At 41.4% G+C, this 216,127-nt stretch overlaps 10 protein-coding genes across 13 annotated transcripts; 6 read left to right on the top strand and 4 right to left on the bottom strand.

Moving 5' to 3' along the window:
• Positions 1–3,903: 3,903 nt before the first annotated feature.
• On the top strand, positions 3,904–13,962 carry LOC147315516 (uncharacterized). Its single transcript, XM_086258371.1, has 11 exons — positions 3,904–4,180; positions 7,168–7,495; positions 8,792–8,908; positions 9,023–9,264; positions 9,385–9,550; positions 10,638–10,737; positions 10,908–10,983; positions 11,580–11,705; positions 11,965–12,132; positions 12,238–12,295; positions 12,984–13,962. The coding sequence occupies exons 1-11, from the start codon at positions 4,065–4,067 to the stop codon at positions 13,080–13,082; spliced, it is 1,596 nt and encodes a 531-aa protein (XP_086114497.1). The 5' UTR covers positions 3,904–4,064; the 3' UTR covers positions 13,083–13,962.
• Positions 13,963–16,683: 2,721 nt separating this feature from the next.
• Positions 16,684–19,712, bottom strand: tmem254 (transmembrane protein 254). The gene is made up of 4 exons (XM_086258370.1): positions 19,562–19,712; positions 18,129–18,232; positions 17,515–17,574; positions 16,684–17,305 (listed from the first exon to the last, which is right to left on the bottom strand). The coding sequence occupies exons 1-4, from the start codon at positions 19,646–19,648 to the stop codon at positions 17,185–17,187; spliced, it is 372 nt and encodes a 123-aa protein (XP_086114496.1). The 5' UTR covers positions 19,649–19,712; the 3' UTR covers positions 16,684–17,184.
• Positions 19,713–27,145: 7,433 nt separating this feature from the next.
• On the top strand, positions 27,146–29,406 carry LOC147315514 (uncharacterized; the record flags this gene model as incomplete). Its single annotated transcript, XM_086260163.1, has 2 exons — positions 27,146–27,340; positions 27,716–29,406. Coding segments are annotated over 2 exons (861 nt in total), but the record flags the coding sequence as incomplete, so codon positions are not given.
• A 9,867-nt stretch (positions 29,407–39,273) lies between these two features.
• Positions 39,274–62,808, top strand: LOC147315513 (rho-related GTP-binding protein RhoQ). The gene is made up of 5 exons (XM_086258368.1): positions 39,274–39,817; positions 40,113–40,171; positions 54,023–54,187; positions 57,356–57,451; positions 59,898–62,808. The coding sequence occupies exons 1-5, from the start codon at positions 39,676–39,678 to the stop codon at positions 60,057–60,059; spliced, it is 624 nt and encodes a 207-aa protein (XP_086114494.1). The 5' UTR covers positions 39,274–39,675; the 3' UTR covers positions 60,060–62,808.
• A 5,253-nt stretch (positions 62,809–68,061) lies between these two features.
• On the top strand, positions 68,062–87,277 carry socs5b (suppressor of cytokine signaling 5b). Its single transcript, XM_086258367.1, has 3 exons — positions 68,062–68,092; positions 68,212–68,825; positions 80,291–87,277. The coding sequence occupies exon 3, from the start codon at positions 80,310–80,312 to the stop codon at positions 81,999–82,001; it is 1,692 nt and encodes a 563-aa protein (XP_086114493.1). The 5' UTR covers positions 68,062–68,092; positions 68,212–68,825; positions 80,291–80,309; the 3' UTR covers positions 82,002–87,277.
• Positions 87,278–111,561: 24,284 nt separating this feature from the next.
• On the top strand, positions 111,562–114,343 carry prop1 (PROP paired-like homeobox 1). Its single transcript, XM_086258002.1, has 3 exons — positions 111,562–112,119; positions 113,072–113,301; positions 113,783–114,343. The coding sequence occupies exons 1-3, from the start codon at positions 112,026–112,028 to the stop codon at positions 114,152–114,154; spliced, it is 696 nt and encodes a 231-aa protein (XP_086114128.1). The 5' UTR covers positions 111,562–112,025; the 3' UTR covers positions 114,155–114,343.
• A 1,667-nt stretch (positions 114,344–116,010) lies between these two features.
• Positions 116,011–119,824, bottom strand: mcfd2 (multiple coagulation factor deficiency 2, ER cargo receptor complex subunit). Its single transcript, XM_086258366.1, has 4 exons — positions 119,727–119,824; positions 119,026–119,199; positions 118,772–118,931; positions 116,011–117,892 (listed from the first exon to the last, which is right to left on the bottom strand). The coding sequence occupies exons 2-4, from the start codon at positions 119,193–119,195 to the stop codon at positions 117,761–117,763; spliced, it is 462 nt and encodes a 153-aa protein (XP_086114492.1). The 5' UTR covers positions 119,196–119,199; positions 119,727–119,824; the 3' UTR covers positions 116,011–117,760.
• A 2,115-nt stretch (positions 119,825–121,939) lies between these two features.
• Positions 121,940–191,029, top strand: ttc7a (tetratricopeptide repeat domain 7A). 3 transcript variants are annotated; one of them, XM_086258363.1, is made up of 21 exons: positions 121,940–122,053; positions 122,823–123,009; positions 126,735–126,898; positions 127,091–127,259; positions 130,986–131,116; positions 131,294–131,418; positions 132,197–132,275; positions 133,227–133,396; positions 135,195–135,258; positions 135,597–135,734; positions 141,892–141,975; positions 142,570–142,674; positions 148,944–149,061; positions 150,730–150,787; positions 150,892–150,964; positions 151,073–151,233; positions 159,066–159,182; positions 162,360–162,472; positions 163,005–163,139; positions 166,632–166,834; positions 188,271–191,029. In XM_086258363.1, the coding sequence occupies exons 1-21, from the start codon at positions 121,997–121,999 to the stop codon at positions 188,487–188,489; spliced, it is 2,670 nt and encodes an 889-aa protein (XP_086114489.1). In that variant the 5' UTR covers positions 121,940–121,996; the 3' UTR covers positions 188,490–191,029. The 3 variants fall into 3 exon arrangements, with proteins under 3 accessions (XP_086114489.1, XP_086114490.1, XP_086114491.1); XM_086258365.1 differs by having other exon boundaries at positions 121,952–122,147; XM_086258364.1 differs by lacking the exon at positions 142,570–142,674.
• Positions 191,030–200,977: 9,948 nt separating this feature from the next.
• Positions 200,978–208,394, bottom strand: stpg4 (sperm-tail PG-rich repeat containing 4). 2 transcript variants are annotated; one of them, XM_086258361.1, is made up of 8 exons: positions 208,318–208,394; positions 207,773–207,891; positions 207,571–207,627; positions 206,943–207,197; positions 205,199–205,263; positions 204,872–204,917; positions 202,431–202,535; positions 200,978–201,169 (listed from the first exon to the last, which is right to left on the bottom strand). In XM_086258361.1, the coding sequence occupies exons 2-8, from the start codon at positions 207,800–207,802 to the stop codon at positions 201,110–201,112; spliced, it is 618 nt and encodes a 205-aa protein (XP_086114487.1). In that variant the 5' UTR covers positions 207,803–207,891; positions 208,318–208,394; the 3' UTR covers positions 200,978–201,109. The 2 variants fall into 2 exon arrangements, with proteins under 2 accessions (XP_086114487.1, XP_086114486.1); XM_086258360.1 differs by lacking the exons at positions 200,978–201,169; positions 207,571–207,627; positions 207,773–207,891; positions 208,318–208,394 and having other exon boundaries at positions 202,356–202,535; positions 206,943–207,317.
• Positions 208,395–210,583: 2,189 nt separating this feature from the next.
• Positions 210,584–214,640, bottom strand: calm2a (calmodulin 2a (phosphorylase kinase, delta)). The gene is made up of 6 exons (XM_086258362.1): positions 214,495–214,640; positions 213,600–213,630; positions 212,447–212,590; positions 212,237–212,343; positions 212,019–212,154; positions 210,584–211,854 (listed from the first exon to the last, which is right to left on the bottom strand). Exons 1-6 carry the CDS (start codon positions 214,495–214,497, stop codon positions 211,826–211,828), a joined length of 450 nt encoding a protein of 149 aa, XP_086114488.1. The 5' UTR covers positions 214,498–214,640; the 3' UTR covers positions 210,584–211,825.
• Positions 214,641–216,127: the final 1,487 nt, after the last annotated feature.

Genomic DNA, 216,127 nt, shown 5'->3' with positions numbered 1-216,127 from the left:
AACAGTTTTTTGATTAAATCAAGAGAGGGTCTGAGGCTATCTGATAACATCCACCAGGAGGTTATTTCTGTTCAGCAGGAAGATGAAGAAATCAAAATCAATTCAGCAGCAGACAATGCCCTTTGTAATCGCATTGATTGGTTCCTGTTATTCCCAGTAAACTGACTTCTCCTGCTCTCTCTCTCTGTGTCGATGACTCACACACATTGCCACACACAAACAGCAAAGACTGTTACGCATTATCTAACCTTATTAAGCCAGAGTGTCTACAGCCTTCCTGCTCTGTGCTCATTTCTTTGGCCGCTTAAGCAGATCTACAGGTTAAGAAGCAGAAAACAACATTGGCGGAAAGTGAGCAAAGGGCTCAGCGGAGAGAAAGAGAGTCAGCGGACATTTATGTCTGTTAGCCAATCCAAACCAGAGATACAGGCCGAGGACACGGGGAAATATAGCTATGTGTCTCACACATGGTCAGCCTTTACAGAAGCATCAACAGGAAAACGGGATAAGAAAACTGAAAGGGGCAACAACACAAGGAAAGAACAATAATTTCATCCTGTCAGAATAAATTTAATACACCAGAAATCAAAAACAAACTTTTATATGCTGCATATTCAAAAGCTTGGACACATTTGATAAAACATAAAGACAATTTCCCCAATTGCTATTTCATTTATTTAGAAAACACAACAGCTGTAAATGTAGCAGTAAGCCTTAATATGAATGAAATCCACACACAAACACACATTATAGTCACGCATATATATATATGTGTACCATTAGAATTTTAAAGAACTGCAGTTAGAACTGGAATTTGGAGTTCCCCTCCCCAACCCCCCCTTTTTACAATCAACAGGCTAATAAATGTACATATGTGTCAGAGTTCACCCTGTGACCATTTAGCTAATGCGTGTTTTCAGGCATCAGACGCAACGTAAAGAACAGAGCATTTGCAGAAGCTCACAACCAGAGGATCACAGCCGGCATCACGCTGAGCCACCGTGTGACAGACTGCTGGAAGCGAGGTCACCTTCCCACTGCCTATTTCCGTCCTCCTGTCCATACGTCTCTTTGTTTTCTACTGCAACGCCTGCCAGTAGTTATGATGACCAGATGTCACCACAGTCGTGGAGAGATTAAGAGGACCCTCGGCGGTGGTCATTTCATCGTCTCCACCTCGACACGGATCTCATTATTGCTCCTCGCTGCCAATATGTGACCTCAGCTCTCTGGCATACACCATGTTTTTGCCACTTTTGTAAGAAGCTAAGTCTAATCTGAGTGAGATGTGTGGTGGTGTGTGTGAAGTCTGGTTTAGAGACAAGTCAATAATTGGCCTCTGGGTTCCCTGGATTGTCGCAATCCCACTTCGTGTTTGCTGTGTTTAAAAAAGGAAACCTTTTCGCATGTTCTCACTATTCAGGTTTGTACTTTAATTACTTTGCACACTAGATCAGGATCCTCAAGCTTTTTCAGAAATGGACTCCTTACAGTATAAAAAAATAAAACGAGAGGACCTGTAAGTGTTGCACCAAAACCTTTACAGAACACATGGCGCCCTGTTTGCTAAAAAAGTACCCTAACTTTTTTTGTGCGTCATTTAACTTCTTTCACTCCACAATACACCTGAGTTAATAAGTTAAAGTTCACAGACCCTAACGCATGCTCTGTGTTCAGTCCTTACTGCAGTCATTTAGGAGAAATTTGACTGGGGTTGCGTTGCCACATTGCTACGTCAGTGTTTTGATATGCTAGCACCTGAGGAGAGATCACTTACTTTGATGTCTCAGCGACAGTGATCAAACTAAATCAAAGTAAACAGTTGTTGTCGTCCATCTATTTTCTTCTGCGTATTCAATTAAGGATCATGGTTGGGATGGAGCTGTCATAGGATAGGCAGGATATCTACTGTAGGCCATCGTGTTAGCCATTCACAATCAAAACCAATTTCAGAATCCCCTTTAAACCCAACGTACATGTCTTTGGACTGTGGGAGGAAGGAAGGGTGTGCAAAGAAAACCCACACAGATGCAGGGAGAATGTGCAAACAGTTGTATTCAAACCCCAAAACGTCTTACTATGACAAAGCACCGCTAACCACTACAGCACCATCGTCCAACGTCCTAATGGATATTAGCTTAACCTAGCATTGTATCATCTTGCATGATTGTTGTTGTATTTTTTTTCACCTTTCATTTGTTTACTGATGAATTATATCAAAACAAACGGATGGAGCCACTGCCACGAAACATTTTTGGAAAACCTTTTGAAGCCTCTAATTTGACATCTTGGTTGTCCCTAGCTCATTTTTATTTTATTTTTTTTTAAACCAGAACCATTATCTGCTAACGTTAGCACGTGTGCACTGCAGGAGGCATCGTTTCCCAGTGTAGGATTATAACTTTCGCTAGCAAAAACTAGCATATGTGTTGTGGTGGTTTATTGCTACACAAAATGTGCTCACTGAAAAATTGCAGAGCTTACTCCTTATAAAGTATTTTAGAACAACCAAACACTAAGCATGCAGTACACTATGGCCTAAATTAGCTTCTGGTCGTTTGGCTAATTTTGTATTCGAAGTGTTTATAAAGCCCTTGTCAGAAATGGGATGTATAACATTGTTCCCTTTGTTAGTTTTATTTTAGTTTATTTTTTTTAGACATTGGTCACTTTGACTTTCCTTATGGCTCAGTTCAGATTGTGATGAAAGTACTCTGCAGAGATATAGTGCAATATTTGACATACTCAAGCACAAATAGCCTACGTTGTGATCTTATCTCGTACCTGTTTGAGTGGTATTTCATGTGTATGTCAACAGCGATAAAAAGGAGCTGAGAGTTCAAACTCTAGCTGTTCTGTCGCAACTTAGAATTTATGGATTGAAGTGGGTGTAAATGACTGTTAGTTCTCAGCTGCCAGTCCACCTCTGGATGTCTTGGAGAAGACGGTTTCCCCAAACTACCAGCTGGCAGACACTTCAGACGAAGCAGATTGGCAGATTTAGTGTGTATAAGCTGAAGGTAATATGAGACCAGTTATGTTGTATAGGTTTCACTTTCCTTGAAATATGGTTTTACAAGATGTCATTGGACCATGAAAAACATTAACCAAAATTGACCATTTGCAGTGAAGTTTGGAAAGTTGCAAAACTGATTGCACAGAGTCCCAATTCCACTTTCCTAACTGTTATTGGAGCTTTTTTCCACACACAGCTGTCTAAAAAGGCAACAACTCATTAAGAAACTAATTGAAAATAAGCTTATCAGTTGCCAGTGAGACTCCGGTGACTGCTGGACACACTGCTGCTCTTCAGGTTTTAGATTTTGACGCCTGATCAGAGCTGAACAGAGTCTAAACCTAAGCTTTCCCTTTGGCGTCTCATGTCTGGCAGCCTGTCTTTCTACAGTTCTACCATGTTCAGCTGTTCATTTGTGGTGCCAGAACATAGTCTCTCCTGTTGCAACATCCTTTTTCACTTTCTTACAGATGTAAGCACTTACATCTGACAGCTGAATGGAAAATCTCCTACAGTTTCCCTCCCTGTATCTCATAGAGGCTGCAACAACTGCATCACTTCGTGATACTAGAAATGCCACATAATGATGAAACTGCTGCAAGTGTCTCTTTTTTAATTGATTTTGGTGGCTAAAAAATCATGCATTTCTGATCCTCCATCTATTGTTGTCTCCTCTGTGTTGCTGAGCCTCTAGATCACTGCTTCCTAGTTAAACCCTAAGTCTGTATCTATCTCCTTAGACAGTCTGATTAGCACTGCGTCACAAAAAGGGGAAGTAATCTCAGTGCGAGCACAGGAATAGAGCTCTGGGAGGGGCCGTGCCACCGGAGAAGCACTACATGGCCACCGCGCACATGTCCATGGGTAATCCCTTCTTAAATAGCCCCTGGACAGGAAAAGGAAGGAGCTGGGGCGTGGGACATTACGCCGTGGGAGCAGCACCAGTCAGTGTCCTCTTATCCCTCGGACACAACACAGCAGCAGGGACAGGAGAGGGATTCAGATACAGACACTTGTTGGACTCTAGGAAGAAGGTCCTCTAACCAGGATGAACTTTGCCGCTCAATTATTCTACTCGAGCCATTTGAGCGAGCGACTTGAGCGTTTGTACTCACCACGGCCGGCCCTTAAAGACAGCGAGGAGAATGACCCCTTCTGGCAGAGGTGGGAAATTACCTGTAGCCTTCTTCGGAGCCCCAGACCTCTCCCCCAACCAGCTCAACCCTCTAGATTCAGATCTACCCTCAGAATTTTGAGGTAGCTCCTCCTTAAATGACCTCCATTCCTCATCTGCTGTGTCCAGTCTCTTCTTCAGCTTTAATTATAAGTGAAACTCAACAAAACGCACCAAATGTTCATGCTTGGCTGTTGCAAACCCCCAAATCAAAGATCCACATACTCTGGCCTTCTCCTTCTATCTCTCCATCTTCTCCTTGCTCGTCCTGCCAGCATCCCAACCCGTGATAGGCTACCCTCTCTGCTTGATTCTTGACCATAACATCCTCTTTCATTTCAGGATATTGTGACAGATTTAGAGAAAGGAAGGAAGCTTTGATTTTAAGCTTTGGTGGAAAACTGGCATTTCTTTGTGCCGCTGATAAATTACATCACATTCAGGGTCAAACAGATTTTACAAGTACTCCCTCAGTGTTTGACTTATACGGAAGATTACAACCGTCAAGATTTAACAAGCAAACTGATCTTCCTCTGCCTCTTTGAGCACATTAAAAACTTCTGGAGCTTTTCGTGTTATAACCAAAGAGCCAAAAACAAAGCAGCCGACGAATGTAAGAAAGCTGTTGAAGCGTTGCCCGAAAGGATGCAGAACTGCACACTCAGTGATGCAACATCAGGAATACATACAGTCATGTAGTGCCAGGAGACATTTCCTTTCCCATATGATGAACTTTTTTTATTCTTCAATCAGAAAAGGAAGCAGCTCAGCAGCCAGACAGGGCATTTTGTCTTTAAAAGGACATAAAGAAGCTGAGATAGTGCACTGATGAAAGCCTGGTGGGCTTAAATATCTCCTTCACTTTTAGCTTTGTCCTTACTTTTTGTGGGGATTTTTTGTGCTGTTTTATAATAAAATAAGCAACTTTTTGTTTTTTACTGTTTCAGCGCTTCATCTTCCCTTTTGATGAGGCTTTCTGAGGCTGCCATGTTGCTCTTTGCCCTCCTTTGATGCTGTTTTTGAACTCTGCCTTTGAAGCAAAGCACCCTAATCACAGGTGCAGCCTTGGACTTTTCTTATTCATAGCCGTGTTAAGAGCGCACACTGTGTGCTTGAATAATGGGGCTAAAAGAGTGAAGGACAAGTGGGGAGAGAGCAGTAATGGACCCAGGAGGCGAGGTGAAAGTTTGCCGTATTGTCTACGGCAAGATCATTGCGATATAAATAGAGCGAGATGTTCTCTGTATAGAGAGCTGGCACCACTGAAGGGTATTTAGACCATTGTTTGGGAAAGCTACTCCACCTGGTGGCTTGTTGATGTTATTGTAGAACTGCGCGCTCGCAAAAGCACCCTCGTCAGTCAGTTATCTTATTTTACCTCACTGACGATGATTGGAATGACTCCAACCTGTTTCAAAGTTTCAAACGTAGCTGGTAACTATATGTGATCTGCTTTACTGAGTGACTGAGTTAATCCCCAATGAGTATAATCCTATTACTATGTCTATGCTGTGTAAAAGGCCTCTGCGCTGACTGTTTGACAGAAACATCCCGCGGGAGTCTGATCCAGTTTTGTGTTGTGTCATTTGAGTAAATCTGCCCATACCCAGCCTAACTTTAATAAGCTATTTAAATGAATCGCGCAATTTGATTAGCTCCAACGGCCGTTTATAAATCATTCTGTCCTGCTATTACCACTAAATTGCCTTTTTAATCGCTTGTGTGTCTCCTAAAAGAGGAGCCGAATGACCCAATGAATCATAAGGTGACTTGTAATAGTAATCCGTCACCGAGAGTGGAAGCAGGGTCGACGTGAAAGGTGAATCAATTCATCTTAGCCTGAAGAATGTGAGCGGACCGCCGGTGAGAGTGGTCGTATCGACGAAGCAAAGTGGGAAATTGTCACTTTTTCAAAGTTCTTACATCCAGTTACACTCAAAAAACATTTATGCATTACTCCTTATGCACTTTGTTGATACATATTCAGTTTATACCAAGGACTTTCTCCTTAATGATTAATTATTTGAGTAAATAAACCTTTTATTTTTTATATTTCAGGTGAATTATACTAAGAGTTATTGCTTCATGTCTATTGTTAATAAAACTTGTAGCTCTAGTGATGATGTATACTTTTAAAATGTGGAGAATATCAGCTGATACTGTCTGCCAAAGGCCTCGCAGCGCCGCCCTACATTCTGGCTGACATCCAGAGGATAGAAATTAGAATTTGTGCAAATACACTTTTGTTAAATTTGTTTTCTTAAGCTGTTGGTCCGGTTTTAGTTTTTCTTTATATCTTAAAATTGTGTTAATTTGTCGTGAATCAAGTAATAAATCAGATCTGATGCTTGACAGATGTACTATTGTACTGTATATAGTACTATATGTACTATGTTACTATTTCCGAAGCATACCCTGCTGTTGTAATTTTTAAAAAAAGTCCCGATCCTTCAGAAACAACTGGTTTAACACTGGAAACCAGCTACAAGCTGATTGCAAAGCTACTCACTGTGGAAAAACATGCAGGTGAAAACAGTAATTGGTTTTAAAAGTTCCCTCTGGTGGTGCATTTACGTACTTGGGAGAAATAACCTTTATGATCTGAGAGCTAGTGGACGCCAACAACCTGCTTAATTGGAAAAGCTATTATATTCACATCAGCGTTCTCACATCTGCTCACTTTTTATCTTCGGGGTTTGGAAGATGCAAATCAAATCTCGCTGCGCTCCAGCTCATGACTGTGTGGTACTTTGCTAAAGCCTCCGTGTGTTATTTTTACTGTGTTAGCTTGCAATAGTATGTGTGCAGAAAATTAAGAATTTACACTGTGAAAAAGACGAGTGTAGGATCAGGAGCTGTAGTCTTATGGTTTTAAAAGAGAAGGACTCATCAGCTGTGCAAAAGCACACTTTAGTTCTCTGAATATGATTTGATATGGTTTTTAAGTGACACCCCAATGCCTGCTTGTGGTTTTCAGAGAGGAGTTGTATCTGGGCCCCAGTCAGCCCGGCAGCTCTTACAAATATGGTCCCGTCAGTAACGGCACCGTGGGCCGCAGACCCACCCTTATTGAACCGGAGCGTCTGAAGGACTTTGGTGTGGAAGAACTTCTCAACGGTGATGTGAAAGTCCACGAAACAAAAGTAGCGATGGCTCCTGAGGTTGTCCTCATGGACCCCCCCAAAACCAGACGAGTCAGCGAGTTCAGGATGATCCCGAGACCTCCTGCCCAGTACCTCCGCTTTGAGGACATCAGCGCAGCAGCCTTCAGGATCCAGTCAGGGATCCAGAAGACGCCTTGCACGGTACACTAACACAGAATAAGTGCAGGAGAACGTGCAATAAGGTGACCTTTGACCTTTGTTTGGGAGCTGAAATCACTTCCTTCAGTTTCATTCCTAAGGAAGTTTGCTGTAGACAGACCACAAGAGGGTGAACTAATATCAGAACTAGTCTAAATGGGATGCAGATTTTTGCTCATGGAAAAACTGAACAAAGCCTTCATGGTCTGCGTTACTTTGATACATTTGAAATTGATGATTTTATGTTAGAATTAAGTTGTGCAGAGTTTTTTTGTACCAGGTTGTAAACAAGTTTGTTTTTGCTTAAAAATGGGAAATTCTAACATTTGGGTTATCAGGGATTCATTTTAGAACTTGCCTTAAGTTAAATGTGATCTCACAATAATGTAATTGATGTAAATTGATGGAGTGATGAAGGCAGAGTCTCTCTAGAAGAAGGCCTCGTCACCTCTCTCCATCTCAGTAGTCACCAGGAAAAAACAAACAAAAAAAAACCTCTGATATGTGCTTTTGCTTTCCCCAAATAATCCCCCCCAGAAGCAGAGTTATTACGTTTCTGTTTTTCATTCATTTTCATTTACATTTTTAGGTTAGGTGCATTTAGTTTCAGTTAGTCTGCAGAGTGGGTTTGGGTCCTTGGACGTTATATTTCTAACATCATCTTCGCTGATTCAAGACCCTCCCATTAGTTTCAAGTCAGGAGTGCCATGTCTCTCTTTTATAATGTCTCTGCACATCTCTGCATTTTCACTGTGCGTGGTTGTGTGTCGCTGCTAATAACCACAAAACGCCCAAAGAAAAACTCTTTTAATTGAGGCTTGCTTCGACATAACTACTGGTGATGCAACTGTTAGCGGGACAGGTGATAATAACTAAAGATCACCCAAAGGTGAAGCCCTCGTGGGGACATCATCGCTAATAATGCACTGCAGCTTTTAGCCAAATTAGGAGGAGCCCTCATATCTGCTTCATACTTTATATTGCATTATACCCACCAAGTGTGAAGCAGATTGGATTAACGGCTGTTGGCAAAAAGCAAAGAGCAGGCAGAGACTCCTGGAGCTGGACGAGCACCAGCATTTAGGGGAATTCACGCAAAAATAACAAAAAAGTTGAACATGACTCGGGGCAAAGACCATGGATTTCATACGCCAGGAGTAATTATATGAAGTGAAAACTATTTCAGCATGCATGTGAGCACCTGAGTGGTTATATAAAGCCAGCTTAGCAAATCTATCTTTAACGGGTTACTGCTGCTGCAGGAGCTCTTGAAATATGCTGCTTCTTTTGTGTGCTCAGTACTCCAGATTGTCCAAACAGTACGGGATGGAGATCTACCTGAAGAAGGAGCACCTGCACTACACCGGCTCTGTGAAGGAGAGAGGAGTGCTGTACCTGCTCACCTCCCTCACACAGGTAGATTGGGGCGGGGGAGCTGAAAAAGACGCTGTAAGGATCCACTGAAGTGTGCTCTGCGTGCATATTTGTTGCATGTGATTATATGTCAGCTGTGTGTTTCTGTGCTTGCAGGAGCAGCAGAGGATGGGTGTGATCGTGGCCACTGACTGTAACTTCTCCATGGCCGTGGCGCACCACGCGGTGGATCTGAAGATCCCGGTGTTTGTCATCATGCCGTCAAGTTGCTCCTCGCCCCGCCTCAGGATCTACAGAGATTACGGCGCCATGGTTATCTCCTACGGCAGCACCGGCCGCGATTCCCAGAACCACGCCTGCCATCTGGCTAGGGAGAATGGATACCTCTACCTGGAAGAGTCAGTCTAACATTCATATTAGGAGCTGGAATGAGAGTTTCTGTCTGTGTCTTTGCAGTACTAAGTAATGTTTTAGTATCTTAACATAAGGCTGCTCTTCCTCTCTTTGCTGCTGAGCAGAGATGAAAATGCAGCGTACCTGGCAGGGCTGGGCACTGTGGGCATGGAGATCTATGAACAGGTGCCCAAACTGGAGGCAGTGGTCATTCCTGCTGCAGGACAGTATGGTCTACTGGCTGGCACCGCTGCGGCCATCAAACACCTCGACTCTCGCATTCTTGTCATAGTAAGCAGACATTGAGAAGCTCTTTGAATCTTTACATCTTCACTGTATGCTCATTGCTTGAAGTCCCATCTCATATCACTGGTTACCGATAGTAGATCCTATAGTAGCTCTACATCCTTTTTATTGCACAATTGCTTCTAGCTCCCTCGTATTGACACAAGTGCCTTTTTCATTCTGCACGGGTTACGAAACAAGGCGACTGTATTTGAAGTGGTTTCCCTTGTTTCACTGTCTGCCCACAGCTCTGAGAGCTGTCGTGCTGTTTGCACTTAAGGCACAGAACAGCCCTCTTGCTCTATTTTCAGCTATAAAGAAATATCCTGGTACAGCTTGTGTAGCGAAGCTTTCAAGCAAATATATTACCACATTTGACCCAGTAGTGAAAACATATATATTATGCAACACTGAGGCTGATTAGGGCTCCCAGTCAGTCCAGAGATGGTCCTGTTTTAATATTCATACAACATTTTCACATTTATAATTAATACTGTGTATACCATTTTATAATATATTCATATATTCACAGTAGGAAAAGTGGTGCGCATGCTAAATATAAGGCACTGCAAAATAAGTGCTAGTCTATTTCTGTTATGTAGTCCATAGTTCTTACAGGACGAACTGCCGTAAGATCACTAAAGACTTAGTGATGCCGGTCCTTTGTGTAACTACCTATGAATACATGTATACACAATTAGCATTAACATTCAGTCCTGATCAGCCTGTCAGGTTGCCTGTATGTTAAATATGGATAGCAAACATGGTAAACACTACCATGCTCAATGTTAGCATGTCAGTATCATTTGAACATGCTAATGCTAACATTTAACTCAAACTGCGACTGTGCTTCAGTGACTCTGTTTGCACTGTTGGCTCACAGGAAGAGGTTCCCGGGTTCAAAACAGCCAACACTGTTTTTTGTCCACCATCCAAAAACTCAGTTCCAAAAATGCTAGCTTGGTCTTGCCTACGTCAATCCAGGACACTCTGCAAAAGCGACCTCAACAGTTTTACTCCACAGTGAAATGCAGGTTAGAAATCATCATCATCAACACATGAGAACAATAGCTGACCCACCTTTCTTCAACAGGGAGTTGAACCAGAAGATTTCCCTTTGCTGCTACAATCTCTGAAAACGAACGGTCCAATCAAAGACATGCACAGCAACCCCAATAAGAAACTTTATGGAGGTAAACTCATTTCCGACTTGTTCTGCTGAAGTCACGTACCACACCTTCCCCTCATGAAGGGGAAGATAGTAAAAAAAAGATTATGTGCACATTATTTATTGTTAGAAACTCCTTTGTACTTTTTTCCCCTGCAATAAAGGAGCTTGTGATGATCATCTGTCTCTTCTCAGATCTCATGGAGCATTCCCTTGGTGTTAACACCTTTCAGCTGGCAAAGAAACTGGTGGACAAAGTCATCACTGTCAGGTACTGCACGTCCACATTACATTTATAGAATTAAACTTTTGTCTTTTTTAAAATATCTGACTGCACTGTACAGATGTATTATTACTCCCAGAACACAAATACCTCTTTTACACTGAAGTGGTGCTGGTGCAGAGCCAGTTTTGGCTTGGTGCTGGCTCAGTCCTTCAGGCTTCACACCAAAAAGGCTGTTAACCTTTCTGCTGGAAACCCTGTGGTTCTCTGTTAGGCACAATCACACATCAATGGAAAAAGGCATAAAAGAGACTGCTGTTCAAGTGTGTTAGGAGAGAGAAAAACACCAAGCAGCGTTTGAGACACGGTGGACCAGAGCCATCGTCGACACATTGGTGAGACAGGAGATGGCCTAGGGTTCAGAATTTCAACAAACAATCACAAGAAGTGCATCTGGTGTGAACACAATCACATTTCATTTTGTCTGGTTATGGACTGGCTCTGAAGATTCAGATGTGAATCACCTCAAATTATAGGCCCATCATCTTGTCAGTTATATCTTTATGGATGTTGGGGCCCATGTCGAAGTCTAATTTTGGTAATCGGATATCGAAGGAGTGCATTTTTCTTTCCTTTTCTTACAGTGAGGAAGACTCTCTGGTGGCAATGCTGCGGTTTCAGGAGTTTGAACGCTCCACTGTGGACACAGAGGGAGCCATGGGATTGGCTGCCATTTTGGCCGGCCAACTACCAGAACTAAAAGGCAAAAAGTGGGTCAAGTGTATTAATTTCACGGTTTCCTACCCGAACCATGTAATTTCTCTTTACTCATCAACCTTCTAGTTTTCAAACAGTGCAAATTCCCACTTTAAAAAAAGAAATATATATATTTTAAATATAGTCCTAACTCTGAGGGCTCAATGTTTTCCTTAACGCCTGAAAAGCTCACATTCTGGCAACATAACAATGTCAGCAGTGCTAATCCTTTTGACTGCAGATAAACTAAGCCTTCCTCTGTGTCTGCTGCAGGGTGGCTGTGGTGGTGAGCAGCGCTAACATGGAGCTGGAAGTGGTGAGGCAGTGCATGGACCGAGCTTTGGTGTTGGACAACCGGATCAGTAAGTTCTCAGTGCAGCTGGGAGAGTGGCCAGGAGACATGGCTAAGCTGCTGGATGTTCTGACCAGAGAGGACGTCAGGTAGTGTAGGAACCTGTTCGGACTTAATCGGTTTTGTTTTTAACGTTGCCCTGTGCCACCTTTAGTTTATTCATTCCTTCACCTCTTTTGTCTTTTTCCTCCCAGGTTGTTGGACGTCTGCCATCGTAGACACAGCGATAAGTCAGAGCTCTTCAAGGCAAAGGTAGGCGACTAATCTGTCCTCTTCACTTCATTCTCTTTCCTCCTCCTCGCCAATCCGCTCATCCACTTTTCCTTTATTGCCGTGGAACTCTTGGCTTGGAGTTGTCAGGGAGTTGGCGGGAATTAAAAGACCAAAAATACAAATACATTTTTAAAAGATAGAAAAAAGTAGCATTGCTCAGTTCAGTACCCACCTACAGCTTTACTCGGTCTGGTACAACCATTAGCCAATTTTGGCTGTTGTTTTAGCAAGTTGCAAACACAGTGTTGCTATGCAACTGAAACTACTGAGTCAGTTTGATGACTTTAAGACTTACAAACATTACATATAGTATGCCTTTTTTTTTTTTAACTTGGAAAAAAAATGAAGAAAAGCTGCCGGGGAGAAACTGACATAACTCGACTGATAAAACTTGGGCCATCGTAGCTTTTTTAAATAATGGATTTGTTTTATTCTCCTTCATTTCTAAAGCTCAGGGATGGAGCAGACTTATCATGTAATCTCCTGGCTCTGCATTCTTACCCCCACAGTCTCCACTGACAATTTGTACTGCTTATTCAGAGCAAGTGTCAGGAGGTGAAAGGTGTTGCATAATGCAACAAGCAAACCTCTCACTGCCCTAATTCTAGAGTGTGTGTGAGACGGAGAATGACATAAGAAGACTAACTGTATGTGTGTGTGTTGACAGGTGGAGTGTGTGGTGGAAACCAGGGATAAGATGCAGAGTGCTCATCTGCGCAAGACGCTGAGCGAGCGCTACCCCTCTATATGCTGGCTGGACCGGTGATCACAGCGAAATCCTAAACACAAAACTAGACTGACTAAAAACAGATTCCTGCCGTCGGGATAACACATGCAAACCATTCCTGCAACAAACACACACACTCTTATGATATGCAAGCTCTGTTATATGAGACTCATTAAGAGAATGCTTGGTCAGCAAAACCTTGAGATTATAGTGCAAGTCTACATGTTCCTTCTATTACTAATGCTGCTTTTGTTCTTCTTCATCATGGCACCTTAAATATACTGTGAAGCGGTTAAACTGCATCCCAGTTGATGATGCTAATTCTAACTGAATGCTATTCAGACTATTTTTATAGTGGTTCCCAACTTGGGCCATTTAATGGGTTAACATTGGGCTGGCACATAATAAAGTATTTTTCTCTGTGTTTTAAATTACTGTAGAGCCACCAGTAGCCAAGATCTTTCTTCATTTACTCTTATTATATAAGCTTTTTATGTAACCCTCAAGTGATTAAATAAATCTGTAACAGTGGATAAAGCTTTTTTCCCCAGTTGTTGGTAAAGCATATAAGCTAATTACAATTAAAATATGTCCCTATAGAGAAACAGTTCTGCAAAAAAACTATTTGAGTGTGTGTCGAGCCCTCTGGGTCTTCATTAACGGCTGTCATGGGTGGCCACGCTTTAGTCTGTGGTGGCCAACTTGTGGCTCCACCCCCTGGCAGAACGTGGATCAGTCTGCATTAGCTAAAGGGTGGAGTGTGACTCCTGTAGCGCATGTACAGCTTCACTATATAAGGTCTATTTTTCATTGAATGTTCTTTTTAAAATGCTGTAAATATTTCTGTATTTGTACTGTCCACAGTGGCAGTTTCAACCCTCCTAAAAGTGTTCTCCAAATAAAACTCTGGACAAATGAACTGTAACTGTGTTTTCACATTTGTGAAGTTTATATGCAAAGTAAGGGACTAGCTAGACTAGACAACTAGCTTGGGTTTTTCTTCAATGCTGGTGTACTTTCACCAAAAGTAAAAGTAACACAGGATTTAAAAATAAGTAGTGTCTGCACTGTCCAACTGACTAATGTCTGGGCAAAGCTCTAGTTGAGACTGGACCATTTAAGACAAGCTAATGCTCTTAAGTTTGTAAGCAGAGGACACTGTGACCCCGTGCTACTGCGTTAGCCTGATTTGGCCCACGTCACACACTGCTTTAGCCCACGTCATACACAAACACCTTCTTGTCAGAAGATATACATTCAGAGCTGTGATTGATGAGTCCAAGGCTTCCCGAAACGGTTAAAGCTCCTAGCCAGGAAACGATAACTTCTTACATTAACAATTATTATTACTTAGCTAATTGGGCTACATAATTAACATAAGTAGATAAGCTACATAATCTACATACAATCATTTAAGTAAATGTTTAATTAAACATCTGACCCAGACATAGGGGGGGTGTTTACAAGCCAGTGTACTCCTAATGCTAGTACCAGACTTGGATAAACTGGGAGGGCTCCACCAGGAAGGGCATGTGGTATAAAATCTTATAGAAATCAAATACATTGATCATAAAGAATGAGATTTCCATAGCAGTTTGGTCAAAGCTCAGGTTAACAATGACCGCCTCTGTTGGTCAGAAGGATTCTGGTGGAAACTGTAGTACTGTTGGCCAAAGACAAAGAAATACCATCTTAAGGGCAAGAGAGGAGGAAAGGCAAGAGTGTGGCGGTTTAAATATATGACTGGTGAAGAGGGAGATGATATGATGGAGAGAAGAAAGGCAGATATATTGGATGGAAGGGAAGCAAAACTAGGAGCAGTGGAGGTTGATTCAAGCCGTTCTAACACGGTGTAGGTAGGAAGAGAAATGGAGTTGGGGTAATTTTGAAGGTAGAGTGTGTGACTAGTGATTGTGAGTTCAAAGCTGGAAATCAAAGGGGTGATGTTGAATGTTGTCAGTGTGTATGCACAAGTTGGCTGTCAGAAGATAAAAGAGAATTTTTGTGATGAAGGGGTAGAGAGTGTCCCCAGGGGGAGAGATGAGTGATTAGAGCAGATTACAGGGGACGTGGAGGTGAAGGGAGCAGAGGTGATGATGTTATGGTGTTAAGGAGAGAAATGCAGAAGGACATGACAGTGGATTTTACAAAAAGGACGGAAAGAGCTGTGGTGAATACTTCAAGACACACAGGTACACACAGTTATATCTTCCTGCACTCTTTTAGACTGCAAGAAGTGCAATTTGGAACAGAGAGGCAACTGGAAGATGGTGACAAGGGAGAACATAGCAGCATCAGATGGCAGTCTATAGGAAACCTTTGGAACTTTGGTAAATCAAGAAGATTAGAGCATGTCTGCACTTGACAATTTTGGCTGACCTGGTAATTTTAGTACAGATTTTACAGGAAGATTTCTGGGACCCCAGTTGATGCTCTAGCAGATTCAAAGCATCGAGACAAAGTTCTTCAGTGAGCTAAATATGGATCAGACAGACTATATCATCCCAAGCAGATTCAGACAGATGGGACAGGATGAACTCTAAATTATCTAATACCTAACAATGAAAATGTTTTAACTGAGCACCAAACAAAACACCTTTTTCAATCAGCCCATCATCAGAGGGTTTATATTAAGCAATCGCACAGTGATAGTGGATAGTTCTTGGAGTGTAACATTTCAACATGTTCATATGGCAGATCCTAGTTATTTGGATTACATAACTTACTAGGCAGGATCCAGCAAACTGTGCTTGCAAACTGGACCAAAAAAAATGTTCTCACCTGTTTAAAGAGTACTGAAAATAGTCTTTTTGTCATAATGGGCCTTCATCTTAGACTGAGCATGTTTTTCCTTTGGCTAACTGATGGGTGTAGTGGAGTTCTTTCAGAAACTGAAGGCAAAACTTGCACAACATGTTTGAAGTGTCTGATTGAGTCTTTCTAAAGATAATTGAGACTAAACAACAGTTTAGGTAACAGTTGGATTCATCTCGAACACTTTTCACATGAAATTTGAGCCTTGGTCAGTTTAAGGAACTTTTGGTAAAGGTGGGGGAGGAGAAAAAAAAAAAAAGGTATAGCCTCTGGGAATCTTGTCACGATGTGTAGATGTGGCTTTAGTTTTGGGTAAAGGATCCACATAATCCAGTATTACTCTAATAGTCTGATCAATTATGTGAAACACTAGTCACTCAACTGTGCATTAGATTTGTTGCTCATGGGCATGATCATAGAACTAATATACACACACACACACACGATTTGAGAGGGTCATGATCTCCAGTTTAAGATGATCAAATAGCAAAGTTTGGAGACTAAAGTATATAGTTAGGGCTGGATCAGGTGACCCTGAACCTGTCATGTTGCTATAGGTTCAGACTGCTGCAGAACATAATGTGATTCACTGAGGATGCCCCATGTTTATACACCACAACAGGAGGTCATTACGTTTTTGTCTTGAGACTTCTTGTTAAAAGGATGTTCTTCCTTCCCGTTGTTACCTAGTACCTGCCTATAGGTCATTTAATTGCAGTTTTCTCTGGACTACTGAAAGGGATGTACCTCACAGTATAAAGCACCTTGAGGAAAACTATTTTGGTTTGCCACGACATAAATACATCTGAACTGAATAAACACAGAGGTGAGACCACTTTTTATTAATCTCAAATCACACAAATGCTATTTAAAAAAAAAAAAAAAAAAAAAGAAGAAGAAAGAAGACACCCCACAGTGGATTCAGTTCACTCATCCTTCATTTTGTAGTGTCAACATTAAGACTATGAATCACAGCACTTTAATCTGAGAAAGGCAAATTTAACAGCATCTCCCCTCTTCATATAATCCAAGAGCACTTTTGAGGATGATGGCAAAATACCATCTGCAGCAAACCTGTCAGGCATCACGTTCATCCAAGCAGCAGAGAAAAGAGGGAACCCCCCCCCCAAAACCAACCCACCTGTACTGCACCATGTCTTTAGAATTATTTTAAAAGACACTATTAAAGAAACTGCTCAAGAGTATTGCTCCATTTCATGCTCTCCAGCAGGATCTTATAATCAAAGTGAACAGTGGAAAGACTTGAGGGCCCAAGAAGGGGTCTCTAGGCTCAGATGTGTTGTTCTGTAGGCCTCTCCTGGTAAGGTCAGTCCTGCTTGGAACGCTCTGGGTCGTATTTAATTAGCAGGTGGAGGGAGGCGAAGCCGAACAGAAAGGTCTGGATAAACCACAGGCACCGAGTGGACATGTCCTTGATGCCTTTGTTACTGCAGGAAAAAGTAAATAGTGTGTTTAGGAAGTAGATTCATCATATGCGCAATGGTTGTTGAACCCTTAAACAGAAAATTATGCACAATTTGAATGCAGCTGGCCATTTTGTTTTTTTAATTCAAAAATGTACATGTTGACATGAAATTGGGCTAAAAAATTAGATTGCAGCACCACCTACTGGATGTTAAAGTTCCTGCATTCTTACCTGCACAACTTCAGTGCAACCAGGGCCTCACAAAGATGAATAGCACAGGTCAACCACCACCTGAAACAGGAAAAAAGGAAGCTCAACTCTCCAGTGATAACATTTAAAACTAGGATAATGCACATGCTTCCAAAAAGGGGAAAAGACCCACAAGTTAACAGTGAGGACTTTTCTGGTCTGAAAACAAGTTTTCCCCTCATGCTGTTCCAATCACCGAGTGCTGATAAGCTTAAATTGATCAGTCGTTTCATATTTCAAACCAACAGTGTCTCGATGATGGCTTCCAGCTGCATTTCCTTTGAACAGACCGACTTGGCAGCTGAGTCACGTGACCGAAACCACAACAATACATTAAGCTCTGATTGTTGTCCTATTACTCCACAGCATGAGTGCCAATTTGCAACCTATGAATGTGGCGTCAACGATCCACGTGCGTGTGTGGTGGTGGGGGGGGGGGGGGGGTGTCTGGGTCTGGTGATTTGCAAATCATTAGAAAAATGTCGCTTTAGATCTCCTAAAGTGATTGGCTTTCATTACAAAAGCTATAATGACCAAACCTCATTACCAGAATTCTCTGTTTGGATGTTTGCAGGAGTCAGTGCTTCATTACTTACCCTTTGTACAGTAGGTCAGGATGGTTATACGCAAGGTTTTTGGAGAAGGTGCCAAATGGACCAAGGAGCTCAAATGGGACTACATCTGGTGCAAACACTGTGCACTGGAATCAGAAAGAAGGAGTTTAAAACACTGTATGCAATAAACAAAACTTCCTTCTAATTTTTTGAAGGGCAATATCTTTAAATAAGCAATCATTCTGAAGGTCTTTTGAAGTTTTTTTCCCTGCTCAAAGAAGACCTTTGGAATGTCCTTCAAGTCTTGAGAACTATTCCCAAAGACTACTTAAAGAAATCACATGAACGCTCGGCCAGGAGAGTTCAAAATGTGAAGACTACAGTTAAGCTTTGTTTTTGCCCTATAAACTGCATTTCCATGCATGTTTGCACGTTTTTGTAAACTGCCATACTTCGGCCCAGTGTTCTAAAAAAATTAAAGAAATAAGTAAGTTTAAAAGATGGGTGGCTCAGGACTTCTGCTCAATACCGTGTGAGAACTTTAGTTTGTTCAAAGACATCTTTGTTTCTAATGACTGTATGACATAAGCTCATTTCATGGCATGCATATGACCACAGTAAGTCGTATTTTTTCCTGCTGAAAGTCCCCTCCATGGTGCCCAGAGTTGCCAACATCAGACTCTCTCGGTGCTCACAGGCAATGACGTGCCGTTTTAATGAGAAGACTCCACAGTGGCAATAATAAAGTGTATCATTTTATTTTCCTGCTGTGTAACGGTACTATGAATGACTCTTTCCAGCAGTTTAGACCATGACTGTAGCCGATTTATGCACTACAGAGTGCAGCCTTGTTGTGCATTTAAACTGTTATGCTCCATCTACCCCCGTTTGAGTCATTTCTCCTTAATGGCAATACTTTGGAAAGCAGGCATGAATCCTTTGGGGTCACTTTGCCATATTTTCTTGACCAGACAAAAGGTTAATTAGCTACAAGCTAACCCCAACACGTACAAACTAGCTCACCTGTTAGCTTAAGCGCCCCTTACGTCAGTGTTCACCGAGCACGACCGAGGGCAGCCTTGATGAAAGAAAGCTAACGTGAACTGAGTTTTGAATCAGCTGCTAATGTTAACACGTACAGTGGACTTTGAGCTGTTTTTTTGACCTGTGTCACACCGAGAACTGAATGAACCTCAATAAGATTAGCCTTTTACATCGACACCCTTGGCAATGACTCCATACAATAACCTGCCGATATTAAAAAAATTTTCCCCATTTAAAAATTCATTAGCAATCCACAACAGGGAGGACTAAACTCTCCCCGAGCCCCCAAGTTTTCAGAAAATTAAAATTACCCGGAGTACATATTGTGCAACACAACTACGGGCTCCGCGAGCAGTTACAAATAAGAGAAAAAAGGCTGACGGTAATAATATCTCAGTTGTACCGAAGTAAAGGTGATTTAACGAACTTACAGCGAAATATATCAGCGCCACTGATACGGTGACCATCCAGAAGAGACGTGCTCTCTGAAAATAATCGCGTCCATCACTTGTCGCCATCGCTGCTGCTGCTGCTGTAGTTCTCCGTTGCCCCGTACAAATATGACCGTGCAATTAAACCCGGATATTTAAACCATCCGGGCAGTTTTTTTTTCTTTTTTTCCCTTTTTTGTAGATTACTACACAAACGGGGAAATTTTACTGAAATAATGACAGTTATCACTTTACCTTTAAAAATATTATTTTTAAATTAATTTAAGTCGACAGGATAGTTTCATTAATCAGCGGACTGTCCATCCGGTAGCCCAGGTCATTTCCTTTGGAAGGCACTTTGAGCAGTGATGTTACGTTAAAGTAGGAATAGGTTGGGGGGAGCTCTCACACTCAGTCACCAGACGGCACTCGGTATCCAGCTGTAACTGTGGGGTCCTGGGCGCACTGATGCGAACCCCCAAGCCTCCTCTCTGTCGCTCTCCATCTCTGTCACTGTTGCCTCCCTGAATATCTACGCGTAACGTTAAACGATCCAGATCTGAGAAAGAGGAAGACAGAGGGACATCTATGGCTCATGCTTTCCTACTTGCTCTGCATTACTTTGAATGAAAGAATTATCTTGAACGGTCGGCATTCAGACTGAATGATGAATTTTGAAAAATTGCATTTATAAATTTTAGTCCTATAAGTGTCACTATATACTGAGTAGTACTGAAGAAATGTAAAATTAAATATTATGTGGAAAAAAAGGACTCTCTGCAGTCCTGTGAAAACTACAGTAGGTTACCCCCATGATTTATGCAGAACCACATAGACTAGCAAAACTTCACAGAAATCATTTTCTTTATGACTTTATCAGCTTCTCACTTATCATTGTGGAGTACATTTGGCCCACTCTTCTGTACAACATTACTTCAGTTCATTGAGGTTTGTTACAGCTTTCGTAAAGTCCCACCACAGCATTTAAGACAGGTTGAGGACTTTGACCAGAGCATCACAACACCTCAAGCTATTATTTATTTTACAATAGAATAGAGTAGTCTCTTTATTATCATCCAGAACATCCACCAGTTAGTGCACATCAGAACAAAATTTTGGTGCATTTCTAATTCTAAAGGTATAAAATATATATCTAAAAAAGAATCTTGGATATATGCATGTAAGAATATGATGAAAAATGTGTGTATATACACATTATTAGACACATCTAATAATTCCAATCATTTTACTGTAGATTTGCTGCTTGGGATTGTTGTCCGTTTGCCTGGTTCAGTCTGGCCCCAGCTTTAGCTGTCACACAGAGGACATCACATTTGACTCTAGAATACTTTTATATACAGAGTTCAGTGATTGCAAGGTTCCTATAGTATAGTTTAGTTTAGTTTAGTGTCGCTTTATTAAAGACACTCACGGGTCCATAACCAAACATCTCCACTTAATATCATTAAAGTGAATTATTTTGGTGTTTTGGTCCCTCTTAAAAATGAATTACATATGCTGAATAAAGTAAAAGTTTCCATGGAAACATAAATTACATGATCAGAAGCCAAACTGTAATATAAAACTAACAAAAACAATAATGAATTGTGGTCATTAATATGTTTAAAAAATAATTGTTTTGAGTTTAATTCTTGTAGTTTCAAATTGTTTATTTTATTATTTTACATGTATCTTGTAAGTTTGTGGCATTGCTCATCTACCTAGCTACAGAGTTTAGCCTGAACATATAAACTGTTGATAATTATATCAGTTTAAAAACTTCTCCCTGCTTATTTTTATTTACTTTTTTTTTTAATTCGGAGGAGAAGTACTTTGCAAGTTCTCTGAAGGCATTTTGAAAACGTTTTGAGGTGAGTTTGGCCCATTTCTTGGTCAAACAAAGGTACATTAGCTACATGCTAACCCTCAGCATTCACAGACTAGCTTGCATGTTAGCTTCAAGTGCCTGAAGCTAGGCGAGGTAAGCTAACATAATTCTAACGATGTTTTCGTGTCAGCTGCTAAGTTCTGCTTCTACGTGGACTTCAGACTGTTTGCTTACTCTGTGTGGCAGAACTCTGAGGGCTGAACGGAGCTCGATAAGATTAGCTGACTTGGCAAGGATTCAAACTGATGTGCTGACATAAAACCTGTTAATTACAAATCTGGTGATAACAGCGATTTTCAGTGAATTTCAGAAAAAAAAAACACTTAAGGAAATTTAATGCAAAAACAACTTTAAAGTAAACTTAAAGGCTGCAGAGCAGAAAACAAGGGTGATTTCAATTTTACCTTAATACAGCTGATTTAATGAGTTAAATTACCTTATTTCAGTGTTATATAATAATCACATCAACCACTTGTACCCATGACTGCAGTCTACTGCTGTTCTAGTCCATAGGGATAAACCTGCGGATGGGCTGGGAGGGGGTTGATGGCACAGTGCTAGTAGCCTTTTTTATTTATTCATTTATTTTTAAATCAGCTATTTATTTATTCTATGTAGAAAATTACACAAAGGGAGACAATGCACTGCAGTAAAACACAAACATCAGTTGGTTATAAACCTGTTTGGTATTCTTTAACAACCCTGGAGATACACTTACACTCCAAACAGGGGACTGTCCGGAGCATTACCCAGTGCTCTGAGGTTGTTTTGGCCTCCTGTGAACAGCTACCTCGGGGCAGTGATTTAAAGCAGGAGTGGGGAAAATCTCAGAGCCACACGCCAGGCGCACTGCTTCACCCGCGGTCACAGCGGCAGTCACCTGTGCGCACCCCAAGGACGAGCACAGCTGAGGCGCGCAGCCAGCCTCTCTGCCTCCGGCTGCCTGATTCGTTACTCTTAGCGCTTGATGAATTGATCGGAGTAAAGGTCATTTAAAATAAAACGCTAAAAAATAAGTGTGGGTAATGCATGAAGAAAACACTTGGTCTGCGTGTATATAGCTTGTTATTTTTTTATTTTTTTATTTGAAGTTTTTAAGTTTTAACTTCTGTTTAAAAGGTGCGCTTTAATCGTCCTGCATGTCAGTGTCTCAGCATGCATGTCAGCATGTGTGTGCGCTATCATTTCTGCAACTCTGCTGAGTTTTGAGTTTTTGCATTGCCCTGAACACCTGAATAAATGAATTAACTTGAAAACTAAAAATTCCAGTTTATGGGTTGTCTCTATTGCTGCACAATGGTGCTGAAAATACCATATAAAATGAAATATGTTAATAATACATATAAATTCACAAATGATTATGTAGATCTTTGGCTTAAGGATGGAGACTGCGTGTGCGTCACTAAAATGCAACTCATTCTCTCTCTCTCTCTTTTTATTTTTTTTTAACTACTAGACATCCAATAATCTCAGTAAAGCGATTTTTCTTTCCTGCCTCAATAATCACGGCAGCCTGGGTATTGTGAAGACTAAATAACGCGCAGGGTAAAAGCAGCAAATGACCGGCTTGTCCTGCTTATGTTAATTATACAGGTTATATAGAAAAATGACTGAGTCACGTTTACACCCAAAGGAGCTGCTCAGTCACAGAAATCCATGCCATGAAGCTTCCAGAGCATTTTTTTTCCTTCTTTTTTTTTTTTTTAGATAAAACAAATAATGTTACTTATTTCTTTTACTCACTGTGCGCGCTCGGCTCTCGGTGGCCCCGCTGCGTAACCTTACGGGGTCTGCCACTTCACGGCGGAGTTGCTGTGGCTCCTGGACGCTTCCAGTTAGCAGTAACACCGCTTACAGCTGATCGCGGAATAACTAGGAGCGAACACATTTCATCAACTGACTCGTTGCAAAGGTGGGATCCTGCTACAGAACCACGCTCAACTCAGCAAGACCTTCAGAAAGACGCATTCTTCCACAAATGTCTAGAAAAGTTTGATGATGATAGAATATTTCCCAAAACAAAACAAAAAATTATTGCTAATAATAAACGAATACCAGTAATTAATGTCAGTTATAATTAAAATATAACCTGAATGTCTTACTCCGCGAGTTTGTTGGGTTTTTTCTCTTTTGTAGAATTTTACATCTGTGCTTTTACTCATCTACAAAGCTACGGAGTTTAGACTGAAACTGATCACCCTGAGGTGAGGTTAAAGGATTTTTGAATGTCTTTAGACAGGTCTGATTCTCTAGTTGTTTTCAGTACTTGTTTATAGCTGCCATAATATTTCATTGCGAAGAATTTAACATATAATATCTTTGAGACAAACAGTGGGTGTCAAGAAATGACAGCAGTCATGTTTTAAAACTATAAACCATCACATACAACGACAGTTATCAGCATAAACAGACACACTGGATTTATATAATGCATTGTGCTAAACTAGCTCTTCATTAATCCTTTGTGAATTTATAAGCTATATTCAAACCAAATTAAAATCAGTGCAGAGATACACATAAAAGTGTTGAAGTTTTTTCTTATGTAATTGTTCTTTTGTTCTTGCACATTTTACAGCTTTTACAGCAGAATGCATGCTGTTGTATCCAGAATGATATTTGCCTTCTTTTAAATAAACAGAGCCTTCACGGAAAACCACTGGGCCCACTGTTGCCTCACAGCAGGGGGGTCCTGGGTTTGAACCCTGGCACCCTTTCTGTGTGGACCTTGCACTGACAAAAAAAATTGCTAAGTTAATGTTGACTGTCTGAACCGAATACATTCTTGTCAAGGAGATTGTTGATCTCAAGAGTTCCACTTTCTGGTTAAATAAAGGTCGATGCCTAAAAATGTACACGTTAGCTATGCTCTGTGCTTTAATGCACCTTCCATCATGGATGCTGGCTATTGAACTGCACTGATAACAAGTCAGATGTCCTTCTCCTCTTTTGCACAGAGAATTAAAGGTTGATGTTATATATATATATATATATATATATATATATATATATATAAAAGGACTTTTATATTATGATTGATCAGATCTTATTACAGTTTTCCTTTTCTTCTCTCTTTTAAATTGTTGTTGCACTGTATGATTTTAACCTGTATTGAGAAAGAATTGTGCTAATGTAACTACTTCCACTAGAGAACCATGTGTGTTTTCTGTACACTGCAGCCTGAAGACCCAGAAATCATAGACATGGGCTGTTTATTTATTTAAAATCTTCTGCTCCAATTTTCTTTTTCTTTTTTTAATGTTTTCCTGATATGAAATGTCAAAATTGCATAAAATTGTAATTTTTAAAAAATATTATATATATTTTTGTATAGAGAGCTCATGTTAATTTGAAAAAGTCATACTTTATTTTAGTATTCTGAAAGATTTCTGTACCCATTTTTTTAAAATGACCTCTGAGACTTATGTACCTTTAGCATAACCATACATTTAATTTTTATTCAAACTGCAATCCCGTAATTCCCCCTGTAGATTTTTCTTCCAGTATTACGTTACATCAATTATAAAGAAAGTAATAAAAGGTTGCATGTGTCTCTTGTGGAAATAAACAGAAAACCTGCAATAATGCAATAATCAATAGTCATAATCGTAGCATTAAGATTGCAGTGAATCGCTCCCCTATGCTGTAATGCACTTTTTTACTGTTTCATTTTTTAGAGGCTCTGCAATTTAAATGACTAATAAGCTGATCAGATGGCTGTTTGTGGAGCTCGCTGTAGGCATTGTTATCAAACTAAGACTCTTTTCCATTAGTTGAACAACCTGTAGGCTGATCAGCTGCTTGGCTGGCTTTAATCACGTCGTCATTGTGTGCAAACTCACTCATGGCATTTATGTTCAAAGACAGATCTGCATTTCATTCAATTTAAAAATAAAAATCGGATTTATTCCAGCTCTGCTAAAAACATTACCTCACACTGGTCATGGTGGAAGGTCCCATCACTTTGCAGTTTGATAATGGATGTGTGATGGGATTTGGATATAGGACCCACAGATAAAAAAACTAAGGGGGACTTGATGGAGCCGGTCTCACACACCGAGACATTGATTCTGCTCCAGGAACAGATAACCACTAAAACGTCGACGCCTGTATCAGATAGCTCACAGAGACTTCAAAGTTGCATTGTGTTTTAATAATGCATACTACAGATCTTGGCACTTTGCTCTCTGGCACCGCATATCTTGATTTTAGAAAAATCAATAAAATCTAGCTGCGGAAAAAGTGTCCAAACACTTAGGCAAACATTTGAGGGGGGATGCATAGTAAGTGCAGGAGGTAATATGGGATTTAGTTTAAAGACAGAAAAGAGAGTTTGACACATAAAGGTTAAAGGTCACTGCATCCAAGGCCTGGACATGTTAAACAATCTGCCCCCCTCTCCCCACCACACACACACCCACACACACACCAATTACTGAGGCTACTGTTGGACCAGGACAATTAATCAAGAAGGTCCTCTTTGTTTTTCCTCTTGTGATAACAGCTCAACTGGTGCTTTGCATATGAAGAGCAAAGCAAAGACACTGACAGACAAGCTTCAACTCAGTCCTATTTTACAATTGGACAAAAAAAAAGTGTTTGTTCTTTTTAAGATTGTTAATGTTTTGATTAATCATCAGGAGACTGTTTAAAACTAATCACATGACTCCCTGCTGCCATATTTAGATTAAAGACGAGTGGCTTCTAAAGTGGCCTCCTTTAAGTGAAAATATAACACTTTATCCTTCTGATGCACATTTCACTGAGCCACATTACTGGAATGAAACCACAGAGCACTAACACAAATAAAATATAACACTAACACAGTAAAAATATATGCAAAAACACAAACTAATACATAATAAAATATATAACTGTGTATAGATATAGAAATATGTGCACAGAAAAGTTGCTGGCTAATCTTCGCGCTCTATCTTGCTCTGTATGTTTTCTGTTTCTTGGCCAGCCATCATGTGCCGACAAAACACAAACAATCACATGCAGGTCGTATTTTAATTAACTGGTTTCGACGATCAATCAACTTAGGTGATAATGGGTACGAGGGTGGGGCCGGAGTCAAGGGGTGGGGGTACTTCGAGTTAGCCATCCAGCTGTTGTGATGTCACCGGGATCCCCTGTGGAGCCCTCAGGTGACAGCCCATAAAAGGTGACCAGAGGTAAACAGGGGACACTCAGAGACACTTCGAGGGAAAGACGAGCGACCTCCATTCTCAACTGCTGTACATCCAGAGATCCATTCTAGCTGCTGCCATGTGGAAGGACTCAAATGGTAAGAGCTGCTCTCCAGATTTGAAAACTTAGAAAAACTAAACTGTGTGTTTTCAGGTTTTTCAGCAAAAAGCACTGTTTTGCATGCTCAGTCATCCAGGTTGACAATTTTTAAAATCCCAGAAAGTTGAATCTGTTCATTGGGACGCAGCGTTTCTCATCCAAGTGATGTCTGGAGACTGAAAGAGTCACTTAGATGAGTGAAGAAACATTTGTCCTGCTGGAAACACTGCACCCGGATGAACAGTCAGCTTCCTGGGATACTGCACAGTGACTCACTCCAACAAGATCACAAGAAAGCTATTAGCTGGATTACCACATTTTACATCTTTATGTAGCTGCTAAGATAGTACAGCAAGAAAATTGGTCTTACATCCCGTCTGATCTGATGGAAAAATCTGCTTTCGCTCCTTTCCACAGATGACGCCAATCCTGTGGCCTTCGACAACGGCTCATCTCGCACTGCCAGTCGCAGGAAGAGGACCAGCTTCTCCAAAGAACACGTGGAGCTGCTGCGCGCCACCTTCGAGACTGACCCATACCCTGGAATCACCATCAGAGAGAGCCTGTCCCAGACCACAGGCCTGCCCGAGTCCCGCATCCAGGTAAATATTTGTTGATGGAGCAAGAAAGATATAAAGATGAAATAAATACAGTTTGTAAGTTTAGATTAGGTTAGGATTTCATTTTTGTTTAATAAAATAACAATAATTATGACATTATTTGACCTGCAAGCTGGTTAAAGACCCTCATGGACTTTGTACGTCTTCCGCTGTTGCTGTGCGGGGACTTGATACCGCAGTCACTGTATGTCTTTATCTGTTGAGATAACACCAGCTGTTTTTATCAGGAGCTTATTTGAGGGAAGAGACACACTGACAGCTGATAGCTTCTGCTTAAAAGAGAAAGATGATTATTAACACAGCAGAATGGAGTGCTTTAGCTGTAGCTCACGTATTTTTCCTTCATTTCCCGTCCAGGTGTGGTTTCAGAACCGAAGAGCTCGCACCCTAAAATCAAAAGGATCCAGCAAAGACCAGTGCCAGTCTCAGATCCCAGCGGACAGTTCACAGGCTCACCACCACACACAGGCCTTCGCACCTCAAATGCAGCAGGTGTTTAACAATGGACAGTTCCCTCCTGCCTTCAATGCCACCGGAGCGTATGGACAGTGTGGAGCCGCGTATGGGATTCAACCAGGAAGCTCAATGGGCAATAACCCCAGCTCAGGCCTGTGGGAATACATGCCTCAGCCAGGCTGCCAAAACTCCACTGGGGTTCCTGCATGGCATCAGCCTCCCATGGAGATGGTAAGCTACAACTCAAGCTCCAGCCAGGCCGCCTCCATGTACCCAAGTTCAGACATACATGAGCTCCTTCAAATATTCAAAGCAGACACTCCTGATTCTGGATTCTTCAACAGCAGCCCAACGGATTGTCTGGAAGTTCCGAGTTCGCAGATGGGGAGTATTCCGACTCCAGCACCTCTTGAGTACGGCAGGGATGCAGGACATCCGCCAGTGGTCCAGGATAGCTCACTGCCAGTGCTGTCATTGCAAGATATCATATGGGAGCTGAATGAGGAATGGATGGGAGGAAATGGACTGGACAACGGAGTCACTGGAGAGGAGCCCCCTTACTACTGATGGCTATGATGAGTATTTTTAATGGCTCAAGTGTTTAACGTAGGATCAATAGTTTCAAAATATTTTTTAAAAAGCCATGTTTTTGCAGTATTTACTGCACATTTTTAGATTTTTTTTTTGATTTTCTTCAAGTTTACTTAAAAAAAAAATATATATATATATATATGTAAAAAAAAAAAAAGAACTAAACAAAAATCAATAGTTATATTGCATAATAGTGTTTTCTTGGCTTCCCCTTTCCAAGAATGTACTCTCAGCTAATTCATGACCAGAGATTTGGCTCTGCTCACATCTGCACAGCCGCTGCTGTCCAGATGTGACAGATTTGGTTTGAAGCTGGGGAGGAAACTAGGTCACATTCTACAGCCAGTAGATGGTGCCTGTGAGTTGTAAATATGAGAAAAAGGGGATTTTCTTTGTGTGCAGAAACATTATGGAGCGTAATATAAAAACGTGTTAAATCCCAATGAATGCTGAAATTACATGTAATCTGTAATAAGACTTTATTTAAAAAATAATTACAACAAAAATAATCTATAGATGATTATTGTATAATGTTTCCATTTTGATTGATTAATTGTAAGGATCTGATAACAGAGGATGTTGTTTGCTGTAAAGATTCTGAAGCTCTGTGAGGTTAATTATTGTTTTGGGAAATGAAGATGTTGATATAATATATTTGATTCTGTTAAGCTTTGTTCTTATGTTACATGGCTGATATATAGTGTGTGATAATATAGAATATAGAGAATATACAACTATGATTATGATTCTGTTATTATGTTCGCATGTTTTGCCAATAAAGTTTATTCTAAATGAACGTTCACATTGCCTCCATGACTCATAACTTACAGCATAGTACTGTGACATCATGGTATCCTGATACAGTGATTCTTGTTCTGTAATTTCTACTTTGTTAGTATTTTTTTTTTTTGCCTTGAATTCAGTTTAGTTTTAGTTTATTCGTTTTTTTTTAATTTTATATTAGTTTAGTTTTTCAAGTTCAAGTTGAACAAAGATGTTTTTTTCACAGCTAGTTTTAGTTTTCAGTTTAGTTCCTGTTAACTATAGTGAGCGGGTAAAAATATCCACCCAGTTATTTGGTTTTTATTACAGGCTTTTATATTTATCAGCTCTCTGCCTGTGCTGCCTTTCATTTCTCTTTTTTTCACCTGTGAGTGTCTTCTTGTTCATGGCAAGGAGGTTAACTTCTTTTCTACTTTAATATTTTAAATGTGATACAAGCAACCATGAAGCGCTGAGTCTGGTGACGAAATCGATTTACATGGCTGCATTTTTTTTGACAAAAACACAGATATTTGTCGATTATTGCATCACAAGAGGAGATTAGTGTGACCACTTCAGTCTAAAACACAATCAACCCATTTTTCCAGAGTTATGGTGTTGAAGAGGTGAGAGAGAAGTATTTATTTATTTATTTATTTTGCAAAACATGATGTCAGTGAACTTTAACTCCGACCACCAGTTTTCCGTCAGGTCATCCTTGAATCCAAGTGAAAATTTGTGTCAGATTGCCAGAATTTAGATTAATGCAGCTTTATTTTACTGTACAAAAAATATTCAAACATAAAGGCACTAACGACCAAAAACTAGAAGCTATAAACAAGGAAATAAAGCTAGGAAACTGGAAAACAAAGACTGGAACAGAGAGCTAGGAATTACCACAAGCATGGAGGAAATCACACAGTTATGTGGGACAAAACAACAACAAGCAGAGGAAGACAACGGGCTTAAATACACAGAGGGGTAACGAGGGAAGTGGAAACACAGCTGGAACAGATCTAACATACTGAGACGGGGAGGAAGCAAAACTGAATGCACTGAACACGGGGCAAGCAACTATCAAAATAAAACAGGAAATATGAGACACACAACAAGAAGCCAACTGACTGAACACAGAGAGGAGAGGGAGCGAGAGACACGACTGGAACACAGATGAATAAACACGGAGACAGAACTTATCATACACGATAGACATGACAGATCAAATACAGGGAACGCAGGAAGAAGACAGAGAGGCATCAAAGGGGGAAATGCAAAAGGAACTAAACGATCTAATCAGAACTCGTAAGCACAAGAAAACTAAAAAATAAATCACTCAGGGAAAATAACTAAACTCACAATATAATTTCAATATTTACATTCTGATGATGTAGAAGTGTATGAATCAAATATGATGGTGGTTAAACGTAGTACTGTTAAGTGCTATAAATATGCAATATTCCAAATCGCCAACAGGGGGCGACTCCTGTGATTTCAAAAAGGAGTGTTTATACAGAAGTCTTTGGGGTAATTGTCTGCAGATCTGTGATGAGTTGATGGGCTTTATCTCTAGTTTCACATCTATTGAATACAACATGAAGTTTATTTTGTAAATTATGTTCCCTGTTAGAGCCAATCCGGTCTTTAAGTGATGACATATGAACCCTGCTTCCGGGTCCAAACTACTCTGCATTTATTAAGGCTGTTGTGTTTTTAACATGTTTGAATGCTTTGTATCGTGTTCTGTTTAATCTGAACAAGCCCCTAAAAGAAGTCAGTGATCACTGTCGGCCTCTCTCGGTTTTTATTAGCACTATTCATTTTAAAGCTAAAACCATATGAATGTGACTACAGCCCATTAAACTAGCAAGCGAACTCCCTGCTAGCTTCTAACACCGTCAAAATTCTGTTTTCATGGATGCCTGGAGGTTAAACTTAATTGTTACACCTGGTAGAGAAGCAACACGGATCATTTGATTAAAGATGAAAGAATCTGGACAGTTTGTAACTCTCAGCGATGCCGCAGTGTTTGTTTGACGTTGGGACCTGAAGCAGAGTTTTGGCCCAGAATTGACTAATGATGTCAGACTTAAAGACTGGATAAGGACAATAGAGCAGGGCATGCTTGTGGTTGGGTCTTCTCTGTAATTTATACACCACATCCCGTGGTGTATCCCTCAGTTTTGGAGTTTTTGGAGACAGCAAAATTGCTCCGCTTGAAACTTCACATTGGGTAATCACTAATGGGTGAAGTTATGGTAGCTACATCCATATACAGGGTTACACCAGAAACCTCTGGATGTTGCAGTAATATTTAATGTTGACAGCTGAACCCTGGGGGACCAATGCTGGCTACACTGTGAACTGTGCACTATGGATGTCGTTCTCCTGATCGGATGCGTTGGCTAGATATTTGAACTTTGTGGACTCACTGGGGGATTTGAGGGAGACCTCTCTCATCACCCGTGTTAATCATAGATATGTAAGTAAGATCATGTTGACGGGCTGTAAGCTATCTGAAATTTCTTTTCTTACATTTTGTTTGTTGGTCTGTAGGAACAGTCCATAGTGCCACATTTTATATTTTCACAAAGAGCCACTCTGTTTACTTTCCCCGAGCACCAGTGACCCTAAAAGCCAAGGTTAACCTGTCAGGTCAAGATAAATTTAATTTCATCATTTTATATTCTCTGCATGAATGTCCTGTGACTTCCTCCGACCTGATGACCTGTACACATGTTTCCTTATCAAACACGCCAAGGAAAAAGCCCAGGATAGTACACAGGATGTCAGGCTCGAGGCTTTGCACTGTTTTTCCTGCAACAGTGAAACGTGCGTATATTGTTTGTACTGTTTTGGCCTCCTGCCTTCATCCTTAAGATGAGAGGAAGGGAGTTGTCCTTTTGTTAGAGTCTGGCGTGGGTTCCTGTCCCTTAGGATAAAAAAGAGACACACAATAGGCTAAGACGCAGGAGGCAACGTGGCTCTTCAGCCTGTTGTGGTCCCTAAAGATAGATCAGCAGAGGAAATGTTGCAGACTGTTATTGCCGAGCAGGTGTTCACAAGCACATGATGCATAATAACAAGATGCAGACAGCTGAGAGTAAAGAATACTACTACTGAACCAACATAGGATTGAAAGCAGTTCTTTTTGTGTTTCTCTTTCAACAACCGTCCCCCCCCTCGAGTCCTCAGTAACAGACTCAGCTTATATTGAAAAAGTGATATAAAGTGACCCTGATATGGCCAGCTTTTCAGGTTTTTAAACTTATTTCATTTCTCTATTTGAACTACCCCTCAATAAGTCTTGGCATGGATATCAGTTATCTGTTCCCCGAAACAGTAGCCGATCACTAAGAAGCTAAGTCGTCAGATCATAAGTGATGGGTTCCCAGATTGTTTCAGCTGTCCCCCTATGGGTGTGTTTTGAGATCCAGGAAAGAGCTATTATAAAAACATAATTCAAACTTCAGTCCGTCCTTGTGACTGACGGGATTAAACAGGATGAAATGGCAGTTCTGTCCACTGACACGACTCATGAGGCCAAGCTAAAAGTTTTTGCCAGTTTGTTTGCATGTTTGGAAATGCCATTTCCCTTCTTTTCACTTATGTAGTCTTGAGAGATCAGGCCATAAAATATCCTGAAGACGTCATATTATTCCAACAGAGCACTTCACTCTGAGACTGCAGGTTTACTTGTGGTTCCTTTGAGTTTCTAAAAGTAAAATGGGAGGCAGAGCTTCCGGCTGTCAGGCTCCTCTCTTGTGGGACCAGCTCCCAGTTTGGGTTCAGGAGACAGACACCCTCAGTACTTCTAAAATTAGACTTTAAACGTTCCTTTAAAATCAGTGGAAATTATACTTGCATTATACTTTTGTTTCTTTGTAGTTTTGTATCTTGTTTGTATCTCCTTCAGTGACAGACTGCTGCATCCTAGATGCATGAAGGAGTGTTTCCGCAGGTCCTTCCTCCCTGCAGCTGTCAGACTGCAAAATCAAAACTGCTCCCAACAAACAGATGTTTACATCAGCGCTGTAATTTGCACTAATAAACCAAACAACTAATACTGTTATAACTTGCACATTACTTTTCTCAGTGTATATACACTAACTTATTGGAAGTTAAATGTACTTTTTAATGCACAGGTACAATACACAATCTGTACTTTTCTAATTATTCTAAATATTCTTAACTATTTAAACATCTTTCAATTTCCTGCTCTGTTTGCACACTACAACCTGGGTTTGCCACATATCTGTACTTTAATTTTAATAACTGTACAGTACTGTTTTGATAACTATTGTCCATGATGTAAATATGTAAAAATTTTGTGTGTTTCTGTTCTATGTCCTGTGTCCTATTCTATTTGTATATGTGGGTTTTTTTATGCTGTTACAACCAAATTTCCCCCTGTGGGACAATTAAAGGATTATTCTATTCTATTCTATTCTATTCTATTCTATTCTATTCTATTCTATTCTATTCTATTCTATCTGTGCTCCTGCTTCTGTCTTCTCCCTCCCTTCACACACTAGACCTGTTTTTTGCTGGAGGTTTCTTCCTGTTAAAAAGGAGTTCTTCCTCGCCAATGTTGCCAAATGATCATAGGAGACGCCATGACGACTGGGGTTATCTCTCTAATAATGTTTTCTTTGCCATAAAATATAAAGAGATGAATGTTTTTGTGAAATTGCTTTACATAAATAAAATGATATTGAATTGAATTCAGCAGATGGTGCTTTGATACTCGGATCAGGTGTGCAACACGAGTTACCATGGCAATCTATCAATTCCCTGTCAAAAACGTGTATCACCTTGCTAATGTAATGATGGATGACACAGGGATTGTTCTTTGTTGCCATATGGAATAACAGTCCATGTATTTAGATTGAACCAAAATGAACGACACCAGGGCCACACAGAATCACATCATCCCGCCTGTTTCATAATCACAACACGGCGAATGTGTCTACGATCAATCTTACTCGAGGCCATTGCCATGACTGCCACTGCTCCATGTTTAGAAATGCAAGTGAGAAATGTTGTTGATGTTTGTTTTTCTTGATGAAAAGCTGAGCTACATATTTCACATGATCCTTTGGCAGCTCCCCCACACGCTGAATAAATTTATGAGTCAACCACCAACCATCAGATGTTTCTGTTAATGGGACCTTGTTTGGAAAAAAAATATTTATGGTGCTAATCATCTGTCTCTGTTTGCTGTAAATGACTTTGCTTGTTTCTTCTCTTTTTGCCCTTATAGTTAGAAGTGATTGCTTAACAGAAGCGGTTCCTCTAAACCTAAACTTGGTTCCACTTGGTGGTGTGCAACATCATGAGGTTTAGCATCCGTTTCAGGGTTAGGCTACTTCCAGACATAGTGATTTCCACTCGTAATCAGCTGAGTTTTTCATGTGATGAGGGTTGTGGCCACATCTGACGCTGGAAGTGTCTAAGACCAGCGTAACATGGCATGACCCACATTCTTGTGAAGGTACTTATATGAGAGATTGTAGAGGGTTATCAATTAATGCATGCAAGCTTGGTTTGCAAGACACAGCTATAAACTGTAAAGGCACATATACATTATATTGCCAGAAGTATTTATGCACCCATACAAATCACTAAATTCAGATGTTCCAGTCATGGCCACAGGAGCAGTGGAAACGTGACACCAGGTAACATGGCCATGGCCACTCTCTGTCTGGTGATCAGATGGATGAGTCTGGGTTTAGCAGTTGCCAGGACCACACTGTGCCAAATGTAAAGTTTGGTAGAGGGGGGATTGTTTTTCAGGAGTTGTGCTCAGCCTCTTAGTTCCAGTCAAAGGAACTCCTAATAGTCCAGTATACCGAGACATTTTTGACAACTTCATGTTCCCAACTTTGTGGCAACAGTTTGGGGTTGGCCCCTTCCTGTTCCAGCATGACTGTGCACCAGTGCATAAAGTCAGGTCCATAAAGACACGGATGAGCCAGTTTGGTGTAGAAATACTTGACTGGCCTGCCCAGATTCCTGCCGCCAGAAAACATTCTTCCCAGAAGAGTTGAAGTTATTATAGCTGCAAAGACTCGGCAGACATCATATTAAACTCTTTGGATTAAAAATGGGATGTCACTCAAGTTCATATGTGTGTGAAAGCATACAAGCAAATACTTTTGGCAGTAAAGTTTATGTGTAGATTTCTGCTAAACAACACAGAAATAATATGCCGGAGCTTCACTCACCAAAACCTAAGCACAAATTTCTTAGAGTAGTGTACCTCACAGTTCCTCCTTATGATCTATAAGATAATGCCAGAAGGTGCAAACAGCAAAAACACAGTGGAAAATCTTCACTCTGTAGAGTTGTTATGAAGGTAGAAATCAGCTCTACATAACAAAACCATTTTTTCGCAGCAGGCTATAAACATGCTACTTGCTGAATATATGGGAGTCTAAGGGGAATGTGTTACGTTTTTACTAGTCTGAAGTTGCCATTAGAGGAAGTGCAGTTTCTGGCACTTCCTTATTGGCTTCATTTCTGGCTGTTGGAGGTTGCCACTTGAGACTTCTGGCCTCTTTGGTTTTTCTCTGTCTGCGGCATGCGTGCGATCCAAAGCAACACTGTTGTTCCCAGTAATTAATATTTACAGGGCGCACATACAGAAGCTCACATCAAGCAATAAAAATGTGACAGTTTCTAAGAATGGCCTCATTTTGCTCCTGCTCACCAGACACACACATGCATTCACAGGCGTTAACAGCTCCGATGTTGAGCAAACTGGGGGCTGACAGGCGTGTGAGTGATGGTCCTCAGCTGCCCTGGCAGTTCCAGGCATGAAGCCTAGCCTTCACTAAAAATATGGCCTGTAATTTAACCAAACCCTCCCAGGGAGTCCGAGAAGGCTACGCGCGCTAAATTAGGAGCTCATCTGAGCACTCTGTGATTGCACTGCACCACTCTCTCCGCTTTACACGTCTCCACTGTGACTGATGTTGGTCACTCTCAGAGAAGGAGCTCTTGTGAGTGTTTGTCTGCATACATGTGTACTATACCATCTGAAAGATAGTATCAGGAAACTGGATAAGAGACGTGAGAGTGAAGAGTTCTAACATTTATTTGGTTTTACTAAAATAGAACAACAAACCGCTGGCCAGCCAGACCGATGTAACACGACACAACTGACTATGTACATTAAATGCATGTAATCATAATGTCATTTTGTCTGTTGGGAACACACAGATTTACAGGCTGTGACATGCAGAATTTAACAGTGGAGCATATTTTATTGCAGCCTGCACCTCTAAACTTGGCTCCTTACAGAAATAGAGAGTTGATCTTAAATGTCATTCACACAGAAAATAAGGTCAGCAGCTCACTAATGAACTCCCCGGCAGCAAAGTCTTGAGGTACCTGCCAGCGCTGATATACTCTATGGCTGAACACAATATGTGTCCTTCGTGAAATGTCCTTAAAACATAATGGAAGCTTCACATGATTTTATTTGCACTTTTTTCTTTATTGGATAATATTCATATTTGTAAGGACTTCCCATTCAAGTCTGCTGGTTATGTTCAAATCTGTCACCTGTGTGTTTTCAAGGTAACCTGGTTCTCTTTCTTCTTTGATTCTCTTTTGACCCACATCCACATGTGTCTTAAGTCAAATACAGACCTCATTCTGAACAATCAGATCACAGTTCATGCAGTTTCTACATCCTTTGCCTTGCCATGAGAAACTGTGAAGGCTGGCAATGTGTCCATGGTGTACCCACCTCCTCTTGCCTGGCTGGGATAGGTCAGAGGGGAAGCTCAGAGGACAGCTTTTCTGGAAATCACCCAGGATTTTTAAATTCATACTACAGTTGCATGTTCTAGGAGGCAAATTTCAAATTCGGAATTTTCATTTTAATCGTCTCAACTGCTTAGAAGCATGATTGAAAGCGAAAGTTTGTTTTTATGGTGTCCTATATCTCCTCCCCGTTGCAGTAACTGTTTCAGCTGTTTCAGCTGCTGACCTGACCGGTAATCATCTGTGGGTTTCAGGGGTGACGCATCCATAAATCAGCATCTCTTCGCGAGAGGCACGTGTCTCACGTCAGGAAGTGGGACATATCTCAATATGTGGAAGGTGTGCACACGTGGTCACCCAAAACACTCAAACGCATTGATTAACATGTCGAACATCAGTCAGGTTAAAACTGCTAAAGATCCATGATGATAGACAACATCCAACTTTATGCAGGTGTTGTCACTTTGCAGTATGAAAGGCGCCATATAGCAGCTACATCTGGTGGGCGCTTGGCTTGACTGGAGGCTATAATTAACCTTGTCATTTAAAACCCACTGATATCTACCGGAAGTGAAATCATAACAGTGGTTTCATGAATGCTCCTCCTCCTGCCACCATCCAGCCCAACGCAGGGAGCGGTGCCTCCAATGTAACACCTTCAGCAGGAGTACTACATGTATGAGGTAATTGTTGTTTGGTCATGTGAGCCGCTGCAGCAGCTGTCAAATGTGATGATAGCAGGAGAATCCTCGGCACCGCCCCCTTCAGCTGATTGGACGGGTCGTAGTCGCCTAGGGACCATCAACCAAGAGATCATCTTATAGAGGGAAGGGGTGGGCGGTTATAAAGATTAGTTTGAACAACACACGGAGATAGATTGAAGAATAGAAACTATTGATGTTGTAAAACTTTACAGTAAAGCCTCTGACTTCTGACATCTCACTTTAAATGCCTGCAAACTGGTGTTGTTGTGCTACTGTGGCTTGTGCTTATTTGCTGACTCTATTATTATTATTATTTTCTTTCACACAATCAGTTTCTAGATATGAGACGTTTCCTGCCAAACTGTGACTTGGCTGATTATAAATGTAGATTGTGTTTTCACTTGAAGATGGTATCTGGTTGGTGTGGTTATATTTTACTGCTGTTCTGCTGCTGCACTGCCTCATCTCACATTTATAAACTCAGAAATAAAACAAAAGATAAGGTGTGAACATGGACTGCAACAGCGCTATCAAATGTGTGGTCTAAGCGAGACGAGCTCTTCAAAACAAACTTGTCTCTTGTTGCACCAAACTTTTAAGATTAAGAAGTCTTTAGCTGACTTTGGGATTCCCCTTAGCTTTCTCCAGGTCTTGACTCTTTAAATGCCCACAAAGCAGAGACAAAGATTTGGAGAGAGAAGAAAATAGGCTGCACATGTGCCTGCTCACTCCTTTTCACTTCAAAAAGAGTCGCTCCTTATTAAGATGGCTAGGGGTGCACTAATTCAAGGAGACAGCCCACACCTGGCCAACTGCATTGCAGAGGTCAAATCTGTGTGCCTCCTTCACTTCTTTCATAAACACATGCCTCCTCCTGTGGCGTCTCCATCTGCAGCTCCCCGGTCCCATCTCACATATCGCATATTCCATCCATCCCACACACACACACACACACACACACACACACACACACACACACACACACACACACACACACACACACACACACACACACACACACACACAGCAGGACAGTAAGGATGGATCGTCTATTCATCCTCGCAGCCACAAAGTCATGTGAAAAGCAAACAGAGAGACAGGGAGACGCCTAAATTTAGAGGCTGAATGTTGACTTAGACTTAGGTTACACCATTTCCAAACCGACAGACTGGGTATATTCTTTCATTTTATTAACAAGTGTTCAGTGACACATGCATGTCTGGCCAACATATATCACTACTGTCTTTATTTAAAGATTTATTGATACTTTAAAGGAGGTTTAATGTAAAATTCTTTCCATGGACATCCTACTGTGAAGCTTATAAGCCAATAAACTTTGTACCAGCCTTGGATTGCGAACGATTCAGATGGTGTGTGTGTGGAAACTAATGGTAAGTTTATCTCAAAAAGAGGATATTGTTTTATTTCCTGTGACACCCCCTAACAGAAATCTAATGTTTGCACACGGGATCCTTCTAAAGAAGCGTAAATAGTGTAATTACTCTGTGATCCAGGCATTCACAGCAGGCGGACTGTACTTTATCCGGAGCCCCTTGGTTTTAAACCCAAGCCCCGCCTCTTCAGTAGGCTAAGCGCACCCACCTTATCCACCAGCGGCACAGTGCGCCAGGGAGCAAGAGCGCAGGCTGCACCGTGGAGCGGGCATGGTAGACATGCAGTACCGGCAGACCGCTTCTCCCAGAAAACGCTTCCGATATTGGGTTTAAGGAGACAGCTTATTTGAAAGCCGGCTTGGGCCGAGGGGATCTTATTCTTTCTGACAGTCGTACAAAAAATACAATTAAAAAAAGGAACTCATTGACATTTGGAAGAACCTGATGGGTAGTGGGGAGGAGGGGAGAACGATGCAGTTCCAGCCCGACTCGGTGAGCCGCGCAGTCCGCCTCCGACGCTGGTGATGCCCGCCGTGCGGGGATCACCGCCCAGCAGCAGCAGCAAGAGGAGGAACAGAAGGAGGAGGTCAGGATAACAAGGGCGTCAGGGGCCGATGATGTCGTTGGGAAGGTCGGGATCATGGCAAACGGAACCGGTACTATCATGTTAAAATGCGTCGTGGTCGGAGACGGTGCGGTGGGTAAAACGTGTCTGCTGATGAGCTATGCCAATGACGCCTTTCCAGAGGAGTATGTACCCACGGTCTTTGATCATTATGCAGGTAGGAACACAGTTCTGCTGTTCGCCTTTATTATCTCATAATAGCGTGACATGCTGAGCTGCTGCCGCTCTGTGCTCACTGATAATTGGCCACATGCGAATCTAAGAGAAGAGAGATTTTAGAGACCCCCACCCCACCACTCTTCCTCCAACTGCATTGCATCTGTTGCTATAATCAAAACCACTTGTTTGTCGTCTTCATAGCACAGAGGGGCTGGGACCCCCCCACCCACCAGCACTCCCCACCCTCACCCCTTGGTTCCTCCTCTAAACTGCTCTTTGTCATTTCCTTACAGTGAGCGTCAACGTCGGGGGAAAGCAGTACTTGTTGGGACTGTATGACACAGCTGGTCAGGTAAAGTTTATTTTTTCCTCTGGCTCTGTGCCAAGCACGTCAAGGACACGCACACATGCACACACGCTCCAGCTCTATCTCGGTCTCTCCATGTGCTCCTGGGACCAATAACTATCCAACAGTGCCTTGGAAACACCCACAGGCTTCATATTCAGGCCAGGCACTAAGCTGCAACAGGTGATGGGTTTCGCACATGGCTTTAACTGCCTGAGTGTGCTGTGGCGTGGACAGTGATGGCAGTGAAGGGGTTTCAATAGTTCTATTATGTGGAGAACAGGGCTCCTATGTCCAGTAGTGATGTCACAGGTTTGTTAATAGGGCTGCTTAATGCATGGGCCTTTTCTTTACAATGTGCCATTCAGTGGGCAAGAGTTACAACTGTAATACACACACACACACACACACACAAAATATTGTGTCCCCTCAGCAGAAGAGCCAGTGTACACACAGATGGAGGAAGCTACTTGAAACACACAGCACACAGAAGCTCACCGAGGTGTGCGTATAGGAAAGACCCTGAATTATTTGTTTTTAGTGTAAAAGTTGTCATTTGGTTTTTATGGCGGTTTTGGTTTGATGTGAATAGCTAAGCGACAGCAGCTAAAGAGGAAGCAGTTAGCACATCAACTCTTTACATGTTAGTTATGTCAAAATTTGGTGCTTCAATCTTTGAGATTTCACACTATGACTGTATGCAAAGTCTTCATCAGTGTTTTTCATTATTGATTATAGGAGATGGTTATCAGCAAATTAGCTGAAAATGAAAACCAAGAACTAAAAAAGAATTTTATTCAAACACAATCTGTAGAAACATTTGCAGGTTGGATGCCTGTTTGACATATACTGACAGTGTAGTTTGGAGACTACATGAACCTGTGTGCCAGTGAAGCTACTTGTATCCAGGTGTCCCAGTAAAGGTGATGGGAGGTGTTGGGTTTAACTTTCGCAGGATGTCGTTGAAGCATTATGTTAGGAAAGAAGCTGAAAAAGGCTCCAAAAAGAATTTCTAAAGGCCACATTGGCAGGTACTACCAACCTCAAACTAAGCAAAAATTGTGCCTTTGAAACTAAAATAATATTTGTTATTCACTGGGAACTAGGGCTGTGCGATATGACCAAAATCTCATATCCCGATATAAAACCTCTATCGTCCGATAACGATATAAATCACAAAAAAAATAATATTTTCTGTAAATTCTGTGAATCTCGGGTAGGTGAAGTGTTTCCAGTTGGGCGTCGTGTACCTGGAGTCGAGTGTTTTAACAGATGTATGAAACTACACATTTTTAGACATAGGTTGTAACGGCCGCCGTTTTCTTTGTGAGTATTTATTACACGGCGTGCTGCGGGGAAAAGCCTGTTCTAACGTTTGAGTCTAAGGTTGATTTTTTTAGCACCTGACGGCTCTTTTTTTTTTTGCTTCTCATCCGTCAACACTCTGCATACTTTTTCACGTGATTCCGTTTATTTTGAAAAGTCTCAACAGAATCTTGAGGTTTATTGTGAAAGGTTTATGTGGAAAATAAACAAGCGGACATGCGATGGTTTTACCGTCGTTGTTGCTAAAGACAACCAATAAAAACAGGCGCTTGTCCGTCAGTAGTGTGGTTTCTATTAAATATAAGAGAAAGAGAGAACTTTAAGAAATTAATATAGCCACTACAGTGACCATCAAAACCATGAACAAACAGTTTATTTTGCGACACCACAAAACAAACGATAGCGTAAAATGAAACATAGATGTTTTTATATCGTCATCCGATATATATCGTTATATCGAACAGCCCTACTGGGAATGATTAGACCGTTCCCAAAAGACTAATCAACACCTAATCAACCATTTTTAACTGCTAAACGACTTATCATTTGCTGGCTTTACATGGAAGTTTGCAGTGGACCTTTATTTTTTTAAGTAGTTTCACAGTGAACTTTGACTGTTTGTTCTAACAGATCGCCATTTACATTGTCGATGGTAACTTGCAGGCTCTACCTGAGCAGATTTAGGCGGCCCATCTACCTGCAGAGAGCATCTCTTGTCAAATGGGGGCAGTCAAAAAATATGTCGTACAGCCGCTCTGTGGGCTACTCTTGTGCTTTTGTCGGTCCATGAGTCAGCCACGGAAAAGAGCAAAGTTACAAACAGACAAAGAGCTGACGTCAAGCTGAGTGTTAAAAACAACACTGTCACTGTCTGCGCTTTTCCTGCTGCTTCTGTTCCTGACGAACTCCGCCGCTCCATCTCTTTTCCGGCCCACTTGTCGGCCGGTCTGCATTTGCTTGACGCGCAGCATCATCCACACCGCGTACTGTGCAGTTGGGTTTTTGGAAGAACTCACAGGAGCACATTTGTGGTGGTTGAAATTCCAAAAAATATCTCCTCAGGTGGGCACAGACACAGTAGCTTAAACTTAAGCCTAGTTTAGTTGCGCAGTGCCTCACCTTTGGTAACATGTTCTTCTATGTTTATTGTTCAGTGACGTTAGTGGTCCACTGATCCAACTTTTCCACCTCCGATTCGGTACAGATACCTTGCTTTAGCGTATCTTCTGATACACTGTTACATTAATAAGCATTTGATGATCTCTGCACCTTTAATAATGAGATTTGACACTTAAGTATATATGGTTCATTATGGTTTGATGACCGTTAGTGTGGGTTCTGGAATATTCCAAGTAAATAATTATGTAGGCATTTATTGAACTGGTAAGAAAATAAAGCACAATAGGCTCAAAATACAACAAAGAAAAAAAAAATATCAACGTTATTCACCTTGATTAAATTGCACAAGGATTAGGCTTTAACCTCCTAGGACCTGGCATTTTGGGTTATTTAGACCAAAATACTCAAGTTTGTTCTACAAGGGCCTGATATCCACTTACGAGGACATTATACTGCTACTGTTCTATCGACATTTTAAATGAATATCCTCATATGTGGCTCTCATTTTTCTCAGAAACAAAAATTAGGTAAAAAAAAATCTGGTAATTCTTTGTTTTTACATTCATCGTCTCCCAATCAGCCCAAATATCAATGGAAGAGTTCGGGTCTTAGGAGGTTAATGAAGTTGATGACCAAGTGTTGTTTTATCCCAAGTGCAGTAAAACCTTCCAAATAAGCGTTTCACAAACTGTGACGACAGTGTGAGTGAGCAAGTGATGTTATCGTCATCTCTGTTTGTTTTTCTTTTGTTTTTTTTTAGTTGTGCCAACTAACATGACCGAGGCTACTTTGGATGTGCAGTAAACGTGTGCATGGTGGTGGGAGCATCGTGGTTTAGGCTTTCTTTGCTACCTCAGTCTGGATGCTTCACAGCCATTTTGAGAAAAAGGATTTCATAATTGTGCCATCAAATTTTAAAGAACAGTGTCAGGGTAGCACTTCATGGCCTGAATCTTTGGAGAGGTTTGGTGAAAACACGAGTAAATCATCAAGCACAAAAAAACAAGGAAATTAATGATTTTAGGAATTACAGAGTCAGTTTTATCACATTACCTAATTAGGATGCCGTGGCATGACCTAGGGAGAGCTGTCCAGTCAAGACATCTAAGCAGTACTGATGAACTCGAAACTGTTTGTTAGCTCTAAAATTCCCCCATCATTGTGAAAGTCTTATTAGCAGCAACAGGAAATGTCTGATCGAGGTTCTCCAAATCGCTAAATTCATGAGATCACTTTCTTTTTCTATAGTCTGCTGTTTGGACAGTGTTATTAGCTTAGTCAGATCATGTTTGTGACTCAGATGACAATCAGGCCACATATTATGTGTAATGCGCTCAGAAATCCCAATAATTTCAAATGGCAAAAGCTCTGAATGGGCCTCTCTTGTATCATTTCACGATTTTCAGGCGTTTCTATGGCTAAAGCAAAGGACTAAAGGCACCCTGTAGATTTTTAAACCTCCAGTAGTGATTTAAAGCAAGAGTTTAGTGTGTGTAACAGATTTTTATTTTGTGCATGTACAAGAACCAGAAAAGCATGTGGACAGCTGCATAGACCTTCCTGTGTAGGGTATGTCTCTTTCCTGCTCATTAACAGTTGGCAGCTCAGAATAACCTATAGTTCAACAGCTGAGCAGTAGAAGAAGAAGGCATGCTTACTGTATATTGCACAACTCATAATACTCAAACACTGGCTGTGCAAATGAGGAGGAAGGAAATAGATTCAGCACTTTTTTAGACACGAGACTAACACACAGTGTGCTTTGGTGAGAAAAACTGAATGCACTCAACTATGATTTTCTTGCGTTAAGGCCTTCTGGTCTAACTTCAGCTGCACTGCAGGACAGCGAACAGTCAGTCGCGCATGATTAACCTCCTCATACTTACAGCAACCTAAAACTACACTCTTGCCAGAAGCTGAGTAGTTATTAACACTTTCCTCGTGACCTGTTCTGATGTGATCCATGCAGCAGAGAGACAAATGCAAAGCTCAGAAAGGTCAGCTTTGGCATATTTAGCTGGTTTCCTTCACAAACCCTGATTCACACACAAATCTGTGAGTGGGAAAAGATCGCAGACAGCCTGCATTTTTCTTCCCTGTCTTAAACAGCTACCTGTGGCTGCGCTATAATTTTCCCCCAAGAAAACAGATGGTAGAAGTGTTACTACTCACTTGTGAAAAGAGGAACACAACCTTTTGTCTATTCTGGCGTGTTTGATAGGCTGTGTGTGTGTGTGTGTGTGTCAGAGGAGGGTTTGTTTTCAGCTGATTCAGAGTGTCTCTGAAATGGAGAAGTTCTCCCAGATGTCTGCTGTGGGCGCCGCCGGCCTCCCAGAGTAGAGTTACTGCTCTTGAAAATGTGCCCCCTCACGTTTCTCCCGTGCCTCCGCCCCCGACTCGGCTGACCTCTTTATGTGGAGCAGAAGGCCAGCTGGTAATGTTTATAGCTTCAGCGTCTGATCAAAGACTCGATGCCCCCAAAGAGAGGAAAGGGGGAGGAAAATAGTGTGTGTGAGACAGAAAGAGGAAGAGAGAGAGACAGATGCGGGAGGCTAATCAAGTGTGTGTGTGGGGGGGGTGTGAAATAGCTTTGGTTAAATTCAGACGCCTCTGTTTCGTTTTCCTTTCCATTTCTCTCCTGTTGATGTAAAACTCGCCCTTCATTACGTCCACCTCTGTCCTGCGCTACACGTGTTCATTTGGCTTCGATCTCCCTGCAATATTTATATTCCTGGCGTAGGCTGGAGCTCCCATAATGCTTCGCTAATTCCCAACGCCTATCAGCAACCTTACGTACGCATTGGGGTCGCGACTCTGTGCTGTCACGTTGGTGTCACATGTCACTCAGTGCCACATAATCACAGCTCGGCTCTGAACCCAGTGCCGCTGCGCCGCATCTGTTGTTGCTATTGCTTCCCTGCCAGTTATTGTCTGCGTCTCTACTCCAAGCACCGCCTTTTGAATTATTCCATATGGAAGGTCTGTGAAGTCTAATTTGCTGCAATGTGGCGAGGGAGCAGAGGGGAAAGTCTTTACTTATTCATTCATTCATTCATTCAGTCATTCTGCTGCTGCTGCTGCTGCACTCAAGAAAATCTAGCACCACTGGCGAGGAGGAGCAGGAGGAAACAGGAAGTGGATGCTAAGTGCACTAGAGCCAATGGAAACGACATTTAAGGACAGGAGCTCAGGAGCTGCGACCCCGAGGGATCCGTGTCTTACTACGCTATTAACTTCCACTTTGTAGTTGGATTGTTGCTGATTTGCTCAGCATGTCAGATGCACTTCCTATGATCACTTTCACATTTCCTGTCCAGGCTTTGGGTACAGTCTGATGAGTCTTTTTTGACTCAGCAACCCAAGGTGGCCTAGTGACCCAATAGGGGTGAAAGGATGACAGGTGGGGACGCGAGTGGGGTTTGGAAGAGGGGGAAACTGGTTTTACTCAGCCATGAGCCGGTCACCAGTCAGCTGCTCCAACACAGAGAAACAGGAGTGCTGTGGGCACGCCTCAGAAAGAGATTTTACACTTCAGAACAACTCTAGTGCTATTCTCTTGAATGGAGTCAACTAATTTGCACATTGCCTGACGATTATTAGTGATTAATCAGTCAGTTTGCAACTAATGGATTCTCCTTTTAATAAAGTATCAGAATAGTGAAAAAAGCTCATCACACTTTATAAAAATCTAAGGCTAAATACTGAAATGCTAGACTAGAGCTCGACCGATACAGGATTTTTAAAAGTGCTCTCTAGTGGAAAACCAGATCCAAAATTAACACGTGATTGAAAGGTGTTTGTTCCATTGCTTTACTTTAGAATTCGTTACATTTAGTTCTAAATGCTGCTGGTAACGTAAACTTGCTTTATTAATATTTACTTTGTTTGCACTGTGGCTCAGAAAGTGTTCCTCGATGATGAACGCGACCGCACGTTCAGGACTTCTTAGCTCTGTCCTGTCTTGTTTCAAATGTCACATCATATGAGGTTGACATAGTTGGAATTTTTGAACCAATGACAATAAAGGCCTCAAAGCCTTTTTAGGGTTTTTTTTTCTGCTTTTATTGGGATAGTGCAGTGGAGAGAAGACAGGAAGGCTGGGAGATCAGGGGGAAGGCATACAGTAAGTCCCAGCAGGCCTCAGGGTCTGCAACAGCCTTTCAGTTTATGGGTTGCTTGCTTTACCCAGTGAGCTGTACCAGTGCCCAGAGGTCTTGAATCTTGAAAAAGAAAGTCTTTGTTGACCTTTTGGAAAAATTAGCAGGAGTTGGCTCATTATATCACTTGGCTATGCTGTTGAGACCGGTGCATGAAAGGGTGTTGATAAATGAAAAAAACACTGGATATTCTCTGTGGCTTTGAAACTTGTGCTTGGACTTTGATTGAAATACCAGACTACAGCTTCTGACTTAGCAAAGGGTGTGTAATGCATTTTTCTGCCATTTGGATTGGCCTTTGAAGTCAGCACCAGGATTTACATTTTGAAATGATTTAACTCTCTTCTTGTCTTTGTGAAATCTGCCATGATGTGCAGCACAGCTGGCACCCATCTGGCTTGTAGCTTACAATGCCAAGACAGCTTGTGTATTTACAACACAGGCATGTGCCCTCTCTGAAAACAACATGAAAGACGCATAGGACTGATTCCCAGCATGTACATAGTGTTGTGATCCCAATACGCCAGCTTCTCTGGAGGCCTGCTGTGAGTGAATAGGTGATGATTTTCAAGTCTAGAATGAAAACATCTGTCGGTTTTCTTCTGCTCATCCAGTTCAGGGATGGATGTGGGGATTAAGGATCCTGTCCTTGTTGTCATAGGGCAAGTGGTGTGGTTCACCTAGGACAGGTCACCAGGCTAACACCTGGACACAGGCACAGTTAATCTGACATGCATGTCTTTGGACTGTGGAAGGAAACTTCCACAGTCCAAACTTCCACACCCGAGGCAGACACAGGAAGATGATGCAGAAAGGCCCATGCAAACCAGAGGGTTTGAATCTTCCTGATGTGGTTTGACAGTGTTAACCACTGCACCACAAAGCTGCTTATAGTGAATATCTGAAAATGCAAAATGGAACACCAAACACCTAACCAGTGACCACATATTTGGGTAGGTGTCTGGTGTAATTATGGGTCCCAGTCAAAATAACATGAAAAACAACTTTGCAGTTAGTGGTAATATGGATGGAGTCAGTTATTTTCGCGTATACAGGCGCTGGCACAGTGTTTAGTGTAGGAATCCACTGTTATGTTGTAACGCTTTCCCTTCCCGCCATGCAAATTTTTCCAACTCCCAGAATACCTGACCAGCGTTTGACTCAGGCACGTTGCCATGAGCATGCTTGCTCCTACTGCAAATTGAGGACATGCTGTTACATACTGCGAAATGGTTGTTTGTGAATATTCGCAGCTGTGGATTCACGTGCGTTTAGTCCTCCGGAGAATTTGTTTCCTTTTTTTGCTTTTTGCAGCAGGAACAAAAAGGCTCAAAATCAAAGCCAAACGACACAGAGCAGGATCGAGTGTAGGACCTGAGGTGACCTCCTGTGACATCATCGGGGTCTTGACAAAGCTCGATATTAACGTACGAGGAAATCATACAAACTGTTTTTGCGTTTGGGGCTTCCGTACAACCCGTAAAAAACCAAAAAAAACCAAATAAAACCCTTAAAACCCAAGTGTAAATATTTAACCCAGTGTGACTTCAGTGCAATGAGACAATCCTTTGCAACAACATGAGAACAAGACAGGTAATGTTCATAGGACATTCAGACAAAGACCTGAGAAACATGACAAAATGCAACAATGCAACCCGTTCAATATTATTGTACTGTGAGATATGATGGATGTCTATTTAAGAAAGAGGGGGGGGGGGGGGCAGGGGGGGAAGAGAATAAAGATATGATGCACCAATGCAGACCAGTTCATTGCTATTAAGAAGTTGGATATGGTTATTGTCCGTGAGAGGGGGGCAGAGAGTTCAGGAGCCTCACAGCCTGTGGATACAGGCTGTTGGCCAGTCTGGATGTTCTGGCCTGTATAGACCTGTACCTTCTCCCTGAGGGCAGCAGATGGAAAAGGTGGCGCGCAGGGTGATGTTGGTCCCGCAGGATACTGTGCACCCTCCTCAGACAGCGAGTGGGGAAGATATTACTGATCTCTGGCAGACTTGTTCCAATAATTCTGCCAGCTTCTTTCACCACCCGCTGGAGTGCTTGTGGTCAGCCTTGGTGCAGCTGGGGAACCACACTAGAAATCCATGCGTCAGAACGCTGCTGATGGCACAGTTGTAGAAGTTCAACATCAGAGGTCTGGGAATGTGTGCGCTCCGCAGTCTCCTCAGGTAGTAGAGGCGCTGTTCGGCCTTCCGTGCAACTAAGGTGATATGGTTGCCCCAGGACAGGTCCTCGGTCAAAGAACAATTTCATTGTTCTTTGACAATGACAATAAATAAAATAAATACTAAATACTAAATCATACAAACTGTTTTTACTAGCTGAGTAATGCTAAGATGAGTAAACTCATATTTATAGAGAAAGTCATTGGTTTTCCCTTTGGTTCCTTCTCCAAATTTGTTCATTCATTTGAGTGAGTAAGCGCTTGGATTAGTGGATTATCCCTTAAGGCCATTACCAAAATGCTCCATTATCAAAACACACTGCATCCTGTGGTAAAGAATTGATATACATTTGGACTGTCAGTTTTATATATTAGTGTTCATAAAATCTTTGTTCTTTCTTTCTTTGTTGTCTATTCACTGCTGTCATTAACATCTATAAATAGAAACGCTGAACAGCCAACTTTTTGAATGAACTATGGCAGGATGCTCTCACTGTACAGGCATGAATGGACAGAGTGCATTAGAGCTTCAGTCCGTGATTAATGATCATTAATCGCCATTAGTGGGAGTAGAAAAAGGCACCACCCCCTCCCTTTTTTTTTTTTTGTTGCTGTTTTTTTTTACTCCCGAGGTGAAATAAAGTATTTTGAAATGTGCAGCTTGGCAGATCGGAGTCGGAACTTTGTGATCAGAAGCGTCTCTGCCTGGGCTTGCTTTCCCACCCGGCAGCCATGTTAGAGCGAGCGTCTCTGACGCTGTTGATATAGGCGGTTTATAGAGCCCCGAGGAGGCGATGGAAGTAGAAAGGGAGAAAGATAGAAGAGAGAGAGAGTTGTGGAGATGGAGAGGAGGAGGGAATGACTCACTGATATAGCACTCATATGTCACTGAGTCAACAGAGCGCAGTCACACAGCCGAGCGCTCACAGTGGCTCATTGAAGGCGCTGAGTCTGGCCCTGATGGAAGTGTATGGGCATGTATAGACAGACGCTGATAGAGTTTAATGTACACATGCACAAGCTGCTCCTGTTCCCCTTTTTTTCCCCCTCCATCATTCCTTTCCCGCTGATCATAATATTTACGGTACACTCCCGGCTAACTTGGACAGATCGTTGTGCAGCGTGTCTGCGATGCGCTCATGAACTGCTGGACTGAACTAATAAAAATGTGGGACATATTTTTAATGGAAACTTTTATCCAGAGCACCTTCACGGCAGCGATGGTGTAAACAGTTCTGTTCATTAAATCCGGGATTGAGCGCTGGAGACGTGTTGGACGATACACTGTGAAGACTCTGAATGGCTGCTGTGTTTGCCGTGCGCTGAGGAAACTGTACAGAGATGGGTATCAAACAAGCTTCGGGCCTGTTTACAGTAAACTGCTGAGCGGCTTCCACTGCGTCTGCAGCTTGTGGGGAAATCGGATTCATTTGTGCAGGCAAAGGTTACAAACACACAGGAATAAGTACATGTGACACACGAGGTGTATATATGGGACCAGACGAGAGCTGCTGGATGATGCGAATGCAAATATTATTTTTGCTGTCCCAAAGGAAATAAATAATCTAAATGGACATAGTGTAGGATCTGATGGAGGTGGACAATGTCCCCAGCACCACCACCAAAAGTAAAAATGTGAATTTCAACCAGATATCTAGATCATATTTAGATGCTATTACAGAAATGCAGGTGCCTAAGCCTCTGTGAACAGAACATCCACAGCCGACAGAGTATCAAAAATCTGTTTATGCCATTAAAAATTAAACAAAAAGGCATCTTTTTCTCGACGTCTCTTCACTAACCTGATAAGATGCTTTTCGTCTTTCAGTTTTTAATCAATATTATCTGGCAAAGTCACCTTCAACATTTTTCAGTGTCTTTGCTGGGCGGGTAGAATTTGCTTCTCTCTTGTATTACTTTGAAGCAATCGTATTGATAATCAAGCGCCTGATCAACGGACTCCTCGCCGTTAATGCAGTTGCACTTCAAACAGTTGCCTCACCCGTTAAATACGTGGCTTTAGATGTGTGACTTTTAAATTGTTTGACTCATACTATTATACAGGGTGTATTTAAAAGACTAATTCAAAGTGCTTTAATTCTGCAACCCTCTACGGGTAATAATCGAAACACGTACTGTTAGAAAGAGCGGATTCGTGAGTTTGACGTGGTTGAAAGTTGGTAGCAGTGACCCCAGACGTGCTCGCCAAGGTATGAGACGAGTCTGGAGGGGGGACACTTGTGAACATCCTATGTTTTGTATGTAAAACATTATATTAAGTCATGTATTTTAAAACATTTGGCAAATTTCTCTTTCCATCACTTTTAAAGAAATAACCCTTTTAAAATCAGATGTGACCTCGAAGGCTGTAAGAGCAAGTTAATGTCACTATCAGCTCATCCAGGATGCACTAAATATTCATCGCAGCACCCTTACACCAAAACAGTCTATGGATGTGCCATTCTTAACAATATCTGAATTGTTACCTGATAACACTGCTCCCGTTAATTCAAATAAAGTCGCTTCTAGGCCCAGAAAAACCAGGTGTAATCTTGGATTACATGAAGAACCAAAAAATACTTAAAGATCTAAAACAGTCCAATCTACCTGCAAGCTATGAGTTGGTGTGCAGGGAACAACGGGTACTGTTTTAAAGACCAAAGCTGCTCACACCAAACATCAGATTTTTTTCATTGTTTATTACTATTTTTGTATCAAATGAGTCATTATTAATGGATAGGCATGACCTGACAGGTTTATTAAATGTTGGCTAACCCAAAGAATGAAATACCTGACAAGTCATGATCCTTAATCATAATGACGCTGAACATGAAGGTTAAACAATTCAATATTGCCACATCTCAGTGTTGTAGCAGTGCCCAGAATGAGTTCTACACCTTGATATGCACTAAATGTGTGTAGTGCAGGTTAGTAATGCACTTTGAGGTCGATGTTCTCAGAGTATTTTTTAAATCCGGTCAAAACTGAGGCAGCAGACACAGGAATATCCCGATGTCATTTCTTATTTTAGGTAAAGCTTATGAAACACTGATAATACAGCTCACCGGCATTTTCTCATTAGTTGCTCGGTATGATGGTTTTTCCTTCTTACTTGTGAAATAACATGTCTGTTGGAGACGGTTTATTCTTAGATAATCCTGGTAATAGGCTTTAAATTTATTTTTGTCAACCACTGGAAATATCGCTCTAAAGTTAAGAAATTATATACCTGGACTTCATTTGTAACATACTATAGCTGACAGTGTGCAAATAATTGCAAAATCTGACAGCTGAGAAACTTTCCATCAGATCATTTTAGTCATGCTCGTGTTTCACCTTTGCCTAAACTGTATAACATGTGTCGTGCACAAGGTTTAAAGATTATTCTTATTAATTTTGCTCTCAGGTTTGCTACAAGCACCGGATAGTTTGCACTCAAAATGGTTTTATCGGGTGCGGAGGTTCAGCTAGTGTCAGGTAAGATGACACAGGAAATGTACTTAACTTATTGTGCTGTCGAAACACTCAACCAGCCAGTGTAACAAAACTCAACTCCCCCGAGCACTCTGAGGCAATTTTTTACGCATGAAATAAGGACATCTTGAAAATCAGGTCGGAGTGTTTACCACATTTATAGATGTCTTTTTTTCAGATGTGGCACACGGCAAGAAGCGCTCTGCTTTAATGTTTTGTCACTACTGGAAATGTTCTATGTGTTTTGGTTAATGGAGAAGCCTGAATAGAACCTGCGTGAGGCAGCGTGCATGATGCCAGTGGTTAATCTGTTAATCGCACATTGATGCAATCCAAGAATCCCACACGCTTTGTGCTTGGGAAGTCACAGGTGAGCAGCAATCTCCAATCCGATTAGCTTTACGTGTATTTTTATCTGGTATTGCAGAGAAAAGTTCAGGGTTGCGGTACCTGTGTGAACATAGCTTAAGAAAAAAAAGCCTCTAAGAGTTGTTTGAAATCCCTGCATGAGCCCCATCTGTGAAATATCGCACTCATTTGGAAGTAAGAGGATGAAATACTCGTAAAGTATTGAATTATATCCACTTGACCTATTCCAGTGAGGCATTGTTGACTAATGCACAACATGAGCACAGGGCTTGAAGATTTGTATGCTTATTTTATCATCTGCTCCTATTCAATATAAAGTCTGTATATCTTAAATCCATTACCCGGGTGACAAAAAAGGAGGACGCCTCTGCCTGGCTGATGTATGTTTGAGGAGTTTCCTGTCATTCTGCTCATTTGCAAAGCCATTCCCAGCGGTTTGTAATTGAGTTATAGGCGATTTGGTGATAGCACACTGTGCTGTCTGCTTTGGCAAAGAATTGAACTCGCTGAAGGCATCAAGATGAAAGAGTTTAATTCCAGTGTTTGGTTGTCCTTTTGCAGCATCTTGGTCAGACGTTGTATTCAATCTTCTTGAATTCAGTGTCGCAGACAATAAAAGTGACAGAACTGAGACTGATTCACTCAGTCAAGTTGGTCTGGTTGAGTCATATCTCCTTACGGGAGATTCATTGATTCCCCATGTCTCTAACCAGCGGCAGGAAAAACGTGCCATCAGTAGACGTGAGATAGGTCGTGAATATTTATATGAGTGCAACTCAGACACTATGTCGAAAAGACTTCATCTTTGGCGAGGACAAGGGAGCGCCTGATCTGGCTCACAAAGGGCAGTGTTGCATTGGTGAATTGGTCATTTACACCACACAGATATCGGAGATGGCAGTGTGTCTGGTTCTCAGCATCTTGTGGTGATGCCTTGTGCTCAGCTCGCATTAGAGGACTGCAAATGTGATATAATAACTGATTGTCTGTCAGAAAGGGAACTCTCACATTAACGTCATCTTCTTGGCATTCGTTTCTTGTTTTAACTCGGACCCTAATGCACATAACACGGCTCAGGAGCCACTTTGGCACTGTGTAGCTCTCTGGTCATCATTCTGAGCTCATCTCATAATCCTTTAATAATCGATGAGTAAGAGTTTCTCAGATGTGAGGAACAGGAGTGAATCATATCTTCTGATTGTTAACTGGTGCTGCTCTGTCTTCTCCCAGGAGGACTACGACCGCCTGAGGCCGTTGTCCTACCCGATGACCGATGTCTTCCTCATCTGCTTCTCTGTGGTCAACCCCGCCAGCTTCCAGAATGTGCGTGAAGAATGGGTCCCCGAGTTGCAGGAGTACGCTCCCAGTGTCCCTTACTTGCTCATCGGCACGCAGGTTGGTTCTGGAAACACGTAACAGACGCTTCCCATTCTCAGCTGCTTTGCGCATATGTGGTGGATGTACCTGCATTTGTCATTTCTGACACGCTGGAATGAAATGAGGTTACCAGAGAAGAATACACTGTTGAGCTCATACCTGATGTTTTCAGATAGAGATGAAAAGGAATGAAAAATAAACTCAGTTACTTAGACATATTGAACAAACTTTAATCATTTTCATCCAGTATCAGTCTGATCCTGACTCAGAAAGCTAGACCAAGTACAACAGTGACAACGTGGAAGTCCACTTTATATACATACATGGAGGTGGTGCAACTACACTTTCCTTCACAGCTTTGTTATAGTTTTTTGCTTTATTGGTGACAGTGGTGTCGCTGCCGGTTTCTCGCTCTCATTCTTATTAAGCTTGGCGGAAGACTTATTTTACTGCTCTTATGGTAACATTATGTGCTGTCAACGGCCTGATTAACATTATTTCACTTCACTTGTATCCTGTCAGTTCCACTCTACCCACAATGTATGTGTGAGTGTGTTTGTTTGTTTGTGTGTGTGAGAAGATGCACATACAATCAGGGAAAGGGGCATAAGATCAGTGAAAAAATGCCTGTCGTCATTAATTCACTAATAAATATTATTTAAATTAAAAATTTACTTATTATAAGTAAATTTATATTCCTGGATGTATTTATTTTTTTTAGGTTTTGTTTTTATAAGGTTATGTGAGCAAGTGTAAGTCAAGTCTAATGTTATCTTACATAAAGGAATGATTCTCAGTCGCTAACATAAGGATGATTAGCACAAGCGAGATTACATAATTTTAGCGTTAGCACAAATGCCAATAGCAAGTGCTGCTGTACATTAACAAACATGCTGGTTACTCTAACATGAATATATATAATATGGAATATAAAAACAGTAAAAAAAACAAAAACAAACACACAACAAAAAATGAAAAAACTGGGACACAGTTTTGTAAATTTTACCAGAAAGCTTTGTTAGCATGCTAGTTGCATCCTTGCAGTTAGCTACAGTGACAAAGCAATCTCTCCATTCCTCCGTCTGTAGCTGTCAAGTAATCCTCCCGCTGTGCTTCTGTCTCATAATCCGCCTCCTTTGTCTGTGTTTACATTCACACACTGAGCTGCTGTACTTCACATAACCCTCGTGTCTCTTTTCTAAAAGCATCTGATTGACATCTCTGCTGTTGTAATAAGAGCTCAGCTGAGGAGCTGACGTATGAGAAATAAAGGAAAATTTCACATTCAGAAGACAGCAGAACTTTGCTGTGGTATTAAAAGTTGAAGCCATTATTTTATTAACAGCTAGATTTTCATAAAATAAATCAGCACCTAGCATAATCCATCTATCCATTCTGCTCCGCTAAGCTATTTTTTTTTCACACCAAACACCATAATATCAAACCTATTTCTTTATAAATGACTATAAACAAAATATTGTATTAGATTACACATAAAAAAGATAAATGATGATAACTGATCAACTGGGAAAACATGAAGCACCTTCATCCATGTTAAATGTGATCTTTAATTGCAGCCCTAATATTACTTAGGCAAGGTATCTTTGAGAACGGTGGGAACATGACAAAACATCGCAGCTGCCCATTAAAGAGGACTAAGACACAACTAAGAGTAGGCGCATATCTAAAAGTACAGGTGCTGAAATAGACAGTAGGTGGTAGCATGGAGGAATTAGATATTAGCTGTCTGGCTAATACTGTAGTACTCCACAGCTGACTCTAGATTTATTTGTGTTTCTCTGATTCATGCAGTTATTTAGTTATATGGGGGATAAAAAAGTGGTGTAACCTACCATTTACCAAGAAAGTTGAAAAGTGATAAAGAACAATGTATTTTCTTTTTCTTACACTGTTTTCTTCAACTTAGAAATTAGCCTATTTCAGTATAAACACCATCCAGACTTTGTTTTTTCTGCTTTGCACTGGTGTTGTGATTACATCATGAGTCATGCAGTGTATTAGTTTGGTGATTAACTCATGAAATATATTATCAATGCATAAGGTTGATGTAAAATGTATGTATTAACCCTCTAATTTGCTTACCATCGTGTCATATGTCAATTAACTGTATCCTTCACTCTGATTGGTAGTCGCTTCAATCGTTTGCTTCAAAGTTGAGAGAAGTTTAACTTGGGAACCGTGCTTTTTGCAGTGTATTACAAGTTGGAAGTAATGAAGTTGGTAAAGTTGTTGACTGAAACATTAAAGCTTTGGTCTGTAAAACCAAAACACCGAGCTGAAAGATGCTAAAGTGATCAGTAATGCTGAGGGCAGATGTAGATCCGAGTCTGGAAGAGACCATTTTCAAATTCCACAATTATGTTTTTCAGCCACTGTCACTATAAAAGTACTAATTAGTACAGCTTTAAGCCCAGCCACTCATGTAGTCGGGGAGCTGTGAAGATGAGCCAAAGAACAGAAGAAATTATTTATTAAATAACAGCAAAAATATGGAACGGCCAGTACAAACCTGACCAACGATCTCAGGCTGATTTGTCACATATCGCTTTAGGCGTTTTATGTCCCCGTGTTAAATGTGAGGTTTAAATCTGTTAAAGAAGCAATTAACAGTTTACTGATTCTTATGACACAACATTAATCCAGAGCATTAGCTTATTTCTTAAACCTTAAAAGTCACGGCCAATATCGCGCTTGCTTAAAACTGAGGGCAGTTGATGTTTACTGCGCTGTTATCAGTTCCTGCTATAACTCACTCGCCGCTCCACTGGCTGGATGCTGATATGTGCACGCTGCCGCAAATCTCCCCAATCAAGAAATGGGTTAATGAAGGCCACTTCCTGTTAGCTTTAGCAGTTGGATTCGTTGATTGTAACAGGTTATTACTGAGATATGGACGGGCTGTAGGTGGAGAGTGTTCCAGTGAATAAAAGCAGAGTGAAGAAACTTGTGGTTGTCTGTGAAATTGCTTTGCACAAGAGCAGGAAGTGTGGGCCAACATGGCTGTGTTACAAAATGAGAGCTCGCGCTGTCAGTTACAGCTCATTCCTATGTATAGATGCAATGATGAAATCCCTCTGTGTTACGCAAATATGAGCTATTAATAAAATCTATATCATAACGGCAATACTAATGTTGACTCAGCTAAAAGAAGCGTATCTTTTTCAGATTGATCTCCGTGATGACCCCAAAACCATTGCCAAACTAAATGACATGAAGGAGAAGCCCATTGCCACCGAGCAAGGACAGAAACTGGCAAAGGAGGTTTGTATGCCGAACTAAAGGGAAGCTTCTATTTTCACTTTCGCTGTTGCAGAATTGAGCTGCCCAGTCCAGTTAGATTCCTGTGTGTTGATTTGACCTAGGAATGTCTCTTTAGAAATTCTTGGAATCAAGACCTTTGCGCATTCTTTGAGTTACAATGAATCCGGGAATACATTCCGAACCAACACAGATGTCCAGCAGAGTTCGAGACTCTGCACCATAGATACCAAAGGCGATCTGTGATTAATCACTCCTGTCAGAGCATGAATAAGGCTCAGTCTTTCAAAACATTACTGCCTAGATTCATTTTAAAGTCTATATTCGTGCCGTTTTGGCAATGTAAGATTTCAATGCGATTCTCATCTCATGGAGTCATGAAGTTTTCTGAGGCCTCAAGGAAACTTGGAAGAACATGTCGGGTCAAATTAGACCCCTTTTCCTCAAAGTGAGCAGCATTTTACCTTGGGTATTGTTTCCTATAGTTGCTGTTGTAGGTAACCCATCTTTCATAATCCAACTCAAGATTAGAATTTCTTTTTTTTTTAAAGGGTAAATTTCAAATATTTTTAAGAAATAGTTTATCCAGTCATGTGAAAAATAACTATTTCCCATATTTGAAGAAGCAAAAGTGATTCTAGTTGAAAAAGTACATAGTAAAAATACATCCTAGTCCAACAATTGATGCAAAACACTTTGAGGGAGTGATAGATTGCAGCTTTTCCTGTATAAATAAAGGTCTATTGCTTGCTTTGCTGTTTGGGATCCCATCATGCCAACATCTAAAGAACATTTTGAGGCCTTCAGAAGCAAAGTCTGTAAGTCTGGTAAATTATTTAAAGGAGCTCCAAACAGTTCAGAAAGAAAAGAAGGAAAAAAATCATCCCATTGTAAGGAAAAGTAGTGTGGATTTCATGACTGGCTGCCCTGTTACATTCAAGTCAGTAACAGATATTTTGATATAAAAACCAGTCTGATGATCTAAAAATTCCATCAGAAGATATAAAGGGAACTCTTGCAGCTCCTTTGTTAACACGTCATGTGCCTTCACAGTTCTACACTGCAGACAGATTTCACCTGGGAGCAGTGCCACTAATGGTATTTGCTGTTCAAAAAGAGCTTTAAAGCAAAGCTACCGTTGGCCGTTGCAGAGTTCAGGCCTTCTAAAATAACCGTGCTCTGGACGGTCAGATCAAAGATAAATTTGTTTGGCCACAGTAAAAACAGGCATTTTTGGTGAAGATCAAAGTCAACATTTTAGAAGAAAAGCTGAAAAATCATGATAGTGAAAATGTTTGAGGTTACTGTGATTCCTTTGGACAGTACAAAGGAGTGACTCGACAAAAGAAATAAAAGTGTTTACAAATCTTTAATTTGGATCCCCAATGAATGCTAACCTCTAAAAAGCTCGTTAGTTAGGCGCTAAAGAGCTGTTTTTGGTCTAGCCGTTTTGCAAAGCAATTTTTTACACAAATCAGGTGTTTGAAGGGCCTTTTTTCATATTGGACATGAAATAATAAATGTTTCTGGCTTTAAAGGGCTAACTTATTTATTCATTTATGTGAAAATTCATCGGGCTGTTTTCTATACTTGAGCGGCCTCCATAAACATTCCTGTACTGGCCTTGCTCACTTGCCATTAGCTTCTAAAGTTACCCACTAATATCAACCATAGCCAAAGCAAATAATATATGATTACACTGCTAGCCTGATACAATTATAGCATTCAGTGTTTCTAGCTAGCAGAGCTGCTGCTGAGCCTCTTCCACTCTTATTACATTTCCTTTTTAATGGATGGGTGTCGTAGCATTGTGGCAGAGGTGATCCAAAAACCCAGACTGGTAAACAGATACTCTTAGACACTTTTATAGCTCTAAAGAAAATATAAATCTTTAAAAAAATGGTGAAAACTGTGCTTCTCTGTTTTCCAGTTACATCCATCTTACAGTTCATACTTTAGGACTGCTTAATATCCAAAGGTACAAAGGTGGCACTTGCATATAAACCATAGAAAAAAGCTGTTAAATAACAAACATGTCAACTTTACCAAGAAGCACGAGAGAAAATGGAGATAAGTTATATGCTACATAGATGTATTTGAGATCAGGAATTTAATTTTCTTCTGATCTTTAAGCCAGTCACTTGCCAGATATCTCTATGTCAATGACCGGACCTCCATTTTTTTTCTTGGATGAAGCCCATAAGGGTGAAAAGTTGGCATGTTCGTTGACACTGGCAGACTAAATTGGTAAAGTTCAGATTCATCAACTTTTTCCTGATGTTTTGTGCAAGTGACGTCTTTGTGCCTTTGGGTATTTAACTCTTTGATAGTGCTACAGTTTGGCATATCTACCAATCTACAAGAAAGTGAACATTTTCCAAACTATTTTAATGTCAGTGCCGTTTGAACGTTGCGTTGCTGTGACTGACGATCCCTCTGTTCTCTTTAGATTGGTGCATGTTGCTATGTGGAATGTTCAGCATTGACCCAGAAGGGCCTGAAGACGGTGTTTGACGAGGCCATCATCGCCATCCTGACCCCCAAGAGAAAGAAGGGGTCTCTGAAAAGGAGACTGGGGCCTCGCTGCATTAACTGCTGTCTGATTACGTGATTACATATACTCAGAGATCATTCAGCAATCAACCACAAACCAAACCTGAACTGAGAACAAAAGACTGGCAGAAAAATGCACAGACAGCAGCTGAGACAAAAGAGAGGACTGAAAGGACAAAACGAGAGCCACTTTGGAGCTCTTTGATGGCCATAACTCTTTCTTGCTGTCCAGCACTGGGGTTAGGGTTGCAGTTTACTACCAAAGGAGCACAAAGCCCAAGTCAGTCTCTTCTTTTAAAAGACTTTTGCCTCAGAAGTACATTCTTTTATAACCATTTTTAATCATTTTTCTGTATAGTGTTGTTGTATGCTGTCATGTATGGACAAAAAAACAAAAACAAAAAAACAAAACACAAAATGACATTGAATGACTAATGCTACATTTTAAAGAGCTCATGTCATTTCTGTTTATGGGAGGTAGATTATTGATTAGTATATTTCTAAATACAAGATCAGATGTGCAAGAGAAAAGACCAGAAATAATGAGCTATTGAAAGAGAGGCTGGCTTTAGTGACACTGTGACGGTGTCCAGGATACTTTTCTGGACATAAGGGCCCAGTTCTTTTTGTTTAAAACTTCTTCCAAAAAGATCTTTGGCCCCAAAAAAAAGTCTGTCTCCAATTATTTGTCGTTTGAGAACCTGCTAATGAAAAACCACACAAGATTGTGTTGGGACAAACGCAGTTCGGATGTCAGATTTTGGATCTAGGACTGAGTGATCTTAAAGTTTGAAAGTCTTGTTTTTTGCCTTATGGAAAATGGGAAAAAATGTTCTATAGCGTGGCATGCCAAAACATTCGGAAAGTTAAGTTGGGAGTCTTATGTCTTAATCAGAGACTGAGGTTTATTATCCATTTTTGAAATCTATATAATCCAGAGTTTATGAAAAGTCAATTTGTGCAAATAACACTTTATGAGCTTATAAATGTATTTCCTTTATTTTCTGTTATTCTGCAATAATTCTTTAATCGACATTTAAGGAAGTTCTACAAAGAGAAAAGGAGACGAGGGATCTCATTTCAGAAATGAAACTCTGATTCATATCAACGTCCAAAGACTCCAATGCACACGCTTTTATCGAAGTCCGATAGCTGAGATGACCCAATGCTGTACATCTATTGCACAACATGAAGCACAGATGGTGACACTTTGTTTCCTAGCAAAGCCAAGCACATTTCTCTGCTTTCAGAAACTGACCCCATCCCAGAATAGACCGACTGAACCACAGAAGATGCACATTGCTCTATCGGGCACAAGTATGAGCGTAGCACACCATCTTCAGAGTTTATCAAGTCGACAAAAAGTGGTTGGGATGTTTCCTTGAACGTCCCGAATTTCAATTCTTTAGGAAGTGCACAACTGATCCAAACTTCTCAAGTGGTATGAAGGGTTGAAGAACTAGCTGCAACAGCTGTTAGTTAGTAAGCTGTTGCTAATCCTACTTATAAGTTAGGTCGTTACATTTTGGAGATGTGTTCATTACTACATCAAGTTGCACCACAAAAAGTAGTTGCATACAAGGACATTTGTTGTCACTAAATATTTCCACCTAATGGCCTAGTAGCTGCAAAATAATGTAAGATATGTCAGCTAGCTGAAAAGGCTAATGTTAGCTTCATAGCTGACATATTTGACCATATTTCAAAATAATGTTTATTAAGCTATTTATAAGATGAGGAAAATTATCTCTTACACTTTCAAATAATTTCCAAGTTACAAAATGTTATGCCAATAGCATTAAATGTCAAACATATTGTAAATTAGATCAGCATAATCACCGATTGGTGCTTGTTTTAATGTAGCAACTACTTAGCCTTCTGAAACTGTTGTTTTGGGCATTTTTGATAAAGTTATGTGATATTCTTCAGATCGTATCACAACCATTTCAACCCAAATGACTAAAGCCTTTTCAAGCTTAGATGATTTTTTTTTAAATGTTAAATGGTGCAACTTAGTTCGGCAAATCACCAGTTTGAAACTAGCCATTAGCGACTTAGCTAGATATATGAATAGTTGGAACAACCCATGTGCAGGAGACAAAAAGTCTTTCAAAAAGTCTGAATCAAAAAAATAGTGTTTTAGGCAATAAGGTCCTGAAATGAAAGCCAGAAGAGATTTAAGGAATTTTTGACCAGCACCCATGGACTATCCCTGTCATTTAAGCGATCTCGTAAAGAATCTGTCACCTGTGAATTGCATTACAATTTAAATAGAATTGGAGATAATAATTAAACTTTAGGATCTAGAGCAATTACTCCACCCATTCCCCTCCACAAAACAAAGTGTATGCAACAAAGGTCTCCAGCCAATATGTTTATAGGTATGTAACAACTGGAGGTCGGGACTGAACTTTTCTTGCAAGACAGACATAAAAATGCCAGTGCTTCTTGTTTTTATGCATTTGTTATTAGCTTTTTAAAATCTTTAAAAAGAAAAAAAAAAGATTTTAATCAAAGGTGCCAACTTGCTGTTAACTTTCTGTTCAGAGTCAGATACAATGTTTGATTAAAGCTTTAATGTAAAAGGTGCTCCTCCTCTCTGTCCCAGCCTGCGTTGTTGTAACTGTCTTTTTGAGCAGCAGACGACTGCAGGGTGAACAAGCCTTCTATCTACTGGACAGTTTTGCTTGCTTATGTTGTGTGAAGGTCCACCCTCAGGATCCAGGACCTATAAGTGCCACAGCCACCGATGCATTCTCCCGTTGATGCTTCTTTCTTCTCAATAAATGTGTTTACTGTCTTAAAAAGTCAGCTTGGGGATTTAACTTGGAGTGGGCCAGATGTGATGTGGGATGCATTTGTGGAATAAACCTTTGCTATGCTTATGTTCATAACAGGTTAGATAAGAAGGTCAGGAGAAATAGATATTAAAAAACACACACAGCATTAATGCATTAAAGATTTACAGTGCTGTGAAAACGTATTTGCCCACTTCCTGATTTCTTATATTTGCATAACTGTCACACTGTCACACATATGAGATCATCAAACAGACTTTAATATTAGAGAAAGGTAACCTGAGTACAAGTTTTACTCTTGTTAAAGTTTTAACTCTTGTTAAATCAGGAGTTATCTCCGATTGATCACATATTTTGTTTGGAAAGTTTAGTCCAGTTTCTCTTAATTAAATTATGTTTTTAAAACTGCAATTGGTATTTATGCTCTTTATATTATATTCAAATAAGTTTGCTGATCTGAAACGTGAAAGCGTGACAAATACACAAAAAAGTTTGCATCTTTTATTTTGAAACTTAAAAAAGGAAATTAATCTGTTTATGTTTAAATCTATTTTTGAGATTATAAGATGAATTGATTTATCTCTTGGGCAGGAGCGCCACTCACTGGGTGCAGTCTATATGTTCCTCTCTGTGGAACAATTAACTTCACTTTACATACACAGTTTAAAAATTTACTCTGTTTATTTGGTGTGGAAATTTACAGTATCACTGGATGTATCAGTATATGACAGTACCTCATAGTGGAACATATTTAACTCATAAACATTTATGATGCTGCTAAAAAATCAGTGTTCAATAATTTATTCATGCAAACTTCAAACAACACATTTCCATTCATTTTTGTACGAGTTCCTTCACTGTGATATAAACTATTTTATATTGAAAAAACAAAGTTCAGGCACATATGGCTGAAATTTTTTTTTAACACTCTGAAATCGAACATAGCACTTTTTTACAGTCTAAGTTATTTGCATGTCTCTCATTATTGTGCACGTATGGCTAAAATTTGACGGTACACATTAATGCAGTTTAAAATTTCCAAAGCATGATTTCAACTGAAGAAATTATTTTTTTACAAAACTGTTAAGTAAAACTGTGTAGATCTCCATATTATAGCTCTGAAGGGGATAAATCACATTTTATGTGACCCGTAATATCGAGGAGCATTTCATCTCAGAAGTTAAGACTCTTTATTAATGCTTGGTATCACTTTCATGCATGTTGACCAAAAAGCCACAGGGTTTCCTTTACTGGCAGAATTACAGCATCCTTGTACACTGCAAAGATGAGTTCATTTAATAATATATATAAAAAAGTATTGTTAGATTTAAACAGGGGACAGTTATATTACTTTGAGTGTGCAGTACTTAAATAAGCAAAGTAATATTATAATATTATACTCTATCAACATAACAAGAGCTCTTTAATTTTAGTTTAAAGTAACTTTATGCTAGTGTATTTTAGAAAATGTTACAATAAATGAACTACAAAGATCACATGTTGAAAGTCCTACTTTATTTTTTAAAAAGCAAATATAACTGTACAAAATATTTTCTTTGCTTTTCTGTAAACACATAGAGATTTCGTTTTTGTCAAATCCTTGTATACCACACATTTACAGGAGCACTGGTTCCATTAAAAACTGAACTTTAGCACTGTTAGCTAAACATTTACATTGTAGTTTGCCACAAAAACACTGTAAACCTGAAACAATTATCACCACAGTACTTCATGAGGAATTGAAGTCAAATGAGTCTTAATGTTCGCCACTGTAAAGGTACTCCAAACCTGTTAAAAAATCAGGTATGTGTTATTCAATGAAACTGGAGAGCGCTGTTGCCCCACAGTAAGAAGGTCCAGATTTCAATTCCACCATCAACCCGGTTCTTTCTGTGTGGACTTTGCATGTTCTCCCTGTGTTTGAGTGGGTTCTCTCCAGGAAACTCTAAATTCTCCATAAGTGTGAATGTATGGGCCCCCCGAGGAGAATGGATGGATGTTGTCATTTATTGCGTAACATCTTCAAATTCATGAAGCACTGCTGACCAGCTCCAGCACCTCTGCAAACAGAGTTGACAGAACAGGTAGGAAAATGGATGGGACATATAATGCGGTGATGTTGAATGTTTAAAATTTTATTTTGTAGTTTACATGAAGAATTTTATTCACTTACAAAATGTAAACTATAAGATGTGGATGTCTAAACCTAGTTCTCGTAGTTAAAATCTGATACTAAGGTCAATTATAGTTTTTTTGTTGGTTTTTTTTTTAGCTTTTTTAAAGATCTCACAAACAGACAGAGGATTGTCATGTGGAGCTAAAAAAAAGCCTTATAAAAGGCTCTAATGCTAATAATGCATGCATTGTTAAAGTGAAGCACGTCTGCTCACATCCCATATGAGTGATTCACATAAACTGGAAACAGGCATGTTTGTTTTTCTAACATCCTGTGATAAAAAACAAAACCTCATCTCCTCCTGCTCTAATTTCCTATGACCATATATGGAAATATCATCTCTTGTTTGTGTATTTTCTGTGTATCTGAGTAGTTTGACACATCTACTGGAGTCACCAATTCCAAGACATATTTGATATATTAAGGAGAACAAATCATCCTTCAAATTAAAAAAAATGATTTCATTTGCTTCAGCACACATGGACACATTTATACAATAGAAGCCTAGAAAACACAACCCGGTGTGTGGATACTGTTAGAGTCCTGGGGTAAAGCTACATTCAGGGAAATGTTGCATCTATTAATGTGAAAGCGGTATGTGTTTTTTCTCCTCCTTCAGAAGCAAGACTTGGGTATGATTTTGGTCTCTAACAAATAGATCTCCTCACCTGCTGGTGTTGACATGTGCTAGTCACAGACTTCTAACTTTTGATCGTGCGTCGTCTGCACCATTAGTGCTGACTGTCACGATGCAGAAAGTCAGCTTATTCTCATTGTCATGTAGAGAGGAAAAACTGATAAAATACCGAATTCTGATTAGAACTTTCAAATGCAGATACACAGCACATTATGTGTGTAGCAGGACTCTTTGGGAGCCTGGAGTTTCCCCAGCTCCAGTCTGCTGCCATGCACCTTCCTCCACCGTCTTCCCTCTGGCCCTCAGCACTAACAGACACAATGCTACTCTGACTGGTGAGGTCCCTTTCCAGCCACAGAGCTCAGAGCTTCATTATTCCCCTGCATGGTTGAATTGCCCTTTCTCAACAATTACATATTCACTCTTCCTTTACCACCTTCCTCACCCCATATGTGCCATTTCTACAAGCATGAAATGTACCTAATCTGTATTCAATTATTGTTTGAGGTCCACTTTAAAGAGATAAACAACACAGTAAAAGGCTTCATGGCAAAAGACTTCCTCTATTTTCTTCATGTCTCATTATCCAGGAAAAAAGGGCTTTGGTTTGGTGAAGTGCTGTGTGAAACGAATAAAACATAATTAAAAGAGTTTAATAATGAGTTGTCACAACACGTAGAACCTATTAATCTAGTCTTTATTGTAATTTTGCTGTAATTAAACTGACATTACTGTTTGATATGAAATGCTGCAGCAAAGCACTGAAAACTGGTGTGAGACCTACATAAAATGATACCCGATCAGCAAATTGCACTATAAAAGTCTGAAAAGTACATTACATATATAATCAGCACATCTGGGGAAAAGGGACTGTTTTGTTTCTATCCTGCTGCCACAAGATGGCAACCCTGCCTTTGTCACCGCATGACTAATACCCGAGCACTGGATATAAAGAACCATGCAACGCTTTCAGGACAGAGCTGAATTTGAATTTCTTCGCTGAGCTTGTTTAATTATGATTACATGCATTATTTATTTTCTAAAACTCCTGAACTTTGATCAATAAAATGTGTTACAGTTACATTAACAAAACACTGCATTCTGTGTATCTCTCCGAACAGACAATGAGATGACAAAGTGACATCTGACATGGTTAAATAAACTGATGCTTACTGTATCAGTTTCACTGGTCCAAACAATAGATTCACCCAACTCTAGTCAAACATGCAGTAACTTTGCTGGGGGCCGATCATTTCTTTTGACATTTTAATCAAGCCCCACTTCACGAAATGTGATCTGCGGACATCACAAAATCACCCTTAACTGCTTCCCTTAATCACTGTACAAAGAAACAGAACATGAGTCCCCAAACACCAAACCTCTACTTGGTATCACCTCTGATCTATATCCAAATCTATTCCTGTACTCAGTGACTGCCCAGCCTCGAATATTAGCTGTCAGCGGTTATGGCTTAGTAGCTTACTGCAATAAATTAAAGTTTATTATGGCATTTAACTATATTCTCTCAGTGAGTACTTCATCGCTTTTAATTTCATGAATAAACATCACCCCCTGCTTTTTCAGCTACTCATAAATAGTCAGTTCTAATATGTTAGGTCTGAGCTCGCATGGACCTGTAATACACTACTATCACACCTTTCTTCTTCATAAGAAGCTGAATCACCGTAGTTAGTTATTATCATATCCTTTCTGTGTGGCTTGTTTGCTGCAGCAGCGACCTGTTAGGGAAGGTCCATGTCGACTAAAACAGTGTGAATCAGTCCTGGCTGAAGAATCAGTGCTAATGCAATTCTCTTTCATTTCCTTTCATAAGCGCAAATTGGATCAGTATCTCGGAGATGTAAAAGCTAATGTGCTCAGACGGCTCGTGATTTCCCTGAACTCACAACCCTCGGCTCCAGCGAACTACTACATTACTCACACAACTTCCACTTCCCCTTACGGCTTGTGTCATGCGCTTAGGAATTATCCATCTCCAGGAGATGATCTCATGTGTGGGTGTAAGTGAGTAATTTCTCCTCAGAGACTTTTTAATTGTTCTTTGGAACAGGTTATGAGACGTACTCACTGGTCTACAGCACTCGAGGTCATGGGAAGTGGGTTGTAACAGGTCCTTTAATTAATTTAACGCAAATTTCCACCACAAGTATTCTTGCTTGCCGCACACGCGGATGAATTAGGCTACTTTGTAGTGTGCTTTAAAGTCTAATTGTGGTAACCAAGCTTCGATTGTGGTCAGATGATGGAGGCAAATTATTTTAGGAGTTTGGATCACAAATTCTGCATCTAAAAGCCTTCAAAATGTCAGTTTATATTGGGTCTTGGGGTTTCATAACATATTTTAATTGAAATTAGTACAAACGTAAGACGTTATGCCTTGAATTTTCCAGGCACCCTGGAGTTTGAGGGACCTGCCTTGCAAAGCAGCCTTGGGTATGACCAGAATAAGAAGATTATTGGTGAGGCTAAATTAATTATTCTAGTTATTAGATTACATTCTTCACTTATGACTCTAAGAATAAAATTGTTGTGGAGTTAAACGGTTTGCCGTTATCCCGTGGTTTCATTCACCCCACAGGCTGCGAGGTGAATGAAGGCTCGTTGGCCGTCTTTTACCCCGTTGATATCAATGTGCCAATGGACCGGCCTGCCCGGGATACCACCAGCATCACTTCACCTCTCCACGTTTCCAAGTAGCAGCCCAGCAGAGAGCCCCATCCTCCTCTCTCCGTTCATTGGTGACACTTGATGCCCATCACGAGGAGCGAGCCGCGGGGCATTCCCTATCCGCGTGCTTCGTCGGAAGTGGTCGCCTTTTCCCTTTGCTCCATTGGACCGAGCCCTTGTCAGTCGGGATCCCTCACGTTGAGCACAGTCCGCCTCTCAGACTCTGTGTCTGCTCAGACTACCGTCATATTGGTTGCTAGAAGCAGCAACGACCACGGCAGAAAAGAAGACCCCCACCATAATGAAGAACGGGCTTCCACGGCGCTTAACGCACGATTTAGTTTTTTAAATACATTTTACATTAATAAATTAAATAGTCGGTATGATACCGTCAAGTATTCGTGTACCTTCAGTGGTTTCAGCCGACACCGTGGTCCGCAAGGGGGATATATGCCTGAGTTCTCTTAATAGCCATTTTTTGCAGACAAAGAGAGCTGTTGAATAGAGCTTTCAGGAGACACACGGGTAAGATATGAAATTTAGAAACTAATCTGCACTTCCCGAACTTGTCACGTTTGTCTTCTTAGCTCATTTAATAGTACACAGGACCGTCTGGGTAACTTATAAAAAAAAATGTGGATTTTTTTAACAAGCTAAAATGCTAACTCCGCTAGCTAGTTAGTTAGCCAAAGCTAACTAAAACGCTAGAAATTCCCGTTCTGGGGAATGCTAACAATTAGCATTTTTGACAGCTCACAAGCCTGGACAGTAACTTGATTATATCTTTTGCCAACTAAATGATAAATATCTCTAATATTTGCTTTTTTAAGCATTATATTTATATGACTGCAGTCCACGAGCTAGCTCGGCAATTATGATCCTGGAAAACGTTTTCAATAGTTACGTTCATAGCCTGTACATAGCTTGTACTCACTACAGCCTTTACATACTTAGTTATAGAATATTCACAACATACTTCATACCGTGTACATTATAACATACCATAATAGACCCATTTCTGTAGTATACTTGCATATCTATACTATTGCTAATATATATTGTAATATATCTATATCACTAAAGCACTTCTGGATGGATGCAAACTGCATTTCGTTGCCCTGTACCTGTGCATGTGCAATGACAATAAAGTTGAATTCTATTCTATTCTAATTCTACATTTAGAGGTGTCCGGGGGGCTGGCTGTGGTTCGTTAGCGGGTTAGCAAGTGAGCTAACTTGGCTGGGACAGGGAAAATGTGGGGCCTCCAGGACCCGAGAGGCCTTCCAGCCAGATCTATGAAGCAGCTATGATAACGTTTTAACGCGATTGTCGGATTTCTGTTGACTTTAATAGCACATGAATCTGTAATGTAGCCAACGATACTATAACGGACCTGTCAAGATTGCACTGAAACGAAGACTGTTTTTGTAATCGCATAACTTAAGGCAATTAGCATGGCATCTAAACGGATTTGGAAGAATATGTCTTTGTTATTAATTTGAGATTTTCTTTTTAGATTAACAAAGTATATATTTATTAAATGATGTGTTTGTAACGATGTACTAAGCTCAAACAACTAACAAAGGAACACGGGTGTCGAATAATTGCTGTGGAAAAACAGCGTTGATTCAGTTCAAGTAGTGCATTATTGAGTATGGATGAAAATGTTGCTTCAAAGGTGTATTTTAACCGAGAAGTTCTTCAGCGTCCAGTTTGTCAGGTTTTAAGCGATGGGGAAAAACAATCGGCGTGCTCATTCGTTTTGATGTTTTCTTATTGCATGGCATGTCCCACAAATCTTCTATAATGTGAGGAGCTACAAATACCTCATTAACTCTGTTCTGGTCTGGTCTGAGCAGGGGAGGCATCCTCCCTTAATCTTGTCTTCTCTCCAGACCTCTCTTAGATCAGTGTGGTCCCAGGAGAATGGGTGTGTTGGGTTGTCGGAGAGGAGAAGTAGCCTAGTTCTGTTTCAGGACGGCCGAAATGGCTGTGGACTGGATCACACTTGGTGCAGCCATTGTTGACAACAGCAAAAGTCAGAAGGTTCAGGAGGACTGTCTCACACTTGAATTGACTTTAATTGCAGACGCATGTCTACATTATGATATGCTCATGTGTGTGTTGTCTGTTCTTTATCAATTAGAAATATACAAAAGTTCTTTAATATTTGCTATCACACGGATTGGGTATTTGGACATATGGTGGTCTGTATTCTGTGTTAATTAAATGCACTGACCTGAAAGCTAGTGATTGTATGTTTGCAGTTGTTCAGTCAGTGCCAGCATGTCTGGTATGACAGTAGCCACACTAATGAGAACAAGGAACAGATAAGACTGAAGTACAAGTTGGCAGATTTTCAGTTATAGGTGCCAGTTTTCATGAAACACATGAGCATTGTGCTTCTGTGTATCTTAGGGTAATTGTTTGAATTAGTGTCACAGTGGACATAAAACTGTCAGACTAACCAGCAAACGTGTATTCTTTAGTTTTTTGTTTGTTTTTTCTTTTTAGCTGTTTGTCAAAGGAGATTTGGAATATGGTGCCAAGTTTATGATATAATCATACTTGTGCATGAGAAGTAGTTGTATAGTTATAGCTTTTGGAAGCCAGGGACTATGTAGTCATAGTTGTTGTAAACTTGAACATTGCATGGTTTGTGTTTTTGGGGCTTTTTGAACTGATTCGCAAGATAAAGAATAACTCTCACAAGCCGGGATGGAAAAGCTCTTGAGATGTAACTGATATAATATTAGCCTCACAGTTCCAGTTCAACTTGGAGGACACACAGCAGGGTGGGAGCATGCACTTTTACTTTGGAGTTCAGTGGTTTGTTCATTTTGACAGTCCAGTTACAGAATCAAGAAAACTTCTGGCAAATTTAGGTTGTGAGCAGAAAAACCGTTGTGTTCAAACAAAACTTTGGCAAATGAGAGGCTGTTGTTTGCATGTTTTGCTTTCTCAAATTGAATTGGCTGGACGCACAGTTCACTTTGAGCCATGTACCTCTTCGAACAAATCTTGGAGTGCCTTTCAACATTTGGCAGTTTAGACATAAAGCACTTTTATAAGCATGATCATTAGTATGATGTTTAGACCCACAATGGGAAAAGTCAAATATGGCTTTAATATCTATTCCTGAAGACATATAATTATAGTATGATTGCAATAATATTGTTGCTTTAAAAAGTTAAATTAGCTGTTTAGAAATTCTTAAAATGATACGTATCCCTCTACTACACTGGAGAATGCAAATCCTATAAAAATTACAACATTTTTGATTTACATAACTAATACTGATTTTGTGCTACATCAATAAAAGGCTAGTCTCAATGTCTAAAGCAGGCTGTAGGTTTCCACAGGTTTGGGCAATATTTGACCAAGACAGGTTTTTAAACTTGTTACAAATCCTGAGAAACCACCCTTTGAACACACATAACGTGTTCCACTTAAGTCTGTTATACTGTTTGCTACAGTGTATGTCATCTGATAACTTAAAGTGGATGAACTTATACTGGTTTATAAAACTGTGTTGCTATTAGGGCTGCCACAAACGATTATTTTGATAGTCGACTAGTCACCGATTATTTTTGCGATTAGTCGACTATCAGATCATCATCCATTGGACGTAAAACGTACAGCTTATTGCACCAGCATGCATCTGCTCTTATATAACTATCATTAGCTTACAGCTTTAAGTGTTTAAGGTATGTGCTAACTAAACATAAAGGCAAGATGATAGTTTATTAAATGTTAATGAAATCTGAAGATTGTTTAGGTGAAGTTTAATAAACTCAGCCGTCTGCTCCTTGCTATCTAAAATATAACAGGACACTGGAGTATATTCTCAAGCATCTCACACTTCTGATAATCAGCTGTCTGCTTGACGTTTATTCAGCTGTGTAAAAACTATAACTTTAATCTCAGCCAAACCGATTTACTCAGGAACAAATAAAACACTAAAAAAAGCCAAACAATAACATTTTTAAGTTATCTAAGTAACTGATATATCATGTTTAACCTGAGTAGTGAAAGATGGCGGTGGGTTTGAAAACGATTTGCGTGAGCCTAGCCCCCGGCTAGCTATCGAGCTGGTGGATAACAGACGTCTCCGAAAACGTCGGAGCGCTTTTGTGGTGTCTTGATAAACTGAGCAGATATTTGAGGTTTACACAGCTACATTCTCGCCTGAAAATATGCTAAACATTTATTTTGTGACCCAGAAAGAATAATAAGAGTAATATTAAAACTAACTAGCTGCCGCCATTGTTGGAAACTGAGCAGGGCGCTATGAATTCTGGGATACAGCTTCTTCTTCTTCGGGGTTTAACGGCAGCTGGCATCCTTGTACATGCAGTGCTGCCATCTTCTGTTTCAGTCCGTTATTACTCTCTTAAATCCTGCTACTTATTCCTGCGTCTTTTGGGATCTTACAAAGCTTCAAACGACGCGTCTACTATAAAATTAGTCGTCGACGTAATCGTGACAAGTCGACTAATCGTGGCAGCCCTAGTTGCGATGCACAGCGGCTGTGATTGACCGTTACTCTCTTATGAATGTACGCTCATCGGCTGCTTTTTTAGGGACACCATTGGCTTACTAACACAAATATCTTAATCAGCTAGTAACATGGCAGTGAGTTGATGCGTTTAGACATAGGCATGGTCAAGGTAACCTAGTGAAGTTCAAACTGTGCATCAGAATATGGAAGAAATGTGGTTTAAGCGACTCTTGTCAGCTGAGAACTGGGGCTACATTCTTTTTTTTGACAAACTCACCAAAATTGGACAATAGATGGCTGGAAAATGCTGCCTGGTCTGATGCTTTTCCATTTCTGCTGTGACATTTGGAGGGCAGAGTCACATTTTGGCATAAACAACATGAAAGCATGGTTCCATCTTGCTTTATATCAACATTTCAGATGCAGTGGAATGGGGGATATTTGGGGCCCCTCAGTTCCAGCTCGGCATCGTTTAAATGGCACAGTCTGTATGAGTGTTGCTGCTCAGCATGTCTAAGCGTTTAAGACCACAGTGTACACATCTTCTCGTTGCTCCTTTCAATAGGATAACACACGATTTCACAAAGATCAGATCATCTGAAAGTGGTTTCTCGAACATGACAATGACTTCACTGCACTGAAATGGCTGCCACAGTTGCCAGATGTCAGTCCAGTAGAGCACCTTTGGGATGTCGTGGAACGGGAGATGTTCGTCCTTGATGTGCACGTGATGATTCTGCAGCGACTGTGATGCAATCACGTCAACATGGACTGAAATCTCTGGAATGTTTCCAGCACCTTGTTGACGTGAAGGAAAAAGCAGGTCCCAGAAACATCATAAGCTTGATTATGCAGACTAGTGGCTGAAGAAAGAACTGACCTTTGGAATTGGAGTTGTGACATCTGATTTCATTATCCAAGTAATATGACAGTTTTTTTGTAGTTGTTGGTAAAAACAGTGAAAAATGGCAGTAAGAATATCTGATACACAGGCAATGGCATCATTTTCACCTATAAAATGTTGCCATGATAGCTCAGATATAAATTCGAACCTCTGTTATGCACAAGTTTGGTTTAGCCTCTGCTGCTCTGACAGTGACAGATTAACTGTGTTTTGTTACTGTGAATAATTCAAACCTAAAAACTGAACTTTAATATCCCCTAAGAGCACCCAAGTCTTTAAAAGCCAAACCCTGTCAAATGTTTTTGACTTGGTAACTCAGTGATCAATATGCTAATTTAATCTACTCTGCACTGTTGGTTCAGATAAGATGCACTTGGCACAATAATATTTGTGTATCTCTGTGATTTCCATACAATGTGGAGATTTTGCATAAAGTGGAATTTTTATGTGCCTCGTTACAAGCGGCAGAGTAAAAGCTGTCGCTTACAATGACGTGCACAAAACTAGAAAGCAGTTCACTGACTGCTGTTGGCAGTTATTTTGCTGTGTTATAGGGCAATTTAAGTCTGTAGTGCTTTCTTTCTGGGAAGCGCTGATGGGGGTGACAATAACCACAGGAAAAAAAGGGGAAAAACTGTGGCCAAGAATTGATAAATTGGTTTTTGCAGTGGGCTCGGTGAAGGCATGATTTACAGTGGTGGGTTTTCCCCACTGCTGTCACTGTTACGGCAACAAACAGGAATGATCTCGTTTTCAGCGCTTGAGAGTAATGACCATAAACCCTGTGAAAACTGTTGTCGTAGTAAGATGCATTAGAATCAGTGTCACATACATAAAAATAATAATTTTGTAATGTAGTTGTGGCCACAACCAGCACCGCTGAAAAGTCGCTGAGAAGTTTTCTGAGTCTATTGCAGCAAAGACATTGGCTTCATTGTTTAGGGCAGAGGAGAGGCTTTAAACCCAGCTTCAAACAAACATTTCTAACCAGTTTAGACAATGTCATTTGTATGTTGCCGTTAGAAATGATGTGTAGTTCATCACTCCATCGCCAGTCAGCGGTAGTTAGACCGCAGAATAATCTTTTTTTTTTTCTTCTTGCTGGCACTACCCCTTGAGCGCATTGAATACAGACATCCAGCAGAGCAGACCATGTAGAAAACTTGATCCGCGTTGTTGTACAGACACTTATAGAGCATGGAGTAGGGATGGGTACTGCAACCAGGTATTAAACAGACCCTAGGGCTAAATTATAAAAGACTGTAGTGTCAATAAACTGAAGTTATCATAATGTTTTGGTTTTGTTACTGGAGGCAAAAAACCCCCCCAACAAAACCAAAACCCAAAACAACACAAAAAACACGTTTATTATTGGTACATGAGGCTTATCTTTCTGTGCTCCTCTGTTAGTTATTAAGACATAAATCTGTGGTGCATTTTTTTTTCTGTTCCCTATTTAGAAGACAGTTCTCTCTTTCTCTTTTGGAGCCTGCATGCAAGGGGCGGGACACGGGGCAGCTCTGTCCCACACACAGAAAATTAAATGCTCAAAAGTGTGGCTGAACTTTGCCAGAGTTGATGCTGACATTGGTTGTTGCCACAGTTGCAGCGGTCTTTTAATGCGGAAACACAGTCAGTGTGTTGAAACTTTAGTGAAAGTACATCACGTTCAGATGAAGAAATGCAGTTTTTGACTGTAGAGCTGGTAGCACACCCACGATTATTCAAATTATCAGTTGTTTCATCTAAAATATGGACCTGGGTTAATGAGTCAAAGTCACTATTAGCAGGCTGAGTGTTTCGGGTGAGTGTCTTCAGTCTGGGATGGTCATCATCTGGACCGTCGCTCCCAATCCCCCAAATTTTTTTTTCATAATTTGATTGTTATGTTACTCCAAAAAAAATCCCAATAACAATATTAAATCTTTACCTTATTGCTGGTATCACATGTAGTTGGCAGGTGAAAATTACAATGGGAAAATGCCAAATGGGAAATAACCCAAATATATTAATGAGATTTTAAAAAGGTTGTCCTGTATACAACTTGCTGCCAGACCAGTCGAAATATAAACCTAAACCTCTTTTATGCTCAAGTTGGGATTTGCCTTTGCTGTTTGTTAACAGTGAGTGTTTCACTGTTCACTGGTGGGCACTGCTATGCAAAATAAAACAGCCTATATAATGCAATCAAATCTATCTCGCAGCTGAATGTTGTTTACAACAAAGCAGAAAATGGCATCCCATGTTGTCATGTTTCTCGGTTAATAGATTTTGAAACTGATTCAAGTTTATGTAGACACAATAAGTCTGTAAATGACAAACAGAGCTCGACAACAGACTCGCGTGACTGTCTGGGACCTGTTTTCAACAGGACTTAAATCAAACCTTTATTTGTAGTGATTGTGGAGGTTTTATGTGTTAGTGATTTTATTTTTATTTTGGCTATTAATAGTTAAAATAACAACACAAAAGTGTTCATTAAAAATAAATTGGCAAAAAAGAATTGGATAAACAAACTTGACTGAAGAAGTAAAGATTGAGCTTATTACACCTCACCTTCTTAAAAATGGTGTATTCCAAATGGTTGTAACTAGATTTTAGTGATGATCATATTTCAGTTTTATATTTGTCCATCATCTTTATTATATTTATCTTGACTCCTGCTTCTTTAAAGTTGCCTTTTCTTCTGAGTTTATACAGTAACGCTCATTTCAAAAAGCTGCAGTGTTAATAGACTAATTCACAGCATTTTAAGAGGTATGTTGTTAAATGTTTTGTTTTGGGGTTTTTTAAAATAATAACCTGATCCATTTTATAAATAATTTTTGGTTTTCTGTTTCCCCAAGCCTCTGATTTAGTATGCTATTTTTATTGAAATGTCTTTAGTTTGATATAATATTGATGAAGTTTTAGGCATTTTTTTGGAAGTTTTATAACATATAGTAGTCAGTTGTCAAGTCATGCTTTGAAGTCTGTTCATACATGGTTACTATATCACCGTCATTCATCATAATTTTGGCTTCATTTTTCATTATCCTAGTACCAGTTAATGTGTACTTAGTACAGATCATTGTTGGAAGGAGGAAGAACTGACTACCTGTGGAAAAATGGCAGAAAATTACTTTTATTATATTTCCATTTTTAATAATCATAACCAATTCACTGCACAGATGAGGTGGTGGTATAAAAGTTAACCTCTGCTTGCAAATAATTTGGAGTTGCGTTGTGGAATTTTGATGACATCTGCTTGAATTTTGAAGGCTGTTTTAGCAAAATAGAAAACTTATTTACCACTTAGTCTGCAACTTCAGGCTCTTGTTTTAATAAGCTTATCCTATGTCAATAAACTGCACAAAACATAGAGGGGGGGGGGCTCTAAATCACATGAGATTGTTTGGTAATAACAATTGTGCAAATTGGGTCTTTAAATTGGAAGATGAGCAGTAGAGTGAAATATTTCACAAGTAGCTAGTAGGGCTGAACGATATATCGCATTTGCGATAATATCGCGACATGATCAAGTGCAATTTTCTAACCGCAAAGGCTGCGATTATACTCTGGACATGTCCAAATTCATGGGCTGCATCCTCCTGAGGCCGCATTTGTAGACCGATTACGTCACAGCGACGCGCCGAAGGCTGTCCAAATTACTACCATATCCCAGAATTCATAGCGCGGCCCAGCCAAACTCCAGTTTCCAACAATGGCGGCCGCTACTAAGTTTTAAAATTACTCATACTAATCTTTCTGGGTCACAAAATAAACTTTTAAAATATTTTCAGGCGAGAAAGTAGTTGTGTAAACATCAAATATCTGCTCGGTTTATCAAGATATCCCATATTTGCAAAAGTGCTTCGACGTTTTCAGAGGCGTCTGCTACCCACCAGCTCGACAGCTAGCCGGGAGCTCGAGGGTTACTGATGCGGCCGAGAACGGCACAACTCCCGGCACATCATTTTCAGATCACCGCGGAGTTTCGCTGCTCGGGTTAAACGTGATATATAAGTCACTTAGACAACCTAAAAATGTTATTGTTGGGCTTTTTTCAGTGTTTTGTTTGTTCGTGAGTAAATCGGTTTGGCTGAGATTAAAGTTATTAGATTAGATAAAATAAAACTTTATTAATCCCCCGGGTGGGTTCCTCCTTGGTTTTCACACATGACTGTCTAGTAGTTCACAGATGTCGAAAAACTGAGTGTGGTAAAGCCACTGATTTTGTTCATGTATATTTCTGCAATCTGCACATTGTACTGACTTTCATTTTAATGTTTACACCAGGGTTCCTTGTCAGCACTTTATGCTCAGATGTTTGTAAGCTAAAAATAAACTATTGTGTATGTTCAAATATACTGTTGTGATTGAAGAAGTTAAATAAAAATGTCAGTCATCAATTCATGCATCACCTCATGTCATCATAACAGAGGTCTGTCTTCCAGGAAAGAACAGTTTAAAATTAATGTAATATAGTATTGGCCATACTATATGATGTATTGCTTGTCTTTGTTTAATAATACAGAAGACAAAGACCTTAAAAAATAATCGCATATCGCATCGCAATCGCAATATTGGGGCAAAAAATCGCAATTAGATTATTTTCCATAATCGTTCAGCCCTAGTAGCTAGACTGTTTGTTCTGGGAAAGCACAGTGCATTTACAACAAAATGGTGAATGGCCTCAAGGATAGAAATGTATCAGCCAGCTGATTGGTCTAGAAGCTCATGGAGCCAGTGTCAAGAGAGGTACACACTTTGAAGCTGGCATCCAGTTGTAGGTTCATTTGGTGTTTTTTTTGCAGATTACATGTAGACCATTACATGGCTATTTATAGTCTTTGTCAGGTAGCTATTTTGCATGGACTGGGTTGTGAAATACAATGGACATATTGAAGTTTATTGCAAATTCTTTGGGTAATGCCAGCTGGGTTGTAAGCTACACCAGTGTTGCAGTTTGTTTTTTGGGGTGGGTATAGCAACCAATATTGGCTGTTAAAGGAGATTCGTTGTTCTGTCCTCATCTTTTTTCTGACAAAGCAAATCCATAAGTGGGCCAGGGTCCTAAGTCTGTGATAAACGTAGTGAGCTGCCTTGAGCAAATGTCATGTGCTGAATCTCAGCATGGTTTGCTTACCTTGCGAAACATTTTCTGTCACAGCTGATAGTGTTGAACCATGATGTGTTCGTTAGTATTTATAGGTAAACTTTACTCTGCATGCTGGTTGACATGATGTTTCATAATCGTTGGGTAACAGGTTTTAGCCCAGAAGAAGATTGAGTTAACCGGCCAAAAACAAAAGAAAAGATAGGAAGTTAGATTTGATGATTCCAGAGAGACTTGAAGACTTTTGTGTTAGTAGCTCACTAAATGCCTGTTCTTTTAAGTATGGTACAATATGGTTTCTGTGCTAATGTCTTGCACTTGTTTCATTCAAAGTTCACTGAAGATGGACTAAAATTATTTTTAGAAATGAGTAATTTGCTGTAATTCCGTTTAGCAACAGAGACCCTAAAGACCCTTGACAGATATATTTAGATTTTCTTTATAGAACATACAATATTTAGCAATTTTAAAATCATGGACAATGTTTGTTTGTTTTTCCCACTTTTTTCCAGACAAAAATAATGAACATATTACCCTAAAATGTATCCCTGCTGAGATAATGTAATGGAATAATCTTGTCACAATAAGTTATGAATTTGTTGTTTGTGGCATTAAATGTGTTGCTAATAGTGAAGTTGCAGAGTGCTCTGTAGTGGACGAACTGTGCGGCACAAACATGGTTGAAGGGTGTTTCTCCCATCTCTTCTTTACTTTAATTCTCATTTGTCTGTTATAAATGGGGAAACCAGTATATATGCAAATGGCTAATATCGGCACCATCAGGATCTAAACCTAAACACTAGTGTGAAGAAGTGCTAAGCTGTTTGGTTGAAGATACTGTTCTGGTATACGCATCTTATTGTTTTGCCAGTTGTGTGGACACTAACAAAGCCACGATGTCAAAAAACTCATCAGAAACAGGAAATGCTGTAGAAATAGTCGGTTATGAATTCCTTTAGGGCTTTGGCATCTTTGGCTGCTTCTCTATAGTAACTCTGCTCACTGTAAAATTTGGATTATTAGAATGCACTCTAGTGCTAGAACTTCCAAATCCCTGTCAAATTCTACTAGTGATAAATCAACCACTTATGTGAGAGTGTATGTGAATATACATGTGCCCTGTCTGCTGCTGTTACAGGGAAGGTTTTTGGTCAGGTCTAGACTGGCTCTGTAATACAGTACATACCAGCAGATCAGCTGTGAGCAGATCCTAGGTTCATTTATAGCTGTGGCCTTGTGTCCCTGCATGTCTGCCTGGCAACTCGTAACTCTGCTGTTCCAACAGCTCAAGCTCACCCACCTCCCAGACACTCTGGCCCCGTTATACTCTCACCATGTCTAATTACTAGATGCACATTCGTCTGGGGAATTTAAATGTAGGGCATTCTTTGTGTAGCTTGTACCTCAGTGTTAAATGTAGGTACCATTGCTGCTGTTGGGATGTTCTCACCTGTGAGTTAATCAGCTTTGTCTTCTTTTATATTCAGGTCCCAGGGGCTCCTATTAATGAAGAAAGTGGGCATCATGTGGAGCAATCTGAAGAGCAGATGCCAGACACTCTTCCACAACAACAGTTCAGGACCCCATGAAAGCAGGATTGAGGCAGACACTGTCCACTGTGTGGTGGATATCGGTCAAGGAGGCAGCTCAGGTGGGGCACAGGCATCAGGAGCCTCCAGCCCGTCACGAAGCCTCCTACCAGTGCCAGTGGTAACAGCAGGGCGCCGTCATCATAATTGTGTGTCGGACATACCTCAGATTGTAGAGATAACTATCGACAAGGACGCTGAAGATGTGCGGAGTGGGTCCGGGGGTGTTCCCTTGGCTCGCAGAGACTCCTACTCCCGTCATGCCCCGTGGGGGGGCAAGAAAAAACACTCATGCTCCACCAAAACCCAAAGCTCTTTGGAGGCAGATAGGCGGTCCGGCCGCTTACGCGGGAGTGGGAACCGTAGGGACAGGCGCTATGGGGTCAGCTCTATCCAGGAGACAAATGACTCTGTATCAGTAGGACGCAGTCTGAATGGTCGTTCTCTGCGCCAGCGGCTAAGTGATACAGTTGGGTTGTGCTTACCCCTGCCTGCTCGCAGGTGCTCACGTTCCTCTAAGAACGCCGTCACCTCCAAACGTAAGATTCACCTCACAGAGCTCATGTTGGAGACCTGCCCCTTTCCACCAGGCTCAGACCTTGCTCACAAATGGCACTTGATCAAACAGCACACAGCACCAGTCAGCCCGCATTCCTCTACTGCCCTTCTGGATGCTTTTGACCCAGCCCACCCCTCTCCCGAGGATGAGGAAGAACGTCTGCGCGAGCGCCGCAGGCTCAGCATCGAGGAAGGTGTGGACCCACCACCCAATGCACAGATCCACACCCTGGAGGCCTCAGTGCCAGGATCCTCTCTCTACAAACTGGGACCAAAAATGGCTCCTGGCATGGGAGAGGCCTCTGGGGAAGGCCGGGTCACAGGGGCCGGGAGCGCTCTGGCTGCTGCATCATCAGGAGCCTGTGGGCAGTTGTTGGGGGCTGCAGCGTCATCCCAGGACTGTGACTCTGAGGAGGATTCGACCACCCTTTGTCTGCAGGCCAGGAGGCCCAAGCAGAGGCATGCTTCAGGGGATGGTCACCTTAGCCGACAACAACACGGTCCCTGGAAGGTTCATACTCAGATAGACTACATCCATTGTCTGGTGCCAGATCTTTTAGAGATTACAGGTCTGCCCTGTTACTGGGGCGTAATGGACCGCTACGAGGCAGAAGCGCTGTTGGATGGGAGGCCCGAGGGCACCTTCCTGCTGCGTGACTCAGCCCAGGAGGACTACCTCTTCTCTGTTAGCTTCCGCCGTTACAATCGCTCCCTGCACGCACGCATCGAGCAGTGGAACCACAACTTCAGCTTTGACGCTCATGATCCTTGCGTTTTCCACTCTTCCACTGTCACAGGACTGCTGGAGCACTATAAAGACCCCAGCGCCTGCATGTTTTTCGAACCTTTGCTTACAGCGCCTCTTCATCGGACTTTCCCCTTTGGCCTGCAGCACCTGGCACGGGCCGCCATCTGCCGCTGGACCACTTACGATGGTATAGGGTCTCTGCCATTGCCTCCTGCCCTGCAGGACTTCCTCAAGGAGTATCACTATAAACAGAAAGTACGAGTTCGCTGGCTGGAGAGGGAACCGCCACTCAAAGTCAAATAGGGCGGCTTCTCCATTGCCTGTTAGACATGCTGCAGGAGGAATTCATGACTTTAGAAATTCCTCATTAGCAAAATGGAAGCTATACTGATATGGCTTTCTTACCGGTGGGGGATCGAGTTTAAGTGTAACAAGCTATACAAGATTCATTCTAAACTTTGTTTTAGTTATTACTTACATCACAAAAGTACATATGATTATATTCAGTATAATGCTGTCTGGCAAGCACATGTTTTTGCGTTGAACAGGTTGTTTTGACAGGGAGGGGAGACACAAATATCAGTGCTTTGTGTCTTTTTTTTTTTCCTTTCTCTTGCTTTGTGCTAAGTGTCTGCCTGATCCCACAACATCACCCTGCCTGTAGACCTGCATGCATGCCTCCCCCGTTCATCCTAAATTGCTATTTAGGCTTACATGGCTATGTTGTACAGCTCACTTTGTGCGCTCTTACTTTTCTTCCTTAGCTTGTCAAAGCACCTAGTGGAGCACCTTTACAAGAGAAGGTGTGTGTGTGTCTGTGTGTGTGTGTGTGGGTTGAGAGGGGATCTGGAGGTGCTATTTTGGTATACTGCAGTCAGAGCTTGTCCTATGGATAGAGCTACATAAGTCATATTCTTTGCCATCTCGTTGCATGCATCAGTGAAGCCAGAGATGAAGGAAAACAAGTGATTTCTAAGGATTATGCGTAAGTCCTAAAGGAACATTAGTTTCTCTTTTAGCAGTATCGTGAGTGATGCTTAATAAATCAGTTGACTGTGTGGCATTTAGTAAGCAAGCTAAACTTGTCAGCTTTATTCCACCTGTGTGGCATTGCTTTGGAAACATGACAGATTGTGAGGAAATCTTGTCATTGGTGCAGTTGTGAAAGCAGCCTGTCACTTCTTCACTGACCATAGGCAGTTTGGCATGTGGACACATGCACCCAGTTCAGTTCTTCCTGAAATCGAGGTTGATATTTTATTCCGTTTTATAGGTGCCTCCTTAAGCTCACGATCCATTTGTTGCATCAGCAATATCTGTATATTCAAAATATAAATAAAAATTCAAATATATAAATAAATCTCAATCCATGAATTCAACATATGTAATTACATTTGAAACATCAGTGCAGCTAGGCCTGGGTTCTTTTGGTTACAATAAAGAATCCTAACAAATGTCTTTCATAGGAAGTGAGAGCAGCTGTGTAAAGACTATCTCTTTAAGCAAGTCGATTTACAGCGTAGTGAGGCAGTAACGAGCCTTGTTCAAGATCGGGCTGTGTCATGAGACACTTCATATAGTTATAGATGAATGAAGAGGATTTCAAAAGCTCAGCAAGAATCTTCTAAAATAGGAAAGAACAACTCCCAGGATTAGACTGCAGTGCTACTTTCTCTCTCTGTTCATTGTCATAATTACAGTATTAAATGATGAGAACCCTCAACTCTTGAGAGGCGGGCATATCCTCAGTTATCTAGCCTGTCATTTCCATAATGTCTTATTAAGCGTAACCTGTGTGCCTCATACATGTCCAGTAATATGTTACTTTATTTTCCAAACAAGAGTGGGAGGTGCCTCAGCACGATCCACTCGGCTCTCATCAAATAGAACTGAAGATGGTCATAATGAAGAGTTGAAGGAGCAATAAGCTCAATATTTATTGTGCACATTAAAGATTTTATAATGGATAACATTTTAGTGGTGCTATGTTGATTAAGCTCTTGCAAATTATTGAAATAACTGTGTGCATTAGTCACATCTGTTCTGACTCTGTGCGCGCATTAGCCGTTCTTTCTTGTTGGGTCCAGAGTCAGTTGTGCTGCTGTAGCATGTTTCAGTTTAGATAGCTGACCTGTCACATGTATATTGTTTTCATCCTCAGCTTGTCAGACAGCTGTAAGGAGTGAGCTTTAAGCTTAACTCTCCACTGTGAGCATGTTGAATGATCTAACTAAGCTATCAGTATTAAAATCAGTTCATCAGCACAAGTATTTGTTCAGTCTCCTGAGTAGTTGTAAATATGCAATAACTGGCTTTTAAATAACTGACATAAGTTGAAATTTTAATAAAATGTATAGATGACTGAAGGAGGGCGAGATGGGTGGAGACTGAGTAGTTTCATTAGGGTGTAATCCTTCACATTAATGTTTCAAACTAAAATATTTAAAGTGAGATACAGATGAGATCATGATCACCGAGCCTACTCTGTCGAGCTCTCAAACTGCTTTTGTTTGTTTGCTCATGTCAGCCCACTCAGCTGTTAAAAGATGTAGTTCCCATCAGTAAGGATGAATCATGAACAAATATATAATTTATTTCTTATATTTGCATCTGTGACCAAAGCTCTTGCACAAACCTACATGTATTAACTAGTAGTTTAAAGCTTATGTAGTGTTAGACTTTAACTAGTTTAGATTTTGGTTTTACAAACAATTAATGGCTAGTTCCCTGCTACACTATGTAAGACTTAGAGCTACACCATCAACTCGCTACCAAATACCTTTCCTCTGCTAAACAGTCGTCCAGTTTCTATGGATTTATCAGATGAGGATTTTTCTGCAGGTGGTCACACGATTGGTTAAAGGACTTCACCAACCAGTATTAGCTTTTTCGGCTATTTAGTGAACTGATCAAAGTTTTACTTCTTGTTTACTCAAAAGTTGTAGTACTCTACTAACAGCACTGCAGGTCTCTTTGTATGTTAATCACTGGTGTTAGCTGAAGTGGCAGGCGTGACCCTTAAGAGTGGAATAAGGCTGACACTGGGTTTTCTCGCATGTGCACTTCTATGTTTGAGGTATTTTAGCTTCCACACTTAACTGTACAAATGAAACCCCCAAACTACGCATACGTCAGACCGTCTTTCTCACTGTGTCTTGTCTCTCACGCTGCAGCCTAGCAATGGCACACAGCTGCTACAGTACAAGTGCTGCATCCTATATGCAGACACAGATCAAAGGCCAGCATTGCCATTCTGGAGCCCGCGGTCACTGTGCTGTAAGGTCCAGTCTGTGTTGCTTTTTCTTTATTATTATTATTATAATATACAAACCGTTCCCTCGCCGTCCAGCCACATCGCTGACATCACTGTGACGATGGTGTCCTGTTTAGGCTGAGGTGAACAATAAGGAGGGAGGGAGGAGATGTAGCTGGCTTGCTGAGTCCTGGCTTCCTGTTGCTGCAACAGCATGCTCACAGAAAGGACAAGGGATTTGTCTAAATAAATAGCACTTTAATTGTGTATTTGTTTTATGCAGAGCAGGCCGCAAGTGTTGGGGCAGTGACATGTTTGTTTAGTGTTTTTCCCCGTCTTTAGTCAGCATATTGGATTTAATCAAGCTGAGGAACAGATAAGTGTGTGGTTGGAGTTGTTGACCTTTTAGTCGACTTCTCAGAACAAAATTTACAAGTAGGGTCAACAGATTCAGTCTTTTGCAACTAATCCCTGCTGAACTGAGTGATTGCTTTCACTCTTATGTTGAGGATCACTGTTTGTCTGCTTTGATCCAAAACAGAGGAATTGCACTATCCACACCCCCGCAGGGATTTGACTACTCCAAAACCTACTGAGAAATTTGAATAGTTTTCATAATTTTTATACCATTTTGCTGAATTAAAGATCCAAAACAACTGAAAATGTTCCACTGTCCAAATTCTTGTGGACCGCACCGTGTGCGCGTGTGTGTTAGCTGAAGATGGTGAGACTTGGGTGGGTGTTACGAGGGGTGGGGGGAGCCGGTGCTCCTAAAATATTTCACAGGTGTTGTAGGGTGTGTTGATGGGAGTCGTTTTCTCCGCCTCGCTGAAGACTCGGTGCGTTTGTGTGTGGATGTATGTTAGCTTACGGACAGAGCCACACAGGGAGAGTTTCCCGTGGAGAGACGGGCAGAGTTGAATGTGAGGGGTGACGACAGTGACTCCTATGAACAACGCCTCTCTGCCCCAGTTCTCCCCCCGCCTCCCCATTTATTCTCAGGCAGGCCCATTGCAAGGAGAGTCCCAGGACCCTCTCAACCCAGTTTTCCCCATGGGAAATATCTGACATTAACCGTAGCACGTTTGCCATATAACTTGTAGATTTAGGTGAGAAAAAAACCAACGTATGAATGATGGATTTATGTAATAGCCTGATGAAAAGACATTTTATTCTTCAGTGGTGCATACACTGTCTGGAACACACACAGATTTGCACACACTATCAACACTTCTTCTAACAAATGCACTACCCCAGGTATTCACACACCCTCCCTTCCCCCCCAAGCCAGGGATGTATAAACATGGACCACATTTAGCCAGCGCCACGTTTCTGTGCAACACCCAGCCCACACACACACAAAAAAGGGAAGGTAAAGCTGTGTGTGTATATTCTGTGTTCTGAAGCCAAACAAAATACCACAAAAAAAGCTTAACATTTCATTAGTATGACACTATTGGGCTGCACTATGAGAGCATTGTGTGTGGAGGCAAACCACAAACTCTGCTCTAGATGAGAGATGGTTGTCTCCTTAGCTGTCCCTAGCAATACCCCTGGATGTAGGACATATAAACCAACCACCACCACGGTACGACTCATGGTGTCAGATCCTAGAGAAAAAGAGAGAGAAACAAAAATAAATAAGAGATTTTTAATTTTTTCATGTTCCCATATATAAATATATATATATTTTAGAAAGCTGGGTTAAGTGCTTTTATGCAAACAGAAGTATGAAAGAATTATTATTTTTCCTTATTACTGCTCCCTAATATGCAATGGAGTGTAGTGTAACAATGGTTGCAATCCTCTGTCACTTTAATGCTGTATGTGCACATTGGTTGCTGGGTGGATGTGGGTGCCGAGGCAACAGGACTTGACAGTGATGGGAACTAATGGTTGTTACTCTGCAGCACTGGGATGTTCCCAGACTGCCCTATTCGTTTTGGCCAATCACAGAAAGCCCTTTAAATCCGGGGCCACAGCCGCTGCCGCGGGGCTGACCAAACTGTCGTCAGACGAATATCGCCGTTCTGTTCTTTTCTGCTTTTCCTCACCCGTTTCTTTTCTTTCTTTCGTCTGCTGTCAGGTAGAATTCGGAGCGTGTAAATGGCATAATCATGTTCACATTTCACTGTCTGTTCTGTGTATCTGCATCACCATTCAAAGAGGAAAAAAAAACAGTTGTTTTTCAGTATAACCTGTTCATTTTTAAGAGCCGTATGATGCGACACTTGTAGCTGTCACTCTTGGTGCTTGGCTTATGCTTCATTGTCTTAATATTCCAAATAAAACTGTTAAGTGTAATCCACACTGGCCCATGATATAATGTGTATGTATTTTTTTCCCCCTTTATTATTCCATCTTACATGTCCGGATTAGCCAAAAGTAGATTTACTGCAGCTCACTACAGTTTAGCTTGTCTTATTTTCCCCCACTCAAAACTACCAATCCTTAGTGTTGTCCCACCTGCCAAATCCTACTTTGTACACTCGTACAGGACACCATCCATGGATGCAGAGACCTCAGACTTTCCCTTATTACTCACTTATTCGAGGCAGACTCTGTGTGGATGCCCTGCAGTTTATAGGCTGACGTGTTAATCATAGCTCGCATCTCACCCAGTTACATTTTATGTTCTGGCCTCTTGGTATGGATGGTATGTCAGTCTGTTACACAGGAACCAATCAAAATCTCTGTTTTGTGTGTGACTCAAAAATACAACTTTCATTCAATTTAACAAATTATTCTGTCTCAGAGAGAACGGCAAGTAGATGAGCCAGGTAGCAAAATGTAAATAAGAAATAACTTGTGTTTAGCAGCCACCAGTTTTCACAAAGTGCACTTTATTGAAGTTTTCTGAAGTGAATTATTAAAAAACATCCAACACATTAGTGTTTAACTTTGACAAAGCCATTAAATTGGTTTAGCTTTGCTACTGAAGCTGTAATATAAAACCATGGTATTGATGCTAAAAGTCTCTCATAGGAAAAAAATATGACGAACAAGCAAAAAGCTCATCTTAAGTGTTGATAATTGTGCACATAAATCAAAATGTGAGATATGTGATTCCGTAGAAAACAGCTTGTGTGTCCCTGAGAGATGAGAAATGCTTTATAGAAAAACACAAACTTGTATCTAAAGCTGTTTCCAAAACCTAACCGAAAATCCTTTTAGGACAAGCATTACCACGTTTCACTTTTGACTTAATGACGTGGAATTTTATACAATATCTAGTTTCTTCTTAGTATTTTGTTCATTTGATATTATTAACATGTAGATCGAGTTTGTCTTTAGAGATTTAAATATCAAATTGAACAAAAATAACAACGTCAGCAACATGGATACTCGAGTAAAGTAATTTTAAGTGAATTCCAAGCATTTAAAAGTCTTTACAGATGAATGCGCTCATATTCTGCATGTTGTTTCACCTTGAAGAGGGTGTTTTGCTAAGGTGAGCACGTTCATACAACACCAACCAAGAAGACTGGGACTTCAGTCTGGACCCCAAAAAGAGCCAATGATTATTTAAGTTGTGGGTATTTTTGGAGGGTATAAATTATATATAGTTTGTAGCTCTGTGCTTTGGGCTCACCTTTGGAGCACAGCCTCTGCACGGTGCCCGCGGCCTACCTTCCTCACTGTGCCCAGCAGAAGCTATGCAGACAGACACGGCCAAGCTGCCTGGAACTTCACAGTTAAGTATTTGTTCATTTGAAATGAAGTATAAATAGCATGAGGGTTATCAGTTTCAAGTTGGCTACCCAACGCTTATGAATAATTGAAACTCACCCAGGAGGAGAGACGGGGTGAGGGCAAACTACCGTACATCTCAAGCAAGTCTCAGCTGACTCAAAGGACGAGCGACCAAACTGAGTAACAAACTCATAAAACTTGCTGCAATGCTGTCAAAACATATCCTCCCTTCTTCAGCCCTCTGGCACGACCAAAAATAGATACCAGGCAATAAGTCTGCAGCAATAAGTTGTGGAATCTGGACTTAGATATGGGTCACTGACAGGGGAGGGACGATGGGCATGAAAGTGCAGATGATGAAGGTCTTGTGAGTTTATCAACGAGCCAAACCTTAAAGATTTCATCTCTGTGTAGCCCGGTCAGTTCCATCTGAGACGCCGCCTCCTTATCAGCCCGGTGTGCCGGCCTCCGCTGCACACACAGCTCTATCTCTGCCAGTGCATTGAGCTGCAATAAGCAGTTGTTGGCACCGACATCAAGAGACACGTCAAGGGTGAGAACCGCCACACTGCAATCAAGATTTAAAGGGTTTTCTTTTTTTTTTACAGTTCTTTCTTTTTTCTTTATCTCTGCAGAACGGGCTGCTGTTCTCTGCTGAAAATAGTTTTTTCATTTGAAAATAAGGGTTGAAAGGTTGACATAGTACTTTTTGTTTTTGGTGGGACACACTTGAACAATGTGCATGAGTCAAAAGTAGAAAATGTTTTAGTGTAGCAACAGTTTACATTTGGCTAATACGCCTACTTTTTTGTCAGGTCTTGATGGCTACCATATTCATATCTGAAACCACAGCCAGCAGTCATTTAACTTAGCATTGCACCATAGACTGTATATGTATTTCTTTTAAGGCCACACTTTAAAACACTTCATTTACAGACATTCATATAAATAAAGTGGTCTTGAGCAGTAGTTATGATCAAGCTTGTGTTAATTCAGTAGTAATAACAGAATTTCTTGGGTTTTTGACCCTTTATTTGGACATTGGTTGCTTTTTCACTCCAGATGTTTTCATTTGCTTGTCTGAAAAAAGAGACAGAAGCAAGGCAGGACAAAATAGACCATTACATGGAATTAAAACTTTTTACGCCTGCCATGCCTCTGCTCAAAATGTAATATATCTGTTAATGAGGTCAGTGTTATGTGTATTTCTAGCTTTTACTGTACCAGTAATTCCTTGACAGCCCCACTTTCTGAAATTATCTGCAATGCGTGGGGAAAAACTTTCCTCCTCTTACATTCTCTCGGGCTCAACTGACTCCTGTTTCACTCGTGAACTAGTTAGGCTTTTCATTTCCTCCGCTTCTCGTGCTCAGTGAGCCCACTTTTCTCCTCACACATACAGTGCTAAGTCCAGAGCTCAACACAGATACAGGCCACATGGCTCCCTGCATGCTATCTGCACGCAAACTGCAATAGCACTGGCTAAAAGAAGAGGGTGACGAAGAAGAGGAGCACAGAGAGCAAGACATAGAATGGGGAGTGAGTAAGAGACACTGCTGCTGCTTTCCCAGCTCTGGACTGCCGCCAAGTCTCTGGCGGCAAAGTGAGCGTTGACCTCCAGTTAACCTTGTGCAAATGCACACGCACAGATGGACACGCGCACACACGAGGCTCACATCCATATTTCATAGCAGAAATATATCCACCCGACAGTATTTTACACCCACTGTGGAGCTCACCTCCCAGTGGCTGACGGGGCTGAGGAGGGCTGGGCCTGTAGGCTGCTCCTCTTCCACAAGCCGAGCCAAGAGCAACAGGGCCAATCGCACAATCATCTGGAGCAGAAGAGTCGAGGCGGCTGCAGGGGCTTAGAGAGGAAGTTCAACCAGTCCCATTTTTCAGCCTCTGCTTTGCCTTTCCACACTTTAATCTGATAATCAATAACTCTGACTGCATCTGATACTGCTAGATGTTCAATAGAAAATCTTCCAAGCAGCGTAGAGGCAGATTTACCCTTTGACCTCTCCTCAGTCCTGGAAAGTTGACCACCTGTCCATTATCTTCAAGCCAAAGGTCTGGATTTTGCTCAACATAATCTGATTAAAACCAAACCACGATTAACATTCTTTAACACCCCTTTTCTTCATCAGTGCCTCCACCCCTCGGTTCAGGAGAAGCTGGACCACATGTGAACAGTTATTTTTTTTGTTCTCTGGCAGAGGCCCTGGAAAATTCAGTGGGCATGTCCTGTTAATTCCTCTGTCTTTCCCTCCTCCTTTTCTCTTTCTCATTCCCCCTTAAAGCCTCCCAGATCCTCTCCTCATTCCTCTTTGTATATGTGTGCATGCCATATATATACACAGATATATACATATATAAATTCTGAAACTATCCTGTTCACAGAGCAGGAGTTTAGCCTGCTCAATCCAGCCTCTTCTTTCCCTTTCTCTCTGGCTCTCTGCTTTTATTTCTACCACTTTTCTTCTCGCCTGCTCCCCTGTGTCCTTCTCCTCCGGTGCAGTGTATTATTGCCGCTTGGCTGGCCTCTGCGTAAACCCTGGGCTCGTTTAGCAGCCCTGCTTACTCTCACCCCTCGGCTCAACGAGCCTCCAGAAAGTTCTCCTCGCTCAGAGCACTGGCATCGGGAGACAGAATCCGTGTATGTGTTTATGAAGTTCTGACAAATTCCTTCCTCCGTACTCCTTCTCTTGCTTTGCAGTCTTGACATGCGAGCATTATATTTAATCCTTCATTCCTCGCGCAGGCAGAGGCAGTGTGGTGGAGGAGCTATGGGGCCTGGAGCTGGAGCCATGGCCTCTGCGGTGGCTGGTGCACCATTATGGAGGCAGCAGGACAGGCGAGCGATGGTTCCGATAGGTCTTGTGGTAGAGCTATGGGATATGTGGTGAAGCTGTATTTTCTTATGGCTTAGTACTGCCTGGGTCATTGGCATTGAGAATACCGGTTACTCTGTAATTAATTGAAGTATAAATATGGTACTACCCTTCACTGGGTATTGGGTTCTCCAGTGAATGAAAGAAAAATGAAAAGGATTCAACGTAGCACAGAATTATATTTTCAGGACCCTGAAAAAAAGAAAACAAAATAAAGAAATTGTGGAATTATTACTGCTCAGTGTCAAACACACACAGGATCATAATTCCCTATTAAGGTTAGATCTGCAACTTTTTTCATCTTGTTGTCAGTCTCGCAGTGGGACTGCTATCTGTGACCTCCTGCTAGAAAGACTTTATGCTCGACGTCTCTGAAGAAATGTGATGCCGTCTCTCTTCCACAGCATGTCTTTTATCCTGTCTTCCTTCTCTCACCCCAACCGGTCGCAGCAGATGGCCCCGCCCCTCCCTGAGCCTGGTGCTGTTGGAGGTTTCTTCCTGTTAAAAGGGAGTTTTTCCTTCCCACTGTCGTCAAAGTGCTTGCTCATAGGGGGTCATATGATTGTTGGGCTTTTCTTTGTATTATTGTAGGGTCTACCTGACAATATGAAGCGCCTTGAGGCGACTGTTGATGTGATTTAGCGCTGTATAAACAAAATAAACTGGCTGCTTGTGGTCTTTACAGATGAAGAGATGTAGACAAAGATGGTCCCTGATGATGATGATGATGAGGCTGTGTTACTAGGAATACAATGTAACAAGCTAATTAAAGGCAAAGATGGCAAAGAACCCATTGTGCTCTTCTATTAATGAAAAAAATCTGTTTTTTAAATATATATTAGTATGTGTATTTCATATTTCATACTTTTTGACCTTAAGTGCCATAGGTGGATAAATTTAGGTTGCACAGTCTGTGGCCAACAGCGCAATTCTGCTCTAATTAAATGTAATTAAAGCATGAAATTACAATGTATTTCTATTTAATTAACAAATACTTAAATGTATGTGCATGAGAATAAGGAGGTAACAAGTCAGGTTTTTGCAGGAAACGAAGGAATAATTATACTGTAAGTGTATTTAAGTAGTGTGTAAGTAAATTTTAGTGCTGCATGATTTCCTGGTGTTATAGTGAAAAAACAAACAATATTTCCCCGTCTTACACTGTAAGTACGCTGTGCTTTTTGGTAGTGAGGGTTGCACAGTAATCCATGTGCTATTCAGCAGTACCCTGACTGCTGTTAAGTACTGGGTTAGGATTATCAGACCTGCTGGTGAAGCGGCCCTTGAGGGTTGTCCTAGTTGAGAACAGTGCCAAGCAACATCTGTACAGAGGATGTAGGCGGTTCCTTCAACAGCCCTCACGTTCTGCAGACCTGGACCAACTGAGAACCTGAGAGGCAGTGATTCTGTTGGCTTCATTTTTCAATCCAAGAGGTTGTTGCATTTCATACAAACACAGCTCCAGAACACAGCTGGACTTTATGTCAAAACAGGCTAACTGCTGGCTCCCATAAACAGTAGCAAATTATAGAAAATAGCCTGTACTATAGCCAATATTTAGTCCTAATCAGTCTATGGGATGGATATTATTTGCTTCTCAATGCACTACAAAGACAGTATATCATGTTGTTCTAAAAAACTAATGCAGTCTGCACACTTTCACACTCAGTCATCTGATGCATTACAAATGTAACAATATTGATGGGACATAATTACACAACTTGTACATGTATTTGGTTCTTGAGGGCTTGTAGTAATCACACATGAATGCCGAAGCACGAACGACTTAAACAATGAAAAGCATCGCTGTCTCTGTCCTCGAGACAAAACGTCAAAAAAAGAAACAAACAAGGAGAAAAGAATGAGAGGAAAACGAGGAAGGAGAGTGAGAATCGGGGCTGCTGTGCGGTTTCCTTTTTGAGTTGGCTTTCCCAGAAGAGTGAATCAGCGAAGGGTGACCACAAGGAGCCCAGAGCCTTTTCATCTGGGCCCCGGGGTCTCTTCTAGGATTATTGGAGAAGTCTCTCAGTTTCCCAGTGACTCACACAGCTGTTGTCACACCGCTGGGCACCAGTTATACGACCGCAACCCACCCAGGTTGTGCAAGGTTCACTTGATTTGTTAATGTGTTGACATATTTTCACTGGCAGATCTGGCCTGGTTTCTACATATGCTGTTTACATGCTGCTGACGTGTGTTCTGTTTCATCTGGCAACTGTCACACATGTAACTCTGCTTCAGGAGTATAAACATAATATATGAGCTTCTGCCGTGCCGAGGGATTGTTTTGGACCAGCTCAAACGGATCCACTATAGATGATAATAGCATTAAGTTTTATCTACGTAATTTAAATTGTTTGTGTTTTTAAGAAAATGCTGACTGACCAGTCCTCCTTACAAAGCTGAGGCAATTTCTTTAGTTAGAAACTCCTTTATTTTTATGCTTCTCTGGGATTTTTACTGACATTTCTTGTAATCTTTGTTTCACTAGAAAATCTTGGAGCATCTTTTCCCTGCAGGGCTCAGCTTCACATCGTGCATGCAAACTTGCCAAAACAACCACAGCTCATTGAGCAACTCGGATGGCGTTGTCACTCATTGGGTAACTTGCTGTGGGGCATCGCTCTATGGTTAACCTTTGATTTCTGGTCACATCAAATCCTGTCTTATTCTAAAATAGTGTGACTCAGCGTGCAAACATTTACTTGGTGCTATAAGCGAAATCCAGATGTTATGCTGGTTCACCCAAGCTTTACTTTGTAAACAGTAGTAGTTTTTGGAATTATGATGGATTGTTCGAATGCCTTCCAGATGATCAGAGACATCAATGGAAATCGATGAGTGAATTTATGGAGGAAAAGAAAATATTTGGGCGCATTCATATGAAGCTTTTGAAGCTTTTATCTGGTTTAACTGTTGAGGCTATACTTGAAGTATAGACTAATGAAATTCAAGTTATGGCTCTCTCAACATTTTTAAAGATAGGGGCTTCAAAATAAAAGCTGTTTCAAAGATGACAGCTTTTATTTTGTTACACCTCAGTGAAGCCTAGCACTGATCGACGATGTTTCTTTATTATTATCATCCAAACACACAGTATAAGCTTATTTAGAGTGAGCGCCATATGAGTTACTTTGTCCTACTTCCAGAGATTCATGTGGATTAATCCATAAAATAGTCCCCAACAGTTACACTACTTTTCTCATTAGAGGAACAAAAAACTGGGAAAGTACAGACAACACAAATATATAGACAGCACCACTGAGTTTGGTCTTTTAAGATGATTTGTTAACAGTGAAAAAAATGTAGGAAAACAAAAAAAGTCCTTTTTTAAAGCCATATTTCCTTGGTGCTTATGTGAGGGAACAAACAATGGAGTAATAACATATAATTACATCATATTTTTTCAGCTTTATGGTTCGGCATTGATTCATTGCAGTCAGACGTTACCAGTTTAGCCCTTAATGTAGTGTTCTTGACATTTGGATAAACTCTCTGCTAATTTAATTTGGCTGATGCTGCCGTGGTGTCCCAGTATCACACCAAAGACTGAGGAGTATAATATCATTAAAATAAAAAGAACTTAAAGGGAATATGTTTCCCCTGTTATCTGCTATGTAAATATATCTGCTACAGCGGTAGATGGTTATATTAAACTCAAAGTTTCGAACAATGAGGCCAGCATGTGTGCTGGCAATCCCAACTAGCCAAACCCTCAGGCTTCAGGCTGTTCTCTGATTCTGACAGATTATCTTTTGTTTGATCTGACGATGTCACTCAGACTGAATATCTGTCATATGGTCATCTCAGGCACACAGGCTGTGACCACAGAAATGCCACTTGCCTTTACCTAAGTTTTTTGTTCATAAAACACAAGAAAGCTTGCTTAAAGAAACTTTGCTTGAGTCTGAGCTACAACAGCTTGTTTAAGACCAAGGATGAAATCTGGGGCTTCGGGGCCCCGTATGAGGTAAATGGGGACTACAATCAACAGCAAATTATGTGAAGTTAGTAAAATCCAAGAATGAGAAATAAAGTGTTCAAAACTACCAGAATAAGTCTCCTTTAAGTACAACAACAACACCATGAATCATTTGTTAAAGTAGACTTTGTGCACTTACATCAGTACCCACACTACATATCCCTACACACAATTCAATTCATCTATCCAACTCTTCCACTTATCCTTATCAGGGTTGTAGGGAGGCTGGAGCCTATCCCAGCTACCATAGGGCGACTGGCATGGTACATCTGGCCACAGATTGCCAGGGCTAACACAGAGAGACAGAACACCATTCACATTTACATTCACACCAATGGGCAGTTAAAATCACCAGTTAACCTAACCCCACTAACTGCATGTCTTTGGACTGTGGGGGGAAGCCGAAGTACCTAGAGAGAAACCATGCAAACTCCACACAGAAAGACACAATTCAATTCAATTCATTTCAATGCACTTCAATACTATATTTTTTGGACCATAAGGCGCACTGGATTATGAGGAGCATTAAGCGAAAGAAAACAGATAAGTCAAACTTTACTCAACTCATTCTTCTTGCTTCCTCCTCTTCCGTAACATTGATCCATTAATGTAGAATTATCTCGCAGATGCTCTATTCCCATGTTGTTGCAGTATATTAATGACTAACCTCGTGTTGTGGATGGATTATCTCAGTTGTTCTCCCGACTGAAGTTTGGTCCGTTTACATCCTGCCATGCGATTGCATTTGTCTCTAACCACCAGAATCCCTCACGTTAACTTTTATTGAGTGGAAAAAAAGTTAGCGTTCATCCTCCAGCTTCACTGTTTGTTATGCTAACATAGCTGTGTTGCTAGCGATCACGTAGCACAACATTATATACCAGCTAGCCCAACTTCAGTAACCCTACAAACGTCACTGCTGTTTAGTTTTCTGTCTTCATTTATGTTGGAAGTGATAGCAGAGCTGTATGTTTTCATTTTTCAGAGATCTCTCAGTCAGAACATGGCATGTTATGTTTAGATGGAAACTAGCGATCTAACTTCCTGCTAACTTCTAACGCCGTAAAATGTAATACATTCTGTTTTCATGGATTCCTGGACACATCCATCCATCCATCCGCTTATCCTTTCCAGGGTCACGAGGGGTTCTGGAGCCTATCCCAGCTGTCATAGGGCGAGAGGCAGGGTACACCCTGGACAGGTCACCAGTCTGTCGCAGGGCTAACACACAGAGACACAGACAACCATTTGCACTCACATTCACACTTATGGCCAATTTAGATTAATCAATTAACCTATCCCCACTAACCGCATGTCTTTGGACTGTGCGAGGAAGCCGGAGAACCCACGTGAACAAAGGGGGAACATGCAAACTCCACACAGAAAGACCCTGGCCTGAACTCAGGACCTTCTTGCTGTGCGGCAACAGCGCTAACCACCGTACCACCGTGCTGCCCCGTGGATTCCTGGATGTTAAACATAATTGTTACACCTGGTTAAGCAGCAACGCTCATCATTTTATTAAAGATGAAAGCATTTAGACAGTTTTTAACTCTCAGTGATGCCGCGATGTTCGTTTGACTTTGGGACCTGAAGCAGAGTTTGGACTAAGCGAAGCTCCTGACTACGGCAGCCGTAATGCTCTGACAATCCATCAAGCGGTGCAGCTTCGCAGCTTCGCCAAAGTCATACTAAAACATTTTTTGACAGATTTTTTAGCGCCGTGTACCACATAAAATCGGTTCAAGGTCAGTAAGCACAACCAGAATTCATACATAAGGCGAATTATAAGGCGCACTGTCGATTTTTGAGTAAATCAAAGGATTTTAAGTGCGCCTTATAGTGCGAAAAATACGGTAATATAGTGCCAATTCACAACAGCAGCTGGCTGGTATCGAATTTTGAGTGTGAGGAAAATGTTCAGATTCAGGTTCCGTTGTTTCTGTAATGCTCTCTCCTGCGTTAAGAGACTGCAAACCTCTGTCAAGCTGGAAGAAGCTGAAAATCCCCACATAACATATACGTGACAGATAAATATGGAATCTATGCATGCACAGATGTAGCCACTTATATTACTACACCAACACTTGCCAGGGTCACTGCATTCTACTGAGTCGCTGATGATCTGCACTTCTCCTACATTTCCCCTCAACATCTGCCACACTGCCTTCTTGCTGAATGTATATTTGTAGAGTGATAGCGCATAGACTGCTGTCCAAACTTTGTCTTGTGAGACGTCTTTGCACTGCATGTGAGGTCTTTGTGCCATATGGTCCGTAATAGCCTCCTGTATGATCTGTCTCTATACAAAACCTTGAGACAGATTTCTGTGGTTTAGGTTAAGTTACTACTTCTAACACCAGAAACAGATTTTGGATGTTAGAAGTCCTGAAAACACAAAAGTTGGGAACTTGTTTTGCAACCCTTGTTTTCCTTATGTTGGCTGGAAGATTTTAGAATGAAATGTAGTGTCTCAAAAGCTGATTGAAAACACAGATGCTTCACTGGGGAAGAGCCTTGCCTGGGCGTACGAGGAACAGTGTGACAGTGGAAGAAGAGCAGTCTGTTTGAGTCTGCTTGTGGTCAAAAGCAAAGCGAGCCCTGCAACAGGAAATGACAGAACTTTGTTCAGAGGCTAAAAATATAATGCCCGTTGTTAAGGGAGACTAGAGCTAGAGAGGCAGCGGAGTACAGCAAATATTATTTCAATTAAACTGTAGGCCCAAAACCACGGCTTTCTTTTCAGAGAGAAAAAACCCAGGTGGTTGCCAGGGGGGGAAGAAAAGTGAGGAGAGGGAGAGGTGAGGAGTTGAAGCTTTCACAAACGGAGACAAAGGTTGGGTTTTGGTGATGGCGGTGGCTCTGGGTGGGGCGAGGGGCTTTCTGAGTAAAATTCCTGTGAAGTTATGCCACAGCGACTGAGTCAGAAATGACATTTTGCTTTTTTTGAGGGGGGGTGTTTTTTTGCAATGGCTTCCTCCGCCCCTTTCCCTGAATTTACACTTGTTGCCAAGACAAAGAGGAGGGGGGCATGGAGGCCTGTAATGTTGGCATCAAACTGACACTAACATCACTGCAGTTCGCTTCCCCCCACTCACACACATGCGTGCATACACACTGGCACGCTCAGCACACCCTGGCACTCGGCGGTGCCGAGCTAAGAATGGAGCACTCCTTCGGCTCACGCAATGTGGTGTGGCTGAAATTTCCTGCAATAAAAACGTGATTGGGAAGATACCCATTAAAATGTGTGAGGAAAGAGCCGAGTGGCTGCCAGCTACGAAAGAATGAGGAGGCAAACAAGAGGAGAAGGAGGGCGGCAGCAGAGTTTGATGGAAGAGAAATGCTGGAGCACGAGGGATGAGGGAGGGATATTTTCTTTGCTGACCACTGGCTACCCTGCCACTCTTTGGTGAAAAAACAAAAAAACATTTTGGCTCCTTTTGCCTTCTCTCGCGCTCCTCTCTTTTTTTCAAATCCTGTTTTCATTTAGCACATGGCAGCGCTCCCTCAAACTCTTGAGTTTCCCAAACCAAAAGCTATTTCCTGATTCACTCCCTCTCTCATATAATTATTCTTCTGGACCGTGTTTCTCGCTTCTTTTTTCAGGCCTTCTTTTCCAGCACGGCCTGTTCTGTGCTCAGGGTGACATCACAGCCTCAATGGGGCAAAGGTTGCCCAGCTCGTACTCTGAAGGGCAAAAGTCAGGGCTGCTCTCGCTCGTTCGCACATACTTAATTCCCGATAGCGTTACATTGCAAATTACACGCAGACCTGATGTGATTTTATGAAACACTTTTGCAGGATCATAATGACATTTGCCACAATCATGTGTCATTTATGGTTGGGAGCTTCATTTTAGCCTGGCAAGCAAAGTTTTATCACATGGTTACATGTTAACAGTCACATGGTTAATATGTTAAGGGCCCTTGTTAAAGACTGCGGTATTCACCCCATAAATGACCACATTGTTCCAGTTCATGCACACACAAACACACACAGACACACACACTGAGGCTTTTTATTCTATTCTGAATTACTCGTAATGTGCCCCCAAATTTGCAGTTAAAACTGCGACTCGGTCGGAATTAGGAGTGCAGTTAAGCCACTGAACCTGCGCTGTGTGTTTTCTAAGCCCCTCTGCCTGTCTGGTGGTGTTGACAGTGTAAAGTTGGGTGCACACCCACCTCTCATATTCTCTCCCTCCCAGCTGTGTGCTTCTGTCCTCTTTCCAGCTGTTTGGGTGTGGCTGCTGCTGCTGGCACCACGAGAAAGCTCCACAAACAGAGAGTTATACTCATTTAGTGACTGCTGGAGAAAAGGCTGTGAGAGGAAAGAGAGGCTGAAGATACAGTATATTAATGGACTGCATTTCAATATATTATGATTGATTATTATAGTTTTGTATTAGCAAAGGGTCAAATGACTACAGTGATGTTAAAGATAATTTGTAGCTATTAACGTACAGAAAATTAATATGAAACAATAAATTGTACATAAAAGATGTATGACCTAATGTAAGTACCATTAAGTCATCCAGTGTTTTGCATTATGGCCAGGGTTAAAGTTGGCTGGAACAATCTAACACCTTCAGTTAATGAGCAATTAAATCGCATTGGTGGATTAGGCAACACCGCTGAGTGACTCAAGTTTTCGTGTGCTGCAGCCTGGCGGTCCTCCCAACTGACGGCATGGAGATACGTGCTCAGTAATAACAAAATACTGGCATCCCACAGTCCTGCTTACACCCTCAACACATCCTTTGTTCTTCTCATCCCTGCATTCACGTTGCTGATGTCATTAAAGTTTTGGTCCTGGTGCTTTAGCATTTAGCTAACGCTACTGAAAAGTGCAATGTACTTGCTCAGCAAGTACATTTTGATACAATGAACATTTTAAGTGTGTTGATGTGCTTACATTTTTTTGTATTGTGAAACTTACTTTTGTCATTGTCATTCAAAGGTTGCATGAAAGTGCAGTAAGCAATTTAGTACATTTTAGTACTGGCCAAACTGGTTAGTTTGTAGTAGTATAGTAAACGCTTACAGTACTACACATGTTTGACTGGGACAGGGCAGATTTTACATGAGTTTTATGCTATCTAGGGCCAAGAAATCAACCAAGATTACTCATTTTTAATCCACTTATGTCTAAACCCACAAAACTTTTGTATGAGCACCTTTGTGAAGCCTTGTGCAGAAGCAGTATGGCTGGTCTCTAACTTCTAGGTGTTATGAGTATCGCAGGAAAGCTAGCTTGCTAACACAACTTTGCTAATATTCCCTCCTGCTCTGGCAGCCTTCTGTCAAATGTGTATACAAATAAAAAGCTAGTTAAAATGAACTTCTTTAAATTAGCTCCCTTCAAGGGTTAAAGGAAATGAAAGGGTGCATGCATGCCAACCCTCCCGATTTTTCCGAGAGAATCCCAAATTTCAGTGCCCCTGCCGAAAATCTCCCGGAGTCACCATTCTCCCGAATTTCTCCCAATTTTCCACCCGGACAACAAAATTGAAAAACCGTATCCCAGATTGGCCCAGCCAATTCCAGTTTCCAACAATGGCTACTACTACTTAGTTTTAATATTGCTCTTATTACTCGTTCTGGGTTGCAAAATAAACTTTTAACATATTTTCAGGCGAGAATGTAGCTGTGTAAACTTCAAATATCTGAGCCGGGGAGAACAGCGAACTCCCGGCACATCGTTTTCAAACCCCCGCAATCTTTCACCAGTCAGGTTAAACATGATATATAAGTCACTTAAATGACTTAAACATGTTATTGTGTGGCTTTTTTCAGTGTGGCTGATATTAGAGTTATTAGATTAGATTACATTAAATAAAACTTTATTAATCCCTCGGGAGGGTTCCTCCCTGATTTTTACACAGCTGAATAAACGTCAAACAGAAAACTGATTAAACAGAAGTGTGAGATGGTTGAGAATTTATGCCAGCATCCGGTTATATTTTAGATAGCAAGGAGCAGACGGCTGAGTTTCACTCCACCGAGAGAGCTCGTGACGTAATTCTAAAGGGTAGACCGTCCAATTTCACAGTCGCTCATTTCTGGTCTATCCAGCTTTTGAAGGACCCGGCCCACTTAGACTGCGAAGGCCGGGTCCTCAGGTGGACACAGCCTCTGAATTTGGATACCCCTGCTGTTTCTCAAGGTCTCAAGGTTGGCAAGTTTTGGTTTAGGAGTTTCACCAGAAGTAAAACATCCTTTACAAAATTGTTCAGTTAAGCTAGAAGCTAATAGCATCATTATTCTAGTGCAGCTTCTTTTAATGTTTTTTTAAATCCACAAAACAACAAAAAATTATATGAGCACCTTTGTGAAGCCCTGTGGAGAAGCAGTATAGCTGGCCTCTAACTTTTAGGTGCTAAGAGCATCACAGGAATTTAGCTAGCTAATGTGACTTCACTAATACTTCCTCCTGCTCTGGCAGCTCTCCGTCAAATGTGTACAAATACAAAGCTAGTTGTAAGTGACCTTCTTTAAATCAGTCCACTTTCAAGGGTTAGAGGAAATGAAAGGGTAAAGGAAACCCCTTAGGTATGGTTTAGGAGTTTCACTAGAAGTCAAAACATCCTTTCCAAAGTTGTTCAGTTAAGCTAGGCATCATTCTTCTAGCGCACCTTCCTTAAATGTTTTTTTTTTAATCAAAAAAACAACAAAAGTTTTCATTGCCAATGTTTCCTTTTTCAATTTCAGTTTTAACTTTTTAATGCCAAACTCAGATGTCACTATTCTGCACTATATTCACAGGCTATATTTTTCCCCAATGCTGTGACTTGTTTCACCTGCTAAATCTCACTTTAACCCCGAATATGGCAGCAGCTATCTTTTTTGTAGCCGGATGTGAGGGTGAAGTTATCAGAATGTTACCATAGAGACGGTGGATATGTTTGTTTTTTCCAACAGTGAAGTGGGATGCAGACACTGAACTCTATAGTAACTCACTTTTGAAGCCAGTCTAAAATCAGTCACTGGAGGAAATGCAGATTGTGGCACTTAGCTTTATTTTTTCGGCCCAGAGGTGAACACCTTAGCTCCAGCTCCTCTTCATTGCTCATTTAGCATTAGCTCTACACAATTTTTCCGCTTCACGTCCTATCACCAAGCAAACGGGAAGCTAATTTCTGGTGAACATGGTGGAGATTTAAGCAAATAAAGAGTCAAGCGCAGCTAAATATTAGACTTGAGTTCTTCAGGTTGTCATAAAAGCATTTCTAATGTTGCTCTCCGTCTGACTGATATTTTAACAGGCAATTCAAAGCCTCCCTTCTATACAAAGAGCTTCTGAAAATATTTGTATCACAAAAAATTCAAGCATACAGGCGCTATAGAGTATCATGGATAGAACAGAATATTTAAGACACATCATACCTGTAGTTACTGTTTAACAGCAATACTTTTGTCCTCTAAAATTAACTCCAGACTAGCTGTCATGTCTAGTTAAACTTTGGTGGTCTTTTTATAGTCACAGTCATCAGCAGCAGAGCTAGTCAGAATTTCTTTACCTCATATTGGGTGGTCAAAGTTAGAGTCCAAAATGCCGGAAGCCATCCAGCTCATTCAGTTTTATACGATTCTCCTCTGGCAGAGTGAAAACTGTAGTACAAAAGATTAGTGGTATGATTCGCAGTCAGCTGGGACGCTGTGTGTCAAATAAATGTCAAATAAATTGCCAAATCTGCTCACACTGTCCATTTCTACAGCCAGTGTTTTCTGTTTCTTGTGTTTTATATGAATGATATCGATAGTTTGTGAGGTTGGCTTCTAGTAGTGGAAAGGCTGTAAAACTGGCTAGCGTAGCACTCCGATCTTTTGGTTAACTTGTTAGATGTAGGAGCTTTCCTGTATCTGTAAGGCCTGAGAGGTGCTCCCAGTGACCAGTGGTTTCTATCAATCAAGACAAACTGGCCCAGCAAAGTGGAACTTTTATATCATAAATAATCTGCTGTGGATCAAGACAGGGAACCTACAGAGCTGTAGGTGTCTTAGTTAGAAGGAGCAGCAGTATATTATTCATAATGCTTTGATTTATCAGTGTGTCTACCTTTGATTTTTGGCATTCACTTCAGTTAAAAACTAATGGAAATGGACCTTGACAGTAAAAGTATTCCTGTCTCAGATTCCTGTGCATCAGATGATGATTTGTTAAAAAGCACATATCTGATCCGCAGCCTTTAAAAGCCCTCTAGCTTTCCTCCTCATGTTTTTCACTTATGGTGCTGCTAAGAATAGCCTGCAGACCAGACTACAATATGCACTGTAATAGCAGCAGAAATCCAACACTCGACCAGAGGTCACACAGTGTGCAAGCAAGCGCTGGTCCCACTTAAGAGGGCACACGTAGTCTGTGAGACAAACGATAGTCTACACATACATTAAGTTAGAAAACATGCATGTGTACATGAGGATAAGCACGCAAGGCATTCGAGTGTATGGTGAGCAGTGCAGTCAGCTCAGTGGTGTCGATATATCTGGGAGATATATAAGGGCCGCTTGCAACCTCTCTCTGATGACAAAGGCTGCAAGCAGCTCTTGTAGACCAGCCTCTGTCGTCATGGTTACACTCGCACACCCTGCTTTGAAAAGCAAGTTGTTGCACAACTCATCAAATAAAATATTTAGAAACAAAGTTGCACAAGAGAAATTGTTGTGGAATGAGATCTTTAGAAGTCAGAAATGATCCTATTAGCAATATTTTGGAATAACTAAAAAGATCTCCAGGATGTGGCCATGAACTGTATACAAAAGATGGTTGTAGCCATCATGATGTCACTCGCCACAGCATTTCAACTGGGTTGAGGTCTGGAGTTTAACTGGGCTGTTGCAAAAATCTTGATTCTTCACTTTTTCAGCCAATCTGCTGTACGCTTGCTGGTGTGGTCAGGATCATTGCGCTGTTGCGTGACCCAGTTTTGGCCAAACCGTAGCAGCTGGACCGATGGCCTCACACGTGACTCTAGAATACTTTGTTATACAGAGAAGCTCAAGGTTGACTCCGACTACAAGGTTTCCAGGTCCTGTGGCTGCAAGACGAGCGGAAATGATCGCCCCTCCACCATCATGATGACATTTTATATGAGGTGTTTGTGCTGATAAGCTCTGTTTGGTTTACTCCAAACATCCCCATTTTTTCTAGTCTGGCTGAAGGAAATTAACATGTTGAGTGGTTAGTTGACGCTCAGGGTATTTTGCAGTTTCTCTGAGCGCTGCACCGTCTGACCTTTTCATGAATTTGCTTAGACATTCAGTCCTTGGGAAGATTCTGTCACTGTGTTAATAAAATAAAGTAAAAAAATAACAAAAAAGTGGCATAAACACCTGAATGCTTCTACTTTTATAGAGATGCTTACACTTGATCAAAGATTTTTTTTCATGTGCCTGTACTTGTGTAGATGCTTTTACACAAAAGGCCGAGATGGTAAAGTGCAAACAGCATCCAGGACAGAAGCAATTGCATTTACATCTGAGCTTTCAGGGCCACCGTATTTTTTACTTTAAATATGTACCTTTGGCACCTGTTGTTGGTTGCCCACTTTCAGAAAGTTTACTACACCTTTTTTTCAGGGTAAAGGAAGAACAACATGCATAGCAGTTCTTGCTAACACAGCAAATGCTCTGTTATAACAGTAACTAAGTAATAATATCACATCAATCTGTCACACGATAATCCGATATAAGTAGGTTTCATTACCCTACATCTTTGCCATAGCTTAGAGCTGAGAGTGCTGATGCCCAATCCTGTTTAGGTTGCAAAGTGAAGCCATGAGACATGTTATGAGGGAACCGAGGCGGAGGGAGCGATGTGGAAAGAAGATAATTATCCCGTGACACTCTACATCCTTCTTCAGGCCAATTTCTCCCCCATAGTGGTGAATAAGGGCAAGAAAGAGGTGGCAGGGGTGGGGGCAGAGTATCATGCTTGAGGTCTAGAGCACCTTTGAGCACAAGAGGCCTGTGGAGCCAATAAAAGGCTGTCGTGGAGGAAAGAGGACACCACCTAGGGAGTCTGGAGCAGCAGGAGGCATCCAGACAACAACTCTGCAAATCTACGGGCCCTCCCCGCCAAACAGCTGAACCTCGAAAACCTCACACAGGGCAGGCTGCCACACGCCACCATTATCTCAATCACTCTACAATAAAGCTGACATTTCCATGGAAGCGTGACAGACGGAGCGAAAAGAAGACGGAGAGAGACAGCCTAAAAGTGCTTCATTCTTATTATGTTTGAGTATGTTTGTCAAAGCTGTATTGTATAACTTTCTGAATGGGACATCACTGCAGCAGCCAGGACGGCCGGCTCGGAACAAACCTGGCTCATTTGGCTTTATATTTGAAGCTGGGAAAGATGAGAATCCCAAGGCGAAGGGTAATGTGACATCCTGGATGAGTTCAGGATCATTAGAGAACATACAGTACTGCTGCGAGCACTTGAGCACTAAGAGGGTGGTGCTGCGTGCCACACCATCTGCTGAGTCATAATGGGTTCCCACTTCACCCTGCAGAGTGGCTCAGTGGTCAGAAAGACAGGCTAATTCCCAAAATGGTTCAGGTTGTAAATGTCTGGTTAGGAACAGCCAAGTAATAATTACTTGAGTAACCACATACACTTTCCAAGTGTAACAAGCTGTAAATCAGCCTGCATAAAATAGAATATGAAGAAATTTTACACTGAGAAGCTGTCAGAGAACAGGACTGCGAGTTCTGAACGTGTCTGATGAGGCTGCAATGATGAGAAAACAAGACTGGAATGACTTAGATTCTACTTGGGAGGCTTAAAGACTGGAAAGTTTGGCCTTTGGATAGTGCCAAGAGGAAAGGCCAAATATATGTCCAAAAGAAAATTGAATAAAATCTGCTTTATTTCGTTAGCTTTATGGCTGCATGCGAGCATTTGTGTGGGATGAAAGGTAGTGTTCATACATTTTCCCATGGAAAATGTATCGTACTGGACACCTCATGATGGCCTGCAAAACAACGAGCTAACTCTAAACAGTTACAGCAGAAGTGATAGTAGAAGGACATTTAAACCTAAAACAGAAATGAATTCATTTTGTGTCCAGATGTGTGAAGATTTAATTTGAAGTCATAAAAAACTGACAGCACCTAAAAACTGTCTGGTGACCCCCTGACAACCCATGTTGCCCACTCCTCAGTAAGGAAAAATCGCTATTGGCTGTCCTAAAAGTCGCTAAATGACATCATCCCTTAATTTGCATAATTGGTCATGCTTGTAGCCTAGCTATAGGAGAGAAAAATAACATCGTAAAAAAGGAAAAAAACACTCTAAATGCATTTAGAATGTACATATTAAATTCTTTAAGCAATTATTGTTAAAAGCGAGAAAGTAGTTTGGACGCATAGGTGTGAACATCTGCTCTGACAGCAGCTGCTTGCCATGGCTGGGGGCGACCGCTGCGTGAGGACTATCTGCCACCTGTGAGCGCTTTGACATGGGCGAGGTGCCCATGGCAGCACCCGCTGCTTGTTGAGTGTAAGAGCGATCCGTGCTTTCACGTCAAAAAGTCATCATAAACTTCCATTAACACCAGAAAAAGTCACCAGATTTGTCGCTAGTCGCTTTTTAGAAAAACAGTCGCTAAGGGGGTCTGAAAACTCAAAGTCGCTAAGTTGGCAACACTGCTGACAACCACTGGTTAGCGGTTGCTGGAGGTTGCAAAAAGCTATACAGTGTTTCACTGAAATCGTCCTTGCAGTTGCTTTGTCGTTAGCAGATTGCTGCAGTTGCCTGTAGTTTGCATGGAATAAGTGAATATAGTTGCAGACTGGTCTGCAAACATTTGGCAACTACTCGTGGTAATGAAACTGAGAAAAGTGCGATCCAAACTGGAGACGGAAAATGTTGAGTAAAAACTTTTCCGTCTTTTGAAACGTGTTGGTTTCAGCTGTAAATGTGAACATTCTCTGTTTCTGTGATGTCACTACTCGTGACACTATTGCTGGTTAGCAAATATTTGCAGACATGTTACAATCTTCAATGCAAACTACAATGGTTATCTGCTACCAACCACAGCAGTCACAGGACGGTTCTCGGTGCCTGACCCTCTTTGCGACAGACTACACACTCGATTATTGATTGTTTATTTCTTTATTTGTCTTTGTTAGCTTCATTTTGTTATTTTTGTTTGTATTTTGTTTACATGACTGCGGGTCTGTGGTTGTTTCACATGGGGGGAAAAACGAGGGAGTGTTTCTCAACTAGTTGGGGGTATAAAAGCTGTTCTTCTCACCCTACAGTACTGTATGTTTCTCTGTCTGTCCTCACACAGCTGGGCCCACACTGCTCTGGATGGATGAGGGGGTTGAGGGGCTGAGAGCGAGATGGGGTGGGGGGGTTGAGTTACATTCCTTCCATCGGGGCTGTGCGTCTGCCAACCAGGTCACTCCCAGTTCAGTCCCGGGAAATTGGGAGGGAAGAATTTCCTCTGTGCTGTCCATGCTGGACACGAGCACAGCCGCACAGAGGCCTGTATGCACTGGGGGCACGTGTGTGCATGCATGTGTAATGTTTGAAACTGAGCACCCGGTATAATATAACTTGCATGTTATTTTCTTACCACGCAGGACACATGCACACATATGTGGTGTGTAAGTGCGGACATGTTTGGAAAGTATCAGATTGTGTAGGCACGTGTGTACTCTCCTTCAACTATAGCGCCATATTTTTCACAATAAGTTCTGCGTTGATCGGCTTGATGACCTCCCACGACCTCCGTTTTGACACAAGCTCAAACAAGTTGTTGTATATTTATTGTTTTTTCCTACTAGGAATCCCTGCATCTCACCTCCTGTTCCCCACTTTCACACGATGCACAACAACACACAGATGAGAGATACTCCCAACAGATTCCAAGTCGTCTGGCACAAGCTGCAGCCCAATAATAGAAAGATGGAAAGATAAACTTACGGGAACAGAAAAGGGGATGAAGTTTATTCTTTGCTTGCTATTGGTTTGTGCTGCGTTAAGCCCGTGTTGTAACAGGCCAGCAGGGACAGCGGTGTTCAATATTGCATTTGCTGTGACATGAAAAAGGCATGAATCACGTTAACGTGCGCAAACAAAAAGCGACATGTTTGCAGATAAAACGCTACGCACAGGCCTCCAAAGTGTTCACAAGCCATTTCACACACATGCTCCCAGTTACACATCATCTGCAATTTGTCAAGACTGTCACCTTCTAGTGAATCATCCTCGCCTATTATTCCAATCCACTGCTTTTGTGGACTTTTCAGGATATCTGCAGTTTGGGTTTGAACTTAAGCTCAAGAATAATGAAGCTTTTTAAAAAAGAATTTTTAGCCCACCATCACAGTTTGAGACTGTATATAAAGGACGGACCTGAAAAGTAAAGCCAGGCTAGACGGGCCTTAAACCTGCATTCTTTTAATGGTCAGCAGGGGGCGACTTTTCTATAAATCTGTGCCGTAGTTATTACTTGATGTATGATCTCAGTAAATATTTTGCAAATAGTGTTATGGTCTCAATTGCCAGATTTCCAAACACAAAATGTCATTTGTGTGGTAAATTCTGCACTCATAGGAAAATGGCCAGTAAAGCAGCGAGTGACTGAAGCCGTTATGCTGAGTGACGTTGTGTCTCTGACGTGTTTCTCAGTCAGAGCCAAAGTCCACTCATTCAGTATTCTGCTTTGCTAAAACAGACTCCAAAGAATTGCCGTTTCAGTTTTTGTTGGGTTTTCTAAGCCTGTTTTTCAGACGACAAAACAGAAATACCAGATTGAATTAGAAAGGAAACCTTGACACCCTTGGAGTGCTCAGAGTAGAAAAGTGCTATGTAAGTATCACTTAGTTATTTCAGCTGCTGCCTGCAGAGTGCCCGGATAAACTCACTAGCTGTTTAACACTAAACATAAAGTAACAGATCCCAGAGGATGACAGTCAATATTAGACAACAACAAAATATCCAAGTGAACTGTACACAGAGAGAATATGTTGTGTCTGGAGCTTGTTCATTAAACCCCAGGTTACCACAAATGAAATTAACAATCAGCCAATGTTACATTAAAGCAAGGTAAGCTATTTAATAAAACAGTTAGTGGAAGATCAGCACAAAGCTGCACAAGAAATACATTTTTTCACAGGCAGTTCTTCTGAAGGAACTTTAGTGTCATCATCTGATTCTTTAAAGCAGTGCTTGTGTTCATGTAAGTGGTCGGTGTTATCATTGTTCACGTAAAACCTGCGTTAGCTGTTTCACATTTTTGGCCTCAGGATAAACAAGCCGTGAGCACAAAATTAACAGCTTTAACTGGATATGTGGAACCTGTCAGCAGAAGCTGGCTTATTTCCACATCCAGCCTTTGGTTCCACTTCTGGTTAAAAGTTATTTTTAGTGGCTTAAATGAAGTTTGCGAAGCTCCGCATCTGGGACGAAGAAGAAGACGTATGATAACTTCCCCCTTTCTCTGAAATATGGCTTGGAGTTTGTGATATGGATGCTCTGTGCATTAAACCTCCCAGGAGTTTATTTTTCTCCATTGTCTTTAAACAAAAAAAGAGAAGAAGAAGATGGATTTTAAGAACGTTTTCCACATTTCAAGGAATTATATTTATTAAGAAGATAAAAGGAAGTGCAACTGCAAGTAAAACACACAGACAGGCTCGGGGGGGTTTCTGGAGGGGTTTGTGGCTGGGTTGTCTGGAACAGGAAACGTGAGCTCTGAAGAGGCTTGGCACATGTGCATGCACAAATACACACACACACATAATGCAGGCAGGATGGAAGCTCTTCCTGGACACACAGGATTTGGCCCTGGCAGACGGCATGTCACAAGGAATCAAATTATATGTTAATACGCTGAGAACCCAGAACAAGGCGAGGGACTTTCTCAAGGAAAAGTTGGTTCAGACGATCATGCAGGCCTTGCTTATACAGTGAGCCATTCAATCACTCTACGTTGTCTGTTAGACTTTCCTGGCAGGGATCCTGGTCCCAGGCAGGACTACGATCTGCTGGATCACACACATGTAGAGTCCAGCATTTGAACTTTTGATTTATTGGTTCTTGGGAATTGCACGTATGGCTCAGGCCAAATGGCATCTTATAATATTACACAAGGAGAGGGCCTGCTTAGAATGTACTCCTAATGTAAACGTGTAGTCTAATAGGGCCTCTTGCATAAGCTACTTAACAGTGGATATGTATATACGGAGCACATGTACAAACAAATAGCATTGTTCAACAAATATAGCGCGTGATGAATGGCCGTCTCGCGCTGATAAAAAGCCAGCTGCTGCTCTCCAACTATGTGAGCTGTCTTCTTGCTGCCCTGTCATGACTCAGTGCTGAGTGGGACATTAGTGGGTCTCTTCCTGGTATCAGGGCCATTCCTCTACACTGGGCCTGGACTCAGTTTAGCATCATGGGAATTTCTGAGAGCAGCTGAGGGTCCCGGGAGGTTACGCTGGAGTTCAGCTGAGTTAATCCAGCTGACGGGGTGCTCTTTCAGTCGGGAGACAGTGAACCGAAGGCTGGAGGTGACCACGGAGGGGTTGGGTTTATGGAGGATCCCCAGTCCCCCACCCCCCTACAGGCACCACATAAATCCATATGAAAAAATGTTTATAATTCATGTTCAATCTTTGCCTCAACCTGACAGAACAGTGCCACCTGGTGGTCACATAGAGCAAAGAATATCCTCTTTAGCCCACATGTTCAAGTTTTTATTCCACATGTTCAACTTTCACTCAGTATATTTATTTCATATAGCTTTAACATTTTTTTTTACATATACACTTTTCTATATTTTCAGCTTTTATTAGATTTTTTTTGCATGTATTCAAGTTTTTATTCCACATGTTCATCTTTCATTCAACATATTTGAAGTTTGGATTTTACATTACTTCCCAGATTTGGATGTATATATTCATCTTTCACATATTTTCAGTTTTCTTCCCATAAGGGGAAGAAAACTGAAAATTTTTGTAATTTTTGTATATATACAGGGTTTTTTGTATATATTGATATTTCATTCCAAATATTAAACTTTCATTCTGTATATTAAAGGTTTTTAATTTTATATGTTCAACTTTTTTGCTAAAGACTTAATGTCTTGTCATGTAGTCAAGTTGTTATTCTAAATACTCAACTTTCATCCCATATATTCATGTTCTTTTGCATATGTTGGCAATTTTATCCATATATTCAAGTTTTTATTTTATATCCTCTCTACATGAGATACATTTCTTGCCGCTTTCTACTGAAATGTGCATTCTTTACATTCAACTTTCTTTGCATATATTCAAGTCTTTGCAATGGTGCACTGCAAAACTGTAGATGAGCATGAAGCTACTAGAACACAACCGTTGGTTTCTGTGCTGGACCAGCAGAAACATATGGTGCCTTTCACTCAACCGGCCCACCAACACAGGTGAAGGTAAAACAGATGGGTGGGACATGTGACTTTAAGTTTAGCTGCGTCTGTGTGAGGGGGGATCAGAAGTGAAGTGATGGCCCAGGTGAAGGTAGCGGGAGAGAGTGTGAGGATCCACCAGGACAGCACGGATCTTTACTCCGACATGACTACAGTCAGCTCCAGTGCAGGTGAGTCAAACAACATCCTAATGACCCCGTTCTTGTGTTCTTCCACAGCATCTACATTAAATTAGTTCTAATTTTATTGACACACGAGTCGCACATTGTATATTGTCAGCTTTGTTATAAAGAGTTAGCAAAACCACTTTATGTAAAGAAGTGGTGTTATGTTAATTCCCTTTATTATACTGTCATCCTGCTGATTTGGTTTACTTTGCAACCTTTGGATTACCTTCTTAGCTTTTAAGGCAGTATTTTCTATGTTTACCATTGATAGATTATTTAATCAGCTGCGATGCTTTGTTGTTCTCGTACTCTTTAATAAACAGAGTATAGTAGTGTTGGAAAGTGATGAACACACGATATAAAAGTTTAAAGCTTTAGAAAAATAAACTGTTATATAAAACCTCCCTACTTTCAGCTTCTCTGATTTTCACAGCGGGGCAGCTCCGCATGTTTGATTTGGCAGATTTTTTCCCCCCGCTGGTTGCCCTTCCTGACACAATCCCCCCCCCCCGCAAGTTACCAAGTTTGCTCATGTAATCATAATAATTGCCTCTGCCATTCGACATCCAGCTGTTTTATAATGTCATCTGAAACCAGCAGACCAAGTCGACTCATTTTAAGGAGATGAGTCCCTTTGCTGGTGATTGTGGTAATAATCTTGGACAAATCCTCCAGTTTCTGGTGTCTGTTTCTCACGAGCTTGTGTTTGCCAGCTAAAGCTCTCTGGCTCTCAGGTTGCCTGATGCCAGTGGGAACCAGAAAGTCGGGTAATCCCTCCTTTTTTTGAGACAGTCATTGGTGAATTGCTGCTTTTTCAGTTAAGGCCGCATTTCTTGTGTCATGTTGAGGAAGTGAAGAAATAAGACCTGGGAAATTTTTCCCTAAAAAACAAAAAAACAAAAAAAAAGGATCCACACAACCCCTTCCCCTTTTCTTTTCTCGCCCCTGAAAACAGATATAGGAGAGTCGGTGAGGAAGGGGACATTGTGCGAGACCTCTGTGGCTGTAGGATTCAATAGACGGAGCAGAGCATACCCCTCCCCAGCCAGAAGACGCCACCGCACCACCTTCAGCCACAAACAGCTGGAGCAGCTGGAAGTGGCGTTTGGACAAAATCAGTATCCTGACATCTACTACAGAGAGGAGCTGGCTCGAATCACTAAACTCAATGAGGCTCGCATACAGGTGGGATGGTCTTCATGTTAGAGCTCTCTGACAACTGTGGCTTTTTAGGAGTTGGGGTGTGCAACTCTAAAAAAAAGAAACAGGGCGGGGTGTTTTAGGCACAAATGCTCAAAACTGCTAATAAAACAGTTCAACAAAAGAGCTGGTCTACATCTGCAAGCCACTTTGCAACCCACCTCTAGTTCAGCTCTTTTTGTTCATTCTGTATCTCACTAAATCAGTAACAAATCACTGATACCTTTTGCTTTGGGAGGACCTGGGACAGTTACAAATATAAGGGACCCTGACCTCTGTGGCGTATCATTGTTGGATGAATGCTTCAGATTTTTGTCCCAAAGTTGTGTTGCAGGAATGCTGCGTGCAACAGTCTGATCAATGATCCTGATTTGGTTCAGTCTAATTCAGTGGTGGCCCTATTTGTTGCTGAACCCACCATGCTTTGTATGTAAAAGCCTCGACTAACCCATCCTTGTCTCAGCAGGTGTGGTTTCAGAACAGGAGAGCCAAACAGCGTAAGCAGGAGAGGGCCTCGCAGAAGGTTCTCCCAGTGGGAGTGATGCCAGGCCACAGGGCGCTTCTGGGAGGCGTGCACATCCAGCCGTCCGGCATGTCTCGGCAGTACTACCCCCAGCCCCTGCCCCACATCCCTCGCCTCTCTTCCATGTTGCCCTCAGGGGCATACACCCGCCACCCGGGGCCAGGTAGCCAGTGCCCATGTCCCGGCGCTTCCACTCAGCCAACCTCCCAGCGGCAGCATGATGACTGGTACGGCTCGCTGAGGAGCAACCTCACCTCGCCCATGTTCTCGCTCACCTCCATGCCTCCTCTGGATCCCACCTCTCACTGGAGCTAAGAAGCACCAGATGTTTCCACACAGAATACTAAGAAGCCTCTTTTTCATCTTCACAGTTACACACATCCTGTTTGCTCTCTCACTGCTGAATTTTCCAGCTAGTCTGTAAAATAAAATGTATCTTCTTAGCCACACCCGAGCTTCCCCAGTCCCTTGGCTGGAAACGACTGATGTCTACTGGATTTATAGAAATGCAATAAAAGGTTCTTTGAACATTAAGGATACTTTTTTTTTTACTTTGCAAAAAAAGGTTAGCTCAAGGAGCACACACTAGAATTTGTTTTTAATTTTATAAACCTTTCAGCTTCATGTCATGGCTTTCATAGTTCCCTAATACACCTACAGGTAACATTACTACAATCTAAAGTTGGGATGTTAAATGAACCGTAAATAGAAACAGAATGCAATGATTTTCAAATCCCTGTTTGAATTTGACAAATTCAGGTAATCTGGCTTCTTCCCACAGTTTAAATACACACAGTTAGTGGGGTTAGGTGATTCTAAATTACCCATAGGTGTAAATGGTTGTCTGTTTCTGTGTTAGCCTTGTGATAGACTTCTCTCCCTGTGACAGCTGGGATAAGTGGAAGAGGATGGATGGAGTTTAAAACTATGGTGAATGCAACAATGATGGTTCATGAGATTTGCAAATCACTGCATTCTGTTTTTCCATGTGTCCCTGTTGCAACACACATGAATACAATTCATTAGCAAGACTCTATAGAACTTGCCTGCATGCTTAGGTGCCAGTTCAGCCATTTGATTCATGTTACAGCAGCTCATGAGTGAATGAACATGGTGCAATAAAAGTACTTTTAGAAGTACATTTTTCCAAACACTTACATTTACCTCATTTTACTTAAGTAGAGTTAGTGGTTGCCACTTCAGCATGCAGTCAAGTTCTATACTCTTGCTAATGACTTACTAATTTTATTCAGGTGTTGCAACAGGGACACATGGAAAAGTTGCAGGACACCGGCCCTCGAGGACTGGAGTTTGAGACCCCTGTCTTAGTGAGAATATCTCATTGGCATAATGCTTTCCCTAGCCCAGGGGTGGGCAACTTCAGGCCTCGAGGGCCGGTGTCCTGCAGGTTTTAGATGTGTCCTTGATCCAACACAGCTGATTCAAATGGCTAAATTACCCCCATAACATGTCTTGTAGTTCTCCAGAGGCCTGGTCACAAACTAGTCATGTGTTTCAGGTGTGCTGACCCAGGGTGAGATCTAAAACCTGCAGGACACCGGCCCTCGAGGCCTGGAGTTGCCCACCCCTGCCCCAGCCGCTTACCCCAACCATCAAAAATGAATGCCTAACCCTAACCCTCAGCCTAAACCTAACCATAACCTAACTTTAACACTAAAACCACATTTTGAGCCTGAAAAATGTTTTCAAACTCATGTGGATGGGCACTTTGTCCCCATAAGTGACTGTTGGTCCCAACAAGTATAGTAGCATGCCAATTTTCTGTCCTCACAAAGATGTCTAAACATGTGTGTGTGTACACACACACAGACACGCACGCACAAATCCTTAATAGCCTCGCTGCCCCTGCAGCTTTGACATGAAATGTAATATTTATTTAGGATATGAAGACGTACTTGTTGTCCCCTTAAAGGAGGTGGAGTTCCCGCAGTATGTCTATATAAATAGTTTTATGTCCTGATATAATTATAATTATGTCCTACATAGAAACTGTGGACATACCTTCTGGATCTGATAATTGAAGCCAATGCACAACACTTTCAAGCTGCATTCTTTCTAGTGGTCAGCAGAGGGCGATCCTTCTATCGTATCTTCTTTTTCCAAACGTGACCAACAACAAATAACACAGACAGCACTACATGAAAAAGGTGTGCAGAATACAGTCTTCTTTTAATATTTCACATTACAGAGACAACACAGTCGCATCTGTTATGCTTTTTAAATATTTGCACTCAGAAAAACCTGAGTTGACTGAAGAGTTAATACTAGATGGCAAAAATATAGAGAAGTCATCAACGTGTGGCAAAAAAATAAAACTACTTCAGAAGAAATCACAGATGAATTGAACAGACCTAACCTGACATATTATACTCACGTCTGTTTTAAAGGCAGCTAAAGTCTGAAGCAAATGTGTTGTGTTCAAGTCCTTTCCTGAAGGCCCGTAAAACAGAGTCCGCTTTAAAAACTAACGGCAGTGTGCGTTTAGTCTAGCTTATCCAGTGATGAAGAATCTGCAACACGCCACTGCTTTACATTCACTCTGCGAGGACAGGTGTGCGTCGAGCTCCTGCTGACTCTGCGATTATCACGCCGGCTCATTTTTTTTTGTCGTTTTAATCGGGAAGGTGTCACAACTGAAACACAGACAGTATTTCTGCTACTGTAACCTGCAGCCTCGGGCTTCACATCAAACATACGGACTGTGATCAAGTCAAGGTCACTTTCTGTTGTCATGGGAACCATCCTCACACAAACAGCAAATTAAACAGATTGACAGGAGGAACCATTTGGCCCGCTGTGTTCAGCATGAGTGTGCTTGTAAATGAGTGTGTCCGTCTGAAGCAGAACTACTTCACATAAAGGGGACCCATCATGTCATATAAATACACTTTTACAGTGTTGGATGTTCTTGGCTGTATATTAAAGTAAAGCTCAGGTTTCAGATTGATCTAAACGCTCCACTTACCTTTTTTTATTTTCAGTATGATGTCGATGAGAACAGATATCCTTAATGTGGTTGTGCAGTGGCCAATCAAAGATCAATAAGGCATATTCTGAACTCTGAATAACACAAAGCTACTCTCGAAAGTCCCAGAATAAAAATATAGAACTGGAAATGAGTAGAACAGGTCCCCTTTAATGTGAGGACACTATCTACAGACTGTTGTGCTGCCAGAGAGAATCAAAGTGTAGCACCACTAAAAGAAAACACTCTACCCAAGCTTTTGTACATGTCAAGGATCAGTTCACCCAAAATCAAAGGCAGCTTTGCTTAGAATACAGTATTTAGAATATAGTGAAGTCCAAGCTTCACTGTGGAAACCGGAAGTTACAGGCGGTTAACCAGGCCTCAGTTAACCACCTGCTTGTTGTACCTTAATCACTTCCTGTTCCTTTGTTTTTTTAATCCACACACTCAGAGTACTGCTCCTCCAGTCGTTCAGGGCTTGTGTGTGAATGAGGCCGCCTTAAAACTCCCCACCTGCACATATGCAGCTCCAACAAACAGGGGATTCAGATCTGAAAGTATACTGCTAAGGATTAACTAGAAAAATACCAATTTAGGTGAACTGGCCCTTTGAAATGGCATCTACACACACACACACACACACAAAAGGTCCTAATGAAGTGGAAGACTCCACCAGACTGAAACAAAGGGCATCCTGTGTTCCACCCTTTTTGTCATTTATCAGATTACTGCTGATTCAGCTTGGAAAAATCATCCGTCAGAAGTTTCACGAACGATCGATACTCCTGACCGATAATCTGTAAGAAAGAAATCAAAGACGGTCCTCTAAAAAGTTGTGCGGCTTCTCAGTTTTGGCTGCAGGTACGCTCACCCTCCAGCCTCTCTGCTGATTCCTCGCTGTCTTCGTGGACGGGAAGCAACAGAAAGACGCTCTACTCCAGCGATTTGGCGAACTCTGCGTAATCTATGTAGCCGTCATTGTTTTTGTCATCGTCCTTCAGAACGTCATCGATGAGAGCAATGAGTTCCTCCTCTTTCATTGGCTGGCTGCTCTCTCCTCTCTCCTAAACAGAGACGAGCAGAGCAGCGAAAACGATTGGACCTTTCTGTGCGCAGGAATCGTGAGGCGAAAAATGTGTCACAACAATATTTTTAATCACAGCCACAGAAATAAAGGAGCAGAAAACGTGTCAGCTAACAAAACTGTTTTTTAATCGCTTTGGTGTCACGTTGCATGAATTCTTTGTTTCCTAAGGGGTGATGGATCCGCATTGTCACCGATTTTGTCCCACACACACTTCCTGACACCTTCCTGAACATTTAAAAAGTTAGCGGGATAACAAAGATGAGGCTCAAAACCTACCAGCTAATTAAAGCTAGTAACGGGCTTAATGGGAGACAGTGTCAATAAAAGATTCAGAGAAGTCTCGGTGCACAAGGGACAAGGCCGAAAATCTGTACTGATTAGCTGTGACCTTTGTGTGTATTGCAACTTGGTGGCAAGTTGTGCCTTTGGTGAGAATACCTTATTTGTGCAAGACAATTCCTAACACACTGTGCAAATATTCCAACAGCATGACTCCCATATAAAGAAGTCCTGGAGCTTAAAGACCGCCTGCAGTACTGACCTGTCACCCACTGAAACATCTGGTGCGTTATGAAACAAATTTTAAAAATATTATGATGAGAAGAGACCCTGAACTGCAGACATGCTGATATTCTATATAAAAGAAAAAAAACACTAGAGCAAAGCTAACATTTACAGAGTGCTGCTAAAAGATAGGTAAACATGCCCCTGTCCCAACTTTCTGAAACACAAAGCATTTAAATGTCTCAGTCCCATCCCACAATAAGAAGGGTATGAGGAAGTGGGAAAGTAACCGTTATGTATCCTTTTAATGCCAACTATGACAAAAAAAACGTGCTCACACATGAATTCTCACCTCTCTGTGTACATGTGAGATTGCTGTTGCAAGCTCCAGCCCGTCCAGCAGGTTGTTCCCATCGTAATCGTGCATTTTGAAATAGTGCAGCTGGAGCTCCTGGGGCGTCATGTCTTTCTCTGGTTTGTCTATGACGCCCTCTAAATGCTCCATGATGTGGCTGCCACCAGAGGAACAACAAACAAACACAGCTACTGATTAGACAGAACCCAAAGTTCACCTCGTCCTGAGTCGTGCACGGCCATGCCACTCACTCTTTGTCTTGAACCATGTTTCTATCCAGGCGATGTTGGCTGGCTGCACTTTCTACGATCTGCTGCTGATGGTGGTGGTCTGGGTTCATCTGAGCGTGAGCGCACAGAAAACAGCAGGACAAAAAGAGGAGCATACCCCCCCACTGCACACTACACCTGCTGCTCCTCATTCTGCTGCGGAAAGGCAAAGACTGAGAGTCAGCAAGTTCAGGAACACAGCTCCTGAATATCTATGTTGGACATCACCTTCTTACTACTCAAATGTCCTCAGTTTAGCACCTCACTTACATCCAGCAACACATTTGAATGTCCTTCTTACCGATTAACATGTTTCTCCTGATCAAACTACATTCACACCTGTTTTATAAGTTTGATATCTGGCTCTATAAGACAACAGCAAGGTGCTACAAATAAGCACCATGTGTTTATGGCCCATTTTAACAAAAAACACCACAGACACACACAGTGCATGGACCGCACTAATAGGGATGTTTCTGCAGTAAACTGTGAGATTACACTGCTATGCTAACTCAGTTAAACAGCCACATTAAAAGAGGGATGTATGACCGTTAGCTTGAGAGCCATTATAAGATAAATACAGCAACAAGCTGCATCTCAGGGCTACGCTGAAATAACATAATTTCATGGGTCATGACTTGGTGTAACTGGTAAAGAAATAAAAAAGATGTATATGTACTTACGTTTAAATAATTTCTATCTTCACCTGTATCCGCGAACAGTTGTGCGTAGTTTGCTGCTTTAATGATCAATCCGAGCTTTCTCGGACTGAGCGGCTTTCCGTAGCTTCACTTTGACACGACAGCTCATTGTGATTGGCTGCAGCTATCCGAGAGCGCTCAACTGGGGCAAGATGATTCCCTCCACGTTATTCTGAATTCTTCGTCTTTCTCTGTCTAAAGCTAAAATTAGTTTTATTATTTTGTTGTGGGTTACAGTAAGATTCGTGTACAATTGCTATACATTAATAAGCTCAAACTAAACCTTGTAGAATATTCCGTATAGAATAATTTTATATATTTCTAGTGCTTTCCGTTTTCACGAACTAGCGTTTTGATCATTTGACAGAATTTACGAATTCATGCGACAGACATGCTGTTGAATCACCTTTAGCGGTAATAACTTGAAGGTTTTTTGTAAACTTTTAGTTTTTGTATGACTTTACAAGCCTCTCTCGTCATCGTGGAGGAATTTTGGCCCCAAAAAGTTGATTCTGTTCATCTGGACGTAGCGTTTTCAGTGGGAGATACGTTTCGTCACTCATCCAAGTGACTTCTTCAGTCTCAGCTGACTGCAGGTTTCCCCAATCTTATATTTGCACAATGACTAAAACCAGACCACTGAATGAACGAAGAGCTGTGAGGTCAGTTCCAACCTTTTGGGATTTACCTGGATGATTGAACATGCATCAAGAATTTGGTTCATTGGTCTTTGGTTGCATTCGTTTATGCACAGCTCTCCCAAGGTCCCAGCACAGCCTTTCAATTAAGTTTCAATCTGGACTTTGATCCAAACCGTCACCACTGTGCATGACACTATGAGGTGTTTGTGCTCTTATCCTGTGTTTGCTTTTGGCCAAACATCTCCAGTTTAGTCTTGAATCTCTTTAGTTCCTCAGAATCAGTAAGAATGTACTCCCCCCCCCACAAGACTGTATGTGTCAGTGTTGTCTTCCCTAATAAAACATTAAACGATAGATGGATTTAAAAGAAAAATCTCAGTAAAGATTTCCTGTCACAGAGGCAGGCATATTTTCTCTAATGTTGGGTGTTTTTCACATCTCAAATATGAATATGCTTAATGACAAGTTTATGGAACCAGTGAATCTTTTGAGGCCAACCTAATTATTCCCATCCCACACAGCATTTGTGATCTCAGCCAATAGCAGCACAGCGTCAATTCCTCTCCTGTTGTGCTATGAGCATGCAGGGGTCACCACGGGAAAAAGATCCACATTGTTTCACTTCCTGACACAACCTTTGCCAGCTAAGGACTGGTGTTGTGCCAAGAAAAAAGTGATTTCCAGTATTTAAACTCTTATAAATGACCGATAACCTGTCAAATAGGGTTATGTCAAGAATCATATAAAGTCATTTTAAACCACAAGCAACTTTTCCTACCAGAAGGTAAAAGCAGCAATCAGTTTTTTGGCAAAGTGAGTTTTATATACTATTGCTTTATCCAGCTAAAAAGACACATCAACATTAAAAATGTATTTTCTAAAGAGGAATATGGCCAAGAGGGCAGCAGAAATTGCAACAAATATAATGTAATAGCTCTCAAGAGATATTTTAAGTGGCCAAAAAGCACTAGATTGAATATAATGTAATTACAATAAGGCTGGATCATAAAGATACCAGCAAAACATGTCATTTCTTTCCTCTCCATATATAACCCCTCCATAAATCCTGTTGACTACAGTCTTTTTTACCAACATAATAAAATACGTTACCCATAAAAAACACACTCTCTTTTTTGGCACAACACCAGCTGAAGGAGTATACACTAGCTTGTGACCCTCTGATGTTGGGCTTTTCTTTGTCTGTCTCTTCCTTGAATAGAACCAGCAAACTTCACATCAAATTGTGTGACCCACCAAACCACGGAGCCACTCTAGAATTTGGGGTTGGCGAAAATTCCCACCGGGGTTCAGAGAGGCCTGGAGAATCCAATGATATGTCCCAGATATTTACATATGTAAAAGTATTCCTACCATAAAGTTCTAAATATCCATGAACACACACATACACACCTCCACTTAAAGAGCCCCCTTTTTGTATGCTCAAACGAAGCCACGCCCCTGGTGGCGGACCTATCTTATCGGGTCACTTTGAGTTGAGACGTTCTCTACGTCAGCAGGGGGCGTGGCCGCTCAGCTGTAAGGTCTGTCAGTACCGCACGGCACAGGGTGGTGGACACGACAAGAGGGACGAGCGTCGTTTATGTCAAGCAAATGTCAACTTTCCAGAGAGAAAATGAAGCAGCTAAGTCTCTGTTCAGGAGGCTTGAGGTTTTATTTTAATGTCATAAAGTAGCTGATAGATCCTGAGTAGTCAGTGACCCTCGTTTCCTCTGTATGTGCACCCTGTGCTGTGGTTTCATGGGTAAATGCTCACTGTGTGATTCCCCCCAGCGTCCCCCATTTAGTTGAATTATATTTTACATCACATTCCTGAGCTTGAGCTTGATAAAGCGCAATTACACCTCACAGCGCAATAGCTGTCAGATGTACTGATCCAGCGTCAGTGAACCAAAGATTTACAACAGATTTTGTTTTTCACTCATTTATTTAAAAAAAAACAACCCACAATATGTGTCTGTACTGTATATCCTGCCTCGGCTGGGTTGCCCACTTTGCTGCAGCATTCTTTGCATTGCTGTTTCTTAAGCTCTACCTGATCCAGTTAAAGTGTTGACGGCAAGAGATTAGGGGCATGGGTTTTAAGAGGACTTCCTTCCCTTCAAACAGCTACAGATCAAGTCCTCTCCAAATGCCACACTCATTTGAAGTTGAAGGGGGAAAAGCTTTAGACAGAAAAGCAGGAATGTGAATGTTATAATAAACACGAGCAATAGTTCCTGCACAAACAGAGCGTGCGGGTTCTTGGGGCTTCCTACAGATGTGTAATGTAACAGCAATTAAACCCATGTTAACGCCTGCATGTATTTCTCTGGACTTTGCTGCTGTTGACTTTCTGTGCCCGTAATAACCCACACCCCACCCTCCACCAGTCTCCCTCCGCACTCTGTGATTACACATTTATTTCTCCTGGTCCTAGTCTGCAGTTACTCCCATCGTGTCCGGGGAGTACAGTCACCATCGGGACAGAGCGGCGATGGCATCCCGGATTTCTTTCACTCAGGCCCGGCTGGAAGCGGAGCTGGAGCGCTACCGGGCCGAGTGCCAGTGGGACAAGATGCCGGCGATAGTTGAGCAGATGCAGGCTGCGCGGATCCACGAAGACGGTGAGTTGATGGTGGTATGCACCTGGGTTTTTTTTTTAAGTTCAGGTGGCTGTTGTCACTTCCTGGCTGTTTTTTAACTGTTCATTGATCTGTAAACTGTAAAAAAAAGGAAAAAAAGAAAAAGTTTTTTAAGTTTCGGGAAGCTGCTTCCAGGGGAGAAGCGGTAAGAAATTCTCTTAAACAATTAAAAGTACTGAGGATTTATAGCAATATCCACGAGCTTTAGTTCTAATGATTTGCACAAAACACTCACTGAGTGTTGATCAAGCATGGACATTTTTTGCAGTGTTTTTTGCGCACAGGTTGGACCTTGATCTCTCAACACTGGCTTCTGCTTGTTGAAGTTTTTCTAAGCAAATCTATTCAAGCGTTGATATTACAGCAATAAATGTGATGTGCAGAGAGGGTCACACAGGGCAGTAGGATGGCCTCAATGAAAGTTTACAGTAGACACACTGAAAGGGTATATAAATAATTAAAGGAACTGAGTGGCCTTCTGCGTGCAAGATGAGCAGTATTGCCTGCATGCAAAACAAGATTTTTCCAACAGGTTATTAGCTGCCTGCCTCTGCCCTTGAAATCACTTGACACTGTACACGTGCTCAAAGAAATGCAAACACGCATATTGTTTCTGTGCCTCATAAAGCATTCATTTGGTAGCTCACTAATGCACCTGCCTCCAACCCTCACCTTAGCAGAGTAAATATGGGCTGAGGTCCTGGCTGATAGTGCAGACCAGCAGTTTCTCCTCGCTCGCACACGCGCTCATGTGTTAAATTAATGTGGTATTTCTGTGAGCATGCATGACTCACACTGTAGCTGATCTGTCAGGAACTGTGTGTGGAACGGTTTTTCTTTTTAGATTAGAGATAGAGGAACTTTGTTTCAAGTAAAGCAATAAGCTGTTAAACTTCCAACCAACTGTAAAACTGTAAAAAAGCAGTAATAGGTGGTGTACTCTGCTTTCAAGTTTCAAATGTTTTTCTTTGGGGAGTTTGCTGTAGGTGATGTTGTGAGGAAGATGTAACAGTCTGATTTTATCTCACTCAAACAGAAAGGACAGATGCGCTACTTAAAAACAGCAGATCTTTTAGGATAGCTACTTGGATAAGGTGTGTAAGGCAGACGAAGATTTGGAGCTTTTAGTAAAATACGGGAAGTACAGTATATTCTACTGTGTAGTAAATGTATTTATTTATTCATTTTTATTTGTGAATTTAAAAAACATTATGTGACCATTCATTTTATTCCCCACAGGTATCGCACGTATCCTTAAAGCTACTTTTTGTAAAAACCCTTTATAAATGTAATAAAAGCTTTCACCACAAGGTGTCTCCATTTTACCAGAAAGTTGTAGTGTAGCATTATATTCATCTGTGTACATCTGAAATTATTTCATATTAGAGCATTGAAATGTTGCTTCTAACTAATCTAATGTTTCAATCTCAATTTAAAAATGTCAATTTCTTCCTTAATCAAAAAAAATTGTGTTCTTCAGCTACTAAAACAGACCTCATAGTAACACAGTGTCTGGTTTCGTTAATTCACAGCAAAATCTCCAGTGTTAAATTAACACTAGAGAGTGTCTAAATGGGTCCACACCTCTGAGTGTTAAATACAACACTGTTGAGTGTTAAATTAACACTTTTGACAGTGTTATATGTTTAAAAGTAACCTAGTCAGTTTTGAAGATTAACAATGGCTAACACTGAGCAGTGCTGATTTTCTAACACTGGAATATTTCTAACATTTTAAGTTATTTTCCAGTGTTAGAAAATCATGGACGTGAGGCTTCTGAAGTCTCATTTTGAATCCTCAATATTAGCATTTTCACCATTACAGTTTTGGTTTAAAAATTCTGGGTGTAATGAGGAAAGGGATGTTGGATGTTATAAACTAAGCTGGAAAGTGTGTACTCAGGTCAAATTAGAAAGCTGTTTACCCACAGAGGTTTAGCTTAGAGGAACACAAGTTATTTTACAAAACAGGTGGCTTTCAGACATACCAGAGTGGAAGGCACGCCTGCACAGCTAACATCTTAGCAAACATTTAGAGTGGTGTTTCTGTCCACCTTAATGTTAGTGCAGTGCGTGCTATCTGTTACTCCATTTTGGTCTGCACTGACTTCTAAAGGGGTTATTTGGCTACTAAGCAACCAAATGCTCTACTACTTTAACTGACTAGCTAGCTAGTTGCTATACTTTATCTGCCTTAAATCACTCTTAGCATATTATTAGCATATCTGGTTACAGGGCTAACCATCAGCTAACCAGTAGTGTTTGAAAATTTGCAACTACCTCCACTTAATGTTAACATTAACTAACTGGATAGCTAGTTGCTGTACTTTATCTCCCTGCAAACCCTGAGTTTATAATCTTCATATATTAGCATATCTAGCTATAGGGCTAACCTTTAGCTAACCAGTAGTGTTTGATAATTTGCAACTACCTCCACTAAAACACAATGAAAAAAGTAATTTAGTAACTTCAGTGTTTCAAACAATCTTGAATGAGCTTCTTTTTTCCTTCTTTTTTATTTTTTTTTTAGCAAAAATAAATAAATAAATAAAATAAAAACAAGAAAGAATGCTGGCTCCCAGAGGGAGATGTCTGACAGGGACAAAGTAGGAACAGAAGAGACCAAATCAATGCTGTGAGTTTTTCATAAAAGAACAAGCAATGGGTTGAAAACATCCGGGAATTAGAACTAAAAAAGCAAACTTTCTTTGTGTTTATCACTATGAGTGACCTCTTTCATAAAGAGATCCATGTGCTACTATGAAAATATTGAAACCAGCATTATTACTCACGCTTCAAACAAAGTAAAGCTCATCAGTAATAGCAACGAACGCTTTGATCCTATTCACAGGAGGTTCAAATGTTTATTGAAATCCAAGGAAATTGTTGACTAAAGGGGAGGTGATTAGTAGGAAATGATAAGGCTGCTCCTAAAATGAAAATAGAGAAAATCAGATAATCAGAGCAATGATGATATTCAAGAGAACTGAGTGTGAGCAAACTACAGAGTAAATTTGATCTTTCTACTTGATAAGTCTTGAAGTGAAACCAGAATGTTTTTGTTTTTTTATCTCAGTCCTTACAACACCGATTCTTGCCAAAGTCTAGGCTCCAACTTGACGGTGCAGTTATTACATTGCTCCTAATGTGGCCACGGGCTGAGACACGTCCTGGTGTTTAGCCCCCACCTTCCCCTCGCAGATATCTTCAGCCTTGACTGTGCTGATAAACCAAACTTGCAAATATGTCAAGTATATCAGGGCATAAACACTGCGCACAGAGCTGGCAGTGGTAAACACACATACGCACGGTGAAAAAGCCAAACAGGAAAGCTTTAATCGAGTGTGTGTGTGTACACAGACACTGAGGTTTACTACTGGACTGTAACTGAGTGCAAGGCTCCATCTGAAGCGGGTTGTTTTACTACACATGTAAACTTTAAATCGCTGTAGGTGGATGGGAGTGTTTATCTGCTGATACCGAGATTAAAGTTCTTTAGGAAAAATATTAGGAGAAATGGAAACTGTAGTTTCTAAACAGACTTAAGGACTCAGGCATGTTTAAACTGCTCTCCCTGGGAATTGCTGTTTTGAATGGACTGAGGGAGGTTTGCTTTGGCTACAGAAACAAATGACCTGTGACCTTTAGCTCAGACCTTCAGCATACTCCGCTCACTGTGAACCTTTTTGATGCCGCCCCCTCCTTTAGATGATTACGGGACGCTGCTGATGGCAGAGGCGCTGCTGGAGGAGTGCGTGCTGGAAAACATGGATCTGCTACGCAGGTCCAAACCTTTGGTGGACAAAACCCAGCCCAAACTGTGCAAGGCCAAAAGACTCCTCAATACCATCCTTAGCCGAGGCCGTCTAACAGTTAGTCTCATCTAACTTACTTCTGACATCTGAGTTTTAGACTTTGCTCTGCTTTTTAAAAAACGACTTCCTTCATTTAATCAAACAAAGCCCTAAAGCCATTGTTTCACAGAGCACCGACAGCTTCTATAAATTCCATCCTTTTCCGTGGCTTCTTCCTATTCAGCATTTCTTTATATTGCTGTCCTGCAGCCCCGGTACTTGAACGAGGCTCTGCTGCTGATGGCCAAAGTGCACTACGTGCAGGGACGCTACCGGGACGCCCAGGGAATGTGTGCCAGGGTGGGGCTGGAGGAGCTGACGCAGGATGACCAGCCGACCTACCACCTCCGCCTGCTGGCTGAGGCGTTCGTGATTAAAGGTAAAAAATGTTTTTCTTTCCTATTTCTAAGAGTTTAATTGGTTGGTTCTTGATAGCAAAGAAAAGAAAAACTAATTTTGAAGAGAAAACAAAGATAAACACTGCAGAGAATCCAATCTGTTGCATGTGCAGTAGGGAGTGTGTAGTTTTCTGCGCATGCTCTCTGCTCAGTTTTAACTGAATATAGTTGGTTACATAATCTTTCTGCACTTCCTGTCCTGTATGGCTGTCTACTGCGTGACTTTGTTTCTTTAAGCTGCCATGATCGACAGTCGTTGCAATGGGCAGCATTAAGAAAGAGATTTGCACATCCACTTTTTTGCAGGTACACCAAAGAGAAAGAAAATCCTACAGTGTCTTGAATGCATTTAAGTTAAGAGGAGTGAGCTTTAATCTTCGTACTCACACGGTAGTGGCTGTTTTTAAGCTGCAAGGCTGAAAGGTCGATGAAAAAGCAAAATCACTGACAACACGGCACACTCACCAGCACCAGAGGACAACGAGGGGACAGCAGGAAGCAGGAGGGCTCGTGGGAAATGTCATGGGGGAGAAACTAGCTTAGTTTGGACCAGGACTTGAGGTTTTCCTGATCATTTTTATTTAATTTTAAAGGACGTTGGCAGTAGCTCCTTTGGGATGAGGGGGGTTACAGGGCAGGTAGCTCAGGTGTGTTCCACTTCATTCTGCAGATGCCCCTCAAAAGCATTTAGGTATGTGTCTAAGTAACGATGCATATGAACCCAAGGACACGAGGTTTCCCAATGCATTTCACTGTAAGGCGACAGCGAGTGCATGTGATTCACCTCACCTTCCTGTGATTTTGACTTGTGGCCGATCAGCGTGTACCGCTAACTGCAGCCGTGCTACTGGTTCTACACTATGTCACTGACTGACAGCTGGTGGCAGCAGCGCACCGACAGCAGAAGACCGCTAGCTACCAAGGACACGTAATAATAATAAAATCTCTTTAGACCTTAATTGATTTTTTCGCACTCAGCAGCAATAACATTTCTTTTAATTTAGAAACAGGATCATTACTTAAAAATATACCTGACAGAAGCCATTAAAACTTTTTCCTCTTACAAACAGTAGACTCTACACTTTAACGCTCCACTAACTCCAGGAACTCCTCTCTCCACTCCTGAATGTGTGATTTTAATGCCAACTGATTGTAAGTGTCACTGGAGCCTGGCTGTGCCCACAGTCTTTGTGTGAAAGAGTGACGATATGTCCTTATTAATGAAGCCTGTCCCAGTGAGCTCCATAAACCTCTAAAATCCTTGGAGGCACAGTTAGTATAAAAATGTCACGCAGGAGAAATTTGACTGCTTGTTAATACTGCCAGGTATGAGTGCTGAGACAGACCCGTGGTGGTTTTAAAGAATACTTGCGAGGTGGAAAGCATACATTATATATTGCAATCTCAATGTTTTCAGGACGTTCCACCAATGTCGCATCTGTGCAGTGGTCTCACTCTAACCCTATCTACATGAAATATAATGCACTTCATAACACAGCTGACAGTGTTTCAGTATGGCTTCTGGATGTCTGCTACACCGCTGCACAGTTTACATTTACAGCACATCTCCTGCTTGTCAGCCTGCACCTTCAGTAAGCAAAAGCAGCTCTAAGAACTGGCAGGTTTCCTTGAAAAACACCAGCAGCAAGGTTGAACTACTCTCGTCATACATTTCCTTAATGATCCCTTAACTAATCCCTCTGATAGGAGCTGTTACAGCCTTAAAATCACAATGACCTTTTATGGGGTTTGGAAGTGGAAATGGAAGGGAGGCAACGGGCCAGACTGTGGATTCAAACGTTGCACGACTGGAAAACATCAGCTTGATTGGGCACGGAGCTACTATTGTGTTTTAACCTTAAAGATCCTGATGAAGCGGTGCATTTTCTTTCTATGCATCGCTGTTCTGTCCCGCAGACACCTCGAGGGAGCAGATTGGGAATAAGCTAACAACGTAAAGCTCGTCTGGAAGCTGATTTCCCACCTCTGGTCTTTGTCTTGACACGTTTTTCTACAGATGCTTCTTTTAAAAGCACAACAATCATGAGTCATACGTGAAGGGAGGATTTACAGTTAGTCACAATCACAAGCTGTCTCAAGCCCAAACATGAACGCCCCCCTCCCCCTCCATCACTTTTTATTTTGGAGTCATTTTAAAAATATGCTCTTTCCAGTCAGATACAGCCTTAAGTGTTTTTTTTTTTTTTTTTGCTCTAATGTGACTCACTGAATACCAGCATCATTAAAGGTCACAGATCACATTCACAGAACATTACACTGGAGGCCTGGATAATCTTGTTTCACTCATCATAATCATCATCATTACGCGGCTACACTCCCTGTTTCCTGATGATCGGATGTGACCTCACGCTCATCAAACTGGAGAGAATTTGTTGCAATAACTGTCAGATTTCTTTTGATTGCTTTGAAGCCCACTGAAGGATTGTCTTTGCAAACACTTTTAACGTAGATCAGATCCTCCGGGAGCTGCTTGTCTCCTTCCTGCACTTTTCCCAGGGTTGCTTTGGAAATGAAGTCAGATGTGAATACTTGGATGATGACGTCTCCTTATTTGATTTAGCTTGGCGTCTGGCTTGAGACTGCTGCCCGTCACAGGCCTCCTGCGGTCTCGAGAAGTCCCCCCCACTTGTTTGTACAAATAAGTGCACTAGCAGACATCATCTGGACAGCACCAGCCTGTTAACGGCCGCTTCTGTACTTGTGCATCAGAAATGCAATTATAAGTAGAAAAAACAAACAAACAAAAACAAAAGGACAGTGTTCAGTTCAATTTTTATGTATACAGCACAAAGCTTTAAATTTTAAGGTGAAAGCCCCTCCACAAAACCAAATGGAAGAAAGGAAGAAACCTCTGGGTGAACCAGCCATCTACCACAACTGACTAAGGGGGATTAGGGGAAAATGTAGGCAGGAAGGATGTTCATGAGCATAGAAATGCAGAAAGGAACTAGCCCTAACCCTCCACAGGAAGACAATCAAAGCCCTAAAGGTGATGCCTTCGTTTGTATAACTGAAAATGGCCATGCAGACAGGATAACCATAGTTATTAGATGCTCATCCTGAAGGAGACGCTAACATTTGTACCAATTTTCCATCCAAGAACTGCTGAGATACTTCACTTGAAATCACAAATACTAACCTTGAGAGATGCTCGAGGAAAAGTCATGGGATCATCTAAGATCAGGATTCATCCTCTGGGACTAGTAAATATTGTCAGAGCTGTCCAACGCACATCCGAGTCTCATTTTAACAGACTAAACTTACTTGTATTTTCAGATCTATCTCGGTGAAGTCTGTCAGAGCAACTGAGCATTGCAAGTGCAGACCGAGTAACGATGAATGGACAAACAGTTGAAGCAGTAAAGTTTGATTATCGCCACTTTCAGTCTATTTTGTGAGGCTCAGCCTCTGTATTTCACATATACGTCACAACATTTACCCCTAGCTGCCACATTTCGAAAAACCCTGTTTGAAATGTTGTTATTAGTAATACTAATGATTTTATCAGGTAAACTGACCTCTTCCAGTCACCCACAGCTCCTGTATTACATTTTCAGCTTAACCTGACCAGCTGAAAACTAAAGCAGTTACATTTTTAATGGTAGCTTTTGTTAGTTTGTTTGCTTAGTTAGTCGCTGAGAGCAGGTGCTCGTAAAAAAGCCACGGTCTCTCTCCGTGCGTTTCAGGTCTGTCTCTGGATCACCAGACGCTGTCTGCCGTGTCCCGTGTTCGTCTTTCTGAGAGAGAGGAGGAGTCCCTGTCCTGTTACCTCAGGGCCTGTGATGCAGCTCTGTCCTACCTGCAGGAGCTCGATAAGGTGGGCTTTTTATGCCCGTGTGAGAGCATGAGCGTGTGTGACCCTGTTATGGCTGTGTTTGGTTTGGCATTTTACTCCATTTTACTGTTTACTGAGTTGTTGTAATAATCTTTTGACAGAAACTTTAAATTTCATAGGGGGTTAATAATCTTGTCTGTTTTATCTCTGTGTTTTCAGGTTGTAACAACACCCCACATCAAGTCAGCCAAAACCATTTTACTTCACTCACCCAGTGATATTGAACTGGGCTACTTCCTGCAGGCTGCATTACAGAGTGCTTACCTTTGTCTGCTGCATAGGGGGTGAGGGTAGCAACCATAACAACCATATTATTTTTCAAAAGCAAAAAATAGACCAGCAAACATCTTTACACATGCTCACATGTGACAGTATAATTCCAACGTCTTTGATAAGAGTACAAGTCAGATGATTTCAATTTTGTTCTGATTATATTTACATAATTATTAAATAGAATTTGTTACATGTGTAGCTGCAGATTGGATTCTTGTTTTGTGCACTGCAGAGTTTTATTGCTGATTCCTCCTTTGATCACAAGACTCGCTCTGCGGAGCAGAGAGCTGTGTGCTCTGTCGTTTAGCTTGTGTTAAAGTGAAGAGGAGAAGAAGAAATCAAGCCTAAGCTTTCCAGCACCACTTGACCTTAGTGCACCACAGATGCATTTTTACTCGTGATCAATAGGTGGCAGTGTTGCTCTTAGACATAGAAAAGCAAGGTGCGTTTGAATGGTCACATAGGAACACCATCTCTGTAAAAAGTATAATATTATGTCTTACTCATTCATCCACTGCCCATAAATGAGGTCGCTGTGAGTAAAGAAGAGTTCGAGTGTGTTGTCTCAGTCAAAGAAAAACTTTTGCTTTGATTACATGGCAACAAACGTCCTGCAGGACTTTATCTCTGTAACACTGTGATACTAGATCGCCTAACTTCTTCTTCTTCTGCACATTTATTTTTGTTTAATGTTACACTTTCACACCTACATGTCACACTGATATATGCTTACTGTGTGTGTGTGTGTGTGTGTGTGTGTGTGTGTGTGTGTGTGTGTGTGTGTGTTAGTCATCTTGCACAGGGTGCTCACCAGCTGCGTAGAGTGCTGAGGGTGGTGGAGTCACGAGGGTCTCAGAACTTCAGAAAGGTGGGCCACCTCTCACACACACGCGCACACACACACACACACACACACACACACACTGCACTGTATTCTAATACTTAACCATTGTGACATACTTCAAGTCCATTTACTCGACACCAGTCGTATGCTTTCACCAGCTTTCATGCAGTTTGTATGTGTAATATTATGCATACACATACATAATAACACAAGAACAAGTACTAACTGACCTGCTGCCATATGATGTGCAGGTGATTGGTTCAGCACAATTTGTAATCTAGAGAGACTGTAGGCGAACGCGCCTTCCACCAAAGCCAGTGACCTGTCCACATTCAAATGTAATATTTTCTTTCTTTGGGACTGTTCCAACTCTGCACCAAATCTGATGAAGTCCAGTGTTTTGGCTTTAGAGAAAAACACTGAAAACACATCTTTATACGGGAATGTTTTCTGTAAAACGATCAGTAAAAAAAAAAGAAAAAAGAAAGTTATTTCTATTCTTATTATTATTATCATTCAAATTTTCAAGTGGACAGATTCTGCATTTTTCTGTCATGTGTATAAACTGTTACAGCGGTGAGTGGATGATCATATTAAACATGATCACATATAGTCAGATATGAGTAATCCCTGTAAACTGAAAGTTCAGGACTGTTCTTGAATCTGTATGATGCCAGTGAGAGCGGAGCTCCTAAAATACAATCAATTCAGTTACAAACTGTGGTTAAGAAGCCTTTGCGAGGGGCAGCCAATCAGGAGAAAGCGCACTTAACAGGAGGGGGAAGGGAGTTAAAATAGTTTGTTTCAGACAGACTTATTTATCGTATCCTGGCTGCTTGAGATGAATAAAGATTGAGAACTGAGAATCATACAAAGTTAAACCATGAAAGCTGAAAAACAGCATAAATACAGGACTCAAAGTATCAGTATTCCACACCTGCACTAATACAGCATCTGCATGTGGCTCCATCCTAGTCTGCAGCGAGAAAACTAGCAAAAGTGTTGCTGAGCTCTGTGAGCGAGGACAGCTACTGGCCCCCGCTGGGCCCCCCACCCTCAGCCTGGCTTCACAGAGAAGGAGCCGCCGCCTCCAAAGACGCCATCTACCCCACTGTTAAACCACCACATCGCTACAGCACAGAATGGTTTGTACACTCTCTGTTTTTTTTGTTTTCATTTCAGTATTTTTGGTTTTCTGTTTCAGTCTGCTCTAGTCTAATCGTGCTAAATGCAATTACTTGAGTCATGCTAAGTATTTAGCTTATAAAGCTATACATGACTGCTATGATGGTGTTAGTTACTTCACCGTATCAGCTGACAATAGTGGACAAAGATTATCTCACTAAGGAGTGTCGCTTTAGTACTTTGAGCCCACGAGTATCTCTTTTGTCTAAATTACCCTCCTGTTAAGACCTTGGTGCTTACTGCAGTTTGACCCGAGTGTTGACCTGCTGCATGACAACCTACATTAACTCCCATGTCCACTGACTTAGCAACACTAAGATGAATTTCCCTTCCATCCATTTTCTTAACCACTGATCCAATTTCAGGATCTGGGAGGGCTGGAGTCTATCCCAGCTGTCATTTGGAGGGAGGTGGGGTACATGCTGGGCTGGCTGCCAGTCTATTAGAGACAAATGTGAAACAAGAAAATAGTTTTTTGGTTGGACACCATTAAGATGGCCCCCAAAAAACAATATTGTTCTTAATAATGTGATGCCTGTGATGGGATTTTGCTATTTTTGTCTCTTCTGTAAACACAACATGTCCATCAGTCATGGGTTCCCTCCTTTGTTACTTTCCCAGAGGCTGCTCTATTTTCTCTTTTCTGGGGCTGGGAGGGACGGTCTATATTCTTTATAGATTGTGAAATAAATTTGCTTTTTTTGTTTCCTAACAAAATTAACCTGATTTGTAACAAAACATAAGCATCGGAGTTAAAGAAGAACTATTACTTGTCAATAGTTTAGCTGAAGGTTGAACTTTTAAACAGGTTTTGTCTGGAGAAACAAAACAAATCACACGGTCTTTCAGGTCGTCTGTGATGTCTGAAGCTGATTCGGGTGGTTTTCACTGCGCCTGTTGTTCAGCTCTGTCCTGGAGAAACCACTAGAATGCCACTAGAGGTCATCACATCCCAGGCTTAATTAACACTGGCTGAAAACCTGCTTTAGAGGAGGTTAAAGGGCTCAGAGCGAAGCCAGACTTCAGTTCATTCATTAGTTCATTTCTGACACCAGAAAGCAGGCTGCTGTTTTATCTGTGCTATAGGGCGGTTCTTTGAACATAGTGCTTATATAACATAACATGTCAGCGTAGCGTAACGGCAGAAGGCAGAAGAAACCCTTGGCCAGCCCCGACAGGACAAACTGGTTATGTGCAACAGCACACAACAATGATCACCACATAGTTGTCTAGTTTCTGCCCTCTTTGCAAAGGAATCCTGCGCTTGTTGCTCGGGCCCTGCAAGCCATACTTAGTCACCGCAACATGACTAAGCTAGCCCACACTATCATAAGTGAAGATCTAAATCCATGTCTGAGATTTGAAGGAGAGAGGAGGAACAGGAGAAACAGGCTGTGCTTCGGCATTGTTCGTGGCTTTTGTTATCAGTTGCCTCCTGAAAAGGCCTCTGTGGTGTCTGGTAAACGTGTCCTTTAAAAGGACACGGAGTTGATGAGAGGGGCAAAGAAAGTGATGAATAGAAGGAAAAGTGTAAGACCCAAAGAGTGTGTGTTTGAGAGAGAGAGAGAGAGCGAGAGACATCTGAGATACTACTGTATAGTGATATATCCAGGGTGGTCTGTATTATGTTACAGCTCCACAGGTGAGACAGAAACGTGACACTCACACCAGTGTACTTCTGGATGTGTGTGTGTGTGAGTGAGAGAGGGATAAAATTCCCATTCTTGGTACTATTTCCTGCTTTCTGTGTCCTGGCAGTTGCTTCTGTCCTCAGGACGTGGTGGAGGAGGCCATTTTGCTGCTACTCATCACAGAATCCATGGTGAGATGCTCTCTCACACACACACACACACAAACCACAACACACACACACGCACACATTCGTTTTCATATATTTGTGGGGACACCTCATTGACATAATGCTAACCATCCAAAATGAAAGCCTAAACCTAACCGTGACCTAACTGTAACCCCGACACTAAAACCACATTTTGAGTCAAACTCGTGGGGACCGGGATTTTGTCCCCATTAGGGCTGCTGGTCCCCATAAGCTTGGTAAAATTCCAGTTTTGGTCCCCACAAAGATATGTAAACACGCACACACACATCCACCTTTCCTTGCTTCCTCGTCTTCCTCATCCCGCGTCTCTCTTTATCCAGGCCAGCGGTGACGCGGTGATCAGTCGTCTGCCGGATCAGGCTGAGGCTCGCAAGACCAGTCTGCAGGACGCCACCTCAGTCTATGACCTGCTCACCATCGGCATGGTCAGGAGGGGGCAGTACGCCATGCTCTCTGAGGTGTTCTGACACACGCACGCATGCAGACGCACACTATGCTGGAGGTCTAAGGGGAGGCGAGCAAAAGAGGGAGAGATGAGATGTGTTAGTGAGAGCTTTGCCTTTGCCAAACTTTTTAATGAATGTCCTTATCACTTGGAGCACAGGGATTATGTGTCTTTTTCTCTCACTGCCTCTCAGTCTTTTCTTCATCTCTCACCATCCCCCACACTGCCTGTTCTTTTCTAGTTCTTCTTCTGGCTTTGAATTCCTCCTCCATTTTCTCATTTTTTGTTTAAACTGTCCCCCCCCCCAGTGTGACTTTCTACCCAGATGTGGGAAGTTTAAGAGGCGGAGGTTAGCGGGGTTGTCTCAAATTAGGTTTGTCCACAAGTCTCACTGATTCATATATAGCATATGGGAGACCACACACGCTGAGGTAGTTCCACCTACACCAGTGGATCAATTTGCTGATGTATGAGGCCTGCATGGGCCATTTATTTAAAATCAGGTGTCAGCCAGTCAATACATTCCCTCTTTGACGTCGTGAATAAGACTGATTGCATCCTTACTGTAGCATCAGTCAGTCCATGGTGTCTCTGTGGTAAGAAATCATGTTTTAATTTCATACCAGGAATTCATATTATTGTTATGCTTTCCCTTCATATTCAAGGAAAAGGAAAATAAGCAACCTATTCCAAAGACTTGTCTATCAAAGTAGTAATACTAAGGAATATAAACGTTATCTCTTATTCATATACTGTAAAGATTTTATCTTACCACTGATGCATTTAAAAAACATAAATCTCTAGAGCTAGTTTACTCTTGTACGCATTCCAGTTCAGTTCAATACCCTTCCTGTCAGTGGAAGTCAGAGTCAAAGGTCACGGTTCTCATTTTGTGCACAGAATGTTTGTCTGAAGCACAAACTGTCACAGTCCTGGGTCGTAACCCTGTGTTTTTTCATTTTCTTATATTTTGATATTCATTGTTTATGTGCTCATGTCTATTTTGCCTACGTTGCCTTGTTATAGTTATCATCAGATTCCCCTTGTGTCTTCATCCCCTGTGTTTAAGTCCCCTTCGCCCTTCGTGTGTTTCTGCGTGGCTCATGTTATCAAGTTCGTGTCATGTCTGTGTCCCATCATGTTTCCTGTTTTACTTTGAAAGTCTTGTTTATATGTTCATCGTGCTTAGTGCTACTTTTCCCTGTGGCGTCATGATGTTCATTTTTGTCAGCTGTTTCTCCATATGTTTCCACTTCCCCTGATTACCTCCTGTGTGTATTTAGTCTGTGTGTTTTCATTCTGTCTTTGCCAGGTCGTCTGTGTTACCTCCCTCACGTCTTCTCATAGTTCTTAGAGTTGAGTCACAGTTTTCATAGTTTTTCGTTTTCCCAGTTTACGTTCTAGTTTAGTTTCGCTACTGTCCTTGTTGCTTTGTTTTGCCTTCTTGTAATCAGCCATGATAAAGGCTTGTTTTCCGTTTGAAACTTAAGTCAAGCTCCGCCTCCCTTTGTATCTGCGTTTGGGTCCACAATTCACAGCTCACACAGTCTGCTCCCGCAGATCGTGACAGTAACTTAATAACCTGAGTTGAAAAGTTCCACTCTTTGCGTGTCTCCAAACAGTATTTCAGTCTTGAGCTGTGGAGGAGAGGAAAAAAGGCAAATGTTGTACTAAATAATTGGAAATAAAGTATCTGAATTTCAGAAGCGGGACCACGCCCCCAAACATGCTCCTTCCGGTTCTCATCTATATAGGTTCCCCCAGTTCTACAAGCTGTTCGTTCTTGTTTACATGCCCCTCCCTCACTCCCCTTTTAATTCTTTAACTTCTTCACTTATATTTAGTACACGAGGATCTGCCAGGCCCGGGAGCCGCGGCCAGTCCCCTTCAAGGCCTTCCCCAAACCGCAGCTCAATTCATGCCCAAGCCATTCACCTTTATCTACTAAAACGCTATCAAACCTCAAATGAAGACGTGGGCCCAGCAAGTGAAACTGAATGATATCCCTTTAATCTGTCAAGTACAGTGGGGCAAAAAAGTATTTAGTCAGCCACCGATTGTGCAAGTTCCCCCACCTAAAATGATGACAGAGGTCAGTAATTTGCACCAGAGGTACACTTCAACTGTGAGAGACAGAATGTGAAAAAAAAATCCATGAATCCACATGGTAGGATTTGTAAAGAATTTATTCGTAAATCAGGGTGGAAAATAAGTATTTGGTCAATAACAAAAATACAACTCAATACTTTGTAACATAACCTTTGTTGGCAATAACAGAGGTCAAACGTTTACTATAGGTCTTTACCAGGTTTGCACACACAGTAGCTGGTATTTTGGCCCATTCCTCCATGCAGATCTTCTTGAGAGCAGTGATGTTTTGGGGCTGTCGCCGAGCAACACGGACTTTCAACTCCCGCCACAGATTTTCTATGGGGTTGAGGTCTGGAGACTGGCTAGGCCACTCCAGGACTTTCAAATGCTTCTTACGGAGCCACTCCTTTGTTGCACGGGCGGTGTGTTTTGGATCATTGTCATGTTGGAAGACCCAGCCTCGTTTCATCTTCAAAGTTCTCACTGATGGAAGGAGGTTTTGGCTCAAAATCTCACGATACATGGCCCCATTCATTCTGTCCTTAACACGGATCAGTCGTCCTGTCCCCTTGGCAGAAAAACAGCCCCATAGCATGATGTTTCCACCCCCATGCTTCACAGTAGGTATGGTGTTCTTGGGATGCAACTCAGTATTCTTCTTCCTCCAAACACGACGAGTTGAGTTTATACCAAAAAGTTCTACTTTGGTTTCATCTGACCACATGACATTCTCCCAATCCTCTGCTGTATCATCCATGTGCTCTCTGGCAAACTTCAGACGGGCCTGGACATGCACTGGCTTCAGCAGCGGAACACGTCTGGCACTGCGGGATTTGATTCCCTGCCGTTGTAGTGTGTTACTGATGGTGACCTTTGTTACTTTGGTCCCAGCTCTCTGCAGGTCATTCACCAGGTCCCCCCGTGTGGTTCTGGGATCTTTGCTCACCGTTCTCATGATCATTTTGACCCCACGGGATGAGATCTTGCGTGGAGCCCCAGATCGAGGGAGATTATCAGTGGTCTTGTATGTCTTCCATTTTCTGATGATTGCTCCCACAGTTGATTTTTTCACACCAAGCTGCTTGCCTATTGTAGATTCACTCTTCCCAGTCTGGTGCAGGTCTACAATACTTTTCCTGGTGTCCTTCGAAAGCTCTTTGGTCTTGGCCATGGCGGAGTTTGGAGTCTGACTGTTTGAGGCTGTGGACAGGTGTCTTTTATACAGATGATGAGTTCAAACAGGTGCCATTCATACAGGTAACGAGTGGGGGACAGAAAAGCTTCTTACAGAGGACGTTACAGGTCTGTGAGAGCCAGAGATTTTCCTTGTTTGAGGTGACCAAATACTTATTTTCCACCCTGATTTACGAATAAATTCTTTACAAATCCTACCATGTGAATTCATGGATTTTTTTTTCACATTCTGTCTCTCACAGTTGAAGTGTACCTCTGGTGCAAATTACTGACCTCTGTCATCATTTTAAGTGGGGGAACTTGCACAATCGGTGGCTGACTAAATACTTTTTTGCCCCACTGTATGTGCCGCAGCTCCATCTTAGTTTTATATAAGGTCTAACGTGTTTTTCCTGCTTACAGCACTGTTATGTCTCCTAATGTCCACTGTGAGTAGTAGCAGAAACACTTTCATTATAACATAAGCACCTGACTGAAAAACTTTAAAAGGACTATTGCTAATAAACTTAATTAAACTTTAGTAAATTTTATTTTTAAAATTTAAACTCTAGTAATTAATAATTCACACTAATCACTGGTGATGTCATAATTTATGTTTATTTATGTCAGTTTTTCAAACAGGAAATAATCATTTTATGAATTATACCCACTGGGATGGACTAGTGACCTGGGAGTACCCCACCCTCTCACCCAAAGTCAGCTGGGATAGGGTCCATCTCTCTAGTTAACAGGATGTCTGGATGGACAGATGGATAGATGTTTGGTCAGTCTCAGGGCTTCAAATGCTGCCCTTTAGTCGACACAGCTGGTTTCTCACCTGTAAGGTGTCTCTATGTGATAGTCAGCTTGTCAAATTTTACCTTAACCCACCCAAACATTGTCATTAACCCAGTCATGTAGTTTTGGCCTGATTATGAAACCAAACATGAACTGTAGTTTCCAGAATCAATGTTGTATAATTTAAACCTCCCACCCCCCACCTGCCTACTTGTGCACTCTTTAAAGGTACACCGTGTAAAATCTCACCGATAGAAGCTTGAAGACTGCAGTCAGCTGAATTCGGTTTTCTTACCCCTCCCAGTTCAAGTGCATAATTCTGGTGGTTGCTGTAATCAAAACAACTTTAGTCATCATTCATCTATAGTGAGTGTCTGTTGTTAGACTGCTGTTTATCCCACTTTTAAATATGACTGTCTGATGACAGCGATGCTAAAGAGAGTTACTGAGGATATCCTGAACTTTTCTGTCAGTAAGAGCTGCTGTTTTAGCCGCTGTTTTAGCTGCTGTTAGCTGCTGTTTTAGCCGCTGTTAGCCACTGTTTTAGCTGCTGTTTTAGCTGTTGTTAGCCGCTGTTAGTGAAACTTTCTTTGAAGTTAATTGAACATTGTTGGACTCTTAGTGATGTTTAGTAAATAAACTCATACGATGTGGGAATGTAATCAAGCGATTTTTAGGATACTCAAGCCTAATATTAGCCTGCATATTGTTAGCTTTTAACCAACTGTTGTTTCTTGTTTAGCCAGCCTGACAATATCTAGGAGTAACTGCAACGATATCGGGAATAAATAGTAATGTTTTTGCATGTTCCCTGACTTCAGGCATAAGGTGAATTTCATGTGGTGGGTTGAAGTGAGGAGGAAGAGGATGAAGTGGAAGTGGAGGAAGACATAATGAGAAAACGATGATGAAAACATAGCTGTGCATTTATTAGATGGTCATTATAGTTTAAAAGATTTAAAAGCTATTTGTGATATTTATAAGGTGTAGTTACGTAAGTGGTTGGAAGTTGCTGTTGGAAGACATAATTTCACACTAATGAATGAACACAATTTTATTTTTTTTCCGTTACATAATTCAGAAAATTACTTACTATATCCTTAAAACAAGTGGCATCCTTGCAAACACTGTTCATAGGTGGTTCTTGAACCAGTTTTTAGAAAAAGTTATCAATTAATAATATCTAATTAAATTAATTCCATCAATTTTCTTAAACACATATGTCTCAGCTGACACGTCTATCACAGGGCTAATTGTCATTCCATTGTTTGTTAATAGTGCAAAACTGTAAGCATTTAGTCCAGTTGATACAACAGTTATATATGGTGCAGCTCAAAGTACTGTACAGTAGGAGACTTAACGCACTTGTATCTTTTAACCTCTGTTATTACAATTTGGCTGAAGCTTACTTCGAGCGCTATATATTAACCCTTCTAAACAGAGGTTAAGTAGGGATTTGTAATGGTTTGGGGCCTGATTTAGCTGGGTTAACAAGGGTCAGCAATACTGCCAGTAGCAGCAGAGACAGTTGCAGCTTCATATAGCTTCATAAAGACCTGCAGTGAACCATTACATTTCTTACACGCTTCAGTTCATGTTAGAAAATACAGAGCCCATTCACGACTACAATTAGCTACATATTCCACACTCTCTTATTCAATTAAATCCTACAGAGGTTGGTATTGTGTGCCTTTGCTCTATTCAGCATGGCATCTTTGTCTGCATGTTACTTTGTGTGCAACCTTTCTAATAAGTGCACATTTTTTAATCCTACTACTTGGCAGACCTTTTTTCTTGATGTAGCTCGCTTCTGCATGACTGACAACATCTGAATGAGCGGCGCTCCACGCCATCCTGTGCTTGTCCACACACACATCACTCACATCATTATGTACTGAAACAGCACAGAGTGGGTGGTGAGCGCTGACTGACAATCGATTTTGAGCGAGAGGAATGTGACTACGAACACTGGCCATTCAGCTTTGTGACTGTAAAGGAAAACAAAAAGCTTAATGTCCACACCGAACCATCCACTCTTATCGGCGCACTCTACTTGTACAAAGTTTCATAACTTAAACATGTTTGTGTATTTGTTTTTCTCCTCGCAGTGTCTGGAACGAGCCATGAAGTTTTCATTCAACGAGTTTCACCTGTGGCACCAGTTGGGCCTGTCACTCATGGCCGCCCGGAAAGTGAGCTCATTTCTCCGTTTAAATCAAACACCACATCACACCCAAAGGAGATAGCTATCTTCTATCTATTCTATCTATCTAGGTATTCATGGTAATGAAATGTAATCTTAAAAAGGCACATTTTTTAAATGGGAGTCCTCAGAATACCTCACAGTGCTCTTTCAGTCTCTAAGTGTCTGTGTCTGCGTGTGTGTGCGCACAGAGCCATGCGTGTGACAGAAAAATTGATGTGGATTGCATGATAAAGTGACAGCAGATCAATGGTGAGATCTAGAAATAGGCTGCTCCCTAGAAGGAGAGGGACCGCCTCAGTGTTGTCAGATCTGCTTCTATTTAGGGCCCGCGGGCGTGCATGCGCACATGTGCTCACGCATGTGCACGTGCACGTGGTCCATTAATGATTGACCTACATGTATTAAGTGACCATGTGTCTAAATGGGTCTATTAGGGCTGTGTGAGGACAGTTAATGTATGTTTGATACAGTCGCTCAAAAGCGATCCATGTCATCTGTGGCTGAATGATAAGTGGCTGCTGTTTGCTCATTAATCACAATTTGTCATTGACATTTCCGTGTATGTGTGTGTGCGTTTCAGGGGGTTGGTGCTGTATCTGTATTTAAAGAGTGTGCCAGGATGAGACCAAAAGACCCTTCGTTGCCCTTGTTGGCTGCTAAAGTCTGCATTGATCAGCTGCATTGGGTAATTACACACGTAACATCTACTTGCAAAAAAGGGGGAAAAACTTCAACTTAAATACTTTCAAATAATTTCTGGCTAATTTGGCTTTTTGCAGCTGCTACTTGCGGAAGCATGATTGGTCTGCAGCTCATTCAGGCAAAGAGCTTTAGGCAAGGCAAGTTTATATATATATAGCACAATTCAACAACAAGGTGATTCAAAGTGCTTTACAGAGACATTAAAAACAAAAACAAATAAAAAGCACGATTTAAAATTTATTTAAAAAACAAATAAACAAAAAAAAAAACAGTATATAAAATCAAAACAGATAAAATCAGAACACTAGATAAAATCAGTAGTTAAAATATAAGTTTTGAAATTTAAGCTTAAAAGTGTGGATTTGGTGCTTTATTTAAATGCAGCTGAGAACAGGTGAGTCTTCAACCTGGATTTAAATAAACTGAGTGTTTCAGCTGATCTGAGGCTTTCTGGGAGTTTGTTTCAGATATATGGAGCATAAAAGCTGAATGCAGCTTCTCCGTGTCTGGTTCTGACTGGGAACTGATAAAAAACCGGATCCAGATGACCTGAGGGATCTGGAAGGTTCATACTGGGTCAGGAGGTCACTGATGTATTTTGGTCCTAAACCATTCAGAGCTTTATAGACCAGCATCAGAACTTTAAAGTCTATCCTCTGACGGACAGGCAGCCAGTGTAAAGATCTCAGAGCTGGACTGATGTGGTCCACTTTTTTGGTCTTAGTGAGGACTCGAGCAGCAGAGTTCTGAATGAGCTGTAGTTGTCTGACTGATTTTTTAGGTAGACCTGTAAAGATGCTGTTACAGTAATCAAGCCTACTAAAGATGAATGCATGGACTAGTTTTTCCAGGTCCTGTTGAGACATCAGATCTTTTATCCTTGATATATTCTTGAGGTGATAGTAAGCTGATTTTGTTATTGTCTTAATGTGTTTTTCTAAGTTTAGGTCTGCATCCATCACTACACCCAAATTTCTCGCCTGGTTTGTGGTTTTTAGATGTATAGATTGAAGTTCTCTGGTGACCTGTAATCGTTTTTCTTTGGCACCAAAGACTATTACCTCAGTTTTGTTTTTGTTTAGCTGGAGAAAATTGTGGCACAACCAGTCATTAATTTCCTCAATGCATTTACCAAGAGCCTGTACTTTACTTAACAGATGTCTATGCTTCTGATCAGTTGATAGAAAAATCTATTCAATGCTTAAATAAAGGAAAGAGAACTTAAAAAAAATGGTTGAAAAATGCTTTGATTAGAATGCTGATGATTTCCTTTGTTGGCATGACATGTACTTTTAGGGGCAGATCTGTAAGACTTGCCAGTTATATAATCATAATTATTATATTTTTAAAAAATGTTTAAGTTGTTTGACTTTCGCTGCGATGTTTGGACTAAATTTCCCAGGCACACATGTTGTGGTGTAAATTTACTATATATACATTTCTGTAGGTGGAGCTGTTTTCCTTGTCTGTTTTGCAGTGTGCTGGAAATTATGCCATTAACTATAAAGAAGTGACACAGAGATGCAGAATAGCAAATATATCCTCATACATCCTGTGTCCAGGATTTCCAATATAAACATCAAAAGAAATTTGCATTAATGAAACACAAAGTATGACTGATTTATTGTTACATTGACTGTTCTCTCATTTCGGTCCTACTTTTTGAACTTTTTGTTTTGCAAATCACATCTACACATGGTAATAAAAGTAAAACATGACATACACAATGCTATTATTTGATTATCAAAACCAATGCAAAATTCAAAAGCAGCAAACTAAGTGAAAAACCAAGTACAACCATATTGGACCCATAGGAATTAAAAGGGTAATTAGCAGCAATTGATGGTTTTGACCATTCAGGTGTGTGTTAACTCAATACCAAGGAGGAATCTGCAGAGAAATTTCAACCATAAACATCATAAACTCTACAGTTACAATGTTAAAGTTCATGAGTAAAATTGGAAAAAGATTGAAAAAGTATGGCTTGCTTGGAAGTGAGAAAGACATGGCAGCACTGCTCAGCTTTGTGTTGCATCTGGACAAACCACACAACGTCTGGAACAGAAGTGTCCAACTCCAATCCTAGAGAAATACTGTCCTGCAGCTTTTAGATGTATCTTTACTCCAACACAGCTGAATCAAATGATTGGATTACCTCTTCAGCATGCCATCAAGTTAGGAAAAGGCCTGGTAACAAGCTATTCATTTGATTCAGGTGTGACAGAACAAAGATGCATCTAAAAGCTGCAGGACAGTAGCTCTGTAGGACTGGAGTTGGACATCCCTGGTCTAGATCATGTTTAGCCATGATACACAGCGCCACGTTTGGCCAACAACACCTCATATCACATGTCAAGCACGGTGGAGATCTTAAAAATCAAGGTTTCTATATTCACCAAAATAACTGTGATTATTATTTTTGCCATAATGAAGCAGCCCTGTTTGCCACATGACAACGACTTTCACGTCTCTTCTTAAAACGGATTTAGCAATTACATTGATACATACTAATTAGCTCTTTTCAATGAAGTCATGCACGCACCCCTGCATCTGCCCTCAAAGCTTAACATTTACTTTACATCTGGTAACATCTGCATGTCAGCACTGTCACGGTAAGTATATTAGCAGTCTGGTATTAGCATTTAGCTCAAGGCAAGGAGCAGCTAGCGTGATTGAGTGTTATTTCTTGATAATGTGAACGCTCATAACTGACAGAGATGCTGACAGCGTAAAAGGCTTGTCACACAACCAGCCTGCAAAACAGTATGCAAAAGTGTGGGACGCCACAAGCAAATGACGTAGTTCATTAGTTTTAAAATGAAACAACGTGCAGGAAACAAATCTTAGTGTACCGTTGCTTTATTTTAAACTTCAGAAATGGAAGATCAAGTTCACACGTATTTAGAGAGAGATTTTGTGTCATGATACGGCTGTGTGGCAGGCAGGATGAGGACCCAATCGCAAAAACTCACGGACTCAAGGGATGAACTCAAAAGGCAGCTTTATTGCTTAACAGAAGATGATAGGCGATACAAAACTAGACTGGGGAAAAACTAACATAAAGCTCACCAAGGAACACAGGGAAATCCACGCAGCATGAGGGAGAACGCGACACAGAACTGAGGGAGACGCAGACATAAATACACCAAGGGTTAACGAGCGGAGTGGGAGCACACGGGGAACACAGGTGACACTGATAATAATCACGAGACATGGCAGGAGTGAACACAACACTGACGGGAGAGGTGAAACAGGAAGTACAGAGGTTCAGACAGGAGGAGAGAGAGCACGAGTAGAACACCAACATAACGGGCAGGGGAGACACGGAATAAACACGGAAGGGGACGAGGGCTCATGAATACACAGAGGGGCACACAGGGGGTGAGAGTCACAAAGGGAAAGCACTCAGGGAACAACACAACAGGGCAACTCAGGAAACAGAGCCTAAACAGGGAACTGAATACAAAGACACATGAGAACTAAGAATACTGGGCCAACATGGCCCAGGATCATGACATTTTGAGCCTGACTTGCAACCACAGCCTTTTTAAGATCTCCTCCCAAATTTTTACTGATGTTCACATCCGGAATCTGTAGGGACTAGTCGGAAAACTTGAGCTTGCGTTTCTTGTTTGTGCGTCAGAGCTGCGTTGTGAAATGGTGCACTACCACGCTCATGTCAGTTAAACCTTCTTTTAGCTAATTTGCAGTCATATGGGGGTTTTACGTTGCTTTTCTACCCAGCAGCCATGTAAATTTGTTCTTCCAGAGCTTGCCTTTCTTTTCACAGTTGTCCTTAACTGACGTTTCTTAATGCCATTTTGGAAAGTGGGAATTACAAGCTGGAAGCCATTTGATATCATTTTATAGTTTTCCACTGCTTTGTGGGTGTCAGTTAAAAACATTTTTACACCCTCAGTCAGATGCTTGAAACAGCCCATGGTTTAGTGCTACTAAAAGATTTAAGTAGTTGGAAAACAGAACAGCTTTGCTTTTTAAACAATTATAAAACTAAGATTATTGGGATAAAATGACTTTTTGTGGTTAGTTTTTTTGCTGCAGAGCTCTAGCTTTGTCACAAAAACATCACTCGACCCAATTGGCAGACCTTCCAACTAGCCATACTTCTTCAGTCTTTTTCTAATTGTACTGTCATGAATTTTAACATTTAACATGCTGGCTGAGGTCTGTAGAGTCTGAGATGTAGCTGCTGGGATTTTTGCAGTTTCTTTCCCTCTTGGGAACATTTAGCTTTGTGTTAAGAGATGCTCATACTTGCTGATGATTAGTTCATCAGGTGCATTTGATTAGCACCACCTGGCTGCTGCTTACCTTCTTAATTCCCATGGAAGCAGTTTTCTTGCACATGGTCAGCTTTGGCTAGTACTTACAAGAATATAACATAAAATCGAGTCACAGAATTGCATAGTGCATCTAATGTGCTGATCAAAAGTTGTAAGACGACATCACCGGGTCCTTAATATTTGGCAGGGGTCTCGAACTCCAGACCTCGAGGGCCGGTGGCCTGCAGGTTTTAGATGTGTCCTTGATCCAACACAGCAGATTTAAATGGCTAAGTTACCTCCTCAACATGTCTTGAAGGCCTGTTAATGAACTAATCATTTGATTCAGGTGTGTTGACCCAGGGTGAGATCTAAAACTGCAGGACACCGGCCCCTCGAGGCCTGGAGTTCGAGACCCCTGATATTTGGGATTAATGCTGGGGTCAGTCAGGCAGTTACACACTACTACTGTGAATCCCGGGCCTGCTTGGATACTCCTTCAGTGCATGATCTCAGCAGGAAAGAGAAAATAACATCAACAGTGTTATTTAGTGTAGAGGGAGAGAGGGAGTTGGAGAGAGAAAGAGAGATTAGAAAAGTGGAGCTAACAGAGGCAAATGGAGAGAGCACATCTGTCAGTGGCTGGAGATCATGGCAGGCTGGAAACACTAAGGAGCTTACAGCCGTAATCACAATGGGACACTATGGTCGTAGTGCAGTGTGGCATTACATAAATGTGCCACTGTTATCCACCATCAGCTCCACTGGACAGTCTGGGCTGATATTTACTGCAGCCAACAACGTTACGTATTTTAACATTTTTTGCTCTTTTCTGTGGTTTTTCGTAGGTTTCTTGTAGACATATCTGAAATCCCCCAAACCAGTGACATCACCATGAACTGTGGGACTCTCGATCTTGCACGTAAAGCTGCTTTTCTAAATTCCTGAAGAGCAGTTTTTTGCAGATTCAAGGTTTTCCACAGACAATGGCGACGTGTTCTTTCTCCACACTGTTCAAGGGGAGGAGAAAAAACAAAACAAAATCATAATCTGCCTAAAACATGCACAGACAGGGTCCGCGTGTACATGGCTGGTCTATTGTGCGCAGGCTTTAAAAGAGCGAGGGCTGGATTCAGAGGAAGGGAGAGAGAACAGAGGAGGAGGATGAAGGGAGGAGGAGGACATGAAGCGGAGGGGGGGGGGTGTCAGAGCAGTTTGCTTGCTGTTGCACTGGTGTGCTGTCAAAGGCATTACCCCCCCACCTCCACCCACGCCCATCTACCCACCTGCCCGCCCGCCACCAGCCATACCTCACACGGAGTGACACACTTTTTCCTCAGCTCAGAGCACCTCGGCTCGGCTCAGCCACACACCGCCTGCAGTCTACTGCTGTGTGTGTGGGCGAGCGTGTGTGTCCTTCAGCAAACTCTGCGCTGTCCTTCAAGCAAATCTGTCCGGACTGTCCTCGCACTAAACTCACGTCCCTCCCCACTGCATCGCAGACACATTTTGCTGGACAGACTGGCAAAGTTTTCAGCTCACTTTACAGTACCTCACAATTCACACAGCAAATATAGATTTTTTTTATTTTTATTTTTATGAGTTTTATCAGTCTTATCCATCATGCTCACCCATGAGGGAGGCATGTGATTGATCCCAGCTTCGCAATCAGAGTCTCAAAGAGCCACAAAAGCCCCAAAAAGAACAAGAAGTCGACTGAGTCGACTGTAACAGATGGTATGGCTTCTACAGAGCACTGATCTCCACATCACAGAGTCAGCTGGGGATTACGCAAAGAGATCGAGGACAAAGAGACAGTTCTGCGCGATGCTTCGAACAGCCCAATCTCCATGTAGCTTATTGTTTCACCAAAAATTGATTCAACTTGGGTGTTTTTCCTCGTCCCTCTGCCGCATATTCATCCCAGCTAACATCCTTCAGAGGTTAATGTGTTTATGTGTGTATGCAGATCAAGGAGGCAGAGGCTCTGTCCCAGAGTGTGGTGTCTATGGGGAAGGAAGCAGGAGAATTTCTGCCTAAAGCCTACCTGGCTCTGGGACTCTGCTGCAGTCTGCAGGCCTCTGATGGTAAATCTAACCACACAATCTGAAGAAATATATGGAGAACATCCTATCCAAAATAAAAACAATACCACTGGTCATTTGTTTGGAATTCCCTGAGAAAAGCAGCAGTTTGTGGTCATGCAAAGAAGAAGGCAGCCAGCTACAGAACCTTGTAATGAGTTCAGGGCTGATGTTGGGTTCACTTGATTTCCAATGGACACAGTTTAAATTGTGTCCACTGCCAGCAGGAAATAGCTTAGTCGACAAGTGTTAACTAGATCTTACTGTCTATGGGACTTTTTATTCTGGGTCTGTGAGAGTAGCATTGCCTGATTCAATAATTCATGTTTGCCTTATATTAGACTGGACCTTTATAAAACCTGTCAGTTCATCCACTCTCTGAAACAAGTTTATTTCCTGGTATTCTTTTTTCAAACTGCTCCCCAAAAAAGGAACCGAGCAACAAGTGTAGGGAAACTATGTCCATAGCCAGAGCTTTGCCCTGAGCTTAGTGAATTATCTGCTCTCATTGACCTCATACGAAATGGAGCGTTGGAGCAATCTAAAACCTGAGCGTCAGTCAGCATAATGCAAAACTGTAAGTGAAGTGTAGGTGAAGGCAGCTAGCTAGAAAACCTTGCGATGAATTTGAGCTGTTCCATAGGACACAATTTACCGTATTTTTCTGACCATAAGGCGAACCGGATTATAAGGCGCATTAAGCGAAACAAAACAGTCAGATAAGTCAAACTTTACTCAACTCATTCTTCTTGCTTCCTCCTCTTCTGTACCATTGATCCATTAATGTAGAATTATCTCACAGCTGCTCTATTCCCATGTTGTTGCTGTATATTAATGACTAACCTCGTATTGTGGATGGATTATCTCATTTGTTCTCCCGACTGAAGTTTGATCTGTTTACAGCATCCTGCCACGTTAACTTTTATTGTGATAGCAGAGCTGTAAGTTTTAATGTTTCAGAAATCTCTCAGTCAGAACATGGTATATTATATTAAGGTAAAAAATAGCGAGCTAACTTTCTGCTAACTCCGTAAAATTTCAGAATTTCCGGTTTCATGGATGCCTGGATGTTAAACTTAATTGTTACACCTGGTTAAGCAGCAACGCTGATCATTTTATTAAAGATGAAAGAAATTAGACAGTTTTTAACTCTCAGTGTACCGCAGTGTTTGTTTGACTTTGGGACCTGAATATGACGGAGTTTTGGACCCAGATTACTCCTCGAGGCTCCTGCCTACGGCAGCCGTAATGCTCCGGCAAGCCATCAGGCGGTGCGGCTTCGTAGCTTACCAAAGTCGTACTAAAACATTATTTGACTAAAACAGATTTTTGAGCGCCGTGTACCACATAAAATTGGTTCAAGGCCAGTAAGCACAACCAGAATTCATACATGCGGTGCACCGGATTATAAGGCGCACTGTCGATTTTGAGAAAATTAAAGGATTTTAAGTGCGCTTTATTAGTCCGAAAAATACGGTAGGTCTCATTTCTGGCTAATAGGAAATAGTTTAGTCAACATCAACAATGATGGACTGTCTAAGCTACTTGTCAAGACACAGGCCTTCATATAACTGCCCCTGATTCCAACTCTTGTTTTAACTTGTTTGAACCGTAGTCCATCATCAGCTTTTATTTTTATCTGAAATTGTAAATTTCCCATTTTTCCTGCAGCTTCTCTGACCACAGACCGAAACGACTTCAACAAAAAGGCACTAAATGCTTTGAAAAAGTAAGTCAGGCTTGTTTCATTCTCTATCACGTGTTTCAGCCACGCAAGCGAGCCACACAGTTCAGCAGTCCACCCTCACTGAGCTATTTGTCTTCCCTCTACAGAGCTCATTCACTGGACCCTCAGGATGCGCAGATTGCCATGTACCTGGCTCTGCAGCTGGCCATCGTACGCCAGGTAAAAGCAAGCCAATGGAATCAATACTGAAGCATATTTTTTTGGGTTTTTTTGACAAACTTGTTTTTTTTCTTTTTCTTTTTGACAAATTTGGTGTTTATCTGGCAGGTATCAGCAGCTATGGAGCCCCTTCAGGCAGCTTTATCTCTCTGTGGGGATGACTTACACTCCCTCCACCTGCTCACCCTGCTGCTCAGTGCCCAGAAACACCACCGTCATGCTCTGGACACCCTTACTTTGGCCCTCGGCCAGCACCCTGACAACTTCAAGTAAAACCTACTATGCCATCCCACACACACACATGCACACACGTACGCAACAGAAAATGTTGGTGGACTGAGGATAATTCAATCGATCGCTGCACTTCTAACACTTTGTAGATTGTTTTTTAAGTGTGTGTGTAAGAGAGCTCCAGAGAGCGGTGCAGCCAGGTTCTATCCTAACACCAGTCCTCTCCGTAGGGATAGGGTGTCTGCTCCGCTACACAAAAGGCCAAGCACACACCACACACACACACACACACACTTGAAGCCTTATTTAGACGTGCCAGAGTGGAAGTCTGCATTGCGGTACCGATGCCCCTCATACACCCTTACCCTTTTAACACTGCAGCTCTGACCCAGACTTAAGCACTGCTGTCCTGGCTGAGCTAAGACATCCTAACACATAAACCCACCTGTCCGCTACGCTAAGCACACACACTTTGACAATTAAAGTGAACTCATTTTGGGCATGGAGGAAAGTAGTGATGTGAAAGGACATGTTGCAGGTTTAAGGGCTTGAACCTTTGACCTTTGGCTTCAGGGCTGGTATTACTAACCATTTCTTCACCTTTGTGCAGAATCATATTCGACCAAGACTTTTAAAGTATACCAGAGTTAATAGATAAGTATTGTAGTAGGCAAAGTACGCAAGATCATAAGTATGAGAAAGTGATAAGAACGATTTTTAATTAGAATCCGGTTTGATTTGAAGCAGGTTGGTTGCAGCATGAGCCCATAGCTCTAGTTTCTTTCCTAACAGTATTTCACTCACATAATTCTAGTCATCCGGCACAAAAACATCTAAAAAAAAAAAACATGCTCATTAGCAGTGGGAAAAGCTCTATTGTATCTGACACTGACAACATTAACTATCAAGGCCAATTATTTCACACTAACAATAATTTGGAAGCATGTTGCATCATCTTTCTGATGTGTTTTCTTTCTATCTCAAAGCCCAGTCAAGCATTACAGAGTACAGCCATTTGGGGTCAGTGTTGGCCTCCACGGTCGCAGAGCAGACAGATGGGGTGCATCCATAGATCAGGAGGGAGAGGAAATGCAGACAAGAAAAAAAACAACAAAACTGATCAAACAGCGAAAGGAAGGAAGGACACGAGAGCCTGACAGAAGGAGAAAAACACAGAGTGGGAAAATCCAGGAAAGACACTGTTGATTACAGAACTGATTTACCGATCTGTGCTGTAGGTACAGTCGGTAGCTCGCATTCGTTCTCCCACTGTCTCGATGCACAATCACACACTCTTAGACACACACACCTCCTTCGCAGAGACACTTGACTGCTTTGACCCATTTAAGAGCTCTTTTCCGGGCTCAGCCAATCACATCACTCTCTGCACCAGGAATCCCCATCGCCCCAGTAACCATGAGGTCATATGGATAGAGCAGGCAGCATCGTTGTTGTTTCCAAACTGTTGTTACAGATCACTACCAAGACACTGAGTCAGAAAAAAAGGAAAGAAAGAAGGAAACATATCTTTTTGTTGGTAGTTTCCTGAAAGGAACAAATGAACCATTAATCGAGGTTTGCCAGATGTATTATTTGTTATTACCTGTAATAATAATTTACTGTCAAGTCAGTAACACATTGAAACTAAGCCATCAGATTAGTGGAGAGAGAGGCATACAGTAGCGATGTGAATAGGCTGGCTCTAGTTGCTTAAGCCCAAACTATTAGCCAATCAATAATCATGAAGTGCATAATAGCATTAAAAACATTATAGCTAAAGTGATAGCTGGTCTAAGTTGGATTACAAAGATAAAGTTATGAGCAGGGCACTGGTGAATATTTTTTTTTTGCATTAGCTTTATACTGAAAGATTTTCTAGTGTCAGTCAGTGTTGCCAACTTGGCGACTTTGTCGCTATATTTAGCTAGTTTTCAGACCCCTGAGTGACTTTTCTTCTAAAAAAAGTCGCTAAAAAAAGACGTGAAAGTGCGTATCAACAAGCTGTAATGCAGTCAGTTCTTCTTTTACTCTTATGCTGTTTTGTGGATCACAAGGTTTAAAACTACTTATAAACACACACAAAGTAACTCCACCAGAGTGCCTATTTCGGGTCACTTTTGCCGGTCCAAGCCCGGGTAAAGGAGCAGGGTTGGAATTGTGACATTAAAAAAACAACAATTGCTAAAAGAAATGTAATTTGTAGTTCTAAATAAACTCTAAATGCATTTAGGACATTTTTTACTCACTTTATGTCTCTTCCACGATGTTATTTCTCTCTCCAACAACATAGGTTACAATTAGATTAGCATGACCAATTATGCAAATTAGGCGATGACGTCATTTAGCGACTTCTAGCGACTTTTAGGACAACCAATAGCAATTTTCCTTACTGAGGAGTTGGCAACACTGGTGTCAGTGTGTTCCCTTCTGCATCTCCCTCAGCTGCTCTCTTAGCAGCTGTTTTAGCAGCAGCAGCTAGCAGCTGATTAGCTTCTTGATATCCTCTTTCTTATCCTATTTTTATTTGCAGTAACTGTTTTTAGGTTTTTTTAAGTGATGTATGTGAAGCCAGTCAGATGAAGTGGAGCATTTTGGCAGCTTATGATGAAGTAGGTGGAGACCAAAAAAAGAGCCAAAAGAAGAGTCACCAGAAGTGCAACTCAAAATGCTAGTTGCTAGCTGCTAGTATCTGCCTCAATCAGTTCATTTTAACTATTCAAAATTGAATCTATGAAATAATGACAACCTTGTAATTCCCCTTTTCCTTCTTTTCACTTTCTTTCTCATCCTTAGCCAGCCAGCCTTTACATAATAAATTAGTGAGGAAAGCCAGATAAATTTAGTTTCAGTGCTAGCTATATAGCTAGCAAGTTGTAACCTGGTGGTGTTATTGAGTTGTGTGGATATGTACAGGCAAGAATAGCATTTCCTAAAAAATTAACTAAATTTCTATGCAGATGACACTGTTGTGTGACTGTGTGGCAGCAGCTTTTTAGCTCACTGACTGAGCCATCTAAGGTTTTTCATAGGCACACCAGTGTTAAATCTCAAATTTATATAGTAATGCATCAATGTCTCCACCTGAACCTACAGAGTATGCTTGTTTCCATACTGTCATGCAGACAGAGAGGAATAGTCAAATATTATGACGGCCTTTTGCAAACACTGTATCACTGAACTTGCAATGCAATGCAACCAGCCACTGCAAACAGAAACATGGTCCTAAATCCATCCTAGAACATTCTGGACCATCTGGACTGAGGCCCATTTTCAGACCTCAAAGTCAGAGAATAAAAGATCCAAAAGACTTGGTGTGAAAGGATGTGTTTTCTCAGTAACGAGCTCATTGAATATCATTTGCTTTGAAAACGTGAGCGAGCATCTGAGATCAAAGCTCGCATTCCGCGACAGTCGTGCATGTGTGTGTTTTGTGTGTGTACTTGTCTGCTGTGGAGGGGGCGAAGAGGATGCGACCGTGTGTTTGAGATCGTAATCTTGCTCACGCATGTTTGTGTGTCACTGCATGTGTGCATGCATGTGTGTGATTCTTGTTTGCCACTGCCTCTCTGCACCACAGCAAACTGTCAGCTCACTGTAGCATACACAATTTCTCCTTCCTCCTTTTTCTCCCACATCCTCTACCCCCGGCTTCTGCCGTCTTCTGTCTCTCCGTCTCATCCTATCTCCTTCTTTCTTTCTCTTCCTTTTCTTGTCTCTCTCTTTTTTTTTATCTTTCAGTCTCCATTTCTCCCTTTTCTTTGAAATTTTAATCACTCAGTAAAGAGGCATGCATTTCAATGTGAAATGGGATTCTGCTACAGATTGAGAGAGCTGAGGCAATACAGGGACGAGGGGGAGGGTTGCATGTGTGCATGTGTGTGTATGAGAGGGAGAGAGAGGAGTAGAGACAGTGATTGTGGTCTCACAGTTTGTACTAAAGAGAATGATTAATCCCAGCCTTTGATTCTGCATTCATCTAACGGGATGTTGCAGCAGGAGCGTGTACTGCTACATGTGTGTGTGTGATTCTGCACAAGCATGTGTTAGCCTGCACATGCAGGCCTGGATTACTATGTGCTCTGAGCAAGCATGGGTCTTGCGTGTTATTCTCTATGGATGTGCATACTGTATAACTGTATACTCATTATATACTCGAGTGTGACGCACACGTGCACTTTTCTGTGTGTGTGCGTGCACCCATCTGCCTGTAGAGTATCCGCACTCTGATCTGTGGGAGTGCAAAATGAGTAATACTGCACATGTACCACTTTTTCTAAGGAACATTATTAGCTATTTTTATATGGAGTTTACGCTGGTGCTCACCGCTCTTAGCCAGCCACCACTGAGCTCTTACTCTGAGCTACACTACTCACTGCTATGCATCCTCAAACACTCCACTCTGCACACACCAGGCTCACTCCCAGGAGGCTGGAAATGACAGCCTTTGTAATTTCATGTGCAGTTTTGAATGTTGTAATCTTGATGAAATCTGTCTGTTGTGGAGCTGTGAGGGAGAGCACTGATTGTAATAGAGGAAAAGGCTCTATCCTTGGATGACTTAGATCAGTTGATATTTCTTTTTTATGTTCACAGTGAATTAATCGTGCAAAAACACGCTGTAGAATGAATATATGACTTTACTGTGCTATATTTTCAACAAACTTGTTTTTTTTATTTTTATACCTTCTAATATGCCATATTAGAAGCCCTATATCAGTGACGGTGACATCTTTTCCTAATTTTACCAATTTCATATGCCGATGTTCCTGTTTTCTGATTGCTACAAGAATAAAAATGTCTTGAATGCAAACATAAGTCTTTTTCAACCTTTCCGTTGTAACAGTTTGCTTCACTTTGCTGTTTTTCAGATGACGTTCATCATGTTTGATGCTACTGAAGCCTTTCACTAACCGAAAGGGCAAAACACATCCCTTTTTAAGCTTTTAATCTGAAAGTATATTCCAGCTGCTTTTACTTTTACCAACAAGTAAAAGATATTGGAATTAACTAGTAAATGATGACAATATTTGTACATAAAAGATGCAAGTAATGAAATTAATTGAGCTTTTCCCATCATTTTAGCTCCAGTTTTTATCAAAAGTAGTGCAGCCTAGTGAAATTTAGCACTACAAACATTATTCAAAAGCCTTTTCCGAAAACTCACGTTTGATTATTTGCTACAGTATCAGAATATAGTTAGAAACTGGCATCTAGGGAATGATGATGGTCTAATCTAGCCATGAAGCCTACAGGTAGATGCCGGGGTGGTGGATGGGTTGAAAGAGCAAGCAGCAATGCAGGGCAGTAGTGGCAGCATTGACATATCAGCGGGAAATATGGGAAATTTACAATTAAATAGACCAGCAAATCGGGATGGTGTGTTTGCCATATTGCATGAGGGGAGCGAGGCGTGTAATTCACCATCCGCTGTCTCCCAAAAATATTTTTTTGATGCAACATTGCACCTAACAATGTCTGCAAAAGGCTCACATATAGTGGGAACTCAAGAGCTGAACTCATAGTGTTTATGCAGAGGAACACTTGAAGCTCTACAAATAAGATTTAGTTGATAGAAAATGACAACCATCTTCTTGAAGATGGTTGTTGTTGTGGGTGGCTATGGCTCCAGAGGTGGAGCAGGGTATCTACTAGTTTGAGGGTTGCTGGTTTAATTCCTGGTTGTTCTAGTCTGCATGCCAAAGTATTCCTGAAGAAGATACTGAACTCTGAGTTGCTCCTGATGAAATCATCAGAGAAAACACTTAAATATAGGGGAAAATTCTTGGGTTAATGACACATGTTGTATAAAGCACTTTAGGCGCTTCAGTACAATGGAAAAGCGTTATATTGAGGTGAGCCAGTCCTTTGAATATTCTAAAAGATGCAGGATATTAAAGCAGCAAGAGACATTTCTTTTTAGTTTTATAGTTTTATCGTTCATTGGATTATATTGTATCCATGTTTTCATGTTGTTTAGGCCAAATTGTGACGCTACCATCATAATGTTGCAACAGAGCAACATTTTTCCAGTCCTCTGTGGTCCAGTTTAGGTGAGCCAATCTTCCCTTGGATCTCTGGTATCAACAAGGCATTTTCACCATTCCCTGCAAAGCTTAGAGATGGTTATGCGGGAAAATCCAAACAGATCAGCAGTTCCTGAAATACTCAGACCTGCCCGTCTGGCACCAACACTTAAATCACCTTTGGCTGATTAGAGAGTGATCAGTGAGTGTGCACAATATACAATAACTTGAACTTCATTAAATTAAACAAGGGATTCAGAACAACAGGGTATCTTTGCTGATTTCAAAGCACTTTTTTAGTTATGTAGCTCCATTAACCATATTAATGGCCTCCTATGAACTCCAGTTTTCTTTCAGTTTCAGAAGAAACTTGCAAATTTATTTCTTTGCAAGCTCTTATTTTGAAATTACCATGAAGGAGTGGGTTTCATTAATGACAAATTGAAACTGACTGGAAGAAAAAAGCAAGATTACTGTAATTTATCTGTGAATGAGTATGAAATTTATATTATTTGTTGTACAAACATTACACAATATAAGTTTTACATGCTCATTTGAAACTCAGCAGCTTTATTAGAAAATAATTACAAACTTTCAGGTTACACGGTTCTTTGTTCACGTGAGATACACCCACACACACACACTTTGTCACATCTTAACACTTAGATGGGTTTACATCATCACAAAGCTTCTAAACGCTTTGTCACACCGGTAACGGGGAGTCTAGAGAGATGCACACAACCACACGTACACACTCTGGTGGACTCCTACTGGCAGGCGTATCCTTAACTCAGCGTCCCTCGGCAGCACTTGTCATCTGCATGTCAGCAAATCCAACCCCGTTCCTCCCACACTCGTACATTTTTTTCTTTTCAAAAATCCCTCCATCATTGCTTCACACCCTCCGCACACACTCCCTTCTCCCAGCCGTGCACCGACCCGTGAGTCAGTAACGAGGCGCATTTCAACAAGAGTTTTCTCCCCTGACACGAACTCCTTTCGCTCAGCCATTGATCCTCACCTTCCCTCCATCACTTCATCCATCTCTTCTTCATCCCACCGCCTCCCCCCTCCAGACTCCCTCCCTCCCCCTTGACAGGAGAGCACAGAATAATTGGAGGAGCCTTCAACAGAGGCAGTGGACAGCTTGGCGTCAGATGTTGCAAACACCATAGTCTCTCTGCCTCTTTCCCTCTCTCCCTCCTCACACTCATGGATGAGTGATGCCCATGACAGACCCCATCCTCTGAGAGCCCCTTCTGGCAATTACTACACACACACAACGGCAAACACACACAAACACACACACACACAAACACACAGACATACAGACTTTCACATCAGAGACTCCCACATCACTTAACCAGTTGTCTTCAACTAAAAGGGCCGAGCGGAAACACTCTACAGCCTCCTCTCATCAGCCTCTCAACACACACACAACTCTTAAAGGTTGTTGTTGATGACTATCTTTACTGTCTCTGCTTCTGTTGATCCATATGTGCATTATTCTACATGCAATATGTTTATGGGCTCTAAGCTCCCAGGTACTGCACTAGCACAAACACACATGCTTGCATGCAAATTTATGTCTTGTGATGTGTTTTCTAACTCTTGTAACCAAATAAGGTTAAAGTCTGTTGCAGGGGATAATAGCTGGTAGCTTTTACATCCCCTCCAATCTTTTATGTAACAATAAGAACTGTTCAAGGCTTTCAATCTCATGCACTCAGTTTACAGATTAATGTGCATATTAGTTAATCTTATATGAACAGATGTTCTGGTTATAAAAACAAAACAAAACAGTTCAAATTTAAACAAAAATGCATTGTGGCTTTTTCTTGTTCCAGTTTGCTGTTCACAAAGGTAAAGCTTGAAGAGGTGCTGCTCGGCCCGGCTGCAGCCCTGCATACCTGTGAGGAGATGTTGCAGCACTGGCAGAGCCGCTATGATGTCAGCCGCTCCAGGTGAGCATGCACAAGAGAGATAAGCATTGGCGCTACTTTGTTTATCGTGCGCTGCAAAATGTGCATTACCGTTTAGCTCAAATAGTTTCTGTGCTGTTGTGCACGATGAGGCTGGGAGGGGGCGGCTGTCTCTGCTACGGTGTTATTCAGTGTGTGTGTGTGTGTGTGTGTGTGTGTGTGTGTGTGTGTGTGTGTGTGTGTGTGTTCACGCATTAATGCTTTTTCTGATATAATGTTCTACCTGTGACCTGAGTGCTTTTGAGATGTTGACCTTTTTCATGTTTTGAATACCAGAACTGACATACAGCAAAGCTCATTATTACCCTTCATAATAACTGAACACTAAAGGCACTACCAAAACCAATACAAAAATACAAATATAAAAAAAAACAAATGCAAAAATTATATTTATTTATAAATGAAGGCTGGTAGAACGATTACAGACAAAAATTTGCATGGAATTTGTATTTTCTTTGTAAAAATTTCCCATCTAACTCTTTATTTTCACATAGTTCCTGAAGGAGCTAGGAGGATGAACAACAAATATACTCTTTGACCATTTCTTAATCAGAGTTTAGCATGAAGTCAGTTAAAAGTTTTAGCTCCTTCATGCCATTGCTCAAGAGCTCTCTCTTGGTGGTGGGTCAGTGAAGGTCTGTAGAAGCGTATCTGAGGACAGACACACAGGCCTTACAGGGTAGGCATCAGCACCCTGACTGCCATTAGGTATTGGGTTAAAATTCTGGTATGGTGGGTCCTGTGTTTCTTTTGGTGCACAGCAATTCCTGGACTCATGTGACGAGAGTATGCAGGCAGCTCCTGGAGCATGAAGGAATTGATACCAACGACTGTCTCGTGCTCGCCTGACCAACATTTGGACAAAAAGTGGTGCACTAAGTTAAAGCATCAGCTAATGCTAGCTAGTTTGCTAAGCCAGGTACCTCCATAGACTCTATTTATGTATTACACAAACAAAATTATACCTAATAATAAATACTAAATGTTGACACATTAGAATTTCACTGACCAGAACACAAGAAAAAATAATTTAGATGGTCCATACCTCACATCAGGTGATAATCATTGCATCCAGTACATTGGAGAGGGCCACTTCAATGACTCAAAGTAGCTGATGACTGACTCTCAGGCATAGCTTCCACACTAAACTCCTTGTAGACGTGTGTGGGTAACACCAGTAGGTATTTTTTTGAAATCTCTATTTAAATTAGAATAAAGCTCATTTTAATAACTCCAGGTTTTAAAAAACTACATCTACTGACTCACCACTTGAATCTGATTAAAAACGGCTTCACATTTTATGACTTTTTCCAGAAATAAGGTTTCAAATATCTTTTCCCCCTGAATGTTGTGCATTTACTATGCATCCACAAAGCTGAGGCTTCACTAATGGCTCAGTCAAGTGGTTCTTGAATAAATGGCATGCTGGAACTTCAGGAAGTGCAGTTTCTGCTACAGTAACAAGTATAATGCTCGACATCACACTGGTTACACTGTGAACCTCTGCATGGAAGCATGCATTAGTGTTGCTACACAGTAGAGCTGGGCGATATGAGATTTTTTCATATCACGATATGTTTTTTTCATTTCAGGCGATAACAATATCTATCACGATATAAGCCAAATAACTATATTTGTAAGATTTAAATGTGCCGTTGCTCACAAGTAAAATGTGAAATAATCAGCAGCTTGTTTTGATTTAAATATTTATTTCCCATAATAAGTTGAACAGAGTAGATGTAATTAAGGAACATGAGACTTTTTCAGATAAATAAAGGCAAATATTGCAAACTACACAAAAGGCAGCCGCTAAAGCGTTTAAGTTTCAAAATAAAACAAACGAAACAGACTAAATTGTCAATTCCACTTAGAAACAAAATATTAATTCTAAAAATAAATCTTAGTTTGTTTTACAGAAGAACAGACAAAACTGACTAACTTTTGTCAATATCAAATAAACTGAGAACTAAAAGGAAATTCTCAATCTCTCCTTGTTGTATAGCTTAGCTTTTCAAACAGTTTTAACAGTTACTTTAGTCTGACAAAAGCCGAATGACGAATTAGCGCTTCCAGTCAGAGACTGAGCATGCACCGGTTTATTGTATTTCCAGACTTGCTTTCAGCACAATTTACAGTGCACGCTACTCTGTTTGACTTGAAATAGCCGAAATACCTTCACACTACGGAGCTTCTATGGCTCTTCCATTCGACAATCTCTCCAGCATTGGAACCATCATCTGTTTTCTCTTCGGTAACCTTCAGTCACGCTCTCGGTTGATTTTCTCTAGTCGGCGCACTCATTTTCCTCCATTACCCAGGCGGCACGGCGGCTGGCTGCTTCCCAAACAAATACACACGTGCGGCTTGGCACTTGTGCTGTACGTAACAAGTCACGTGACGTGACGCTGCGGCTGTGATTGGTTCGGCTCTGCGCTACTTAATTTGGATTGGCTGTTCTTTTTTTTTTTCTTTTTTTTAAGAGGACAAGAGCAGTGAGGCCTATCGCAATAGTTTAATTTTTCTATCGAGAAAAATTTATTTCGCAATACATATCGTTATCGTTCTATCGCCCAGCTCTACTACACAGTTAGCTCGCTAGCTCATGTTTCATTGGCTTTTTTCTTTGACCTCTCCTTCTAACTTGATACAGAGAAAAGATGCAGGAGGAAAGAACTGAGGAAGCTAATAAACTTTAATGTGCAATTTTTGAGACTGCATTTATTAAGGAAAAATGTTGTACAAATATGTATTTTTAAAAATGGACAAATACTTTTCAGAACAATGTAATTTAAGCTAGCCTAGCCATTTCAAAATGTTTAAGAATATCTATCTATCTATCTATCTATCTATCTATCTATCTATCTATCTCTGACTTATTTTTCCTTTATGCTGCCTTCATGTTAAAAGTGAGTCATTGATACTTTTTAGCTTTAGCATAACCTTTAGCATAGCAAAATGCTAAAAGCAGAAGGATGACCTGGCTATCGCACACCTTTGCTTTTCCTTTTCATTATTAGCAAGCGAGCTGTAATACACAAATTATGTGTATTAAAGCCAATTTATTTAAGATGGACTTGATCTTTAATTTCAGTCACAGGTGGAATCTCACGGATAAAAACAAAAACAGTACATGTGAATGTCCTCTCTGATGTGTTACAGCGAGACAGATGACAGCAGCAGTATACCGATGCCTGAGAGGACAGAGGTCAGCCCCAGCGGCAGGAAACCCTCCATCCACCTCATCCTGCCTGACTTCCAGGACACCTCCACTGGTCTGTTCTCTCGCTTGCTCAAATCTTTTAGAAACGACATGTCACTGTGCATATTTGGATTGCAACATGCCGAATTGATTAGTTTAAGTTAAACACATCCTGCTCTCTCTATGGCTTTGGGTAAATAGCAGTGAGAAAGGTGAATTTGTAGGTCAGTCTAAATCCCCCAGCTTTTGACCTATTCTGGATTAAAAGCCCTGTTTGCTTGTCTGCAACCCAGTTCCGGAAACCAGATGTGCTGTTTAAATATCAATGATGTGACTCACACCTGTGTTTAGAGCAGGATCTGCAACCTGCACATTTAGTGTTCAGGGATTCAGGACATTATAGTTACTGGCTTTGAAATATTTTACTTTTTTTTCTCTACGGAAGAAAACACAGTTTCTGTCTGCTTCTCATCAATGCTAACATATGCATATTCATTGTTCAGGTTGTAAATCACCACTTTAGTGTTTAGTTGGTTTAATGTGCAAGATGAGGAAACATTTGCAGCACTAACAGCTCCCATTTCTTACCTATGATCCTGCTTCAGGTTCACAGAGTCCTTCGTCAGTTGCACTATCCCGTCTTGAAGCGGCTCTGTCCGAGGTGTCAGACCTCAGCTCTACCCGTCGCCATGGGCCCACCTATATTTGGACCATCCTGGAACGCATTTGGCTGCAGGCTGGTATGAGAGCGCACACTTGAATGAAAATGATATTTCAGGAATTATTGTGGTTGGGATCTTTTGGGATTTGAACCTCTTTTCATCCTCATCCGAGATACAAGGTCAGCCCATATCGTGAAACCATGTTGGGGTCCATGAGCTTTAACTTACTGGTGAACTAAAAATGAAATAAAGACAAAGCTTGCATTAACTTTGCTGGACAAATGAATCAGATTCAATGTTTTATCCTAGTGATCTGAAGCCCAACAGTAAGAAACCATTTTAGTCATCCAGTTTTTTTTTTAAATAAAAGCTATGAAGTAGACAACGAGGCCACAGCTCAGCAAAGCATGACAGTGTTTTCATGAGCAGCACCCGTCTGCTAAAACACCATGCTAACACGTTAGCTGATAGATTACCTTGTTCACACTGCTGGTTCAGTATACTGGCATGCTAATGTTTATCAGTAAGCACTAAAGCCAGTCTGCAGTTCATGTAAAAAGATTGCAAAAAGATTGTGACTCGAGTCACTAAAGCCCCTTTTCCATTAGTACCTACTCACCCAATGAGAGTGGTTGTTGTTATAGTAATGTGTCCGAGTGTCCCGTGACGTAATTAGCATGATCCACGAACGCTTAAACAAAGGTGGATGTCGACGCAACAGTATACCTGCTGGTTGGTCTGTAGCTTTTCGTCAGACTCGGGGACCACGGCGTTGTTGGTGGTTTTGATTTTCGTGAAGGAGACGCTCTCATGGCTCACTGAGTGATTCCCCGACCAGCCAATTGTTGGCATGCAGTCTGATGATGTCACATTTTAGTACCTGCTCAGATCGCTTATAACCCCGGCCGAGCAGGTACTATTTTAGTATCTGGTACCAGGTACTGTTATCTAATGGAACACCCTTAAACCGTAGTGAACCGTGCCGAGTCAATCCGAGTGGGTACTAATGGAAAAGGGGCTTTTAAGCAAAATGAATGACTGAAGCAAATTACTGGTAAACTGTTTGATAGTTATTGAAAACCTAAAACTTACATTGTTGACTTCATGCTGAGGCAAATATTAGGGGACCTTCAAAGTAAGTAGTCTTCATCCTGTGGCAACCATAAAAAATTCTGTGGTAGTCCTTTCAGTGAACTTCGACCAATGTCATAGATCTGCCTCGCTTTCTGTACATGATATTGACAACAGAGAGCGATCACATCCACGTCGAACGTGTGGAGATTTTAGTTCCTTTATGCTACTATACACTGTAAAAGGAGCATTTGAGTTGTAGTTCACATAATGTAGTGTTATAAATAATTGTCCATGATGCTCTGTTAATTTAGAGCAGCTTGTGGCATAAATCATACAGTGTGTGGCAGTCTAAGAAGTTATCTAAGCACTGTGCGTAGGTCTTTCTGGTGATGTCACAGAGCAGTACCAGTACCTGATACCACAACAGGGCATACTTTTCAAAATAAAACAGGAAGTAACTGGAAATGGCAACTGAGTTAACTCACTCAGACACCAGATGCAAATGTGTCTTTACAGTAATTGCCTCAATAGCTATTGAAACATTCGACTATGTGTCAGTGATGCCCTCACCAAAGAAATCCAGGTAACCCTACAGTAAATACAAATACAATCTCCGCTGGCACCTTTTAATGAATGTGCGATGTTGCAGTGAATGAAAGCTGTGCAGCCTCGCTGTCTTCCAACGCCTTGCTGACCTGTTTATCAGCTCAGATGAGTTTCAGTCGCTCAAGGGAGTGAGACACTGTTTGTGCGTTCGGTTCATTGTGAGCGTGCGTTTTTGTTTCGGGCACAACAGTCACTGAAATTCTCAGAGAATATTAATTTTGCTACATGCGAAACCCTGGAGAACGCAGCGTTACAGTATAGCAGATTTTTGGAAGAGAATATCTATTTGCAGGCTTGTTGGTGTTTAAAATGAAATAGCTGAATAGTTGACACTGACGTGTCTCAGTGCTTAAATACATTTGGCCACTGCCACTACCTGAGGAAGTTCACATAAAAGAGCAGAGCATGAGCAGGGAATGAAGGCCGAGGATCTGTTGCACTTGGCTTGAGTGGATGAGCCATGAGAGGCAAGAATGGAAATGCACACAGCGAAGATGCCTTTGCTGTATTCGATGCTTTACGACACAAGAGGGGTTGAATGGAGCCAAGCGGTCACGTCCCCCGTGGCTTTGTGTAATCTGAAGGTTATTTTCTATGTGTAACCTCTGAGCCTCTGCTATTCATCTGCTGAGAGCAGTGTGTGTGTGAGAGAAACCAAGGGTGTGGCCCCTGGCTCAAGGCTGGACACCAATCCCCCCCCCCTTCATTCTTTCATAGCATTCCTCTTCTCATCGGTCACTTCCTCTTCTTATCTTACATTCTCTTTGGCCTAACAGAAAAACGCGCACACACACACACGGCTCTTTAAAAGGAATACATTTAGCAGTATGCGAGACTCACATACTTAGCTCTAAACATATAAATATTCTCTGTGCATGCAGGCACTGATCTAACAGTTTTTTCCTATGAGCAGCAGGAGAAAGTCTTACATAATCGCTCACTGAAACCTTTTTCCCCAAAATGAAGCCATGAAAAGGAACCCTGAGGCAGCTGAAAAGGGTTTTTGTTTTTTTTCTTCCATTTTTTTGTTTTCTCATCTCGCAGAGGTAGCATGCGTGCACTAAGTATTTCCCATCTGTGCATCTCTGAGACACAGGTAAACAAACAAAACATCCGCTACCAAACACACACATGGGTTCTCTGCACTCGGGAGCAGACGGCTCTCTCGATGTATTTGCACAACAGCCCTCTCTGTAACACGTGCGCACAATGCTGTCAGTGTTTTAGAGCTGAAGGGTTTCCTTCTCAGGGTTTCTCTGCCTGTTGACCCAATGTCCTCTCACGTAAATGATTGACAGGTCTCGCTGAAGCATCCGGTCCGCACATTGGTCTGCTCCAGCTGAGGGGGCAGGTCCTGTGGGCAGCTCTTATTTTTGAGGTCTTATTGGAGAGTAAAGTGCTTGTGGGCGTGATTCTGACTTTGTGTGTGTGTAAACATTTGTGTGTGGGGTTTGTCCTCATCTTCCCAGCAGCAAAGAAAGGAGGCAGGCAGCTTTAATATGTGATGGCCATATTAGGCAACAGCTTCATGACTTTCAGCCACTACATCGCTCCGACTCGCACTTTCATGGTTTGCGTGTGTGTTTGTGTGTGTGTGTGTGTGTGGTTGTGTGTAGTATTTGAGCACTGCACAGATATTATTTTTACATGATGCTGCTGAACTCACAGCAAAGTTCATCACAGTTACTGTCACAGGGTTACTCAGGGCATTAATACTCTTATTCTCCTCTTTTTCTTTCTCTGGCTCTCCATCTTTGCTTCATCACTTCCTTTCTTTTATTGTTTTCCCTCCTCTGTCATTCTGTCCTTTTTCTTTCCCCCCTCCACCTCTTTTCCTCTCTTGACCTTTTCACCTCCTTTCTTTACTTCTCTCTCCGTGTCATCCTGCAGGAGAGCTGTTCATGGCAGACAGTCGGCTTAAGGAGGCTCAGTTCTGTATAGCCGAGGCCAGTTCGCTCTTCCCCAACTCTCACTCTGTGCTGCTGCAGCGGGGCCGCCTGGCCGAGCTCCGGGGCCACCTGGACGAAGCCAAAGGCCTGTATGACGAGGCCCTGGCCATGCATCCTACAGGAGAACGGATACTGGTGCACACGGTGAGAGATAGCGGATGCTTTAGAGGCTGCAAAATTAAGTTAGAACTTATGTAACGCTCTGCTCTTTCAAGTGTCACACATGCAAACATGGTGTTCAGTATCCTCTCTCACACACATGCACACAAACACATGATTGGCTACAGTGACATGTTTAAATGCTATAATTTAGTAAATTAAAAATTCAATCAAAACTGACGTAATATGCAAGCGGAACATGTGCAAACACTTATTTGATGTCTGCTAAAAACACACACACACACACACACACACACACACACACACACACACACACACACACACACACACACACACATATACACACATATTAATGAAGTATTTGCAGTACTTCTAGTTGACTGAGCAAAGTTATATAAAAGTGTACTTCACGCGAGATCTTTTACATTTGGACTTGCTGTGGATTAGCTCACACGCTCTGACTCAGACAGTGTAGGGCTGTTTAATGAAGTTAAAAGTTTTCTCAAATTCACCAAGTTAAATTACGTCACAATTAAATTGCATCAGCTGCCTTCAGCCTTCATAAACACGCCTCCCAGAGAGTAGGAAAAGGCTTTCCTCGCAACAACAACAGCAATACGTGTAGATAAAAGTACATTTCAGGGGACTTTTGTCAGTCAGACTAAACCATGTCCCACTGTGGTCACATGTTCTTATATACACAGTAGCAACATGGCAGTGTGCGCACACATTTTTAATTTGATATTTAAACAATTTTTTGAGTTATTATATAGATTTTAATCCATCTGATCAAACAACTAAAGACAGCACTCAAGACACAGATGAATTTGAGCTCTTAGCACTTTTATATTCAGTTACTGTATTAAACTATAACCTATACACTGTATTAACAAAAGTAATCACTCACCCTTCCAAATCATTGAATTCTTGTTTTCCAGTCACATCCACTGGCTGACCTCATCAATGTGCTTCTGGGAGAACGGTCAAAAACTTCAATAAAGCCTTCCCAGATTAAGCTGTTATATCACATTTCGACATCATTTTAAACTCTATAGATTATGAATGTGACGTCACTCAAGCTCATATGTGTGTGAATGCAGACCAGTGAATACTTTTGCCAGTATAGTGTACATAAAATGAAGCGGCTGCGGATTTACTTTAAACCTGCAAACCAGCAGGCGGCGACTGCTCTGAATGCAAAAATGAAGACAGATTCTGTTGTGGTTTCTCACAGGGTGCGATTTGCACATTGCATGAGAGCTGTCTGCCGTGCTGGATGTGGTACAATCACTGGCTGATAGAGAAGAATGTGCATTTGCCCGACTGGTTGGCAGTGGTTCCTAGAGGTTGCTGGCTCTCACTGGGTGAAATCGGATTTAAAGAAGGTGCTCCACCAAAAAAACAAAACAAAAAACCCTACAGTGATTGCTTTGGTTGCTAACAGATTGCTACAGTTGGCGTTTGTCTGCAAAATCTTGCAAACTACTAGGCGAGTGGTAGTACAACTTAAAAAAGTGTGGCACAAATCAGAAATGGAGAAGGTTCACTTTCAAAGTAAAAGTTTTGCTCCACAGATACAGTCATGTTTAAGGAGTTTTACTTCTTAAACACGACTGGTGAACAGTCTCCATTTCCTGTTTGTTTTGCACTTTTCACAGTTTCCTTAGAGCTCGGAGAGTAGCTGTGTTTGTAGACAAGGACTTTGCTTCCATTCAAACTACAACCACTGCATTATGTTAGCAAGCAAAGCAATAACGAGGATGTTTTCACCAACCCATGCAGGAACACACATTTCTCCCTAGTGACAGATGGTTGCCAGGAGGAACACTTTCCATCTCTATGATTATGTGACTTCCTAGCGACTCCCATCAACCTGCAGCAACCACTTGCAATCATTCAAGGAATTTTCCCCTTGTGATGGGTGCTTGCCACATACTCGTGGACCTGTCTGTACATGTTCTCACTCCCAAAGTGTAACATTTTACGCTAGGTGACAAATCGTCGATATGTTACGCTTCCGGGCACCCAACATGTCCCTATATTACGAGATCGGAAAAATGAGGAAACATGAGAACCGTTTGGAATGAATCTACACATGCTTGTTCATTTTACTTAAATCGCTTTGTAAAACACTATCTAATGTCATTAAAGTTCTGGTTAACGTTAGGGATAAGGTTAGGGTCAGGGCTGGAATACATGGCTGGAACGAGTAGAGTCATTCTACTGGATTTCATCCATAACCAGGCGTGTAGCATAAAAACGCAGAAGGTTTTGCGTTCGCCTCTGGAGTGACAACGGGCTGGTCTGTAGGCCAGTATGATTGGCTTTTTCTTTTCATTTGAGCTTAAATAGTTGATTGTCACACGTCAGAAATGGTGGAAGAGTAACGTCACGTGGTTAAAGGTTATGCGTCTGCAAAACCTAAGAAGGAATCTGTGTGAAAGCAGCCCTCAGCTTCATCTATGACCTCAGAACACTTTTCTGACGAGTTTATGGTCTCATAGGCACAGCTTGAAGCTTCACAGCAGGACAGCAAACCAGTGGGTGATGTTGCCTTTATCATAAAGGCTATAATTGTAACAGATGCTTATTAGCTGCTAATATTAGCAATGGTAGCTTCTTTGCTCTTTTAGAAGCAAAACAAATCCCTCATGTTTCAAACGGCTGTAGATTATATTAGCCTCAGAAACTTAGTTGTACTGCAAGTTAATTTGGAATTTTCTTGTTTAAGCGCATTTTTTAAAGTTTGCCATGTGCTTCTAATAGTACTTACACTGTTATAAGTATAGTACACTTATACTGCCTCATACTGTTCATACTGTAATCGTGTAGTCTTTCTCTCCTCTGTGGCGTGCTGTACTGTGTCATTGTCAGAACTCTGAGTGGTTCAGTCCTGTTTATCGCAGTGCGTTGCTGTCGTCCTCTGAGACGTGCCAATTTGTTGCAGGCAAACCTGAAATTTCAGAAAATAGAAGCAAACAAATTTCGCTCCATCACCAGCAAATGAAAAATAGCGCTTAAAGACTCACTCTCTCTTTCCTGATCACTCCCCCACATTTCTTTCATCCCAGCAGATCCTCTTTCTCTCTCACTGCCGCACTGTAAAGATCCTCTCTCGCCCACTTCCACCCACTCCCTCGCTTCTCTCTCGCTCTCTCAGTCTGTCTTCCAGATGATCCACAGGATTAACCACAGCTCTTCTGACCTTTGAACTGACTCTGTTGTCACAGTGAACGAACCAGAGAGGGATATTCCTCAAATCCAAACGCAGCACTCGACACTCACACACACACACTCACACACAATGACTGCGGTCTCCATAGTGACCGGAGATGTGCTGGCTGATATCACTTTAGCCTTCTTGTGACCACATAAGGCTAGTGCTTTTGCTCCTGCAGCGCACTTTTGGATGCATGTGCGTGTGTCTGTGTGCGTAGAAGTGCAGTCCCACTGGGTTAGACAGAGGTACGCTTCTCTTCCATATTTGGCCTGTGGGAGAACCAATCCCAGGGGGTGAGAAGTTGAAACAAAGCCAGCTGGCAGCGTCCGTCTCTGGGTCTCTTACAGGACAGATGTGTTCTCAGTCTGAGTGTTTGAGTACGTGTACGCATGTGCATGTGTTTAGGCATGACTGTGTTTGTGTATGCCAGCCTTCCTCCACGGATTTGGAGCACATGTGGACTACTTGGGCTTGCTTTTTTTAAGTAAACTATATGTGTACACTTGGACAGAGGCACACATTGTAATAGACACAAATTGACCCAAATTCAAAAATTCTGCTTGTAGAACACTAAAGTTTATGGACTATACTATGTTAGGCATGCTAATGGAGGCTTGCAGTAAATAACTGCATTCTTGCATTGTTATGGAGCCTGTGGGACAATGTGTGGGACATTTTATTTGGAGCTTCGCCCATATTTGTGACTTGCATCAGCCGGCCAGAAATGAGCCTACAGTTACTCTGTGGTGCTGTGCGGCTCTGCGTTCATCCATTTATTTTTACACAGTATCTGCTGTGGACATTTTGTGTGCCAGTGGCCCATTTTCTGCTGTGCCTTAAGGGGAATTCTTAAGATATTCTTGGTAGATATTCTTACACCTCAGTTATTATTCTGCAAAAGTACCTACTGTACTTTCCATGAATGTCCTTAAGATGTTTTCATGGTAACTATACTTTAAAGATGTCACCTTTCTGTGGCTCAACAGTTAATGTGATCTGATATTTATTGTGGAAATGCAATTTCATTCGGAGCCTGTTTACAAGTGGTTTCCGTGGGCTTATCATGCGTGCTCAGTGTGTACTGCACTGTACATTGCTTTCACTAGAAGATCGGGGGCCTTTCTTAAAGTCATTTAAGCTGCATATAAACTGTAAAAGATACGTTGCTTCCAGATTTAGGAGTGAAGCCAGTGCATAACTACCTTAAACGTGTAATGTTTCTTACATCCAGTTGGGGGAGACTCATCGGATTGCAAGAAGCAGTGTATGTTTAGAAGTCAACAGAAAAACGGCTGCTGACTCGATCTATCCTCTCAGTAAATGCTTCCTTGCTAGTTTCACGTCTTATTTAAAACAACATGATGTTAATTTTGTAAGCTATAGTCTGTTTTTTAAGTTAAAAAGTGTGACAAAGCTCAGAAGCTAGTGTCACCATTCAGCAGTCTTCTTGAAATGCTGCAGGCGTTGTCTGAATAATTTTCATTTCAAAAGTCACTGACATTAAACTGTTAGCTTCGATACAGTTCAGTTTAGTTCAGTTTTATAGATATAAAGCCAAATCACAACAACAGTTGCCCCAAGAGCCTTTACATTTTAAGGTAAAGACCCTACAATAATACAGGGAAAATAATCAGACGACCCTCTGTGAGCGAGCACTTTGGAGACAAGGGGAAGGAAAAGCTTTTTTTAAAAAGGAAGAAACCTCCAGCAGAACCAGGAGCAGAGAAAGGTCTAAGTCTCCTAACAGCCTGTGAGGTTTCCATGGTGGGTTCTTGTCCTGCCTAATTGAATCCTACAGCAAGGCTTTGTGAGTCTGATGTTCCATTTGAAATCACATTTCCTCTTCAAGGAATACTTTTGTGAAAAAAAGTTATACTGTTAGATTTAGCTAAGAGCGTCAGGCCCAATCCACATGCCTGCGCATTAAACCAGAATTGAAAGGTGATTATGTCTGATTAGCCGAATTATCCAAAAGCCACCAAAGTTTTTCAAAGTTCTAAGACATTTTCTTTGACATGAGTCCTTTATAACACAGCATCGTGTAGATTTTCCACTCTACCCATGTTAGACGGGGAAAGGGAAATGTGAGTAAGAGAAACCCATTACTGGAATCGATGCAGAAGCTCACCAACCCATGCAATGTGGCTACCATCTTCCCTTATTCACCCGCACACTTCTTTACTCACTGCACTTCATGTTAGCATCAGCTGTGTCCACATGGTTTCTCTGTAAGAGAGGGAAAGAAACGAAGCCATCAGACGGTGACTCACTGCTCTGGTCAGCTGCTGGTTTTGGAGTATTTTTGGATGGATGGAGGGTGCGGTAGTGAGGGAAACCAGTATATGACTATAGTATGGTGTTTGTAAGTGTGCAAGTGTGTGTGTGTGTGTGAGACCAGGATTTTCAGTTTAATTTCTCGATCGCTGCAGTCCACTGGCTACAACTGAGCATGCATTACGTTTGTCTATCATGGGAGTAGCTATTACACATTTGTCTGTTTGTGCTGTTAACCTCATTATGGTAAGCATTTGGTCGACTTGTGCGTATGTGTGGCATGTGCGCGTGTGTGTTTGTGTTCTGACAGTTAGCTGATCCTGAAACATGGCCCAGCCTTGCTTCCGGCGCGGTATGCAATGAATCTGACCCACTCCCATCATCCTCCACATCTCATCTCTCCTGCTCTGTAGTGGAGCCTGCTCTGAGTCAGCCGCACACAAACGCACGCTTTACTTTCGGCCCTCTCCAACGAACCCATATTTGTACACAGCTTCACATATGCATGCATACTCTCAAGGACGAAGGCTTTGCGCTCAATGAATTAATCGCGTTCCAATTATCAAATGCCCCCCCATGCCTGTCTCACTCGCTCGCACTCTCTCTCCTCTCTGCGTGTGGGAGGGGGTGGTTGTCAGCTGATTAGATAATGCAAATACATTATTTATATCACTTTGCTCGTTCTCGCCGCTTTATGGGATTGCCTAGCAACCAGGGAAATTTATTCTATTGAGCACGACCTCTGATAACCATGGAGAGAGAGGGAGAGAGAGAGACTGACTGTATGTGAGAGAGTGAGAAGATGGGGTGGGTGAGTTGATGGTTGGTGGTGGATGCGGGGAGGGGTGCAAAAAGAAAGACGATTGGGAGTTGGCTGGTGCCTCCGTTGCTATGTATGGCTCATCTGGGCTCACTTATTTTTTCCTTTTTCTTTGACGCCTCTCCTTTTTTTCCCCTCCCCCCCCCCCTCTCTGTTCATTGTTCTCAGTTTAGCTCGTTCTTGCTCACTCACACTTCTTTCCTTCCTCTCTTTCTTTCTTTTCCTTACTTCTGAGACTCCAGTATCAACTCTGTCCTTCATTCTTTTCCTCTTTCCAAGTCGGTACGTGTGTTCGTGCAAGTTTGTGCGTCGGTCTTTGTTCCAGTATATATTTATATAGGCGATGTAATGTGCTGTAAGGTGAGAATGTACTTGAAGGAGTCAACCGTAGCCACACTGTATGTGCTGCTTTTTCCCCAAACAAACACACACAAACATGCCATCCAGGTGCGTGAAGATTTGTGTGGTCATATCACCCCAACAAAAGTGAAAGTAATTAATTAAAATGTTTTAATCTCGGTAGGAGTGTGTGTTATGTACTAAATTCTCCTGGACATCCAAATTAACCAGCGATGCCAAACAGATCAGGATGGGACAGCAGGCCTTTTGTACACTTTGAGGAACACCTCTACCAAAACTTGCTTATTCCCTTTCTGTTTGAGAGCTAGGAACAGGAATATTACCGCTCAACTACTTGAATGCTGAATATAAAATCACAGCCAGTCGGTATGTAGATTATCATGACACACATGAACCTTTTGGCAACCTTGAGTCAGAATATTTTCTACAGTTCTCAGTTCAAGGAATACTTGTGTGAAATAAGTTATACTGTTAGGTTTAGATAAGAGCATCGGGACTTTTGACAGTTTCTTGAGTGTCCTGTCAGACACTCAAAGCACAACAGAAAATAGTCCAGCTCAGATTTTGCACTACAGGAAGGTGCCTGGATAGAGGGTGCAGGAAGCACCTCTAGGAGAGTATTGGCGCACTTTTTGCACAACAGCACAATCTCACATCGAATAGACTGTAGTGAGCTGGGAAGTTAAAGACCATCTTGCGTCCGATCCAACTAGACATTTGCACCTCTGTCAGGTATCGCCGTTGAAAAGTTCCCTAATTATCGCACTGTATGTTGTATTAAAGGTTAAAGTATCTCGAGACAGCCGGGGGTTAAGAACCCACTGTGGAGGTCCTAGTGGGACTAGATACCTTCTAACCCTTTAGTACCCAATGCCTTCAAAATATAAAGAGATATAATGGCTGGCCAGCAGTTGGCAACACAATGTCACCCCCTGTTTTGGACGTTTGAAGCTGTACATGTTCATTCTACGTTGGTTTGCCAAGTGGTGGATGACTCTGAGCAAGCTGATGGGATCTGTATAAAGAGTTTCATATTTCACTGAAGTCATAGTTCTCCACACATCTGGACTCTGCCTTCGGTTCATTTCTCCACGTATTGTTCTTGGTGTTTATTTACTGTTTGTTTGTTTGGTTTTTTTAAGGGTAACATTAAGAGCTCTTGCATACCAGCATTAATATATTTTCTAATGATAGGTGCACACACTACATTCACCATCTCATCAATCAACATACGTTTCCACAACTCAAAGCTCCTCTTCTGCTTTACTTTTGCTCTATGAAATAAACACTGAAGAATGGCGGTACGTCTAACAACCTCGAAAAGCTGCTTCAACTTGCCTCCCAAAATACTGAGCTGTCAATGGAAGAAACAGTAAACTTAATATTACTGCTGTCAGCGTTAATCTAGTTAAAATGATATTAACGCCATAACCGCATTATCGCGGCAAATCTCCGTTAGCTCGTTAACGCGGATTGCCGCGTGCGAGGGCTGCACGGCGTCAACGCTTTAGCGCGGTTAGCTCGTTAACGCGGTTAGCTCGTTAACGCGTTAGTGCCATGCAGCCCCATGCACGGGGCGATACGCGTTAACTCGCTAACAGAGATTATCCGCGTTGATGCAGTTATGGCGTTAACGTCATTTCAACAAGATTAATGCTGACAGCACTACTTAATATTAATCCAATAGCAGTCAAAGACAGGTCAAGCCAACATAGCAGAGGTAAATACTAGAGATGGACTGATCTGATATTATGTATCGGTATCGGTCCGATACTGACCTAAATTACTGGATTGGATATCGGAGAAAAATAAAAAATGTAATCCGATCCATTAAATATCACGAAAGCACCTCACAAAACTTGCAACACGCCGTAACTCACCTCAGAACGTTAGCACGTCGAGCAGTATGCATCACGTGATAGAGCGGCTGTGGCATGCGGGACCTGTCGGTGGTCTGGATAGCATGTGGAGCTTCGCTAGCAACCCGGCATTTCATCTCCGACAAAGTTATCCCCGAGAGAAGTAAAGCAAGTGTGTAAGTCCATCTTTGAATGTAAAGCATTCCTGCGTTAAGCTTAACAAGCGACTGCCTCTTCTGGCTGCTACTTCAATCATGAAACTGCTTAATGATCAGCTGATCGGCTTTTCTGTCGCGAGTCCGTTTCTCTGGTTTGTTTTTGGCCCACTTTGCACCAGAAAGAGGAAACCAGCGGCTGAACAACAGCAGCACGTTTAAGCTTGATCAGCTGTTGTTAGAATTTATTTAATCTTACTTTCTACTCGAGGATCTTTTTCTACGTAGCTGACGCTGGTAACTGTGCAGGGGCGGATCTAGCAAAGTTTAGCCAGGGGGGCCGATAGGGCATTAACTGGGAAAAGGGGGCACAAAGACATACTTTTCTTTCTTATTCTCATTTAAAATGTCTAGCTTTTAATAAATAATTATCTGACACCCAAAGTTTTAATTTGATGTAAAATGAATAGAAGTCCATTACTGTATATAGTGACTATTAAGTCTAATATATATACCCTAGTAAGCTATAGTACTTTTTCCTTTGGGAAAGTACCATCTGTGCAGTCTGCAATTTTGTTGAAGAAAGATGTTGAATCTATTTAATATTTCTTGAAAAATAATTGATTTCTGTGCATTTTTTTTTCACACTGCATCAAATTAAGGTTGATTACGTTGATTAAGCATCATGAGGTGGAGCGTGAGGGGTGGTTCCCTATTTTTTATTTATTTATTTTTGTTGTTGCTGGGAGTTGGAACCCTATTAGTTAGGTTGCTTAATATTTATGCTAAGTACTCTTTAAAATACCAGAATAGGGAGGATGGTGCAGGTTTAAGTTTATTAGATTGATCAGTATTGCTGAACTATGAAATTTTTTTTTTTGCATACAGGTATAACAGAATAGCTTTAGTGTAGTTGTTGTTTTAAACTTGAGTATGAACTTATACAAAATGCAGCAAGATATTTAAAAAAACAGTTTTGTTGATTAAAAAACACTATATCGGATTCATATCGGTATCGGCAGATATCCAAATTTATGATATCGGTATCGGACATAAAAAAGTGGTATCGTGCCATCTCTAGTAAATACAATAATCTTGGCTCACTGTGCCCATACCTGCCCGTCCAGACTTGACTGATTAAAAGTTCAAGTAAAGTCTCTCGTCTTGGTTGAATGCGAGGGTATTATGCCATGACTTGTTCGTGTGTAGTTGATGTGTATAGATCAGCAGATGGTTTTGAGTGCTATACCAAACTGTAGGATCATTTAATTCTCTCTAGATCAGGTCTATATAGCCACTTGTACCTTAACTTCTAATTTCCTGGATTGTCTGGACAGTCACAGCTCTGTAGGCGGCACGGCTGACAACAGCAGATTGAAAATCCAAATTTAGAGTTCATCTGTCTCTCCGCTGTCTCAAAGACGTTAATTTTTTTATTCCTTTTTTTAAAACTGTGAAAATATTCATATGATCATCTTATCCCAAAATGATTTTGTGTTTATGCCCTTTAAGTATGTGACCATTATTCTGCCTTCACAAACCTTTTTAATCTATGTTTGGCTTAAGAGTTAGGCTGCGTTGTATCCAAGTACTTTGTATGCAAACTACGATGACTACGGACAATTGAGGCAGAAAAAGTTTTTGGTAATGAAGAAGTTATCGAATGAATATTATTCTTAATAAATCTCCGGGGAGCCTGCTTAGCTGCGGTTGGTATGCTAGAGTATTACAAAAACCTCTTTTTGTCTTTGTACTGTATGGAATATGAATAATATAATAATGCTGACACCAAAGAACAAGAACTCATTTCCCCAATGCTAATCAATTCTATAATCAAATCTCTGTTGGTTGTGCTTGTTTGCGACATCCAGGAAGCCTTTTTTTTTCCCCTTCTCTTCAGTCTAGTCGAAGGACGTTCACTTAATTAAATGTTGTTTGTAGTTTGAAGCATTTCAAAAGTTTGCTTAAAAAAATTGGCTTGAAAGACTGATGAAAACACCAGTGCCCACTCGTAGAGTTTGGCTCAGCTCAGTTCGGTTGTGCTTAAACGGCATGAAAAGAAACAAACCTGTGCTGCCAAGCTCACTGAGATCAGCTTTAGGTAAAACTGGAGACAGATGGCTGGGAGTAATTAAAGACCAACTATTAGATACCAGTTTTCTCCACGTAATGCCAGAAACATTTGATGGCAATTGAAATGCTTTTGAATTTGTTTGTTCTCTCTCCCACTCACTCACAATATATTATTTGTACTGGCTGAATTTCTAATCAAATTTGATCCAAAGACAGACACACACACACATGCACACCAATGACACTGGGCAACAATGGCTTAACCGTCAGCATTTTTCACTGTGTTTTCCTCAGACAAGTGGACAGCAGGAGTGTCGGCCCTTTGATTAGTGGATGTCCTGTGTCTGGATTTCTCTTCTTGTAATAATTCAGCAAGAATCTGTCCTCTTCTTCTTTCTCTAAAATTATTTCTCAGTTTAGTAGTTTCATAAACATGCATTTGCTTTCCTTCCAAGGACATTAATTTCAGTCTCATATCTGTGCATTCATTGCCAAAGAAGATGTTGCAAAATGCTTTCTTAAAATCTTGTCTGGTCAGTAGTGAACAGTCACACTGGGGAATATAGTTGTTGGAGACTACGGTGCAACCAAAACCCCTGCGAGCAAGTACAATGGCCATGTGATCTTGTTGGCTTTGTAATGCTTGCTTCAAAGATGGGGACCAGGTTTGTAAATAATTGCAGCCAGTTGGCATCTTCAAAGCATGTTTGGTGTGTCAAGATGAAGATAAAATATGATGTCAGTCTACTATCAGTCTGCTACCGGTCTGCAATCAAATGAGAGCTGTTACCTGTTTAGGATAAAACAGTGATTCACTGTGATAAATTGGCAGAAATTGCATATCTAATAGGTTATGACTTCAGAGATTTAAAACTTAAATTCAGAATTTAAACTTAATTTTAAAACTTAAAAAAGAAAAATGACAGTGATTTAACTTCAGGGTGAAATATGAGATTTGCAAAAAGTCAGAAACCAGCAAAGAGATGCATGACAGCTGAGTTGCACTCATTGTCTCCAATTAACTCAGATTGATGCCAATGCGTTGACAATTTGTCTAAATGTATGAATGAAATAGCAATTATTTCAAAAATGTGTTTCCAGTCAGTCTGAGTCAGACTGCAATTATTTGGCAACAAGTTACCTCCCATCAAAATACCTGTTCAATTACCTTATTAATCCACAGTGGTCACCATTTGTCATTTATTCCATTGCTGGTCAACCTCTGTGCAGTAAGTTTGTCACTGTAACTGTTTACAATCAGTCACAGAAAGAAAACATTTCAGACACTGATTTTCTTACTTGTCACAGGTGGTTGTTGTTTTTATTCTACTGTGACTGAGACATAACTAACACTGTTGTGAGCCAGATGCTGGTGCTAATCATCTCTTGAGTTTGTGCCAGTCACATTCTGTTTTGTTCTCAAGAAACGTTATCGTTTCCTTCACTAGAAAAAGAGGGGAGCCAACTAATTGCTAATAACTGTCAATTAGCAAGCTCTAGTTTTGATTTGGCCTTCTGGTCCTGGAATCACATCCATGTGCTTTTTTGGATGGCTCAGTATCCTAAGTGTGAATGTTGTTCTTTCCCCTTCTGTGCTCGTCTGTTTTGAAGATAAAGGCTTTACCAGACTTGTTATCAGAACTACCGCTGCAGTAAATATACATTTTACCCCAGAGACCGGAGGTTTCCAGCCGATTGCATTGTTTCTAGGCCTGTTTCGCTACAGCAGTGAGAACACTACTTACTACAGCCTTAGTTAAATGATTGCATGTTCATTTTTTACTGACAATACATGAATTTAACTGGGCTTACGTTCTTCCTATATATTGTTATTCTGACTTGAGGGGAATTGAAGTTCATATTTCATTTACTCCATGAATGCACTATAAACCATCAGCATAATATGTCCTAAATGTTGAGTGGATGGGGCTCATAATCGTTATGATTTTCCTCAAAAAACAACAGCGATGGGATGCAATTGGTCAATTTGCTCAAAAGTGGAAATTCAGCTTCTGGTTTTTACAAGCAAATCCAGCATTATGTTGTGTCTGGATCTTAATGTTGTCACTATATTTATTAATCATATTGACTATTCACCCTAACTACTGTTCCCTGCTGCAGCCAGAGTCGCCACACAGGAGTGTCCTTGGTTTCACAGATAAACTGTCAACAAGCAGCTTAGAAACATACTTCCTCTAAATCGCCTCATACCCCTAAGTTAGACATTTCCCATCTGTTATTCTGAGCTTACCACATTCCACAAGCTGCCCTTTTATCTTACTTAAAGAAGAAAAAACAGTTTTTCAGTGTTTTACAAGAAACACTGAAATTTACTGGAACCCAATGTCTGTCAGTTAAATACGGAAATGGCTTCCTGTAAAACACAGTACTGTATATTAAGTACAGTACGGTTAAGCTGACTGACCTATAAACATCAACTTTTCCATAGTTAACAGCCTAAAAGATATAGGTTACAGTGGAAGGCTAAGACTGTTGGTGTGTGTGTTAGTCCAGTAGTCAACTGTTAATACCAAAAACATGTTGGAACAATGTAGCCAATGTGAGTTTGGAGACAAGGGCACAGATAGTGAGATGTGGAAGCTAGTGACCAAACCAGCAGCAAGGACTGTATCATACATCCCTGCACATGTGTGCACTGATGCACACGTTTGTACACACTTTTACAAGCTTGGAGACCTGTGTGCACATCCTGCATTTCTCCGTACCAACAGTTTTGTTGTTTTTCCATGTATTCCACCCAGCAGAAGTGAGAAAAAGGAGAGCAGAGGAAAGAAGGAAGGCAGAGTGTGCACTCTTATTGAAAGTTGCATCAGAGCCCCTAGACAGCTTTGTGAATTTCAGCCCAATTAATCTCAAGCTTGTGAGCAGAGACTGCATAACAAGACTCGTCTGTCTGACCTCAGGCCATCTCAGAGTATGTGTGTTTGTGTGTGTGTTTGTGTGTGTGCCTGTGTGTGTGTGTGTAACAGATAGAGTAAGTCAAGGGATGATTGTGCAAGACTCGTTCCCTGTTGTCACCTTGAGTATGCATGTGACACTGGAGCTTGTGTGCGCGCCTTTAGACGATGCTTATATGTGAGGCAGATTTGACTCTGTGCAGTTGGTCAGTTGCATGAGGTTGTGTTGTGTCAGACTCCCCATGGAGCTGTGCTACAAAACGACAAAACCTAAGCAGTGGTATGATCTTTAACATGGTGACAACAGTTATCATCCACAATGTTCTTCTCTTTTGCACATACATTTTTTAAATATATGCACATCAGTGGTAATGATCTTACAGATTACCAAAAGTGCCAGCTATAGCTCATTCTTTCCTCTCCTCAGCTTTTTGTAAAGGAAAACCGTGGATTGTTTATGAACATACTGTATACATAGTATATAGAGTATGTTCATGAAGTGCAAAACCAGTGGGTGCATGCATACCTACCACAGTTCCTGGTCTAGCCTCAGGTAATAGTCACCCCCCACTGCAAATGAGCTTTTTGGGAAAATAACGTTCTGTACAGGACCATACCAATGTCTTTGAATGTTCTGGACAATTTAGTACCATCTGTGTAAACTTAAAAATTTGCCAAAGTTTGGAACTTGTGAAGCTTAAAGAGTTTTTCCTTATTATTGTTATATTTCCTTATTTTTACATAACAACATGACCGCCCAGTATTAAATACTAGAGATGGACCGATCCGATATTACGTATCGGTATCGGTCGATACTGACCTAAATTACTGGATCGGATATCGGCGAGAAATAAAAAATGTAATCCGATCCATTAAATATCAAAAAAGCACCTCACAAAACTTGCGACATGGCGTAACTCGTCTCATAACCGTAGCACGTCGGAGCAGTGTGGTCACGTGATACAGCGGCTGTGTGTATTTGTAGTCTGCTACCAAACCAGCATTTCATCTCCGAGGAAGTTATCCCAGAGAGAAGTAAAGCAAGTGTGTAAGTTCCTCTCTGAATGTTTGTAAAGCATTCCCACGTTAAGCTTAACAACTGATATATGGAGCAAGTGCCTCTCTCTCTCTCTCTCTCTCTCTCTCTCTCTCTCTGTCTCTCTCTCTCTCCTGCCGCTACTTCATGAAACTGCTTAATGATCAGCTGATCGGCTTTTCTGTCGCGAGTCCGTCTGTCTTGTTTGTTTTTGGCCCACTTTGCACCAGAAAGAGGAAACCAGCGGCTGAACAACAGCAGCACGTTTAAGCTTGATAAGCTGTTGTTAGAATTCATTTAATATTACTTTCTACACCAGGATCTCTTTCTACGTAGCTGACGGCTGGTAACTGTGCAGGGGCGGATCTAGCAAAGTTTAGCCAGGGGGGCCGATAGGGCATTAACAGGGAAAAGGGGGCACAAAGACATACTTTTCTTTCTTATTCTCATTTAAAATGTCTCGCTTTTAATAAATAATTATCTGAATCTTACACCCAAAGTTTTAATCTGATGTAAAATGTATAGAAGTCCATTACTGTATATAGTAACTGTTAAGTCTAATATACCCTAGTAAGCTATAGTACTTTTTCCTTTGGGAAAGTACCATCTGTGCAGTCTGCAATTCTGTTGAAGAAAGATGTTGAATCTATTTAATTATTCTTGAAAAAATAATTTATTTCTGTGCATTTTTTTTTCACACTGCATCAAATTAAAGTTGATTACATCGATTAAGCATCACAAAGTGGAGGGTGGAGGGTGGTTCCCTATTTTTTATTTTTTTTTGCTGGTAGTTTGCAACCCTATTAGTTAGGTTGCTTAATATTTCTGCTAAGTACTCTTTAAAATACCAGAATAGGAAGGATGGAGCAGGTTTAAGTTTATTAGATTGATCAGTGTTGCTGAACTATGAAATATTTTGGGCGCAGTGTACTTTTTACACACAGGTATAACAGAATAGCTTTAGTGCTGTTGTTTATTTAAACTTGACTATGAACTTATACAAAATGCAGCAAGATATTAAAAAACAGTTTTATTGATTAAAAAACACACTATATCGGATTCATATCGGTATCGGCAGATATCCAAATTCATGATATCGGTATCGGTATCGGACATAAAAAAGTGGTATCGTGCCATCTCTATTAAATAATAGGGATTATTCACAACAGTGAATCATGCAAAGCTACTGTAGTAGAGTCCAAAAATCGTGGAGCTGTAAATAAGCAAAAAAGGGACATTTAAGATGACTAATGACAGCGATTGCCAGTAATGGCCATAACATTGTTCTGAATACATGAAACAGTGAATCTGATATAAGCTGGTCTCTGTGTTTTTGGTAAAAAGTCTTTTGTTGAGTCTTTGATAATATTAGTAATGAGTAAAACTTACAAGAGACCAGTGGAGGATGCATTTACCAGTGGTTTCACTTGGAGTGCACAGCTTCTTGTGTGTAGTGAGACGTAAGCATGACTAACATCAGTGGTATGTGGCTTGACCTCGATTTTTAAAAAGTATGTTAAATATATTTACAAAATAAAAACTACAGCTGAATTGAAAGACTTGAAAACTGTGTGACATGGTTAACCATCAGTGTGTACAGGTGGATTAAAACAATTACTGAAAAATGAAAGTGGTATATTAACAAAACAGCTGGTTTGATCTTGTACATTCAGTCAAGCAAGTGATTTATGTTAATGTTAAAGTGTTGGTGGAGTCTTTTGGCCTAGGTAGATAGTAAGAACAAACTTATCTGTTAGATTCATAAATCACAGAGGTTTCCACACAATGGCCAGACGGTAACTGATCTCGACAGTGAAAGCAGAGCTAACAGCAGCTTGTCTAGCATGCTCGTCTCGCATCAGTTTCCTGCCAAAAACCAGACGTTTATCCACGTTGTGCATGTGCAAACAACCAGAAAAGGCTGCCGGTCTCCTTTTATTGTGTGACAGAGACAATAGGCAACAAGATAGTAGTTATTTCAAGGATTGATGCAGACCACTCTTTAACATGAAAGGAGAAAGATTCCTTTTACAATGGCAAATTTTAATGGTCTGTTATGAGCTCTCGTGGGATGCCACTGGCTAACAGTGGTGGTAAGCAAATACTCCTAGTGTGACATGCTAGCTGCATTGTAAACCTTTATCTTTCCCTGTAACCTTTTACCTACAAAATCTATCACATACAGTGGGGCAAAAAAGTATTTAGTCAGCCACCGATTGTGCAAGTTTCCCCACCTAAAATGATGACAGAGGTCAGTAATTTGCACCAGAGGTACACTTCAACTGTGAGAGACAGAATGTGAAAAAAAAATCCATGAATCCACATGGTAGGATTTGTAAAGAATTTATTCGTAAATCAGGGTGGAAAATAAGTATTTGGTCACCTCAAACAAGGAAAATCTCTGGCTCTCACAGACCTGTAACGTCTTCTGTAAGAAGCTTTTCTGTCCCCCACTCGTTACCTGTATGAATGGCACCTGTTTGAACTCATCATCTGTATAAAAGACACCTGTCCACAGCCTCAAACAGTCAGACTCCAAACTCCGCCATGGCCAAGACCAAAGAGCTTTCGAAGGACACCAGGAAAAGTATTGTAGACCTGCACCAGACTGGGAAGAGTGAATCTACAATAGGCAAGCAGCTTGGTGTGAAAAAATCAACTGTGGGAGCAATCATCAGAAAATGGAAGACATACAAGACCACTGATAATCTCCCTCGATCTGGGGCTCCACGCAAGATCTCATCCCGTGGGGTCAAAATGATCATGAGAACGGTGAGCAAAGATCCCAGAACCACACGGGGGGACCTGGTGAATGACCTACAGAGAGCTGGGACCAAAGTAACAAAGGTCACCATCAGTAACACACTACAACGGCAGGGAATCAAATCCCGCAGTGCCAGACGTGTTCCGCTGCTGAAGCCAGTGCATGTCCAGGCCCGTCTGAAGTTTGCCAGAGAGCACATGGATGACACAGCAGAGGATTGGGAGAATGTCATGTGGTCAGATGAAACCAAAGTAGAACTTTTTGGTATAAACTCAACTCGTCGTGTTTGGAGGAAGAAGAATACTGAGTTGCATCCCAAGAACACCATACCTACTGTGAAGCATGGGGGTGGAAACATCATGCTATGGGGCTGTTTTTCTGCCAAGGGGACAGGACGACTGATCCGTGTTAAGGACAGAATGAATGGGGCCATGTATCGTGAGATTTTGAGCCAAAACCTCCTTCCATCAGTGAGAACTTTGAAGATGAAACAAGGCTGGGTCTTCCAACATGACAATGATCCAAAACACACCGCCCGGGCAACAAAGGAGTGGCTCTGTAAGAAGCATTTGAAAGTCCTGGAGTGGCCTAGCCAGTCTCCAGACCTCAACCCCATAGAAAATCTGTGGCGGGAGTTGAAAGTCCGTGTTGCTCGGCGACAGCCCCAAAACATCACTGCTCTCGAGAAGATCTGCATGGAGGAATGGGCCAAAATACCAGCTACTGTGTGTGCAAACCTGGTAAAGACCTATAGTAAACGTTTGACCTCTGTTATTGCCAACAAAGGTTATGTTACAAAGTATTGAGTTGTATTTTTGTTATTGACCAAATACTTATTTTCCACCCTGATTTACGAATAAATTCTTTACAAATCCTACCATGTGGATTCATGGATTTTTTTTTCACATTCTGTCTCTCACAGTTGAAGTGTACCTCTGGTGCAAATTACTGACCTCTGTCATCATTTTAGGTGGGGGAACTTGCACAATCGGTGGCTGACTAAATACTTTTTTGCCCCACTGTATGCATTCAGACAATTTGCAGTTTTTATAAGGCACCATTTAGCGTGGGAGATGATTAGCAAAATCATACTTGGTAGAGCAATGTCATTATAGCGGTAATACTTAATAACTCATGAATTAAACCTTTTCAGGTAACTTTCACATCAGTGAGGATCCTTTTTTTTTTTAATGCTGCTTAAGGGGAAAAACTTAAATTTTTTGTCTAATAGTTATTGTAGTGGTGGAGATGAGTGTCCTTCAAAGGGTGGCTGGGCTATCTCTTAGAGATAGGGTGAGGAGCTCGGTCCTTTAAGAGCCGCTGCACCTCCACATCAAAAGGAGCCAGCCGACTTGGATGAGTAGGATGTCTACTGGATGCCTCCTAGGCGAGGTGTTCTGAGCATGTCCTACCAGGAGGAAGCCCCAAGGCAGACCCATGACTTGCTGGAGAAAATATACCTCTCAACTGGCTTGGGAACGACTCAGTATTCCCCTGGATTAATTGGAAGAGGTAGCTGGGGTGAATAAAATGTCTGCGTCCAAATGGAGATAAGCGGTAGAGTATGGCTGGATAGAGTTACACAGCATTCTGGGAACATGTGACTGTTGTTATAATAATAAAGAGGTTCAAATGAGTCCGCAATAATTCTGAGATTTCTCACGGACTTCGATTATCGGTGTTGGGCATGCATTTGTGCTAAAAAAAAAAAAGGTACACAGATGCTAAACAATACAGTTTTTATTATTTCCGTCTGAAAATATTTTAATTGATAATTATGTTATGACAAACCCAAACCCAGTAAAACACAGTTAAGTCATTCAAAAAGTGACAGTCTGCGTTGGCAAATCATCTGCAGGAAGAGCAAGTAACTCGCATCTACTTAAAGGATCCCTTCAGGCCGTCTCTCTCGCTAACCCTAAGCCCGCTATCAGTTTTCATCAGCGTATGTGTGCGCTTGTGCACGTGTTACTGTGTGCACACTAACATACTGCATCATCTTTCTGCAGAAGGTCGCTCCTAATCTCATCATTTGTGGATTTTCTCCCTTCAGCTGTACAATCCCAGCTGAATACATTTTTGTTTTTTGTCATCCTGACTCGTCTGCAGGACAGCAGGCATTCTAATCCAAGATTTGGGTTTTTAGCAAAAAGCCACCATCTGCTAGCTTGATCTTATCATGCCATAAAGCGTTTTGATGGTAGACATTTTGAGTAAAAACATAATATGAGCAACTAGGTACTAAAATTAAATGTAAAATCTCCATTCTGTGAAGAGTATGCCAAAGGTCATCTTTTATCCTCCAACTTTTTGAAAGTGATTATTATTCAGTTTTAATGTGTCAAACCCAGCTATCTTAAAATAAAAATGTAAATAAGTTTACTCGTTAGCAATGTTCCCTCTAAGCTGCTCACGTGCGCAATTGCGCACTGTTGGCACGGTCTCTGCGCACAGAAAATCTGCGTTGTGCACAAAAAAAAACTAACCTGAAATGAAATTAAAATTAATACTTCAACAATCATGTTTTGCAGTGTTAGTCAGTAAGTGACTGGCTGCTCCCATATGGGATTAGAACAATGCCACCTTATCCCATAGTTCAGCCGATGCGTATATACGCAGCCAATCAACGTCATTGACAGGCTATGACAGCGTCCTTATGTGCCGACACCGGTGTTTTAGTTAGCAAAGCGGCGTGGCTGATGTGGAGTGAAGCCACGTTAATGACAACGTGTACAACCATTGGAGATGTGAGCAGGACAGACGGAACAACTGACGGAAAAAGTGTGGACTTTATACCAGTTTTTAAATTGTGTTGATAGGCCACGTAAAACCAGAGTTGTGATAAAAATATGCAATGTTTGGTTTTCTTCCTGAATACTGTCGTTGTTTATATTTACTGCGGGAAGAAACGGTAAAAACGGCGTTTTATAAGCAAAAAGGCCTGTGAGCAAAAACACCCCCCCGTCCCCGCCTTTCCTATTGGTCCAAAAAAGTACCATGTCGACCAATCAAAAAATGGTATGGCAACGTGGCATCTTGTTGTTAAGAAACGGGGGGAAGTTTTAGGAGTGACGGCGGTGTTTTGAGATGTGAGAGATTCGAGACGTTTAGCACAAATCTTGTGTAGTTAGTGTGTAGTGTAGTCAATAGTTTTGTTGTGTGTGTCAGAACAACGAGGCGACTGCTGAATGTTACAGGTGTTACAGCAGTGATACATCTCCTGCTGTCAGGCCTGCAGGTATCAGGCTGTTGTTCTCCTTTATCTCATAGTGGACAGAAATTATGTTTTGGAGTGGCACAAATAATTTGTGTGGCATCAGATTTGATGCAGAACAGCTGATTGTTCTGTAAATAGTTTGAAATGTTTATTTTAAAAAACGCCTTGGCTGCATTTAGAAAAATAGCTGCAAAAACTTTGTTGTTTGCCAAACTGAGTTACTTTTTTGAAGAAGTAACTATATAATTAATTGCCCAACATTGGTCATCATATACTGTATTTTGCAGACAGAGAGTTACAGGACTCTCTCCCAGACCACAGACTCATACTCATAATACAAGTCAGAGCTTTATAAAAAAAAAGTAAGTTGTGTTTTTACTTCCAATAGTGTTAACATACTACACAGTTCATGAACAAGATTTATTTATTAATTTTTATTGTAAGTGGGCTAAAGCAGTTAATTAAAAGTAGTCTAACATAAATGTAAGTGCACACGTCTGATGTCGCTCACATTGGTCAAAGGGATCGCTCAGGGAGTTTGTGTGTTCGCTCAGACACGTGAAAAATTAGAGGGAACATTGCTCGTTAGTTACTTTTTTCCCCAAAGGTTTTAGAAAAATCCAGTTTTTGTTTTCTAAGCAGGACACTTCTTTCTGTGCATAGAGAGTTTTAAGGTTTTGAAAACAACTTATGAAGTGTGACATTAATGCACGTAAATGTAAAACAATTTTTTCCTGCACCTCTCCATCATTCTGTTCATTTAGGGCCGTCTGCTGGTGAAAACTGGGCGTGTCCACCTAGGCGAGAAGGTTCTGCGTGATGCGGTTCAGATCCACAGCACCTCCCACGAAGCGTGGAGTGGACTGGGTGAAGCTCTTCAGTCTCGGGATTGCAACCAGGCCCCCGACTGTTTCTTGACAGCCCTGGAGTTGGAGGCCTCCAGTCCCGTCCGTCCCTTCACTGTCATCCCCAGAGAGCTCTGAGATGATGGCCTTGCAGTAGCATGGAGGTTTGGGTTGGGGTGAAGATTTTGGCTAAAATGTAATGATGAGCTGACGAAAAGACAATGGAAACATGAGCTTTAAATCAAAAGTTAGTTTTGGGTATTGGGTCTGTTTTCTTGCTGTTGGGGAGAACAGACTGGTATCACTCATGTATTTACAATATTTGAAGACAAAATAAAATAAAATAGTATCTATTTCCCCAACTAGTTGGCAAGTGGTTGCTGTAAGTGGCTGGTGGTTGCAAGCATCTAATTTGTTTCAAAGAGGTAAATTATGCAGCATGGAAGACCTTGATTTGACTGATTTGGTTGCTACCAGGTTGCCACAGTCAGGTTTGTAGTTTGAAAACTTGTCTGCAAACACTTGCCGAGTGGAAGTGAAACTGAAAAGTTCAACACAAACAGAAGATCGAGACTGCCCGAAGTCGAAGTAAAAGTTGTGTCTTTCATGCAAATTACAAACAACCCGGACAAGATAATGATGACAATCAGGTTTTTGGTGCAGCAGCCTCCAGCAGCCACTTGCCAACTGGGGCTTTGCAGGACTATGTTAATTATCAATTGTGGGAAAAGTAAGACTTTTTTCAACCAAAAGAAAAAACCAAGTTGACCAAGTAAGTGCACTTGGTCTGGAGAATTCCCAGTTAACCAAAAAAAAAAAAAAAGAAAGACCTCCAGCATAACCAGTCTCAGGAAGGGTGCTTCCATCCCTGTGTGCTGCAGTGTGCTGCAGGTCACTAAATTGAAGATATAAGTTTTCATTTTCTGAAAAATATTTATTTTTATTTATTTTGCTGTTTTGGACTGAACTAGGTGAGCTGTCTCCTCGTGTTTCATATTTTTCTTAAGCGTGACTTCAGGTTTAAGGGACAGAGGTTTGAGTGGTATTTATTTACTCATCTAACTCTAAGTTTGTTTTCCAAAATTTTAGCCATTCCTTCATCAAGTATATTTTAAAGAACAAACCGTTTAACAAATCACTTTTACCTCAACTTGAAAAAGTAATTAATCTCAGCAACTTTCTTTGTTTCTTTGATAATCCAATTGTTCAGTCTGACGTCACTAGCCGTGTCTGGGTCTAAACTCCGCTGCAGGTCCATATATCAAACGATCACTGTGGCATTACTGAGAGTTGAAAAACTGTCTAAAGTCTTTCATCTTTAATAAAATGATCAGCGTTCTGCTCTACCAGGTGTAACAATTGAGTTTAACATCCAGGCATCCATGAAAACGGAATTTATGACATTTAACGGAGTTAGAAGTTAGCAGGGAGTTAGCTCGCTAGCTTCTATCTAAATACAATATAGCATGTCCTGACTGCGGGGTTTTGGAAACAAATTAAAACGTACAGCTCTGCTATCACTTCCAGCATAAATGAAGACAGAAAACTAAACAGCAGTGACGTTTGTAGGGTTACTGAAGTTGGGCTAGCTGATATATAATGATGTGCTACGTGACCGCTAGCGACACAGCTATGTTAGCATAATATGAACAAGCTAACTTTTTTTCCCACTCGATAAAACGTGAGTGTTCTCGGTGGTCAGGAACAAATGTAATCGCATGGCAGGATGCTGTAAAAGGACCAAACTTCAGCCAGGAGAACAACTGAGATAATCCATCCACAATACGAGGTTAGTCATTCATATACTGCTGCATGGGCTGTGCTGTAGTTACATCCTAAGGTTTAAAAACTGAGCTTAAATAAATGATTAGTGGTAATAAAAGCCGAGGGAGGTCAACAGGGATCACTGACTGTTTTAGGAGCTTTTTGAGATCAAATAGAAGAAAATACATAACATTAAACATGTTAACAACACAAAAGCCATATTAAACGCAGACTACTTTAGGCCCGGAAGTAGGATTCGTCGCATCATCACTGAACAACCGGATTATCAGTTTAATAGCTCCATAGTGTTAGAAGCTAGCAATGTGAACATTGCTAGCTTCTAACACCACCAATTGTATTAATGCAGTTTGTGCGGATAAAGAAAGAGAGGGCTTTAGGTCTTTGCATATAAAAAACGGCTGTATAGAAAGTTAATATTTTAGCATAAGTAGCGTTCTGTTGTAAATCGCCTATGGAGTCTATGGAGGGATATTTTTAATGATCGCAATCACCGGGTTCATAAATTCAGAGATGTGCCAGTTACATCTTGACATAAAAAGCATGTTGTTGTGTTCTGATACATGTGGCAGTGCAGATAGGTGGATATTGTACATGCTGTTTATCACAGCAGCAGCTCCACTTCATTATTATTTGGACCTTTGATGTATTTTTGATGATGGCCTTGACTGGTGTAGCTTTTTATGCAGGCACAAACACTCCCTCCTGCTCATCTTCAAAAGAACCAGCATGAACACGTCATTCCATATGGCATCATTATATGTGTGTACATGATGTATTTTAATACATGTGTATCTGCTCCCTCTGAATGATCCCTCTGGGATGTTAGCAATCTTCTGTTTGTACGGTACAGTAGGCCCTCATCCATGCACATATGCATGGGTGTGTGTGTGTGTGTGTGTTTTGGGGGGTGGGGGTGGGGGGGGTGCTTGACTCATCTGTTCATAATGCCGTCCATTATAAACAACAATGGCTTTTAAAAATCACTGCTGGATTTTGTATCTTCACCTGCCTTGTCACTTGTGACTAATGGGCATCACTTCCGAGTGCCTAACCACATAAATGTGAGCAGTGGGACTGGGCTGCTGGCTTATGTAATACTGCCAGCACAGTTTTCTGCCTCCAAACTCCCTCCTCCTTTCCCTCCCTCTTTCTATTGCTCTCTCTTGCTCCCGCTAACCCTCTATGTCTCTTGCCCTCTCCCAGCTTGGCTGATGTGATGTGATGTGGCTTCGTTGCCTAGCAGCCATCCCCTTGTTTGAGTAACTGGGGAAGTGGAGAGAGATCTGGTCCTCTGAACAGCATACATATACAGTGGGAAGACACAAACAGTCACTACACACACATACACACAGATGCACGACGTGTGGTTTTACAAGTTTGACAGTGTCTGTTTGATGTCTGCTGCTACCATGTGAGGAATGAACCAGCTATAATCAATGTCTCGGGCTGGTGTAAATTGATTTGTGTTATGGGAAGAGTCCCTGGCTTTGCTTTTAGAGAAAAAAAAAGCCGTCTGTTCTTCTCCCTCCCTGCAGCATTGCAAGCACCAATCTCTACCTTCCCTGTATTCTTTTTTTTTTTTAAAAGAACCGCCCACGCCCCGATCGCTCTTGGCATGAAAATCCCTCATTCATCAATACTTCGATTTTTGGACATGGAGGTTATCTATCACTATCGCCTCTTTTCTGCCATCGGAATAGTCTATTTTTACTCTCTCTCCCTCCTCACTCACCGACTCTCCCTTGTTCCGTCCTCTCCTCATTAGCACCGTGTGAGACACCTACACAGGGGCTTCGGGAGATGAATGGTCTAATCCTCAAGGGGAAGGAGTGAAGTATTACATGGTGCACAAAGATACACACATACTCTGACAATGAGAGACATGCGATGAAGTCATTTTGAGGTACAGCACAAGTATATATGCTTAAACATATAGTATACACACACATGTACACACATTCATACTTACACTGTCACTGTGATGCCACCCATGCACATCACTCTGGTGTCACTTTCATACCTGAGCAACACACCCTCCACACCTCATGATAAACAAACGTACATGAACCGCAGTGACCGTTTTGGGGGAGGTTTCTATGCAAGCGTGGTATTCAGGTCATCAACGTGGATGCCAACCCGGCAGGGGCACATAGAGGGCACGGGCTGGGCTGGGCGGTGCTGCTGCTGCGGGGCGCCAACAAGGAAACTGTAAACCATCACTGTGATGACCAAACAAGGCTGGGGAGTCATGGATGGGTGAGGGGTGTGATGGAGGTTATAAGGATCAGATGTGGTTTCATAATCTCATTTATTAATAAAATGACAGATGCGTCGGAGTTGATCCCCAAGGGGAAAATGTGTTCGAGCATTTTCAGTGTTCACGCGTTGACATAAGAATGTATTCAAAATGCTGTAAAAATCATTTGTAAAATAAAAATGAAAATGTTTTGATGATTGAGATGAATTTTCAGTTAAAAAACACTAACAAAAAACCTCAATAAATGTTTGCCTGTAGTTTTACTATGAGTTACACTATGGTGCTGTTAATAGCTTCAAATTAGCATCTGCCTGAATCAATATACTTTTGGCTATAATGAAAATGTATCATCATAAAATCCACAAGTGTCATTTTCAAAGGTTGGCTAAAAGGCAAGGCAAGGCAAATTTATTTGTATAGCACAATTCAACAACAAGGTGATTCAAAGTGCTTTACAGAGACATTAGAAACAAGAACAAATAAAAATCATGATTTAAAATTGATTAAAACAAGCAAACAAACAAACTAACTAATTAACAAACAAACAAAACAGTATATAAAATCAAAACAGATAAAATCAGAACAGTAGATAAAATCAGTAGTTAAAATGTAAGTTTTGAAATTTAAGCTTAAAAGTGTGGATTTGGTGCTTTATTCAAATGCAGCTGAGAACAGGTGAGTCTTCAACCTGGATTTAAATAAACTGAGTGTTTCAGCTGATCTGAGGCTTTCTGGGAGTTTGTTCCAGATATAAGGAGCATAAAAGCTGAATGCAGCTTCTCCGTGTCTGGTTCTGACTCTGGGAACTGATAAAAGACCGGATCCAGATGACCTGAGGGATCTGGAAGGTTCATACTGGGTCAGGAGGTCACTGATGTATTTTGGTCCTAAACCATTCAGAGCTTTATAGACCAGCATCAGAACTTTAAAGTCTATCCTCTGACGGACAGGCAGCCAGTGTAAAGACCTCAGAGCTGGACTGATGTGGTCCACTTTTTTGGACTTAGTGAGGTCTTAAAAGACATATCTAACATATCTAACATTTTTTCTCATGACTGCGTGCTTTCTGCAGACTTACTGTACTAGCTAGTAGGCAGTTAGCTTGACCTAGCATAAAGTTTAAGCTAATAGAGGAAAAGGATTTTTTTTTTCTAAAGGTAAGTAAATCTGTTTACTGTAACTTCAAAAGGTCAATATTTAACACAATGTGTAAAGTCCAAAGTTGTGGAATTTATGCCATTTTTTTTAATAATGCAAAATAGATTTTTGTACTAAGCTATGCTAGCCTTAAATTTACATTTAACAAACAGATATCAGAGCTATATTTACTTTAGTGCCATTCCACAATTCTGACTCTTATGTTACAATTCCCAGTGTTACAGCCTGACAAAAAGTGTTTACAGGTTGGTATACAAGACATTTTTGCCACTGCTGATAGACGGATGCCAACACTGTTAGCTAGCTATGGATACAAGTTGCTAACCTTTCTAGTATTATTAACTTAGCCCTCCACCTTCCTGTGTGAATAAGGTCAGTTGTAGCTCTGAAAGAATCTACATGCACCATCTAAAATCCTTTGCCAGACACTAGAATATCTGATATACCTGCTTATTGATATAAAATAGGTGTTATATTACTCTCACATTGTTGCCACCCTGCTGCCAGCCTAATATTTTGGACATGCTCTGGCACTCATTTTTATGAGGCTGAAATTTTCAAGCAAGCAGGCCCAATAACGCCACAGTAAACAGCAGCCTGGCCAGCAGTTTGTTGTCTTCCATCAATCGCCAGATCCAAAACTTGATAGCCCTCCAGCGCTGTTGGTCCACGTTCCACACACTGTGCGCCAGCGCCAGCACCATTACCCACTTATACAATGACCCCCTTGTTCACTAACAGTTGCTCATTGGAGCTGATTAAATTTTTAAATGTCATTTAATAGAAGTGTAATGTACCTCCTTTGTGTCTGTCAGCAGCTTGAGATGGGCGGTGAAAGGATACCTAGTTAACCTCCCGGTGTGTCGGACCGCCTGCTAAATTCCTTGGTCGTCACCCTTAGTGTAGGGCTGTAGTGTTGAAAGTGAATGAGCCTGAAGCCCTCTGAACATAAACCTGCAAATCTCTTTGTCTATCCCCACTCCTGGTGTTTCAAGGTGATGTGTTATACAGATGGAGCAAGATGGAGCTAGTACTGCAGGGCCATTTTAACTCAACGCAATGTCAGTGAAAACAATGGCTGCACTGTTCAAGGGTTTATTTGTTTGGAGAACTTTAGCTGGGACTTAACAAACCAATAAGAAGTCCCACACCAGTGCTGGATTAGAGTATTTTTAAGTAACCTCACATTCTTTGAAAATTCCAGTGGTCTGCCTTCGTCATCGCTCCGAAGCTGGGTCACATTTTCTCAGCATGTTGTTTAGTGTTAGCTGTTAATTTGACATCCTCAACTCTGGCCCAACGGTGGAGCTGAGTAGCACGGTCAAATCTTGCTGTAAGCTGCCAAAAACACAGATTTATTCCAGACGTTCAGTGATGCGCTGCATTGCTTCCTGAATGGCGACCGGATCTCATTAAGCTGTTCCCAGAAAGAGGAGTCAATGTTTGGGCTGCTTGTACGACTTACCCTGGCACCAGATGTTCTTGTACCCATTAAATGAGAGAATTCCACTGTGCCAGCGCAACTGAAATCATGCTTAAAACACATTTGCCGCCACATGAAAAACTAGCAGAGGTAAGAAACAAAAAGAAGGACAATGTGTTACTTTGATGTTTGTACTCATCATAGATTAAGAAAAATTGATATGTTGGATTATGTTGATTCCCCACGGAGCCTTTAAGAAATGAGTGTGTGTGCACGTGCTTGCAGGTTTGCGCATCAGTTTGCAAAGCGCATTTTTAAAAAGCAAAAGATCACAAGCGCGTGTGCATTCGCTGCATTGCATGGATGTGCAAGTGTTTATTTTAATGCACCGTGCATCTACGAGGGTGAGCTTGATTGACAACAGAGGAGCGGGTGCCTGGCCGTGCCTGTGGTCAAGGCAGGCTGTGGGAGGTGGAGGGTGTTAAGTCATCAGTATGAGGCATATGTCAGAGATCAGTGCTGTACTGCGGAGATCATTTAGATGAGAAGGGAGGAAGGGCACCAGGGATTGACGGAGTCAGAGATTACTGGCGGCTTGGTGCCTTGACCGCAGGCCTTTCTGGCTGTTTGTTACACACAAACACGCACACATATCTCTCCTACTGTATCTTCCTTGCAAGTGCTGACTGTGGAGATCCAGCTCTCCAGAGAGTGTATGCAAAGCCCCGTGTTAATAAGATTGCCTTCCACTCTGAGTGGTAGTGTATCCTCTTTTGTCTCTGGAATAATGACAGGGGGAATAAGAGACTGGCCCTTCAACCTCATCAAGCTTTTAAGTGTCAGCAACTGAAGGAAAACAGAGTGTGTGTGTGTGTGTGTGTGTGGGAGGGCTTTAACTGTTAATCTAAGTAGATGTGCTATGATAGTGCTGCACAAGACTTCCATGACCACCGTCCCAAATAGTCATGTCAAGACCGTGGCTCAGGGGGTTGGGAATCGCATCTGTAACCGGAAGGTCGCCGGTTCGATCCCTGGGCTCTCTGTCCTGGTCATTGTGTCCTTGGGCAAGACACTTTACCCTACTTGCCTACTGGTGTTGGCCAGAGGGGCCGATGGCGCGATATGGCAGCCTCGCTTCTGTCAGTCTGCCCCAGGTCAGCTGTGGCTACAACTGTAGCTGCCTCCACCAGTGTATGAATGTGAGAGTGAATAGTGGTATTGTAAAGCGCTTTGGGTGCCTAGAAAAGCGCTATATAAATCCAATCCATTATTATTATAAAAGATTCAGCCGGATGCCTCAGAAGTAGTTTGTAACCTCTTCCACAGCAGCTGGCTGAATTGTCAGTGGTGTTTTTTGTTACCTCGCAGATGTTTATTGTCTGCTTGGAATGATAATGTGAAAAATCACTGTGGAAATCCTCCATTTTAACATACTGAACCAGACCTAGTGAATTAGTCCCACTTCATGGATTACAGCAGTGAAAGATGCATTTAAATGGGTGTTTTTCTAGAATCATTCGGTCGTTCGGTAAAACAATAAGCTGTAAATGCAACGCTTAGATACAATCAGCTGTACTAAATTGAAATTGTAAGTTCAATTCAATTCAGTTTTATTTGCAAAGAGCAAATTCCCTGAATGAGCTCTGTATTGTAAAATAAAGACTCTACAATATTAGAGAGGAAATCCCAACAAGTACACGACCACTTATGAGCAAGCACTTAGTGACAGTGGGAAGGAAAAACTTCCTTTTAACAGGAAGAAACCTCCAGCAGATCGAGGCTCAGGCAGCATCAGCCATCTGCCGTGACCAGTTGGTAAAAACAGGGATACCTATGAAACTCTAGTTGTCTGGACCAGCGGTCCCCAACCTTTTTTGCGCTACGGACCCGTTTATGTCCGATAATATTTTGGACTGGCCTATAAGGTGTTGTGGATAAATACAACAAAATAAAAACAGTACCGGTACCCCCCCCCCCCCCCCCCCCCCCAAAAAAAAAAAAAAGATTTGTTCATAATACACGGGAAAAGACACAGGGAAACCGAGTTAATGATAAAAACTATTTTTAAAAAAACAATAAAAACCCTGAAAACCATACATTTCACACCCGAGCCTCAACTCTCGTGGCCCGGTACCAAACGGTTCATGCACTGGTACCAGTCCGTGGCCCGGGGGTTGGAGACCGCTGGTATAGTTGGTCTCCAATGACTCTCCGTAGTCTCTTTTTACCTGCTGAAAGTTTCCCTGTGAATACATCAGCCAGATAAATAGCTTGTAAGTCTGCTGTTTGGGCCTACACATAAGAACGAAGCAAAGGGCTGAAAAGCCCTAAAATATTTCACACAGATGAAGGAAGATGCGATTGCGTGATTACAAAAATCCATTTGATCCCCCATGAATATGAAGAGTATAGGTGAGTGCAGCTTCAGTGTTCAACTAGCAAAGAGATTAGGGTATGCTTTTTTTAAAGTGAGGTAGCTACTGGTGCTCAAACACTTGATGGGAAATTTACAGATTCTGGCCGATTTTCTTTTCTGTGAATCAGCTTTAACATACAGTGGGGCAAAAAAGTATTTAGTCAGCCACCGATTGTGCAAGTTCCCCCACTTAAAATGATGACAGAGGTCAGTAATTTGCACCAGAGGTACACTTCAACTGTGAGAGACAGAATGTGAAAAAATAATCCATGAATCCACATGGTAGGATTTGTAAAGAATTTATTCGTAAATCAGGGTGGAAAATAAGTATTTGGTCAATAACAAAAATACAACTCAATACTTTGTAACATAACCTTTGTTGGCAATAACAGAGGTCAAACGTTTACTATAGGTCTTTACCAGGTTTGCACACACAGTAGCTGGTATTTTGGCCCATTCCTCCATGCAGATCTTCTCGAGAGCAGTGATGTTTTGGGGCTGTCGCCGAGCAACACGGACTTTCAACTCCCGCCACAGATTTTCTATGGGGTTGAGGTCTGGAGACTGGCAAGGCCACTCCAGGACTTTCAAATGCTTCTTACGGAGCCACTCCTTTGTTGCCCGGGCGGTGTGTTTTGGATCATTGTCATGTTGGAAGACCCAGCCTCGTTTCATCTTCAAAGTTCTCACTGATGGAAGGAGGTTTTGGCTCAAAATCTCACGATACATGGCCCCATTCATTCTGTCCTTAACACGGATCAGTCGTCCTGTCCCCTCGGCAGAAAAACAGCCCCATAGCATGATGTTTCCACCCCCATGCTTCACAGTAGGTATGGTGTTCTTGGGATGCAACTCAGTATTCTTCTTCCTCCAAACACGACGAGTTGAGTTTATACCAAAAAGTTCTACTTTGGTTTCATCTGACCACATGACATTCTCCCAATCCTCTGCTGTATCATCCATGTGCTCTCTGGCAAACTTCAGATGGGCCTGGACATGCACTGGCTTCAGCAGCGGAACACGTCTGGCACTGTGGGATTTGATTCCCTGCCGTTGTAGTGTGTTACTGATGGTGACCTTTGTTACTTTGGTCCCAGCTCTCTGCAGGTCATTCACCAGGTCCCCCCGTGTGGTTCTGGGATCTTTGCTCACCGTTCTCATGATCATTTTGACCCCACGGGATGAGATCTTGCGTGGAGCCCTAGATCGAGGGAGATTATCAGTGGTCTTGTATGTCTTCCATTTTCTGATGATTGCTCCCACAGTTGATTTTTTCACACCAAGCTGCTTGCCTATTGTAGATTCACTCTTCCCAGTCTGGTGCAGGTCTACAATACTTTTCCTGGTGTCCTTCGAAAGCTCTTTGGTCTTGGCCATGGCGGAGTTTGGAGTCTGACTGTTTGAGGCTGTGGACAGGTGTCTTTTATACAGATGATGAGTTCAAACAGGTGCCATTCATACAGGTAACGAGTGGGGGACAGAAAAGCTTCTTACAGAAGACGTTACAGGTCTGTGAGAGTCAGAGATTTTCCTTGTTTGAGGTGACCAAATACTTATTTTCCACCCTGATTTACGAATAAATTCTTTACAAATCCTACCATGTGAATTCATGGATTTTTTTTTCACATTCTGTCTCTCATAGTTGAAGTGTACCTCTGGTACAAATTACTGATCTCTGTCATCATTTTAAGTGGGGGAACTTGCACAATCGGTGGCTGACTAAATACTTTTTTGCCCCACTGTAACTGTTCTTCGTCCTTACAATATTACTGTATGCGTTGGACTCAGTGTTGGTCAAGTTACTTGAAAAAACTAATCAGTAACTAATTACTGTAATCCCGTTACTTTACTGATTACTTATTTTCAAAAGTAATTAATTACTTAGTTACTTGGTTACTTTTTAAAAACACGATTTACAAACTGAATAGGTAATAAAGAAATAGATCTTTCAGCCCAATTCTACTTTTTCTGCATAACCCCATCCATCCATCCATTCGCTTCCGCTTATCCTTTTCAGGGTCGCGGGGGGCGCTGGAGCCTATCCCAGCTGTCAAAATGTAATCAAATGGAAACATCTCTTTTTAAAACTTTAAATCCGTTAAATTTATGTATCAAGCAAAAATTTAATTATATGCAACATTGTCTGACTGGAAGAAATTTGTTTAAACCTATTTTCTGCACATTCCAGCACATAAAAGAAAATATTTTTTTTGTGTTTACACTCACTCTTTCAAATAGATGTAAGTGAAACACAGCAGAAAATAAATAAAATCAAAGACTCAGCGGTCCTGTTGCTCTATTTTCACCTGTAAAGCAGGAGTAGGGTAGGCAGAGGTTTACCCTGATGCAGGTGTGCCGCGGCGGTCAGTTGAAGAATCCGCGAGTCTCTCTGTGAATTTCCCATTACGTCGTTGCGCACTCGGTGCTTGCTTGGAAGTTTAGGGGTCCTTTTCGCTGTAAAAGAAGTTTTCTTCCCACGCACAACGGACGCTAATGTTTTTGTCACTTTTTATGGAATCAAACTCAAAGTAAGGTCAGTACTTCCACGCTTTAAACGCTGCACGCTCATACTCTCTCCCACACTTGATATATGATCCACTGTTGATCTGCACACAGCTGTTGTCACAAACGTCGCACTCGGTTACGTCACTGTCATGAGACATTCTCGCAAAAAAAATCACGGTTTTAGTAACGCAGTAACGCAGCGTTCCTACGGGAAAGTAACGGTAATCTAATTACCGTTCTTGCAATAGTAATCCCTTACATTACTCGTTACTTGAAAAAAGTAATCAGATTACGCGTTACTGCCCATCTCTGGTTGTACTTAACACAACACTCAAATACTTAATAAAGTGGGCTTTAATCCCTGGGATCTCATTAACAGAGTCTGGCTGGGACGAAGAGCTGAGTACACCTCAGTTCCCTCAACAACTCTACAATAAAACAGTGCATGCATGCTCAGCAAAAGTCCTGTCTGGGTAAATAACAGTGTCCAGATTCCTAACAGTAACAGCTTGTTTGTTATATCTGTGCCTATCCCATATTGCATTGTAATCTACAACAGCATTATGTTCACTTAGAGGCGATTCCTATCTGCGCCGCTCTCCGTGTCCCAAGCTTGTTTGTTTCGTTGAAAGAAAGAGCGAGTATGTGGAGTAGGTAGCGATAAGAATAGCTGTTTTATTGTGTGCCACTGCCTTGGCCTCTAATACCGAATGTGTTATCTGAGGGTGCAGCATGCCACACTAAGCTATGTGCATGTGACGCATGGCTGAGCAGCATTCCTCCTCCTGAGTGCATCGCAGGGCAGAGATAGTAGGAAGGCAAAGGCAGCCTGACTGCCAACAGAGAGGGAAAGAGGAGCGAGAGAGGGAAGAGAGATGAAGGGAGGGCGCAATACCGGGAACATGTAGTTAAGTGGAATGAAGTACCCTTTGTTGTAGATAAGATCATTCTGCTTCCCTGGCCGGCGTCACTAAAGCAATTTGAGCACGACGAATGTAGCTGATTATGTTGTTGGCAGACCACAAAATCCCTCACTGACATGCAGATAAACGTTGCTCCAAGTAATAAAAGACCAAAGGTTTCCCCTCTTTCATGCAGCCATGATTTTACTTTTATCTTATATTTAAAACACTGGATTATGTGACTTCACTCTGTAAGTTGAAACAATGACTAAATGCAGGGATGCTTGTATCATGGAAAATTAAGACGGCTCCTTAACATCTTTGTGCAAACGACTTCCTGAAAGGATCATAGGCCCCCGGTCCTGGAGTGTTCTGTGAAATACACAAGTAACTGTAATTACTTTTCAATTTATAATATATTGTCAGTTTGTAGCTTTCTAGTATGAATTCAAATAATTCTAAATGCTGTAACCTTTGATTGCTAACAAACAGGAGAAACAAAGAAACAAAGTGTAAGCAATATGGGGTCTAAGCTTCAACACATCTCAGTATTTAATATCCAAGTACTCCAAACACTACAGGAAGAAGGGAACGCCATTCATTCAGAAGATATCCCCTCAGTTGGTGTTTGGTGCAGAGCGGTTTCTATCACATCCATCTAAAAATTACCCATGAGTGTTCAGCTGAAAGCCTAATCATACAATTCACACCATTAGCTTTCTTATAAGATCGTTCAGTGAGACTCTACGGCCCATGGACGGAGGCATTGTCTTCCTGAAAGAGAGCACTCCATCGGAATGGAAATGTTCACAGTATATAGATTATAAATTAGAACAACTTTGTATTGATCCGCAATACAAAAGGCATGTCTGTGAGAATCGTAATGTATGGATGTTACTACAGGTTGAACCCTAATGTATCTGTAATAATTTATAGACTACATCTACTCTGCTGAAACAATCTGATAGAAATAGTTGCTCTTTTATTCTATATTCTGCTCTATGCATACTGTTACAATGGTCCATACTTATATGCAATAAATAAATATGGTCAATGTTTCAAATAATGAGAATACCTGCGAGCCAAAACTGTGCAATGCATTAAATTGTCGGCCATATTTCCTAAATGCAGCTGTTATTTTAGGCACTTTCCTTACTGAAACACTAACCAGTTGATCACTATTGACTAAATATCCTGCCATCTGTGCCTCAACCCTCTATTGAAGTCATTTAGGACTTTTCCTCCTGCAGTCTTATGCAAAATTAGAATCGTCCGCGCCTGCTAGACTCATTGTTTTGCTTTGCATCTGCTTTCTCTTTTAATCTGTCTCCAGTCCGTGTTATCCGTGCCCCATTAAATAAATTCGGTGTGTGTTTGATTTCTTTATCTGTTACATAATCTTGTGATGTTATATTTTATTTACAGGAGTTATCTAAATCCCGTTTAATAACTAATCCCTTTAAAATCAGATGAATTTCCATTAAAAGCATGTAAAAATATGATCATCATTGAAACAAATTGAAAAAGCACCTAATAACATAAAAATGTTCTAATGCAGCTAATGTAAAATACGAAGTCTTAAATTAGTAATTACGGCATGTAGAAAAACACAAGAAATGTAAATAAGACTCACTGAGTGCACACCGTGTAGCCGCGGCAACGTGGATTTGAAACAGGAAGTGATGGCTTTAGCTGGTTTGGTCTGTGGGTTGTAGTGGCATGGAGCAGGGCCATCTTTCTGAAGGAAATAGCAAGAAAATATTGATGTGTCTAGCTCTGTGATTAACCTCCAGGGTGCTTACCCACCAAGCTTAGAGCAAAATTGTCGAAGACTAAATAGAAGATGAAGATGTAGCACCAAGATGGCCAAAATGCTCCAGAACAAGAAGCTTCACCAACTAAAGGTTGATATCAGCCATTTCTATCTTTTATATACAGTTCACAGGTTCATGGTGCACTACTATTGCACACCATGTCCTCTATCATTTTTAATTCCTTGGCTCTTTGATGTTTGCTCATGAAAACCTGTTGTTGTCCCAGTCTGATACTCAGTGATCTGAAGGATGTGCTAACCATGTACACCACTTCTATTTCGAGGTCTTACATTTAAGACATACAATATATCAATTCAGTCCTGACTTTTTAACCTTTGCCAGCAGATGTGTGGTACACAGATTAGCAGCGCGGTCACTGGTTCAAGCCCTGACTGGAGCCTCTCTGCGTGGCGTTTGGATGTCCTACCTGTACTTGTGTGGGTTTCCTCTTCTTCCCACATTCTAAAGACATGTTAGGTTAACTGGTGAGTGTATATGAGATAAAGTGTATGGAATAAAGCACAGTATGAACTTATGGCATTAGTCACACGTGTCTTGGCTAAAGAGCTTTGAGTGGTCGCTACAACAAGACAAGCACTTATATAAATATCAGCGCATTTCATCACAGGTACATTCAAGGCTAGTTTCTGTCAGAACTCGGTCAGTCCTTCTTCCTCTCTGTGCCTTTCACTTCTCCTTTCCCGTTACCCACTAACACACATACTGGTCATCACCAGCGGCGTGCCATGCAGAAATAGCATCACCCCTCCTCCGCTCTCCTCCCCAGACATAAGACTGTCGTCCTGTCCCTGAACACAGGACGGGCCTTTTATTTTCCATCCCTCCTTGATTCTGACAGAAGAAGACAGGATAGTGCTTTTTTCCCCTCTACCCTTCTCCTTGCAGCAGTGGCTACTACCATTACATGCCATTTGATTCCAGTTGCCAGCTCACTTGATCCTCGGTACCCTGCCTGCCAGCACCTCGGCACGCCTGCCTCACGCTAACAGAGGTGCTAATGCAGGTGTATTTCATGGGAGTCATCAGGCAGCTGTGAAACTCTTGTGCATGTGTGTTTGGGCCAAAGCACTTGGCATACTTTCCTGCTGCGGTACAGTGTGTAAGAAAGGCTCTCCTGGGCGACGTAGGTACCTGGCATATTCTGCAAATGTCTGTGAAACTTTTAAACTTTGACGTCTTTTTCCACCGGTGCCTTGATATTCATTAAAGTTTTAAACCTTTCTAAGATTAGGTGAAATCAAAAAAAGAAAGAAATATCTCTAAAAGATTTTCTTAAGGAAAGTTTTATAGAACTTTGCAGTTTTCAGTTGTGTAGTTGAAGGTATCACTACTTTATGGGAAAAGTACAAATGGAAAATAATAATAACTCCACCCACTGGGTAGATCTCAAATATGTTCAGCCGATTAGAAAAGACATGAGATTTCTTCCTCTGGGGGTCCTAAATGAATGCCACTGCCAGCTGTACAGTAGGCCACATTAACAGATAACAATAGAGAACATCCACATCAGAATATGTGCAATTTTTAAATGAATTCAGGTGAGTTTAAATCTCAAGGCTTAAATCTCAGGTAGTGCAGTTAAATCAAAAGAACAACATATAAATCTGAGACGCAAAATTTCACCAGAAAGGAGAAATTAAGTCAAATCAAGCTAAATAAGTAAATTAAATAAATATACTCCATGTAAGAAAGTCAGATTCGTGTTTTTCTGAGTTACAAGTGGAAAGAAATTTCACACCGACTTCTTCATCACATACCATTAAGACTCCTCAGCTTTGATATTCTAATGTTTCCCACATGCAGCTGCTTAACCTTTGACAAAAAAATCTTGTCTCTGAGTTGCTTTGACACCAGCGATGGCAGAAAACTGCTCCCAGCTCTGTAGTAATAACACCCTCGGGATTTCTTAGCGCCTTTCCTTCTCTGTCAACACTCAGCAGCTGCCAGCGCAGCTCAAATATCCATCGGCTACCAGCACCGACGCTGCAATTTGAACCAAAGCTGACTGGTCAACCAGAGCAGTGCCATAACAGGCCTTCAAATGGGGGAAAACGATACAGTCAGAGCGCCCTGGGATCGGTTTTCTTCAACCCTTGCGGTTGTCATAACTGCCTTGTGCACATTAGGTCATAGCTTGTAATCAAAACCTATTGAAAGTGTATTGTAAGGAAACTTTTTGTGGACAATGGAAAGACTGAATGGTGTTAATAATTGGTCCTGGCGATCAGATCCTACTTACAGGCAGAAAGCTGATCCGCTGCACAGTCGAGCGAAACATCACATGCCTGCGAGAACAGGAGATAAGAGAAGGAAGGGGGCAAAAGAGCAAATAACAATAAGGAGAAAAAGTGAGAGAAGAAATGGATAAGGAAGTTTGTGATCGACGGCAGAGGAAAGGAGAGAGCAACCTGGTGATTGCTCCTCCATCTTTGAGCTGCATGGAGGTGAGAGAGGGAACCAGAAAGCCGGATGAGGAGGAAGGATTTCGCGATCAAGGGATGATTCATGGCTTGTCTGCGCCGCTGTGATCTGAAAGTTAAAGAGTGGCTGTTTGTCGAGCGCTTACTTGCAGGGAATCTTCTCCACTGGTCTCGCTGTCACATTGTAGTCACATGGCGAAGTGTTTATGTGCTGGCAGAAGGAGAATAAGAAGATAAAGATGTTTTTTTTAATATATACACCAAAGTATCACCCTGAGTTTGTTTTTGTTTTTTGAGGGGGGCACCTATTGTGCTTTAAGTAAAGTATGGATGATAGCTGGTTACATCCAAACAGACTTCCACAACGGAGCAGTGAATAAATATTGCTGAAGTAAATTACACCCCTAGGCTAGTGAAAGCAGAAGTCTATCATTCAAAAGTTTCTGCTCATAATGACTTCAGTCTCTATGGGGAGGTTCCCAGGTTTGACTCCAGGGCCTGAAATCTATACCTGCTAAACTTTACTGTTAGTATATGTGGCTGTAAAATAAAAGATTTTTCTCTTTTTTATTGTTTTAACAAATAACCATTTACTCTTCCACGCATCAATAACCTTGACTTGCTGTATTTATTTTTAGTTGCATAAGAGCCAGATTAGTTTGATCATATTTTCTTGTGCTGTGTGGCACGAAGTGAATTCAGCTATGTGAAGGAAAACGTTTCCACTGGACTACATGCAGTGCTATGGAAAGCTAAGTAAAGCCTTGCTGTTTCTATTGGATTTAATGGGGCTGGTAATGTGGTCTAATGTCTAATCAGATGCATTTGATTGATTGATCATTAGCAAACGCAAGCATTTCTAGTTTGCTCGTCTGGAGCATTCATGTGTGTGTTAACTGCAAATTCAGGGTCAGACCGTACAATGCACAGAGAAACTGCAAAAAACAAAGGGTTGTCAAGCTAATATGTCTTGTTTTAAGTAAAAAAAAAATGCCAATGAAACCAGTGAAACTTCTCCAGTTTTTCTCTAGTTTCAAAATTCACTGTTTGAAACAAGTTCCTTCGACTCACTGAAATGTTGCCCTGTAGCTGATTGTGTCTTCTTTTAAATGTAATGAGATAATTTTGACTAGAAAATAAGACAAATATATTTGGTAAGATTTTGAGTTTTTGTAGTGTAGTGGACAGCGCTGTGTTTGGCAAATCCACACAGAACATATCAGCACAAACACCTGATACCAAGTGTCAAGGACAATGGTGGAGGGCTGGTTATTTGGGCTTGTTTTGCAGCCACGGGACCTGGGAACCTTGTACTCATTGAGTCAGCCATGAACTCCTCTGTAGAGTGTTCTGCAGTCAAATGTGAGGCCCTCTGTCCAACAGCTCAACATTGGCCCAAACTGAGTCATGCAACAGGACAATGATCCTAAACACAGCAGCAAATCTGCAACAGGATGCGTTAAAATGTCTCAGAGTCTAAACTGAAATGCTGTGGCAGGACCTTTAGAAAGCTGTGTATAAACTAATGCCTTTAAGAAACTGATAGTCGTAAAGAAGCTCCCCACCTTGATTTGTTGACATCATACTGGGTTATTTAAGCTATCTCAGTGATTAAATGTTAAGTATAACTTCTTCACGCTAAAAGAAAGGGGAACAATTTAGAGGTGCACCTTGTTTTACCGGTTAGTAGGTAGTTACTGGAGCCACCTAATATTGAACTGGGCTGTACCTGACCCACAATGTAAACCTTTGTTAACTCAAGAAAAGAAGCTTCATACTCAGCAGCAACTGGTTGGTTACACATGGCTTCTGTCTCAAGTGAAAGCAAAACTAGAAAGCAAAAACTATGAAAACTTTCAAAAAGGATCAGTAAATGAGTCTCAGTGCTACCTTGTCTCTAATTCCAAGGGTGAAAATGTCGGGTCGGGGGCAGTTCTTGAAAGAGTAGGAAGCCTGGTGCATCAGGACTTCCTGGGTGGAGTCTGTATATTCATACGCTCCAGGCAGCAGCAGATCCCCCTTACGCACACCCAGGGTCTGAGTTTTTCTGCCCACACCTTTGAAGCCGTAAGTTTTTTTCACAGGGTTCAGGTCAGCCTCCTCAACGAAGTCTCGGACGTGGTAGGTTCCCGGGATGGGTGTGTCCTGGAAGAGTGGGAGCATGGGGAATCTCTGACCCACGTTTCTTAATTTCATAACTATTTTACAACAGTTCAAAGTCTGACATTTTGGAACAATGCAAGAGCAATGCTGCAGTAAGTTCATGGATGGGTGACCTCATGAGAGACAGCTGTTGAATTCCACTGAAGATGCCAATTTCACTCAATTTCCAGCAACCAGAATGATCGAAATCATTGATTAGTTGAAGGTTAATATTAATGTCATTATTTTCTAATGCCTGTCGTTGTGATGTGTCATTTTACTCATGCATGTAAGTGGCATGTGGGTTTTGGGCTGTGCTGAAGCACACACTTGGTTTCAGAGAGTCCGTGAAACCAAACAGCAGTGCGACACCTACTCTCAGTGCTCCCAGCCACCAGCTCCCCCGGCCACACAGCTCCACCGTGTCATCACCCTGCAGATAGGGACGAGGCACAGGTCACACCAGACTGCTTCTGCTATGATGACATCGCTATGCCAACGATGTGTTGATTCGTCTCCCACCTTGTCCTCATGAAACCACACACAGAGTTATGAGGGTTTTAAAGATAAAGCCTCACCTTATCTGTCCTGTGACCACTCCGGGACATGTCACCGGCTTCAGAGGCGACTTTGTTTCATCGTCCTGCGCCGCGCTCGCTGTCGTTCACTATCTGCTTAGTGGGAGATCCAGTGACACCTGACCACCATTAAAACAGGGATCGTTACTATAGCAGCAACTCCACTATCGATCAATTTTTCAACAAGCTGGCCTCGCAAGGGGAGCTAAATTTAGATTGGCTAGTTTGGCTGAGAGTAAGACACATCGGTGAGTCAGCACCGAGTTGCTGTAGGTGCTGCAGGTGGTTATGTGGTTGTCACTGTCTGCATCCCATCCATCCATCCATCATCTTTCATTGTCCAGTTTCCATAATCATAGGGATGGCAGTATTCAACATGTGATATATGGAGGAATACTGTCAATTTAATAAGAATACACAGAAAACAAAGCAAGACTGCATCTCTTCTTCATCACTGTCTGCAGGAAAACTGTGTGTGTGTGTGTGTGTGTGTGTGTGTGTGTGTGTGTGTGTGTGTGTGTGTGTGTGTGTGCAAACGCTCACACCTGAGATCGTACTCCAGGATGAACTCTTCTTCCCTCTTTATTTCAGTACAGCAAAATTCAAGACCGCCAGCTGAAGCGAAAATCTCACTCTGGGAACAGAAAGCGCTACACTCGGCCCGGTTGCCAGGCTACATGCAGCACATGGCTGGAAGGAGCCAAGAATTCATGCTTCCGCTGCTTGTCAAGGAAGTCTCATGTGACACCACAGCGCACTAGGAGACATACACACATCTTCACCCTGACTCCCTCATGTACAGTCATCTCCAGTTCGGACAAGGCATGAATGCAGGAGACAGCTTCAGCCTAGTGTCGCATGTGCAGCGTAATTAACAACTTTTTTTATAAGCAGGCTGCGATGACACTTCATCTGTGAGGGTAATTTTTTTTTCTTTTTTAAAAAAAAGTCTTGTGATAATTGGTTTTAACACGATCAGAGTTTCTTGTGTGATCGATTCACACCTGAAATCGCCGTGGTGTTCCTTTTCGTTCTGTGCCTTGGAACTGCAGCTGGTGCCGCGTGAAAGCAAGAACCCACTCATTTGTGTCACTGCACATGACACGAGACGAAGCAGAGTCAGATCGGGGGGTAGTGCAGTTACCTTTTCTGTGTGCTAGCTGTTACCTCGGTGCATTTTGTAATGCTCTAAATGTTTAAATGTGCTTCCACAAGGGAGCTCTGAGTATGCATGATTGGCCAAGCCACAAACAACTGCAGCCTGCACTGCTCCCGGGGGGGTGGAGGTCAGACCCTTCACATAACTTCACACATAAGACAAGTTTCATCCGGTTCAGCATTATGATAAAAGCTACAACACCACACTTGGTGGATGTTCATTCAACTTTTACAGCAAATGAACAAATCACCAGTACAGTGCTGTGCAAAAGTCTCGAGTCTTAATATTTTGCTGAGAAAATGAGAAATAGGTGCAAATTTAAATAGAAATTCAATGTATGAGGCAAAAAAAAAGACTTTGTACAATTCTAATTAGCTTGAAATTCAATATGACCACCTTTGTTGTTTAACTGTAGACACTCAGTGCTGTACCTTCCTCCTGACATCTTCCACACATGTTGATGATTTGAACCAGAGATTCTACATTTGGATTCATCACTCCATGAGACCTGTTGCTTCTGATTTTCAGTCTAGTTATTGTGTAATTTGGTGATGCAGCCTTTTCCCCGTTACCTTTCCTTGAGAATGATCTTCCGACAGCCACCCACTCCACTGAGGGTATTTCTGATGAGGCCTCAGTGAAACATAGATGGATCAACCAAAGCACCAGACACAGGTCTCAGGTCTGTGTCAAGTCTTTGCCGGGTTTCTATTTCCTAAGGAAGTGACTTTCAGATCCTCTCCACATGCTATTGATTTTGAAAGCTGCCACTTCTTCCGTCCCCGACTTGTCTAGGTTTCTCAGTTTTTCAAGGACACACTTCACACTGTCAACAAGTTTTCAGCTTGTTGGTGCAAAATAGCTACTTTATGCCTGTCAAACATATCTTTGACATTTTTCATAGATTAAAAGTACAAGTCTGGATCATTGGACGTAAAATACAAATATATAAGGAGCGGTTCCAGACATTTGTTCAGTACCATATGACACAAAAATACTTGTACTAAATATTCAGGCTTTCAGGTACATGCATCCAGCAAACTCAGTTAAATTATTTTGATTCGTCATAGATATGGTTGGAATAAAATCAAGAACAAGATCATCCCTAGTAATGAAAAATTAAATTGTACGTTTGGGTTTTTTTAGCTTAGTTTTCTGACCTGACACTTTCCCATCTACCTGTATGTGTTACTTTTATAACCTTCATTATAAAAGATTGGGACCTGATCCAAATTTTAGACAGCTGAGAACACCCAGCATCTTCTGTCAGTCTTTGGATTCCCTACTTGAATAGGTCGTCTGATCATCCTATCATTTAACCTGTCAGCGCTCCTGTTTGGAACATGTTTCCTTTCAGTCACCCAGTTGCAGCAGCTCATTAAGGTATGCAAACTGTTTTAAAATGTATTTGCATATTTTGATTTGTGCAGATATTTGTATTAGAAATGCAAATTACAAGGTGATTCCTTGATCCCTACCACCAGTGGATTCAACAACAATAAACTTAGCTGTATGCAACATCACATTTACTGCAACGCTGCAAAAGCCAGATGCACATCGTCAAAGTGCGGTGATTGCATCCCCCCTCCCAAAATGGGCTGCAAAAAAAAAAAAAAAAAAAACAGCAAACAAATTTCACACGGGAGGCAGCACAGAGGTCCACAATAGAGCTTTATTTTGTCATTCATCAAAATAACAAACTTAGTATCTCTGCAAGCTACTGTAACAAACTCATCAGAAATAAAACAGAAAATAAGAGTCCCACACAGGTACACCTATTTACACCATGGTTTCTGATACATGTTCAGTCACCCACATCTTATGATTGGGGGCAAATGCCACGCAAGACATGAGGCAGTCAGGTCCTACATGGTGCTGTGCTGGCTCTAACACACGGCCTATGCAGTCAGATGGGCGAGCTGGACAGTACAAGGCTAATCTAATTTCGAGTACCATTGTGTGTACTTCAAAATAGAAGCCTTTGATCCCACTCAGTGCTTTTATTTTAATGACAATGCACATCTGATGTGAGCTTTTCTGAACATTAAGAGGCATTGGCTGATGCTCCTCAGTGCTGTGGGGAGGGGGGTTAACAGGGGGACTTAATTGGTAAACATCTCATGTATTCCAAGCAACAAGAAGAGAAAAAGAAAAAACCAAACCTATCAAAACTGGAGCATCCTGTCTTCAATACAAAATGGGAATTATTACAGGGTATACAAACTCAACAATCCATAACCGAAAACAAGACAATTTTCAAATATGGGTAGATTGTAAATTTTATTGGAAAAAAAAATATACAACTTGGAATGGATTATTTGACCTGTGGTCATTTAAAAAAAAAAAAAAGAAAAGAAAAAAAAAAAAAAAAAGTAGTGAGTAAAACATTAAAAAGCATGGTAAAATTTGTGATTTTTCTGGTATATAGAACAGCAGATACAAAAAGAGTTTGTACGAGTACCTAGGAGATACACCCGTGTCATTTTTTTGCAGTAGTGCAATGCTGAGATTTCCATATATACTTTGTCCGTAGTCCATGCAGAGTTTCAACTTCTCTACATCGTTTCCATGCCAACAGTGTTGCCAAGTGACAACCAGCTGACAGGTTTCCAATGTCACCATGCGTGGAGGGGGCCCCGAGCACATAACAGGAAAATTCCAAGTTCTCCAGCTTCCAGGGGCCTCCACGGCATCTGGTTGTATGACCGTTCTGTCACTCCAAAACACCATGACAGCAAAAGAAAGGGACATGGGGACAAGAGCCTATGCAGTTTACATGCAGTTCCTTTGGACAGCAGAAGGGGCAGGGATGAATAGGGGCTATTAAGATTTTACAGATAAATTACACAAAGAAAAAAGGCAAATTATTTATATACGAAATCTGTACAAGGCCTTCACTTCGCCGTCATCATTTGTACGAACTCTGCAGGGTTGAAGAGGGGAAAAAAAAAAAAAAAAAAAAAATTATAAAATTTTACATTTAAAATGTCAGCCCAAAATTTTTCCAAAAACAAAAAAAACAAAAAAAAAACAAAAAACACAAACAAAAACAACAACCCCCCCACTAATAGAGAACTATATACCAACCTTCATAGTTGACCTGTCCATCCCCATCAATGTCTGCTTCTCTGATCATTTCATCCACCTCTTCATCAGTCAACTTCTCACCAAGGTTTGTCATCACATGGCGCAGCTCAGCAGCACTGATGTAGCCATTCCCATCCTGAGAAATCAGGTCAGTCAGTGAGCTCCCCTTCTTACAAACTACAGTGCATATGTACACTAGAGCGGCTGGATGCATTTACCTTGTCAAAGACACGGAATGCTTCTCTGATCTCCTCCTCGCTGTCTGTGTCCTTCATCTTCCTGGCCATCATGGTAAGAAATTCTGGGAAGTCTATCGTTCCATTTCCTGAAGAAAAGAAGTTTTTAAGAAGCAGCACATTTGAGCTACTGACATCTAGCACAGTGACTGTAAACTGCTGGAAGCCTTTGAGGTTTGATCGAGTTCTCACCATCAGCATCCACTTCATTGATCATGTCCTGCAGTTCTGCCTCTGTGGGATTCTGGCCCAGAGAGCGCATGACTGTGCCCAGCTCTTTGGTTGTGATGGTGCCATCTCCATCCTTGTCAAAGAGTGAGAAGGCCTCCTTGAATTCTAGTTGCAACAAAGAGAGTTGGCTTTTTAGTGAGGGGAAAAAACAAAACAAAAACCACACCTGTAAAGCAATTGGCAACAACTGGCAAGACACCACAACATCATGTCAAAGCCCACTTTTAAGACCAAGCTCATAATTGTATCATTAAATGTCCATATAAATCAACTCCGAGATACTGATGAGACCCTCTTGAGTTCCAACTACAAGTTTCTGGCTAAACAAGAGCACCGACCGCGAGGCGGAGCAGCAGAGGGCAAAGTTGTGCTACATCAACGACAAATGACAGCCCCGTGCAGCTTTGGTGGAGCCCTGAGGGATGACGAACAATGACACACTCATCAAGCGTGATGAGGCCAACGGGAAATGTGTAGTGGCGTGCAGCAGCTTGTCAGTGTCAGGAAAACTATGAACCTGCCCTGCCATTTCCAGGGTCAAACACATAGGGCAACACCCCTTTTTTGTTCTGACAGAGAGGGCCTGCTGTGCACAGCGGGAATATCAACAGGGACCGATTTCCGTGGGACAAGCCGCAGGTCATGCGGGAAGGTATAAGGAAGCCACTAAATCGTATGAATCATCTTTATAGACTTTACAGGCCTGCATTATTTACATAACACCTTATTGTAGCATACCAGCGCACCAAGCCCAGTATACTACCACAAATGTTCTTGTAGCACTCCCATTTCATGAGCAAGTACCTCACACCATACGCAAGCATATAAAGGTGAGCACCAACAGCTCGCCAGAACGCACAGCTCTGTCAGATTACATCATTTATTACATGGCAACCATGAAAATGCAAAGTTTTCCATGAGGGAGTCCTTAAGCGCTCCAGTGCCAGTAAGCAACAGCGGTTTCTTTCATTCCAGTTTTATGACCAGCAGGCTGCTCTGTGGAACGCCTTAAAAGGCAAAAGTATAAATCCACTGCAATGGGATGCAAAGATCCATAAGGTAGGCCACTTGCAGTTATGAGGAAAAGTAGAAGATCAATGCAGCCATGTCTTACCAGCAATCTGCTCTTCTGTAAGTTGATCAGCCTGCAATATACACGAACAAAAAACAGCTTTTAGTATGCCAGACAAGAAAAATAAAAAATATACACACGCCTCGCGTTACACTTAACCCCCCCATGCTGGTTTACGTGGATTCTCTCAAATCTACAGCCGCGTTTTGGCACAGCTGCTACAGCTGACGAAAATTATGTTATTACAACAGCAATATTTAGTACTACCAGTAAATTTGCACAAAGGCATTTTCTTGACTGTAAGCCAACACTTTGTCCTACAGAAGAAGGAAAGAAAAAAAAAAAAATCGCCACGCCATTGGCAATTGCGCGAAATATTGGAGCGATCTTCGAAGACCCCAAATTTGCGGTATAAAATTAATGTTGTACAATTTGGCGGTAAACGTTAGCTAGGCAGAGCCGCACTTAGCTAGCTACCATTACATGCCGGTTCATCAACTCAAGACAACGCCACACACGTTCAGCACAATGAGTGACTAATACAGCAAGTAATACCGCGTTTAGCAAATAGTCACAATACAGCTTACTCGGTTAAAGGATACTAGGCGGGACACTAGCTAGGACGCAGCTGAACTGCCATAAAAAGCAACGTTATTGGGACACTCGACGCACATGCACCATTTTAAGTGTAAATGCGTAAACGGTGCTCAACAGACGTTATACTTTCATTCAGACTAAACAGAAGCTTCCTCGGACGGGTTAGTTTTGCCTATCTACTGTAAAGAAGACGTTTACTCGGCTAGCAATGCGGTAGTTACAGCAGGCATTTTTGAGTTACGTTTTATTTCCGTTCATTCCGACCGGAAAAAAAAATAACGGGTTAGAGGTTTACGAACGGATCCAACCCGCAAATGAAAGCCAGTCTTATTTCCCTTACCATTTCGATGTAGATGTAGTGGCTGGTTCACGACAAATTCGTAATAACCCTAAGCCGAATAAGCTTTCAACACTCTCTATGAACACACTGACACAGAGGCAACTGGACTCGCCTTTAACGGCTATTCGAAACTCCTCCTCTTTTTTAATATCAATCCGCCAACTCGCCTCTTCTACAGGTCCCTAATTATTATTATTTTAAAAATCGTAATCGATATCTATACAGTAAGAACAAGAAACAAGTTAAACATTCATCTATGAATGCTGTGAAGGTTTCGGCTCTGATATTTATAATCACACCGCGTATCCCCTGCGGTCTACATAACGGCGGATTAATACTTTCTGCTACTACGTGATGGGGCACAAGCTGTAGCCGAAAGAAATCGCGCTTTCTGATTGGTTTGTTTGTACCTGCAATGCGTCACTCCCATGGTCTGCGCTGCCGCTGCATCTTATCCATAGACATCTCAGTCAGTGCCACAGGCACAGCAGACAAGCTTGTTGCATAGTGTGTATACATATGGGCAACGTCTTCAGAGAAGCACAATAACACAATTCTGATAAGTAATTAGCTACCAGTAAGAAAAATGATTACTTGTAAATGAGCTAGCACTGACCCAGTTTGTGCTTCTATTTATTCTATTACTGCAGTTTTCTCATTTCTGATTGCATTACTTATATTTTATTAGTGTGCTGATAGCCATGCTGTTTTAAATGGCTGTTACAAGGTTACCCCAGACTGATCCTGCGTTCCTCCTTTCTGCTGTGCAAGTGTTCATCACTTTGAATTTTATGCATAATTAGATGCAGCGTCAGGGATGGAGTGTTTGGGTCTAATAGTTAGGTGTTACAGCTCATGCATGTGTGCGAGTGTGTGCACTGTGCACATTTAGATGTGTAATATGTAAGTGGGTCTGTTGCTGTCAGATGATGCTCGGGTCTCATTGTGCTGCTGCTGGTGTGGATTGGAGTATCTGATAGCCTGATTGCTTATGCCTGACTGCTCTCCTGTCTCCCAGTGACCACCTGTCTCTACCCTGGCCACGTGGGAGACGGCGGGGAAGAAGGTGGAGGAGGGTGGACAGAGATGTGTGAGGAGAAAGATTTGAAGAACAACTCTGGAATGTACTAGAATCTCCAATGTGCCTAAACAGCCTCAACCCCCTGCCTTTCTCCCAGTTCTTCTTATTATTAGAGACGAATGTCACACTATAAGCATAAGCAGAATTTGTCACATTTATATGGAAGAAATGATGACCCAGAGTGCTTTCCGATTCCATCTGGGCTGTTTACAGAAGTGCTGTTGATCGTGCCCTGTGAGCCGCTGAGCAGCCTCAGAATGAGCCGGCCAAGCCCACTCTACAATTGCGAAACAAAAAGTAACTAATCTGAATCGTACTGGATTCTTTTCATTGAACTCTGTTTTGTTATTTTCCCCTATTGAGGTTTTTGTCACTGTGCAGATTAGGCAATGCCAGAGGTGACGGCACAGAAGCCTGAATCGGTCACAAGAACCAGTTAAGCTGATCCATGTGCGATGACTGTACACTGAGGTGTACGAATTCACTTTGCGTCTCCTTAAAAACACTTGGCAAACAGGACAATGTGGACTTTTATGCACTTTTGTCAATGCC

This window comes from Aulonocara sp. 'chitande type north' Nkhata Bay, linkage group LG13 (assembly GCF_057382095.1).
Source record: "Aulonocara sp. 'chitande type north' Nkhata Bay isolate Kocher_YH1m ecotype deep benthic linkage group LG13, A_spYH_male_GT1.1, whole genome shotgun sequence".
Lineage (NCBI taxonomy): Eukaryota > Metazoa > Chordata > Actinopteri > Cichliformes > Cichlidae > Aulonocara > Aulonocara sp. 'chitande type north' Nkhata Bay.
Note: the sequence above shows the minus strand (reverse complement) of the source record. Positions and strands in the feature narration are given on the sequence as shown.

Bases quoted from the DNA above. Each gene is read 5' to 3' on its own strand.
- LOC147315516 (XM_086258371.1), top strand. From the start codon at position 4,065: ATGAACTTTGCCGCTCAATTATTCTACTCGAGCCATTTGAGCGAGCGA. The intron at 7,496-8,791 runs GTACACTAACAC...TTGTGTGCTCAG, and splicing joins TCCAGAAGACGCCTTGCACG to TACTCCAGATTGTCCAAACA. The intron at 10,984-11,579 runs GTACTGCACGTC...CTTTTCTTACAG, and splicing joins GACAAAGTCATCACTGTCAG to TGAGGAAGACTCTCTGGTGG.
- tmem254 (XM_086258370.1), bottom strand. From the start codon at position 19,648: ATGGCGACAAGTGATGGACGCGATTATTTTCAGAGAGCACGTCTCTTC. The intron at 17,575-18,128 runs GTAAGTAATGAA...TTCCTGTTTCAG, and splicing joins CCTGACCTACTGTACAAAGG to GTGGTGGTTGACCTGTGCTA. The intron at 17,306-17,514 runs GTAAGAATGCAG...TTTTTCCTGCAG, and splicing joins GTTGCACTGAAGTTGTGCAG to TAACAAAGGCATCAAGGACA.
- LOC147315513 (XM_086258368.1), top strand. From the start codon at position 39,676: ATGGCAAACGGAACCGGTACTATCATGTTAAAATGCGTCGTGGTCGGA. The intron at 39,818-40,112 runs GTAGGAACACAG...ATTTCCTTACAG, and splicing joins GGTCTTTGATCATTATGCAG to TGAGCGTCAACGTCGGGGGA. The intron at 57,452-59,897 runs GTTTGTATGCCG...TGTTCTCTTTAG, and splicing joins GACAGAAACTGGCAAAGGAG to ATTGGTGCATGTTGCTATGT.
- socs5b (XM_086258367.1), top strand. From the start codon at position 80,310: ATGAAGAAAGTGGGCATCATGTGGAGCAATCTGAAGAGCAGATGCCAG.
- prop1 (XM_086258002.1), top strand. From the start codon at position 112,026: ATGGCCCAGGTGAAGGTAGCGGGAGAGAGTGTGAGGATCCACCAGGAC. The intron at 112,120-113,071 runs GTGAGTCAAACA...CCCTGAAAACAG, and splicing joins TACAGTCAGCTCCAGTGCAG to ATATAGGAGAGTCGGTGAGG. The intron at 113,302-113,782 runs GTGGGATGGTCT...TTGTCTCAGCAG, and splicing joins TCAATGAGGCTCGCATACAG to GTGTGGTTTCAGAACAGGAG.
- mcfd2 (XM_086258366.1), bottom strand. From the start codon at position 119,195: ATGAGGAGCAGCAGGTGTAGTGTGCAGTGGGGGGGTATGCTCCTCTTT. The intron at 118,932-119,025 runs GTGAGTGGCATG...CTCTGGTGGCAG, and splicing joins AACATGGTTCAAGACAAAGA to CCACATCATGGAGCATTTAG. The intron at 117,893-118,771 runs GTGAGAATTCAT...GTCTCTGTTTAG, and splicing joins TCTCACATGTACACAGAGAG to GAGAGAGGAGAGAGCAGCCA.
- ttc7a (XM_086258363.1), top strand. From the start codon at position 121,997: ATGTCAACTTTCCAGAGAGAAAATGAAGCAGCTAAGTCTCTGTTCAGG. The intron at 126,899-127,090 runs GTTAGTCTCATC...GCTGTCCTGCAG, and splicing joins TTAGCCGAGGCCGTCTAACA to CCCCGGTACTTGAACGAGGC. The intron at 151,234-159,065 runs GTAAAACCTACT...TTCTTGTTCCAG, and splicing joins CAGCACCCTGACAACTTCAA to TTTGCTGTTCACAAAGGTAA.
- stpg4 (XM_086258360.1), bottom strand. From the start codon at position 207,317: ATGAACTTACTGCAGCATTGCTCTTGCATTGTTCCAAAATGTCAGACT. The intron at 205,264-206,942 runs GTAGCACTGAGA...TCCTTCTGCCAG, and splicing joins CCCTTGGAATTAGAGACAAG to CACATAAACACTTCGCCATG. The intron at 202,536-204,871 runs GTAAGTAGGATC...TATTTCCTTCAG, and splicing joins AGCGGATCAGCTTTCTGCCT to AAAGATGGCCCTGCTCCATG.
- calm2a (XM_086258362.1), bottom strand. The intron at 212,344-212,446 runs GTGAGAACTCGA...TCTTTTCTTCAG, and splicing joins CAATGAAGTGGATGCTGATG to GAAATGGAACGATAGACTTC. The intron at 211,855-212,018 runs GTTGGTATATAG...TCAACCCTGCAG, and splicing joins TGGACAGGTCAACTATGAAG to AGTTCGTACAAATGATGACG.